The 243,793-nt window shown below is 40.5% G+C and overlaps 1 protein-coding gene and 1 pseudogene across 4 annotated transcripts; one reads left to right on the plus strand and one right to left on the minus strand.

Moving 5' to 3' along the window:
• Positions 1–71,917: 71,917 nt before the first annotated feature.
• LOC148216690 (uncharacterized) lies at positions 71,918–75,370 on the minus strand (annotated as a pseudogene).
• A 26,338-nt stretch (positions 75,371–101,708) lies between these two features.
• Positions 101,709–243,404, plus strand: SEMA3F (semaphorin 3F). 4 transcript variants are annotated; one of them, XM_088133997.1, is made up of 19 exons: positions 101,709–102,436; positions 111,220–111,379; positions 196,135–196,295; positions 198,104–198,166; positions 201,367–201,486; positions 205,156–205,245; positions 209,267–209,360; positions 214,106–214,225; positions 221,036–221,175; positions 221,680–221,794; positions 224,047–224,116; positions 224,902–225,046; positions 227,102–227,324; positions 230,486–230,574; positions 231,876–231,917; positions 232,288–232,445; positions 236,767–236,834; positions 238,479–238,612; positions 239,513–243,404. In XM_088133997.1, exons 2-19 carry the CDS (start codon positions 111,268–111,270, stop codon positions 239,945–239,947), a joined length of 2,379 nt encoding a protein of 792 aa, XP_087990123.1. In that variant the 5' UTR covers positions 101,709–102,436; positions 111,220–111,267; the 3' UTR covers positions 239,948–243,404. The 4 variants fall into 4 exon arrangements, with proteins under 4 accessions (XP_087990123.1, XP_087990122.1, XP_087990121.1 ...); XM_088133996.1 differs by having other exon boundaries at positions 101,709–102,242; XM_088133995.1 differs by lacking the exon at positions 101,709–102,436 and adding an exon at positions 102,672–102,940.
• The last annotated feature ends 389 nt before the right edge of the window (positions 243,405–243,793 follow it).

Genomic DNA, 243,793 nt, shown 5'->3' on the forward strand with positions numbered 1-243,793 from the left:
GCCACCCATTTCTTGGTCTGTTTTGGAGATATGGGGTATTTCGGGGCAAAGATATAAGTCTTGTCACAGAATTGGAAGGAGCCCTTTAGACTTATTCAGTACAGGAGTCCAAATCAGAGCACCCCTGACAGATGACAGTCCAGCTTTGCTTGGAAGGGAAACCAATCACCGCTTCGACAGGTAATTGATTCCGTAGCCAGACCATTATTTCTATATTAAGATGTTGTAAAATGCAAAACGAGATGGAGAAAAATCTGGCAACAGTTATGAAGCTGCTACAGATGCATATAGAACTGAAACATATATTGACAAAATAATATGGTCCAGATACTCTAGCAGCTTCAGAGGCCCCTGGAATTCTAGGATCCTTAAGAGATGCCATATTTAAAGCAAAAGCAAACATTCAGTTTTATGTGGAATTTAAAAGTAGGATGGTTAGTATTAGCAATATATAGAAAATGTGGAATAAGGAATTGACATATCCACTTTTGGAAAATTAATGGCTCCAAGTTTTAAGGAATGAAAATATATTTCTTATGATTTAAGAGTGAAGTTATTGATCAGGAAATATCGCTTCATGTTAACTGGCTTCCTCAAAGAATGTTTTAAAATAGTTGGGTATTTGATTTTTTTGTATGTGTATGTTGCTGTTGCAAGTAATTTAAGGGGTCTTTGACTCACATGATTTGGTCTTGTCCAGCCATAGTTCCATTTTAGTTTCAAGTTACAGCATATATTAACAGTCCTGGGAAAAATAATAGGTAAAGATGTAAATGTGTTTATACTGCTTAAATATGGAATCTGACATTTTTTGAAGTGCTTTGGCATTACTGAGGCTTGGCAAAGAGAATAATTTTATGTAGATGGAAAGAAATTTATTCTCTTGACATTAAGGAGTGGATCACAATCTATATTTACTATCAATTTTTGAAATGTTATATGGTATTCTAAAAATGAGAAGATGGACCAATATGTTTTCAAATTGTCTAGATTTAACAATAAATCTGACAACCCTGACAAGACCAAGTGATTATGGGTTTTAGGGTTCCCCCATATTTGATGATTTGACATCTTTAACTCTGGTTGGAGTGACATTCTCCCAGTCAGAACTGGTATGCAATATGGAGGTACTCCCGGACTCTCAGATCCCACTCAAAGAGCAGGTGGCACCACAAATATATCTTGTGTGCCAGTTGTGCCCTTTCCTAGGTTGGGGCACACTGCTCATAGTCACTCATGCCTTAGTCACCTTCCAATTGGACTACTGCAATGTATTCTACATGGAGCTGCCCGTGAAGAGCTACAGCAGGTCCAGAATGCAGTGGCATGAGCACTAGCGGGTACACCTCGGTATGCCTGTGTAACACCACTGCTACATGAGCTTCACTGGCTTCCAGTAGGCTTCTGGGTGCAATTCAAGGTGCTGGTTGTCACCTTTAAAGCCCTACATGGCATGGGGCCAAGTTACTTGTGGAACTGTCTATCTTGATGGTTGTTACCTGTCCTACTAGATCTGGCAAGGCAGGCATTCTCCAGGTCCCCTTGGTGAAGGAGTGTCCCTTGGTGGGTCCTTGGAAATGTGCCTTCTCTGTCATGGAGCCTGCCTTATGGAACAGCTTCCCTCCAGAGGAAGGCCCCACCACTGCTGGCCTTCAGGAAAGCAGTGAACATCTGGCTTTTCCCCCAGGCACTGGGGCCAGGACGTTGACAGAGCTTGAATGGGGTCATTGGTGGGTGGATGTAAGTTTTTATCAGGGCCTCAACATAGTTTATCATTTTAAATGTTTGTTTTATTGTATTGCGTTTTTATTTTTTTATTTATTTTGTTTTATTTTGTTAGCCAAATAAATGGATTGAATTTATCTTCTATGAATATTATAGGGACTTATTTTTTCTCTTTCTCCTAGTTTCTCCCCCCCCCCCCACCATTAAGTTTACTTTCATCAAAGTAATATATGTAGGTTTTTATAAATTATATAAGCACGGATGTATTATTTGTGTTTGTTATAGTAGTAAACATTTAAACTATTTAAAAACTCCTCATGAAGTAAATATTGTTTTCCATGATGCACTCTTATAAGAGTTATGTGGGTCAGTATAAATAGGTGTCATAGAGTGACTATGACTCAGGCTATTCTTCATTAGCCAGAGCTGAAAAGGCCAGCGAATGTGGGAGTTGGAAGACCAAACTTGCCTGTTGGTTTATGAGTGATGACAGATAACACGGCTCATAGGGTAGGCTCTCCTGACATCCAGTAAAAGAGCGTTAACATGGCATGCCGCGTCTCCAAGTTTAACACAACTCACCGGCGTTTTCATTAACAGCCTGATGAGATTTTCCGTAGCCCTAAATATGAACAGCTGACACAAACTCCTGAATGTTGTTGGAAGCTGGATTTTGGCAACCAATCAAACATCATCCTTCACATGCCTCAGGATTAGCTGAGGGAAAGGACCCCGTCTTGTAAAGCTGTCACTTAGAAGGTTACCATTGATTGAGGGGCACAGAGTCTTGAACCCTTGACCTTGTCTAAGCCCATCCATTACAGTTTCCCAGCACCCTTTTGACAGGGAAAGGGGGATGCACACAGGCCAATCTGGACTGCAGAAACACACGTACATGTGGTGACAAGTCAGGCGATTCGCGCTCTATTCTTGGCTCTGAAGCTCACTGTGTGACCTTGGCACTTTTTTGCAAATCATTTTGAATGAGTCATATCTAACCTGCAGGCATTTGTAAAATGGATTTAATAAAAACTGGGGGAGGGAAAGTTATTGCTGCTAGAATAGCTGAGGGAACGAGAAATTATTAGACAGGTGAAAGTTTTGCAAACTAAAAAAAAGACTCCCCCAGACAAAAGTAAAATCCCCAGCGTGGCTTGGTTCACACATTACACTAAGCCATTGATGTGGGTTGCTTGGCCTGAGCAGGGTATATGAACCTAGCCAACTCTGTTTTTTTAATTAATTAATTAATTAATTAATTAATTAATTAATTAATTTAAAGCCTTTTTATACTGCTTCCCATTAAACGAGTTCAAGTAATTTACAATAAAATTTAAACAATTAAACTGGTAGATTAAAACAATTGATAAAAGCATGTAAAGCATTGCATAAAATACACAAAATAAATGAAGACGTTTTAAAAAACGATACAGTAACAGAAGGTAAAAAATGGCAATGAAGAAGTGTGAAATATTATCATTAGATTTTTATTCCCCCTATACACACACATACACAAACGTACTGGTCAACTCAAGGCAGTGAACATACCTCATACTCCTGCCTCCTATTTCCCCACAATAACCACCCTGTGAAGTGGGCTGGGCCGAGAGAGAGAGGGACTGGCCCAAAGTCACCCGGCTGGCTTTCGTGCCTAAGGGAGGCGTAGTGCTCCTGGTTTCTAGGCCAGCACCCTCACCACTACACCAAACGGGATCTCTCAAATATCATGGCTGCATTAAGACATTACTGAAAGGGCTGAGAGAATCTTAAAAAAATGAACTGAGTGCCAGGCACGCTTTGCTGGGTAAGCATAAGCATCTGATGATGCCAGATTGACCTAATAGGCATTGCAACACCACAAAGCTGGCAATGTCCTTTCATACCTACATAGTGGCTTAGTACATCAGGGGATGGGGTTTGCATTGTAGCACCGCAACCCACATTTCATTCCTTGCCCCCCCCGCCCCCCTTCTTCAGAGGTCCATGTGAAGGGTATTCTAAACTTAGGGGGCTACTACCAAAGAGACCTGCTTTCAGGTAGGTAGTCACCACACTGGGGGGACCACCTGGAGCAGACCAATGATAATAGGATATAGATAGGGAAGAGATCTTTCTTCAGATACTGTACTATCAAGCTGTGGCTAAAAGTCATAGTTAGCAGGATATGTGATTCTAACTGTAATAAAGCATAGTGAATTTTATCAGTGTATCATCTGTTAGTGAATCTTGGTAGTTTTTCACTACTCTTCACAGGCTAGTATCTTCAAATGTGTCAAACTGAAGCTCCCAGAATTCCAGTTGGAAATGCAAGGAATTATACTCCAACATTTCTGGACAGCATTACTGTAAGTACCGAGCCAGGTCCGTTTGTAAAACATAGATTATGGCTTAACATGTGGGAAACTAGCCACTACCGTTAAAATTTCATCTTCTATCTGCACTGCTTCTGCTCTGTGATTATGCTGGCTTGACTCTAAGCCAGTTTAAGAAAATCCTGTTTAGACTGAGATACTTTGGCAATAGTTTGCAAGATATTCAGTCCAGATTGCAGACTGAAGGACTGAATATCTTGCAAGTCCACGTCCTCCCACTGAACAACTCTCCTACTGCTGTATCCTCCCGTTAGACATTTCCCCTACTGCTGGGCCCTCCCACCTTTTCATTCCAGGAAAACAATGGCCATTTGTCTTTCTTCTTGTGGGCAGGTCTTCCTGGAAATACATACCTCTCTCTCTCTCTCTCTCTCCCCCTCCCACACATGCACACAGAGTCACTCGCATAGTTACATAAAAATATAAATATTTAACATTAAGTTAAATGCACATATGCAAAGTTAAAGCATTTTGTTTGATTGATGCAGTACAATCTCCTGGAAAACAAAAATTCCTTTATTGCCACCCTGCTGTGCTCTGATACCTTCTCAGCTTCCCATAAGAGCAGTGTTGAAAGTGTTCAGTAACTATGACTTTTGCTTAACATTTTAAACCAACTAACTTTGATATGCCAGGCAAAGGTCATGGCCACTCTGCCATCTCAGCACTTCTGCAAGAGGGAAGCTCTAAAAGATAGGGCAACTATTGGCTCAGTTCAGTAGCTGTTTTTTCCTCTGTGAAGTAGAAGAAAGAATTGGAGAGTAGGAGTTATCCTATAAGGAAGTGTCCCAGCCCAAATGAATAGGAGCACTCAAGATGTGCTTTAAAACCACAACAGGAAAATGCACTTGGAGGACAGTTTTATGATGAATAGAGGGTGAACATAGGGCGATGTTGTCTCTTTCTGGTCTCAAACAAAGTTGCTGGCTGGCAACAGGGCAGTTCAGAGAAGTTTTTAGGCTTTGTAAATGGAACATTCCAATCAGCATTTCTAGCAGGTTTAGGAGGGAGTTAATACTAGTACTAATTAGTACTAGGGCAAACAAGCAAAAGTACAGCTAGTCCTTGTTTAGTAACCACAACTGGGACCAGCAACTCAGTAGTTAAGTGAAGCGGTCACTAAGTGAAACCACAACTATGCTTACATTCTTACTTCAGCTTTCCTTTGCTTTACAGACCTGTGAAGGTCATAAATGTGAGGATTGGTCACAAAGTTACTTTTTCATCACTGTCATAACTGCGAACGGTTGCTGTACAAGGCGGCCACTATAGGAATAATGATAGGTATGAAGCCATGGGGTAAATATGTACTGGGGGGGGGAGGGTATACACACCTATCCACAAACCCGCAGAAAAGAATTTTACACAGTATATCTCAAATGATAATGTGAGAACAAGATCCTTGATCTGAAAGAAGATTTTCAAAACTCTGCAAGAGAAGATTTCATATCCCCCATGTGTAGAAGCAGGGCAGGCCTCTGGTGGAACAAGAGAGTAACATTCATCACCAGCTTCTAGGAACTGGGGCCTTCAATTGAGTTTTATTAGCTGTTTCTTAGTGGCAGCAAAAGCAGCTAGGAGCCAAATCTAGCTCTCTTTTCTACCAAGGGAACTGGGAAGCAAAAAAACTTTATTACAGTTTGAGTCCCAGACTGTGTATATAAAAAAGGGTTCTGAACATACATGCATATAAAACTGACAATGATTATTAGGGAGGTGAAAACCTGGAACTGCACGTGTTCTCTCTGAGTCCCCGGACTGGGGTAATCAATCAGAGCTTGGCCCAGGCTCTTCCACCTGTTTCCTTTCTCCAGGCTTGCAGTGCAAGAAAACTGTCTTTAGCAGAGGGGCTCTCCTGAAGTCAGAGCAGATCCAGGGGACAACTGCATGCGTGGGGGTGGAGAGAGAGAAACAACAGAATTAGGCACAGCGTTTGTTAGCCTGTTTTTCTTGCCTACATCAACACAGGTTCTGCACCCACCGCCATCCTGTAACCTGTTTTGCAGCTGCTCTACTGGAGACTAAATTTATAGCCAGCAGAAAATTACAGGACTTTGGGGGCTTGCTTTCCTCCCAGCCTGAATGGAAAGATGAAATCTTAACATTCTCTAGGAAAGGAACATCCATTTAGCACTGACTCAGTGCTTTCTCCTCTGACGTTTCAGGTCACTTGTGAGAGAGAGCTCTGTACATGCTCAGTGGTGGGAGAGGGGCTAAAGATCTGGCTGACCTGGGCCCTCGACCCTGGGTTCATACAGCCAAATAGGAATTGGTCATCATGTCAAGTCTCTTTCTTGGGACTTGTAACTGGCCTTTGTTGCTCTACCTATTTGTTCCTAGAATGGAATAATAACTATTAAAAGGTTTTTAACTCATTTTATTCTTCAGACTTGGCAGTAAGTAACCTAGTGCTGATTCCATTCAGCTCCACAGCCTGTGTTCTCAAAAAAGAAGCAGCAGCTCAGAGAGAGTCTCTCTCTGGCAATGTGGCCTGGATCCTGGTGGACACAGACATCTCAGAAGAATTGAACATTTGAGACAAAAATTCACAATAATGCTTAGAGTGCAGATAGATTCAACCTCACCCCCAAATAACGACATCGATTGCATTATAAAATGCCCTTTGAGTTGAAGTCAGATGGTCAAATATGCAACAGCTTGACTGACATTTTCCATACAAATCCAGTGAACATGGTCATGAGAAGACACATCATCTCCAAAGGGATTCTTTGGGAAAGTTCTTTCACACAAGAACACCAAAAGCTCTGTTGTCAAGCAGCAATCCCCCTGACAAAATAGATGGGACCAAACTGAGTTTGACAGTGGAAAACCTTCTGAATGAAAATTGTTTTTTGCTTTCCCTTTCTAGGACAATAATTTTACTTCTTTGAAGGGCAGTTGTTTCTGGCTGTGACTGGAGGATGGTGGAGCCTGGAGTCTCTGTCTGGGTTAGTGACACATACTACCTGTCTGCCAGTGTACCCCAGGCTCAAAAGCATTCTGGCCATTATGGTCCATAAAATGATTATAAGTGACTTATCTGACAGTTGTTGAGATGGCTATCATTCTCTGCTCTGGAATGAGAGAAGAAATTATCATGGGGCTTCTGTTAAGTCTTACAACAGCCTTTCCCATCCTGATGCCCTTAAGATATATTGGACTATGACTTTCATCATCTCCAGCCAGCGCTCCAATGCTTTCCCAGTTAGTTTTCTTCCCTCCAAACACATAGGTATAACACTCCAGATAACTTTTTGCAAGGGGCAAAATTATCTTTGGAAGATGGAATTCTTGAAGAGGAGATGGCAGGTTGAGAGTAGCTTAAATGTCTACTCCGGAGCAGCTTCTGTTGTTCAAACACCTCCTTCCAATAGTGTTTTGCAGTGAAGAAGCCAGCTCTAAGATTTTCTCACATGTAATATTATGTACAGTCACTGAAATGTTAACTGTTCCTTAGTTCTAATGCTCTTTAGATAATGTTCCCTCTTCTAAGGTATAAAATATCTGGGCACTGCAGCTTGCCATGGTTAGAGCAAGCACTTTTTGTGAATCTTGACCCAATAATCCACTGAGCTGTTCTCTCAAGACCTATTTCAGTCTTACAGTTTTAGCCACAATACATTCCTTTACTAGAGGGTCCTCTAGCATACTTCTCTCGTTTGACAGGAATTAGAATAAATCTCTTTTTGTTCTATCTCACACAGAAGATAAGCCATAAATATAAAGGAGCATTCTGCCTTGTATAACTCTTAACGTCACCCTATATGATTAGTCCCCATTTCCATTCTGTCTAATCTTGTCCTGTCTGCCCATCCATCCATCCATCCATCCACCCATATTACAACCTATCTGGGCATGATATCATCCAACATGTTTTAGTAGTGGTATTTTTACAGTAGACAGACAGACAGACAGGCAGACAGAAGCTTTGGATATGTATTTATTTATTCTGTTCTTCAACCAAAATTCTGAAAATACAATGATAAATATAAGAACAGAACAAAACAAAAAGATAAAACACAATTAAAAAAGGTCAGCAAGATCTTGCAGGTAACATAGAAAAAGAGCTAACATTAATACTATGGTACATATAATAAATGTACATACCTCACATCCAAGTGAAGAGAAATCTCAGAAGTAACAATGTTTATCTAGAGATTAATTTCTATAGAAGCAGTTTATTGGAGACTGGTGGCATATTTGTGGTGTATAAGATTTATTTACGCAGATATTAAGGCAGAGGTAAAGAATTCATAACATTTGCACTCCCAACATTCCTGTTCCTCATTCCACTTCAAGAGAACTGCCAGTATTCTGCAGAAGGCAAAGTCGGTTTGTCCCTTATTCCTCAGTTCCAATCCAGATTGATTTAAAATGAACAAACTTCCTCTCTTCTGGCCTAGTATCAAAACAAGATAGGGGTCTCCCTTGACATGTACCAGGCTCCATGCCAAAGTTTGGTTTTGTTTTATATTCTTTTACTTAAAAAACAAATAAAGGAGGAGCTGGCATGTTATTCATTGGCAGCCTCAAATATCACCTTGATTTCTAAGACTATCTGAGTCTCACACAGAATTCAGAGGCATTCTTAGAAAACAAAACCAGAGAGTGGTATAAAAAAGATAAAAGTAAGAGCCAGCGTGGTGTAGTGGTGAAGGCCCCAGGCTAGAAACTGGGAGATGGGGAGTTCTAGTCTCGCCTTAGGCACAAAGCCAGCTGGCTGACAGTGGGCCGGTCACTCTCTCTCACCCCTAGGAAGCAGGTAATGGTAAACCACTTCCAAAATCTTGCCAAGAAAACTGCAGGGACTAGTCCAGGAAATTGCCAGGAATCAACACTGACCCGAAGGCACCAAACACAAAGCAAAACAAAGCAAAGCAGGTTGAAGAGGGAGCATGGTGGTAGTGGGGAATATATAAGTGGCAAGAAGCAAGAACACCAATATGCCTTCTGATATGTGGGCATTTTGAGGTTGGCAGCTACCACCAAGGCAGTCATTTTCTGAGAGGCTGAAGATTTAATTTAAAATTCCAAATACGCTCACTGGCCCAAAATAGTTAAGGACCTTTGATATAAGACATAGACTACTGTGGTGGTTCTTGAGATATATCTGGATAAGACTGGGCTAATATGGCTGCCAACCCTTTCTCATGTCTTAAGGGTCAGTGTCTCAGGGTAGCTATACTTAGACCTATGAGAACAGTAGTTGGATGAGGACCAGAGACAACTGATTCAAATCCAAACAGCCATTTCATGGCTTTGAGCAGATCACTGCCTCTTAGCCCAGCCTACCCTGTGGGATTATTTGGAAGGGGGGATTTGAAAGCAGGAGCATTGTGTACATTGCCTTGAGCTCCTGAAATCTAACAGATAAATAACAGATCTGTATTGCTATCTCATATTACAGGACAAGACAAGGCAAGGCAAGATATTTTATTACAGTCATAGCCCAGCTCGAAAGCAGAATGAAAACTAAGTACAAATTGTAAATTTCGAAAGAATCCTTGGATGGTAATTCAGACTAATCTCTCAAATTATAACACTAGGCACACAGTGTTATTATTCACACTTTATATGAATAATAGCACATTATATCATTGGAAGTAATAGTCTCCTATTTTTCCATGTCCTAATAAACCAAATACTAAACAATTCCTTTTCAGTTTTGTCTTTTAGGATTTTCTTTTTAAATGTATGTCATAAAGCAACCCTGAATTCTCTCAGTTGGGAAATTCAGCACTTGTTCCCATCCATGTTCCTGGATCTCCACCCCCACCCACCCCTTCTGAAATGCTGGTATGTTGTGTCCATCAACACAGGCCCAAGTGCTTTTTTTCTCTATCCTTCAAACAATTTTTATCTTGATTCCTAAATTGTACTTCTAATCCTTCCATAATAAATCATTTGCCAACAACTCATGTTCACTTAGGCAGGCAATGCTAGTCCACATGGGAAAAAAATTCTGGGCATTCCTGTAAGCTAGCTTCAAGAGATGTCTGGGAAGAAGGGTGGGTGGCAATGTTATCAACCAAAAAGGATGCCTCCCTTCGCATTCCCCCTCCATAAAATTTTCAGTAATCCCGGTATAATCCTACAACCCTTGGAGGACGTGGAAATATCCCTGCCCCCAAATCTCTAGGATCCCTAGCTCTTTTTCCATATGGCCCAGCCTTGTTTTTATCATTAGTGGAACCCTTCCATTTACCCACACATTATTAGTAAGAGCAAATAGCAAGGAGGTACAAGGAGGTGGTGTATTATTTCAAGGATCTGTGGTTTAGCATGGGAAAGAGGAATATCACAATATCCAGAAAAAGATTTTCCATTTGAACATTGACTAGCGGTATTATTACTTTAAAAACGTTGTTTTTTTCATACAAAATTTGTAATACATTATAATTTAAGAATGCAGTCTTATAATGGGATTAAGACACATTAAACTCCAAGTAATTTAGCTCTGAAGAGAGAGATATGGAGGATTGTATTGCCCAATATGTAAAAGTGGAAATCCCCTTAAAGGTCATCTGGTATAATCCTCTGCTGATGTCATTGTGAATTTCCTGCAACACCCCTCTAGAACGGATGAGTTGGACAGGATCTCAGAAACTACTGAGTCTAAATGAAAAGCCTATAGAAATAGCGCTATGTGACACAATCCTAAAATAGAAGCCCTTATTTCAAATACTTAATGGATAGAGAAGTTTAATTTTTTAAAACATAATCATTCTAAATATAAGTTTGCAGATGAGTTCAGAGACAAGTGAGATGCAACCAATTTTCTCAAACAATTTGCTCCTCCAATTGCTCAGGCTTTTTATACATTCATTCTAGCATCCAATTCTTTTTTATTTCACCTGGCAGATCCTCAAGGGACACTTTGCTCCTTTTCCTTAAAGCAAAACCTCCATCTACAGAGATAGAGTACAAAACCCTCTGCACCTACAGTACTTGCCTGAAATTTGGGAGGCTTCCTTTGCTTAGAAAAGGCTATTATGCTCACATATTTCATTCATCCCCACTGGCAAAATATAAAAAGCTAAATGTTCATTATCCCACGTAAGCCTATATGGAGATATGTTAAGCTTCAGATTTTCCAAGTTAGCTGTAGCTTCAAATCCCAGCCAAAACAAGGCAGGCTTGAGTGGTCTGAGTTGAATTCCCTCTCCCCCCTTTTTTCAAAGTGCTGAAATCAGACCCCTCCATCCGTAAACAGTTTGTGTTTGGTCCTATTTCATCCTTTCCTGGGTACTCTCAACCCCTCCTCTTAATCAGTGGGGCTGACTGGATTTCTACACAGCATCCTGCATTTATGTCATTCTTACAGTGCTGATTAATATCCTGTAGCCACTTTGTCATTTTTTGAAAAATAACATTGTTCACAGTTGGATCAGTGAAGTACTCATCTTAAATACAGATGTCCAGAAGCAACAAGTATCTTTTTCAGCTCCAAAGTGGGTTGTGAGTAGAGGACAAGCACTGCATATCCTGCCACAAATCTGTGTAAAGGATTCCATCTATCTTGTGTGTGCCCAGTGGTACAGAGCATCTCATTGCATAGCAATTATTGTAGGTGAGAATCTTGTCATATAAGTATTCAGAAACATTCCCTTACATCTTCTTATCTCAGCAGTATTTCTCTCTCAGCCCCTTTTGCTAACAGATCCTTTCTGAACTTCAAAACCAGTTGAAGGGCACCTACAGTGTCCCTTTTGTTCTTAGCTTTGAAGATCCCTTTCCTTCACTCTTTTTTGCAGCATCATTTACATTACAAAACACACAAAAAGGAGGATTTTTCCCCTCTTTCTTTTTCTTTTTTCCCTGTGTCAGCTAAAAAATACCTAATTGGGGGCAACAGGGTAGGGAGCAGACTAGGTGCAAAGATATGAAGAAATTGGTTGCATTAAAGCAATTACTATGTATACACAGTTGAAGTTTGAAAAGGGGATAAAATTGGTCTCCGGGCCAGGAATGAAAATAGTCTTTAAAAACTCAAGAGTTCAGTAAAGAAAACTACAGAGGCAGATACCAGGAAATCAGGTGGCATAAACAGAGGTTGCAGGTTCTGAAGGCAATGTGTATATGGCTGGAGTGCATCAGCTGTTATCTGTGCAGCAGAGGTGATCCTGTAGTTTATCATACAACTGCAGGGAGAACTGGCCTTCTTTGGAAGGAGAGGTGTCAATACATGAAACTGAGATTTGCTCTTTTCCTAAAACTCATTGATGCATTCCACCTCCAAGATTGTCTTTAAAAAGTGTGTGTTCTATGGAAACATAAGAGAGGACATGTAAAGATACATCTCTGTTTGGAGAAATCCAAGTGCATAAAAGAAGATCAAGTAATGTATTTGTGATTATGGCTTGATTTCACATAGGGGAGCAACTGGTTTTCCTAGTTTAGGATCTACAATGCCCTATGGATGACTAGTATGTTCACTGTCAGCAAATGTACATCTTTGCTCTAGCACAAAAAAAGGCAATAGAGGGAGACTAGCTGTGCTGTAGGCTTTTTGTTACATAATGAATATATAAATGCATTATTTTTAATGTAAAGCTTCATTTATTATGAGATGCTTGAAAACGTGGTTATCTGAAAGTGCTGCCATCTTTTGATAGTCTCTAAAAAAGTTATCAGTCTGAAGAAAAATAATTTATGTTAAAATAAAGTTGGAATCCCAGCAGGTTTTCTCTTTTCATAGCCAGATGTGGGCTGCAAAAATCTAGATGACCAGTAGATGGCCTTTCTCTATTTCTTTACTGCCATCTACCTGTCATCTGAGGTTTTGCAGCTCAGATCTGGCAGCCCTAGTAGAGCTTTCTCTAATGTCAAGCACATTGAAGTACATGACTTTGATGCGGGGGAAAGTTCCTTTCACTCTGTTAAAGGAAAGAATTACAGTCCTCGACAGGTGTTTGTCTGCAGCTGTGAACAGAAATAAACAACAGGGGAATATGCTGTGCAGGTCTCCATGAATGAGGCTGTTTTAGAGACCTCTACACATTTAGTTCAGAGTTCTGGAAGTGAGCTTTAAACATGCTCAGCCACATGTGTTCTTGTGTTTAGCCACACCTCTAACACTGAAGCCAGTCCTGAGTCTGAAAGCTGCTTTGTCCCAGAGATTTTCCAAGCAGAATCTCTTCAGCTCCAACAGAATGTATTCTCATCCCACCTTCTAACTCCAGTAGGGCCCTAAGGGATGACTTCCCCCACTCTTGGGGTATTCAGTAAGTAGAAGATTATCACACATACACATAGTTAACTTTTTACAGATTTTACTTGTGTCATTAGAAACAGTATATGGATACATGAACAATATACACATTGGTAAAATATGGTCTTTAAAAATGGAAAAGTGGAAAATCTATTTTTTAATTTTTTTATTGCTTTTAAAATAATAACAGAAAAAGAGAAAAGCAAAAGCAAAAGGGAAAAAAACACAAAGATACCTACATTGTCAAAGAAAAAAAATGCATTACAAGTGCTTAAAACATGGTGAAAAAAATACAACAGAAAAAAGAAATAAAGAAATAAGGTATATCGTTATAACAGTAAACAGTTACAATTCTATATATACTTATCTAATGCAAATATTATGGAAGTATGTAAATCTATCTATTGCACATTTCCTGAAAATTAAAATTTATTCCAGCTGATATTTAAAGTCTGCTAGAGGAATCCCTAGCAACTCACAAGAGGAGTAGAGGAACCCCAAAAATCAGAAGTAGTTTTTTTAAAAAAAAATCCTGATCCTAATAAGTACTTTTAAAAATTATTCAAAAAAGCAAAAATAATAAAACTCTCTATGCCATACGTGAATGACTGAGAGCCAAGTAGTTTAACTGCTTTGTACTAAAACACACACACAGAAATATAAGGTGCATTTCATTTTAATTTGCTGTTAGAAAACAAGCGATAGTTGTCTTCTCCGCAGAAATTATGCCTTCTTTACTAAAAATTAGGGATGTTTGAATGACTTCATGACATGCAGTAGATCCACATGTATTTTTTTCTTTGGTGCAGAGATAACAGAATGGGGAGGGGTGAGCTACATCTGTTGAACCTTTGTTGTCCAATTATTAAAAAGCACCAAACTACTATCAATGGTGTGGATGAGGAGGCAACAACTCAACCAGCAGCTGAACTCTTTCTGTTTCCCTAGCCTAATCTCATGTGTGATGGCAATGCTGAATTTTGGTGACTTCACAGACAAGGGTTTTCCTACTAAATACATTTCCATCCATGACAGTTTGGAAAGTGACAAGCAAAGATGAACATTGGATTGCAGAGAAACAGTTGATTTATTTACATTCATTTCTAAACAGAAATGGATGTGGAAATATCTACCCTGGGGCTACTCAGGGAATAATGAAATAAAGCACTTCTGGATCAACATGAGAAATTAAAGTGCCATGCATCATCTGGAAAGGACAGTGTTCACCTGAGAGCTGTGACTATGGAAGCTGACAAACATGTCATAGATCACAAATGTTGGATATGAGAAACTTTAAGGAGGAAAGGCTGGGATTTCTAATCTGTTTTTAGAATAAGCTTCAGGTGATTCCAAAGTTCACAAGTGAAACTTGAATAAAATACTGCAACTTGAAGTGTTTCTGTTAAGCATTCCAGCTAATCATCCCCTTTCTCAACATCTCAATTCTGTTCCTCTCTCTCCCCAGTTTTCCCCCAATTATCTGTCTATATTCTGTGTCCCTTGAGTATCCTTAATCTCCATTGAGTTGTTTAGCCAGGGAACCTGTTTAAGGTTTTTTTCCCCCACTTCTAAAAAGTTTCTGAACTATCACAGAACTTCAGGACTTCTATTTTACGAATGGAGCTGCTTTGCTGACAAGGATTAGTGCTCTGAGAATCAGGTCACTATTTATCCAGGATAATAGCATCTTGCAACTAAATCTTACAATGTGTCTCTGGTCTGCCTATTTTTACCCACAGATGTTGCTTAGGGGACTGGCAAACAAAAGCTAATATCAAAAACAAGAGTCAATTTGTTGGTCTATCTATATGTGCACTTATAAAGAAGAAGTAACTTTTTACTACTGAAAAATACAAATACTCAGCACTAAAGTTGATGGGGGAGTAAAAGGCTTCTGAATGAAATTCAGTGTATGCTTGGTCTGGTATGGAAGGAGGCATAACTAGGCAATTTGAATAAATTGTTTTCTGCTGCCACATGAAATGTTTACTATGAATTGCACTGCAAGGCTATTGTAAGCTATTTTTCCAGCTCAGCCTTCCTACTGCTTTTAGAGCGATTAACAATGAAATACACTACCAGATTATGTTGTATACTTCTCTATCAATTAAATCTGCAGTACAGGGATAAAAGCAATGGTTAGTATCACAGAATTGCACTGATCTAACTTGCAGTGCAGTTTAAATATTGGTAGGTAACACAACAGTTTCTGATTAGCACGCTGAGGGTTTGATTGGCAATCATTTTTGTTTCAACTCTATTGCAAGTCCGACATAAACCACTCTCTCCCAACCTCATCTCCTTCTAGTATGGTTTTGTAATTTAGCAGGATGTTTTTTAGAAGTTTCACACTAAGCAAGAATTAAATATGAAAGAATAGGGAACTTTCTCTTCACTGCTACCTCTCTAGGAAAGGGATGTGCTGTGAATAAATTGATGCACAGTCACAGCTGTATTAAAATGTTGTGTGTGTACACTCCCAACCTTGAAGAAAGTTTGAAAGAGTTTTTCAGAGCAAACCACAACATTATCAGTCCAGATGATGAGATATTTCTCTTTTGACCTTTTTTATCTCGTTCTTCACCTCAGGTGCTTCATTCCACTCCTCCTCCCACCTGGTTGTCTCTTTCCTCCTCTGTCTCTCCACCTGAATTCTTGTATAATCAAATCCTTACTACTGACACAACTCCCATAGCAAAGCACTAACAAAATTTAAGCTTTTAAATTATCCCTGCTCTTTTTATTCTGTCTTGTCTTCTTACGTTTTTCTCTCCCTTTATCTTGGGCCTCAACATTCTTTAGAAATGAAGAACCAACACTGCATGTTTGCAAGAGAGAATGGATGAAGTATAGCACAGTTACTGAGTTTGTGGACATCCACCTGAATGTGGACATTGACTGAAAACTACCCTGAGGGCATGAGATCATCCACCCAACTATTTTAAAAACAGTCAGTAAAAAACACAGTCTCTGAGACCAGTCACACTGATTAGAGCTGGCTCTCTGTAGTCAAAACAAGTGTGACTTAAAGAGACAGACCAGCAGTGTTTTCTCACTCCTTCTCCCTGGGCTAATCTAATAAGGGATGAGCTCTGTGGAAAAGCACTGAAGTCCAGTGCAGTAATGTGACCCAGATACAGTGTGTTTCTAGTCCTACTTAAGGAGAGCAGTCAGCAGGGAAAGAGTGGAGGACACACGCTCCTCTGGAAAGAGCATTTAAAAGAAGGAATCAAACTAAATCATTCGTCAAGCTTAACCTATTTAATGAGCTGCTTTAGGAAGTAAAACCTTGATTAAAACATCTAGTAGAAGAAGCCAAGGATCCCAGCAAGAAACTCAGCTAAAAGTGGGGCATGTTTGACAAAAGCAGTCACCCTAACTTCCTTGTCTCTTCCTTGTTTTTCTCCTCCAGCTCTGCAATCTCACTGGGGGAAAAGGGCAGGGAGCTGGTTAGAAATGAATGAGTCAAGTGACTCTTTGACACCACGGAGAGCTCCTGTTACTCTTGCTGTCCCACTCCAATTCTTCCACAGTGTGGACAGGCTAGGGTTACCAGCCACTAATGGATTTGTGAATGTATTGACAATTGTCCCTTTGCCATAAGCCTTCTTCTCTTACTGCTGTTGCTGGCTAAGGCTGACAATTGACACTTGTCCCTTTGCTAGGAGCACTCTCAGTGCCTTTGCTGACCAGGGTAACCCAACTCTGTTAGGAATGTAATTTAGACTCAGTTCAGCAGGAAAAGCTGAGAAAAAAACCACCAAAGGAATACGGGAAGGCGGTGGTGAACTGGGGAAAACCAGAGGCGCAGCAGAAATGCTCACTTTACCTCTCAGTCTAAATTAACCTGGGGCTGCCAAGCCTTAAAATATAAAACCGTGGTAAAAGGTGCATTGTGCAGGGTGGAGAATAGGAAAATAATGTGCACATTGCCAAAAAAAAAAAAAAAAAAAAGGATAGTGGTTTGCATAATATTTACATATTTATTTATTTAAAAGATTTTGTTTAGCTGCCCATCTTAAATCAAAATCTGGGGGGCTTACAACCAAGAATAAAACAATATATACAAAATAAAAGCAAGAAATAATAAAACCCCAAACCAGAAAAACCTGTCACCACAGCCACACTCCCCACTGCAACCCACACATTCTCCTCCCACTCCCTCCCAATCTCAGCACAAAAGAGAAACAATTCTTTACATATTCATTTATTTAAAAAATACAGTCCAATCACGTGTGAAGCTATGTATTATATAAAGGAATGTCAACTAATTACAAAAATGAAATACGAGTAAAACAAACTCAGTTTCTTTGGTAACTCAAACAGGGAGAATAGCTGCTGGGTGTTGGTCAATGCTGGTGTGTCACCCAAAACATTGTGGCGTGTCACCTTTGACACACATGTCATAGGTTTGCCATCACTGTCCTAGGTTATGGCTTAAATGCTGCTTGGTCAACCAATAGTATGATGGTGTCTTATGGTTTCAAGAGGTCACATTCATCTCTATTCAACATGACTGCAATCTTCTGATATGTTAAAGGGGCTTTCTACAATATCTGCTTCTTGTTAATTACTGCTGCTTTCTATAAGGCTGGTAGAACATTGCAGAAGCTTGATTAATGCACTTTTAATAACATTAAAAGTTAGGTCTTAATTTTTTTCAAACATTAAAAGACATATGCCTACTAAAATATGCAAAATTATTCCTAACACCAACCACCACAAAAATTAAATTCCTTTGATTTCTCCTGACCGATCCATTATTGCTCTACATTGTAGAATCTGTATGTGTGATGGTCTGTATGTTATATAGTTGCTGATACTTTATTTGTGCTCTTACAAATGTACATCTGAAAATATGTGCAATAGGGATAAATTAATTATAGGAAGTATATCATGATTCTAGAGATCAGTATATGTCAGTATCTGTAAAACATTGTATATACAAATATTACTTTTAACAGTTATACCCATGCTATGGGAAATAGTACTTGACAATAAATAAGAGAAAAATTGTGTGAATGTATAAACTTTGGTAATTATTGAAAGTCAGATAGGTTATGGGTTGGCTTTGAGATTTAAAAATAACTGTCAGAACCACTTTCTAATAATTTCTGCTTTAAACTTTTGCAAACCAGCTATACTTTAGTAAATCCACATAAGTGTTTAATGATTGAAATGAAGGTAAAATGTAGTTATTTATCATTGGACTTGGTTGGTTTTGAATTTTTACCAGTGACTGCATGATTATTTTTCCAGAAAACTTCCAGTAGTTTTCTAAAATTTGAGGAATTAGTGAATTTTTAAAAATATTTATGACTTCTGTAAACAATATAGAATTATCAGTTCTCCAGAGGTCATATAATAAAGAAGTTTACAAAACCGATAAAATAAACAGCTGTCAAACTGAGAGCAGAAGATATCTTTTCTGTTCTTGTGGGTACAATGTGGGAAGATCTAACAAAAACTCCCACTGAAACTAAAATGTATTTAATTTAAAAAGACTTACATGGGCACCCATATTGTAATTACAGATCTGGGCAGCTCACAAAACAGTAAAAACAGCAAACACTGCCAAATAATCAGAATAAAAACTCAATAAAAGCTGAATAAAAATTCAGTGAACTTCCTTTCCTCTTGTAGCTCAAGTACATGTAATCAAAACCTGCTCCAGAAGGCTGGAGCAGGAGGGAGAAAAAGTATTTTTCAAGTGGCGTTTTGCTCATATGACATTGGATTTCACTCCGTGACATGCTATTACGTGGCAGCATTCTTATAGGAGCCTTCTTGGAACATTCTTAGCCCTCTGTAATTGCATTTAATAATTAAAAAAAAGCTTAACAAGTGTTCTGCTTACACTGATACAGCTGGACTGAGTCTGATGGGAATTCTTGTTCAAAACACCCTGGAAGTATTTTGTGTTGGGGTAAGACTTGGTTTATTCTGATGAATGCTTGCAGTGCAATCAAATAACCGAGGAGCTACATTGTCCTCTACATGAAGAACAACAATCCTTTATGCTAAGATAGTTCTTGTTTTCCTTGATGCCAAGTTTTCTCAGGCTGAGGCTGTAACATTAAGGTGACTGATTATGCCTGCGAGAGTTTCTCCAGATTCATCACTAGGGGATTCAAAGGTACCTGGACTATGTTCTATGCACATCTATCAGTCAGTTAAAAACCCCCTGACTCGAAGTATTTCACTGACAAAGATAGGCAGATGTGGGAAACAGAATGTTCTAAGCCAGTGTTGTCCAAACTTGGCCACTTTAAGATGAGTGGACTTCAACTCCCAGAATTCCCCAGCCAGCCATGCTGGCTGGGGAATTCTGGGAGTTGAAGTCCACTCATCTTAAAGTGGCCAAGTTTGGACAACACTGTTCTAAGCCAACACAAGGGAGTCCGAGGCATTTTTTTCTTTAAGGAGCCATCACAGCCTTCCCACAGGGACACTCCTAAACTGGTGTTGGCAGAATGGGTCAGAAATATTTGAAAGTTGGGTGCGCAGTCTTCTAGTAGTGAAAGATCCTTAATGAAATCTATAAGCCATACTCACTGACAACACTATTTGAACTAAAGCATAGCTGCCACACTGTAGTCTTTCAGATTGAGGAAATGAAGATTTCTGCCTGGCTCTTTTGAGTGTTACTGTTTATCCTCCCTGGTAGGTTTTCTGAAAACAGAAGTTAATTATGACTGTTATATAGCATGTTCTGAAATAAAATGATGGGCACTTGAGAAAGATTTTTTGTGATAAAAAGTTTGTGCAGGCTTTGTTTCTATCTAACTCATTTTCCATTTAAAACTGGTTCCTATTACAGTATGTTTGAGATGGATACACAAATATAGATTTAAACTTTGAGAATATGAAATCAATAGATTTGGTCACTGAGAACTGTGTAGGCTATGATTTGCCATAAGTCAAGGGACAATCCCATGCCTGTCACTGTCTTTTCATTAAGGCCATATGATTACGTGTTGAGGTATTATCATAAATTTAAAATAAAGGGAATTATATTTCAAGTTGCCTATAAGCAGGAATGAGCAACCTCCTCTGGACTGTATGAGTCAGCAGATGGATTCTGGAGGTTGTAACTGTGTTTGCACACTTATACCCAGATGCACCCACACTCTGTAGAGGGATTGGAAGGGGGGGAAAGCTTCAATCACTGAGAAGGATGAAGATGATTTATCCTTTCAAAGACCTGGCTCAATATTTATTTTCCCATAGCTAACGGCAGTGGGAAATCAGAGAACTTGACCTAAGTCACTAAGAGAGAGGGAGAACCAGTGATTTTGGAGAAAGTTGCTGGGGAAGAAGGAGGAGAAGCCTTATTGCCCCTCTTTTCAGTTTGGTACAGATTGCTTTTTGCCTGCTGCTAAGTGGCTTTTCTTTTCCTCTCGCTGCCTTCTCTGTAGACCACAAGCTTTCCACAACCACTCAGAGCTGGAACCCAGTGATGTATTCCCTCCTGTTAGTTGATCAGGAGGATCAACAGGCAATGAGAAAAAGAAGAGAAAGGCAGAATTCCAGTGGTTCTGAGGACCAGATGTGCACTAAGGGCAGGGATTATGAGTCATATTCCCCTGGGCCTTAGAGAGCAGTACTGAGATTGGGAGGGAGAGATTATGACTTGATGTACCGAGAATACAGAGTTACGTTTACTTATGTCAGCTGAGAATCTAATTCAGTGTGTCTATGATCAACCTGCTTTTTAAAAAGCTGGCTTTACTTGACCACTTCTATTGTGTAAGCAATCTGGAACCTGTTTCCAATCCAGGGTGGGGATATGCAGTCCCTCCAAAGTGCTTCTTGGTATGCAGCTATTTATCCCTGAAGAAGATGCTATTTAATGCTTACTGGTGTCTTTGGGGAGAGATAGAACCAAATTTTTGTCAAGAGGCTATTGTTGGGCTCCAGTCTGGATTGAGAGCATGTATTTTCACTCTAAAAATAACCAGTGAGACATCCTTTAAAATGTGATACATAGCCTGGCTTTCAAGCTGGATCCTAGACTCACTACTTGCAAAAGAGGCCCACCAACACTTAATTGTAAGGAACCAAGTATAGGATTGGGCTATACACTTTTCACACTTCCAGATGATCTCTGGCATGGGTGGGATGGAGGTTGTCCATCCATCCTTGCCCTACTTGACCTCTTGGCGGCTTTCAATACCATTGATCATGGTATCCTTCTGGATCAGCTCAGGGGATTAGGGGTGGGCAGCATGGTGTTGTGCTGATTCACCTCTTTCCTCCAGGGCTGATTCCAGTTGGTGATGACTGGGGAGCAGAGATCCCACCCTCAGCCCCTGCTATGTGTGGTGCCACAGGGTTCGGTACTCTCTCCCCTCCTATTTAATATCTACAAAAGGCCGTTAGGTGAGCTCATCCATCGGCACGGGGTGAGGTATCATCAGTATGTGTGATGGAATGCTTTGATGAAGGCCGCGCTCGGGGAGATAAGCATTGCCTTAGCCCCCAGCAGGAGCGTGGGAAGGTTAAGAAGATGAGACTGGCACCACCCTAAGGAATTTGCGGGGCTTTGCTTGCTGGCTTGAGAAGTTTAGATTCAGTCTGGCAGGATTCTGTCTTGTGGTTGGAAGCTAATAAAAGCTATCGAACTAGACCTGTACTGTCTCGTGGAGTTCTTTGGGTTGAACCTGACAGTATGCTTATGATACCCAAGTATACACCTCTGCCCCTGGTGAAGTAAGTGATGCCGTGGACACCTTATCCCGGTGCCTGGAGAGTGTGAGGGTCTGCATGGGGAGCAACAGGCTTCAACTGAACCCTGGCAAGACTGAGTGGCTTTGGGTTCGGGGTTCTGCCGGTTCTGGGACTATACCATCTTTGGTGCTGGATGGGAGCACTGCTCTGGACAAACCCACTGTGCAATTTGGGAGTCTTCCTAGACTCGCGACTCCTGCTCAAAGAGTAGGTGGCAGTCATGGCTAGGAGGGCCTTTGCACAACTCTGTGTTGTGCTCCAATTGCACCCTTTCCTGGATTGGGAGGCTCTACTCACAGCCACTCATGCCCTAGTCACCTCCTGATTGGACTACTGTAATGCACTCTACATGGGGCTACCCTTGAAGAATATCTGGAAGCTTCAACTGGTGCCAAATGCAGCAATGTGGGTAATTATGTGTGCTCCTAGAAGAGCACACATTCCACCTCTGCTTTGCGAGTTGCATTGGCTGCCAATTTGCTTCTGGGTCCAATTCAAGGTGCTGGTTTTGACCTTTAAAGCCCTTCATGGCATGGGGCCAGGTTATCTGAGGGACCACCTCTCCCTGATCACATCAACCCATCCCATTAGATCCAGCAAGGAAGGTATGCTATGTGTTCCAATGGCCAGGGACTTGCATTTGGGGGTCCCAGGAGGCGGGCCTTCTCTGCCGTGGCTCCCTCCTTGTGGAATATTCTCCCCCCTGAAGTTAGGCTTGCTCCTTCCCTGCTGTTGTTTAGGAAGTCCCTCAAGACCTGGTTGTGTCATCAGGCCTGGGGGTCTTTGGGAACCGGAGACATTCTTAGATGGCTCCACTATGATTGATATTCTGCTCTCTCCATGGGGTTTGTATATTTTAAAATCTTTTTTAAAATTTGTGATCAAGTTTTTATTCTGATAACTTTTAATCTTTTTGTAATGCTTGTTTTTGTTTACTTGTTATTTTATTTTAATTGTTGTACGCTGCTCGGAGTTGCTTGTGAGATGGGCAGCTATATAAATGTGATGTATAAATAAATAAATAAATAAATAAATACATGTTCTGTTCATACTGAGTAGCAATAATTTTCTGAAATCATGATTGTGTTCTTCACAATATGTTTCCTTGGGCTTATGATATATAAATGAAAAATGTCCCTTGCTTAATTCCAGAGATTGAAAGTGCGGGACATGTGGCTGATTTTGGCACTGAACCATTGAAAACAGAGGCAAAAGGAAGTTATTTCATAAGGTTATGGAAACTGGATTTCCCAGTAAGCCCAGGAAACCCCAACTAAAGTAATATGAACCTGAAACGAACCAAGATGTGTATATGAATTTAGACAATAATTCATAATATTTCTGGGGTTCTAGGGTAGTAACAATATTTTTACAGAAAATTTCAAAGAGGTAACATATACTAAAAAGAGCCTATATGCATTTCCAGCTAAAAAGTGGGATTACCTATCCAGAAGAAAGCATCTTCTGCATCTTCTGCTAAATCCTTGATGTGTATCCAGCTTCACTTGAACTATGAAACTACCTTTCACTTTATTTGTTCTATAATAACAGACAGATAATCAATGTGCTGTTAGTCAGACTAGGTTTTATTGATTCCCTTTCTATTGCTCTGTTGGCTTACTATAGCTAGAACTGATTCTACTGATAATTCTAGAACTGTACAAAGATTGAATGTATTTGTGTTCTCTTTGTATGCTCATATAAATAGCTTTAATACAGGGAATTCATCTATTACATTCATGCTTTCATGGTGACTTCCCTTTCACTATATCTACACCAACCTATGTGTTCTGCTGAATTTTACAAAACATAATTATAAATTGTTTATATTTAGTTATAATATGAATATAAACAAAAACACCACACAGGATACAGACAGTGTAAAAATAAAGTAATTTCCCCCTTCCAAGAGAGGAGGTGGAAATCATGTAAAACCTCATACATGGGAACATGACATAATGCAATATCTGTATTACTCTCTCTCTGAGAAGTTAAGGGAAGATAGATTGTATATGCCATTCTAATCACAACCATCAGTAAACATCATAGGTGCCTTTAAACTAACTGATCTAATCACCAAATCTGTACTGGAGTAAAACTGCTTTGGCTTATTTATGAAATTCCAGTAGGGTCATGGCCATTTGGATCTCTGGATTTCAAAAAGTGAGGGCCACAACTGAGAAGGCCTGTTGCCTAGTTCACACTTCAAATATCTTTCTTGATGGCTGGACCAGACAGGAAAGTTCAGTTCTAGGGAAATGTGGCCTGATATGTCTCAGTTACATGCCACAAAGGGTTTTAAAGGTAACATCCAACACTTTGGATTGGGCCTAGAAGTCTATTGGCAATCAGTGTAGTGACTTCAAAATAGATGCTATTTTGCCATATCAGCATTGCCCTGTAAGGAGTTTAGCCCCAGGAGTAGGTACCAACTGTAGCCTCTAGGTCATTTCCAAAGGATTCCCACATGGAATCTGTTACAGTAGTCCCACTGGGTGGTGATAAGAAGATGAGGTACCATTGCCAGGACATATTGGTACAACTATGATTACAATTTTGGTTGGTGCACCAACCAAAGCTGGCTGGAGGCTTCCTGGCCATGACCTCCGCCTGCTGTTTAAACAGGAGTCAAGACTTCAGGAGGAATCTGAAGTCATGAACCAACTTTTTTAGCTGAAAGTTGGCGGCCAGAAATGGTTGACACTTCAGCGGTTCGAGCCCAGCCTTCGTGTAGCAGAGTGAGCTCCTGCTTCCTCCCCCAGCTCCTGCCAACCCAGCAGCTCCAAAACATACATGAGTAGATAAATGGGTACTCTCACACTGGTGGGAGGAAAAATGCTGGCGGCGCCTTGCAAAGGAGACAGGAGCAGTTGCCGGTAACGTGGAAGCCGCGCATGCCCGAAAAAGGCGCGAAGCAACGGAAACCCCGCCTCCTGCGCTCGCCAGATGGGCTCTGCTCTAGGAAGGAGACACTGGCAAACCACTTCCGAAACACCTTGCCTTGAAAACTGCAAAGGACTCGTCCAAAAGCAGTCAGTGCAGAGTCGGTCACGACTGAGTGCAGATTAAAAAAAAAAAAAAAAGCCCTGCCAAGAACAAATACCAGAACAAATGCTACTAGATAGTCCAGTAGGATTTGATTTGAGCTTGTTTTGCCCCTTCCAGATCCTCATAGGCCCCAGCACAAATTTAGGGTATTTCTGGTTCAGTACAGGGTAGCGGTATATAATTGGATATCTCGAAGTGTTGAATGATCTCCCCCAGCAGTTTCATGTGGATGTGAAATATCATGGGGGAAAGTACTGAGGCACCCCACAATGAAATTCCCAATGGCCTGAGAGCTGATCCCCCATGATCACTGACTGAAACTGCTCACTGAGGTAGGAAGAGCATCAGCATAATGATAGGACGCCCTGAATCCCTGCAGGTGGTCCAGAAGGATGCCATGGTTGATGGTATCAAATGCCTCCAGGAGATTTAATAGAATCAAGAGGGGCAAACTCCCCTCCATCTAGGCTCCAAAAAAAGAAATCAGCCAAAGCAAACGATGCCATTTCAGTCCCATAACAATGCAGGATTCTCTGTGGCTGGGAGCTGCATTTTTTAAATGTAACTTTATTAAAATTTTAATGAGAAAGATAAAAACTAACAAGAACTAATATTTAGAATGAAGAGAGAAATAAAAAGAGGGAACTAAGAGAGGAACAGAACGGAAAGTCCAGAAAATAAAAAGAGAAAGGAAGAAAAATATAAAGAAATGACTTCCGATTTTCTTTTGCAACAGTTATTAAATGAAAATTAACCTCTTAATCTATGGTTACATCATTGCTTACATTTTTTCTATAATCTTTTTTTTTCTAATCATCAAATCCATACACCATAATTTCATTTTTTTCTGTTTCATGCAAAAAGTCAGGCTGCATGTTCTTAACATAGTTTAAATCTCAGGAAATTCCCTATTGTAAGACTCCAGAAAAATCTATGGTTTTTTTCTGTACCTTTGTATGTGAAAAATAGCCTTAGAACAGAGAGTTCTTCAAAGTATGACTGTTTTTGTTGCAAAGATATAGGCAGTTACCAACCATTGGGAAAGTCACAGTCAAATCCAGATTCCCAAATTAAGTCATCAGTGAACTCATATATTTTTTCTTATAACTAGACACAAGACATTTTTAAAATTAACTTTTTAGCAGTTACTTTCTAGCAAGTTGGGAATGTGCCATAGATACACTTCTTTCTCTCAATTATAAGGATAATATACATAAATTAAGTGTATCTATGTTTCCTATGGAGAAGAAAGGATGATTTGTTTTGACTAACTTCATGATGATTAGATTCCTGAATGTTTTAAATATAGCGAAACCTTTCAGAGGTGTGGAAGCCATGTTAATCTCTTGCAACACAACCAGTAAAGTATTTCCGTTCATTGAATACAAGGGATTTTTTCCCCCAAAGATTTTGATTTGAGATAGATCTTCAACTATCTAAACTTAAGCTAATGTTTGCAATGGAGCTCTTAGCATACATTTCATGCCAATAATTAAATCTTGAAAGGGTCTTGATTCTTAATGTGGCTAAATGCCTAATGCAATACATGTATTGTGCCATAAACAGATCTTTCTTTTTACCTTCTAAACCAGCCAGAGTACATAACAGTGCAAAGACAGTGCAGCAAGAAAATGTAATCAGTGTGTTCTTCAAAAACTGTTCAAATCACTCCTTGGTTTCAATTAACTAACTAGTAGACTAGCAGGACATTGTTTTCAGTCAAGGAAACATTTTAGCAAATATTTTGTAATCCTCTGAGATCCTCTAGCACAAGCCAAACGTTGTGCAGGTGGAAGAATCCTCTGATCTTCAGATTCACCCTTGCTCTGTTTTTAGACAGTAAAATGATCCTTGTTCAGAACTTGGCAGGTCCAAAGACACCAGGTTTGGATCAACTTGCATGCAGCAAGAAGTGACAGAATGAGAACCTTCAGGGGCCAGACCCAAACCACACATAGCTTGTAAACAGATTATAATCTGACCAGGTTAATCATTTTCAGCCCTTCAGGATTTGAGGTTATAACTACTTTAGGATGGGGGAAGCTCCATCATGTCTGTCAGCTTGCCTCTGATGGGACTGAGAGAGCGGTAATCCTAGGTCTGGTTTTTGTTATCACTACTACTGCATAGTTACTATAGCAACGCACTAGGGTGCACAGCAGATTTTCACTTCATTATGGTATGTTTCTGTGAGGATCAGAGGCACAATTCCAAATTGAAAGTAGGACTATGGGGTCTGTTTCCTGCCCCCTACTTTCCATTCTCTGTCAGTTTCCATACGTACAGACATCACATTGCTACCTTAAGATCGCACAAGTCACTATTTTTGCTTAGAAATTCAGAGAACAGAAGTATGTTTATTCCTTAAGATAATAACATTCATAACCTCGATGACTGTGATCTCAAGCCAGCAATTAGTGTTGGAAGTATGCAGTTCAGGTCCACAGAGGAGACCCTGAGAGATTCCTGCAGTCTATTAAGGCCACAAACACTTCATATTAAGAATCCTGGGTGTTAACACCCATAGCAATGCACTGAGGTGATTTTTTTTTTGGAAAAAAATTTAAAATATACAGTATTAATAATTTCAGGTAGAACCCTACGCACATTTCCTTGGTAGGAAATCCTATTGAATTCTACTGGACACAAATTTGCATCAGATCAGGTTCTGTAAGCTTAAGTATTATTAAAAAGGAGTCATCTCATTTAACTTGATGAAACTTACTTTTCAGAAAACTAAGGGCATGTTTCTGCTGCACAAGAGCCCCTAAATTTGGAATTATTTTTGCTACATTCATTTGGATCAAACCAGAGAGAAAATAACTCTCACTGTTGTCATAAGTGGCAGATTTGAAAGCATGCTAAAAATGTGGAAAAAATAGCATTTTGAAAGGAAATAATTGTCACAGAATCTGTTACCATGCACCAAGAAATGGAACCAGCTTCTTAACATGGAACAAAATGAAAAAGGAACTTCCCATTGCTCTGAACATCAGTATCCTCTTTATTAAGAAACATTTCATGGAAGCAGGCTTAAATGAAAATAAAATTAAGTATTAATAAGAGACATTCTACAAATGTGTAATAAGCCGTATTAGTGTTAATTTTATCATTGTTCTGTTAAATATTTTCTAAACCATAGAGTAGAAATGTTATTTCTTGTCTGAATATTTATTTCCTACTTCCTTCCCTTCAAAGAAATGAAAGAAGGATTAGCAACCAAAATATAGATTTATCTTATGTAGTTTAGAATGGATGATGTTTTTATCTATCCCTAAAACTGTTATTGGCAACTCTCCCATAAACCTCTTTTCTTCCCCATATTGCTTCTTCTTGGTCCTTCTCAAACTTTTTGCATGGCCCAGCTGAGATTTGGCAAGCATTGGAAGGAAGCAGCTGAGGTCTGTGTGCACGTGTGGCATGAGGAAGAGCTCTTTAGAGGTGGTAGAAAAGAACAACCAGCACTAAATCCCAACATTGCCCCAGGATTCTAGGAGCAGAGCATTTGCCCCTTACTCATGCAGTCATTTGAACAGGACTTGGTTTATACCTCAGGAGGGGTGGGACATGCTTTGCAAAAAAGGTGAAAGTCTTCAAGTGAAATTTGATAAACATAAATTCCTGAAATTGTAGAGATTCTGTATCATCCTTGTCTGAGAGAACTGCACATCTGTCAACAGGATAGGTAGTGAAAAATTACTATTACCTTTTGGCAAAATATAAATATTTTCCAGGCCCATTTTTCTCTTTTAAACTGAAAGGGATCCAAATTGTAAATGTTGTCACTCTGCCTGCTGTTTGTCTCACCAATATCAGCTACTTCAATTAGCTTATCAAGGGGGCTGCTATCTTGCTGGTTAATATTATGCCTAGGTCTCTTATCATTTCTTCAAAGAAAAGTTACAAAGAGTCCTCTGAAACAGGAGCCAAGCTACTGTGAATCTCACGAGTTTGCCTTTTAAGGTCAACTTCTTATTGATCTACAAATTGTTTCACCTAATAGCTGGGTACTAATGTGGAAGAAAATGTTATATTCAGCCCTTTCCTGAAGATAGCGGGTTCCTATGAAATTATATTAGACTGAAATCTTCATTGTTGAATGCTTAAATGTTTTTTACACCAAAAAGTTGGATAGGAGAATCAATGGATAATTACCTCTGATTTGGATCCTGCATCTGTAATTGCTGTTGGTGGCTTCATTGAGTCAGAAGGAATAGTAGCACTAATCTGTAATGGTGTCGGTCTGGTAGTCCCCAATGTCTTGGTGATTTCAAACTGGGAAAGGCCAAGGTAACAATAAAGAGGTTCAAGAATCAGCCACTTCTGTGAATTCATCCTCATGACTTTTGGCCTTGGATTCCATCTGTGTCCTCAAGATGAGGGCTAAATCATGGCATAGAGATTGACCTGATTTATTGGATTAAAGCCTAGAACAGCAGATATGGTGAATGAAAGAAAGAGTGAATGAAAGAAAGGGTAGGAAAAGCACTGAAATAGTCTTGCTGCCCTATCTTCCATCTGTACCGTGCAACTGGATTTTTAAAGAGGCAGGTCAAAGGAGCTGTTGCAGACTAAATCAACTATATACTTTAAAGTGCTGGCTAGGACCAGATCTGGTTAGCTTTCAGCATGGGGCTGCATTAAGTATCCTACGTACAAGATGGTGCATCATCATCTGGAAGTTAATTTTACCGCTGAAAACAATGAACTCTATGGGGCAATTATACAATGTGTTAATGGAAATATCTCTAAGGTATTTTCTGCAGAAGTTTTTCAGCACAGGGAAATGATGGTGCATATAATTCTGAAATAAATTGTTAACAAACATGGTTCTTTTTTCTTGTCATTCCTTCTGTGGGGTTTATTACTTTCCATGCAAAAAAGGAAACTAGAATTCCTAAGCTGAAATGATGTCTTATTAGTGTTTCCTCTTGGATGAAGTTCTATTATCTTAGGTTGAGATGATCAATTTTTGCCTGATTGTCCTTCCCATCCTTTATTGTGACTTCCCCCATTTGTCTCTAGGGCTCCCTGATCATCCCAGTTTCCTCTGGTCACAGCCTCAGGGTCTTGAATGATGATCAGCTGACTTTGTGCCCACTTATTTATCTTACCATGAGGGTCGCTAATTTTCATTTGATGAATATTCATAGGTTCTGGGATTCCTGATAGAAGATATTGTAGCTGTAGTGGTGCATGGCTTGTTTGTTTCACACTTAGATTATTACAATAGTCTCCTGGGCCTATTCCCTTCCCCCCCCCCCCCCCTCCATATCCTGATCCTACTTTGTAATAGTGCCATTCAGGCTTTCTACACAATTGTTATGTCTTGTTATAATGCTTCATTGGCTCCCTATTTGAGCCATAGCCCAGTTTAAACTATTAGAGCTTGCCTTTACAGCTCTTTAAACATATACACCAGGATATGCCTGCTATTCTTTTTCTGTATAATCTAGTTCACACCTACATTCCTTCTTTCTATTCTTTACTCCAGGATTTTGGTCTCCAAGTTCTGAGTTTTTAAGGAACTGGCATCACAACTCTAGAATCAACTTTCCTTTCTGTCAGTGTCTCTGAAAGTTTGTTGGCCTATAAAAAAAGTACTTATATACTTATATAAGTACTTATATACTTCTTTTAAATGAGCAGGTTAGTGTAGGGCCTGGCTATCCTTCTTCAATCTCACTGATCCTAGCTGGTTTCTGGAAACCCTGTAGCCTAGGTCACCTGTTCCCAACTTCTCTTTAATGTGGTAGGGACCCATATATGATCCACATGTATGACATTTAGTTTCAGCTTGGTTTGCTGGGGTATTCACTTTGGAACAATATTTCTTAACAAATCTCTATATTTGAAGCATTTGGAGGCTTGGGTACATTGGCACCCTGTGGGGCAGTGCTACATGGCAGGCTGGATGGTGCTTGTCTTCTGGTGTAGCTAGCATTGGATGTGTTGCAGCTGATATTGGACACGGAGCAGCCCCTTGGTTAAATCTCACTGGCTAGGTTTCCTTCCACCTCAAAAATATCTTGGGGAAACCATATTGGTACATTTCCACTGCCCTCTGGGGTCTAGAATCCACCAGCTTCTGGGCTCTCTCTCCTGCTACCTCTATGGTCTTGGGTCATTAAGACAACCTGATCATAGAGATGGTCAGGTAGTTGAGCATTAATTGTTCAAGCTTTATCAATGATTTTCTTAACCATATGGGTTCCAGTATGTTTGCACCAGGTGCTATATATCTTTTTTACTTCTGGGAAAAGGCCTGGTATGAATAAGGTGTCTTCTGCCATGAAATCCTGAAGTTCCTCCTGGCATTTTTTGTTGTCAATTCTAGCCAAGATTTCACCATGGTCTTAAATAGTGTGGAGTTCTCCAAATTGCCCCTATGTACTGATCTCCCCCATCTTTTAGTGTTGGCAAATCTATTCAGAGTTGTCCAGAAGGATTGTCCAGAGTTGTCTTCTCACTTCTTAATAGCATGCAGGAGAACTCTGCCCTAAAATATTAACCTACTTATCCCATTGAACCCATACGTTAGAAATAAAAATGGTGTGTTCAAATTTTGTTCTATTTCTGCTAAAAGAAATATAGAAAAAAGAGATTTTTTTTTTTTAATTGCCCACCTACTTTCTTCAATCAGGCAAAAAATAGCAATGTCTTTTTTTATTTAAAAAATGTGGGGAAAAAAAGGGAAAATAATTCTGGGCTGTCCCTAGTATCCAGTTATCTCCCTTCTCTCTCCATGCTGAGGCCTGCAAGGTAAAAGGCTAGAGATCCCAAACCTCCTCTTCTAAAAGCCCTTTTGGTCTTCACACCCTTGTCCTGCCTTCTGCTCTGAGGTAGTAGTTTGGTAGTTTTTGCTGCCATTACCCATCTTGCAGAGGATGCCCTGCTTAGAATTTACCCCCTAACTATGTGTGTGAAGGCGATAGGGTTCTCATATCCTAAACTGCCTTTCTGACAATTAAATAGTCAAAATATATTTTGATAGCGCTATCTCCTGACCAGATAGTGAAGTAGTGTGGTGATTAGAGATTCAGCCCTTCCTTCTCTGGAGAAAATAAGTCAATCTCATAGGAGATAAACAAAATCAAGCTTTATTAAAGAGAAAAGAAAAAATAAAAATGTAAACAAACCAGACCTTTTTTAACTTTATGCACTCAAATAAATATAACTGATATGGAAGAAGATAATTATAGAGCTACCCACAATTAGGTAATACCCTTGTAATTTAGTTAAAAAAGAAAAATCCAAAGTAAAATACCATATTTTTGCACAGACCACAAGATGGTGCTGACAGTAAGATCTGTATAACAATAGAATAACCTGTGAATTGTATGTTAAGAAGAGGCTGAACAGCCTCTTCTTTAGAATGTTTCATTGGTTTTTGTCACACTGAAGACATGGACTACATGATCCTTGTGGCCCTTTCCAACTCCCCAATACTGTGGTTTTACTGAGCTTTATTATCAGGCTTGTCAGAATTTTACAAGGCTCTCTATGCAAATCAAGAGTTTTAGGTTTCCCCCATTACTTCAGAAACTATTCTAGAAACTCGCTTAGCTCTCTCAGTTAATTGTATCTTTATCTCTCTTTCACTTCATTAATCCCATCTTTAATTCCAGTACTGAGATGCTTCATTCTGTTTTTGTTTCTCCTCTGTAAATACTTAATGAATATCCTGATGTTGGTTGAGTAGGGCCAAAGTGATTGAGTATACACAAAAAATAGAACCAAATATTAAAGACCTTCCTGTATAATTCAAGGCAGTTCTTCTCTTAATCTCTCATGGTACTTCTTGAATCAAGTCATGTCACTTTATTATATGGTCAGCTTTATCACCGCTTGCTATTCTCTTACATATCAATAAACTGGGTTCTTATTTAATCTAGAATCCAAATCCAGAGGGTTCCCAAGTTTTTATACTTTAAGCATGGCTATTTGGTACCAATAGTTTTGTGTTCTTTTTACTGCTGACTTAATAATGCTACTTTTCCATTCAGTGTATATTCCATTTTTGTATATTCTTGAGAAAATATCCTACCTGACACTGGGATGCTCTTTGACAGATAGAAGAATGAAGAATTCTTAAGAGGTTATATTCTGGTCTGAACAGAGATCTTATCTATCTGTTGTTGCAGAACCATCTGATTTTTGCATTAGTTTTTATTTTATTTTCTGGTTTGTATTTTTTAAATATTTATTTTGTATTTAAAATATACTTAAAACATTTTGATCAGGTGGTATGTTACTTTGTTGAAGTCATCATTATTGCATAATCTGTGTTTCTCTCATTCTTTCTCATTACCATACTTCATAACATTCGGTAGTCTTTACTGTAGATGCTGGTTCTTTTCCCAAATAATCTGAATTCCCATCAGCAATTTTCAGTATCTATTGAATTCATGTTATATATCCCATATGCCCATCTTTCAGTAGGATTGGCAAATGTTACCTAAGTTAATGATCTATCGCTGAACCATCATCATCATCCCATCATCATCCTGAACCATCATCATCATCCCATCCTCATCCTCATCATCATCTGGGGATGCATATCTAGTTTCACAGTGCTCTTTAAGTGAGAGCCCCCTCCTCCTACAATTCAGCCACAATCTTTTGGGTTGGGAATTTAAAATCTGGAATTATTGCCTTCCTCCTCAAGGTGCAAGCTACAGAGTTGGCATGGAAGAACTTATCTATGACTGAGTTATCTTCTATCTCTTTGAGAGGATATAAGAAGAAAAAAAGCATCTTCACTGCCAGAATTGAAAGAAAGGATCTGAGTCATTAAGGGCTCATTAGACCTCTTTGCGCTCATTGTACTGTTCGCCCTCCATCAAGATGAGGCTAATGCACCAGGAGAAGCAAGCAAAGAAAGGCGACGAAGTGATGAGCATCTTCCAGGCAGCAGCACCAGCATCTGCTGGTTGCAGTGGATCCCTGGAAAAGGAATATAGGTCAAGAGAGACGCCATAACTCTGTAAAGGTCCTTTGCAAAGAAGGAACTGGACATTAGAAGGGAGTGGAAAGCAAAAAGGAATAAAGATATCCCATGTCTTAACAGCAGGGGGTGAGAAAGTATCTTATACAGGAGATGATGATAAAAAAGAATCTCTTGAGAACCAAAATAAGAACATTATCGCATGGGGTGCAAGAGGTGGACAGCGTGAGCCTTTAACTGCAAGCCACCATACATCCCTGTGTCCTGATATTTTAGCCAGTTTGCTTTTTGCCTATGCTCAAGTGACTCAAGCCATAGGAGGAATGTTCTTTAGTAGGAAGCTTCTTTGACCCGGATCAATGAGTGATGCCTCATCACCTATGCCATAGATCATGAGATGCTGTTGTATCACTTATAGACACAGACACACTTGCGGTGAATGTGTGTGTGTGGGGGGGGAGTGTCTTGCAAATGCTAATTTAGAGAAGGCAGAGAAGTGTTAATGAGCAAGCGTTAAATGAATACTCTGATCCTTCACTCCCATGGAATTCAAGGAAATCACTCTCACTTTGGAACAAATGACCTATGATGCTCAGCAACTGCATGTGGGTTGTTCCTGACTTGTCTTATTTTTATGAAATAACAAAGGATGCAATCTATAGCATGGAATCTGCATATAGGAAGTGTTTTCCTTCCAGGTTTTTCTTGTCTTTTCCTTGCTAATAATTTCCCCCAGTAATAGCTTCTCCTTCATAAAGAGGAAATACATGAATGCACTGGGGGGGGGGCATGGGGGCAGGTTGTACCTGAAAAACAAAAGTTAGCTTCACTAGATGAGAGTGATTTTTTAATGGAGAATAATGACAAGAAATCTCTTCTTCTAAGTGGATTTTCCATTTTGGATTTAAAATACATTCAGCTGCATTTTGAAGAAGAAATATACCAATTAAGGGCAAGCTACTAGTAGCTAGCTTCGTGCAGTTTGTTCCTTAACAGGCGGGCAAAAACATCTTGCTGGCCTTTCTAGATGACGGCAAACTTTTTTTAAAATGCTATATAAGTCATGTTTGCCTGATGTGGTGGTAAGGCCTCTACAAAATGCCAAATTTTAATAATAATTTGTACTTTTATATAATATTTACAGTTGTTCAAAATGATTCCTATATATCAGTGTTTTTCAACTTTGGCCACTTTATGCTGTGTGGACTTCAACTCCCAGAATTCCCCAGCCAGCATGCTGGCTGGGGAATTCTGGGAGTTCAAGTCCGCACATCTTAAAGTGGCCAAGGTTGAGAAACACTGCTGTATATTGAAGAAAGGCTAGCTCAGTAATCCAATTTTGAATACAAGAATTCCCAACTTCAGTCCTGCTCCTGGTTGAAATCCTGGTTAGCCACTTAGTGCCACTCAGTGAAGAATAAATCTGCGCTTTTAAAGGGGCTTTTCTTTCCTCATCGAGGCAACACGTGGCAGTAGGAGAGGTCAAGAGTGGTGCTGGCGGCATTGATAGAGGGCTGGAACTGCCTGCCAATCATTGGCTGCTGTAAAAAGACCTCAGAAGGGACGTGCATAGTCACTGTGAATTGATAGTCACAAATGATACCAGGCATTAAAAATTATTCACAGTGCTCACAGAATCACTTTCTATGATTAATAAAGTAGTTGGTGAGAAAAGAAAATTTTCCCATTAACAAGTATTGGAATTTCACTGCTGGGAAATGTAATGCAATAAACCATGTTAATTGGGAAAAAAGATGTCTGATATTCCAGTTCTTCCCACCAGGAGAGATTGAAACTGATCTAGGGAGGATTAAGGTTATCAGGTTCAGTGATAAGACTGGCTTTTCTAGAGAGCCGCAACTCGTCAAGAAGAGAAGAACTGTACTTTCCCCAGGAGACTAATGGTCAGGCAAGACTTCCATCCTTCCTCCTTTCTAAACAACTGCAACTGAAGTACAGTAACAGTCAATTTTTGAAGACAGGAAATTGGATTTCAAAACAAAGAAAAAAAGGGCAGATGAGGCAGCAACTAGAACCTGCAGACGCACTGCTATTGGTAGTAAAACAAACAAACAGCCACATGGACTTTCTAATCTATTTCTTCCACATTTGTGAGGCGTGTGCCTTGTACTCCTGTTATAAATACAGGTGATGTTATCTATGTATACCAGGTGATGTTTGCCATGGGCCATAGAGCAGGAATTGCACTTTAGAAACTTGCAACCACTGCAATTTGCAACCAGCCTTACACGTGAAAGAGACTCCAGTATAGTTTCTGCACTGAAGTGGGAAGAGAATTGTGAATAGGAGCAAATTTGCATTAGACTGGGCAAGTCCCTCAGTTTCTGTAGCTGTCCTCTTCCTGACTGAGGGTTCTTGCCTGCTGTGATTATCAGTCAAAATCCCAGATGTCAATCTTCTATTAATCCATCTGCTTAGGAGTCCTTTCCCCCTTTACTGCTTTCATCAGGGCATTGCTTTTTCTTCACATGTATCATGTTTAAAGGGATAAAGCTCAGGAAAGATAGCACAGTTATTCTTTCACAAAATGTGAGCTATTTGCATCTCTCACCCTCACTGCAAGCCTCTGAAAATGTGAATGTCTCTTAGGTATCCTTGCAAACTCAAAGTCAAATAACACTACCTTGGCAGAACCATCTTCTCTCCAGCTTGCTTTGCAGCTTCCTCTGTCTAATCTCTAGCTTTTAGGTTGGAAGACTGATTGTGAGTATTGGAGGAGGCTGAATGTAGAACCTTGAAAAAGTGTTTTACACACACATTTACTCATTATGCTATTTCCTCTTGGAGTAAGCATTATGCAAAGCCCAGAAAAAGAATAAGAAACAGTAAGCCAAAGAAAAAGACATGAAATAAGAAAAGGAAACAGCTAAATTCAGTTTACACCAACATTCCTTAGTCAGACTTCATTTTTTTTTTTTTTTTTTGAGAAAGCCTAAAGGAAGACCTGCCGATTGCTGGATGGAAGCTGACAGTTTAGAAGAAGGAGCAAGAAGACATAGAGTTGCCAGAAAAGAGTGCCACTAGAAAAAGAGATTTTTAAAATACAAACCTTCTCTCTCTCCCCCCCCCCCCAAATGCTTCAACAGCTGCACTGCCTAGGAGTGTGTTATAGCTGCAATTTGAAGTGCTGGCATCACCTTTAAAGCCCTATATGGTTCAGGATCTGAGTATCTATAGGACCACTTGCTCCCAGGATCAGCTTCTGCCTGTATATAAAGAATGAGAACAGATGGCTTCTTCTGGATCTCAAGCTTCAGGGAGTGTCATTGGCAGGGAACTCAGAGTTAGTCCTACTCCATCACTGCCCTCCTTCTCAGGAATAACATTCCTCCAACAACAGACAGGCTTTGACTTGCCTGTTTTTTTTGCAAAACTGTAAAGTCCTTTTTGTTTTTTGAGGATCTGTGGAGTCTGAGGGATGGTATCTGACTTGTTCCCTCCTGGGAGTGAATGTTCATATATATGCGCTAGTCCTCGGTGTGGGAAATGTTGTTATGAAGGTTCTTGTATATTGATTTATTCTTACTACTGGTATAAGTGTGTAACCTGCTCCGAGTCAGTTATGATTGGAGTTGCATATAAGAGCCTACCAGATAAATAAATAATGCATATACAGAAATGCAAATGTGTATTGTAATTTACAAGCTTTATTTACTTTAGTTTTCACAGCTTGCTTGCCTCAATCAAAACACTCTGTGTGCATTACAACAGAGTAAAAATATGAAAACAGTAATAATCACCCAATACCCACCCAACCAAATGAATGCCAGCAACTTTCAATTAGAGTTGAAGGCTCAATGGGTCGAAGCTGCTTCAGTAATGTTCTAAATGACATGAGGAATGAAGCTTTATGAACCTCTGGGGGGTAGAGAGTTTCAAAATGTGGAGGCTGCCATGGGGAAGGCCTGTGAACTCATCCTTGTCTCCTAACTTTAGATAGAGGGCTTCCCTGTAACATTCTCACCAAACAGGCAGATTTGGATCTGAAAAGGTAGTGCCTGTAGTGGAAAAGATTATGATCAGGTAACAGTTTCTTTGTTCCAGGACTGTCATCTGCAACTCTTCAAATCAAGGTGAGATTGGTCCATCTTAGACGGAGGCAAGACGTTGAAGTCTCAAAGCCGTTAAAGCACTTTTTCTGCTTTAAATTGCATGCAGTGCTGTGCTATGTAAGTTTGAAAAGTATTCTGAAGACTTTGAGCTTATATGTCAGGATAAGTCCTAACTCTATTGCTTAGTAAAGGTCATAAGTCTTAAGGGAAAGAATATGTCTGGTCTGAGAGCAAATTTATATAATCAATAAGTCTGTGGTTGTTTACTTAGATCTGGGATCAGACATCTGTCAATTTTTAAATATGCTTTCTCTCCAAATGCAAATATGTGGATAATGTGGAAACATATGGACAATATATTTCTTTTCCAGTAAAAGCAGATTGTCATAACTGAAGACTTTTCCATCCCATCCCAATACATTTAACAATTTGTTTGGATATTATTTATTAATAAAACTTGTCATTTCTGAATAAGAAAAGGCATTATAAGACATCAGCATTGTTGAACAAAGTAAACACAAATAAGGAATCCAAAGATCTCAAAGCTGGACAGATAACAGTGTAGCTATTTGTTTATATTTTTTGCAAATTTAGGAAAAATCAATGTATATTTTGGGTAGCTCTTGTTTATGTCAAAACAAAAAGCACAGACAATCCAGAGAAAGAGTCATCCAATTTGATGTTCATGTTCTTGTTGGAAAGAAAGCAACATCCCATAAACCAATAGGCACTGGCAGAGAGGCACCCCATTAGGATGACTCTTTAAACCTTGAGATACCAAGACTAACTAGAACACTCAATTCTGCCAGAGGGATTGCAAAGAGAAGTATAGATGTCAGCAGGAGGACTTACCAGAGGAAGACCCTACCTCAAAATATGATTTCACCACAAACATACTCTTCCAATGTAGTCTGGGTGCTTTCAAATAGTAATAGCTGCAGCGTGTCTCCTCTTCCACTGGAACAGAGGGATTTAGGAGTGGATATCATGTACAGGCTCAGTGGACCTCCCATCAGAAGTAAAAATAGTCATATCTTGTTTGGATTATTTGGATGATTGTGTTGTACATGGATCTGACTCTGAAGAAATTTCACCTAGTGAGAAATATGGCTATGAGAATTCTAATTAGGCAAAGCATTATGAGCACAGTATGCAGATCTTTGTTCACCTGCACTGACTTAAGTTTGTTCTCAGATCTAATTCAAACTGCTGGTTTAATCCTGCAAAGCACTGCAAGACCTGGAAGCTCAATATCATGTGACTTCTGGCAATCCATGGAAACCTTGATCTAGGCTCAGAGGTTGGCTGGAAGACAGATGACATTTTTTAGTGATAGCTCCTCAGAATTGAAATATTGTTCTTTAGGGAAGCTTGCCAAACATCTACAGTAGATTGCTATCTTTTTAGTTTCAGGCATTTCAAGTAGTTTAACTTTTAAAACATATTTAAGGTGTGTATTTTAATTGCTGCAAGTGCGTCTTTGGCTGTTGCACTTGATTGTTTTAGTTTTTGTATATATATAAATACATATATTCTATTTGTTTTTTTATTGTGGTACATTTTGTTTCAGCATTACTATAGTTTACAATCTTGCCTTTAATACATTGCTTTAAATTGCAATGTGTAATGCTTAGCGCAATCCATAGTGTGTGTGTGTAGTTGGCAGAGCTAGAATCATTACAAATAATGAGGGCTGGAGCAAACTCTCAGTTTAATTGCAGGTCCCTGTGCTGTTTTCATCCAAATGAAGAGATTGCACTGCACATTTAACTACCAGATTTTTTCACTTCACACACTTTCCAGCTATGAAGATAAGTGACTGACCTTGGGATAATTGAAGGGTCCAGCACTACTGACTGAAGGCATCTCCTAGCAAAGAATAAAGTAGACATGACACCTCACCCCTTTTCATGACCTTAGCCAATATTCCTACGCTGATTTTTTAAAAAAGCAACTGAGGTCTTCTGGCTCATTAGCAAAGGCGGGGAGAGAAAAACAGAGTAACAGCTGCAGAAGCTCTGTTTGGTATTGTTCCTCTGAGGTTATTACAATCCTGGCTGGTCAGTCTGACCCTGATTTCCAAAAGGTGTCCAGTTTACCCTTTTTCAGTGGTCATGACTGGCTCCAGCATAAGCATCCTGAACAGAGCTGCTGCAAGTAGGGTGACTGATCAAACATGGGTTGTTTTTCTTTCTTTTTTAAAAAGTTTTTTAAAATTATTTTTAATGGGAAAATAAAAAAGCCTACAGCACCGACAAAAAAGATTGATTATACAGTGAAGAAAGAAAACTTAAATATATTATAGTGATTCAAATAAAAGTGACCAAAAAACAAATTCTAACAGAAAAATGCCTATATAATAACTACAGATAACAGTATAAAATTAATTCAGTTCTTAAGCTGATCATTAAATCTAGACCATATAGAACATATTGAATCATCTTCTCATGTTTAAAACAAGGAAGCTTTTCAAAATAAGATAATAATCTTGGATCCATTCCTTAAAATCAGGAGAGTAAATTAATTTCCAGTTAGGTAACATTATCCTTTTTGCCCTGCCCCAGGCTCAACTGAGCCAAAGTTCTTCATGAGATGATGAATTCCATATTTTGGGAAAACAGTTCAACATCAATTAGGATCCTTAAATATAATATTTGTCCATCTCTTTTTAAACATTCTTTGAGAGGACTAATGGACATAAAATAATTTTTGTGATAAATAATTTCATTTTTAAATCATAAGTATATTTCACATTTCTTATCACTTGGACCCATTGATTCTCCAAAATTGGATATTCCAGTTCTGAACATGGATTTTCTTCTCCCTTGACAAGTTTCTGTGTTGCTTGAAAATGTAAAGTAGATTTACTCACATTCTCAGCAACTACATACTGTATGTATATTTTACCTAAATGTGATTCTTAGCATCTACCTTGTACATCTACATGAATACTAAATCCACAGAGCTTACATAACTCTCATATGTCTGAAAATAGTTTTTTCTATATTGCATACGTCAATATTTGAATCAGAGGTATGGCACTAGGAAAAATTAAGCTCTCCCCAGTTATCCCCTCCATCCTATTTCCATGGCTTAAATTGCATCACCAAAGACAAGAAGACAAATAAACCCTGTAGAATATCAGTATTTGTGTTCTCCCTTACTCTGTGACTAATTGACAGGACACTAGAGAGGGACACCACATCACTTCTTCCATGGTCCGTTCTTCCAACTAGTTGTTCCCAGGAGTAGTTCTCTGGGGCAAGGATGAGAACATTCAGATTCGATGGGGAGCTGTCCAGCATGATCCAGAAAGATTGCTGCAGCAATGGCAAAGTTCCAGCTGAAGAGCTGTAGAAGTGATCTTGCTATCATCCCACTCTTTCTTATCATTAGGCCCTAATCCAGAGTCTGCCTCCTCCCTGTAACCAGAATTTAGGTGTATTTGAGGTTCTGCCAAATTAATATCTTACTGTAAAACCTCAATTTAATGTACCTTAGTTTAACACTCTTTGGATGCAATAGGGTTCTCCCCCCCCCCCCATTTGGACTTCATCCTCATTTAAAAGAATAAGGATTTATCCATTAAATCCAGAGTTTCTTGCAAATGATGCAATTTCCATTGATTACCTAATCATGCAAATGATGTAAATTGATGCAGATTATGTACATTAAGATTGAACGCCCCCTCCTCTTTCTGAATGATCTGCTATGGTTGAGGTTTTACTGTCAATTCTGGCCCTCTGCCTGGACCCACAATCACCTTTATTGCAGGGAAGTCATCCAAATGGATCTGGAGCACAGAGTTGGGATCAAGCATTCCTCCAGTATTACTGTATGTCCTCTTTCAATGAGGCATCTTTGAATGGTGGGCTGTTGGTATCCCTTGAACCTCCATTCAGAGTCAGTTGAATGGCTTGATGTAAAATGTCAGTGCTTTTTCCTATAAATAATTCACAAATTCTACAGTTACTATACATATATTACCCTGAGATCCTAGGCTAGTTTACTCTTCCCCACCTGATGCCTGCCAGATGTGTTGAATCAGGAAGCACCAAATATTGGCCAGAGTAGCATGGAACAATGAGAGTTGTACTGCAAGATTTCTGAAGGGCACCGGACTTTGAAAGAGAGAGTTAGTATAAGACATTCAAGGTAATGCCCAGGTTTATGAGGCTGTAGCCTCATGGATTTCTTTTTCTAAAATGCCACAGAAATGCAATTGGACATAGACCTTTATTTGTAAGTATTGTTGGGATATACATATATATCAACGGGAGAATTATATTTCAGAAACAGGAAGGGGTAGGGGGAATGGCTTAACTATTCCTTTCTACAGGAATGTTGCTCCACAAGATGGAAATGAGGACTTTTCTGCATCTGCCCAGAGATTTCCAGTTTGGTTCTTACATATCAGAAAAAATAAAAATGGGTATACATAGCTATGCCTGATCAAATAACTGGTTTCTGGGACAGTGGAGTAGTGGAAAGTACTACTTGGGGTTTTTCAATGGGTAAATACTCATAAATTTGGGGTCAAATGATTTGTCCTGCATAACTTTCATACAAAAATGGAATGCAAAAATAAAAGCTTTGGGCAATATTATTCTTTCCTAATGTACAACTAGAGGATTTTACCCATGGGAAAGAGCCAAATTTATCCATTTCCGAATTAGCATCAGATTTGTCTCTCCTCCATTTCCTGAAATAAAGAAAGGAGGGAGTTATTTGAAACTGCAACCATAGCATGTGATTATAAGATTTACAGAACATATCACAAGAAGACTTGACAATTTAATTAGCTCTGATATGACAAATTCTCTCTGGATTTCTCTCTTGCACTCTCTTTTGTAGAATTTCTGATAGAAATTTAATGCATGGTTTTCCAGAAAGAGTTGACCCTCTAAGAAAAAAGAATAAAGGATAATAGGATAGTTTTAGATCTCTCAATTTCTGTCTGTTTGACCCATAAGAAAGTCCTGACAGAGCTCTGGATCTTTTCTTTGAACTGATCAGAGAAGTTGAAGCTTCATGTGAAGCCAGCCTTTTTCCCTCTAATGGCCTAAATATTGCTTAAGAGGTGACTGCTGAGGTCTGGTGTGTCTGCATGTATTAATTGAAGAAAAATATGGCAAAGCATGGCATGGTTTGCACATGTTATGATTTCTAGGGCTGTTGGCTTCCACACTGCAATGACAAATGCTTTTCAAATAAGTGTTTATTATTGTAGGGTCAGAAACCATTTGTGTTCAGCTTTCTAATAATGTTTAGGCCAAAAAAACTACAAGCAGAAATACATCATTAATCATAAACAAGTTCTTCACAGACAAGGTCAACTTTCTGAGGCATATTTATTATTTTATCTATTTATTGCAAAGATGTAGAAGTCACTCCATACGATAAACCTCTCCAAGGCAGCGAACAGCAATGCTTAAAGATCATGAAACATAGTGAAGCAATGCTAAGAAGCCAACAAATGACATTCTAGAAGTTGGAACTAGAACGCCATATATAGAAAAGCTAAGTCTTCTTCAAGCTGACCTTGACTCTTGGTAACTTAATGGACATGTCAGTGCAATTTTCTTGGCAGCAGCACAGACATGGCTTGTCCTCATCTTCTTCTGGGATGTTTTTCAACTTCTCAGCCTAGCCCTCAGCCCTATATTTCCTGGAGGAATCTTATCCAAGTATTAACCACGCCTGTCCCTGCTTAGTTTCAGAGTCCAGACAAAGCCAATCATGCATAGCAACCTGCCAAGCCCCCACCCATGATGTCTACAACAGCCTCTAACAGTACTGCTAGTCCACCATTAAGGTAGCAATCTCCGCCCTATCTCTTGTCCTTAACTCATCTTCTCTATCATGCTGTAGGAGGTCGTGAGATCCTGTGTCTTATGAATATAACTGTCATGCCGAATTCTACCCAAAGCAAAGGTGCCTGTACTGATTTTAAGAAAAATTCCAAAGCATATAATAAGTCAAGACCTTTATTAGCCAATTCAAGGCAACAAAACAGCATGTACTGTACCTTTCAAGTGCTTAACTGGGCAAAATGGTAAACAAACTCCCAAAGGAGAAAAGTAGCTGATGTTAAGCCACAAGGGCTGCATTTAGTAGATATGAAGATAGAATGTCTTAAGGCACATGCCAATACGTTGACACTATTTCTGGATGGTTTCCACACTTTTATGATCTTAAGGTATTGTCTCTATTTAGCAAATGAACTGTTTTATTTCTAGCTCAGCTATGCTCCAACAGGAAACACACTGAATCCAGTTTTCCATATCTGAGTTTTGTGAACCTTGGAGACAGGCTGTTTTTTATATTGGTAGGCAAAACTGTCTCATGCCATCTCCCAGGTCCTGGGTTCTCTCCCTTCCTCACAGAGATAGTAACTTGCCAGCATTTCACGTCTGCTTCAAACTGAGCAAAGGGATAATAGCACTGCAGCCCACCTACTCTCCAGCTGCAAATGTGCAGATGTTTTTAAAAGCATCGAATGCCCACAAAGAAGTCCTTGGGTGGGGCAGGGTACTGGTTGCACACTGTTTTTTGCACCCTCCTATTTGTCAGCTGTCAAGTGCGTTGTTGCCTCTTGTAGTGCTTCCTGTGTGTGATCATCAGTAAAGATACCAGCAAATGACTTGAAAATTATTGTGAGGGTATGAGGAATGAAAATAGTTATGATGCAGAAGGGCTTTAGCTGGCTTGAGGGCTGATTTGCTTTGGGGCTTCCCCTAAGACTTTCACAAAGTCTTCAAATAAGGAATAGTGGATCAGCTAAAACATAATGGTTTGTCCTCTGTTTTTGAACATGTACAGTCCTACTGTCCAAGTGGGTACTTGGAACCCACTAGGTGAAGCACACAGGAGTCTGTGCCACATGAAAAGATTCAGAATTCTGTTGCTAGAAAATCTAAATTAAATGGAAATTTTACCATTCCAATTCTGGGGAAAGTTCAGTTTCCAAATTACTGAACATAGGATTTCTGAACTTTTTGTCTGGTACAGAATCCTATGTGTGTTTCCCTAATGGTGGAGCTGGGTGGATTTTATAACACATCATCTGTACATTTATTGATTACAGTATGGTAATACAAACTGTCATGCACATTCTGTCATAGGGAAGGTTTTACATTGGGAGCAACTGGGAAAATATATTGCATAATGTCATTTTAAAGGCAGAAGTAAGCAGTATAGGAAATTACGCCCCTTGTACCACCCAGAAAAGAATCAGCCACACAGTCAGATCTCATAGCTGAATATGACTTTACCAATTCCTTTAACCCTAATTATGATTCTTGAGTTGTATTATTACAGACTGATGGTTGCATAAGTCTGAACTGAGTGGACATGAAAGTCTTTGCTAATTTAGGGTAAGGACCTAGGAAACATTACTGTCCTTCTAAATTGGCTGCTTTTGTGAACTCTCCTTGTAGTTACATGGAATTGGGTTCTCAAGTTATTATTCCCAGCATGACAATCTTTTTCTTTAAAAAAGACACAAGCTGAAAGTTGGAGTCCATGTACCTACCACTAGGCAGAAGGCGAGTAGAAGAAGACTTGTCAGCCTCCCATACAACCCCTCTTTCATGTCACATTTAGCACAGTCCAATTATCATTTAGACAGCGAGTAAATACAATTTACAATATGTGCATGAGAGAAGACGCAGCATCTGTACGAGGGGAAAGATGGGAAGTCTGTAGGATCCAGCTGAGGGAAATGGATGTCATAGCTTGATGCTACTCTGATGGATGAAACATTTTATTAAGTTATGATGATCTGGGTATTTGTCATCCATCATTTCCACTCTCATGGCTTGTACAGCAATTATAGATTCAGACCAAGAATCCATTTCGTACATTCTTCTTTAATTCAGTCTTAATATGTTTGCTCAGGGCTATTGGTTACTATCTAGGACCTTCACTTCCATCTGCAATATTAAGGTGAGGGGACAAGTTTGATTGGGTGGAGGTTATGTTTTAGCATCTTTATGCGATGATGTATGTATTGATTTGTATAAAGATTTATATCCCTCCCTCCTGCCTTCATAAATGCATATGCATTATTTAGAGTGTCTTAGAATCACAGAATTGTAGTGTTGGAATAGGCCATTTAGGCTACTGAGTTCAATCCCCTGGTCCATACAAGAATACAAATTAAGGATCCCTGACAGAAGGATCTGCTTCAACATATCCATTGAAAGGATTTACAATAGTTAAAATCACACCAAACAAAAATATCTGTATAATAAATATTGCCCTGTACAGTAAAATAAAAGCAATGTTCAGATGAAACATTAACTACCTGGCTAGGCAAAAGCTGTCAGAATAAAAGTCTTCATAACTGATAGAAAACCACTGGAGAAGTTTCTGTCTGCGTTGTAAATGAGAAGGCACTCGATAATACTACTGCAGGCTTTAGGAAGGCCTTATTGTTTGTTCCAATCAGCTGGGTTTCAGAAAGATGGGCTTTTCCACTTGTTTTTATTGCTGAGGCAGTCTTTCAGGTATCCTGAATCAAAATACGAAACATAGGACAAAAAGCCTAGATTCCATCACTGGAAAGCTTGTATTAAAAGTCCTAGCTTAGAATTTTAATGATGTGTGTGTGTGTGTGTGTGTGTGTGTGTGTGTGTGTGTGTAAAGAGTTCTGTTTTGAAATGTTGGGGAACTTCCACCCCACTTTTCCTCTCACACATCATCATTCTTTCTTCCCTTCTACTTCTTGCTCTGGAATGAGACAGATTTTCCTATCTCTGATATATTTATCATGTAAGAGTGAGAATGAAAGAGACCTTATCAGGCAAATAATTCTGCTATGGGCTGTTGCCAGGTTCCCCAACTCCCAAAGGCATAATTATTCTTCAAATTCTCTCCTGATACCAAACTCTGTATCCACCTTAATCCTGGCTATGAAACTGGTTCATCATCTACCGATATCAGGAGGTGGCTGGACAGCTAACAGGCCTGACAGGTCCTTCTGGCTGCTTTGTTTGGGCTGCTGTTTGATGTCAACCCATCAGCCGCCCCTGCCAGGAAGGGAAGAAAGGTCTACAGGATATTGCTGGGAAGCAAACACTGAGAATCTTTCCTGTCAGAAATGATGGATTTGATCTGAGCAAGAACTGAAGCAAAGGGAGGAGTATAACAGGAATAGGTGCAAGCAGGGAGGTTCTCATCCTGCCTTAATAAGAACAGGAAAACTCCCTGTTGCTATCTTCATGATATAACCTGAGGAAGCCTTGGGGAAATGAAGATGTTTGGCAGGGACAGCCCAGAAACAAAGGAGCTAAATTAAAAAGTGAAATCTGAAGAAGGCTAGCAGCGATCTGTAATAATGGAAAAAGTTATCATGCTACTCTCTGTGCAGACTTCGTGAAAGCTGGCAAGCAGACCATAAAGGCAACAGTCTCTGCCTGTCTTAATCCAATATTTTTATCTGGCACGGTCTGTGAGATATATCATTCTCTGGGTATGACTTCAGATTACTGTGACGGCTCCACCAATACCATTCCAATACGGCTGCAGCAAACAAAAGGCAAGGGGGGTTGTTAAGGCCTTGCCCAGGATAGGCAGTCTAGTGCCCTTCTTATTTCTTTTTCAATCATCATTCGCCTATCTCTGGGAGAATGTCATTGTACCCTAAAGTACTCTCATATGTTCTTCAGTTGGGTTAAAAAATGTTGTGAGAGAATTGCAAATATAAACCACAGTGGGGAGTGGACACAGTGAAATATGCAGGATGAAACATTCAGGCTTTTGAATAAGGAGGGGCCCGTGAATACTGTTTCCACTGGTATCTAACATTTCACTCAAGGGGCCTACCTGCCCTGGGGATAATAATGAGAAACCTCTAATCAGTTTCTGACCAATTCTATTCTCTATAGGCCTCCTTTTAAGTTCCCACTATGCTCCTTATCTTACCATCTGTGAGATATGTCCTAATTCTTTTCCTATGAATAATTGCAAGGTTTATATCTGCCTTCAGATTATATATTAACTCAGCCAGACTTTTCAAGTGCTCTCTGTTGCTGAATGCCATCCAAAGCATTTAAAGATGCAAGTTGAGCGGTTGTGAATCCATTTGTGTCTGGATATAAGGGGTTGCAGGGGACATTCTCTGCCTCTTTCCACCATGAGGTGAGATGGTAGGCTTTGATGCAAATCATTAAAGTCTTCAGGGCACAGCGATTAAGGTTAGTGTCCTCTAATAACCCTCTGCATGCTAGTAAAGTTATCCACCACCTGATGCTGCATCACAATCTATGTTACATCTTTCCTGTCACTCTTTTTGATCATGGGTAGAGTGCTTGGGAGAAGCTCAGAGGGACAGCCAGAGTGGTACAGTGGCCAAAGTGTTGAGCTCAGGCCTGGGAGACCTAGATTCAAGTCCGCCATCAGCTATACAAGCTAACTGTGACTTTGGGCATCTCATTCTATCTCAGCTCAGCTTGTTGTGGGGAAAACCTGGAGGAGGAAGTGTTATGTATGCTGCCTTGAGCTGTTGAGGAAAAATACGATAGAAATCTGACAAATACACAGAGAATTATGTTATAATTGTGAACGTGCTAACATGAATACCAGTATATTTTACATTTTACCATCACAGCTCAGCTATTTGGCTAAGACCAAGTGTAATGCATCCTACCTGTACACCTTGAAAAAGACTTGCCGCTGAATGCTTCCTTTGAACGTCTGACAGGCAGTCCTGGTGAAACGATACCCATCAGGTCACAACGAATCAGAAGTGACTAAACAACAAACTATAAAATATAGTAATAGGAACACGACAGTGTACAGTATGTAAAATTATGCATGCCTGGAGAGGAGACAGTGACAATACAGAATTAGAACTCAGAGTCATCTATTGGATAAGATGCAGGGAAAATCAGGACAAGCTGAGCAAACATAGTTAAAACAATTTAGATAACTGTAAATGGATTCTTGTAACCAAATTGCAAATTGCACATGCAGCTGTTAATACAGTTGGTGAGATGGACTAGTGGGACAGATAGATTTTTGGCCTGACCCTAGTGCTATGCATAGCCGTTTGCTTTTCATTAATTTAAAACTTGGAGAGATGTATTAAATGAGACAAACAAAACTGGATTCTTTTCAGAATCTGTGGGAAGGGAAAGGGTGCAGGGGTTTGATAGGTAGAAAGTTACATTACCTTTCCTTTTTTTAATGTTCATATACACTTGTTCTTAATTGCGCAAGGACGGCAGCTTTTTCATCCTTCTACCAAAATATTCATGTAACTACATAAAAAATTGGAGAAAAGAGGTCACCAGCTTTTCCTTTTTTTAAAAAAAATATTTGTATAGCCGCCATCTTATAACCAAACTCTGGGCAGCTTACAACCCAAAAATAAAACAATGTATTCAAAAAATAAAAACAGAATACAATAAAACCAAAGCCATAAAAAAAAAACAGTACCACAACCACACTTCTCTGATGCAACCCGCAACATTCTTCTCCTACTCTGACCTCACCCTGTCCCAACACCTGGGGGAAGAACCGGCTCTTAAGTGCTTTCCAGAAGTTAAAAGAGTGGAGGCCTGCCAAATCTCAAGGTTAGGGTCTTCCACAGGGCAGGGGCTGCAGTGGAAAAGGCACACTTCTGAGGACCCACAAGATGGCAGTGTTTAAAGGAAGGGAGCTGGAGTGTGCCCACCCTATCCACTCTGGTGGGATGGGCAGACACCCTTGGGGAGAAGTGATTCTGCAAATTACCTGGCTTCATGCCATGTAGGGCTTTAAAGGTGATAACCAGCACCTTGAATTGCACCCAGGATGAAACTGGAAGTCAGTGCAAGTTTGTACAATAGGGGTGTCATATGGGTGAATTTAGGGGCACCCAACACTGCACGCAGCACTGCATTCTAGGCCAGTTGTAACTTGTGGGTGGTCTTCAAGTTTCTGTTAATGTAGCTTTACAATAAAGTAGAATTAGCTCATCTGGTCGTGTTTCCTGTCTGGTCTGCCTCGTAAGGCCAACATCAATCTTGCAAGTTTAAAAGTATATCTCTCCTCTTGTTTCCTTTACTGCCCCAGAAACTAGGGAGGGTCTCTTCTGAGCCTCTTGCCCCACCCACATTCTTGCTGCAGGCTCAGCTGTTCTTTATATGACTGTTCCCTTGGTTGTGTCTCTTTGCCCAGTCTCCCAAGGTTATTCCCAGAGACCATTACACCGTGGTTGCCTGCTTCCAATGACTCAATGGCTCTCTCCAACTTCCTAATCCATCTTCTAAGGTTGGTCACATAATAAAGTAAAAGAATTAAGAGGAGAAAAAAGAGGTAAAATACATCTACATCCCCTTCACTCCCAACCCATACAAATTGTCTAGATAATTCTTCTACGTGCTTCTTTAAGAAGTAAAGAATCCTATAGGCTTAGGGGAAACCATCCATCCATCTATAGCATGTAAGGTAATCGGGTGTGAAGGAGATGTAGCAGGCTGGGGCCAGATATCACCACCACCACCATCATCATCATCATCATCATCATCATCATCATCATCATCATCATCATCATCATCTCATTAAATGTATATGCCACCCAACTTCTAGCAACTCTGGGTGGTTTACAAATTATTTAAAACATTAAAAACAACAAAAAACAAAAATGGCAAAATGGTAAAGATGGCAAAAATGACAAAATTGGATGGGAACAAAGAAAAACAACTCACACAATCTAAACGGGGCTTCAGTTACCCTCACCAAGGCCTGGGTGAAGAGCCAGATCTTCAGGTCCCTTCAAAACACCAGCAGGATGGGGGCTGTTTGGATCTTGGGGGGGAACCTCTTTCCAGAGGGCAAGTGCTGCTACAGAGAAGGTGAGCTTCTGGGGTCCTGATAGATGGCACTGCTTAATTGAAGGAACCCAGAGTGTGCCAACCCTGCCAGATTAGATTAGCAGGGCAGATACTATGGGAGACAAGTGCCCTCTCAAATAACCAGGTCTATGCCATGTAAGGCTTTATAGGTAATGACCAGCACCTTGAATCATACTCAGAAGGAAACTGGCAACCAGCACAGCTCATGAAATAAAGTGTTACTTGGGCATACCAAGACATGCCCATCATTGCCTGTCCTGCTGCATTCTGGACCAGTTGAAGCTTCCAGTTCATTTTCAGTGCCAGACCTATGTAGAGCACATTGAAGTAGTCAATCTGTGAGGTGATCAGTGCATGAGTGACTATCTGAAGCCCCCCCGATCTAGAGAAAGGTGCAGCTGGCACACCAGATGAAGCTGTGCAAAGGACTTCCTGGCCACAGCTGCCACCTGCTCATTGAGCTGGATAAGAGTTCAGAAAGACTCCCAAATTGTGCACCACCCTTGAATGGGGAAGTGTTACCCCATCCAAGGTCAGAGACGGAATATCCCCAGATTTGGGCAGCCTAAACACCCACAGCCATTCAGTCTTGGTAGGATTACATTGGAGATGGTTCCTCCCCATCCAAACACACATAGCTTCCAGGCACTGGAACAGAACAGCCTTACTTGGTCAGCCTGGGGTTGAAAGATATAATTGAGTACCATCAGCATACTGAAGATACCAAACCCCATAATGGTGGATGACCTTCCTTAGCAGTTTCATGTTGATGCTGAAAAGGGGAGAGAGAGCAGAATCATGCATCACCCCACAAAGGAGGGGCCTGGGAAACGATCTCTCCTCCACAATCAACACTGACTGGAATTGGTCAGAGGAAAGAAGAAAACCATCATTAAATGGTGCTCCAATCTCCAACCCATGGAGCCAATGTAGAAGGATACTGTGGTCAGTGGTATCAAAAGCCACTGAAAGATGAAGGAGCACAAGGATGGATATACCATGTCTATTTTGGCTCTACCACAGATCATCTACAAGCATGACCAAAGCTGTTTTAGTACTATATCCTGGCCTAAAAACTGACTGAAACAGGTGTAGATAATCCATTTCCCCCAGGGTTCTCATCAACTGCAGGCCAATCACCTTCTCAATTTGCTTGTACAGTGGTGCCTCAGGTCACGAACGCTTCTGTTCACGAACTTTTTGGTTCACGAACAGCTCCGGTCGCAAAATTTTGTCTCCATTCGCTAACACCGGATCGGATTACGAACAGGATCCGCGGCCATTTTCCCTCCCGTGACACGTGGTCGTGGCTTCCTGTAGGAAGGGAGACTCTCCCTCCAAGCAATATCCGCCTCCCCACCCGCCTTCCTGTCCTCCACACCAGAAGTTGCGTCGAGCAAGGTTAGCTTTCTCTCTCTTGTGCTGTACTTTGTGTCATATTTTTGCAGTTAAAAAAACAACAACAACATATGGTTCAGAACGGATTAACCGTAATTACATTGAACCTTATGGGGAAATTTGATTCGGGACGCGATCAAAAATCGGTTGGCGACCAAATTTGAAGGGGTCAGAACGGATTAACTGTATTTACATTGAACCTTATGGGAAAATTTGATTCGGTTCACGACCAATTCGGTTCGTGACCAGAGTCGTGGAACGAATTAAGTTCGTGAACTGAGGTACCACTGTAGTTGAAATATATTTCCATACTGAAGGCTATTCCTATTTTGTGCTCTACATTTTTATAAATGAGTGGTTTCTGGGCTTATAGTTCCCCATTCCTTTGAAAATGGAAGTGGAGTTTGAGCTAGCATTGAACATGAAATGTAGAATTACCATATTTTTCCGACAATAAGATGCCCCCATGTACAAGACGCCCCCCACTTTTCCAACCCAAAATTAAGAAATCAATATTTTAAACATAATGCAGAACACATTTTTATTTAGTAATTAGTTAACATTGACCTGATACACTCGGTGGGAGGAGGTCCAAACCGTCTCTCTGCAGCTCTATTTCCAGGCTCTTTTGCATAACTGATTACATTCAAGCACGAATGAAACTGCCGATAGCTTGTCTCCGCAAACAGCCTTTCTCTAATTGGTTTGTTCAGCATCAGCTGACGTCAGTTACATCAGGCTTGTGATTGGAGGAAGCCTGTTTGGGAGACAAGCTATTTCACTCGTTATTGGAGGCTAGCAATAGGAGGAAGCCTCTCTGCAGAGACAAAGTATGGGCCGTTTTGCAACCGCGCGATTCTCGGCTGACTTCCTTGAATAAGACGCCCTTCAATTTTTAGGGTAAGGATTTTAGAAAAAAGTATTGTCTTATAGTCGGAAAAATACAGTACGTTCTGAATAAGACTACCAACTACTGCTACTGTCTCAGTAGAGAAATACCTTAATGGAACAAGAGTATAGTGCATGCAAAAAGTTTATTGCCAGTTCAGGAAGAGAAAGGAAATACTCTGTAGAACAACTATATGATCAGTGTTTTTCAGCTTCTCCCACTGTGAGGTCCTCCAGACATGCTGGAGTTCGACTGCTATAATTCCCAGTCTCCGTGATCAAAAGCTATATTAACTGGAAATGAGGAAAGTCAAAATCCACAATGTTTGGAGGATATAAGATTAGGCCAGGTTAGTGAAGTTATTATTAAGCTAGTTGAACCAATAATCTCATCCAGTAAAAGGCAGGTACCAGTGGTCTCCTTAAGATTCATAGGAGCTAACATTCAGAAGGAAAGCTTGAATAGGCTGGTTCAGCCAACAGGCTTTCTTTACCTCCTCAGTTGTTTCTTAATGGATGAGATAGAAACAAAATACACTGAAATGATCTGATCTCAAAGCTGGGGATTCTTTGGAGAATCCATTGGAGTTTTTCTTTTTTATTTTCCAATAAATGGGAAAGAAATTCTGACTTTCTAATACTGACTGCAAGAGACCAAGCCATCACCTCCCAGCCTGCCTGAGTAAAGTACCTTTCCATGCCAGAGAAAACTTCAATGTCAGGAAGAACCAGATGTTTACAATTAACAGTCTCAGGTTCCTTCTGCCCTCCTGGCATAGCACTTCCCAAGCCCAGGGAGGAACACATGCATCAGAAATGCAGATTCTAAGCTGGATTGGTCCAATGTCAAGTTACTGTCAACACTCTTGGAATGAAGGATGCCAGAGGAGTCTAGAATGGCACCAGTCTTTCCCTTGGAATAAGGGACTCTAGTCAGATGAGCAATAGTTAGGAGAAATTGGTTTGATATTAGCATCACACATGAAGTGTGTGGGATCAAAAGAAAAGCAGCTTGGAATGAGTGACCACTGTTGATTGCATGCGGATGAGCCCTTGAAACCAAGGGCTGCTTTTGCCATTTTGAAGGGCCATGGCAAAGAAGTGGGTATATTCAGGACAAAACCTAAATTGGATTTAATTTAAATAATACTATTTAAACACAGGTAATACAGTTGAGCCCCATATATTTAATACTTTTATTTTTCAGTTATATGAACATTACTTTTCCTTGGCAACTGTTGAAGGGGTGCTGAGGATCCAAACAACTCAAAGAATTTGTAGATCCATATACATCTTGGGGACCTCAAATTGTGACTCCAGGTTCTGCCATAAAGCCTATACCTAAGAGGGGTCTCTACATATATTTCCATCAGATGTGGAACCTGATGAAGCAAGCTTCTTCAGATCAGCACATAGACGTTTGAATGTATTTTTTGGTCTATGACCATAGTTTTTAATGAATTAAAATGGAAAATAGTTTCCTATTCCAGCAGTAGGAAAATATTGCATCAGCATGAACTTACTCTCCCTAAAATTGGACTAATGCACCAGATCTTTTGTATGTAGCACTTTTTGCAGAAATATTTCTGGTGGACTTTGGAGTAGAAAGATAAAATGTGAAGAGGTATTGAGGAAATAGTCACTGAGTACATAACAGAAGGAATATTATAGTGCTTGGTGAGCAAACTTGGGGGACATGGACTGCATTTGGTGTTGTACAAGTTAACAAAAGCCAAACACTGAAAATGTACCAAAAGTTCCCAGTTTGTTTGTCTGTTTTTTCTCTTCCTATTTGTTCTCATATACACACATAAAAAAAAAATCTTCACTTGGGCAAGTTGCACTGAGTCTAGAAAAAGATCAGTTTGAAAGACTCTAACAGAGCTGACTTGCCTGAGTTTGCACAACAATTGACACCAGGGTTCTACAACCTCAGCAACTTTAAGATGGGTAGACTTCAACTTCCAGAATTCCCCAGCCAGCATGGGGCATGGCTGGCTGGGGAATTCTGGGGTTGAAGTCCACCCATCTTAAAGTTGCTGAGGTTGAGGAACCCTGATTTACACAGTAGTTAGCTATAGTTTACCTGATTTAATACTGCTGTGTTAGTATTGCAAGTTCAAAGGGAAACATAACACATATGAGGGGGAAAAGAACCTCAAGCAATTTGGCAGCAAATGAGAAGGGAGTTTGAAGGGGGCTGACAATTATGGAATTGTGTTCAGATTTCTGTCCTCTAGAATATCAGAAATGCTTGCACAAAGTCCTTAAAAATTTGCACAGCAAAAATTGAATCCACATTGTTCAAGAATTCAGACAACTGGTGTCATATGAAATGTGCTTTGTGTTAGCTAATAAGCCACCCATAAATCTGTGGCAGGAAAAGGCAAACTGCATAGATGATTCCAAGACAACTTTCTGTGACCAACACCCAGGGTGAATTTCACCATGAAACTCTGGATGACCATTGCAGGCCTACCATCTTGTCAAGGCAGTCCTAGAGATAATAAACCAAGGTTGACACATGATCAAGATAATTCATAACTAAGCTCCAGCATGTAAGAATCTGTACCATTCATTCTGTATTAACATAACAAACCACTTCTTTCTTTTGTTTTTGTAAAGGCGAAATCCATAAGTTATGTGATTAAGAGCTCTGCTAGATGACGTACTTCTACAATACAAATATGGAAAAATAATAGTAAGTTCACTAACTATATATTAGTTCTTAATAATAACACATCCAGTATGACATTCCATTGGCACAGCATCTGATCTGACTGAAATCAGCTTTGTTTAATTAAGAGAGGCAAGAGAGAAGACTGCCATGGTAAGCAACTCCCACCTCCTCTTAATTCCCAGCCTAGCAGGAGACTGGCACTCCTAACTTGTATGCTTTCTGGACCCCATCATCTCCCCTGTCAAAGGAAAGATGAAATGCTTGGGCGTCAGGGCTGCAGAAAGAAACATAATTCTTAACCGTCTTAGGGGTCTCTCAATGTTAGCTAGGGACTGGTATTCTGAGAATTATTAGCATTATTCAAAAAGAGCTAATAGTAACCAGAAATAACAGGGTTTAAACACATGAGATGGAACCCAATAAAATGATTGGCAGAAACTCAGAGGAATACTCTTACTGTACTTCATATGCCATTTCCATGACCACCCTGACTTTTCCATGCTATTGACATTAGTGGGAACAATTGCAACTAAGTTTATATGGCTTTCAGCAAAATTTAGAATGTAGCTACTGTTTTTTCTTTGGATTTGGGACACTGACCCTAACACAGATGCTCTTTCTCTGTGAGCAGTCAAATGACATGAGAACCTGAAAAGTTCTACCAGGAATAGCAAAAGTGAATCAAAGATGGGATCTTCTTCTCCAAGATATTTGAGATTTCAAAATTTGATATCCTCAGTTAAAACTGGGAAAGAATGTTTCACAGTGTATTCTAAATGAAAACAAAACAAAACAAATCATGAGAAAGCTGATGATGATAGAGAAGAAAAAGAACTATTTCTATTCAATTGTTTCACCTGTTTAGCCAGGAAACAGCATATTTCTTTGCTGCCATTGAACAGTGTGATATTAATAGATCTGTTATGGCTAAGATTAGTTTGTCATGCACCTCTCTGACTCTCAGCAATACAACAAATGACCATATGACATTCAGGTTTTAGGAGAAGGGTTTAAATACTTCTCTTCCTACATCTTTGGACTAAAAATGGACTGTTTCCAACAATTGACTCTTGATATTTGATTAAATAATCCCAGAATTTATTTCTAATATTTTTGTATCATATGACAACTTATCAATAATGTGTATAGGTTGCAATAACTAGAGCTCCATCCAGACATTTAAACAGCTCAGGCTGAGATATTTTATTTACTCTAATTGAGCTCATATACCAGAAGTGACCTATTGAGACTCCTGCAGACAAATCAGAAGTTTTTTAATGAGTAAAATAATGTACTGTGTGGGAGAGAGGGAGTAGGAAGGAGATAGTGATCATGGAAATTCCTTACTTTGCAGTGGGGTAAGTGGGGAATGGTGAAAAGCCTGGGCAGGGGATCCCTGAAAATAGAGCTGCAACTGAGGAACAACAGTACAGGTAGTCTTCGACTTACAACCACAACTGGGACCAGAACTTCTGTCACTAAGTGATGCAGTCATTAAGTGAGTCATGCCTCATTTTATGACCTTTTTTTGCTGCAGTTGTTAAGTGAATCTGGCTTCCCCCATTGATTTTGCTTGCTGGAAGCCCCTGGGAACCTCGTAAATGGTGATCATGTGACCCTGGGACACTGCAACTATCATAAATACATGCCGATTGCCAAGTGCCCAAATTTTGATCACATGACCACGGGGACACTGTGACAGTCATAAGTATGAGGACCAGTCGTAAGTCACTTTTTTCAGTGTTATTGTAACTTTGAACGGTTGTTAAATGAATGGTTGTAAGTCAAGGACTATCTGTAATCAAGATGATGGAAGCTTCAGTTATTGTAGGGTTACTGGGCCTCTGGATACTGAGAATTCGTTCAGGATCTGCCCACTTTACAAGAATATCATTTCTTTTGAAGGTGGCAGTGTGGATATCTTGCCTTTTCAGGAGAGACCAACATTGTACATCTTCTAGCTGGAGGAAAGGAGCATAAATCATTATAAGGGGAGGTGGCAAGGTTTTTTTTTCTTATTTTTTACTGTAAGAAACTTGTTTTATAATCTAAAAAGGTAAGTTATTGTATATATGAAAAAAAGCCTCCTGGGGACATATCTCTTATTCCTTTGGTGTCTGCTTTTGTAACTATTCTTTTATTTATTAGATTGATATCAAGAGCTCACTATAGCATACATAGCAGTCTCTCCTTCAGTTTTTCCTAAAACAGCCCTGGTAGTTTGGGTTGAGAGAAACTGATCCAAAGTCATCTAGTGAGCTTCCATGGCTGATGGTGAACTTGGACATGGGTCTCTCTGGTCCTAGACCAATACCTTAACTTCAACTCCTTAACCATGATAGTGCATTTGATTTTCAAAGTATATTGCAGCTCAGCCTATTGAGTGCTATTGCCAAGCAGGAAAAGTAAGAAAGAAAGAAAAATAAAAAGTTCTTACCCGTGGCATCCATACCCACCTGGGGGGAGGGGAGGGGAAGAGCACAAGGGAGATCAAAGTGATGCAACCCCCCCACTTCCTATGAGCATTGAATGCATGCCCCAAAGGGGTGGAGTTTGTGGTGAGGCACAGCAATACTGGTTTCATCATTCTGACAAAAACAGCGAGAGGCTGCAGATGCTGCTGGTTCTCCCCATTTCCGAATAATTGTACTACTTCCTATCTGAAGTTCAGACGTTCCACTGCTGAATATTTAGGCACTTCTCCCAAATTTTGAGAAAATACTTCTGGCCCTGCAAACCATCTTCCTCAAAAACTGAAAATAGTGTCTGTTAAGAGTGCATTATTTTGCCCGTTTATGAAGTCACATAGATTTGGAAGTCACAAACTCTCCAATCTTGATAGTCTTGACATTCTGTTGGTTGTAAAATGACACAACGAATTACCAGAATTCTTTAGACTAGAGCAAATAAATAAACAATAGAGAATATTGAGGGGAGAAGGTCCACAGCCACAGGCAAAGAAAAGTGAGTTAGTGGATATAGCTGGACAATAAAGCTGGAAAGTTTCAGAGAACAGCAAGACACTGAAGGCAATTCCTGCAAAGCAGTGGGAGATCCAAGTACTGTGATAATCTGAACACGAAGTTCTGGCAATAAAGTTCATCATTGGAAGCAGCTAAGACCAGTCTGATAGGGGTCCTGGGGGATTGTAGCAACACAACCTCAATGTGGAAGGGGCCTGAAATTTGCCCTGGAAACTCACCCAGTTCATTTTGAACTCAGGACCATGTCAGAATCGAAGGATGGAAGGAAGGAAGGAAGGAAGGAAGGAAGGAAGGAAGGAAGGAAGGAAGGAAGGAAGGAAGGAAGGAAGGAAGGAAGGAAGGAATGAGAGAGAAAGAAAGAAAGAAAGAAAGAAAGAAAGAAAGAAAGAAAGAAAGAAAGAAAGAAAGAAAGAAAGAAAGAAAGAAAGAAAGAAAGATTAACCATCCTGAGCCTCTTTCCAGGAAAACTAATCTAAAAAGCATCCACAAGGAATGAAATGCCTAGTCTTGAGCACCAGAGCAGGCCCCGAATTATGGGCTCTTGCCCCTTAGATACAAATAGCTAGTTATGTTTTATAGCACCCCTGTCTTGACTTAAATGTTCCAAGGTAAGAGAATGTCATTCTTCATAAGAAGAATATGCTTGTATTCTAGCATATTTGCAAGTCTGTGGCCAACCTGAATGACATTTTCCATCTTGTCTATTTAACTTGCATTAGTTTGTGCCTATCACACACAGAAATGAAGACAAACAGGCTTGGTAGGATTTTTTTCTTTTTAAGGAAAAATGGGAAACAAGTTCACACATAGAAGAAAGTCAACAAATGGAGTATGTTACAAGATCATGGCTTCCAAAAAGTGTGTAGTAGTGCCACCCCCCTCCCCCGGCCCAGAAATCCAGGCTTCCTCTTCAGAACTCACCATGAGCACATGTTGGGTTGCTACAGTGTTGGGAAGGTGAGCAGTTGGAAGTTAACAAAAGGCAAAAGTTCACCAGGCTTAGAAAAACAGGCTGGGGAAAGTCTGGGTAAGTAATAAATTCGTATTTGGGAGTGTAATTTCTAGCTCAGTCTTGCTGGTTGGGAATTATGGAAACCAAACTTCAAGATGTCTGGAGGGCCATACTTTGGAAAGGGTCCCTAAGATAGCTGCAAGAGTTGGGAATGGCTCTGTCACAATCCCAAGCAGCACTTTTTATGGTCTCACCTCAGCTAATGCTTTCTGCACCAAGTTGGGACAAGTTGCCCTGGCTTCCTGGACACCTCCTGCTAGGGATGCTTGCAAAAGGAGGAGAAAATGTTTATTTTATAAACAAAAGCAAAGCAGTCACTTTACTCTTCTTGCAAGGGTAATGCTTTCCAGACATCTGCCTCAGGGGAAGCAGGCAGAAGCCTGTCTTAGAATTTTTGTTGTTGCTATGTTATTGGGCCACTTCCCAGGGTTGTTTGGTAATCACAGTTGCATCCGATACAAGAGTTGTCTCACATCCATATTTTCATAGAACAGCTTGCTTTCCAGGAGTAAAAGAACAGTGGCAAAGAAGGAAGCATTTTTACCTTTCTTCTTTCTTCATAGGGTTTCTATCATGCTTCAGAAAACCAAATCAAACACCCTAGATATATATATATATAAAAAAAATAGCTGGGAAGAGATATGCTATGCTATGATTTGTTTTAACCATGATTTGTTGACTAGCCCACCTTGGCCAAGAACAAATATAATGAATCATGATTTGTTTTTGTTGAAAAAGCCACAATGGCTTAATTCACATGACATGTAGATTCTAAAGCCCATACAAACCCTATTGTCTATTCAGTTACAGGGCTCCCAGCTTCGGTCGCCCTTTAGAATTGGCCTATGTCATCTCTTGGATATGTCTTCCCTTCTGGTTTACCATATTAGCATTCTTCAAAACTTCAAAGGGTGCTTTGCTTTGACGAAAGTTCATGCAAAGCATTTACTTCACCCTTTTTTGCAAACCTTATCAGTTGTTTCATTGTATTTCATCATCCCTGATATTTAATTCTGCGTTTAAACATTTTGTGACCTAAGGCTGCAAGCAATAGATCATTCTGAAGTAGGTTTCTAAGATTCTCATGGTTCGTGCTATTGCATTTTCTAAGCTGACCAAGACTTGCTAGAAATCATATTCCAGGCTATCAGATCATTTTAATTGCCTTTTTCTTCTTATATTATGTGGAGTATAACTTTCTTGTAAGGAATGTTCAACAAATCTGAGGAGACTGAGATTGCCCCAATTAGATCTATTCTAGGTCATTACTCTTAACCCAGTCTTCTAAATCAAAATCTACCATATATTTTAGCTGTACTCCTGCCATTAAAAATTATCTACTGTGATCTCATCCCATGGTTCAAAATGGTAAAATAAGCATTTTGGGAGGTTTCTATGTAACCTGAGAAGATTGTACACAAACAGAATTTAAAGTACCTCTATTTCATGAGGATTTAGGGTTGAATGCTGAGAATTATGCCATTATAATTCTTCACACTAACCAGAATCTGTCATTCTTCTCTTAGATGGGAATTTTCTTCTTAACTATTTCCTTCAGAATTTTAGCCCCTTATTTATTCTTGGAGTTGGTGAATGGATTAGGTTATAGAGAAATGTGAATTGTAAGTTGTGTAGTTAGCCTATATGAATGGTACTTCTTTGTCTTCTTTCTTTGTCAAAATCCTTGACAACTGGGAAAGCAGAAGTGGTCAAAATAGCTATCCCTCTATTATTTCTGGCATCTGATGGTAAGAACAGACCCATTTCAATTTTTTGACATGTTCTGCTCATTGCCTATAGGACCTCTTGAACTGACCTCTAGATCTGCTATTTGAACTTAGTAAAGGCCAGTTATAAATTGGGAAGATATCCTCATCATTCAAAGATATGGTACATATCAGGTACATCTGCCCTTAGCACTTGTAGACTTATACAGTGTTGATTTTTATTTTTACTTTTATAATTATTCTTAATTGCATTATTATTCTTAATTGCATTATTATCTCTTGTTGAGAAGCAGCTTATACAACTATAACAAACTATGCCAGCATCTTTTTGCTATTCATTATACTGATTAATTTGGTATCAAATGTCAGTTAATAATCTGAGCTACACCAAAGTCACTAGTTATTAGTGTGAGTCTCAAATTGCCCTTAATATCAGAGTCCCACTGAGATAAGAATGAACACAGCTAGAAACTACCTCTTTATTCTATTGCGGGGGGGGGGGGGGAAGTCATATAAGATATTTGACCATTCAGAAGCTCTCATAGTCTTCCCACTGTCTTGCTGCACTGCCCACTCAGAAAAAGAAAGGTGGATTTCCTTTTATTCTCTTCAAGTCCATATTGGACTGTTAAAGAAGGAGGCAGTGCAGCATCAGGATAACAGAGGATAAATTGGGAGATGAAGGCTCATTTGAGTAGTTCAAAGGCTTATTGGGTTTTGGAGAAATATTCTTGGTAAATCAAGTAAAAGGAGAGAAAAGAATGGCAAAATCAGGAATGAATTTCTGGTAAAAGTTGGTAAAACCAAAAAACCATTATATATCCTTGGTAATTATTTCGGGGGTGGGGACAAGGACAAAGTGGCTTTTACCTTGGCCAGGTCCATCTCTTCTATCTGTATTCCTTCTGAGATTCTATCTGTATTCCTTCTGAGAAGTGTCCATCTCTTCTATCTGTATTCCTTCTCAGATATTCCTTCTGAGCCCATGTAATCCAAGGAGTTAAGTCAAAGGGATATTTCTCTAACTTGACATTATGGCTGTAGTCACAGAGGTGCTGAAGGACAGCACAAAGATGATCACAATTCTGCATAGGGACTTCAAAATAAATAAGCAAGTAAGCCAGATAAATTATCAAGAATTGTCCAGAAAATGTGGTACCTAACTCTGAAATGTATCTATACAATCAGCCAAACCAAAGGGCATCACCATATATTCAAACTTCCCATAGTAGCAAGAAATGCTATTAAGTACTCATACCCCACATTTGTGCAAACCAAACTGAGGTACAACTTAGTGAATGATTACTTCTGCAAACATGGATAGAATGAAGTTATCTCTAATAGCTATGGAATTAAGGAGACTAGACTCATGAACAATGCAGCATCTTAAAAAAGAAAAATAGTGAGTGCACTGGCATGGGGAGGAAAAAGAGCAAGTAAAATCCCTCTGTAGATTTTCGTAAATGAAGTCTTTCAGACTGGCTAACTCAGCTTCTTACATGGGACAAAAGTGAAAAGTGGGTGAGTGCTGAACAAAAAAATTGATGATGTACTTGAAAATATGATAAGGTAACAGGATTTTAGAAAAGTTGGAAGTCTCCTTTTTAAAATGGCAACAAACATGGGCCATGCCACTTTTTGAATATGGGCTTGGCATCTTGGAGAGTTAAAGGTGATGTCATCAAGATCCTAAGGAATATGAAGATTGTGAGTCTATAGTCAATCCATTCCTATATTACTGAAATTAGCAAGGTGGTATTGCTGAATGAAGTTCAGATTATTGTCAGTGGTGGGTAGTAATAGTTCAGTGACCTCAGCTCTGGAGCATAAAAGTCAACCAACTGTGATCTGCACAATGAGAGGAGGTTGGACAGGCTGGGTAGGTAAGCTGTTGTGTGCTATGGCTATATCAGGAAAGTTGTCAGTGGCAACAATAGTCTACTGAGGCCTGAAATCAGTTATCAATGCCAGAGAGTATTATCAGCATAACCAGAATGAGGAAATATTATTAACTCCATGTGTCTGGGTCCCATGTACTTTAGCTTCTGGCAGCCCCAATTTAGATCTCTTGGTGACTAGAACTAAGCTGTCAATTCCCCTGGACAGAATTGATTTGGATAAAGTTCCTCAAAGATTTGAGATTATCTAGCTAGAACTAATTCTTTATTGTACACTTTATTATGCACTTAAGAACAATAGCCATTGCAAACAGTTGACAGTCACTGAGCAGCTAGGACTGGTTCCTGAAATGTAATCTCTTCCTTGTTCAAATCTAGTGCTCTTTTTCTCCTCTCTCTGTTTTATGGATCCTTGGTTAGTAGCAGTTTCATGTTTACCTTCTCCATGTTCCTGCTGTAGCTACTAAGTAAACCCTGACACTGCCATTTCCCAGTAATTCTTCAGATCTGAGCCCATGGGGCACTTATTTATGTAATGGCTACCTTTTCCAAAATACACTCACAGTGAGCATTCCATTCTGGAAAAAATGCCTTGGTAAGGGTCTTTCCTATGTCAGTTTTCTTGCCCTTTCAGATTCAAAGCATGTAATAATCAGTTAACAATCTAATGCTATATCAGAAAATCTTGTGGGAAATGTTGCTAGTACTCTTTACATTTCAGTCAAGTCCAACATTATTTGGATTGGAGCTGTAAGCTTGATATTTAGAAACAGAATCATAGAGTACTTTAACTAGCCTCCCTCAATGAAGAATTCATTAGAATATCTCTGACAGATAATCTTCCAGTCTCTGTTGGGAGATCTCTAGTGCATAAGTTCATGTGGCAGCCTGTACCACTGGCAGACAGCTTGTACCGACAGAACATGCCTCCTGATGTCTCGTCTGAGCTCATTCCTTGTAGTTTTAATCTACTGGCTCTGCTCCCACTCCCTGGGACAATAGAGAATAAGTCCAATCCCGCTTCTGCGTACATCTAAATATCTTTAGATATTTGAAGGTAGATATACTGACATATGGGCACCATGCTGACATTTTTATCTTCCCAGTGGGATCTCAACTGACCTCCATTTTAGCTACAAGCATGACACTAATAATACTTGGTACAATGCCAAGCTGTACAATGAGGCTTACACATACAGCAGCTCCTCCCTTGCCTGTTGAAGAGGAGAATGAAGATCCTGAACTTGAGTTTCAGATGGGACTGAAAAGAAATACTCAAAATACTTTTCTTACCAACAGAAATGGATGGATAGATATGTGCATGGCTGGATAATAGAATACTATACCTTCCTCAATCTCTTGCCTTTCAGGCTACAGCTTCCACAATTTATGGCCTTCATGGCCAACTCCAAAAGATCTTGAAGGCACCAGATTTGGGAAGGCTACCTTAGGAAGTGAAGTCCTGGATCAAAATGTCATTTCCTTGCTGTCTGTCATCAGATTTTCATTGCAATAAAAGACAAGGATCAAAGGTTAGTTGTTATCACTCTCCATGCATCTATGCTTGCCTGGCATGTGCACACAAATATACTCTGATTGATTGTCTTAAAAAGTCCTACAATCAAACTCAGGGGTAAAATATATTACATGGAATTCTGTGTAACGTTCTCTTCACGTTTATGCTTTCTTTCTTTTTTTATTAAAAAGCAACCACTTGAATGTAGGGCCAGTTAAATGGATGAGAAGAATGAAAGGGGAGAAAATGCTTAACCTTTTGAGTAATATCTATTTGTTTCTCAAATTCAACCCGCCCACAGCTTATCTCTTTGTAGCAAAAAAGTGGAGAAAAAGCAAATGAGTGTGATTTTTACACTCCTTGGAAAGATTAAACATCCCTATCCTCAGCCCAAGGTCAGGTCCTGGCTGCTGCTAAATATTGTGGTTGTGGCAACTTTATTTAACAAAAGAAACACTAAAGGGGAAAAGTTACACGAAGCTCCTGATAACAGCAGCCCTGAGATGATCTGGCTCCTGCTTTCCATTCTCCGATTACCTCCAGAATAGTCTGTTATAATGCACTCAAACATGGGGCTTTTTGGAAGATGTTTCAGATATTTCAATGAATTCTGATTGCAATTGTAAATTACTAAACAGAATTGAGTGTCCAACTCACATGATACTATATGAGATATCAATGTCCAAAACAAATTCAAAGTATTACTTTTGAACTTCAAAGGTGTTTGTGAACTTCAAGGATCATAATGTTTGAAGGCTCACCTGCCTCTGGACCTTCAGTGAGTCCTACCTCAACTGAGCAAATACTAGAGAAAGACACAACTCAGCAGGTGTGTCCCAGATGGACTGCCAGGGAAAGAGAGAGTGTTATGCAGACTGATTGGCTCATAGGTATTTATTTAGTATTTTCATCTGAATTTAATATAAATTAAAATTATATAAATGCAAGGTATATATGGATGAGATCTAGTTCAAGTTAAATGGTAGAACCAATCCTCTTGGGTTAAAACATATGAATCAATTTAGAAAATTTCTCTAATTTGAGTCAGGCAGCCAAATTAATTCTGAATTGGACCACATTAGTCTCAGTCTAATTTTGACCATTAAAATACATGTGCACGTGCATGGATAACATCTAGATTGTTCTGAATGTTACATGTTTGTTTCATTTTCTGCAATTGAAAATGATTCAGCCATTCAGTTTGTTGAATTGATTCATCACTTGAATTTGTCCAAACCAATATTTTTGAATATTTACACACCTAATACCTATAATAAAATAAAAATAAAAGGAAGGGAGGGAGGGAGGGAGGGAGGGAAGGATCCAACCTCTAAATATTACTTTCATCCATCAAAAATATTATACATGTGGATTTCTGCATAAGGCTGCACTATATCAACGGTACTCAATTTATACTTTCGAGTTGCATGCTGTAATCATCATTCCCCAGCATCTCAGTAGAGCCAAAAATCTTTGGGAAGATAAGGTTAAAAGCTCCTTTTCCCAGTGATTGCAGAATAACTGGAAGGAGATTTCCTATATACTAATGTGTGTGTGTGAGGGGAGATTTTCTTGTGCATTTGTATAAATGCAGCCCCAATCCACCATCTAGAATTGCATGTGGTTTCTTTAATATTTCAGCTGCCTCAGTCCAATGGTCTATGGGATACATCTTCAGATAAACAGATAATATACTTTATTAACAAAATAGCAATTGATCACTTTACAAATATGTATCTTATTACCATACTAAGGTCTTGTCCCATTAGAACATCCTGGGTTTACATGGGAGTGAAGAACTGAGCCTATTAATTGACAGCTGTTCCAGAGGAAATTCTGAAAACATGCAGTATGTTTGTGGTGTTTCCAGTGTTGCTATAGAGCAGGGCAGTTTCCCATTGACAGAAATCTCCACTTATCTCACCTCTCAGCTCCTGCTAAATCCCCCACCTTTTTGGCAGATAGCAAGGTACTACAGCACCTATTTCATTCTATTTAGTACCCATAGGTCATCTTTCTTAAACCTTTCTACACAACTGACTTGTGAGTTCTTCCTAATGGGAAGAACTTCATGGAAATGCTCAAGTTACGTACCCTCCTAGGACACTGGGACTTGATTCTCTGTTGTTTCTATGTACATAAGAAATCTAACATGTAAACTGTTGCTCTTGTTATTTTGAACTGGGATGGCCCTTTCTCTATGTTAAGCCTACCCTGCCACAGGCAGCCAAATATACACTGTTGGACAAGACTAAATATGTAGAATATACAGGCCTCCTTCCAGTTATTTTCTTAGCCAAAGTCCTCTCCAGTAGTCTCCCTCCTCTGAATCCCAGCAGGGTTATTTGTGGCAGCGAACAGCAGCAGCCTAGGTCTGAAAAGCCCAGGAAGCTAGGTCTAGCCACCATATTAATGAAAGTAATGTGTTAGGGGCACTGGGGAAATAAATAGTTATACTAAACAAACAAACACAAATGTGGGAGGCCCCTCCAAAGCTTGATAGGCATCAGTAGTCTTTGGCCCTGGGAGGGTACTGAGGCCCTGTCAAGTGCTGGCACTGGGCCTGAAGGTATGGTTCCTATGTTCAGTGGTTGGCTACTTCTGTGCCTTACAATGGCTTTTGATAGGAATGCTCATGAGATTGTCAGTGGTGGAACAAAGTCAGCCTTCTGTTTCTGCCCCAAATGTATTCCTAGGCAAGTTCTTGAAGAAGAGTGGCTGTCTGAGGTTGGAGTCCAGCATTAAAAAGAAGGCAGGATGCTATGCAATCAATCCTTTCAAGTCACACTGGGGCAAATTCTGATGTGTTAACCTCATGTTCCTTATTACTGTTCCCTCCTAAGCCTGTTGTTTTTTGGAAATTCACACATATTTAAACACACACACATGCGCGCACACACACGCACACACACAGAAGGAGAGAGGGAGAGGGGAAACCAGCAGCCATCATGAAATGAGAGATGGCGTCATTTCCTCTCCAGCTGTCATAATAATAATAATGACACTGCAATAGATGAAGGGAAATCAGGAGGGAAACTGCGTGGAGCATTGTCTGTGCCACCCCTTTGAATCGCTGGAGTGGAGCAAGATCAAGATCCTAGAAGCTGTCATGAAGCTAAAGCAGTTAATGATTTTTTTTTATCTCTTGAGACCAAAGCCTGGAGCCAGATCTGAATGTTATTTGATTGCAGTGTAACCTTGGGAAGAACAGGCAGTAATCACTTCTTTCCCAAAGATGATCTTTCTCTGCAATTTGGGTGGAATTCTGGAAGCGTTCAATCAGTGCTTATCCTCAGCTCTTTAGAAGAAGTTCCATGCTGGATTATGGCCACGTGGATAGAATGTTTCCTATTCCACCCCGGGATATTCTCCTTCAACCAACTTTGATCTCTTTGTGGCTGATTCAAATAACTGCAGTACCATAAAGTGGGGAGAAAATTGCAAACAGCAGTTATGAACAGGGAATATTCTGACTAATATCATTGCACGATGTTGCTTTTACCACGCATGCAACAGCACAATGCCATCTGCACCTTGGAAACTCAGAAAACTGACTCTCAGGAGAAAGTAAATAATCTTTTTCTGGTTATTCCTATTCACTGACTAGGCAAAGCAGCCAGACTGGAGGGAAACCAGCATCAAGAGAGAAATCTTGGAAACTCACTACTAGCTTGTGACAGAGCTTCCTGACTTAGTTCAAAACTCCTTCATTATCATTCACCTGAGGTAGATTTTCTCTTATTCTGTACATGTTTCATCATCATCATCATCATCATCATCATCATCATCTGTATAAAAGCTCTACAGAAAGGATAATGTAATATAATTCCATTGTGGATAATGTAGAGAAGAGAATAACAGAATCATAGAGTTGTAAGAGGCCATCTGCAGTATTGTAAGAATTCAGAATAAACCAACCCTGTGGCTATCTGACTTTTGCTTGCATAACTCAACAAATGGAAATCTACTATTTCCCTGGGTAGTTGTTCTTACTGTTACTTCTGCGAGACAGGGCTTTTCAAACTTTGAATGATAAATGAATAGGAGTAATATTCAATGAATAAAACATAACGTTTTTATTGGGGTTAAAGTTGGGCAAGACATAAATATACCATTTACTTTTAATAATTACTTCCCATGACTAAAGATTCCTAGTTTGTTCTAGTTCCCGAATCATCCTGATTACTCTACTTGGAGCCTGTCTTTTTTTTTCCACTTTGTTTGAAAATATTTCTTAAAATATGGTACCCAGAACTTAACACAATAGGAAATGGGTCTGACTATTACTTCCTGTGAACTATGCTTCTGTTGTTGGACCCTACATTTGAATTTTTTTTTTCCTAGCCACATTACATGCTCACTCATATCCACTTGGGAATCAACTACAAATTTCAAGATGGTTTTTACAAGTCCTATTATGAAGCCAGGTTTCCACCATCCTATGCATTTGATTCATATTTCCTAAGTAAAGAACTTTGCATTACCTTTATTATCAGCCCATTTCTCTAATTCATCTATATTGTTTTGACTTGTTTCTAGCTCCTTTCTATTATTATTGCATCCACTTCTGTGTCATTGCAAATGTGATTAACATTCCCTTATGTGATGAATGCTTCATCAACTTTTTTAGTAAGAATGTTGATGAGTATATGGCCCAAGATTGAAACGTATGGCAATATCTCACTCCAGTTTAATGAAGAATCATTGATAAGCATATATTTTTGAGCCAGTGGTGTATCAATGTAATTGTCATGCTATCCATCACACTCTTCAGTGCTCTGCTAATCAGAATATTGCGTGGGACTTTTTCAGATGCTTTGCTATATAACATTTCCATGATCTGCTGATGACGTTACCTGATCAGAAAATAAGATAATGTTAGTCTGGCAGATCTTCTTGAAAAATCAATGCTGACTTCTGGTAATCACCACATTGTTTCCAAAGTGCTTACAGATTGTTTTATGATACATTCTACAATCTGCCCAGGTATTAAAGTCAGACTGACTGGTTTATACTTCCTCAAATTTCCATTTCCCTGTTTTTGAAGATACGGAATTTGCTCTCTAGCATTTTACAAATTCTCTAGAATTTCTCAAAAATAATACACAGGGAATAGGCCAGGCCATTGGCTAGTGTCAGGTTCTCCAGTTGCAGAATTCACTGGCTGCTGCCTTCCCAAGGAATTGCACGACATGGCAAAGGACTAAGCTTTTAACGCAAGCAGATTGGTCGTCTTTTAAGCAACTGATCAACTCCCTCTGTATAAACAAACTCAAACAGACCTTATTTCCTGTGTTTTTCTTGGGCCAATCCAAATCTAGGGTTCTCTTTCTTACCCACCTCTGGAGGCTACAGCCTCTCTGCATTCTTTCCCTCAGCAGTACATAAAGCACTGCTCTTGACTTAAGAATCTGCCCTGTCCAAATGCCCTGACAGATAGTTCCAACTGCACCCTTATCTACTGTAGTCCTGGAGATTTAAATTCATTCGAAATAAAAAAGGTATTCTCTGATCTATCATTTTCAACTTCGCTCATGCCTTTTCATGATTTCCTAACCCTTTCTTTGTTTTCTTTGTCTGATATCTTCATGGAGCTGCTGATATACAGATTTGCTTCTCTTCTTTTTATTTTGAACTTAATCTACAGAATTAATTTTTTGCTCTGCTAAATTGAGTTCATTTTGAGTGTTAGCCTTCCTAACACAATCTCCACAGTTCTTCCGGACTACCAGCTTGTCCTCTCCCTTGTTATTTGTCCCTCTTTTCACCTCCATTTTTTGTTTGTTTGGAAAATTTAGCTAAACATTTTTGTGTAGCCTTCTTGGCTCATCCTGATTTGCTCCATTATTTTCTTCGTTGGAATTGTCTGCAATTCTGCTTTCATTATTTTCTTTTTTTTTAGGAAGGGCCACCCACTTGAGTACTTTTTCTCATTAGCTTCTTCTGTCATAAAATCCAACTCTATTCAAATCCACATCTTGAAGTTCAAATGTATTTGACTACCCTCATCTTTAACATTTCCTAAAATCCACCACTCTAGAGACACACACTCACCTTAAGTCAATAATTCTACTACATCAACTTCTTTAGCTAAGTCGGCCTTATTAGTATTATCAACAAGAATTATCTTTTTGTGTCTTCTTCCACCCTCTGAAGGAGAAAATTGTCAGGAAAGTAACTGATGAACATCCTTGAAAAGTTTTGCCTCCATACAGATGTTGAGGTAATTAAAGTCTCCACCAAAACTAGCTTAACCTACATTGAAAGATCTACAACTTACTTCTGAAAACATTATCCGCTTACTGTATCTTTGGCAGGGCAGGTGATAATGGATATCAGCAATGGTACTGCTTTTATTCATTACTATTACCTAAACTATACAATTTACCAGAAAGGTGAAATAATGATCACCTCTGAACACCTACCTACCAAGTGTGATTTTTATTTTTTGTAACTGAACATCACACAGACTGTGAAATTAAGCTGCAGTTGTCAAGATCAGACTGAGTCTTCCTAGTAGTTGTGAGTTTTGCCTCTTCTCCCAATGGAAGTCAAGCTATTGGAAATGGGGCTTTCTCCAATTGTATCTTTCCCTTAATTTAGACTGAGAAGCAGCGACTGGTCTTAAGTAGAGAAGAAGCTCAACAGGGAGTTGAAGCCATGTCTCTCCAGTCCAAGTCTACCTTCTCCTTTGCACCAGATGTCATAAATATCCCAGAATTTAGAAGTTCTGCTGCATGGAGGTCTTTGACAGGAAAATAAATGTTTCCTAGAAAGAGTTTGAAAAATATGAGAAAGTCTCCCACTCTATTTTCTTAAAATACATTTTTATTAAACATTGTAAGAGAAAATAAGTGAGCAAAAAAAGAGAAAAATAAGGATAAAAAAGTGACATACTGTATGCAGTACATTGATAGGGGATTTACAACTATCCTAAAAGTTAACATTTTTCAGTATTTCATTAATTAAGACTGGATATATTGCATTGTTTTTAAAAACTACATATTGCTGTAAAGCTTTAAGGAGAAGAGAAGTACTAACAGTAGTCAGGACAGTGTCGATCATAAAATAAGATAATAAATTATAATAAATTCTGTCCATACTACTAAAAGTCTATTCGGATTCAAAAGATCCTATAAATATGAAATATAAGTTTATGTAAAGAGAAACCCAAATTTTGGATGTGGTATAAATCCACATATAAAACTGTAATCTAGAAATGGTTTCCAAATTGAATTAAATTCTGTATCAGATTCACTTTTAAGAGATGTAGTTAATTTGGACATCAGAGCATGTTCCTATAACTCATCCATTCTTTCACAGAGAGGTTCAAATATCTTTTTCAATAAGAAGTCTGCAGAATTCTCACAGCAGTTAACATGTACAAAGCTAATTCAGTATACTTTATGGGAATGTATGGTTTAATAAAATTTAATAAGAATATTGTACGTTAGAAAAGAAATTATGGTGTAAAGCATTTTCCAGTTGGTTGAGCTTTACAACATTACCACCAAATATGAAAAAATGACCCAACCTGATGGTTACATTTCCAACAATTTTAGAAATGAACGGTCCATTTTAGCCATCAAACTGGAGTAATAGATCAATGATAAAACTAGTTTTTTCTTAAGTATATTAAGTGTGAATTTAACATTCTTCCACTGAAATTCCCACTGTCATGTATCTATTAATACATCTAAATTTTGTAACCATTAATCATACAACCTTTAACTTGTTAAGTTTCTGAAACATATTTCACTGACAATTTGTAATTAAGAACCAGCAAATGCTCTGAGTGTTGCTTTATAAGATTTTCAAATTCAATTGAAACTGTAAGGCAGTGTTGTTCAAACTTGGCTGGGGAATTCTGGGAGTTGAAGTCCACCCATCTTAAACGCGCCAGGTTTGAACAACACTGCTGTAAGCATTCTCCCTTGTTTTTGCAGAGCTTTTGTTACTATTCTACTTATCCGAAGGCACTGAAACTGGTCAGGTGGTTCAGTCTCAAGAAAAAATCTGAAAAGGTTTTATCTTTGCCTTATTAATAATCACATCTTGCAGTTTATATGAATTATTTCTCTCCACTGAACACACGTCTGTACTTTCTTCTGTATGAAAGTAAACATTTCATAACAAAACAAGGAGGAATAAATCTAGACTATTTTTTTCTGTACTTATCCAAAACTTTCAATGCACTGCCTATTATTTTATGATCTCTTATAAACTGTTTGTTTCTATTTGTATCAATCCAGAAATATTTATGCAGACCTTCTGAGAATCTCTCACTCTTAATGCCTTTTCCATTTTCTAGTGCTAAAGATTACACGGGCATATGGATCAAGTAGACACAAAATTAAGGCAAGAAGTCTGGAATCAGATAAAGAGCAGTCTATCTCCATGTATAATAAAATCTTGCACCAGGAAACCCCTGCAGAATGCTTTTTTCTTCTTCACAATGGAGGGAAACAAGTTTGTCATCAGTTTCATATTAACCTATATTCATAGTTGTCAAGCATTGCATGTCATCACATGTCGACCTGCTCCCTGAGTGAAGCCCATACTACGTACCCACCTGTTGGAAGCAGAGATCATCCCTGCATGGCCTAGTCTACAAAATCAGCACAGGCTTGTCACATACTTCTCCCACAACTGCTTCTCCCAGAAGAACAATTTCCACATGAAGCTCATATGATTCAGGCTCCCATATCATATTTAATCCCTAAATAAAATTTCATTATCATTTTTTTCTCTACTTCCATTTTTCTCTAGTAAAATAATCCATTTGCAAGACCTTTCAAAGCCATTCAAAATCTAGGCCTTTTTCCTTTCAGGAGGATGATCCTTTGCTTGAGTGAGATCCAATGAGTTCATGATTTCCCTGATTCCCCAGCCTTTTTGGTATTTTGTATTATTATTATTATTATTGTATACACAACAACGTAAGATCACAGCTGCTAGTTCTTTAGCTGGCCTTGGCCTTCATTTGCATCAAGTTCTTCTCAAGATCCTAGGAAGTTGTCATGTATCAGGGTAGTATAGTGCAGATCTAAGCACTGTGGCATTGTGTAACTGGCAGATGGAAATTTTGTCAATGTGCAGATTTTCTAAGGGCCGTCCAAGATTTTTTGGTATGGCACTTAGTGTGCCAATAACCACCGGGGCCACCACTGCTGGATTATGCCATAATCTTTCAACTTCGATTTTCAGATCTTGATACTTTATGATCTTCTCCAATTCTTTGTCTTCTACTATCTCCTGGTATTGCCACAAGAATTATCCACACTTTCTTCTTTTCACCCACAGTTAAATGTGGTGTGCTACGCACCAAGACTTTATCAGTTTGTATTCGGAAATCCCACAGTATTTTAACCAGCTCATTTTCAACTACTTTTTCAAATATATGTTCCCACCAACTTTTCATTACTGGCAGATGATAGTTTTTACAGATGTTCCAGTGAATCATTTTGGTGACTGTGGTTTATAGTCAGTTTGTGCAATCTTCTTGCACGAGCTGAGTATATGATCTACTGTTCCTTCTGCTTCTTTGCACAATCTCCACTTTGAATCATTTGATGATTTTTCAGTTCTGGCCTTGAGTGCATTAGTTCAAATAGCTTGCTCTTGAGCAGCCAAAATCCAGCCTTCAGATTCTTTTTTTAATGTTCCAGTTATAAGCCATTGCCAGGTTTTATCTTTATCCACTTTATCTCAATCTTTTGTAGAAATTGACCATGTAATGCTTTTCCTTGCCAGCATTCTGTTTGTGTTTTTGATACATTATTTCAATATTCACATTTTGTTTCCTGTACATTCAGTAAGTTCCAATTTTTAATTTGCATCAGTGCTTGTTTTTGATTGTCTTTCACATAATCAGCCAATGCATGCTTTTCTTCTTTGACAGTTTGACTTGAAGTTAACCTCTGCCTCCATTTCTGCATGGCAGGTGTAATCTATCAATATCACTACGGGGATGTAATGCATGGTGAATTGTCATGAGTTTTCTTGCTTTTCGGTCCAAACTGTCCAGTTCAGCTTGTGTCCAGTTAATAAGTCCAGCAGTGTATCATATAACAGATACAGCCCAGGTATTGATGGCTTTGATGATGTTTCCACCATTCAATTTTCTCTAACAATTTTCTCACTCTTTGGATGTATTCTTTACTAATCACATTTTTAACTTGCTTGATGTTATCCAACTGTAAAATGCCCAGATACTTGTAGGCTTCATTCTGATGGCTCCTGATGGTTTGGCCATACGGCATTTCAATTCCATTACTATTCATTGCTACTGTAGCACACTTCTCTAGGCCAAATTCCATTCTTATATTTCTGCTAAAAATTCTTACAGTATTTGTCAATGACTGGATTTTGATTTCTAATTTTCCATAAAGCTTCAGATCATCTGTATAAAGCAAATGGGAGATTTTATTAGCATTTTTTGCTGTTTGGTAGCCAAGATTTTTTTTTTTTTTTCAAAATCACTGAAAGTGGGATCATAGCAATTACGTATAATAAGGGTGATAATGAGTCACCCTGGAAGATGGCTCTCCTAATGTTGACAAGCCCATATTTTTCATTTCTAACCACCAGTTCTATCTTCCACTGCTTCATTATTTTTTTGATTCTAATGTTTTTGCTGACACCAGTTGTTCCCAACATTTGATGATCCAACTATGTGGTAATGAATCAAACACATTTTTATAATCAATCCAGACCATATGTAAATTGGTTTTTCAGCTTTTGCAATTCTCCAAAACCATTTTATCAGTCAGAAGTTGATCTTTTGTACCTCTGCTTTTCCCTTTATTTCCTTTCTGTTCTACTGGAAGGATGTTATTTTCTTCCAAATAATCTTGGATGTTGTCCACCATTATGCTGGTGAGTAATTTAAACATTGTAGGCAAGCATGTTATTGGCCTATCATTTCCTGGTATTGTCCCTTTTGCTGAGTCTTTTTAAACCTGATAAGTTTTCCCAGTTATTAACCAGTTGCTGATGTCTCCTTTAGGCAATACTTCATTAAGCTGTTTAGCTATACCTGGAAGTAAGCTAGTCAGATATTTGAGCCGAAAGCCATGCAATTGATCATTTCCAGGAGATGTCCAGTTTTTAATCATTTTCACTCAATTTTTAACCATTTCTGCTGTTATTATCTTATTTATTTTATTTTATTTATTAAATTTGTATGCCGCCCATCTCCCTCAGTGAGTTAAACAGTTAAAACCAATACAAACATAATACGAGAGATAGAGAGAGAGAGAGAGAGAGAGAGCAGCCAAGAAAATTATAACCTCAGGTATCAATATAGTCAGGAAACAGGGCCTTTAACACACTTTTCAAAGTTTCTTCAATTTTTCTAGTGCTGAGCCAACATTTTTTTAATAGGCTTGTCTTGATCCTTACATTCTTTGATTTTTGCTCTTTCGTGTTCTTTAAATTACTCGCATCTGCTCTTAATTCTTTATCTTGGCCTCTAGTCTGATCTTCTACTTTGGGATTGAATATGATTTTGCTTTTGGTTTTTTAATTTTGATACCCAGTTCTTCTGTAACCACCACTACTGTACTGAAGGCAAGCAGATTGGTCTGCTCAATAGATGTTATTTTAATCATTGCAAGCGCCTTATTCACATCCTTCATTATAGGTGCCAGGTCTTTTTTGGGGCACTACTTCAGTACTGGCAGTCTTCGTCTTTCTACAGGTAACTGTGCCTATGCCATATTTTTCTTTTAATTGTTCTTGTCGGAGAGTCAGTTCATAGGTTGTTTCAGTGCTGACCTGTACTGGTTCTGTTGTTATTATTTCCTCTAAGTTATCATTTTGTAGTTCATATCAGCTATTTCCTCTATGTTTCCAATTGTTCTTATCTGAGTTTCTTCTACTATTCTACTATTGTTTTTGGGTCTTCCATTTTCACAATTTTTCTGAATTTCTTCCAGTTCTTCATCCCTGAATCTTTTATTTCTGATAATAAATCTCCTTTGACCTGCTAATTGTTGTTCAGTGATATTTGAGTTTGGATAAATTCCTTTCCACAGTTCAAACATCCACTTTAATTAGCTTTGTTGGTTCCGATTTATAATAGTAGGCCATAATGGTGTGGTTTTCAAACACAGTATACTTTTGTCTTTTTTGTGGTGGTTGTTCTTCCAGTAATCCTACAGGGCTAAGCCCTGGCTGCCCAGCCATAGATTCTGAGTCCTGTTGCCCACTTGTTGACAGACCTCCAGGAACTAGAACACCTAGCATGGTCTTTGTTGACCCGGGCAACAACCAATCTGATATAGAATTCATTTTCTGTTTTCTCACTGTAGTTAATGGGTTGGTGGATGCACTTAGTCTGGCTCTTCTGCTGAGACCTGTCTGGCTTGGGTGGCCCTTCTGGTAGAATACACTACCATCAGCATAGCTCTCAATCTCATCAGTTCATCACAAACCCCTCCCTCACAAGAAGGGGGTATCCATGGAGGGGATTATTATTTATTGTTGATCGCACAGTCAGCCAGATGTTTAGACTGGATTTGGCATTTTTATCTACCTATTGAGTCCTTCCCAAGGACCTGGGATAGGGCTTGCTAGGTGGATAAAAATGCCAAATTATTATTATTAACAAAATTATTAAATAAATTATCATCATCATCATCATCATCATCATCATCATCATCAAAACAAACAGGACAGGACAGGGGCTCCACAAGCACCCTAACCCCAGGTCTGGGAACAGAGCCAGGATTTAAGGGCCTTCTGGAACCCTAGGAGAGTGGGCACCATGTATATCTCTTGGGGAGATGCTGTTCCAGAGGGCAGGGGCTGCGACAGAGAAGGCACACTTCCTCAGTCCCACAAGATGACAATGTTTAATTGAGGGGACCTGAAGAGCACCCACTCTGGCTGAATGTATCAGCACAAACAATTGGAGACAGGCCATGACAGGCTCTATAGGGGATGACCAGCACTTTGAGTTGCACCCAGGAGCCAACTGGCAACCAAAGCAGCTCATGGAGCAGTGATAACACATGGGCATAACAAGACATGCCTGTTACTGCTTGTGCCACTGCATTTTGGACCAGCTGTAGTTGCTTGATGGTCTTCAAGGGCATTGTAATAGTCCAGTCACAAGGTGATTAGGGCATGAGTGACCATCTGAAGGGCCTCCTGGTCAAGGAAAGAAAAGGGTGAAGCTGGTACACAGGATGAACTTGTGCAAATGGTCTCCTGGCCACAGCTGCCACCTGCTCCTCAAACAGTAGTTGTGAGTCCTCTGCTTCATTTCTATCCTCCATGGATAGAAATTATTTACCATGCTAGGCAGAAAAAAAAATGCTCTCATGATCACTTAGTGTGTTTTGGGAACCAGGAGAGGAAGAAGCAAGACACCTGAATGGACTGGAGAAAGGGCCAAATCCCTCCACCCGCCTCCAAAAGGAAGACATTGTTCCTAGTATGGATATGCATCAGCTTCCCTAAGCAGCACTCTATGGTGAATTGAATAATTCAGTATTGAAATATAACTTCCAAATTATCAGCCACACTGGATAGGAATTCTGAGAGTTGTAGACTAACACATCTTGAGGACCCTAAGACTGGGAAATGCTGGCATATATGTACCTGAAGATTTTTGTTCCTGCATCTCTAAATCAGTGGAGCAGGTATTTTTTTAGCAAGGTCCGAAGTAATTTCAAACAAGGAAAGGGAAGTTGAAAAGGCATGGATACGGTATAAGGCAACTCAGTTAAAATGTGAAAGATACAAATCTCCATTCCTATTGACTCTTGGAAGTTTAGACAAGCCATCTTCTATTGTTTGGGATGTTGCCACACTCTGCCTTAACATTTTTTCTGTATCATAAAATGAAGAACTTTTCTAAAATCCAATGAAATGCAAGCTGAATTTTGTGGATGCAATTTTTTTATGTTATAGTTGAGTGGGACAGTTTAGGGATTCTATGTTTACTCAATGGCAATTCAGAGCATAGGGACCATATATTGCCTGTCTTAAAGAAAAGAGGCAGAAAACCTGTAGAACTGGTGGGCAAAAGCTTTTGTAGTCTGTAGATGTGGTCTGCAACTTTTTATGTGGAGCATCCCATATATTGGATGAAGCACAACATACACCTTTCTTTAGTTATTTATTATCGCTTATTAGTTAGTTGGGGACAAACTGCGTTGAACGGAAAGTGGAGCAACTGCATGTGCTGAACTGAGTGTACTATAAGCAACCAATCAAATGGATTTAGAATACCGTCTGCAAGACTACATAAAATTCCACTCTCTCAGATCTGAGAGATTAGCCATCTATCCACTCATGCCACATTTCTTACAGATGGCTATAAAAAAGCTTCTAAACACTTCCTATTCTCTTCACTGTTTGCAACACATATAACAAAATTACCAGTAGGTCTTGGGGACACCATCTTTTAAAGACTCTGAAATGTCTCAAATGGAATGTTGATTTGAATCCTTTTCCCCAAAAACTGTATTCTACTTGCCTACCTACCAACCTACTTATTTCTCCATTTTTTTGGTCTGTTGGAGGAAGTAGGCTTGTAAATGAGCGAAAATTCCAAAATACAGAAAACACTCCTCACATTATATTTTAGCTGGTTATTTTAATTACCTGTAATGAGAATTATCAGACCACCTGATTGTTCCAAAAAATGAATCATACTTTCAATTATGGCCCCTTCTACCTGTGGGACCCAGAGCAACTGTCCCCATCATCTCTCCTAAAAAAGGCTCTGCAGCAGGTAGCTGATCAAATATATCTTGATCCTCTTTGATAGTTTGTGATGCTTGCATATTTGAACTCTGAACTTAGAATTGCCACTTGGACAACTCTTAAAAACTATTCACAGACTTAAATAACATGTTCCTATGAGTTGAAAAGAGTTGTCCTACTATTCCAATATTATTTCTAAGATAAATGAAAATGTATGCATGTGGGCGGACCAGGCTCCATCCTTTGCACATTTATATACAAACAACCATATGGACATTGTGCTCTCTCTATGTGACCGAGAGACCTGGAAAAACCCCAGAAAAGAAGTATTTGATTAAATAAACTTCATGCATTTGATGAAGTGAACTAAAATCCACAAAAGTGAACTTATGTGAATTATAGTTCACTTCATCAAATGCATAAAGTGTTACCTGGACCTGTAAATACACATACACAATCATGTGCCTCTGTCAAGGCCAGCTCTGTCATTAGGCAGAAAGAGATGGCCACCTCAGGTGGCTGATCAGAGGTATCGTGGGAGGGTAATTCTAAGAGGTTGCCTCTACTCTCCTACAGTCATTCTTTCTCTGGGACTCAGAGCTGCGGGTGGGATTGAAAACCTTGGATAAATCTGTAAGATACTTTACTATAGATACAAACAACCAAGTTATGATGGACAACAGCTTCTAAAAAGCTAAAGATCACGAACATTGATCATACATCAATGTTCAGCCTTGCGCCTCTTCCTCCCACCCTTTTCTAATGGACTGCTTGCAATCTATTTCTTAGGTGGCTCTCACAATGGCCAGTGGACTGTGCCCAGCCTCTGTTTACCAAACAGTCCAGTCCATTCCCAGCCTATTCATGTCCATTGAGAGCCATTTTATATTGTGGCACAGTACCAATGCAATTAATCAATTTATTAATTAATCTCCAGCCTTGCCAGCTCCAATCCTCAGTAGCAAATTGATCCTTAACACCATATTGCTTTTTTTTTTTTTTTACTGCCAGGTATTAGAAATGGATGGGTTTTCTACCTTATGTGCCAAATAACAAAGGTACTTTAAGTTCTAGGCTATTGACTTGGTTGATGGGAGGTCTCATTCACTGCTCCAGTGTGGGTCAGAAGGAAATGGAATACAGAAAGCACCAGTAGTGGCAGATTAATAAATGTTAATTGATTTATTTGTATGAAATAAACTGGTAATAATGTGCTGGATGCTATTAATGCAATGATGACTGTTAGTAATATGATGAATAATAAATGCAATGTAATTATGTAGTGATTACATTCCATTATTGTCACTGGTTTCTACTTTCTTCTTTTCATTTCCCTCTGACCTCACTAGTTCTTCCCAATCACTACCCCCATATGCTATATCCCTAAAATTCAGAAAAGTATTTGTGTATTTTCTGGACTATATGCCACACAAATAGAAGTCAAAACTAATTTTGCTAGCTTTTAAGCAGCAAAACTCATTTTTGTCCTTGCAGCAGCATACTAGCAGGGTGGCCATGGTATGCAGACACTGAACTTAACTCATGTAAGTGCCTTCCCACAACACACACACACACACACACAATGGATATTTTAACTGAACAGGGCTCTCTTGCTGTTTCCTTACCAGACCGCCGCAAAGAGATGATTTACAATAATGCAAGGGTATAAAAGCTAATTATTCTTCCTTACTATTTTTAGAATACTCATAGACATAGTGCTCAGGACCTGGTCCCCAAAATGAACTTGTGAAACAATATGTGGCACCTAGTTAGACTCCTCATAAACCTAATCTCATAAGCACCTTAAGGGTCCTGCTGACATCAGTTCATAAACACCATAATGCCTTAAAAACACCGCAGAGTTGGCCTGCAAGTGTAATCTCTTGGGCAGGTTCACACTGCAGACCTTAATGATTTGCAGCAGGCTATGAGCGCAAAGCATTTCAAGAACCTGAGCACTGGTAGAGTCAGCTCAGTCTTTTAAATGATTTTGGAACCCAGAGCTACCCTACATATCAAAATTTCTCATATTAGATAGGTCCAGTTCATAATGGGAACATGTATGGCGTCCTTTTATGTGATTGACTTTATGGGACTATGGGATAATATCTTATTTCAGTAGAAGTGAAACAGAAGAAAAACTCCTTGCTCTTTCATCACATTACGTATGGAGCATATGCTGGTGATGAATGACGACAGACATCACTTTCAAACTATGAAATGGGTGGTTCCAAACAGGCTGTATTTTCATGCCTCCAATCACACCCTTCAGCGTGAGTCTTGTAATAGAGATGAAGTATCCATTTATTCAGTTCAAGCTTGGATATGCCACATTACTTTGATGTTGAAGATTAATGAGCAACGCTTTTAAAAAAAGAGTTGGTGCATCTTTAAAACAGAATTATATAAATCAGTAAAGTCAAATCAATATCAGTTCAGTTCAGAACAATTAATGGTTATTATCTATGATCATTGTCTATAAATGGAACCAAATAATAGTCAGATGCAAGATGAATATGAGCCAGTAATATTAAGATAATTTGAGGATGCATTAATAGAAGGATAATGGCCAGATCCCAATAAGTAATTATTCCATTTTATTCTGTGCTACTCAGTTCATAGCTGAAGTATTTAGTCCAGACCTGGACACTGCATGTTAACAATCATGTTAACATACTAGATAGTATCCAGAGGAGGATAATCAGGATGGTGAAGGATCTGGAGATATTTAAGCAAAGGCTGGCTGATGGGCTAGTTATCTTTGGGAAAACTGTAACTGCAGATTCCTTCAGATTGAACTAGAGGACTTCCATAACTGCATCAACTCTAAAATTATATTATTCTGAGATCCTAAAATGTCCATGTTTATTGGCAACATGCCTGAAGTGTTCCATATTTAGAGGTGAGATATCTGTGATTATTCTAGGCTGGAAATAAACATGTTTTAAGTAGCTTTTGATGCAGTGATGGCATATAAGTTACAGTGCTGGTCTCAGGTTTAGGTGGCTGCAAGAAATAATTAGTTCAGTCTTTTCCAGTGTAGTACTTTCTAAATTTGCTGTAACTATAACTGTTAGAATTCAAGCCAACATTTGTCAGGTAAAAGAAGTCAGGCTTACATAAACTTACTATTAACAATAGCAGTCCCACAGTCCAAATCTCTGGATCAAACATATGGAAATAAAGACACTTGGGAAAAGTTCTTTTTCTTCTTCATGCTCTGATTGTGAGTTTCCAGGACATGCTACCTGGAAACAATATGCAGGATCTATCTTAGTAAGGTGACTTTGGTAAAGCACCTGATAGATATAACTGGACGTTCTCTTTCCATGTTATTTGTCTTTTCATTTTTTCAATAAAAAAAATATTTAAGAGGATCAACAGTTAGTTTGTCCACTTGACCTTGTCTTTGTTGTACTTGGAGCTCTCAAGAGAGACTCATTTTGCCAAAGTTCAACATTCCTTTGATTAGAGTCATTTTCGCAAATGAAGGAGGGAAACTTAGCTGAAAAAAGATATGCCCTCTAGATATTAAGAAAAAATGGCTATTATTTTCAAAGTAATATTTGCCCTGAACTCCATTTGTAATTCATGTGGGCTTTTAACATATATCATAGAATCATAGAGTTGGAAGTGACCATTTAGGCCATGAAGTCCAACCTTTGCTCATTTCACGAACCCAACTTAAAGTATCCATGACTAATGGCTGTCTGACTTCTCCTTGAAAACATCCAGTGAAAGTGAAGCCACCACCTGAGTTCCACTGTCAAACTGTTCTTATTGTTAGGAAATATGTGATGGCCTGTTGGTTCTGCTCTTTGACAAAGGCACCTACAGCAACGCGGGGTTCAAAAAAGTGTTTCTATCAAAGCATCAAAGCAAAGGATAACCTTCATGGACAGGTTCCCTTTCCCTCCCAGTCTAAGACCACTCAAATCAGTAACTAATCAAAATTTGCCATTAACTAATCACATTTTGCTATAAATAAAAAGGGACTGCAAGTTAGAGTTGTTTCCTAAGAAAAGACCTTCAGAATACTTCAACAGTGAGTATTCTCAAAGTTACACTGGTAAGGCAAATAAATAAATATTTCTCTCTCTAACAATCAGTTCCCTTTAAAAAAGCAAAATTGCTCTTGGATGAAAAAGTAAGCTTTTGGAAATAACTATTGAAAGCTAGTTCCTCCCTGGAGCAAAGGATTAATGCATAAGCTGGCAAATATTATTCGATAGTCCTAAGCAGTAAGTTGGTTGCTACTGAATCATGGCCCCAATGCTCTATTCTTTGCCAAAATAGTTCTATTGCTAATTTGACCCCCAAAAATATAGTTTCAGGAAATATTAAATAATTTTCACTTAGTATTCTAAATTCAAAGTATCTCAGATGCTAAATACATTCAGACTAAATACTGTATTGTAATGGGGGTGGGGGTAGCTTTCAGCTACTGAAAAAGAAGCAAGGTTATTCTTTTTATGTTATCTGTTCTTACATTTCCATCTTACATCTATGTGTCCCTAAATTTAGAAGTAAATCCTATTTTGTTTGGGGAATGTCCTTCTTCTAGTAAGTATGTTTAGGTTTGCAGTTCTATTTCTGCTTTCAGTCTTCTTTTTGATAAACCCAGCCTCACTTCCCCGCCTCCCCAAAGCAAATGATTAGCTAATACACTGAACGAATGCTTCCTGATTCCTGGCTAGCAAATTGCAAATCTAACCTATTCTGTTTTTAAAAGCATTGCAAAATATACATTACTTGGGAAATTGGCTAGGGGCTGTTAGAGTAGTTGCTTGTTTCTGAAGTGGAGAACGTCGTTTTGTTTTAAGAGAGAGGGAGCAATTCTTCTACAGGAAACTAAGAAAAATGGCAGAAAAGACATTACCAAGATATGCCCATGTCTTGTTTCCTGATCATGCAAATTCTTGGCCATCTTTTACTTTTAAAGAGACAGGACTCAAGAATTCCTAGTTCTTTTGCACTGCCCGTGTAGCACTGCATGCCATGTGGAGCATGTTTGATTGTACGCATTACTATTCTTTCCCTCTCATTCATCCAAGTAGGCACCTTTCAATCCTCTAGATATGAGAAAGGTACACTGAAATGCCTGACTGGCTTCCTTTATCTCACTTCTTACTTTATATTCTCCTCTCATCCTACCTTCTGCCAAGGTCCTAATCTCTCATTCTATGGAAGCTCTTTTATGCCGCGGAAGCTTTTTCTTGTCCTTCTCTGGGATACGCATGCACACGCGCGCAAGCCTACACACAAACACATACAGAAACAGCAATCAGTTCTAGAGACACGGCAAACATACTAATGAACCGATAAAAGGATATAGCAGAGATTTGGGCAGATCCTCAGGTGCAAACCTGTGCTGGAACTTGCCATACTGAAGAAGCTGGGTTTACTGGACTGTATCATCCCAGCTCCCCGTTTTAAAACCCATCTCGACTGCAACAGGCAGCTGTGAAGAAAACAATACCAATAATGATGGGGAGCCAATAGATGGCACTCTTTCATGTGAATAAGCATCCTAGTACCCCTTTGCCATGTACCAAAATGGTACAGTATTGCTCTCTCTTTCATTACTTTGCTAATACTTCATGGTCATGAAAAACTTTGTTTCATAGGTATTTCTCTAAACTTCTTAGCAGCTTCTCTAAACAAAGAGTGCTGTACAGGAAATGTACGTGATGCTCAACAGAAATAAACCACACTGATTACTTAATTCAACATATAGAGCATCCCATATTGTCAGGTGACTGCTGTGCTTGCAATCCTAATTATAATTACTATGGAAGTAAGTGTCCCCCCATCAAGTCCTGCTATTCTGCCTCACTGTGGTGGGGTGGTGATCCTGGGAGGATAATCGAAAACTGCCAGGGGTGTATACCAAGAGTTTATACTCCCAGGACAATCACACATAGCATGAAGGTCACCCAGCTGCTCAGTTAAAGCAAGCAGGCACCTATATTGGGCAACACCAATGTAGGGAGATGCTGGAGGCAGATGATCACTTTAGTGATAATGGCAAAAGCATCATTTCATACCATGCAAGAGAAGGCAATGATAAATCACTCTTGTATTTTATGAAGAAAACCACGTGGACAGGCAAGATAAAGTGATCAGTGATATAGAGCTGGATGGTGGCACTCAACATGCCACCAAAGAAGAGCTGAGGATCTTTCCAAGTACTAATGGTATTTATGACATGGCTAGATTAAAACCTGTCAAGACATTCTGAATTTCACTGATAGGGAACCAGAGAACTGTGGAATGAAAGCAAAGATGTTGTTAAGGATGAATGTGAAAAGACACTGCCAAAGACCAAGAAATAGAAGAAACCAAACCAGTGCAAAGAAAGATTAAAAAATGAGAAAGGAATTTAACAAAAAATTTCAGAGAGCTGTTTGAAGAGACAACGAGCAGTATGGCAATAACATCTGCAAAGATGGAAACACACCAGCCACACCAAAGGAAAGATTTCCAAAAGATCTCTGAACTCAGAAGGAGGTTGCAACCTCAAATTGGTATGCTAAAGGATACCAATGATCAGATAATAACTGATTCAAAAATTATTAAACGGAGAAAGGGGAAGGATGTACAGTACGGATGTCAATATTGAAGATACCTTAGAAGATAGTCCCTGTTTACAAGAACCTCTAATTCTAGAAGATAACCAGCACTCATTCCCAAGTTGGAAGGCTACAGGAATTGATGGAATATGTGCAGATATATGGCAAACAGCAGAAAAAGGATCAGTAAAGGTTCTAACCCCAAACTATTCCAGAAAATCTGGAGAATGACATAGTGGCCAACAGATGGGAAGAGGACAGTCTACATACCAATCCCAAAGAAAGAAGATGTAATAGAATGTGCAAACTATTGTACAATATCTTTAATTTCATGTGCTATGAAAATAATGCTTAGGCTCATTCAATTCAGATTAGAGCCTTACATGGGAAGTGAGGTGCCAGATGTTCCAGCTGATTTTAGGAAAGGCAAAGAACAAGATAAATAATTCCTGATGCAGACTGGATAAAGGCAGAAGAATGCCAAAAAGAATCAATCTGTGTTTCATTGATTATATAAAGGACTTCAGTTGTGTTGACCATTTCAAGTTGTGGAATGCCCTTAGGAAAATAGATATAGATAGATAGAATAGAATCTATCCAGAACATCTCACTGCCTTTGTGTGAAACCTATACATAACACAGGAAAAAATTCTGCCTTTTAGGATCAACTATCAACAGAAAAGGAATCAGCAGTCAAGAAGTATGCCACAATCAAGCACTTGGTAAGGTAGGCAATGAAGGCCTTGGAAAAGATATTCACACGGCCTGACATGTCTGTAGGCAGTGGTTTTCCCTGTGACATTCCATGGAAGTGAAAGTTGCACTTTGAAGAAACAAGATAGAAAGAGTATTGACACTTTCGAACTTTGGTGTTGGAGAAGATTCTTGACAATGACCTGGGTAGCCAAGAAAACAAACAAACAGATCGCTGAAGAAATCCATCCAGAGTTCTTATTCAAGGCACAGATGACCAGATTCAATCTATCATATTTATGACACATTATCTGAAGATCCTATTCCCCTGAAAAGTTGATAATGCTGCAAAAAGTGGAACGAAAAAGAAGAGGATGAGCAGCATCAAGGTGGACTCGATTATATCAGTGATGGGTGCACTGTTGGGAGACCTGAAGGTCAGGTTGGGAAGAGATTATTCTGGAGAAGATCTATCTATGTGGTCTCTAAGAATCAGTACCAACCTGATGGCACTTAATCAATCAACCATATGGAAATAACTGTCGATGAATGTAATGCAGATTTTTCATGACCCTTCCACAACTTGTGCCGTATTTATTTTGTCCTGTTCTGGTTCAGCAGTACAATCTGATGTTGGCAGAGGGATTTTCTTGTAGGAGGGTTGGGTAACACACATTTGTTCAGGAACTTAGGATTTGGGGAATTAGTCTGTGAAAAATCAAGTCACGTGTTGAGGTATATTAGCTTGTGGAAGATTTAGATAAGTTTTGGGAGATCTTAGCCTACTATATGAAAGATGAGATCTCTGGGGATATAACTTTAAATGAGTGGATGATTCACACTTTCCTGATTATGTAATCATAAGTGATCCAGCTGGTTGTCAAGAAAAAAAAAAAGACAAATGAGTTTAGAATAGATGTGTTTGATTAGGGTGAGTGAGTTGAGTGTTTGTTTATACATTTTTTGAAATGTTGCCTTTGTTGACAAAGTTTGACTTTGCATTGTAAGCACAGGGTGTGACCCAGCTGGCAAGAGGAACATATTTTTGTGACTGAGATTTTGGATATTGAAATACAGAGATGGCTATCATGTTTGAATCCAGGTAAATATTGGCCAAAGCATCAGACAGCCCCTTTCAGATCAAGAAAGAGCAGAATTCATGCAGTGAGTGCAGAGGGTTCATGGGTTTCAGGCTGGAAGAAAACTGGTTGAATGCTTCAGGGGTCATTATACTAGCCAGTAGCTTACAGGCTGAAGGAACAAGTAACAATCAGATTAATGCAACTTCAAAGCACACTACAGCAGATAAAATAATACTTTGAAATAGTTATTAGAAAAACAAGATATGTATCAATAATATAAACCATGAGCCATTAATAATCCAAAACCATACTTTGCGTTCACAGATTATTCAAATGAATGTTGACAATTTGAGAGAGGAGCAATTACTTTAATATATGGTGAAAAAGCAGGAAGTCTTCAAAAACAGAGAGAAGTGTCTCTGGTGGTGAAAAAACTGAGAAGTGGCAAAATGACAACCTGATGAAAAGAAAATAGAACAGAACTAGCAGACTGCTGATCGTTCTGTGTGCACTAAGAGAGCTATAGGAGAAAGCTGCAGGCCCAGAGCCTCCCCCGGGGCAGCAGCAACCATGCAATCAAAGCCCTGCCCCTTGTTTACGGGCAACATACAGTAACCCCTTCGCTTTTTTGGCCTCCCCTTCTGTGCAAGTCCAAGTATTCCTGACTGTTACGGTGCAATAGGGCAGTCTCCCTCCGCTTCATATAAGGAGGCTGGGTTGTGCTCCAATGACTTTTAGTAGGATCTTATACTCTACCTTTTACAGGAAGAGACAAAAAAGTATGGTCCTAATCAAATATATATTCTATTGCTGTTGTTACTGAAAAATAATAGCTACATTAATGTTAATAAGAGGAAGCCTCTGGAAGACTGGCAGGATTTCTCTATTTGGATTGACTAGGGAAATGAAACACAAAGACTAAATGTACACCACCCAGCGTCACTTTGTGTGAGATGGGTGGCCATATACATTTGATAAACAAACAAACAAACAAATAAAAGGAAATTGAGTCTATTGTTGAAAAGTCTTGCCTGCAAAGACAGCTTTGTTGGTGCAGGCTCAGTGCTTACCACCCAAGTCTGGGTGCAGCAGCTAAGGTTGTAGGATTGGTGCAACTTGTTTTACTATGAGTTTGGAACATAGTGGGAAAACTTACTAATGGTTTGCTGAATGTACAAAAAAGAGCCAGTTTTGTGTAGTGGTTAAGGCATCAGGCTAGAAGCCAGGAGATGGTGAGTTCTAGCCCCGCCTTAGGCACGAAGCCAGCTGGGTGACCTTGGGCCAGTCGCTGTCTTTCACCCCTGGGAAGGAGACAATGGCAAGCCACTTCTGAAAAGCCTTGCTAAGAAAACTGCAGGGACTTGTCCAGGCAGTTGCCAGGAGTCAAAATCTGACTCGAAGGCGCGCGCGCACACACACACACACACACACACATGCAGAAGTAACTTTGAGGTGTCAAAACCTGGGATTTTTTCTTTTCAGTACCATGAGCTCAGGATCAATCTGTATCTCCAAACTTATGAAATCAGTAAAATGACAAAATATGAACAAGAAGCGGATGTGATAGCATTTTCAGAATATTTTTGAAGGATGGCATACCTAGTATAAAATAGGAATTTCTGAAGAAGAATGTTCCAGAAATAGCTGTTTTGTAGATAAGGCCACTTCTAGAACATTTGGAAGGTTCCTTCCAGAATCAGGATGGCCTGTGCTAAGGTCAGAACACTTATGAAACTTTTAGAACGACCCATTTCCAAGACAATTGGAACAATCTCTTTTTGAGTTGGAAAACTCTGGGACTGAACACTTTTCACACACAGAGTATAGAAGTTTTAGATTGGTTCCAGTCTGTGGACATAAAAAAAAATGCAATGGTAGTTGCCTTACAGGGAAGGGATATTGGTCTCATTCATCCTAGTGTAAAATCTTCCCCTCTCCCCCTTTGCAATTCTAACCTTTTTCCTTGTCCCTCAAATTCCCAATAATTACTTCGGTCTTAACAGTCCAAATGCAAGAAAAGAAGAGAGAGCATATCAATTCAGTGTTTATTGGCCCAGGAAGGCACTGAACTGGGGATATAGAGAGTCCTATTTGTTAGGTTTTGAAGAATGTTAAATAATGTGGGATTGGATTTTAGGGTCTTGGGTAAACAGCCTACAGATGTTTGGGTAAAGGTTCTGCTGAATATCGTTTCCCACAAATGTCATATGGGAACAGTAATTCTACAGCAGCAATACTTTCCCTCCTTGTTCCCCAGAGGAAAAACAAAGTTAGGAATGTTACTGAAATGTTACTTAAATGAGAATGTGTATGTGTGATTTTTATGAATGTGACAACTATAGTTTAAAACATAATCAAGGCTGCGATTGAGTGTGATTGTGAGTCAGAGGGTATTTTGTATGGAACATAATAATTGCTGTTTTTGTTATGACATTAGAAGGTTGGCTTTGCAGAGTTCTATTCTTTCAGGAAAGGAGGTTAGTGAAAAGAAAAAGAGAGAGAAGAAGGAAAACAAGGACTTAATGAGCATACACAGAGAGTAATGGTCTGATAATGCTATTGACATCATTTCAAACATGTCCCGAAAATATATGAGATTTGCGACCTAGCATATTGTTATACGTTATATGCATAATTTTAAATATTTTATGTGCCTTGAGACTGTCAGATACCGCTTAGTTTTTTTTTTCTCTCTCTTGAAAGAGATAAATATAAAAAAGTACCTTTTTCATGCTTGATTGCATCTGGTTAGAAATAGCTTATTTTGCTTCTCCTAACACTGTTTTCCTTCACAAAATGTAGTACAGTCTCTGGAAAGCAAATATGACTAAGTAATTAGGGTTGGTTGTTTGCCCGCACCTTGCTTTCATCATATGTGCTTTCTTCTTCCTCTAGATACAGCCTACAGAATTATTTAGTTTACATCTATTAAAATAATCCTGATCCAAACTAATCCTTAATAGAATTAATGACTATATTATGGAATCTTTATGTCCTGAAAGCATAAGAGAATCAATAACTATTTTCTTCCTTAGTATTAATGATTGTATTTTACTTATTATAGAGAACAATAGTCCTAGTAGTCTAAGTTTTATTTTGTATCATAGTTTTGAAATTTTGAAATTCTTTCCTACTGTAATATTCCCTCCCTCCCTCCCTCCCTCCCTTCCTTTTTATAGGTAAACTCAAAGATAGATAGATAGATAGATAGATAGATAGATAGATAGATAGATAGATAGATAGATAGATAGATTCTTTATTATGAAAACACTGTCCTGTATGTTTGCTGAGGTTATGCCTCCTCCTAAAAAAAGGATGACTTGAACAAATAGTTTGTTCATCTCCATCATACAAGTGAAAGATACCGTGTGTCTTTTCATTTTCAGGTTCTTCAACCTTTTTTGAATGAAAAAGTCTGAAAAAACTTGCCTTCCCTATATTTTTATCCAACCATAAAAGCTCAATAGTATTAATTATTATAGAAATTCACCATATTGGTGCATTATAGTCTCAATATTACTTATATTTTATGGACATTTATCAATGGACTGGTTCTAGAAAATTTTTCCAAACCATGACTATACTTGGAAAAGAAAATCAATAATTTGTAGCTGCTAGCACTGGAACAATTGATTTGGACTAATCAATTTATGGAACTGAATAATCATATTGATTTGGATTGCTACATTTAATTGATTTGAATTGTTACATTTAATTGCTTTGAATTGACAACGTGATGGCTTACATGGATTCACAGTTCTTTTTTCCCTGAATTGAATCAACAGTTTGAATCTAATTAATCTGATACAGTAATTCAAACTGATGTTCCAAATCAAATAGTTTTGCTATTTTAAATTGAAAACATTTTAAATGTAAACAATTTGTTATTTCAAATTAAATCAACAATTCAAATTGAATCATGATTGGCCTGCACACTTCTAGTAATGTCATTGACATTTCATCTATTTCTGAGTTGCATATTTTTACTAATCACAAATTATACACCGAAGAACCTAGTTACTGCCCATGTCGAAAAGAGTAGCCACAGTATGTGTTCTGTTTTCTATATTATTGGCCTGGCTTGCCAATGCTACCAAAAAACAAGGACTTTTCCTTTAAACAAGATTTAATATATATTAATTAAAAGGTTCTATTTTTCTGTCTCATACATATTACAGCGATAAGTATAAAACATACAACTCTACTAAATGTAGAGAGCAATTATTTTTCTTTCTTTGCAAGGAATGAACATCTTAAATCAGCACAAATGCACAACAGCATATAATTTATGCTGGTCACTTTGATAATGAGAAGATGTCTGTAAAGACTAACTCACACCATTAATGATTACAAATGTTAAATTCTACAATATAAAAATGAAGCCATCAAAACTCTTGTCACTGTGTGGACATTCAATGCAGAGCATATTAATGAGGTTCATATAACAGTTCAGCAACAAGCTGGAGGAGCCTTTAGATATAGTAGTTCAACATCATCTTGATACTCTCCCAGTGCTGCGGCTGATCCCAGAGAGGCCAGTTTGAAGGCCACACACTGTCAGGTGTCTCCTGGTAGACTGAGTAGAAAGCAAAACAACAGGTACAGAAGAATTCAAGAATTTCTGGTAAGTAGACTTATTGTTAATTTGTAATGGCTCCTTAGCTTTATTAAAATTCCAATGGCTACTGTGAGTACTATTTATAGTGAAATCTGTGTTCAAGTCTTATCCCTTTACAAGGGACTGGACAGCACCTTCTTTCAGGCAAGACGCTGGTTTCCAGCTGTCTCATGTTTTGATAACAGACAGATCAGATATCAAGTTTTTTCCTCTGACCTTGTAAGAACTAACTCTCCCACCGTCCAACTGGTTGTATTGACAAACACTGTGTACAAAGGATGGAGAATTTATCAGTGTGAGCTTTGGACCACATTTATTGGGAATTCCTCATTCATGACTAATAATTGCAATCCTCACAACAAATGGCATTCAACAGATTACCTGCATCTGTTGATGTAGGCTAGACATCTGTTGAGCCATCAGCATAGTGCACATTCAGCTCCTAAACCTCCCACTGTTTGTGGTTTGTTGCGCCAGTTTCTACATTCTGTGATTCCTACAAGAAAAACACAAGAAGCACGTTGCCCAACTGTTGTCCATTGAAATGCTTAAGCTTATTTACACTAAGATGGTGAAGCTGCTAGGGGTGACTAAGAGAAATATATGCTAAACAAACCTTATAACTCCTGAAGCCCTTTTTAAAAACCAGAGACTTCTTCAGAAAAGCTAAGACTTCCCTCTGCTTTGAACATAGAGAGAGAGAGGCTTCTGCGGGGTAGGGGTGGGGAATCTGGAATAAATGACAGAAGCGGTTTTGCCCCATTATGCTGCAAGGGGTGCCCTTTCTGTACATGGACCATGAAAGTCGTACCCATGTATGAAAGGGGCAAAACTGGATCTGTGGATGCCTCTAGAAGTTAATGTCTCTGCTTAGGTTTATGGCATGTAACTGCAACCCTGTGTACCTTTGGAAGTAAATTGTCTATTGAACTCAATGTGTGAAGAGGTATAAGGATGGCACATATAAAGGATTGCTTTATTTGTTCAATATGTACTGTACATAGTCTTCCAAAGTTAATTTTAAAATGTTAGATTTAATTAGTCAATAGATTTAAGAGACTTATATGGCTGCCAATCCTATATAGAACCCTGGGCAGCTGGCATGGATTATGAAAAATGGTCCCTGGATTTTACAGTGAAAGAAACCGTTTTAAATTGAACACAGTGTTTTAGAAGAGACACAGTGGATTGTGGTCCACAGTAAAAATGCATTTTAGAGACTGCTATCCTGACTGCGCTTTGTCCTTGACTGCAAAGTTATTTTGGATACCAGAATAGCCATGTTAGTCAGTTGTAGCCAAAACAACAATGAAAATTGTGGTGCTGTGAAGGCTAAAACAATTATTGTGGTTTAAGATTTTTTCTTTTTGGCATCACCCACTTCATCAGTTGTATGAGTTGGTGACTCAGTATATATATTCTGAGAACAGAGAAAATATGATGACAAATTTGATTGGAATATATATTTTTACAAAATTTGGCTAAATGGCAAAGCAAGGGAGAACTGTAGATGCAGTGCACAAATGAAGGCAAAATCCAACCAAATTCAGATTTCAGGTAGTTACTGAGTTAGGTAAATTATTCATTTATTTGATAAAGTACAGCCTGTCTAGAAAAGGTATCCTACATGAAACATCATGCCACAGACTCTTGGTTCTTTTGGACTATTTAGGATGAAAGGTAATTAACATGGAGCATGCTCCTTGAAAAAAGTTGCCTATTTTTGACATTAAGGTAATCAAGGGATTCATACCATATATCTGACACATTTATAACTCAAACCCTGAAAGATTGTTAAAGCAGCAAACAAATAAAAGCAACAAGTAAAAGCATCAGTCACCAGTGTTAAAATATCAAAATATTAGAACATTATGAAGTAAGATTTATAGTTGGTTGCACAGTCAGCCAGATGTTTAGATTGGATTTCGCATTTGTATCCACCTATCGAGTCCTTCCCAAGGACCTGGGATAGGCAGATGTTGTTGTTTGATGATGTTAAAGGTATTGTCGCGGGATATAAGCTTTCCCAAGTAAAGCTGCCTTTTTGCATCATCATCATCATCATCATCATCATCATCATCATCAATATCATCATCATCATCATCATCACTGTGTGCCATCGTCATTTTTGACTCCTAGTGACCACACAGATAGATTTTCCCCATGATGATCTATTCCTAACCTGGTCTTCCAATGGTCCACTCATCACCACTGTAACTGAGCCCATCCAGCTTACGACTGGTTGTCCTCTTCTTCTCTTTCCTTCCACCTTTCTCAACATTAGAGCCTTTTTGAGAGAGCCGGATCTTCTTATAATGTGTCTGAAGTGGGATAATTTGAGCCTGGTTATTTGTGCCTCAAGTGAGGACTCTGAGTTGATTTGTTCGATGAGCCATCAGTTTCTTTTCTTGGCTGTCCACAGTATTCTCAGGAGTCTTCTCCAGCACCAAAGTTCAAAAGCATCAATATTCTTCCTGTCCTGCTTCTTCAAAGTCCATATGAAATAAAAGCAGACCTAAAAAGAACTCCTCACATACATATAAAACCACAACCAGTAAAACAAATATCACATAAAAAATGCAACAGGCAGATGAATAGGTTTTTATCTCGTCCTGGAAAGTGCCAGTTTGGGAAGGGCTGTAGTTAAATGGCAGTGTCCAGACATTGCCTGCCAAAGGTCACAAGTTCAATCCATGGGAAAAATTCCATCAGCAGAGAGCATTGAGCTAGATGGCCCAATCATTGCTCTTCCTTTTCAATAAAAGCATTTTCTGAGGATAACAGTCAGTGTTTCCAGCGATAGATAGATAGATAGATAGATAGATAGATAGATAGATAGATAGATAGATAGATAGATAGATAGATAAATACAACTTTTAACCTTGTTCAGACTGGCTGGCTGGCTGGCTGGCTGGCTGGCTGGCTGGCTGGCTACATAGATAGATAGATAGATAGATAGATAGATAGATAGATAGATAGATAGATAGATAGATAGATAGATAGATAGATAGATAGACAGACAGACAGACAGACAGACAGACAGACAGACAGACAGACAGACAGACAGATATTGCATCTTGTTGCATTACTATGTACTGTATATTGCAACAAAAGTTAGAGGTATGTTTTGCATCTCTAAAGATATGCATCTTTGCTAGAAAAAAAGATATGTTCTAAAGTTATGTACTCGTATTCTAAAACTAACAAAATCTGTGATGGTGTAGTGGTTAAAGACTTAACCCTGGATTAGCAGACCCAAATTCAAGTCCCCACTTGACCAAGGAGCTCATAGGGTGGCCTTGGGCCAGTTACTGTCAGGCCTAGCCCAAGGAACTCCTGGAGACCATGTAGGTTTAATCAGCAAGGTTTATTAGTTAGCGCTTATTCACAGGATCTTTTCAGACTGACCAGTAGTTCCCAGGCACAACTCTCTACTTTCTTCTGGAATGTTTAGGGATGCGCCAGCTTTCTCCGCTTATCTCCAGAGCATTGCTCTGGAGACGAGAGCACCGTTTCCACCCCCCTTCCTCCATTCCAGTCCATCACAGTTACTCTCTATTAGTTCAATCCCTCTACAGGATTGTTGTAGAGTTAATATTATGGGAGATCCTTGTGTAAACTACTGTTTGTTCTCAGAAAAATATAAATTCAATGAACTTTAATCATAAATAATAATAAGCATAAGGTGTATTGGAAAGGCTATTCCACTCCCAAAAGAAGGAATGGGATTTCATTTTTGCATCTGAGGACTAAAAATATTACAAAGCCTTTGAAGGAAGGTCAAATTCACTGCATTTCAAAAGACTCTTCTGCTAAAATCTTGAAATATGCGGATGATACAACTGTCATTGGTCTAATTCAAAATGGAAATGAGTCAGCATATAGATGGGAGGTTCAACAACTGGTCTTGGGGTGTGGTTGTAATAACTTGGAATTGAATACACTTAAAACCGTGGAGATGATTGTGGACTTTAGGAAGAATCCTTCTAATACTCCTCCCCTTACCATATTCAGCAGCCTAGTATCAGTGGTAGAGTCCTTCAAGTTCTTGGGTTCTATACTTTCCCAAGACCTGAAATGGACATTTAACATTACAGCCATTATTAAAAAGGCACAGCAAAGGATGTTTTTCCTCCGGCAACTTAGGAAGTTTAAATTATCCCAGGAGCTCTTGGTACAGTTTTACAGGGGAATCATTGAGTCTGTTATCTGCTCCTCTATAACTGTCTGGTTTGATTCTGCAACCAAACAGAACAGACTCAGACTCCAACGGATAGTTAAGTCTGCAGAAAGGATAATTGCAACCAACCTGCCTTCTATAGAAGAACGATATACTGTTAGGGTCAAAAGGAGGGCAGAGAGGATATCTGCAGACTCTTCCCATCCTGGATATAATCTGTTCCAACTTCTTCCTTCAGGACGGCGCTATAGAGTTCCATATGTTAAAACATCTAGACATCGGAATAGTTTTTTCCCTTGTGCCATTGCTCTGTTAAATACTATATGATTTGATATGTATTGGACAGTGGCTTCTTCTTTTGGAAAAATTATTTTAAGTCAGTGTTATTGTTACTGTTTATTAATTTTCTGTTGTTATCCAAACGCACCGTTGATCTTGCTGTTAGTCACCGAAGACAAATTCCTTGTATATATTTTATACTTGGTCATTAAAGTATTTTGTATTTGTTTGTATTGTATTTGGAGGGGCAGGAGAAGTCTAGTTCCCTTAAAATAAGTCTGGGAAATGGTGTTCCTTAGCTGCAGGGCTAGGATCAAAATGCTTTGACTAATTAATCAGATTAATAATAAAAAAAATTTTAAATCTAGCAAGTAACATGCAACATTTTAAAAACTACATTTCCCCTTTTCTCTGACAAAAGAGAGAATCCCTCTTCTAAGAAGATACTTGAGGTAACACATTTGTGCATTATCCTCAAGAAAAACAGTATGTTCTCTGAAATCAACCTAACAGACTAATTAGTGAAGATTTCCTTAATCATATTGGTCTTTGACATGAGCGCCTAAAGTCTGACAGTCCATATCTCTTCTCTGCCTCCTCTTCTTTCATGAACAAACGGCATGCATTTTCACTACATAGTTATGCTACAACCCCTCTGCTGAAACCTCTCATTTTTCCAGTATTTTCTATTTTCACCTTTTGCAACTCAGTATTGAATGTTTTTAACAGAAATATGAACAACCTGCTACATGAACATATAAAAGCATGCAAGAATGGAAAAACATTAATTGAATTGTGGGGCCAGATCAAAGGATATTATAAATCAGGCAACATTTCCATAACGTGCATACTTCTCTGGGAATACGCTCCTTCAAATTTCTTCCAATTCAGCACATCTAAAGGACTACACAGGTGAGCTCCATCTAGGAAAAATCACAGTGAACTCATTAGGGTTTATATTTTAAATATACTTACATGGATCTGCAGCACATATCACTTTTAATCAATAGTGCATTTTTAATTGTGGACAGAGGTAAGTAAAAATTTGTTTATTTATTTTTTGCCTACTGTGATCTTGGTGTGATCCTGCAGTGGGAATTAAAAAAAAAAATATTCACAATGGTGTGTTCTTTTATTTCTAAAATTTAGCAAATGAATTGTATGGTATTCTGTTCAACAAATTCTAGGTTAGCTCACAGCTTACACTGCAGAAAAGCATCACAATGGAGGTTCTAGGAATATATAAATAAATATGATTCCACAGAATCCATCAACAGATTGAGTGATAAACAATATAACTATACCTTCTTGTACCATTCAATAGTTCCAAAATAAATAAATGATAACATGATTTTATTGTGTTATTACCCTTTACTATGGGTAGTTGCAGAAGGACAGAAATCTACACTATAAGTAGTGCTAGTAACCATGTTCATTTGTGGCTATTTACAGTTAGGAAGGGAGAACTGACTTCTTTAAATTCACTGCTTTTTAGCATCTACTGTATTAGATCTAGCAGTAACATAGACACTGCAAGCATTGTGATTGACCCGTGAATTTGCATGTCTACTTTTAAACCCTGTTACACTGATCCATTGGGTAGTGAATTGGCTGCTGACAGACTTCAAGAGCACTTATTGTAACAGTTGAACCAGGTGTTGGAAAGGACACTGGTTGAATAGATGTGTACTCTAAAGATCAGATGCAGAATTTATCTTCCGTGAGATGTGATGGTGATCTTAAACCTCACTAATACGGGTTACATCCAAAAGTTCTTTGAAAAGACACTTCAACGGTGTTGTGACATTAGAAAGGCCCCCACACCCAGAGCGGCTGCTGAAACTTTCTGCAGTTTTTACTTAACTGTATACACTAGAAGATGATACCTTGTGCCAAAGAGCCTCCTATGAATTATTCATCAATGTGAAAGACATAGGGGGAGAAAAGGGAGGGAGGAGAAGGAGGGGAGACAGTGAGTAGAGAGAAAAATTATGCATCCTTCCTAGTTAGCCTTAGGCCAGAACCTGTCATGTGGATTTTTTTTTTCAATGCAGAACTTTTGGCTGGTCAATCATTCTCTGTCCATGGAGTGACGGGGAAGGGCTATGTGTATGTATATTCTATAGCTGTACCCAGACTTATTCTAATATGGATGTTGTAGGCAATATCCTGCCTGCTACCTCCATAGAATTAATCTCTTACTGCCTGGGAAATTAGCTGGCACTTCTAAATACAATTTATTTTGCCATAAGAACTCAGGATCAGAATATGCTCAGGGTGTATACACTTCACGCAGGAAAAAAGAATTGTTTGCAGAAGCTCTTGCATGCACACAACATTAAATGGAGATCTATGTTTGTAAAAATTATACAATAGATCTCCTCAGCACATCTTACCTCTCTCTCTTATGTGTAGAGGAGAAAGGAGCTCCTCCAGGTAAAACCAGGGATTCTTAAAGTATATGCAATACATTCATTAATATGCCCTCTCTATTTTGACTCTCCACCCCAAAGTAATAAACCTGAACTGATTTAGCTTGCATCTGGCCAGTGTTTATAATGTCAGGGCTGGCTTTATAATTGGACAGACTGTGACAGTTATCTCAGGTGACAACATGAGAATATGAGAACAGACCTGTTGAATCAACCCGAGGCCCATCTAGCAAGCATTCTGCCTCACACGGTGGTCCGCCAGATGCATCAAGGAAGCCCCCAAATGGGAGATCAAGCCCTCCTCTCCCACTTTTGCTCCTACCCTCCTGGTATATGGAGGAAGAGTGCTCCCAGGCCTGAAGGCGGTCCCCAATCTTCAAGGCAACTAGCCTTGTCCTCTAGGAATTTGTCTAGTCCTCTGTTGAAGCCATCCAAACTGACGGTTAACACCACATCTTGTGACACATATTCCAGAGGCTGATAATATGCTATAAGAAAAAATATTTCCTGATATCAGTTTTAAATCTTCAGTTTCATTGGATGGCCTCTAGTTCTGCATTAAGGGAGATGGAGAGGAACTTCTCCCTGTTCATTCTTTCTTTACCATACATAATGTTATAAATTTCTTGATTGCCTTTTTCTGCACCCATTCTAGCACTACCTCTAGAGAAGTGGTGACCAGAACTATATATAATGTAGATGTAGCCATATCATAGTTTTGAATGCAGGCATAATAATATCCACTGATTTATTGTCTACCCATTTGGAAGATGATGCTGGGAGATGCTATAGGACCAGACCCCTGGCTATTTCTCCTCGAACTCACCTCTTCCCCTTCATTCCCCTGTGCTCTTCAGATAACTTTCTCCCTCAGGTGCAGCATCTCTTCTACTGCTGGCGTTCAGATTTGATTGCCTTTTCTGCCTGGAATAGGGAGCTGCCATCTTTCCTATTGGCTCAGGTGACAAAATGACCTGGCCCCCTTCACACAGAAGTTTAGTCTGGAACCCTGGCTTGCAAATGGACCCTTCTTCCAAAACGTGAGGAAAATAGAGCACCCCAACCCAGCATTTCCACAGCTCTCGGTTTGCATCTCAGGGTCAGGATAGTTCCTCCCAGGCAGGCACCAAGGTAGGTCTCTTCTCTACCCCTCTCCACCAAAGAGTTAAATGGGCTTGCCAGAGTGGATTAAGTGAGTGAGGCACCCGGTTTGGGTGGGGTGGCTAGATAACAGTCTCTCCTGTTGTCAGTCAGGCCCCAGTTTTCTTTGTTGCAGAGTGTATTTCTTGAAGGATCTGCCTGGGTGGATTTTTGCAATATTGAAAAGCAAGGCCCCATCTTTCTCTCTCTCTCCCGCCCCCCCATCCCTGTCATTCATTCCCTCTCACTCGGATATCCTTTCCTTCTCCTCTTCGCTTTCTGCCTCTTTCTCCTTCCGTTCCCTTCCCTTCCTTCAACGCCCTCTCCAGCCTCCTCTTTCTCGCCCCATCACCCGGCTTCCCTCCCCCCCCCACGGGGCGCGAGGCACTCCCTTGCACTTCACAGAATAACTCAGTCAGAGAGACAAAGGACCCGCGTTATTTATTTATTTATCCCCTACCCCACCCACCCCCCAACCGCCGCGCGCTGCCTCTGGATTTTTAGAAAAGTCAGGATCCCCCTTCCTGAAGCGCGCAGCTGGGAGGCGAGGGCGAGAGGTGTATATGCCCGAGAACGGGCGATCCCATTATCAGCCTGGGTTCGGACCCGGATCCTGTTGCCTGCAGCTGGGCCGTGGATGGAAGACGTCGCGCAGGACTGCTGGAACTGAACCTCAGCCGGCAGCAGGGGATGGGCGGGAGGGAGGCAGAGCCGTTCTCTCTCGCGGGGGAGAGTTGCCAACCCACCTAGCCGACACCCAGAGCGCGCCGGAATCCCGCGGCTCCCCGCGCCCGCCTCGCCAAGTCAAACCCAGCTGCAGGGAGGGGCGGTACAGGTGGAAAAAGAGGGGGCGCGGCGGGAAGGGGAATGGCAGTGGGTCCGTGCCCCGCTTCAATGGCCGAGGAGGAGGGAACGGGGCGGGGCTATGCAAATCGCAGGCAGTAGAAGCCAATTGACTGAATAGGCTTTGGGTGCTTAATGTGAGAGAGGGGGATTTGTAAGCATATGTGTGTAGAGGAGGAGGGTGGCGGTTTATTTCCCCCTTGCCTTTTTTGCCAAGTGGGCAGCAGTGTCCACAATCATTATTTTTATTCTTCCCTCCCTTCCCCCTCCTTTCCGCCCCCCCCCCCCCCGCGCGCTTGTGCGCTCCTGGCGATCGGCCTCAGCGAGAACTTCGAAGGGGCAGCCGCGCGTTCAGGCTCGCAGAAGCGGCGACCGGAGCCGCGCGAAAAAGTCAAGAGTGCCGCTCGGGCGCCTAGGAGTCCCACCCGATTGTGCCGCCTTTCTTAACTTGCTCCGCCGCGAGCCGAGCGCGTCTATGGATCGGGGGAGGAGAGATCGGCTCAACTCCTGAATTCCAAGTCCCGAATTCCGGAAGGCGCGGCACTTCGATCGGGGCCACCGGAGCGCCCGCCTTCCTTCGGGCGAGGGAAGCGGGAAGGACGGCGGTGGTGGGACGTCGCTCCCCGGACAGCTGGTAAGAAATGCCCGCTTGGCGCCGATAAGGGGCTGGGCTCTTCTCTCCCCTCTCCCTCCTTGGCTGGCGGAGCTGGGAGCGAGCGCTTCTCGGGTCCTGCGGCGAGAGGCGAAGGGACTCGTCTTGGATCGTCTGCGGCGGCGGCGGCGGCGGCGGCGGCGGCGGCGTTCGCTCCGCTTGCAGCCGGCGTAAAGGTACGTCTGTCCGTGGAGAGGATTAAGCTAGTAAGCAGGTTTTTATTTTTCCGCTAATCGCCGCCCCCCGTCTTCCGCGTTCACCTTTCGCGCTGCACCTCCAAATGAGCGAGCCCGGCTCTGTCAGGAGAACAGCTGGGCGGCTCTCCGCCTCAGCCGAGGGACGGGACGGGAGGGGGCGCGTGCCGAAAGGGCGGGGAAGAGGCGGTCAGGGGACGTCGCTCCAGGTTCCACTTTCGGAACTCCTTCCAACCTGGGCACGGAGAGCGAAGGGGGCGATTGTCAGCGGAGAGCGGGAGACCGGTGGGGAGGAGGAAAGAACTATTTAAAATTGCAAACTTTCTGCGGCCTCGTCTCATCCGGGAAGCAGCTAGTTTGGCCCTTGTTTCACCACCGTTGGACACGGAAAGTTGAGCAGAAATCCGAGAAAGTGGGGTGTAGCGGAGGAAGGGAGCCGAGGCAGAAATCTGGACTGCTTTCACTCGAAACTGGCTTTTTACCAAGGTGGGATTGGATTCCTTTTTCTCTATGATTATCTCGGACGAAAGTCAGCCCTTTGATATCCCTGCCCCAGGGAAGGGGGGGCTCATCTAGCAAGGTGTCTCTCTCAGTCGCTGAGAACGCGGGTTACTCTGTGTGCTTGTGTGGGTGGGTACATACGATTGTTTGGATGGAACTCGGGAGGGACCGCTTTAAAGTCCAGGAGTTGTGAGAAAAGCAGCAGACCAGGCGAAGGGGCTGAACGGAGGAAGAAGCCAAACGACTTGAGAAAAGTGTCACCTTCTCAGACCAAAAAGTGTCGGGATTCGGCGCTGGGCTGTATTGAAAGCATGCCTGGCGTGTGTGCATGTGTGTTTCCGTGACTTCCGTGTAACCAAGCCGGGGTTAGGTCTCCCCTTTTCTGAGACAGAAAGGGCGCCGATAAATGCCGCCATTTGATAGATGTGCTTTAGAAAGGTGGCGGCGTCGCGCCGCATCCTGGAGCCCCTTTCCTCGCCGGTGCGCGCATCGCTAGTGGTCCTGTCCAGGATCGGAATCCCGTGCCAGTCTGAGATGCGGGGCGCTTACTCTGGACCTGCGGATCGAGGGAGGAGGACGAGAGAATTGGATGGCAGTTCTGTGTACCTGAGCGGGATGCCACTGAGCATAGATAGGCCTGGGATGGTGGCGCGATAAGGCTGATGTTCCGGGTATGGCGAAAACTGAACTCTGAGACTTCGGGAGAAACAAGCTGGGGAGCTTCAGGCGGCCCAAATGCTCCTTTTCTCTCTCCCTCTGGGGCATCCCCCGGGCGCTGCGAGGGAGGGAAGGGGCTCTCTAAGTTGGCTGGTGCGCTGCGAGGGTTACAGACCCGTTTCAGTTCGCCTGAGAACGTGCCGTGGCGGCTTCGCTGTTGCCGACGCCTCGGGGAACTTGAGGGAGGCGTATGTTTCTCTTGGCCCGAGAGAAGACGCAGCCTTCTTGCTCGTGATGCCGGCGGTGTTGAGCGAGCCAAAGCCTCGCTCGCCCCGTCACCCACCGAAATGCGGGCTGGCGTTGCGGCTCTCGCTCCACTTCGCCCTTCCCCGCCCGGGGGCTCGGGAGAAAGGCCCGGCCAGTTGCTGAGCATTCGGGCTAGGCAGGCCCTGCCGCTCCCGCGGCTAGGCGAGTTGGTTTTCCTCGCGCCGCCGGCTGTCACCCGACCGAGGGGAAAGCAACTGGTTTCCCCGGGGGGGGGGGGGGCGAGGGAATTTGTACTGCAGATGAACCTGACGGAAAACGACCCGCCAGAAACGCGGTGGCTACAAGCCTCGTGAGTTCTCCTCAATGCATTTATGAACGAAACCATTACATTTGCGTGCATTAGCTATGAGAGAGAACAATCACAAGAAAGAGAGAAAGAAAGAAAGAAAGAAAGAAAGAAAGAAAGAAAGAAAGAAAGAAAGAAAGAAAGAAAGAAAGAAAGAAAGAAAGAAAGAAAGAAAGAAAGAAAGAAAGAAAGCAGCTGGACTTTCTTGGCAATTAAATGAAGTGCAGGTAGGGCCTGGCTGATACCATTTTAAAAGATTTCCAAATCCACAGTCCAACAACTCAGTCCTGAACAAGCTTTCAGATCTTTTCAGATCTCTTTGTCAAGCAAACCACCACCACCAGTATTAATGTTTCTTCTTCCTGTTCTTGATTTTAATCGGAAAGCAAAGCCATTGTCCTTCTTTTATATTTACTTTGGTTTAAAAGAATGTACAAAACACACTGTTGTAATTAAGTGGGATACTTGTTGATTCAAGGTTAAAAGCCTTCGTTAATTCAACAGATAATATTGCAGCCCTTTAGAACACGAATTAATATCTCCAGCCACCGTGGCAGGTGGCTGTTTCCCTGCTCAGTCCCTGCCCTGAGCACCCTCATTTCTCTCCCTGCAGCATGGATGCCAGGCAGTTTTTATGAATGAGATTTAAATGAGGAAAGGGATGCCTCTCCTGGATCTCCATGTATGGCAGGACATGGCTTTGAATAAAAAGGGGCTTTCTGTCGTGCACAGTCAACATTCTGGGGGCTTTCACATGAGACACTTCAATTCTGGTCTGTTATCATGCAAATGCAAAGCTTGGTTAAGTTCGACTATTCTGTCAAGTTCCTCTGGTGCAATATTCACATCTGGTACAAACAGGGGAAGAGAAATCTGAGTAGATTTTTTTTTTCACATTACATGTGAACTTAAATTAAAAAAAAATAGTACTTGTCTTCTTAATGTGCAGTTAGTTTGAGGAATTCACTGTGGTCAACCTACTATATCTGTGGAAGTCATTGTGATCCACTCTGAGGGTCATTAGAATAATTGGAATCCCAAGGAAAACTGGAAAAGCCAAATAAACAACTGTCTGCAGCTACTGACAAAGATGGTTGTGGAACACACTTTCCTTCTCAGTGTGCTTCTGCACATACTGTAACTTTTAGAAATTGATCACTATAGGACAGAGAATTCAGTAAAGGTATGTTTTGTATTTGCTGCCAGATGCAAATTGTCAGAGGACAGATAATGCGCATAGTTATGAAAAGTGGGACATATGGGGGGGGGGGGGTTGGATTCCCAAATAATTCTGCCATTCCTCTCTCTTCACTGCCCCATGATTTTCAATTAATTTTCAGTAGTCACCCAGCCAACACTGAGCGTTCAGTCTTCATTGGGCTGATTTTTTCTCCACTTGGTTTTTCTGCAAACCCCTGGATTTCCCTCCTGCTGCTGATACCACCTTTTATGAAGGGATGGTGCCATTTTGGTTACATAAGGATCCATATTCAGGACATGAGCGTCCACACTGCCTTCTAATTTTGCGTATTTATTCAACTAACTGAATACTGCTTTTTGTTATGGAAACTTTTAAAGTGGTTTAGGAAACAATAGAATCATTCTAAAACAAAACAAGGTAATATTCTCAGAGTGAGAGGGGCAGAGAGACAGAGAGACAGAATAATACAACAAAAACACAGAATAAAACCACAAAATCACAGGTAGCTGCCTGAGGTTGGCAAGAGAGTCCTTTCTTGTTCTGTGGATAACCACTGTCCCTATTTCAACAAGCCCCCAAAACCAGGCTCTTTCAGGTCTTGGGCGAAGTGGGTAGCAGACCCCTTTGAGGAGGATTGGATTCTCAAATGATTTTTTTTTTCCTGGAATTTCCTTTTTGTATTGATTGTATTGTATTGTTTTAAACTATTCATACACCACCCAGAAAAGAGAGTCTGTTGGGAGTAGTGGTTAAAGCACCAGGCTAGAAACCGGGAGACGGTGAGTTCTAGTCCTGCCTTGGGCATGAAGCCATCTGGGTGACCTTGGGCCAGTCTGTCTCTCTCAGCCCCAGGAAGCAGGCAAGGGCAAACCACTTCCAAAAAACCTTGCTAAGAAAACTGCAGGGACTTGTCCAGGCAGTCGCCAGGAGTCAACACTGACTCAAAGGCATATGCACATGCGCACACACAGACACACACACACACACTGCCCAGGATCACAATGGAGTTTATTAAATTATAAGTTTAATAAGTAAATAAATGCCTCTTCCTTTGACATTGGCAATGGGCCAGCATATTCTGCTGTACCCAAGAGCAAAAGTTTACCTTCGGAGGAGCAAGGCGAGTCCCATAGGACCCCCAGTTTTGCCCATTAATATGTTGCTGCTTCCACTCCACCAAGAAGGACTGCCTGAGGTGATTGTCCCATTACATCCAATGGTAGGTTGGCTCCATGAAAACACTGGAAATAAAAAGGAGATCTGCCCCCAAAGAAATGATTGTATGAAATCCCCACCAATAATTGGTCAAATGGAATGAATGCTCTGGGCATTTTCTGCCTCTCTACTCACTTCTAGGAGGCACAAGGGAGCACAGGAATTTAGCTAGTAGCAACACTTCTGAAGAACAGACCCGAGATTCCATGTGGCCTTAGTATAGCAATGTTATGAGACCTATGGCTAGATGAGAAGCTGTAATGATTTTACTGGTATCATTGCCCATTTGTGGCATACAGATATTGTTAATAGAGTTGTTAATAATTTCCTCTTTTTTCTATCATTCTCCAAAAATATTGCCTGTTCTGTAAGCTTGTTTCTCTGAAGGCCTGGTTGCAAACTGACTGTGATCAGAAACCCCTCTGTTAATTAACAGCGGCATCAGGAGCCATCAGGAGAATTCCCCAATTTTTCTTAGTTTCCAAAATGTTCTCAACTCAGCTATGGTTCAGTTGATCTCCTTATTATTTATGTGAGATGAAGAGTGGTTTAGCTCTAATATATGCAAAAGGATCCTTGGTCTCTAAGCAAGGCACGTGGCTTCACACCTAATGCATAATGACATATTAGTCTGTTCAGTCTCCTTCCATCAGCAAAGTGCATGAAACTTTAGAGCCAGGGAATACTGCTGAAAACAAGGCTTCTCTTGATTTATATATGTATTTCTTTTGCATTTATCCCACAACTTTCTGCTACTCCCATTGCTCGTCTCCTCCTTTTTCCTTCATTCTTATCCTTCACCCCACCCTACTCTTTCCCTTTGTTTGCCATCCCACTTGCTCTCACTGGCACACTCATCACAATCCAAACGCAGTACCATTAGTTGCCAGAACTGTTTTCCAAGGCTGGCAGGGTTTTGATTTAACTGCAGTTGATTGTAGCATTTATTTCACAAGCTAATTTGGATTTTAGACATTCAGGTTCCAAAAAGTCCTGAAGTGTGTGCTGAGTGAGGAATCTGCAAAAGGGAAGTGTGAATGTGTGCCGAAAGAAAGGGAAATAATACAAATATTTACCTAGAGCAAAGGAAATTGCTATGATATATTGCCCCTGGGAAACTCTAACTCCTCCAATTGTGGTGTATTGCCCACAGCTGAAGAAAGCTGTATCCTCCTATGGGCCCATCCATTATTCTAAACGTCCTTACAGCCAGCTTGGATTTGTTTGACTGATTCCAAGGATTTTCCTGTGAAATCCCTGAAGTTTGTTTCTGTCATTAACTCCTACTTCTGTGCACCTCACCGGTTAACCAGAGGGAGCAGTGCTGAGAACGTTTAAGCCCCTGTTTCCCTTTGTTCTGATCTCTATCCCAAACAGAATAGGGGTTGGGGCTTGGCATGTTTTTACTTAGTGTGGTGTGTGCGTATGTGTGCGTTTCACTGCAAATTGTTCTGGGTCAGCCTGAAAATCTCTTTTTAGAAACTAACTGTAGTGCTAATAATGTGCATGTTATACATTAGTTTTGAGGTTTTTCAGATACCCTAGTTGGAGAAGAGCTCTAAATACTTAAACAGATTTTGCCTATTCACATGTATACACACTGTTTGAATCCTTCTAACATGGTTTATAACTGTATCCAGATGCACTTTTAGTACAATAGAAATAAAAAAAGGGCGGGGGAGTTTAAGTATGTAGTGTTGTTACCATATTTCTGAGTTTCAAGCCCTTGTAATCCATGGAAAAACATTCTTAGAATATGGGTGGCAGCAAATGGCCTGTTTTCTTTGCTGGAACAAGAAGAAAAGAAGGAAAAGTCAGAGGTCTCCGAAGGCAAGGCAGGCTCAGCTGGATAGAACAATGTTTTCTGCCTTTTGCCTACTGTTAGCAGAAGGAAAGTTCAGCTGTGCAGCAAAAAAAAGATGGCAGGGTCAGTAGACAGGTCCTTCTTGGGACCATATTTTAAGAACACCTTCAGGTGATGCCCTCTGATTGTATTACATGGCAGGAGAGCCTGGATTGCATGTAATCATAACATGCTGAAGAGTGTCGCATACCTGCTTTTGTGTTTTAGTTGCCAGCTCCTTTGGGCAAAAAGTTCAGCTCGTCAGAACAAACCTCCAAACATCTTCCAAGCACACTAAAAATCAGTTAGACTCAATGAGAATTTTATCATATACCTCCAAGGAAGGTGAATTGCACCTCCTGCCTTTCTGCTTCATAGAAAAAACAGCTTTTCCAGAATATTCAATGCAAGGTTCCCATCTTACACTAGTATTTTGTCCACCATTCTTGTATAACAACTGGGAAGTCATTTTTCTGTAGTACTTTGATATAATTCCGGATGCTGAAATTGTAGGCGGGAATAAATTGCAGTCACATTTCTGCTTTTGTAAGCCTCCACCAACTGCAATTGCAGAAAGCAGACAACGATGCTGTAATTAGTTGTCCAGTTGTTGAATGGATACTTAGCCTGTAATCTAAAAAGGCAGATCCCTCTGGGAAAGAGAGGACCAGGAAGCCAGTTCAGGTCCAGAGAGACTGGGTAAAGGGCAAAAGTATTTTTTATATTAGGAAATGGTTTGTATGTTTGTCATCATAACTGAAGTTGGGAAAGCTATATGTAACTTACACCCTGGGATAAACAAAGGTAATACTGTAAATTACAGACAGAGAGAGTCCCATCTGAATTCTGGCTAGTAACTTTCACTGGGCCCCTGGCACTCTCGCCAGGCAAGGCTGTCAGATCCCCTCTAACTCAGCTGGTCTAGTACATACAAACTCCCTCTTTGCCTCCTACTTTTAAAGAAAACGCATTTGGTCTTTTTTGTCTTTCAAATAATTAAGTCCAGATTTCTCCTGACTGGTAGAAAATGGAGACGGTTCTGTGCCAGTATTCCTTCCCCTGGTTCACTGCCTTTCTGTGCTCAGCAGGAGAGTGAAGGAGGTAGCGCAGAGCAGCAGTTGCCGCCCCGCTCTGCCTCTGCCTCTGCCTCTGAGGGGAAGGGCTCCTCCCGTGAGAGCCCCTAGTGGGTGGGCTGCTCGTTCTGACTCTTGCCGCCGTAAGATAGGACTATAAGGACTCTTTTCATTCCTGCAAGGAGACAACTTGATTACTGCCCCTCAATCAAAACCTGTTTACTTTACCAAATGAGAGCAGCATGTGAGCTTGTTAATTGCAGTTGGGCTCCTATGGCCTGGCTGGGATTCATTCCTCCAGTGAAATGGAGCCATTCTAATGCTCTAGCAGGACAGACACAGTGACCCCAGTTGCATTCGTCCGGTGAAAAGTCCCCCACACAGGGTCGGTCCACCTTTGTGGTGCAGAAGCAACTTGCTTTAAAATGACTGGCAACACACGTGATTCATTCTCGGGGTTCCCTTTGTATCCAGACATGAAGCATTCTTGTAGCAAAAGCATCTTGAGGTATGCACGCCAACCTGCTCAGCTCTTGGAACTCTTTTCATCTAGGGGAGAAGACAAATGTATCTACATTGCAAAGGGTGTTGTTTCCATCTTTTCATCTTTTGAGGTCTAGAAATATTTACTGTATGGAAAGCTAAAAGTAATTTAGTCTAGAGGCCTAAGTAAATACCTTAACACGAAAAGATTTAGCATAAAACCCAGAGGACAGCAAAGGATTATGCTTCATCTAGAAAATGGTCCAAAATGTGTGTGTGTGTGTGTGTGTGTGTGCATGTTTGTGTATGTCTGTATGCATGTGTGTATACATGCACTAGAGTACATTCAATACTAGGCAAAGTCTAATGCCAAAGAAAACCCATATCACTATAGAATGGGGTTGACATTCAAGCTCCTTTGTATTTATCTTGCTTGTACAACATTTTTTCCTGATGTGCACAGATTATGCTGATCTGGTTCATACAACACATGAAGAAGTCATTGCTTACTGTCTTGTGTGATCCCACCATTGTGATTTCTTCATTACAATAAGAATCGGAAAACCATAGTTAATGCAATATGTGAATCAGGTGGCCTAGATGATGGTTTGGGGGTTTACTAAAAAAGAGTTGATATGCCCTTAGATTTGGAACGTGACAGAGATTTTTTTAAAAAAAATTACTTTAAACACTCCATGAGCCTTGGAATCATATTCACCATAAGGAAGAAAACAATCTGGTTCTTTGTTTGTTCATTTCTTTCCCAGAGCCTATCAAAAGATATAAACAACCTCTACAGTTCCAGGTGATCATCATGGCACTAAGTTAGAAATGCAGACTATTAGGGAGGGGGGAATATCAGACACCATTTGCACTGAGATGTCCCTGTGCTCTGAGGAGCACCATACATGCTAATCCTGTTGATGGACCGTCCCACACAGCAACAGCTTCTTTGTTACAGCATCCTCTTTTCTGTTCCAAAAGTTGATGCTCTTACCCTTAATCTGTTTATAAGAGTAACAGAAATTAACTCCCAGGGGTTGTGTAGCTGGAGGATAGGCTTCTGAATGGTTAAGCTGATGCGTTAGTAGGACGTTTTATTTCTTCAGTTTCTCTCTTAAATTTGGGGTAGTAACGCTTATGCCTTTTCTTTTCTCTCCCCCCCCCCCCATCTGCTAGAGTGGCTAAGACATCTGCTTGGATTTTGGATCCCCAGCTCTCCGCACCATGCCCTTGGTGGGCTTTTTGCTCTGGGCCATCCTTCTCATTGTGGGCTGGTGGCCCTCCCACTCCAAGGATTACCTCTTTGCTACTCCAAGGGTGCAGCTCGCTTTCAAAGGTAAGGACACCGTTTCGGAATCAAAGCAGCATTATCAGTGTGACGGTAAACTTCCTTGGGTTTTTACTTTCCGGCAATCAGTGGTTTATTAAAAGTTCCCTGTCCAGAACGTAGTTTGGAGAGAGTGCAAGATCCAGACTTGGAAGCCCAATTTCAATGGCAAGTTTATCCAAATGGCTACTCTGTTCCCCAGGAAGCTGCTTGAAGCAGCTCATTTTCTTAGGCCTCTAGCCATGATTATAAACAATGCTTTTCTAGAACAGGTTCTGAGAAGCCCCTGGGCTAGCAGCCTGCATCAATCAAGCACATGGCACATTGCACTTCAGTGCCTCTCTCCATCTGGAGAGAACTAGCCTTGCAGCTTGTGGCTTTTCCATAGATCTTTGAAAGAGTCAAGCACCATGGCTGGCAGTGCAGGCAGCAGATTGACAGCTCTGTGAACCCAAGCTGCTGAATATGCTGAAGAGTTGGCAGCCACTCGTCTGCTGAACTCCTGAGGAAGGGACTGTGCTACGCTGAATGGACCCTCTGCCTGTTGCTGAGAAGGAGACAGGTGTTGGGACGCGCTGTCTGTAAACGTTCAGGGTTAGCTGGTATGAAGCAATGATTGCCTGTGAAGGATGCTGAGCGGAGCTGACAAATTGAGATCCAAGGCTAGGAAGCTGACATGGTAGCCTCAGCATGTGACTACCCACTAGGAACAGATGGAAGTACCTTATGTGTCATTTCCTCTTAACTTCTCTTCCTCTTCCAGACCGCAGGGAGGCAGACTAATGTGCTTATTAGGGCTGGTGTATATTTAGGCTGCCCCTTCTGGGTTCACCAGAAAGGAAGCATGAAGCACCCTGCTTTCAATACACAGGATTCCTATTTTTAAAAAATCTTGCTGTATAAAAATATATTATGTTGAACATGAGAGCAACAGGCATGCTGTTCAATTCCTTGGGGGATACCTTTAGGGGAATGGACTCTGATGTTTATGGGTCATAACTGCAGGCAATCAATAGGTTAACCATCAACTCTGACCCTGAAACTACAAGGGTGTAGGAAGTTGATTTTGAACAAAGCCTAGTGTGCTTACCTGTGAACACTCTGAATTCTTGAAAGCACAGTAGAAATGTTGATTGTTTCTACTGCTCTTCCTTCTCTGAGCAAACAACTTTTCAGAATCGTTAGTGATAATTTATGGACAGGGAGGACTTGTTCTGTCTATATACCTCTTTAAATCAACTAGATAGAAAAGAGCAAATATTGTATTTTTTTTCTACATCAAAAGAGGGAATTTGGCTGGTGTACCTTATCAGATGGAGGTGAGTGAACTATGAAAAGTTCCCACACCTCATCTTCTACTGTATCTGCTCATCCTGATTTTGGATCTAATTGTTTAAATAGCAAATATTGACATGGTATGAATTAACTGACATGCTAATGGGTTGAAAGATGAAATTGAGGGGCCTAGGATATAAAAATACTGTTGGGTTGATCCATTGCAACATGGAGACCCATGCAGATACTATGAGATTCTCTTTCTGACTTCTCTGGATTTCTGTAATTTGTTTTTAAAGAAATTAAACTACTCTGTATAATTTAGGAAAAGAGTAACCCAAATTTGCCCTACTTAAATCAAGGGTTGCTTTGGCAGTATTTGAATTTATCCAGATTTAATTCTCTCGTATGGGTCTGGTGTCAAGCCCATATAGCTTGTGTGAACACAGGCTATTTCCATGCTTGGAAATATGGCTTGAGAAACTTACGTCCTTTGTTACTTGCTTGAGGTTTCAAAACACACAGAAGGTGCTAAGAGCATCAATGCTCCGCAAATTGAGTTACCTGCAACGTTGGCCTATCCTAACCTATCATTTCCTACATTTTGCTGCCTGAGGCAAAGGACGAGATTCTCCCCTACCCCCCCCCCATTTCTTTTTCAGATGCTGATTATATTTTAGTAGTCCTAATGAGCTAGCAGCCTTCACCATGTATAAGAGAAGGCTAGGCTAAGAATTGCAGTCAAGGCTGGAGGCTCACAGAGCTGGGTCTTCCAAGAAAGAGAAAGGGTAGCACAAGAGGAACAACTGAGAGGACTACTCCTCTAGTATCTTCTGCCTGAAGTCATTGCTTATGCCCAGTACAGATAGGACAGCCCTTGTCTTTAGTATTATTATTATTATTATAACTCTGCTTTGCCTAAAGCTGTGCTCTCTGTGTGTTCATCTCTTTTACAAGGAAGGATTTAGTTCTGGAGAGCAATCTGACCTTTTCTTTGCAGCATGAAGGAAAGAACAAGGGAAGATGGAAACATGATCCATTCTGCCTTTAAGTGTCTGTGTGTGTGTGTGTGTTTGCGCGCTTAATTGAAATCCTCCTTTCTGCCTGTTTAAAGATTTCTGTGTCTTGTGGAAGGGAGAAGTTCAAACCAAGGACTTTGAAAAATAGCGTCTTTGAGTTCTTTATAAGAGGGTTTGGTTTCCTCTTGTTAATCTACAGTTTTAAAAAGTGGGAAAGCACTACCTTTGCCAGGGAACTGAGTTTTTCACTGGATCACCTGGCCCAGAGTTTTACAGCCTTGATCAAAACAGCAAGAATAACTCATAAGGCTTGGCAATAGAGGTGAAGGCAGTGGGGAAAGGATGGCCAAGAGACCTAAAGGGGTGGAAGAACTTGAGTAAGCAGAGGTTGAGTAAGAGACAGGGAGAGATGTGAAGTTTCAGGAAAGGAGAGAAGAGGCAGGACTGGCTGTTAAAAGCATACAGTTTAGATAAGCCAGGACTCTAGAGAACAATCTAAAAACAACTCAAGGGCATTAAGCCAAGGATTAGGAGAACAACATGAATGAAACAAGAGCTCAGTAGAGGAAGGAGGTGTTTCTCTGTGGGATTACTGAGGAACGTCTAGGAGGAAAAGTGGCCTCTTCTACAAGAGACGGTGAAAGCAGCCTTGTTGGGAATTGGGGAGACTTGGAATTGCATTCTTCCTGGGAAAGATCGGGTCTAATCTTGGATGTACCTATCTGAGACCATTAATTCTGCCTTTATTTCCATATCTCTTTGTGTGTAACTGGGACAGAGGGGCAATAATGATGCAGATAGAACTGTGGAAAGAGGACCAATGGGGGGAATGGGCGATATTCATGACTGGTAATATGCTTGCTCTATATTCTTCTTTACTGACTGTTCTTCCAATGGTTCCTGCATTTGCTCAAGATGCTACTCTCAGTTGCATCAGGTTGCTGTGCTGCTGTAACCATACACCATATGTTCAGCAACACAGGCCTTAATGCAACTACCATTCCTGAGCTGGCCTGCATGCCCAGGGACAGAGGGATTACAGCGGAAAGATAAACATGCTCAAGCGAGGTATGGAGCAGAAATGCTTGGACATGCTCACTGCCGGACCCACTGGAGGCTTTTTTTTAAACCAACTCTAATTCCTCAAAGCCGGGGCTAATTTACACCACTGCCTTGTAGTATGACAGATGGTTTTTAATAAGCCCGTTCTAAATTTGGGTTGCCATAGGCAGGCTAAAGTGGCCTTGTGGCCCATCTAAGTGTGGATTAGCCATTAGCACTAAATTAAAACTGAACTCAAAGCCTGGATAAGGGGGTAATCCCTAAATGAGTAGGCACAGATTTCCACTTTTAAACAATATTTCCCCCCAATAATAAGCTTCTACTTTTGCTGCCTTTCCCCCCCTACCTGTTGATGTTGGTATCAACAGTGGTTGCTGTGATTGTATTTATTTCAAACAATAGACCAAGAAAAACCAATCTACTAATAAGGCTTTATTGATTCATGGGGTGGTCACATACTTCTTAATTCTTTGTCCTGAAGGCATTACCCTTCATTAGTACAAACTCAACATGGGATTCATGGTCATTTTGCAAGACAGTTCCATAGGTGACTATGCAATGACAGGTAAACGATGAAACGTGTGCCATGACATTGCAACACTGCACTGCAATGCTGAAGGCCCCCTGGACAGTCCTGTCTGGTTCTGTTTCTGATCAATTTCCAAAGGTATCTTGAATACCTTTCTGTTGTCTACATTTTAAAAACAATTCCAAGTTTAAGAAATGCATAATCTGTTGGTACTGCTTACTGCTTTGAAATGAGTTGTTACTTTAAAGGAATTTTTTAAAGCATTTAATTGGTTTGAATTAGGCCCTGATAAGGTCTATATTTGATCTGGGTATTTGGGGATAAGAAGACTTCAGTATCAGGGAAAAAATAATTCAATTCTAATTTTAATGCAACTAGCCTAATTAAAATCTTACATATACTTCCCAGTTTTCCGGTAGCTAGAATGAGCAGTAAACTTATTTTGGAGGTCAGAAATGGATGGCACCCTCTATTACTCCCCTACTCATTTTCAGAAAGATCTTGGGATGAATTTTTCTGCCCTATTTTCAAAATACACTTTTTCCTGTAATGTCACCTCAAATACTCCTCTCGGTCTGGGCTAGAGTGATTTGGTTTAATGCAGACTAATCTCAGCAGTTAATAAGCTACTTTGCAGAGGAAGGACCATCCCTTCACCTCTGCCAATGCTTATCATGCACTCTAATAGTTTCTATACTTCCATTTTCCAGCACTGCTGAAATAGCAGAGTGGTTAAAGACCTTTGTTTAACCAAGCTCTCTTTTTTCCTGAGTCAATAATTTGTGCATCTGTATATATCTTTCTTTTATCAATGTGGCAAGTGAAAAGAATTGGAGGAAGGGAGGAGGTCAGTGAGAAAGTGGGAAATGTGAGGAGGAAGAGTTAATCATTATGGGTGGTTAACATGGTCCAGGCCACCAGCACTGCCAGTAATATTGCAGTCAGGCCTTAGAGAAAAGTAAATGCACAGAAAACTTCTTCCTTGCCCCAATTTTTTTTCTTGGCAGATTAACATTAGCAAAAAAGACATAATTCAGCACTTCAGCAGGAAGGGGAAAAGTTATAACAAGTGAGCTGGAGTGGGTTGCCAGCAGTGTTGTGATAAGCATTGTTATGAATGTGGAGCCATCTAGTAAATTCATTGTTTGGCATAAGAGTGGTGGAGATGGCAATAGAGTGAGACTTATGGCTGCCTTTTTAGCAAGTAAAGCCTTTTTCAAGTTGAGTTCAGCTCCTAGTAACTTTACGGACACATCCATGTCATTTTCACAGCAGCAGTGTGGAAGTAGTTTGCCACGGCTGGGCACCTTTTTCAATTCTCAGTTTAGCCTACAGATGAGCTTTTTAGTGTAGGGACAGGCACCCTACACATAACACCAGGCACAGACACCGGTTATGGGCCTTATATATTTCTTAATCTAGGAGCTCAATTGTTTGGAGAGCATGTATCTCACAAAGGCATTTCACTTGACAGTGAGATTGTATGTTCAGATGCTCAACTTTGGGGAGACTGAAAACCATGCTTGGTCTTTCATGTGCAGGGTGGGTGGGGCCAAGGTAAAACAAAATTGGATCTACAGTAAATTAAGCTAAATAAAGTTGGTAGGATTACACATCCCCATATATTTAATAAATTTTCTGTCCCATTAACGTTACCATTGGATTGCAGCTTTTGAGGGAGGGGGGTGTCTCAGGAGCCATAATCAAGATTTTGGAGGATGAACATGTGCCACAAGTTGTGTGCCCTTGCTGAATATAGACTATTTAATTCTAGCCCTAGGTGGTGTTTTCCTAACCTACTCCTGTTACTTAATATGCTATCCTTAACCACTTAGTCCTTGGAATTTAGAAAGCAGCACCAATTACTAAAGACTATTGTGTAGAGTTAAAGGCTATTGTGTAGAGAGCAATGAGTTGAGATTAATCATCTCTGGAGATATTAGGAAGGTAGCAATGATAGGTTTTTATTACCTTGAGTTTAAAGTGCTTCAAACGATCAGGACTAATTCCCTCACCTTCAGTAAATAGTGTCGATCTTAACTGCACTAGTCTATCTCACTTTCCACATAAAGAATTAACAAATACAATTGATAGCTTCAGTCTTAAAAGCAGGAAGGTGCTACAGCTGTCATGTCCTTCTGAAGTGCTACCCAGAGGCATCTGGTTGGCCAACATGGGGACAGAATGATGGGCCAGATAGACCTTTTATTTGATTCCAGCATGACTCTTCTAAAGCTGTTAGTTCTTCAGACCATTTGCATGACTGCTGGAAACTGAGCACTGGATTCAGAAGATGAGCCAGGGCTCCACTGAGGTAACTTACATTTCCTAACCATGGTTAATGGCAAGGCTGGAGGAGAATGCACTGATAGGACAATGCTGCAAGCAGAGAAGATTGCCTGAGTGACCAATTTGGAAGCATTGCTGTCTGTCTTCATAAGAAGTAAAACAGTTTGCCTGTTCACTTCCTGCTGCAGCCAGTTCAAAGCCCGTTGTTCTGCTTATACCAGTGTTTGTGCTAACACTCAGTGGGAACACCCAGACCACTGCTGCTGAATCATAATTAGAACCCCGAGATTAGCCTGTCAGTATCGTTCTGCAGAGAAATGGTAGCATACACAATTATACTGCATACAGTTTTCTGTGGTTCGAGTTCATTCTAGCTCAAAAACTCAAAGGCAACAAGAACCACCATCTTGTGTATGCTGTCAGATTTATCAAGTTAAAAATATATGTGTTGGCAATATGGGTAATGATTTTCAAAGTTTTTGTTAAGTCTGAAAGTTGCTGGGGAAATGCCATTAGAAGAGAGCAGAATATTTCCTCTCCCATGAACAACAAAACTCTGATTTTCCATACTCTGCCTGGACTCTGACATGCACTCTGAAATCCACATGAATGAGTTTTTCTAGACATCCTTCATATCTGGGCCTTTCTTTTGTATTATCTAGCACTGATAGAAAAATTCTAAAACTGAATAGCAAAGTGAACTCATGATCAGTAGCATCTCATCCAAATCTCCCTGCTCCATATTTCAGCCCCAGCCCACATGCAAAGAATGGGGACATGTCCCCAGAAGGGAAATAAACAGCAATGGAAAATTTGGTAAGATCCTGCCTGGGTCCCCTATTTGCAGTTAAATTTTGTTTTCCAAGGAAGGATGAGGTGGGGGGAAAGTTCTATTTATATCATGTGGATATGTACATTTTGTTTCAGGATTCTTCTCAGGAAAAACAGGTTGGCTATTCTTAGCCAAGCTCTCAATAACCTTCTTCCCACATCCCTTCTTGTTGCATGAATATCCTCCTGCTTTACTTATTTAGATGGTTGGAGTTAGTTGACAGGCAACTCTTAATATTTTACCAACCTGCCAGCTCTGCTGTGCTGGATGGTAAGAACATAAGGTGGGTGGGTGTGGCTGGACTGAATTCTACTCTATTTCTGTTCTTTGGCTGAATGAAATAAACAGAACAAAAATGAGAGGCATAGCTGTAGTCCATAACCTAGTTGGCAAGCAAGCTGCTTCCTTTGTATATAAATTAGTGATTCAGGCTGGACTAGGAAACCATGAATGTAAGTTTACAACTTCTCCAGTCACTCCAAATGCTGTCGCAGCATTTTGAGTGGCCTTGGGAATCCTTTCCTGTTCCCTATCAATCCAATACATAACAGCTGCAGCTCTCAACTCATTCTTTTGCAAGGGGTCAGTTTAGATTTCTGGTAAAAGTGCTCTGCCCCTTTCCTGGCAGCCTTCTTTGTGGGGAGGAAGAAAAAGAGAGAGAAATGGTACCAGCAAGAGAAGAAAAGGGAAGAATGGGCATCTCCTCCAAATTTTGCTGATGGCTTTCCCCACCATTTGCTTCTACCCCACTACCATTGACATGTAATCAGTCAGGAATGTGGCCCTCAATAGAACAAAAGGTCCAGTATATAATGAAGATATGCCCAGAAAGGCACTTTCAGGATGTTCTTGATTAATATGTTCTTGCAGCCAAAGAGTCTCTGTTCTCTACAATCTGGAGGAAGGTGGAGTTTCCTTCCCATCTCAACAGAGAAGAGTGTGTTTACAAGACCATGACTGGTGCCTTATTATAACAGATACTAATAACTCTGTTAGTACTATTTCATGGTTGTTGTTATAATGTCTGTCATTTTTATGGCTGGGCCTATTAGGTCTTATGGGTAAGATTAACCAAGCAATATTACTGACAACCAAACAAGATTTCAAGAAGAGAACCTGGATCTCTGAGATTAAATCATAGTGATTTGCAAGAATTCAGCTATGAATTAACACAAGCAAATTTTGCCAAAGTTAATTGACAATTAAAATTGGTAATACTTAAGAGAGTGACTTTATGCCAACATCAGCATGAAATAGTCTCACTGAACTCCTAGGAGCAGGATATGAAAAATGATAAAAATAGCTGTAAAGAAGAGTCTGCATACCAGTTACACTGAAAGATGAAAATTTCCCCAGCATCCTTGGCTAACGTACTCTACTGACATACTAGCTTGAATCATACATGGAGAGCACCAATCACCATGCATTGATGGCACAAATGCTTCAGTGACTTCTCTCTCAACTAATATGAGTGTATTACATATTGTGCAAGCGTACTGTCAAGAAGCATCTCCAGAACCTCTCTTCTCAGAAGTGGTCCAATGTGTAGGAGAGCAGCAGTTGATGCCAGCAGGCACCTGTACAAAGACTGAAACCACCATTAAGTAAAATGAGGCAGCCGCATCAGACAAAAGGTTTGGAGGTACCATGTCGGTTATCACTGTATTTTTACCTCTGTGGATGGAGGGAGGGGGAGAAATTTTCTCCCAAAACAACTTTGGTAGCATGTGAATTGACTTGGGTGCAGAGGGTGAAATCGTGGGGAAGCAAATAATGAAAACAGCAGTGTGCTATTACAGTGCATGCTCTACCATCAGATCTTCTGCTTGGATGAATGAAAGGTGTCATTTACTGCTCTGTTTCAGACTGCAAAATGTCTCGAACTGATCTGTTTGCTCTCTTCAGTTCCTATCAGACAGAAATATAAGTGCTTTCTCTGGCAATTCCAGTGCAACCAGCAAGGGCATGAGGAGAGGGAGAGGCAGCAGTTAGGGAAAACTCAAGTTTAAACAAGAAAGGAAGCACTGCTGATCACAATAGCCAACATTTTCCCTATTATAATGAGCAGAAGCCGGTTCATAATGGCCGGCATTCCCTCATTTTTCTCAGGACAAGGATGTGTTCAGGGGAGATCCTTGCCTCTGCCTAGCTTCCTGGTCATGTGTGAAGAAACCCCTGGGAATCGTGCTGTATTCCACCCTACTCCACCCTCTCCATAGATTATCATTTGGTGACTGCATTTGGCGATTCTCCAGCTGGGATAGAAAAATGTAGTTTTGAAATAGCCACCCATTGTCGGGAGCTGCTTTGGAATTCTGCCTTAGAGGACTGTTTGTTCTGCTTCAAGTGCCCTGGGTCTGATCCTAAAAGGAAAATCAGCTGGGTATGTTTGAACAGCAGTGACAATAACTGGAGTGCAGCACAAGATAGGTGGCTCTGCTTCCCCTGGTGCCTGGTATGAACTTAAGGCTGGGGGTGTGCAGAGCCGGTGAAAGCCCCTTGCAGAAAACAACCTGTGGTGGTGGTGCGGGGGGGAGAGTTTGTGTGCTCCACCCCATCCAGTTGCTTTCTGTAGGGGAATGGGGGGGGGGGCAGTGACAGAAGAGAAACAGGAGTCCAGTTTTGGGACATAATCTCTCCCTACCTGGTGGACTAAGGTCAAATCATTAGACTTGCCTTTGCAGCCCCACCTCACCCGCCCCTCCCACCCCCTGCCAGCAGCAGTGGAGTTGGGCCTCCTATGAAACAAGGCCAAAGACTGGAGTTCAGAATTCTAAGAATAATATGATTTATCCCCCACAGCTGTCTGCGTAAAATAAAACGATAAAGTCTCCTTCAAGTTGTGTTTGACTCCTGGCAACTTCCTGGATACATCCATCTAGTTTTCTTGGCAACAATATGGAAGCAGCTAATCTGTGTTTCTTCTGCAATTTTCTGTTAGTCTAGCCTGCAGTGCTGCAGAGCCTGGATGGTCTCCCATCCAAGTACTAATCAGGCCTGAACCTCCTTTGTTTTTTTACAAATGCTGGTTCATAAATCCTGACATGTTTGTGCCTTGTCCTAAAGACACGTGGACAGAGATATATGGCACACAGTAATATATTAAATTGGCATTTCCTTGTTAAATTTTAGATATGTTAGCACTGGTTATCCAATGAGTCACAATGAGACCCATCATTGTGGCTGTGGGGATGGAATGGGGACTCTGTGTTGAAGGCATCCAGTTCAGGGCTGCTACCTCAATCATTTCCTGTCCTCTCTATTCTAATACTCTGTTGGCCTACAGGGGTACTGGGGACTTCTTAATTCAAGTCCACTAAACCATATTCTTTCTGCAATCTGCTACTTTACTTGTTTTTTCTGTTGAAAATGGTGTGTATGTTCTCTTTTTTACTCTGAAGTGTTTCCATTACGTCCTACTGTTGGATGCTTTAAATCTTTTTGAATTCTAAGCACAAAGAATTTTGGGTCCCACACTTATATCTGCCTGCCAGTAGAAACCACTCATGTTAAGTATCATAGCATGAATCATGTTACGTATGTTGTGGAAACTAGGGTGGAAACAACCATATCAATGTAATTTCATTGCTATTATTTTATTGCAATGAAGAATACCAAGTAACTATTAAAAGAAAGCAGCGTGCCTTTCCCCAATATTATTGGCAGATTGCTCATGGAGAGATCTGGAGAGTTTCTCAATGAGCAACATCCATGCATACCATGCCTGTGGCAATTAGACCTGAATATGAACTGTCCATCTATAAATTGTTGATAGAGTTCAGCCAAGGGGTCCCAGTGTACAGCTGAGATGGTCTGCACAGATTTTTATTCTTTTTAATTTTCAAAATGTCAACCCCTCGTCATTTGGATTTACAAATGCGTATTAATCTAAGAGTATTTACTGTGCTTAACCCTATTTAGAAGTTGTGTTTTTTTATGGTGGCAGCACCTAGCTGATCTTGAAAAAGTAAAGTAGGGTTGGATCTGGTTAGGATCTGGATGGTAGACCATCAAGAACTTCCAGATTTGTAAGCTATACTGAGAAGTCTAAAAAATATACCGAAGTGGCAAGTCATCTTTGCTCTGTGGTCCAGAAAACAGCATGGATATGTCCATAGAATCGTCAGCAATTCAACCTGATTTGAAGGAGACTTTACTTTTTATGATTTTTTGCTAAGGGGGAATCTGAGTTAAATATTCCAAGGGGAGAAGAAGCATGAGGAAGGGCTATAAAACAGTGGAGGATCACATAGAAAAATTAAAATTAAAACCATAATCAATCCATCAAAAATAAGATATATAATATTAGAACCACCGTGCCTGGAGGTTATCAGTATGCCTACAGTAGTAGGTCAGATTGGGCAATGGCTTGATTTTTTTTTTTAAAACAGCTGTCTAAATTGGAATGGTGAGGACCTTCAGGCTATATTATCTTTGGGCCCAAGGTATTTATGAGAAAATTTGCAACCAGGTTTTCCTCAGCTCTGGCTAGCCAAACTCAAGGTTTCTTTAGTTGGGTGGAAATTCATGTAATGATTACCGCTCTCAATTCTTGTTGCAACATCAGAAGCCTGAACGTAGCCACTGGTAAGATGAATCTGGAAAAATCAATAATAAAGCCACAGTAATAGTTTAAAGTGCTGAATGGATCGATAATAACTGCTGTGGGAATGAGCTGTTAACATTAAATGGGAATTTGTTTTCTTCACTGTGCAAATTATTCCCTGTCCCAACACCCACCCATGCGTCAGCTGAAGTGAAATTGTATCAAAACTGTGACCACAGCAGAATCCCTCCACAGAAGGAGAAAACAAGGAGCCCCAGGGACTTGGAAGAGAAGATGGCACCTTTCACCTCCAGGTCAACAGGGCAGGAGAGTCATTACCAGCAAGAGATTTGAGGCCTGAGCAGAACAAGTTGGTGGTCTTAAATTAACCTGGCTCCTATTGTGTCACAATGTCTTCTTCTCTTTGGAATGTTCCAGAAAAAAAATCTGTGAAGTGAACTGATGGGTTATGCTTTTCAACAGACAGGATGGAAAATTACTGTTGTGTTGAAACTGGGTCTGGGACTTTGACTAGAACTGTTCTGTGGATCTTAAATTTTGATATGCTGGGATGGATGAACTGGATTTAGTTTCCATTTATTTTCATCTTTAGGATTTATAGAAAGAAACAATAGGTTTGTTTAAATACATGCATACTTCTGTATTTTATATTTGTGCGTGCAAGTGTTTTGTATGCTTAAATGGAAAAAGTATTATGCTATAGTTGCTTAACCAGATTCATTGAACTTCCCAACTAAATGCTAAAAGTTGCAATGCTGATTTAGAATATGATATGGCTCCAGAGGAAGAAGATCCCCCAATATGGAAAAGTATTTGAGAGTCTTCCCTGTGTATTCTTGCACAAAGAATTTTCATCAGCAGTGAAATCAAAAGGGACTTTGCTAAAGATCATTATGAAGCATAAAGGTAAATATTATTTTAAAGTCATAGATCCAAAATATTCTAAAAACAACTGCTAAGAAATAAAAATTTATACAGGCCAAGAAAATCAGGATTACTTAAGGTCACCTTATATATATCCATGTCCTTACAAATATGTGGCCCATCTTCTATACTGGGTGAATTATAAATTATACTTTTCTTTTCAATGGACAAAATTATTCACTTGAGAGATTTGGGTTCAAATACAAAACATCTATAGATTTATAACTGATAGTTTTTTTCCTTTTACCCATTAGTACTTCTTATGACTCATCCTGGCATACAGCAGGCTATAATATTTCATAAGTAAATATAAGTAAATCTATCCTGAATTTCCTTCCTTCCTTCCTTCCTTCCTTCCTTCCTTCCTTCCTTCCTTCCTTCCTTCCTTCCTTCCTTCCTTCCTTCCTTCCTTCCTTCCAAGACAGGTAAGAGCATATCTTTGCACTACAATTGAGCATCAGCAGGGAAAGAAAGATGGGAAAAGGCCCGTGGGAGAGCTAGCAGTGAATGTATGCTATAAGGCAGCGCTTCTCAAAGTTTTTCCTTTGAGAAAGCGCTACCCAAAACCGCTTATCAGAAAGTCCTTTTTACTTAAGTCAATTTAAATATCCCCATTGTGATGGGTAATAGGTTCGTGTGTCGTTACCCAAATAAAAACCACTTTTACCCAATTTTGGGTAATTTACCCAGGTTTGGGAAGCACTGCAATAAGTCACGGCTTAAAAAAAAATTTTCTGGCACAGAAATAAGGATTGCCTGGTAACTATTATAAGCAAGCCAGTTATCATCCAGCCAAATCCACCAGAAAATTGGGCAGACATTTACTGTTAAGTTAAAATACATAAAACCTATTTGTTCTATATTGGAGGACCTCAACACATCAGATATCCCCTTAAAAATGAAAATTTTAGGTCTTTGGCATTTTAATAAATAGCTAAATGAAAAGGCAAGAGCTTATCATTTTGGTATACAAGTACCTCCAGAAGGTCTCAGATCTCTTCTTGGGTGGGTACATTTATCCTTTACTTGACCTTTTTCTCATTAACCACACTGGCACGGTGTGTTTTGCTTCTCAAAGCCATTATTTTTCACTCTACAAGCTCTCTGCCAAAGTGAGCAGGTGCCAATCACTCTATCCTGAGGTTTCTAGAATAGTCACTAAGAATGGAAAAAGCTCATAATCTCATTACTTGCTAACCCTGAAATTATCCAGTCTCCAAAATCTTCACTTAACCCAAGCTATACTAAGCCAAGTCAGCCCTTTTTATCTACTAAGCTTGTTATCCTATTTATTGAATTCTTGAGATAGACTGGGAGGGATAAATTCTGGAAAGTCACATGTACAAGCCTACCCCAACAGAAATAATGTCATCTTATGTGAAAAGTTTATGATTGAAAGTGAGGCCTTGTATTTATGATTACTGTAGCCTGGCTGCTGCTTCAGCACAAAATAAAAGCTTCTTGAAGAGCTGCAAGCATTGATTTGGATTCCTAAGTTGCTCTAGACAGCCATCTTCCATCTGGTCCATCTACTAGGTCTGCATAGAATTCTAGGACATCAGGCTGGTGGAGCCTCTGCTAACCATTCTCACATTCTCCTTTTGCCCTCCTCTTGTTAAATTTTCAGAAATAATTATCAGTGTCCTCCTAAGGGATGCAGCCCTAAATGAATGTTCTGCTTGACATTACATTTTTACTGTCTTTTGAAACATCACTTTGCTAGTCTTTCCATTTTGTTGCTAATTATTCTCTGTACTTTCCCTGGATAAAATTCATAAGACCAAGCAGACTTTCTGTGTATGTCTTTATTCTTCATGGGAAATAGTTGGCTTTAAGGCATTTGGGGGTGGGGCAGGGATTAAAAATTTTATCTTTCAAAAGTCAGGGCATGCTACATTTTTGAAGTTCCTTCTTTTCCATTAGAAATATTATGTCATTCTGCATAACGCTGTGTCCATTTGTAGAACAACACACATTGTGCGCTTATAAAATAGATGAAGGAACTGTTTCTGGCATGCAGCCTTGACAAAGTTGCTAGCTGTTCTTAAATGCATGTGTGTGTGTGTATCTCCCATGCATGGTGACAACTACAAATTATACTTACAAAAATAACTTGATTTTCCCTCCCTGAAACTTGGCTTTATGATAAACAGAATACTTTTAAAATAAAAACAAGTTATTCTATCACAAAACAATGTATTTACTGTAAATAGAAATACTATAAATTGTAAATACTACAGTGTATTACTTTTGGTACACGTATGTTGCTATATCAAAATAAACAGATGTTTTTGAAAGTAAGAAAACAAACTGATCATAGACCTAGGCATACATTCATTGACTCATAGGCTTAAGATCTATTGTAGCCTTCTGTGTTACCACTTGAAAATTTGAAATGCCTCCTTGTTTATTTGTTTGTTTCCAAACGGCAAATAGGGAAGAAGTTGAGGCTAGATAGCACAACCTTTTCCTCTAGAAACCATTACTTGAAACTACAGCTCCAGCTTGAGATCAGCTTTCTGCAACCTGTTGCCCTCCAGCTGTATGAGGACTTTTATTCTCAGAATCCCCAGGCAGCTGGCTGATAATTCTGGGTCAGAGTCTCAGTACATCTGAAGAATGCCAAGTATGTTATGAGACAGTCCTAACATCTGGAAGGTGCTAAGAATTCTGAGAGCTGCAGTCCCAAGACATCTGGTTGGGGAAGTCATAGAAAATTTTGAAATAGTTTTGTGATCTATTCTAATCATATTTTTTTCTCTGGTCTATTTTTAATTTAGTTCAGTAGTAGTATTTTTATTTGATACATGCTTATATTAAGTGCAGTACGGACCATTTCCCCCCACAAGAAGAAGGCTGGATTCAGAGAAATTATTGGCCCAAAATTACCAGTGAGTTTCCATGGCTTAGCAGGGCTAGAACTTGGTCTTCCCTGTTCCTAGTCCAACACCTTAACCACTACTCCACACCGACTCTTAAAATTATTCTAATCACAAAATTGTCTGATGGATTAATTTCATAATTACTTGTTATTTATTCTCTTATTTTACATTTTGTTCTTTGCCTGAGGTCTGAGAACAGAGTAACAAATAGATAAAATTATTAATGTTTTTAAATTTATAGCCATATCTACTTTGTGGCATTGCTTCATACTCCAACAGTACTCTTAATCCTCCACATTTGCAGTATATGCTAAACTGCTGATCCTGGTAACTTCATGCAGAGAAATGTTAACCAACCAGTTTTGTACTATGTGTCCATCCCTGCTCTTTCAGCTACTGAATGCAGAAATTCCTGCTCTGCCCTTCTGAATTAGTATCTATTCATGAGGAACAGCTGGTGTATATCTTGCACCAGTTCTTCCAGTCTGTAAAGGCATCTTTCGAAAGTTGACAGCTAAGAATTTTGGAAAATATTTATTTGAACACTTTCTTTGTTTAAACTTAAGAGCCGAAAGCCACAACATGCATCTGACGATGCCAAAAAGGAACAGACTTTTGTTAATCTGCACCATAGATTGTTCTCCATGACAAGCTGACAGGGGTTACTGCATACACATCATTCTCTGCATGATTCCCTATCTTCCCCAAAAGTATGGATATGGTGGGGTATAGCATTATCCCATGGGTGGAAAACAGAACCTCCGTTCCTTTATTCAGGGTGCAACCTGGGACACAGATTAAAAAGGTACCCTCCTTAAGGATATTTGTAATTCCATGTAGGGCAAAAATAAGCCCCAGATTGAATATGTGAACTTGTCCTGTGTCTAGAGTCTAGTAGAACTATGTTCACATAAATGGTAGAATCTAGACCTGTGTGGAATGAGGTCTGATCTAATTCATATAATTGATTCAGTTCGTTAGAAAACGGAATCAAACTGTTGAGTTTAGTTGATATGGGAAAAAATGGGTTGGCACATGCATGAAGGCTCATCTCTATAAATTTGGAGATATTCAATGTGATGCTCTACTTAGTTAGATTATTTGGTTTGGGTATTCTATAGATTCCCTTCGAATCCTAGATCTCCAAATACATACATTCCAGTAGTATCCTTATAAGTCTGCAGAAGTGAAGGCTACTGAACAATACTGAGAAAAAAGTACTACAGTACTTCAGCCTACCAGTGCCCTCTCCTTTGGACTCATCAAGATAACAAACAAACAAACATTTTGCTTCACTTCAAAGACCAATCATCCTTCTATTTTGATTCCACTGTGCCCCCCCCCCACACACATTATAAGCTCTTTTTATTGGAATGAGACTGGAACAATTAGGGCACAACACTCAGTACAGAGTACTATCCAAGGCAGCATATGATTCAGTGATTTGGCTGTCATAACTTCTTTAACAGATCCAACTATTGTGCCAGATTCAGATGGGACATTCCAAAATGTAGAACTGTGACCATATATGGCTTCATTTAAATAGGTCATCTGGTCCTGTATCCATCTCCATTTACTGTCCTTTCTTTCCCCATTACTTGTCTAGCTTGATTCATCCAGTAGACTACCAGGGGATCTCGCCTTGCAAAAGCACAATTAACGCAATCAATGCTGTGGAAGGAAAGGTATGGATTAGGGTAAAAAAAAATAAAAAAAAGGCTCTGACCCTTTCTTACAAGCCATGTATGGCCAGGTTATATATGTGTGTAGATATGTGTGTTTGTAATGGTATATGTGTGTGTGTCAGAGAAAGAGAGACTGTGTGTATTCCACTAGATGCAGGACAAGTGATGGAATCAACAAAAAGCTAGTGGTAGCTAGACAGCCAGGCCGGTGGGACATATAGAAGCCCTTTTCTCATGCTTTGATTTTGTGCTCTCCATATACAGGGAGAGTGGATAAATTGTACCCCCCGAACCAGCGGGTGGCACTCTGGAGGAGAGGCACTCCAGATGCTCAACTCCCAAATTCCTCCCAGCACAGAGTGTTCAGTGACATGGCTTCCAGGGCCAGAAGATGTAACTCTGTTCTTCTTTTCCACATGTTAATTGAATGCCTGGATAAGCAGGAGAAGAGGACTGACATTGGACTTGAACTGGGAAAATGGGGTTAAAATCCCTAATCACTCACAACTTCCCGGGGTGGGTTACTGAGTAAATTATTGAACCTAACCTATTTCACAGAATCATGCCTAATACCATGCAAGGTATCCTGAGATTCTGGGAGGAGAGGCGCAGCCCAAATGTAGCAAACCACAGCACTAATAACCTTCTGGCTTTCTAGTAGAGGACTCTTTAAAACAGCATTTGAATTAGGTCTTTTCTTTCTGATTGTCTCTCTGTTGCCCATTTAGGGATACTCTGGGGACACTCAGCTAGCCTGGCTTTGTGTCAGATTTGGAGGAAATTGCCTTGAAGATAGGAACAAGCAAAAAAACAAAACCCATCCCAGATCAGAAGCAGCCCTCATGGGACTAAAGTGGATGACATGTTTATCTGGAAGCCAGTTCCTTTTGCTTTTAAGGGTCGAGAGGAAATTTGGGAGGGGAAAGAAGCTGGTGGAAAATACTGGGAATGTCTGAGTGATTTATTGAAGGCAATTAGCCATGGAGAGTTTGTTTTCTCTAGGCAAAATAATAGTGTATGCCCAGCAAGGATTTCTGTCCTGAAGGCACCAAAAGACTCCGTATGGAAAACGGAAGGCCTTGACATACAGATTAGGATGTGGAGACCAAACTTCTTTCAAATATTGATATTCCTCCAGCTTACTTTGCATTTTACAATATTGCTTTGACCCTTTCCCCAAACACTTAGGGAGCAGATTGCCAGAACATTCCCTCTGGAGTTAGCCACGGAAGGAGGAAAAGCTGTTTGTGTGAATCCATTTCATCCTATGTTATCATAAAAGATTTTGGTTTCATTTATCTCTTATGTTTTAACAGTTTCTCTGCCTGTTCATAAACCATTCTTCGGTGCTATAAGCAAAGCACAGAACATTGGCCAGCATACGGGACTTCACGTTTGAAATTAAGCTAATATCCTTGGGTTATTGTTAATAGTTTTGCTAGCACTTTGGTATGTTATATTCTGTAATTTAGCACTTCTTTTACGGCATAATTAATATACTCCCCCATTTTACAGTTGAGGAATTTAAGATTTTCGCTGGGCCCAAGAAGTTGAACCTTAAATCTTTCAGACTCATCTTGACTTCCAGCTGCTGAACTCTTACTCTCAGAAATATTGAACTGGATGTGTCTGCTGAGCCCTTTCCCACACAAAAAAGTTCCAGGATAGCCCTTCGGTGGAATCATTAGCTAATGATTAAATTCATCTCATGAGCCTGTGTTGCACTTGGTTTTTAGTACATTTAAAACCTGCCTGTATTGGCTGGGCGGGAACCTCCAGAAAGCCAACAGAACTGTTGGTGGAGCAGGCTAGATAGTTGGAACTGCCAAGCCAGGATCCAGTGCAGATAAGAATCTGCTGAACGTTAAAAAAAGAAAAACAAAAAACTCCCACGTGAAGCCTGCCTTCTGGTGATAACATGGACATGCCTACCTAGTTTTCTTGGTAGCAACATAGAAGTGGTTTGCTTTGCCTTCCTCTAGAATGTTTTGTTTTTCAACTTCTCAGTCTAGCAGATAAGCCTAGAACTTCCTTCTGGTCTTTCATCTTAGTCCTAGCTGGGCTCAGTTCTGACCCTGCCTAGCATTTGGGGGGCATCAGTGAAGGTCAACTAGGTGCTGCCTGTGAGATCTTAAAACCCATACTTCTGCCTAAAGATGATGCTTTCTGGTCATTCATGTATTGTGCTACTCGTGTGTGGAACGTGTGGCTAGGCCATTGCTTACTGAAGGTATATAGGTTTTGATTTGGTTGGCCCGTTTTGTCTCAGCTTCTGATTGTGTATTTGCATTACATATTTCTTCCCTTGGGGATGTGGGATCAGCTCTTTTCTTTCATTTCTGAGGAGACATACTAAAATGATAGACAGTTGTTTATCCCTATGCAGGCGACAGCCAGAGTGTGCAGTAAAAAAATTGACGGAGGATATGTCTGCACAAGACTGTAAAGTAGCCCGGATTAGCATCCCCCTCTTCCTCCCCACCCAAAAGAAATCATCAGAAGAAATTAGCAAGGTGTCCATGGTGAATAAGTAAATATGCGCATAATCAGCTCATATTTTTAAAGGAAAAAAGGCTCTGTAATGAGGGAGATGGAGTATGACAATGACCAGCATAAAATAAATTTATTCAAATAATAATGGAGGAACAGTGTGGGGAGATTAAGTGGCTGATTAATGAAGTACAAATCATGGCATAAAGATACTGAAAAGCACCATACTAAGCTCAGCACTTTGGACAATAAAGGATAGGTTATAATATTAAGAAGCATAAATCATGTAAAAAGAAAAGCAGCATTGGCATTATATAGTAGCAACTATTTCTTTTTCACTCATTCTCAAAATGAGTGAATTCATCTTTTTTTTTTTTTTTACAATCAGAATCAGAAACAGAACCACCCCAACAGCAAAACAGTCCCAAACAACTGGAGTTTGCAAGTCATGATTTCTGCTTGCAGCAACTGCCACAATTAATCTATTTTAATCTATTAATCAATTAATCTTTTTTCTATGTAAGCCATCAAGACTCATTTTTTATTGTGGCAGTGTATGTGTGTGTGTGTGTCAATCTTTGGCAAGGGAGAGTGAAACCCCCTTGCTTTATTTCATCCAGTCTGTCCTTGCTGTCTTTTACCAATTTTACTGTAAATAATAGTAATTTCTTTGTTTGATTGTTGTGAGCTGCCCAAAGTCATTGGGAGTCAGGCAGCATACAAGTTTAATATATTATTGTTGGTCACACAGTCAGCCAGATGTTTAGACTGGATTTGGCATTTTTATCCACCTATCACATCCTTCCCAAGGACCTGGGATAGGCAGATGTTGTTTGATGGTGTTAAAGGTATTGTTGCAGGATGTAAGCTGTTCCAGGTAAAACTGCCTTTTGCAATTGACTGATGGTGATTTTATCAATGCCAGTGGTGATCAAGTGGTGCTCCAGATGTTTTGGGGCTGCACCCAAGGTGCCTATTACAATCAGTACTATCTTTGCTTTCTTTTGCCACAATCGTTCTACTTCTATTTGCAACTCTTTGTATTTTGTGATTTTCTCCAGTTCTTTCTCTTCTATTTTGCTGTCTCCAGGTACTACAATGCCCACTATCCAGACTTTTTTGTTTTTCTTATCAATGACTGTTAAGTCTGGGGTGTTGTGTGGCAGGTGCTTGTCTGTTTGAATTCTAAAGTCCCAGAGCACTTTAGCGTCTTCATTTTCTCTCACTTTATCTGTTTTGTGGTCCCACCAGTTCTTGCTTGCAGGCAAATGGTATTTCTTGCAGATATTCCAATGCACTATTGTTGCTACTTTGTCATGCTGTTGTTTATGGCAGCTGACTAGATGGTCCACTGTTTCTTCACCTTCTTTGCACAGGCAGCATTTGCTGTCTGTTGCTGTCTTCTCAGTTCTGGGTTTATATGCATTTATTCTTAAGGCTTGGGCTTGTGCAGCCAGAATTAGCCCCTCTGTCTCTTTCTTCAACTTTCCTGCTCTTAGCCATTGCCAGGCCTTGTTGTTATCTGCTTTGCCAGCTAATTTTTTTGTGTACGGGCCATGTAATACTTTCCCTTGACATGTCTCTTTTCTATTCTTCATTTGGTCCTTCTTGTAGGCCAGTTTGGTCTCTTCAGTATTCAGTTAAGCCTTCATGGTGTATTAGCTTCAGTGCATCTTCTTCACTGTCCTTCAGATATTTTTCCAATGCCCTTTTTTCTTCTTCAACTGTCTGGTGTACTTGCAACATTCCATGCTCACCTATGCTCCGTGGTAAGTAGAGTCTGTCAATGTTGCTGTGTGGATGAAAGGCATGATTCATTGTCATTATTTTTCTGGTCTTCCTATCCAGGGCTTCTAGTTCTGCTTGAGTCCAGTCCACTATTCCAGTTGTGTATCTAATGACTGGAATTGTCCAGGTGTTAATTGCCTTGATGGTATTTCCTCCACTGAGTTTGGACTTTAAGATCTTCTTCACTCTCATGATGTATTCACTACTAACCTTCTTCTTGACTTCAATGAGCTTGATGTTGTCAGCTCAAAGGATGCCCAGGTATTTGTAGTGATCTTCTTCATCCAGACTCTTGATGTTATTTCCATTGGGCATCTTGATTCCTTCAGTTTTCACTGTTTTTTCCCCATTGATGGTAAGGGTGGCACATTTGTCCAATCCAAACTCTATTGCAATATCTTTGCTGTATATTCGGACAGCGCTGAGCAGCGATTCTATTTCAGATGCTGTTTTTCTATATAGCTTCAGATTGTCCATGTAAAGGAGGTGGGATAGCCTGGCAGATGTTTTTGATGTTTGATAGCTATGGCTTGTCTGGTTCAGTATTGTTGACAGAGGAATCAATGCAGTGACAAACAGTAGTAGTGATAATGAGTCTCCTTGAAAGATTCCTCTTTTGATATTAACTTCTCCCAGTTTATCACCATTGATCAGTAACTCTGCTTTCCATTGCACCATTGATCTTTGCACAAAGCTGCTGATGTTTCTACTGATTCTTGTTTTTTCTAGGCACTTGATTATCCAATCATGTGGCAGGTAGTCGAATGCCTTCTTGTAATCAATCCAAGCTACATTCAGGTTGATCTTCCTTCTCTTGCAGTTTTTCAAAACCATCTTGTCAGTTAGGAGCTGATCTTTTGTGGCTCTGCTATTTGGGCGGTTTCCTTTCTGCTCAGATGGAAAGAGCTTATTTTCAACTAGATGCTGTTGGACTGCATCAGCTACCACACCAGTTAGCAATTTAAAAGTTGTTGGTAAGCAGGTAATTGGCCTGTAGTTGCCTGGTGCTGCCCTTTTTGTTGGATCTTTTATTATCAGGTAGGTTTTGCCAGATGTTAACCAATCTTCAATTTCACCTCCTTGCAGTATGTTGTTAAACTGCTTGGCAACAAGTCAGTGCAGTTTCAACCAAAAATCATGCAGTTCGTCTTCATCTAGTGCTGACCAATTCTTGATCCTCCTTATCCTTTTCTCTACCATTTCAGCTTCTTTTTTTTCCTTCTTCACTTCCTTTATCTAAGCTGCATTCTTGTTGTATTTCTTTGGGTTTTCCCATAGCTGTGCCCAGAACTGCACTGTTTCTTCTTTGTCAGGTGTTGACTGGTTCATTTTGTTTGTTTGTTTGTTTATCATATTTGTATAGCTGCCCATCTCACAAGAAAATGACTCTGGGCAGCGTATAACACTCAATTAAAAAGAAAACCAATAAATAGATATAAAACAGTCATTATTACCACTATAAAAACAAAAAATGCAGTCTTTCCATTGATGGATTGGTAGAAATGTTTCTGATTCAATTGAAATTGGAGATTCTGCCTATAGTGTGCAATTCAAGCTTCGTATCCGCTGATCTTCTTGGCTATGGCTATTATTTGCTGTTTTATTATTTCCAGTGCTTCCTTGATCTTCCTTGTTTCTAGGTGATATTTCTTAATCTGGTAATCTTTGATCTTTTAGTTTTCCAGCTTCTTTTCTTTCATCTGTTCTAGCTTGCTTGCATCTGATCTTAGCATGCTGATCTTATTTTCCAACCTGATCTTCCATTTTGGTGGTGCACTGTTTGGCTTTTTCTCTTGTTTGTTGATTTTGCACCCAAGGTATTCAGTTATAACTGCAGCCGTGCTATACATTAGTTGGTTTGTTCCTTGCAGTGAGCTGGTGCTTATATTTGATATTACAGTATCGCCATCTTTTAATACTTGTGCTAGCTGTTTCTTTATAACAAGCTTCAAAGCAGACAATCTTATTCTGTTGTTTTTGTGCTATTCTAGAAGCTCAGTTATTCTTTGTTTCAATTCCTCTTGTTTTTTAGTTAGAGAGCTTTGTTTTTTCTGAGGAGAAGGCAGAGGAGAGGGTGCCTGGTTTGGGAATGAAAATGATTCAATAACTATGCTGGCTTCCTCTACTGCCAACTCCCCCTGGTTTGCATCTACATTCTGAACAACTTCTGGCAAGGCTTCAGTTTGTTTGCTCTAGGCTGACCTTTGCTGTTCTTCCAATTTTACTTCTGTGAATATTTTATTTCGTATTATAAATTGATGTTGATCTGCTAGCCTCTGTTCTATTATTTCTGATTCTGGATGTTGTTCTTTGGAGAACTGGTGCATTTTTCTCAAATATCCTCTTCTAGTTGGACTTGATTTGTAATCGCAGATCATTATTTCTTTTTTTTTAGTCTTCATATATTTGTGATAGGTAAATGACTTTTCTTCCAGTAGTCCTGCAGCTGCTGGCCCTGTTTGCTCAGCCAACAGTCCTGAGTCCTGTAGCCCATGTCACCAGATGTCCAGAAACTAGAACACCTAGTGTGGTCTTTGTTAACCTAAGTGGTGACTGGTCCAGTATAGGTTTCTTTTATTATGGTTGGTTACGCAGTCAGCCAGAGGTTTAGACTGGATTTGGCATTTTTGTCCACCTATCACATCCTTCCCAAGGACCTGGGATAGGCAGATGTTGTTGTTTGATGGTGTTAAAGGTACCATCACAGGCTGTAAGCTGTACCAAGTAAATCTGGAAATCACCATCTGTTGTTGTTATTATTAGTCTGCAGTGAAGCCTAAGTAGGGAAGCTAGTGCCCTGTTGGCAATTTTTCACATTTATTTTTACTCTTTTAACAATTGCACAAGGACAAATGTGATGCTTGTTGATAGCTTGATGACACTGTACTTCATGATAGTGAGGACCATTCAGAAGTCTTCTAGGATACCTCATTCAGGAGGAGAAACTGATGACTAGGATGGACGTGCTAATGCACTGGATCTCTTAAAGCAGTGTTTCTCAAGCTCAGTAACTTTAAGATGCATGGAATTTCAGCTCCCAGAATTCCCCAACCTGTATGTTGGGGGATTCTGAGAGTTGAAATCCACACATCTGAAACTTGCTGAGATTGAGAAACACTGTAGCTTTATAAATGACAGTGAAATTATGAATCTGAATTAGGGCTGATCTTGAGATACTGCTGGACTCTCCACCTCTGGTCTGAAAAAGGTTTGCCTTTCTAGAATGGCTTCTTACATAGGGATGTCTCCTCTGTTGTTAGTATTCCTGAAGATGGGTTTGATCCTGAATACTTTTTTTTTTAAGCCTAAACTCAGTGAAAAACCCTCCCTACTTTTCTTCAAGCATGAGAGGCTTTGGCTCCTGCTGTGATTCCAAATCAACCTCACTGACTTGATTGTTTCTGAATTTCCTGGAGGATGTTAGGTTATCATATACCAAAATGCTCCTCTGTTTGAGAAGTGCCATGCATTGAAAAACACTTGAGAGTAAAGAATCATTTCATCCCCAAGTTTTTTTCCCCATTTCCTACCACCTGTGAATTAGTTAAATAGGAAAGAGCTTGGCTCAGAGCTAGTAGGACTCTCATTACTTGTAATTAGCTTAATTACATCATAAATAGCCCATCAAGGGTAGGAAGCAGAGCTCAAACAAATCAGCAATTCTGCTTTCTATAACACAACCCACATGGCACTTTGATCAAACCAATAACAACAAATGAGGTAAACGGGGAAGGGGAAAATCCCTCAGCATGGGCCTTTCTCTCTAAAGTCCTATCTGTGGTTTATGCTGAGGATGCCAGAGACTGAAGGTGCTGCTCTGGGGTCTGCGGGAAATAAAATGTAATGTTCCATAATGAGTTACAGCAGCTTCTGCTCTTTGTGATCATTTTAACTGGGTGGGATCTGTTACCCAAGTGTGAAAAGCAAGGTAGTGTTTCCAAGCAGCAACAACAGAAACAGCATTATTAATAAGTGCAGGAAGGAGTTGATCTATAGATTTTCAGGTGTGTGCCAGCCTGATCTTCTCTGGAGTAAGGATGCACTTTAAAGTAAAGACAGAGCATTTTGGCTACTTACATTTTCTTTTCATCTTATTTAGAGCGCTATTGCAAAGTCAGTGCCCTCCAGATGTGTTGGATTACAGTTCTTAGAATTCTGGGTAATACATCTGGAATACCCTTGTTTGGGGGAGGATGCTTTAGACATTGTCCTTGATGAACAAGTGATATGAAACCTGGCTTGTTTCTTTCTTGGCATGGCTTTATTTTTCCACATTTGCCATTTTTTAGGAACCTGTTCACACTGGGGCAACAGACGTGCTCATTACATTTATGCTGCCCTTCCATATGAGAAACGATAGTGGGTTTAGGGGCATGCAGGCTACTTAGATGGTGACTCTTCCAATGAGAGTCAGGGGCTAGGATTTAGGCTGGGAGAGGCAGCTAGAAGGGTCTTTCTCCACAGTCGCTGTTGGCTGCAGGTTCTGAGAGATACAAGGATTGTAGGAACAGAATAACTGACTGGTTCTAGTCCTAGGATTCAGGTCCTCTGTGCAGAAGCCTTGAGAGAACCAGAACTAATAGGATAAAATTGGCAAGAAAAGCATAGGCAGGAGGATCAAGGATATTTTCTTTATTTTCAGGTCTGCTTTTCTCAATTGTGTAATTTCATTTTTGTTCACGTGTTCTGCACAATGTCTTTGTCATTTGCTAATTGAAGATAGCTATCTCTTATGTGTAGATCTCTGCCTCCTATGACTTGGTTTAACTGCCTTATTTCTCAAGTCCTCACTTTGTTGCTTAAATGTTACTTCAGTGTTGGATTATGTATTCCAGAATTGCCTTGGCCTGGTAACTTGAGCCTTTTGTCTTAAATCCCAGTGCTGGGAAGGGAGAATTTCCTGTTGTACCCCACCCAGATTAGGAAGGAAGGAAGGAATCTTCCCACTCTGGAGCAAATGGTTGCAGCTTACCCCCACTTCCCCGCCCAGGTAGAATTATTTCACCTGGGGGAACAGCTATAGTCAGACTTTCCAGAGAATGCAGGTAAAGAGGATGATAGGATAGAGAGCTCAGAAAAGGACCTTTCAGGTTTGTGTTATGGGTTTGGGATAGATAAAGGCCATGCAGTTTAAAAAAAACTAGCAATTACAACCTATTGTGCATCCACAGCAGGCCTTTCAGTTTGGATGTTTCCTCCCATGTGTTTTCATATGCTCATCAGTATTTCCCACAGATTTAAAGGCAGCAAGCTCTGCAACCATGAACTATGAACTGACCTTTTGACAGCAAATGGCTATTATCTGTCTCTGGACAACCTTTATTTATGGAAGCCTCAAGGAAATACTTTGGTTCTGGTTTGATCTACCACCACCTCCTCTGCACACTACCATAAATGTTTCTGCCACCCTGAATCATCTATAGTACTTAACAGTGCTATAACAATGACAAGTGATTTAGAAATATTTATTAGGCTGAAAAGGAAAAGGCAGTTTCTCTGCCAAATCGAAACTGATTCCATCTGCTACAATGCCTTGTTCTAGGTGCTGTTTCTTTTTTCATCTCCCATGAGGACTAGAAACTGAAATCTTTAAAAAAAAGAAAGAAAGAAAAGGACAATCACTAGATGGCCACAGATAATTCGTTTTCTCTGACTCTTTATGGCCATCTAGTGCTCACCCAAATCTGGTAGCCCCACTCTTCTCCCTTCCCTTCATGCCATCCTTGTCAAGAAAAGCAGAAGCAAACAGAATTCTCTCTTCCCCCCACCTCCCAATGTAAAATGGATTATCACCAGAGTGCACTTGAGCCTTGCATAGGTATTGATGAATATAAATGTACGGAAGGAGGGATTTGCAGTCACAGCCACGGGTTCTGTCAACTAAGTTTCACAAAGAAAGATCTTGTTCGTGGAAGCATTTACCTGCATATTATGCAAATGGGTGTAGCCTTCCTGACATGTAAAGTGACCATTTTTCAAGGGTATGGAACATGCGTAGGAAATCTACAAATGTAGGTCATGTGATGACTTTGAATAGATGGGGGTTAGGGGAAGATTCTGGGCAAAGTCCCAGTTTCCCCATCTTGCATAGACTCATTTCTATACACAATGCATAACTGCATACGCTGAGTTGTGGGCATGTGTGTTTCGCATGGTAGATCCTTAAGATTTTTCCGCACATTAAATAATATGCATATGCTATCATATTTAGCATCTGAAAACACTTTAAACACAGTTGCTATTGTTTTTGAAATGGAGACATAGAAATAATTCTAACATCTGGCAAAAGGCCAGATGTTCATGATCTTCAGACCTTACCTTCAATGGCAGAAACAGAACTTTAGCCATATCCCTTGTATATGTTTAAGGAACCAACTATACACATTACATTGTGTGTAGCTAATCCCTTAGTGGATGCTTTTTGTATTCTTTGTACTGCATTGTTCCAAACTGCACTCTATTTCCAGAGCTGTGAGGGAGTTGGGTGGACTATGCATGTAATAAACAGACCAACCAACCAACCAATAAATAAAATGCCTTCAGAAATGCTTCCGAAGCAGATTACTTGGAGCAAAAAAACAAAGGCAGGACAAAATTTACTCCTTCACTCCAAGCTCCACCATCTTGAAGTTGCTTTTTATGTAAATACATACATAAATATATGTCTGCCTAGCTCATTTGGAGCTCCCTTGTATATACTGTTCTGTAAATGTCTCTTTTTCTATCATGTTTATGTGTTTACTTTATTCTATGCCATCCACAATTTCCAAATTGGAGCAGGTTACAAAAACTGTAAGAGGGGTAAAATTAAATAGATGTCAAGTCAGCTTTTAAGCAAATATGGGTGACTCCATTACTCTTTGCACCATTGCAAACACAAATGAAATTTTAGCATAGAATCCACTTCAGAAGGGCAAGCAGACCAAAACAAGTACCCCTGCAATATTCTATACTGACCCTTCAGTGAACTATTTTTTATGACCTTGCCACCTTTTTCCTGCTTGGTTATGGTCAGCTCAGAACCCATTAGATCAGTGTTTCTCAACCTTGGCAACTTGAGGATGTGTGGACTTCAATTTCCAGAATTCCCCAGCCAGCATGGCTGGCTGGGGAATTCTGGGAGTTGAAGTCCACCTATCTTAAAGTTGCCAAGGTTGAGAAGCACTACATTAGAGTATGTGTGAAGTGAGCATTTTTTTTAATGCTTGCTGAAATTGAAGCACATTTGTCATTTATTTGTCCTTTTACCCAATTGAAATAGATCCTTCTGGAGCCTTAACAATTGCTTTTGTTTTTCCTCCCTTTCAAATGTTCGTTATCATATACAAACTTGGCCACTTACTGCTTATCCTTGAGGAAAGACTTACTTCTGGAGAATCTAAACTGACTGTCCTTTGGCAAGGCTTGTTCCTCTATGTGCTTAGTTGTTTTTTCTTTGGTTGCTGTTTGTACCTATTTGTCCAGATTAGACATTATGCTGACTGGCTTATAATTGGATCTCCTCGAGATCCATTGTTAAAAGTTGGCATTACACTGGCTATCTCCCAGTCCGCCAACATGAGGGCCAATTTTAGACAAGGTACATATTTTTGCTAGAAGATCAGCAAGTCTGCATCTGAGTTCTTTAAGAGCTTTTGGGTGGATGTCATCAAGACCTGGAGACTTCTGAATATGCAGTCTCTCAAAATATCCTAGTATCTCTTCCCTTATTACCCCAGTTTGCTTTAGCTGTCCTGAAAACCTCCGTACAAACTCAGCTACTTCCTGCATCTCTTGTATAAAGAAACATGCAAGAAAGTCATGTTGTTTCTCTGCCATCTCCATTTCCACCCTGAGTATCCTTTTCCCAACTTTCTTGTCTAATAGTCCAACTGTTCCCCTGTCCTATTGCTTTCCTTAATTTTTTTTGCCATGTGCCCCTTAAACCCTCTTCCTCCTTTTGGTATTCCTTATTATCACTTTATACATTCTCCCACAGTTTGTGTGTACTTTTTTGTTCTTCTTGTTAGGACAGCTTTTCCATTTCCTGAAGGAAGCTTTTTTAACCTTTACAGCTTCCTGAATGTTACTAGAGAGCCATGCTGGCCTCTTCTTGGAGTTGGTTGAATGTTTATTACATGGTGGAATATATTCCAGTTGAACCTCAACTACTGTAGTTTTAAATAAACTTAGAGACAGTATGGAAAGATTGGGCCTCCTTGACTTTTCTTTTCACTCTCTTTTTCACCAGTTCCCTCATTTTTGAGAAGTTCATCCTTTTGCAGTCAAATGTGACTGTACTGGATCCTTGTGAGTTCCCATTTCCGTGAATGCTAGATCCAATGGTTTGGTTAGTTTATGATTGTGTGAACCATAAATGGGTAAGGTTAATTTGATAACCAAGTTAAGTAAGTTATGCAATATATATAAAATAAAAGGGTTTAACTCTTTGACCCATGCTGTGGTCCCTAACTAGACTTCCTTTTTACATGCTGGAAAAAAGTTTATTCACATAAATTGATCACTTTCTAGAAATGTAAACCAAAGACATGGGGTCAGGACGGTTTGAACTCAGGTCACTGTGGGAGGTAAAGAATTAAAGCTATCTTACATCCATGTTAGGATCTCAATCTGGTTCAGATCTTCTGCATTTCCTTTTGCCAATGAAATATGGTTAAGAATAAAGATGTAATTCGACCCTTACAGACGGTTAGATTAAGAATTAGGGGGTCGCATCTGTAATTTTGTTTGGTTTTGGTTTTCTAACATCCCTAAATGGCCATTAAAAGTTTTTAAGTGTCACTAGTGCCTCTGCAGACACTCACTGGATTGTATCTATTTGACCTTCTGATCATAGGTCAACCTCTGTATTTTCTTTCATAGTCCAAGGAACAGTTCCCACCAAACAACAGATGAGGCAGCAGTTCTGTGTCTGGACTGATTCACTCCAGACTTTAGAGGAGGAATGTCATATAATCCAATACTCCTCCATATCATCAATAGTCCTCCTCCTCCTCTGCACAGAAATTTTATTTATTTATTGAAAAGATTTGTATGGCCATCCATATTATATAAAATAACTCTGGATGGCTAACAGCAATTAAATAAGTAACAAAAGACAAACAATTACATGACCAGGCTGAGTTGCCCTCTCTTTGGCATGCTAATTTCCTGCATTTACTTTCTCCTCTCCTATTTCTGAGAACTAGATCTAATCCTATGTATATCCAGTGAGAATATGGGAGTGCAGGGGCGGGCAAGGGTAGCTACCTGGGAAAAGCAAATTGCTCTGAAGGCTGTTCCTGAGTAAATCAAGGAGATGCCATGCCACATTGCTAACTTCACATGTATCTTTTCCCAGAAGCAGTATTCACGTTGGCAGGAAAAAAATTAGTTGGCTGCCATTACCAGCCAGAGCTCAGGTTGTGGGATGGTTGGACACTTCCATCCTAGCATGGAGACCAATAAAAGGAGTTCATCCCAGTTCCAAAATCTGTTAAAAACTCACCTCCTTGTTCTGGCACTGTCAGATGGAGTTTCCTCCTTTACTTTGCCCTCCACGCCTCTTTCATTATGTTATCCACAAGGCTGGTTATATAAATCTGTTGGTGGCTTAGTTTGATTTGTGTACCCCAACCTTCTCCAGCCTGGTTGTGTCTTCTAGGTGTGGTATATTATAACATTAACCATGACAGGTGGGGCTAATAACAATTTAATGTGACATATCTGTAAGGACTAGGATGGACAGTGCTGATGTGTGGTGTTCTTGAGCCTAGTTAATAATAAAAATAATTATATAATGATTCCAGTGGGTTTCAACCACCTGAATTCTGCTTTGGATTGTGACTATATTGTGAAACACTTTACTTTGCAAAAGTGTTTAATATTTTACAAGTAAGTCTTTCAGACATTTTTAAAAATATTTTCTTTCTATCATTTCATAAAGATCACTTAGGATTATTGAATGAGTGTGTCTGTGTCAGTGTCCATGTGCGTGTATTTACTGTATGACTACTATAAAAAATATCCATAAATATAAAGAAAAAAATATAATAATTGTCCATTTATAAAGCAACTAGTCTCATTATTCAGGCATGACATTCGTATATCCTCAGATCCCTATAGTCAGGATGAAACGGTTTGACTGACCTTTCAAACAGGCAAATTACTCCAGAAGTTACCCTGCATTGTCCTCCATTGGGGAAGGCAGTGGAGAGCTGTTTGTGGTGTTTCTACCTTGCTCCTTCGTCCTCAGACTGAACAAACTGCTTGATGCAGGGGGAAGCACTTGTCTCTGGAAAGAAGGATAAGGGTATAAATAGCTGATCCCACCCTCGAGCCCACAGTCTTGATATCACCCCGTCCCAGTTCCTTATCTCTGGTCTGTGGAACCACGTTCTTAGAGGGCAGTCTGAGCCAGTTTTTGTCTTATGTACCCTGATGACTCACTTTTTTTTTTTATTGCAGTCTAGCTGATGACTGTAATTGTCTCCACGCTCCTCAGAAACCATACATGTGCTTAACTTTCTCAAAAGAAAGCATTCAAAAGATTTACTGACCTCAGAAAAAAAAACTTTTCTAACATGACCAAAACAATCTATACATCTTTTAATTACTTCTCTAGTAGTTTTACTGAAAGCATATCCTTAGCATCAATACATGTAAGTAGCAATTATAATGATTTATTAAAAGCATATTTTCTGGAATACTTCAGTAGAGTCTTGCCAGATCTGTAATTTCTAGGCTTATAATGAAATGTTCTATAAACAAACAGAATGACCCAAGCAAACACTAGGGCTTGTCATTACAAGATGGTTGGATTACTTGCTTAACAACTTACTGCATCTGCAAGACAGACTTTCAAAGGTCATGTTTTCTGATACAAAAGGAGACAGGCAGAATACATGTGTGTGAACCTGATTCAGTAGAACTGATGACTTTAAAATCATATAACGGGGATTGTGAATTGCACAGTGGTTTAGTGATTAATTGTTTGGAAGGTGGGCCACACAACCCTATAAAAACAGCTGTGTATTTCACCATAAGGTTAGGCAACACAGAAAACCTTAATCCTCTTGGAGTCCCTGCAGCAGAAGTTGAGATAAAATGCCAACATGTTAGATACAGGTAGTCCCTGGGTTAAAAATGCCATTTAAGGATGACCCATAGTTAAGAACAGAGCCTATTGTAGCAAAATTCGAGTTAAATACACAATGGTTTAATTACACAGTATTACTTATATAGCATTATACAATAATACTGTTCCGGCTTACATACAAATTCGACTTAAGGACAGACCTTGGGAATGGAACTCATTCTTAAACTGGGGACTATGTGTATCTGTAATCCTATACCTGCATGTATTAAACCTACCCCATTTTCTGTGCAAGAATCTCAGAAAGAGTGATGTTCATGCTGTGTCAGGGCACCAGAGCTACTCAGCACAGACCCATCCCTGCATTCACTTTAACTAATAGATGAAGAGAGCTTTTGTCATTCTTCCATCCAAGAAGGCGATGAAACCTTCTCACTTACACAGCCTTCCTTTGGGACCTTCAAACTCCTAGGACTGCCACAAGGAGGATAGACAGACACTCCTTATGGTTGTTTCTTTTTCCCCTTGTGACAATCAGCATCTCTTTGGCCTTCATTCCATACCATGCCTTGGCAGCATTCATCTGTCATGCTATCCCTCGTGCCTCCTCCTCCCTCTGCATGCCTTTCCTTAGTATTCTCCTGCCCCCAGTAGGTCTTCCTGTCTTTAGGGGACTCCTAATCAAGCTCAACTGGGGGAGGCGATGGACTCAACTGATTACAATAACAGAGTTACGGCTTCAGTCCATTCATTCCCTTACGTGGTCAACTTGTTATCTCAAAGGAAAGAGACACATTTCCCATCTACTATAGTTGTAAAAGCCCAGTGTTACATGCAGAGCACCTAGAAATCTTTCTACGCAATGGGCCTTATTTTGCCTTGCAAATAACAAATTATAGCCATTGTGCAGACAGTCAGATTGGACCCATACAGCTGAGAGGCTAATAGGAGCTATTTCGGAAAAGAAAGTTTTGTCTTTCCTGTTCCATTACAATAAAGCAGTTCTAACATAGAGATGGTGTTGAGATGGGCACAACGAAATTGGGTGGATGCCTTTGCCTTTAAGTATGAATAATAGAAATACGTGGTGGAGGTTTCCTTGACCCCATAATGCCTACCCACCTGTTTCTGCCACCAGACCTCCCCCCCACCTTATATCACAACAAAGGAGCTGTTTGTGATATTCTGTGATTTGCTTTGTTGTTTGGATTGCCCTCTTACAATGATTTTGTAGCTATTTTTGTACTTGTTTGTGTTTGTTCTTTGTATTTTGTTGTTTTTATATTGTTGGGGGCTGTCCAGAGTCAGTTGGAATCGGGCAGCATTAAAAGTGAATAAACGAATGAATAAATAAATATTTTAAGATTGTTAAGTGAAATCAAGTTTTTTAAAAAGCTGCATCATATTTCCCCGATTCTGGCATGTAAAGGGATGTAGATTATCTTTTATGAATAAATTAGATAAGCATGGACCAGTAAGTAATGAAACTATCCATGTTAGCTTGGTTTTTATTCATTCAAATATTGTAGGTAAGTTTTTTGGATTATCACACCTTTCTATGCCCTTGAATACTAATAATTCTTATCAGCTCCTATCAGATCCAAAAGCAAGCAACTGTTTGAAGAGGCAGCCTTATATTCTAAAATCTCGTAGAAAAGGCAGAATGAATATGGAAAAGGTTTATGTTGGAAAACCTAAAGCAGTGTTTCTCAGCCTTGGCAGCTTGAAGATGTGTGGGTTTCAACACCCAGAAATTCCCCAGCCAAAGAGAACAAAGGAAGGAATGGTACTTGAAATCAAAATTTAAACTTGGAAATTCTATAAACCAGTGTTTATCAACCTTGGCAGCCTGAAGATGTGTGGACTTCAACTTCCAGAATTCCCCAGCCAGCCATGCCCCATGCTGGCTGAGGAATTCTGGGGGTTGAAGTCCTCACATCTTCAAGTTGCCAAGGTTGAGAAACATCGATTTATAGAAATAGGTTGGCCTTCTTTGGAATGTTCTTGAGAGATGAAGCCAAGGAAGGCAAAGACTTAAGAGATGGAATGATTTTTGAAGGCAGAGTGCAGTTAAAGTGGGGTCCAGGGAAAAGATGGCATGAGATGATGGAAAGAAGTAAAGGAAGGAGGGACAGATTGTAACTCATGGGAAGTGGAAAGGCTAAGAAAGAGTATATCTGAGAGACGATAGGTTGTTAAAACAGCTGTGGGATGGGGGAAAAAAGAACAGCTTTCTCTAAGAGCAAGCACTTCTACTGGAGAGATACCCACACTTCTTCCCAGCATCAATTCACAGTCTGATCTTGGATATATATAGCTGCCCAATCTCCAGAGATAGACTAAAACAGTTTTCCCTGATGCCCCCAGATGTGCTGGACACTAAGTCCCATCCTCTCCAGCTAGCATGGATTCTCTCTGTCTACCTAATTCTCTCTGTCCCTTCTCCACTACCCCCTCAATGGCTTTTGTGTCTCTCCCCTGGTTTCTAATCTCCTCAGGCAGCTCCTCTGCTCTTCCCAAAGGCGGGCTTATCTTGTGTTTTGGTGCCTTGGGTCAACTTACCTCGGTCTAGCACTTCCCTTTCACGGCTTTGGCTTCTCAGCATGGAACGTCACTGGGAGGCCTCTCTAACCCAGTTCCCCTCCCTAGGAACAAGTTGCCATTAAGCGTGAGTACCTTCGAGGTGGTGGAATACAGTACGGAATCACTCTGACGGCATTTCAATTAAATTAAATTCAGTCACCCAGATTAGAAAGGAAGAGACAAGAAAAGAAAAGCCGAGCCCCATCCCACACAGACGCATAAGCCAGCACAGCTCCTGCTGACAGGAACACTGGGAAGCGGTTATTGAATATAAACACGCTGTGTAATTTACATGTTAATTATGTTGAATGTGCTACAAGGCCATAATTAGAAACTAATTGGGTGAGAGCACATGTAATTGGTTTTGCTGGCGAAGCGGACATCCTCCTGATGCACCTGGGAAGGCTTTCTCGTCCAAAGGGGGATTAAGTTTTGTGGATTGTAATGTCAGCCACTGGTGCCCAAGTTCCTTTAAAAACAAAAGAACATACAATGGCTATATAGAGGTATCGTATTATATATGTATACATTAAATGCACATACTTACAATCTTTATGTAGAACTCTGTCTTCCAGATGGATCTCCCAGTGGGAATGAAACCTATCTACTTCTTATCTAAATCCAGAAGCGTAATTTTTGTTAGCTAAAAGCCAAGCCAAAATAGTTCAGAATTGTTTAGTGTTTAGGAATTCAGAAGAGAGAGAGAGAGATCTCCCCCTTCATGACAACTGTCAATTCAGAGTGGCTGGATTGAAAAAAGGGGCTACTGATTATTTGCATATTTTAACTTATCCAGGGATATGCTATTTTTCATTTCTCCATTGCTTAGCAGCAAGGCTGAGCTAAAAATACATTTAGCACTGGGAACTAATTGATATTCACTTAAATGCCATCCGTGTGGGAGGTATAGTGCAGGACAGAGAAAGGGCATGGGGATTTGCAATCTGTCTCAAATGGACAAAACAAAGACTGGGGGACTGTCAAAGTAATTGCTAAAACAGCATAGAAGACAATTTTGTGCCTGCCTAAAATATTTGATCATTCTAAGCCATAGGATAACGAGAGCCAGGAGGATTCCCCCTGGGCCTTCTGCAGCATTCAGGGCACATCCACAATGAATAGTAGCAGGAGCGCTGGCACCCTCTAAAACATTGTCATTCCAAATAACACTTATGCACTAGACCAGGACTCATGACATCCAGCTGGCCATACAAGCAGGGGAGCTTCTTCCAGCAAAATGAACTTTGACGTGTAATTTGCAGGAGAACGAGATGGCTTAACCTGTTGGGAGCTCTTCTGATGACATGCTAAAGAAGAGGGCTCTGTAGAAACATACATATATGTAGAAAAGATTTACAGAATCTGGTTGCCCAGATCATTTAGTTCGACCTGAACTTGTTTAAAGGAATCAAAAATTCTGTTCCAGGATTCATTGATTAAAGTTATAGTCCCTATATGCTATTCTATCTGCTGTGAATAATATGGGAAAGGAAGTAGGAGAAATAGATTACTAATAGGATGTGAATGGTATTGGCAGAGGAATTGAAGAATTAAATAACTGATAGATGAGTTGGATCAAGGAACAGATGATCAACGTTGTTGGGAGATGGAGGTCTGTGTTCGTACGACACACATAACCAAGACAGTTAAAGAATTATTGGCTCCATTTGTATGACATGATAAACTTGCTTAGTATTCATCTTGGTTAGGTTTGTGGTGTAGTATGTTGTGCAGTCCAGTGTTTGGTTAATTTATCATTGCCTTAAAGTGGCTACTCCTTCAGTCCACTCCAAAGAACGGTTTGACCAAGGGCAGTCAATTTTGCTGCCTAAGAACCATTTGAACTTAATGCTCCTTAATGGGCTGATACGATTAGGAATTCAGGTGGCCATCAAGGAAATGCAGATGCTAGCTGAAAACAGCCATAGAATAGCAAGGCTGGAGGATAAAAGGTTTGCAACTGAAAGTCACCCTAAAAGTGAACCACCTGTGATTTCTCCTCTGCTGTTTCATAACTTGATAAGGGGAGTCACCAAAAGTAAGTAAAAGGCTGTAAAGTTTTAGAACTGACACAATGGGTTTCTGCTTTATGAAATCTATAATCAGCCTGCAGAATGTAATGCCAGTGGTTAAATTATTTTAGTCTTGGACTGCAGACTTGGTTTAATTGTAAAACCGGATTCTAAGTAAAAAAACAAAACACAAATTGCCAATGGAGCTGAATTGATACATTTGATTCAGCAAGATAAAATTTATTCTTACAGTTGCAAGCCAAGAAGATTGTGGAAAACTGTATTGACCTTCCAAATCCAATATTCTCTAGATGTGTTGGGATTATAACTGCCAGAATTCTCTGTGTTAGCCATGCTACCTGGGAATGCTGGGAGCTGTAGTCCTCTTGAGGGTGTGGAAAGTGGGCAAAAGGATTTCAAACTTGAGTTGTGGGATGGGACATTTTAGCAATCTACCTAGACAGCTTTCAAGGATTGCTCTTGATTGTGCCACCCAATCTGTTTCTTAAGGAAAACGTCTGTGTTGAATTATAATACCACAAAATTGAAAGGCAACATTTAGGGCGCTGGGTGCAACCCCCTGCTTAGTGCAGGAATCCCAATTAAAGCACCCTGACACTCTTTGCTGTGTTCTTAGTTTTTTTTTTTTTTGCTAATCTCAGCTCATTTAGTAACCTTTTGATGCCATCTCTACAGTTTTGGGTGACATGTGAATATTCTTCTTTGGGGATCTGTATATGTATCCTTTTAAAATTTCATTAAGATTTTTATGTTGGCTTCTTCTGGTGCTTTCCATTTTCTTTTTCACTGGAGTTGTTTGTAATTATGCTTTTAATATTGTCTTCTTTAGGAATTCCTATTTATCATGATTCGTTCTCCCATTCCTCTTCTGCCAAGGAATATTATCATTGCTCTATTAAAATCCACCTTTTTTTTTTTTTTGAAGTCCAAGATATGCAGATGTCTCCCTGCTTTAGTTTCCCTTAAACTAAGAGAAGAACACCACCATTACATGTTCATTTCCTCCAATGTTCCTGCTACTTACACTTCCTCAACTAAATCTTCCCCATTGGCTAGTTCCAAATAGCTGATCCTTCATCTTCTGAAAGAGAAAGTTGTCAGCACGACATATCAGGAATTTACTGAAAGGACCATGTTTGGCAGAATTTGTCTCCCAACAGATGTAAGAGTGCTTACAATAAAGGCCCCCTACCAGTATACTTCAAGCTTCTTTGAACGATCTGTAATTTGCTTTTGGAAAGCATCATCCATATCTACTCTTTCACTGGGCGGGTGATAGTAGACACAAAGAACAGTATTGTTTTCATTTGCTTCTCTATTATTTTAACCCAGATGCTATCTATGGTATCAGTAAATTCATTCATTTGGATTTTTGAGCAGGTGATACTCTTTACAGTATCACCAAGTTCATTCACTTGGATCTAATACTTTCCTACTGCTTCTGGGGTTTTAACAAATTGTATCCTTTAAATTCTATAGTCATGAGAGTCATCCCACCATATCTCCATTACATTTATTAAAAGTATTTGCATTCCTATACAATCAGTTCAGTTCCCTTACTCTATCATTAGTGTACAGATAATGAAGCTCATTCCATTTATGAGCAAATAGTGTTTCTTTCTGATTTTTCACTGAGTAGTTTAATAAGCCTTATTATAGAAGCTTACCTTTTTTAAAGTTGTAATACTTTTTCTGAGGTCTTTATTTCAGGCTTTCTCTCTCTATCTTTTATAACTTCAGGATTCAGTTTAAAGCCATCCTGATCAAGCTTGCTATGCTTTGGCTTAACATATTTTTACCAGTCCTTGTGAGATGTGGTGCATTTTATGCCAATAACCCATCTTGTAGATAACTCAGACTTTAATCCCAGAAACCAAATCTTTCCCATAGACACTATTTGTGTACTCAGCCATTCATCTGTGGTATTCACCTTTCCCTTTCTGGTCCTCTTCCAGACTGCAAGGATGGATGAAAGCACCACCTGAACTACCAGAGTCTTGAGTTTGCTTCCTAGATCCTCAAAGTCAAAAGTGATATGACTGTAGCTGTCCTCACATGGATTAGTAGGAAGGAGTAATTTTCCGCTTGACAATTGTCAGCTGAATTTAGTAGTCTTGTAAGTTGTTTTCACAGCTACTACAATTCTTCTGTTTGTCTTATTGCAGAACACACCACCGATTTGGGATCCACTATCTTGTCTCCTGTTTTGCACTACCACATTTTCTTCTCCTGAAATCTCAAGGTCTCCTTCCTCTGCAAGGGCTCAAAAGCTTTTTCTTTATGATAGCGGCACAATATATCTTCCCCATCTCTTGCTTAATCTAGTCCACTGGGGCTGCTTCTGTGGTTACCTTCCTCCACCAGTTCCTGTTGTAGAACTTCCTTTCTTTGATCTGATTTCACCTGCTGGATATATAGGCCAGGTGGTTCTCAGTCCAGGTAATTCTTCTCAGGCAGGAACACAAACATTCTGTGACTACAGATTTTTGTCCATTCATCTTCACTTTGGTTACTTAAGGTATCAGCAAAAGGCTTTTATTTCTTCTTGTTCCCTTTCAGGTTCTCAGATTAGCCAACTACACACTGTTGACTTAGAACATTTGTTAAGGATTCTCCTTTAAATTCCCCTGCTGAACTCCACTGGCAAACTCTTGTTTCTTCTCCCTACTCACTCATGCAACAGAAAATAAGGTATTATTTAGTATCATAGACAGAAATGCCTCCATCAAATAAAAGCAAGTGGCTATTTCAACCAAAAGTTCCAGGAGATGCAATTACTTTCAATCATACTGAGTAGTGCAAAGGTCATGTCAACATTAGTACGCACTGGAAAACATGTGTGTTTGTTTCAGGAAAAAGCAGTTTTGTATTTGCAAGACCCTTCCAAGCCAATATTCTGCTTTTGGCCCAGGACGCAGTTCTGAATGTTCATTGGTTGGACAGAGCCTGGGAGTTCCGGCATTATTTTCTATCCACAGCCAATTAAAAGAGGATTAGGCTGTCGGCCAGCCATGGCAATGAGGTTTTGTTGGCCTCCTCCAATATAGGGCTGCTGACTGTATAGCAAGATAAGATACTTTGCTAAAAAATCAGTTTCCTTAATGAGTTGTTCTCTTATGAATAACTTGTTTCATTTGGAAACATGGGTGCTGTGGAGATACCAAAACTCAAGATTTCTCACAAAGAAGGACTCCCAGGGGGAATAGAGAGGCATTTCTCAAACCCTTGGAGTGAAATGGCAAGAGAGCACTGGGCAGAGTTTCTCAAGAGGGCAAACAGTGCCTCTGCTGAGCAGCGAGCACATGTTGTCCAGCAGATTCTGCATTCAGAAAGTCTGAGGAAAGAACATTCACGACTGGAAACGGGCTGGCACAGAGTGAGTAGTACTGTGGGGTGCTGAATTAATAGTCATCACTCAAATTCTTAGCTACGTTTAGAGGATTGATAGGCCAATTCGTGAAAAAGGATTCCGTTCCACTTCTGAAATCGGGAATTCAACTCTGTTTTTAAAAAGACTTGGGGGTTTTTTCCCAATCATCAAAAAGGAATAATTTTTTATCTGTCTTGGAAATTCAACTGGTCTGCAGTGAACTCTGTTAAATCCACCTCTCTTTGGTAAACCTGTTTGGATCATCTATATTTTTATTTTCCGTAGGAAATAGAGAATATTATTCACTATAACAATAAGAGGTGGAAAATGCTTGATAACAAATCAGTGTTTAGTACCCAAAGTGGCTAACCTGACGTGCGAAGACAGATATTAAGATTCCACAAATAAAGGCAAGACAAAATGGGAAACTCCCAGGCTTCAGGTTGTTTAAGTGCCTGGATATCTATACCATTCAGGAAAGTTGTGAAGACTATCAGGAACAGGGGCTACATTTTTAAGAAAGTCCCAAATAGGAAGATTCTCTTCATTTTTGTTCACCATGGATGAATGGGGTATGACAACAAGACTAGCGCATGGCACATTAGCCTAGACTAGAACTCATGGCACATTGGCCACTTGAGCCTCCCCAAGGCTTTTTGGATAATTGGCACTGGCTTTTCAGCCACTGCTCATTTCTGGCGATGCACACAATTGCTGCAGCCAAGCTTTGGTGGCACACTATTTTTTTTCTACATCCTTGGAGCTCCTTTCTTCTTCCCACTCTCCTGTCCATCTCTCCTGCATTCCCCTACACAAGAGAACATGGCAGAGGGAGGGGGGAGGGAGGGGGCAGCCACAGCTGCTGTTTCTGCCTCTGAGCATGGGTGCCAGAGCATTCTGGGTTCCACACAGAGCAATCTATGGTGTGCCAGGCTTCAGTGATGAACAGTTGTAGCTACTGGTAGTGATTTCCAAGTACATTAAACATAGTAGTTTAAAAAATGGATTATGTTGGAACTGGTAAATTAGGGAATAATCAGTTAGGAGAACTGAATCTAGAGGTACACTGGACTTAGATTAATAGCAAACTCTGTTGGCTTAATGCCACTTTGAATGCATATTGAGTAGGGACATAAAAGAAATTATGCACAGATTTTTATGGGAATTGATCTGCAGGATCAGTCAAAGTTGACTACATCCATCAAACAACAGCACTGGCCTTCCTCAGGTCGAAAACTCACACCCAAATATATTTTTAGTGCAGCATATGAGAAATAATAGTTTTGGTTTTTGGTTTTTTAAAAAAAGCCACACACCAACCACTATATGTATTCTCTTCCCATCTACCACCCATGGTTCTCTCTTCTTGTCAGCCTTGTAAGCTAGTCCAGACAAGAAGCACACCCAGGAGTACTAGCTCTAACCTTATTGTAAAGGTACATTAATAGAATCTTGCAAGTCTGAAAGTACATCTTTCCCCCCTTGCCTTTACAGTCCAAGAAACTAGGGACGGTCCCTTCTGAGATGTTTGGACACCCCCATTCCTTCTGCAGACTCAGCTGCCTCTTATCTGACCATTGTCTAGTCTGTGGCTCTTCTTCCTGTCTCCCAAGGTCATTCCCGCATACCATTACACTTCCCTATCGGGTCACTGCAGGCTCTCTCTTTCCCATTCATCTGCCCAATCTAGACCAGTCTAGCACAGTGTGCTCTCTCCCCTCATATCCCCCACTTCATGTGCTCTTTTCCCTTGCTCCGGTGCTCCTGCTTGCAGAGGCTCCATGTGAGTGCACCATGCAAACCTGCCAGAGAGGAAGTATCAGCACAGTTAGGGTTACCTGAGATTCAAGTCTCAAGGTTACCTTCTATCACCCTCCAAAAGAAAACCCCAAACCCCACACACTTTAGAAATTAAGCAAGTGGAGATGAGATAAAACAATCCAATGAGGACAAAGCATATTTATTGATCCTGAAATGGTGGTTGGCTGTTTTGATGGCACTGATAGGGAACAGGAGCATTTCATCCTGTTAGAGGCATGGCTGACATCCAGAGGAGTGTTTCATCTCACAATATCTTGTTGCAGCTGCCACTTCTCTTTAGCTTCGACCCGGAAGAACCTGTTAACTAGAAGCATGTGATCTGCCCAGAGGAGGGGGCTGAAAACTCCCCAAGTGCTCTTGCCTCACAGGGTCTTTTTAAATGCATCAGGAATGAGCAAGATATCTGTATGGCTTTCCCAGGCCATAATGTGACTTCCAATAGTCCTCCTCTCTTCCTCCCCTCTCCCCCATCACATAGAAAGTTAGGGATTAGGCAGAGACTGCCGCTGGTAAGTTGCTTGTCACCGTCAGCATTTTATGGGGACTTAGGTTGGGGAGGAGGTCAAGGGTCATTATGTAGGCTCTACTGCCTGTCCATCACCTTTACAAAACTCAGATTAGACCCCCCTCTCCTCCTCCTGGCTGTCACTGTGAATCAGGGCTGCAGTCAGTGGGAGTGATAACTGTCTATCAGAGCTCTCTGGCCCTCTGTTCCCCCTTCCCCAGCCTTGTGGGCTCCTTAACTGGATGGGTGTGTTCACCCACTTCTGATCACTCAGGCATGACGCCTTTTCAGGTTGGCTTTGTCTGTGGCTTGACGTTTGACTTTCAAAACAGGCAGGGGCATTAAAAGGCTTTCAGTGAACAGCAGGGGCTGCAGCTCCATGGAGGCCTCTCGATGGTGCCTTCCATTCACCCTCCAGGAACAGGTTAACCCTATTATTAGAGACAAAAAGCCCCTTCAGAGTACAGCTGTGGGGAGAGTGACGGTGAAGTTTAAAGACCAAGGAACAGGTGCAAGAGCTTTAAGGAATTTCTAAATACCCACAAAGACATTTTCAGCTGAGCCCAAGTATTGGCAAGGCTAGGACACCCCAACATGGTGGGGATTCAAAAGCCAAAACAGAATTTGATAAGGAGATACAACCTCCCAGAGCACTGCAGCCCCTTGCACATTATGAAGCTATTTCATTCGGGTTGTGTTGAAGATAAAAGCTGGAGAAAAACTCAAACTTGTGAAAATGCTAGAATTCTAAGAGTGTGCATCCAAGTGAGATATTCAGGAGTTAGTACACTCTGCTATATGGTATCTGATCTGCACATCTGGGTGTTGTAGCCTGCTCTGGTCCTTTCCTCATCCCTACGGTTGATTTCCTGAAGGTGATACATGGGCTTCACAGAATGTATCATTGACTTCCAAATACTTTCAGAAATGCAAGTGTATTCCAGAGGAAAAATCATTTATATTTCTCTGATACTGGTTAAGTATTTTAGGGCTCAGACAGGAACACAGGAGGTGACAGTGGAATTTCACATGAAATAGAGAAAGCAAAAAGTTCCTCTACTTTTTGTAAGAGCCACTTTGGTCTAGTGGTTAAGACACCAGACTAGAAAGCAGGAGTCTGTGAATTCTAGTCCTGCCGTAGGCATGAAAGCCGGCTGGGTGACTCTGGGCCAGTCATTCTCTCTCAGCCCAACTCACCTCACAGGGTTGTTGTTGTGGGGAAATAGGAGGAGGAAAGAGTATTAGGTATGTTTTCCACCTTGAGTTATTTATAAAAATAATAAAGGTGGGATAAAAAAAATCTAAATGCTGCAGATACTTGTCATATTCTAACATCTGTTGACTGCTTGTTTTAAAACGTTGATGAGATGTGCCTGTTCTCCATTATGGTATCTCTCTGTTTGTCACATATCTCTGCATCTGTGCAGAAACCCAAACTCCCTGTGCTAGAAGATAGCTTAGATTCTCAGAGGGCATAGCTCTCATAGAAGAGGCTATAGATACATAATTGGTATCTTATTGGTCTTAATACACCTAAATGACCATGTTAACTTTGGAGAGAATTCTAGGAGGAAGCAGCTTGGTCATGGAGGTGATGGCAGACAGCTAAAGGTACTACAATAGCTGGAATGGATTTAGCCCATTTTAGTGGCTGTGGAACATGGCCTATTTATCTTAATCCAGAGAAAGACCCTAAAGTGGATTAGATCCTAATAGACTGCTGAAGGCTTGTCTATTCCTGAGTGGGATGAAATCCATGAAGGGATTGAGAGTGAGACCCAGAGAAAGACTCACTGGGGAGGAAAAGCACTGTAGGAGGGACCTAAGAGACCAATACAGATGGCATGGTGACTACACCAGAAGACACAGAGGAAAGATCAAGAGTAGACCTGTCAGAGGGTCATCAGCTGGATCCAGGCCAGCTGCTAATTCATCAAAATGAGAGAAACAGAACATTTGCCACTACGTTCTGTAAGCTCTTTTTGAAATCTAAACACAAGCAGTTATAGCACTGAGCACTACTGAGTGTGCACGTGTATTAGATACACATGTATGTTAACTTTATATTGTAAGTAAGATAGGCTTACTTCTGAGGCTCAGAGTTTGAAAGCAGAAGAATAATTCTTGCTTTGTACATTTGCTGTCCTCCAGGAAGAAGAATCATTTATCAAAGCATCCAAAACAGTTAGTGGTTTAGTGAGGCTTGAAGTCAGGAAAGTGAATCTTCTTGGCGTTCTGATAAAGTTTGGCTGAATTTGCTTCTTGCTGTCTTTAAGTGAATAAAAAAAGAGAAAAAACAAAACTGGGAAACTATTTGGCCCTGCCTCTTTCAATCAAATCCCTTAAACCCATGTATGCATATACCCCTTTACAACTATTTTTTATAATTTAGGTTTGTAAACAGCTCAGGGAAGTTTGTTGTGACTGGTACAGTATTTACGTGTCTTAAATAAATAAACAATATGTTTTCCTTACATAAATGTTAAACAGGTAATTAATTTACCCTAAATTAATGGAGGAGTTGTTAATCAGATGCAGAAATGATCTGGAATGCATCATATTGCCTGTCCTTGACCTAAACCAGTGTTTCTGAACCTTAGCAACTTTAAGTTGCGTGGACTTCAACTCCCAGAATTCCCCAGCCAGCATTCTTCAGCCTTTCATTTCACTTTAGAAAGAAAGGAATTTATACTCCTCTTCCTTTTAGAAATTTGACTATTCTCACAGCCTTTTTGGTGTGTGAAGGCCACAGAGAAATCCTACACATTTTCATTCCCTCCATTCATATTATATAATTATATTATATATAATTAAAAGTTTTAAAAACAAAGGCAAGAAATAATATAAACTAATATAGAGTAAGAAAAAAAAAGAAAAAGAAATAAAAGAGAGCTAAAAGTGCAAGAAAGAAAGAAAAAGGATATCAAGAAGTGGCTTCCAATCTTCTTTACAGCAGTTACAAGTGCAATGATAAATTTACCTCTTTCTCTAAAGTTACATCATGACTCTCTTCTTTCTATAAACTATCCTGTCTAATCATCAAAGCCATAAATCATAAGTACATTTTTTTCTGTTTTATGTAAAAAGTCCATAAGGGGTTTCCAGTCAGCAATATATGTAAATATTGTCTTTTTTCTGATCAGACAAGTCCATTTGGCCATCTCAGCAAATTCTATCATCTTCACCAACCACTCCTCCATTGTAGGTATTGCCAAAACTTTCCATCTTTGTGCATGCGATAATCTTGCTGCGGTAATCATATACAAAAACAAAGTTCCATGACTTTTTTCCACCTATTTGTCCATCAGTCCCAAGAGGAAGACTTCTGGTTTCAATTGTATATTAATCTTTAAAATCCTCTGCATCAATGTCTGTATTTGAATCCAAAATTTTCTAGCTTTTTTACACATCCACCAAGCATGATAAAGTGACCCTTCATGTTTTCATTCATATAATTTTTAAAGAAAGTTTCAGCAGTAATGCTAGCTAGATTTTGGAAAGTTCTTGACTCAGGTGGTTTCAAAGAGTTTGTACACTGTCTTCTCAGGGCTGTTGTCTCTTCACTTTCCCCCTTCTCTCTGGGCCTAACATGCAGAAACATTCAGTGGAAGATTCAAAGAAAGTGGAAAATACTGCTCTGTCTCCTCAATTTTATCACTGCATATCATTGCTTTCATATCCAGAACAGGAGTGTGTGTGTCTGTGTGTGTGTGAGAGAGAGAAGGCATTGACAAGAAGAAAGTGCTGGGGTATGATCATCTGGGGGTGCTCAAAATGCCTCTTGATGACAGTCCTATTTTGCAAGCCTTGGTTTTTCATCCAAATGTCAACATAGCCAGCCAGTCAACCCAGCAGCTGACACCTCTGCGTGCTTCTCTTTTGCTGAAACTTTCCAGCCCAAGATGAATCCCATTAATTTTTAGTTCTGCACCAGATTCTGCCTGGAGCATTATTTGTTGCATCTGTAATTGGTAAGAGCTTTTCCTTCAAAATGTCTGGTAGAAGATGAATCTCATCTGTGCCAGATGATACACACAACCAGCTTGGCATATTCTAGGAGCCCACAATTCTACACTGAACATGCTTCATCCCTAAAATTTGGAACCATCAGACTCTTCTTCAAGAAAGTGCTGACACTGGCCTTTAAGGCCTGAACATCAGCCATACCAACTTGCCCATTCTTTGAGATCAACTGGTATTGTATTCTTCCTTTTTAAAGCAGATAAGGTGGTGGTAAAAGCAGTGGTGCCTTGACCCCAAAATGTAGAATTCTATTTCAACTGACACCCATCAGGGACCATCAATACAGTTTTTCATGGAGGCCCTAAAGATATGTATCAGCCTTCAGACTGAACTGAGTTAAGATTTTGTGGAGCTCTGTTATATATGTATGAATACTTATTACTGGCCTTAATTCTTAACTTGATTTTATTATTGTTGTGTTTCATTTACTTTTTAGGTGGCCTTAACAACCATTTACACCTATCTTTAAAACCTATCTTGAGAAGGTTTATTCTGAAAGGCAAAGGATAAGTAATTGATTGTGATAATTGTGGTACCTCCCAGTAACAGATTCAATGGTATTTTTGTCTGTTTGTTCCTCTGATAAGAGAAGTCAGGGAACCAAGAGAGCGATTAGTATCAATGTGCTGTAGGTAGGTCTGTCTTTTAGGGATGTTGCTACAACTTTTATTTGCAATAGAACCCTGTATCCAACCATTTTCCTTTTCTTGGATTAATCAAACGTAATATATAAAACAAAATGAAAAATGACTCTCAGAATCTATACAAAACAACAAAAACCAGGTCTTCAATCTTTGTCCCCTATGTCATGGATGTTTATTTCAGCTTGGATGTGGTGGAACATAACTCCCAAAATTTCTAGCCATAAACATTAGAAGCTTGGGATATAAATGTTTATATAAATATAAAAACCAGGTTCTGGATGGGGAAGACTCTTATACTGGAGCCTTAAATAATCAGATACACAAGTCTAATGTATTTGCAGCGTCCTTAATATTTTGTGTTCTGAAAATTCAAATTCTAGGCTCAAAATAAATAAGGTTTTACTTATTATATTATTTTGGTTCTCTTGAATCAAGCTCAATTCCTGGTATTTACATGAATACTTAATTTTCTTGACAACAATTCAGAAGTGCTTTGGCATTGCCTTTGTCCAGCATGTTTTTTCAACTCCCTGATCTAACCTCTGTGTCAGCCTTACCATGTAGACCAGACAGAAAATATGACCAGATAAGCTAATTCTACTTTATTGTAAAGCTACATTAACAGAATCTTGCAAGTCTGGAAGTACAATTCTCCCACCATCTCCTTTACAGCCTGAGAAACTAGGAAGGGTCCCTTCTAAGCTTCTTGCCCTGCCCACTATTCAGCTGTAGGCTATGCTCTCTCTTATCTGGCCATTCCCTAGGCAGCATCTCTTTGTCCTGTCTCCAAAAGTCTTTCCCACATACCATTACACTCTGGCCCTAGGAATTTGTGATGGCATCCCATTCAAATCCCAACCAGTTCCAAACCCACTTACCTTTTTGAAGAACACCCAAGGTCAGCTAAGTACTTTCACCCAAGTTTCAAAACAAATAACACAAATCTGTAGAATTTTCTCAGTGTACATACATCATTTTTTACCTAATATTTAGGATTTTGACAAGTTGTTTAAGAAGACTTAATACAGAATCAAAGGGAATATTATGGTAAATAACTGGGAGGGAGCTGAAGATTTATAAAAAAGTAACAAGATTATGACAACAACCTAAATAGTTAGTTGTGCTGTGGATCTCTTTATTGCAATAATTGTTTGGAGAGCTTGTAAGACTATTTCAAACATTTACTACCTTTGTCTACATGATGTTTTTCCTGTAATGTTGTAGTGCTGAAATGTAATATCAGCAGTAGTTTTCAGTGTTTTAGGTGATGGTATCTTAACAATATGCTGAAAATTTCCAGATGTGGTTAGTTGTAATCCCAGTCTCTCATTCCTCCCTCCCCGCCCTTTTTCACCCTTGATGTTCTATGTTTGTGTGTTATATATTTTACCCTGTCTTTGATGTGTAATTTAATGATGTTGTAACTTTTTCCATTGGTTCCATTCTGTAGCTGTTTAAGTAGCCCTCTAAATGTCTATAAAACAAACAAATGTTTTTAACCATGGTTTTTGTTTTACTTTGGCTTGCTAATGAATATCTGTAGGGCAGAAATGTGCATAAGTTTCCTCTGGATGGTCTCCTGTTTGTGTTTGCACACAACATTCAGTTATCCTTCACACTGCTTGATAAGGGTGTGTTGTGCAATGCCTACTATCAGTGCATACTATCAGTGTTTGGGAGTCAGAGTGTGGGAAAGTGTGTTTTCCTCTGCTACTGCTTCAAAGAAGTGTCACGAGACAAGAGTTTGATTTAGAATGTATTCTTGAAAATATTTAGTGTTAGGTTTTCAATGCAATGTTATATCTGATATTGTAGATTGTATCTTGAAGGTAACTTCCTGAATTTCCAGATGAAAAGTTCTTAGGAAAGGAAGATAGGTTCTTTCTGTAAAATATTTGCTCAGCCACTGAGCCATGATCCTTCCCTAAAGATTCACATGCGATCCAGGAGAAGCTTAAACTCACCCCTTTGGCATAACGCTGATGCCTACTGCTGTTGTGTAAGTTTCATACCTTGTCTACTTGCTCCACTGGGAGTAGTTCCAGACAGACAGCTTCTAACACTACCCATTAAAAGAAATTGTGCAGCTGCTAAAGCTCTCCCCCCCCCCTTTTTTTTTCCTGAAAGAATACAGCAGAGCTGCTGGGAAAAGGCACTTGCAAATGGAACACTCTGAGATCTGGACCTCAAGATTTGTGAATGAGACAGGGCAGTTGAACAGCAGAAGCATCTTCTACCAATATCATGGATAGCAGCTCCTGATTTTATTTATTTATACACATACACACACACACACACACACACACTGTATATATACTGTGTGTATGTATGTGTGTGTATATGTGTGTGTGTGTGTGTTTGTATATTCATTCATTCATTCATTCATTCATTCATTCATTCATTCATTCATTCCCTGGGTTCTGGCTGCTTTCAAATCATGCAGAACATTTCTTATGAGGAGTAAATGTGTTATCTGTAGGACAAAACCAAGAAAGATTTCTTTGCGACCTGAAAGGCTTACATATTTATTGTGGTGTCAGCTTTTGCAAGATAAAACTCAGAAATGCAAAACCATGCTTACTCACATGGTACAAAATGATCCCAGGGCAACTCTATAAAATAATTAGACATCAGCTTAACTGATCTGAAGATTGATATCTATTGCCTCATTTCCTTAAAAAAAGATATAGAAAACTCTTCTCATTGTTTATAAAATTTCCAAGTATAACTTTTGATTTCAAGTACTATTCATTCCTTTGTTCTCTTTGGAGAGATGACTTGAATAAGAATCAGAGAAACTCTCCAGATTTTAACCTCCTGAACTGTGAAATGTGTTGTCTTTTGCTGAGCTGGGGTTTAAACTCTTTCCAAGTTTGCTGTGATGGAGGAATTAATGTCTGTTGCATCTCCAGCCTGAGCTCATTTTCCTTTCACAAATTTGGATTTGGTTCCTGTCAGGATCCTGATTTGTAGCTCTATATGTACTAGGATGGTCGCAGCATGCGTTGGGCTCTAGTAACTTGAGTTCCCACATTCTCCTCCCCTAACCCCCACCCCCACCCCCATCCCCATCCCCATCCCCATGACCCTCTAAATCAGTGTTTCTCAACCTTAGGAACTCTAAGATGTGTGGACTTCAACTCCCAGAATTCCCCAGCTAGCATGGCTGGCAGGGGAATTCTGGGAGTTGAAGTCCACACATCTTAGAGTAGTCAAGGTTGAGAAACACTGCTCTAAATTAACCTGTGCTTGGTACTGTAATTTGCAAATGTCGGCTGTGGGATTGGCTAGGGGTTGCCCAGCTCTTACCATGAAGATTCTGCCTCACTGTCAGCTTCTCATCCTAAACCATACTCAGCAAGGTGCAACCAGCAATCAGTTTGCAATTCTATAATTGGGATAAGTTCATGTTGCCTATGTTAGGCTACAATCTGCGCTTACAGTATTTTACACACGTTCAGTAAATGTAGGGCCAGCACCGGCATCTGTTCTTAAGCACACACATTTACATGTTCCAAGCAGGCTGAGAAACCAGAAAGATTTCTTTATTTACCTAGTTACTTACTATATTTATAGACTTCCTCTCAGTTATTCTGGTTCTGAAAACAGTTTACAATTAAGATTAATTAAATGCATTCAAACCTAAACATGAATCTAGAAACCATAGGGCTAAAATTTTTCACCAAATATCAGCAACAGTAGGACAATCAGAGCATCAGAATTCAGGACAGGGGTGGGGTAGGGAATGACCACAGTTGCTTAATCTTAACTGTGAAATGCCACAGTTTTTGTTCCACATCTGAAAAAGAGAGAACCCGGAGGTAGGGAACTCCAAAGTCAGAATCTCTATGGGAGTAGCACAGATGGGAGAAAAATTATTTAATATGTCACAGTTGTAAGAGAGGAACCTCCTATTGCAAAGAATTGGCAGGCACAGAAGGAAATCATGCCCATGTTTTCCACATAAATAGTAGATTCTGCGCTTAACCTCCTTGCAGCCTAACAGATAACTTTTGTGTCATTTTTGTACAAGAGTTGGTCCTACATTCATTGAATATGGATAAAATATGTTAAGTACGGATTGCAGCATGAGCTAATTTTGAACAGAAGCCAAGCAAACATTATCTGTCATTTATAGAAACGTGGGGTTATTCTGCTGTATGATTCAAAATCAGGAGGATCCTCATCACATGAGTTGAGCAATTCCTGAGACTGAACATGTGTTTACTGCAAAAGTGTCGTTTCCCTAAAGTGGCTGAATGATTTTACTATTTCCATCCACCATCTACTTATCTGTACAAATGAACAGTTGTACAGAATATCTAGATGGAGTAGTAAGCTGTGTACATGTACAATTTCACTATGTTTCAAGCTTTGCCCATCTCTGATGTAAGGGAAGGCAGAAGTGCTCCACGTTTTGCTGTACCGGTAGTCCTTGACTTATGACCACGACTGGGACCAGAACTTCCATCGCAAAGAGATATAGTCGTTCAGTGAGTCATGCCTGATTTTATGACCTTTTTTGCTGTGATCGTTAAGCAAATCATGTGGTTGTTAAGTGAATCTGGCTTCCCTCACTGACTTTGCTTGTTGTAAGCCCCCTGGGAAGATCGCAAGTGGCGATCATGTGACCCTGGGACGCTGCGACCATTGTAAATACATGCCAGTTGCCAAGCCCCGAAATTTTGATCACATGACTGTGGGGACATTGCAAAGGTCATAAGTGTGAGGACAGGTTGTAAGTCACTTTTTTCAGCACTGTTGTAACTTTGAATGGTTGTAAGCTGAGGATTACTATAATGTTTATCCAAAATCTCAAAACTTGATTCCAGGTAAAACAGAAATACGACTGTTAGGACTGTGTGAAAATTCAGTCCAGACATTCAGTGTTTATTTAACTCTCCAAGAGAAACAGATTTTCCAAATCAGAACATTGATCCAGATCAAATCATCAAAGAGGATCAGTTGCCTTTCAATTGCTCCAAAGATTCAGTGGCCTTTTGCACTTGTACAAAAAACATTTCCCCCCAAATTAAATTAACTTGCCAAGTCTGATCACAACATAAGATGGTCTGATTCAGAAATCCAAATCAGTTTAAAGAATTAACTGTTTGAATCATATCTGACTCAGTTCACACACCCTTAATCTCTGCTAACCTCCAAATTAGTAAAAATAATTTTCCACCTGAATTTCTTTGCAGATTCAACTCTGATGTACACAGGAATAAAATATAGCATAGGCCTGCTTAGGGGAGAGTTGAATTGCTCAGTAACCATGTCATAAAGGACTCCACTGGATCTTGCAAACTTCTGTTGGCGCCTTTAAACAAAAGAAGTACCATGGATCCTCTATCCAGGATCCAGAACAGAAACTGGTTTACCATTACCATTTTCTATTTTTTTCCCATTATTCCCAAACACTTGAATAATGCAGCAAACTTTTTAAACTACTGAGTTGAGATTAATGCTGAGAAGTATTAGGGTGCAAATCCTTTATTTTACTTAGGGAGGGGGATCTATAGAAGATATTTGGTTACCTAGTCCTCTATCTTTGGTCAGCTATTTTAGTCTCACACACTTCTCCCTTTTCCATCACCTTGTATACTCCCTTCTCATCAGTTTTCTCCCTTCCCTCTTCTCCACCCTTCCTATGGTCTTGCTTTTCCTTGTCTCCTCATCTTCCACCCATCACTTGTCCTTGTCTCTCTTGCTTCCCTTCTTCTCCTCATTCTTCTTCTATTGCCTTTCCTTGCCATCTCTCTTGCCTCTCTTTGTGTCCCCCCAATTGCCTGCTCCCCATTCATCTTTTATTCTCATCCACTCCTCTCACCACTTTCTTTCATTTCTGCTGTCTGCTTGATCTCCTTCTATTTTTATTTCTCTTATTTCTATGATCTCCATCTAACTTAATTTCTTCTCTCTGCTTCCTGGGGAAAACTCCTCCCTTCATAAAACATCCCCTTTCCCTAATGTTGAATCCTACTATATTATTATTTCAACTTTCTAATAGGAGGCTGTACCAGCAAAGCAATAGAAGCTTTCCAACCTGTAAAGTCCATTGTGGAAAATAGAAATGTCTCCTGTTACCAAGTCTGATCCATTGTCTGTTTCACCCAGCATTTTCTCCTCTGAGCAAAAGTCATTCTCGGAATCTTTAGCAAGAAATCTTTTCCATATTGGAAAAGGATTGTACCAGCTACATGCAAAGCTATGTGTTCTACGCTGTTGCTGATGGTCTAGAGATATCCTTCTGCCCTGTCATCACTTAGTAAGGTCTGTGTCTGGCATTTTCTGCAGTAGTCTTGCTGCATTAGTCTTGCTGCCATCCTTCTCTGCCTGGCAGTTAAGAAAATCTGGATCAAGCTGTACTGATATACTATGGCTTGCATGGATCCAATTGGCTGCCTCAAAATGTCCAATGTTTTGAAGAAAAAGAAATCCCCTTCCTTCTACTAAGGTAGGCAGAAGAAAATATATAGGAGATATTATATTTTCCACAACTCCCCCAACCACCCCCCAAAACACCCAAGTCAGAGTCTGGGCTGGGGTCTTTCACCAGTCATACTCTTTGGATTGAAGTTCACCATACAACGCAGAGACCGTCAGAGAGGGCAGGACCTGGCATTCTGTATGTTAGCCCTGAGCAGCTCTGCAAGTCTGATGGACGGTGAGATGCAATAAGCAGCTTAATGGATTAGCCATATAGAGCAGGAACAGGCTTTTGCTTAGTCTGAAATACAGATAATCCAAATAAAAATGCAATAATGAACATAGAAAACAGTATTTAGAAGGGGAAAGCAAAGAATAGCAGATTCTAGGTGGGAGCATTTTCTAAGGTACAAGTCCTCAGGTCCTATTGTTCTCTGTGTATCCCAGTTGAATTGCCAGATGCTTCTTTGCACAAGCGGGGTCGTACACCTTGAATGTTGTGACATTTTAGATAAATGTTTGGATTTTTGCCCATTGTTATGTTGATTTGTTATATTATTTATTCTCTATTAAAAATGACAAGCTGGATATTAAAGGAGTAGCATGGAGCTGCCAGGCCCTGTCTCTCTGCTTTCTTTTCTCTGCCAAAAGGGTTGGCTCACTTTCAGCTCTGCAGGTAGGAGAGAGAGTGGGTGGGAAATCGGTGGAGTAAGTGCAAAACTATTACAGAGAAGACATTATCCCTTTTCCAGCAATGATCTCCATCTAGCAGGTTGAGAATTCAAGTGGATGGTTGTAAAAATAGACTCCAGTGTGACTGGAAAGAGGCTGAAAAAGGAGAAGGAAAAGTAATGGATGATGGAAGCACATGCATGAAGAAGGAGAGATGAGCGGATGGGGGAACAGCTAGGAACCTGCGCTTCTTCTGAGTTTAATGATAATCCTATTAGAGCCACGAGGTGCAATAAAAGATTGGCCTTGGCATCTGATGGGGAGGGGTGCAGGTTCTGCCAGCCTCCTGTGCAGACACCAGATGGACTCAAGGGGAAAAAGGGGTGATAGGACAGCCTGAAAGGAGGAAGTGATCTCTCTCTCTCTCTTAGTTAATCTTCCCTTGCGATTGGATTTGCCAGGTGGAGACCCCTCTGGTCCTCTGCTGGAGACGGACCTGGATGAAAAGTCCAAAACAAGGCTGATTTGATGTTCCATCTTGCCTTTCTATAGCTTGGCTGCCAATCAGAGATCACATATTTCATTAGTTGATTTTTGGGAAAAAAAGAAATAACCTTTTAATATTAATATTAAATATTTTATAAATAAAAATATTATTATTACTATTATTATTACAAACCATCTGGGCACTGGACCTTTCTGTCCTGTATTTCTCCGCTCCCTTGTAAGGCCTTTACCTCCTTGCTGCAAAACAAATGGACTTGCTCTCTGGGAGACTGGTGGAGATGTTTTTAGTAGCCCTCCTGACTTGATAAGGATTGTGCACATTGCTCTTTCTCTAGAAAATGACCATCAAGGGATTAGAGGTCAGCAGGGGCTATATGAGGCTGAGAGGAAAATGATGCCATTCCTGCTCTCCTAGTATAGTTTCCTTTACTCAGTGTCAACTTGCTTGGGCCTTAGGCAACCATCAGACATTATAGGAGGATAGTGGATTTTGAACAAGATGTAGATTTGTCTCAGAGAGTTCCAACTGATCACTGGTCACCCGCTCCCTGCAAGAACATCTACCCTGTCCATGTTGGTCTTCCCAATTTGGGACCCTCCAGATCCATTGGACTCCAACTCTTCTCATCTCTACTCATCATCCTCTTAACTGGATGAAGGATGTTGCAGTCCAACATATTTGTTGGGAAGGCCATTCTGCATCTTTGAAAAGATCTCTTTTCAAAGATGATTATATTATGTATTTTATGGCAAGTATTATAGATATATCAGCTGAAAATATAATTTGTGAAGCTTCAGTTGTATTTTTTCAAGCTTGTGAACAAGTGATCTTATGATCCTTGATCCAAAATTTTATTGGCTCTTCTTGGCCTGGGTGATAGATGCATTTCCTTAAGACATGAATTGGTAAATTGGCCAGTAAATTTACATCTGGCAACTTCTGGAAGCAGCCATTCTAGATTTGAAGAAATAGATCACAGTATGTGAACCAACAAAGAACAGTATGATTCTTTGGTACAGAGGTGAACATGAATGCTTATGCTTAATTCTATTGATTGATTTATTATACATGAACATAGATTTATATGTTGCTTCTTGTCCCCGGAACATTCTTAGATTAACAGCACTAAAAAAACAAAAACAAAACCTGAATAAATAACCCAACAGTAACAGGTATTACTGCCATTTCTAAAAGTCTGTGGCTGATAGAAAGGTCTTACATAAATGAGTTTCCCAAAACAAGCAACTAGCACTGAAAAGGCTCTTCCAGCTTACCAGGACAAGAGGACCCAAAGACAATTACAATGTCTTATCAGATACATGTAGAAAGAAAGTGGTCTTTAAGGTACCCTCTGGCCCCCTGCTCTACAGGTCTACAAAACATTTAGTTGTGTTCAGAAGCATATGCAACTGCTTCGAAGTTGCCCAGGTATGTTCCAAATCTAGACCCTATCAGCAGTCCAAGTGTAATATTTTGCACTTGCTTATGTTTCTGAATGAGTTTCAAAGGCAGAGACATGTACAGCATCTTACAGTAAAATGAATGGGACACAACAGATCATGGATACCTGGGATCAGATAAATTAATGCTGTATTCTCATACTTTTTAGAGAAGACTCATTCATCAGACTAAGCTATGAATTTTATTAACAGAAAAAACAAAAGGGAATTGTGCTTTCTTTCATCTTCAATGTATGATTTGAAAAAAAAAATGGATACTACTTTCCTCTAGTGATGTTCTTATCATCCTTCTGTCCCTCTCACTTTGAGAGAGACAACTACTTTTTGAGGGGTGGAAGACAGAGAACACAATCTCTCTCTCCACATATGAAAAGGCAAGAGATTTATCTATCCTGAAAAAGAAAGATCAGGCATTCCTTTTTAGAGCCGTGTGGGTGTGTGGGTGTGTTTGTGTGTGCACATGCTCCTTTGAGTTAGTGGCGACTGCCTGGACAAGTCCTGCAGTTTTCTAGGCAAGATTTTGGAAGTGATTTGCCCTCGCTCTGCTTCCTAGGGCTGAGAGAGAATGACTGATCCACGGTCACCCCACTGGCCTTGTGCCTCAGGTGGGACTAGAACTCACTGTCTCCCAGTTTCTAGCCTCATGCCTTAACCACTGTACCAAGCTGGATCAATATACACATGAACTAGGAGTACAGAAATTCCCAGGAATGAGGCATATGTTGTGCTTTTTCCAAGACAAATGATTTTTTATGGTAGCTACTTATTTTTTTTTTGAAGCATAATAAGGAAGGGAGATGAATGTGCTTGTCAGAACGTATGCTGTAACTTCTTTATTATGCTTTCAAGGCTATCCAGTGACAGTAAGGGAGAATCATAGTCCCAGGTTTTGGAAGCTGTACAATGTTTTCTTTTCCAGAGAGGCTTGAATCTGTCTTATTACCAATTTATATATCACCCTTATAGTATTGCCAGATTGATTAAGAATGAACTCTTTAGATCATTCATTCTAGATGATGTAACTGTAGCAGGGAATGAAAGAATTGTGGAGGCAATGAAGTTTGTGAGGTCAGGTATATGAAGAACCTCAGTTCTGAGCAGAATAGAAAGTAAGGCTGATTGTCTGGTAGAAGTACAGCACAGAATGCTTGGACTGGTGGGATTTCAGAAGAGAACCTCTCTCGTTTACTTAGTCAGTAAATTAACACCACCAGTTCATGGTGAATACGCCCCAACGGTAGCATGTATGCGTTTCAGGCTCTGGGCATCATCTAGAACCGCTTGGAAGAAATTAAGTGGGACCAGCAACTTCCTCACCCCAGTCCCTAGCCCAATAGTGTTGCTTCAGAAAAAGAAGAAATAAAATCTGCACGGCTGTTTTAGGGAGCCATTTCCATCCATTGTATAGGTGAGGAGGATTCCGCTTTGGCAGCCTTTTGGGCCTGCTTCTGAGCAAGTCTGCTGGACATCCAAACATGCTTTCTATCTCACGTCAAGAAGCTGTCCTGAGGCCCACTTCATCAAATAATTATCCAGTGAGTTCTCAAATAATATCAACAAATCTGCCCCAAACAAGCAATTCATCATCCTTATTGGAAACAGATCGGAGAGGCATAAACAATCTCAGCCTGGCCTCTGGATCTCCCTCACTCTGTTTGTGTGTGCATGCGTGTGTAAGCTGTGCTCCCATCAGTTAGGTTTCCTTGGCCAGCTGCATTGAATAAAACAAATGCAGATTCATTAATTACCAAGCTATCCATCAGTAAGGCCTCTGGAGAGCACATCACCCTCCAGATCTGGGCTGTCTTGCCCCAGGTCAGGAAAAACCTTTTTCTCATTTAGGGCAACATGAACTTTGGGGAAAGGAAATACATCACTCAATCAAGAGGAGATTCAGGGGCTGGGGAAAGCACCGGGGAGTGATGTTCGGGGGCAGTGGTGGCTGCTGATTTAATATCCTGAGAAGCAAGGCTAGTCGTGGCATGGCTGGGAGAGGAGGAAGTAGCCTACATGCCTTTGACTTTGTCATGCATCAGGGCTGCCCACTAAGCCTTGTTGTTTCCCACCTATTTTTCAGATAACTGTGAATCATTGCATCCAGTAAAATAAAAATGCATTTCCCTCCACTTGAGACACTCCCTCTATCCTGGAAATGGTGCCATTATCCGTTTGCTACAGTCACCTCACTCCTTTGTTCTTCCATTTTTCCCCTTGCTAAGAATAGTTGAAGGGAGTATGAGTCACCCAGGAAGATGATGGAAGCACTACTGTGTTCTTGCTTCCTGGATTTACTCTTCCATTTCCTTGGTTGTACTGAGATGGGATGCTTCCAAGATGCATGATATCAGCTATGAGTTTACAGGGGCCAGGAATTTTCTCCCATTCCAGTATCTAGCATACTACAAGTGAGATGAAGTAACTCATAATACATTCCCAAACATATTCCAATTTTTCCCCAAGTAGATTCTGCCTTGACCTGCTCTCTCCCCATTTGCTCTAAATATACAACATGCTTAAGATATTTTTCATTTTTACTACTCTTAGATGTTCTCAAATGAGAGGACCCCCAGATGTGTTGGCTATGTTATCTGGGAGTTGTAATCCTACACATCTGGAGAAAGGCTCCTTTAGATTAGCATTTCATGTTTTCCTGGCAACAGCGTAACACACAGTCATAAAATCACTATATACCGGAATTGCTTTCAGTAACAAACACTTCTCGCTATTAACCTTTTGCTTAAAGGCATTTTAGCACATCGCAACTTTCTGTTAGCAAGCTCTGTTCATGTCAAGTCTGTATTCAAGTGTCTCAACCAAACAAGTGATGGGCAACTCTTCTTAAGCAAATTTGCGTAGTAGGTGGGCAATTATACTTGAAAACAACAACAACACAGATTTTTATTTCACGAGAAGTCTTTGTGTTTCATTCTTGCACTGTATGGCAGCCGTAGGGCAAAGCGTCTCTGCCAGCATGGAGGCATTAGCAGTAGCATCACAACAAGAAGCTCTTCTCGCATCAATTCACTTCTTTTAATTTCTTTTCAGTTCATTCTCAAAGCAAGCCAGAGAGTAAGAAATACATAGCTGTATTTTATCACGTTTTCCACCCCCAACCTCATAGGAATTGCAATAACTTCGTATTTCTATATTGTGAGCTCTTAGGGCACTTCTGGCTTTTTCAGGCTTGCAAATATTTCCAGTTCAGTTGCAATGGTTCAAAGGTTGTGCTATTTTTCTACACTTCCATTCATTTTTTTAAAGCAATTCTACAATCCATTGCAAAATAAGCAGTTTAAGACTGGCATCCTTAATTTCAGGTTGCCTTATAAGGGAAGTGAGAAATTAGTAACAACTTCTGAACATGTGCCAAGAATAAGCCCATAATTCAATGAATGCAGACCATATCAGGTACAAAATCAGCTCCTAAGAATCATCTTATTCTGCACTCTGAATCTAGATATTTAGAATTTCAGAATAAGAAAGCTCTCCTTGGAAATCATTTAGTCAACACCTATGGAGATCTAGATTCTGAATCTGCTATTTAGAGGATAGGAAGGATAAAGGAAGCATTCAGTTCATTGGGAAAACAAGGTTACCCATAACTGACATTGGAAATTATGGAATTAGCAGCCTATGTTTGTTACAGTTGAGTTCAACCTTCTGCAGTTCATCTTCTACCTGAGCAAGGGTGCACAGAAAGACTTCCCACTTGTCACAGAAGTGACATCCAGGTCCAGCCAATGTACTGATGCCAACTGGGTCTCTTTCAGAGCCCTTCAGAAAACCAATTTTTGAGCTCTGCATTCGTGCCTGCTACAGATATAGGTAGGTCAGGCAGGGGAGAATAGTAGCATTTAATGTAAGTTAGGGACTTCTAGTAATCTTGGGTAACATTTCAGTTGTCACTTCCCTGTCTCTCATCTACCATAACATGTGGCTGACCTCATGTACATTACAGAATATATTTATGATACCACCCCCCACTAGTTTTTGCTACAAGAAGTACATGGTTTGGATGTGGTTATGTGTTTGTTATCCTCAGTGCAAACAGTGATAAAGTACTAAACCATAAGCAAATGGTAGGGGATTACGTGTACATCTGTCCCTATTCAGGAATCTCATTAGGACCCCCCACCTTCCAGTTTCTAGGAAAGGTCTTGTACTATCCTTAAAGGGATAAAGGAAGTCATACTATTTGGCTGATACATTTGTTATTATATTCCATGCTATACTGGGAATCTACTTCTGTGAAGGAAACTGCAGGAAATGAAGTGCCTGATAGAGTTGAGAGTTGCCATTCACGAATAAAGGCCTTTTGTTCAGGGAAAAAGCATAAAAGGAACTAGATCTTGTTCTCACTATGCTGTTGGCCATATCTGTGTGTATGTCTTTGCAGCAGCCTTGATGATCAATCGCAATCTTGCCCCAGAGGTTTTGCTTCTGTTACACTGGACTAGACGATTCTAAACTCTGAAAAACAGTCTCAACTCATTCTTCAACTTTTGGACCGATCCACTGAAGTGAATGGAGCATAAGTCAGTATTGACTTCCTTTTGTAGATTTGAATGTCTCTAAGCACAACTGTGTTGGGATTTGGTGCGTTATATTTCACATGAAAGTTGTCTCCCAACCAATCAAGAACCATAGGCTGAAGAAAGCTGCTACAGTGTGAGGAAGATTTTCATTGATTCAGTTGTGGTATCCAGATTTTATAACCATTAAGTCCATTTGTGAGGTGTAACGAGGTATAACGCACAAAGGTGTAACCACAAAGTCAATTTGTCGGGTATAACATAGTTCAGATAGGGATTATGGGAGCAGTTATGCCAAGGGCTATGAGCATCAGCAATTATTCCACACAGGATGTTTGGTAGTCTCCATTCCAGGTCTCATTCCAGGTGGCTGGAAGCTGAGCCCTGATGTTGCCTTGCCAGGACTTTCTAAATAACTGCTCCACAAAGCCAGGTATTGACCGGTGAGTAGGCTGTGTGCAGATCAATTCTGATCTGATTTGAATCATTGATTTGATTCAGATTAGCCAGTTAATCCAGTTCTAAGTACAAATTGGTTCCAACAATCTATTCAATATGAAGTGTCAAGGTGAGTCTGTTCTATTTTCCAAATCAATTTATGTGTGCAAAATCTATTTGGAGCTGTCCAATTTGATTATTCAGTTTGATTTTCTGATTTGAATCAGAAAGTCAATTTGATTCAGAGATTTGATTGTACTGAGTTCAAACTGAATCTCCAAAGTAGAAGTTCATGCAGACTATGGTTGCTTCAGAGAAAGCTAAGTATGAATTAGAGGCCATATGTCAGTTAATGTCGGTATTTAGATATATCTCCTCCCTCTTTCTACATGCCAGTTGAACGAAGAGAGAACTGATAATAACTTATAAAGAGATGGACATCTTTATTCAGGCAGTCTTCTGCTCCCTTTTTCCTGGAAAGACATACGTCTCATTATCTAACCAGCAGTCACATAATACCCTGGCTTGGGCCTGCCTGCCTTTCAGACACACACAGAGCTTGCTAGGCTGTGACGCTAAACTTAATGAGAACCTGCCATGTCCTTTACTTGGTCTGCTTGCAAGGCACGGGGGGCTTCCTTCTCTGCCGGGTGCTTTACTTGCTTGATGGGGTTTCTAATGCGAAGGGACAGCTGCCAGCACGAGAGCTCCAGCTGGCCCACAGCACACAGGGAGCTGACTGGCACACTGCTCGCTGGAGAACAGAATAATCTGTATCTTGGTGCTACTGCTAATTCACTTTAATTATTTCTTGTCTAGGTATGAGTGACTGAGCCACCAAGCAGCTCCCTCCTCCTTTTTACACAAATTCTGTCAGAGCTGCTCTTTTTATATAACTTTATACATACGGTACCAAATCTTTCCAGTATTCTGTTCAAGGATCATCTGGATACAGCCCCAAAGGGATCAAATAGTGCAGCTGCCCCAACCTGGCATCCCATTTGGTCATACTGACTGGGTGTGAGGGGAGTTGTAGTCCAATCCATTTAGAAGCACCACGGCTGCGTTAAAATGTGAATTATTATTGTTTAGGAAAGGCTTGTATAATGCTAGCAATGTTGTTGTATCAGCAATAGCTTTACTGTAGAAACATTCCTATGTTATAATTAACATTAGACCTAACAGGTTTCAAAAAATGCACAATAAGTCTTCTTCCTCTCAGACTTGTAATTTTGTAATCCACAATTTAAAAGTTTGTGCTATGCAATATATTTTTATATTACTCTATGGTGTGTTCCTTCGATTCAGTAACCTCCTTGAGATGGAATTCTGATCTGTATTCTGTTGTGGTCAGATCTGCGGATCTCAGAAAGTTAATTCAGTTTAGATCCGATAATACAGATCCAGCAAGATTTTGGTATGATGGTGGGAGCTTTTCTGCTTTGACCTGAATAGGAGAGTTGCCTCTTTAAGAACAAGTATAATGTTTCTTTGATAGTTAAGTTAATAGAGGTTTTACTCTCTGGTGATAAACGTATTCATTAAGAATGTTGTGTATCATGTGTACAACGTTCCCTGAATTGTAGATGCCTGATTTCTGAGAAATACAGGCCACAGATTTCATGATGAGAACTGCATATGTAGAGCTTCTCCCAACCTGAGCTAATAGGTTCAATAAATCACTATAAGGTATTTTGTTACTTTAGCATTTAATGTGTAAGCCTTTGGAGTTCATGATCTGGGGGATACCACTAATAAATAAATAACCTAGTATGAAGGTTGAAATATATGTTTAATGAGGCAGAATAATTCAGAATAATAAGAGTTAAGAACATGCTTTTTAAAAAGATGGATTGTACTTTGTCTTCCTCCTAAAATATTTTGTGCTTTTTTCTTGCTTTTTTAAAATTTGCCATAGGTTACCACTGGCAACAAAAAACTAAGCCTGAGCTAAATTTTGAAATGGTTTAGTAAATTCTGGGTGTGTTGATACAATATGGTTTTTGAATTAATCTCCTTTCTTGATTCACACAACTTGGAAAGCCACCAAAAAGTAAAACAAAACAAAAAACTAAACTAAGGCTATCAAGATTAGTATGTGGTTTGAATGCAACTGCTAGATCTTTAGCAGATCCATTTAAGCATGTTGTGTGAACATAGGTTCTGCATTTCTATCATCTGAATTCAAGTATAGTTTTTGGAGCACTGTGGTAGATTAAAAACCAATGTGTTTTCATCATTATATGTTCTGCTGAAGCTGTACATAAGGAACCATGCCTGTTTTTTTAAAAAATGCAGTGAGCTGCTGCCAATGAATGGATTGACAAGTCACATGGCAATGCTGTCAGTCACCCTCCCTGATCACTGTAATTTGGGAGTGCAGTCAGAGAATTTCCATTATTCATTTTCCAGATTCAGGGAAGGGAGGAGAAATGTATGCTTACTTCCAGAGGCTGGTCATCTGTTTGCATCAATATGAGCTTGGAGAGTAAAAGAGGAGAGATGGACCTAGTTCTAGTTCTGTAAAGCAATTAGTTTCTTGTTAATGCTTTTAAACACTTCCATGAGTGATCAAAATGTATTCAGATGAATAAGGACAAGAACAGATACAACCAAGGTGCATAGAACTGCCAAGAATCTAGAGAGCCAAACAAAAGAATTAGGAGCAAAAGGCTGGAGACCCCAGATTACAGTATTAGTGACTGAGACCTTTCTACATATTAGGATAATGGTATCTGGGGTTGGCGCCATGCCCGGGCTGAGTTGCTTTTCCAGAGGAAATGCTGAGATGATAGTATTAAGTGTTTCCTCTGGAGTTGTGGCAGGCAGTTTCCCATGGATGGGAACTTTTGCCTTATCCCATCTCCTGATTCTGGGGATATCCTCCCTCCCTCCAGGAGTCAAGGCACCATTGATCCTGGCTGCTGCTTCCCCATGAATCGTTTCCTCCCCCCCCCTGCCCCCATGCATTGACCAGTTTTTTTCCTTTTATCCTCACAGCATAAACGGATGCAGCGGTGTGAGTTGCTGGCTTACTGTCAGTTTTTGCACCTTTCCATTGACCAGCTAGAGGGAACACTGGTTGATTCATGGAGAGCCCAATGAAGATGGGGAGGTGTAAAATGGTTTCAGAGGATTTGGGGTGTTTAGCCAGTAGCTGTGTAGGATTGTCCTGAAATGAATTGTTCTCCTCTGCTACAACTTCCCAGGGTTTCTTCGAAATCAGTGATATAATCCCCACTCTATCCCCAACTTCTATGCCTATAACTCTGCCAGGTTCATACAAAGAGATTAGGGAAAGATTTCAGAAAAATGTGTTATGAACTCAAAGACAAGATCTATATCATCTATCATCTATCATCACCTACCTACCTACCTACTTACCTACCTACCTACCTACCTACTTACATCTGTCTGTCTGTCTATCTATCATCTATCTCTATGCATCATGCATCTCCCTGAGTATATTTTTTAACCTTTTAGCCTTGAAGCCAAAAGGTGGATCAGAGGGACAAACTCCTTGACAAAAGAGAAATTTTGCAGTCTGCTGCTCACTGTCAGTTAGCCAGCTTCAGTCTTCTAAGCATTAATCTTTAGGGATAGAAGTGCTCTACGGCCTTTCACCATTCACTCTCACACTTCATTTGAAGAAAAAAGGGGGGGGGGGAACGCCCATGCTACTGAAATTCAGCTATTTTGCCACATTTCTTCAATGCAATTTGGGATGCTAGGGAAAGCCAATGGATGGCTGAAAGCCACATGAGATCCATGGGCCACAGGTTGCCCATCTCTGTGCTAAATCCTAAAGTCAGGTTGACATAACAGTTGCTGTGTTTACATAACATCAGATGCCTCCAAAATAAGCTTGGTTCCCACAATACATTGACCACAACCAGCCAATCCCACTGCACCCTAGTAATATGTAATATGAATCCAGCAAAGAGCCTTTAGCTGTCCAACAGTAGAAGGAAGGAAGGAAGGAAGGAAGGAAGGAAGGAAGGAAGGAAGGAAGGAAGGAAGGAAGGAAGGAAGGAAGGAAGGAAGGAAGGAAGGAAGGAAGGAAGGAAGGAAGGAAGGGAGGGAGGGAGGGAGGGAGGGAGGGAGGGAGGGAGGGAGAAAGGACGGATGGACGGATGGACTGCCTTGGCTCATAATTCATATCTTTTCTGTTTGGAGAAGAATTAGCTTTGGTAAAGATAACAGAATATAGACCTAGCAGGAAAAGCCCATCAAGCTTTTAAGTCGGACTGAGAATGGGAGGGTTATTTAACCATTTCTTCACAGGATGCAGAAATATGACTTCTATTTGGAAAGTTAGTACTGAGTTCCAGGAACAACCATATTTCAACAATAAAGCACGTGTTTTGCATGCAGAACATTTGAAGTTCCATCCCCATCTTTCTAAGTGAAGCTGAAAGAACTCCTGCCTGAAAACCTAGAGAGCTGCTGCCAGACAGTGTAAACATTACTGAACCAGAAGAATGAATGATCTGACTCTGTGAAATGCAGGTTCCTGGATTCCCTATACAGGGAACAGCTCCATGCCCTGGTTCCTCCCTTTTTTTCCCTACATGGCATCCACACCTGGGAGAGCAGAGTTCATGCCATGGTGTACTGGTATCCTGGTGCGCTCCCATTGCTGGGGATTGTGGTGCTAAATGTAAGCTATCTACAGAGTCAATAGCTAATCCAGGTTATTCATTGACACAAATGAACTGAGGCAGGCCCAGGGACTGGGGGGCAGGGAGAAGCATGTAAGGAACGCAGGGGCCCCTGCTTTCCTCTGAGGTAGCCCCAGCTGGGGAGGATGCAGAAAAGGCAGAACCCAAACAAGGCTTAATACTTCTCTGGCCTCATTCACCCTTTCCTGGTCCACCCCCCGCCTGCTATATGGGGGGCCTTCCAAATGCTGACCTGCTTCAGTGCACTGACAGGCAAATTATGGAAGAAACAGATGTTGGAGCTGCTGCCAGATCTTTCATCCAGATGTTTGTTTGTGTTGAACGCAGACACAAATACAGACTCACCCCTGCACTGACATTTGGCCACACTGAGAGTTGCATATGTATTTTCTGTCACATGGTTTCTCAAGAATTGGATGAATTAATATATTCTAAAAAAGGACTATCACATGTAATTCTTACCTAGATTTCATGATTCATACAGCCTGTAAATGCACACATATATGCATGTATAGCTCCAAACTTATCCATTCTGCCATTAAAATCTTTCCAGATGATTACAACTGTATTTTTCTTAGATAATTCCATTTCTGTTCACTGTGACAGAAAACAAAGATCTGGGCTCCAGTACTGAAAGTAATAAAGAGTTTTAAAAAAAAGTCAAGCTCAACTCCTGGCAACTTCATAGATACATCCATATTGGCAGCATTATGGAAATGTTTTGCCACTGGTGTTTTCCAAGAGTAGGGGATAAGGGAGACACTTATCATTCGCTACTTAAAATAAAATATAAATAATAGTACATTTATGAAATAACAAGGTAAGGGTGGGGGGAGATTGATAATGAGTTAGTTTAAGTTAGCCTTCCCCAACTGGGTGGCTTCCAGATGTGCTGGACCAACTCCCAGAATTACTGGGATTTATTGGAGTTGAAATCCAACGTATCTGGTGGGCACTAGGTTGGGGGAGATTGTATTAAGTTCCTCAATCACAGTCTAGATATGTGTTTCTGCATTGCAGTAGTACAATATAGGAGCACAAAGCCCTCAAAAAAGGATGAAAACAAAAATATAAGCAGATTCACAAAGTGATGTGGGAAAGACGAGAGGAACTAATGTCACAACATACTTGGTAAGCAATATTTTCCTATAATAACACATTCTAACCTGCATTTATAACGGCAGTCAGATCTGTTCCAGACATTTTTGCTGACTGGTGCAAGGGACAAATCCTTCCCTTTGTTTCACAAAGAAAAGCCAGCAAGCTGGCAGTCAGCTGTTCCTTCAACAGAGTCAGTATGGTTCACTGTACCAAAGGACAGCACACCAGCCAGACAGCAGAGGGCTCTACCCAAAGTCTTGCATCCATTTGTACAGTACTTTGCCGGCTGCCTCTTCAAACCAGGACTGGTGCGGTCTTGTGAGCAGAGCCACAAGATGCTCCTCACAGTTCTGCCTGAAATGGATCGTGGAGGAAGCTCCTTGGTTGAAACAGACAGACAGAACAAGCCACGAGTAGGAGAAGGGGACATCACTGGAGGGGACCCTTCATGATGATGAATGGTAGGGCTGAAACGTAGCTTGAGTGCTTTGGAAAAGATTTTCTGAAAGAGAAATATTTCCTAAGAGAGAGCGCTTCAGCCCCCTGCAGCAAAGCAGAACTGATTGTGCTAAACAGTTGCCTAGAAAGATCTTTTGTGAAGGTTAGCAGTGAGCACCAATCACAAAATGGGAAAAATACCTCAGTCCAATTCCAACTGAGGGGCTGTCTGATTCAACTGTATTTTTTGTGCCTCAAACTGATTAGTAATTAACAGAAAAGAATGAAGTTTGCAGGATGAAGACCCTTCTGAGGGATGAAGGCTCAAAGCCAGTTGGCCTCACACTCTGTTTATGGGCATCCCAGAGACATCTGTTTGGCTACTATGCACTTAGATAGTGTCTATCCCTGTGCATAATGGTATGTGGGAATGACCTTGGGAGGTGGGGGAAGAGCCACAGCCAGAGAATGGTCAGATAAGAGGCAGGTGAGCCTGCGGAAGGGATGGGGGTGTGCAAACATCTCAGAAGGGACCCTCCCTAGTTTCTTGGGCTGTAAAGGCGAGGGGGGAGAAATGTACTTTCAGACTTGCAAGTTTAATGTAACCTTACAATAAAGTAGAATTAGTTCATCTGGACTTGCTTCCTGTTTGGACTATCTCACAGGGCTGACACTGTGTGGCTCCTTTTTTAGTTCTTACTCTTCCAAGAGTTGCAATGTGGGACAAACCACATTGAAATAAATGGAGCTTACCTGGCTAGAGCAGATGAAGGTCCAGTATTTCACCATAGGGCTCCAGGGGGTGCCCAAAGCTTCAGCAGGATGATTCTGTTTGAAGATGATCGTCCTGAAGAAGCAGATCTGTGAAATGATGCTTCAGTTTTACTTACTTGAACAGAGTGGCTGCAATACTTGCTTTACTCACTTCTTGGGCCCTTCATATTCATCTGCATATGCACAGAAACCACTTGTCTTACAGTGAAGCAGCCATTCAAGATAGATTGGCGTTTCCCAAGGCAGAGCCCGGCTCCACTGATGTCCCACTTCAAGTGCTGAGGACTAATGAAAAAGTCAATACTCAGAGTGAAGCACTGAGGCAGACCTATTCGGTTTAGGGACATTCCTGCAGCGGCCCAGTCATTCTTCTGGGTGGCTTGGAAATTCTTATGGAACTTCTATACAGGAAACAGTTTTGTTTTTAATCACATTTGTGCTAATTCTCTTGGGGAGTAATCTTCTAGAATTGCGTTGAAATGGTATTTTTTAGAACAATAAGAACCTCCTCATTCTTTATGTTGCTAGGCGATCATAAGCAGGCAAGCTGTACCCCATTTTAATGGGAAAGTGCTTTATGACAGGCAGAAGATTCCCTTGCAGGGTGGCTGTCCACAAGCAGAAAGAGGTGAATGTTGCAAAGAGAGAGGGGAGCAAAGCATTCATTCTCTCTAGACCCAGGCGACACATGATATGAATGTCATTCATTTTTTTTACCAATGTATAATCTAAAGCCCCTAAGCAGCCTGCAGTTAATACTGGAAACCAGGATGTGTGAGAAAATAACCCCATTGTACTAACCATTCTGTTGCTCCTGATTTTTCACCCACAAGCACTTCCAGGATTTTGCTTTAGCTGACGGAGAAAAAGGTATGTAGGTTAATTAAATACTGGGCCAAGGGTGGGGAGTTACTTGAGCTTGGTGACATATGTAGTTTGAGCATCTGAATTCTTGTCTGGGAAAGTTTTCAAAGATGAAAAACAGATCCTTATGCAACTTGGTGCGTTCTTGGGCCCTGCAAAAATATTGTTTTCATTCTTTTCAAGGAACACAGAGAGCACCATGTCAAATTTTACAGGACAGCTTTGAATCACTTGCCTTTCCACAATGTGGAGTAGAAACATTGTCTTGCTCCAGATGCCTTTTGTTCTCTCCCCCCCCCCCGCGCTCTCTCTTTTTTTTTTTAAATAGTGATTCCTGTCATTCTTTTGCAAGGTGAGATGCAGCTGGAAGGAGTCTCCTGACGCTGGAAGTTAGCCAGGCGAGGCCCGGCACTGAAAGCAGTTGCCACTGCTCAGAAGCCCCCTTTCTTTCCATATCTTGTGTCACTTCCTGCAACTTCCTTCTTCTGGAAAAGCTAGAGGGAAAGAATTCTGAACAGCAAAAATGTCTCTCCCCAGGCGTATTAGTTTCCCCTCCCTCCCCTTTCTCATTGAAGTACTTGGATGACCTTGAAAGGCTTATTATTTCAGCAATAACTGGGCATAGCCGAGATCGCAGCGACTCAGAAGAGAAATGAAAACAGGCACATTCCGCAGGGCTGTTTTTTCTTCTTCTTCAAAGAATGGAAATGGATTCAGGCTTTCAAGGCAGAGTAGGCCCCAGCGCAGTCAGAGGTTTCAGAGGCAATGGCTGCTTGACTGGTGCTGGTAGGTGGTCAGATCAACCGATATATTGCCAGCAACAGCAGTACCAGCACCCCCCGCCTCATGAGCGGGCAAGAAAAGGTTGCTGCTGAAGTCCTGCCATGCCAGTTGCTCTAAGAAGAAGGTCTTAAGTAGCTTTGGACATTCCCAACATAAAAAGTGAATCTATAATTTAGAAAAAAAAAATGACATAACCAATGTCTTCACGCAACTATTATTTACCACTCTTGCATTCTGATCTGTTTTCTGATTCACATATTTATAAGTTTTAATCCGTACCTTAAAATTCTATGTATAAGAAAAGATTAATACAATTAAACCAGGATAACGATGACAAAAGAGCAGGTAAAACCCTTCAAGCAGGCTAAGATTTGCATCTGTTACGATGCCTGATAATAAATTTGTGTGTTTATTGTAATGCAATGTTGGCGCCAGGTGAACTCTCCTCACTTGTAGGATATTCTGCCAGTTGATCACACTGCTGCGAATAACGTGCTGTAATGGAAAGAGGTTTGTAAGATCACACATAACTTTATCATATTTTGTTTAACCCCGCTTTGTTGAATAAACCACAGTGACTGGGGTCACATGTTGTGCTATGCCATGAACCACGTTACAAATCATAACAGTCATTGACATTCAACATGACCTTATTTCAGAAGGCCTTCAGTACTGTAGACTGGCTATTAGCATAGAGCTGGCTAATTATTACATTACTTTGGAATTGCCTAAATATTGCCAACCTTTCTTCTGGACCCTCTTTAATGTATTGCCATCTGCCTTGCTGGAGGGCTGATTTAATGAGATTCCTCTTGAGGTACAAACGTGTCTATGAAGGTCAGGTATGTTCAAGACTGCTAGCTTCATCTTACTTTATGTAATCCTTTTGGATCTGGCAGCAATCCTGAAGTCTCAGTGATGCCTACAGTATTTGTTTAAGGTGATCTAGTAAGCTTCATAGTCCAAGTCCAACCCTCTACCTCCTATTCCACAGTAACTATCCTAGCTTGTACATCTATTCTGTGACATGTTCTAATCATGTCCAATCATATATTCCAACAAAAAAACCAAAAGACAGATATCATTTACCAGTTAGACTAACAGGTAAAAGAAAGGTTGATAGGGCTGGGTGGGTAAGAACATGAATGGGTGAGAGTGTAACTAGCAAAGGAAGGCCTGCTATATTTCTGGTTACACTGAGGATGATAATGAAACTCTGGCTTGTACCCAAGGCATCTGTAGCACTTCTGGCTGCCATCTGTGTGCCTCATTTAGTGCCTGAATATTCATGACCCTCATTAAACTCTTTCAAGCACTTCTCCAGCATTGGAACTAAAAATAGCTTGAGGAAGAGGGAAAATTCCCTCCCCTTATGTACTATAAAATAGAATCTGGAACCTGGTTAACATGTAGGGCTGTCTCATATCAGCTTTGTCTCCTGGAAAATACATTTCAAAAATATGACCTGTAAAGAATTGACACTGCTACTACATGTGTGGTGATGGTATAGTCCTTCCTTGGCTTCATGTGCTTTCTGTTGATTTTCTCCTGGGTGGGTTCTTGGAAGAGCTATAGCAAGACTATCTGAGTGACTACATGCTATTGCTTGTCACAAAGTAATTGAAATGAGGAGCTCTTCAAGGACCGAAAAATCTGCTAATGTGTGAAATGCGCGAGCAGGGCTTCAGACATAAAATGAATTTTTATTACTAGTCTTAGTTAGCACCCTCCCAAACTTGCATTTTCATACTGGTTATTGGAATTTGAAAGTTTGATTTTTAAAAACCCACTAAATCTTAAAATTCATTGATGAAAAACTACAAATTAATATTATGCAGCAAGAGGTTCTCGTATAACTAGATTTTCACCCAAATCCCATTGCTCAAACTTATCCTACAATTGATCATGTTGTGGATGAGTTCAAATTAGCAAAACATACTATTGGGGAGAGGGATATTGTTATTCATTTCTCCCCCCTAATTTGAGTACGGGGAGAACCAAAATGACTGGATGTTAGGGAAATATATGGAGGCTAGAGCTGGCAGGCAGGGGAGCGGATTGATGGAATTAGCTGACTGCCTGTTAGGCAGGGGAGCAACTAATGCCACCAGTGTACAGGATTCCTAAGGAATGACATCTGCAGGTTTCCTTCTTCCAAGAAGACAAGCGCACTCACAGAAACCCTGGGCGCAGGTTCACAGAGCTCTTGACAGATGGGGAAAATGTTTCCTTTTGGATGGCTTCTTTGCACACCCTTTCTACCGTATACATATCTGAGGTCAGTGAATCTTATGGGCCAAGTGAGCCAACCTTACCACAAGAGATTTGGAGGTGTAGGGAATCATTGCCACTTGTGCTGAGAACCATTAACAGTCAGAAGATGTAATGGCATGTAAAATGCACAACTGGAGGCCCTAGGACACTCCCTACATGCACTCCTCCCAAAGTATTGGGTGAGCCCCTCTAAATGTTGTCCACAACTTACATTTTTGAATGTGGCAAAACATCACTGGGTCATTAGTCACCTAAAGTAAGCTTTGATGAAACTGATTTTTCAACCGCTTTATGTTGTCCTGGTAACCACATCTGCTAGTCTGTTTCTTTTTCAAATTAAAGTTAAGGTATACACCATTCTCTGTCTTCTGTCAGTGCAAAAGAGGACCAGACAATATCTTAGGAGCAACCGAGTGCAGAGGGTGTGTCCCTATGGTGTGCATATCCAAAGATCAACGCATGACCCAACAACAGGATCTACATCTAGTTGACCCCTTATTGGATGAGCTCAGATTTTTCAGAATTTGGGATGTAACACCATCATTCCTCCAAGTGCATAAGTAAAACTATGTGTGGCATGCTTCCTCCCTGCCAACGTTTTGTGTATTTTAACAAAAAGTGGAGATGTTTCTCAGTTGCCGTTAGGATTGGGGAGGCTTCCTGCTTCTTCCCAATACTGTTTGCCTTTTCTCCCTGCCAGACATGTGGTTAAATTATGGGAGGCACATGCTGCCATCTCACTGTGCCAGAGAGACATTTGAGCCTTGCGGGAATTCTGTATGGAGCAAGAGTTTTTTCAGATCTGTTCTTCTAAAGAGCTCCCAGCAGGAACTTTGCACTTGGAGTTTTTTTTAAATGGCCAGGTGCCAAAGAGAACAACCACCAAGGGCCGAAGTGTGGAGGACAGGTAGTGCGGAAGAGAAAGAGGTCTGAGTAGCTTGGGCACATTCCAGGGAGAAACATTGTTTTCCAAACCCCAGCAGTGTAATGTAAAATAATTTTCAGTCTTGCTGTGCTTAAAGGAAGCAAGCCCAAGCTCTGTTTGGGACTGATCTGAGATATGTGGAATTAATGTCCTTATATACTTGACTGAAGGTGATCGGTGGCGCTTTGCTGCCCCCTTGGCTGGAATGAGTGAGTTTCCATTTCTTCTCGGCTAAGGAGCAGCACTCTAACTTTTCCAGCACTTCTGTGTCCCATGCCTATGAGACTCTCGTTAAGTAGGCTTCTAGCTGAAGACTTTTGAGGGGCAAGTGGGGGTATTTGTCCCAGGCCACATTTTGAGAGAGTCTCCCACTGTTCAGGATTGGAAAAGATCTGATAGATTAACCTTTTCATTCAAGGCAGTAAAATGAATAAGTTGAAGTATAATTACAGGAGTTCCTTCAAGATTTAGGGCTACCTCACACATTATCATTGACTTGCCGTTCACTTAAGTCAGTGTTTCTCAACCTTAGCAACTCTAAGATGAGTGGACTTCAACTCCCAGAATTCCCCATGGCTGGCTGGGGAATTCTGGGAGTTGAAGTCCACTCATCTTAAAGTTGCTAAGGTTGAGAAACACTGACTTAAGTGGACAAAAAGGTTGAAGACAAAAATTACATTGCCACAGGAAGCACTGGAAATAAAGAGATGAAAGGGGCTCTGGGGAACACCCAGTTTATGGGCTTCTCAAAATCTTTAAAAATTCTTACTTTAGCCCTCAGGAAACTCTTCAATGCGTATCATGAATCCAGAGTGCTTAGTGTGTTCACAGCCTATAAATAAAAACAAAGTCTCAGCTAAAGCCTCAGGTCCTTCCTTCCGTAGCAACAAAGATAACTATCACTGTGATGTTTGAAAAGTGAGTAAAATGTTGGACCCACCTAAAACCCAAAGAGGGGCTTGGAAATTGTGCTGCTGTTATATTTGAGTATTGTCCAGCTGTTGTCCAAATGCTATTCATAAAATGCAAGCAGGGAAAGATGAGACTGGGAACCTCTCAGGTGCAGAAATAGTTGGATTATTTCTAAGATATTTTCTGACAAACCTGACTTTGTTTTACTGCTTTAGAGGCTCTAAATTTCCAGTGATATCATGGCTGTAGAATACAGAGGAAAGGGAGGGAGGCACTCTGGATCACTAAGCATGGACGTGTGTCTCCAGCTAGTGGCTGATTACAGTAGTTTGGCTGTGGGATAGTTAATTCTTGTTTAGTAGTTCTGCTAGTTAATGCCTAACAGAAGAGGGACAGCTTTGGTAGAGAGCAATGATTAGGGTTGATGGAGCAATTGGCCCCTGTCACAGTGTTTCTCTCGCTTTCAAAGAAAGTTTGGCAATTCAGTCAAGCAGCAGAAACAACATCATACAACGCAGGGGGCGAGGATGGCGAATCTAACCCCAAGAGGAGCAAACTAGTTAAGCTAACAAAAGCCGAACTTTATCCATTGAATGAACCTGTTCACAGTATTCAGGGCCATTTTGGAAACAATGCTGAAAGCCACTGGCCTAATCCGGTTTTTTGTTTGTCCTCTCCATAGCTAGTCTTTGGTCCATGACCAAATCTTAGTCCCCTCTCATGGCAACTAAGCTTCTTTTCCCTGCCTCTTCGGAGGGTTTCTGGCACAGGCTTTTTCCAAAAGCAAACCCGAGAGTGCTTCCTGATTTCTCTTTTGCCACTGTTGCTTTGTGGAGCATAAATAAGAGACAAAGGCAACTTTAGCCCTGTGTTTCTAAACACCCACCACTTGCCCTGGTTCCCCTCCCAGGCCTTTTTTGAAGACAAGAGTCTGTGAATTGTTGTCCTTTGTGTATTGGGGAGGGAAGGGCTCAGCCGTTGCATCTTATTCTCTTGCTGTCAGTGGATGAAATATTTATTTTATTTAGCTCCCTTGATTGTGCTATTCTGTCCCATCCCAGCAATATGTGTTGGGTGGCGGAGATGCATCTTCTGAACTGTAAAAAGACTGCCTGAACATACCTTAGCTAATGTGCTGTGCCACATGATCCAAGCTGAGCAGAATTAACCCTTCTTCCTGGCTTACTCTGTTTTAACAGATCAGCCCATATAATTGCACCTAGATGACATAGGACAAGCCATCGTGTGGTGTCCAGTAATATCGCTAGAGAAATTCTTTCTGCCCAGTTAAAACTGCCACTGGTGAGGATGACTCCTTGGTGTGCAAGTGAGGTTTTCCAGAGAGGAAGTGAAAAAAAGGCAACAGGGGGAAGAACTGCATCCCCAATCCCTGCCTTCATAACTGATAACTTCTTTTCAGTGACCCCAAATCATGCATATAAATGCTATAAATACTGTAAAATAGAGGTAATTCTTATAAATACACAGGCAGATACACCACTAAGCTATGTCCAGATATGAACTGCTACTGTTAGCTATACTTCAGGTTATAATGCATGCAGGAATAATGCCACAACTTATTTGATAATATTAAATGCTAGCTATTTTTTTCTTATATGGTACCAATTTGTGGATAAGAAAAATGTCATTCAGTACCTGCCTGACTGCATGAAGAGCCAGTTTGGTCTAGTGGTTAAGGCTCCAGGCTAGAAACCAGGAAACTGAGTTCTGGTCCCAGGCATGAAAGCCGGCTGGGTGACTTTGGGCCAGTCACTCTCTCTCAGCCATACTCACCTCACAGGGTTGTTGTTGTGGGGAAAATAGGAGGAGGAAGGAGTATTAGGTATGTTCGCCCCCTTGAGTTAATGCACACACACACGTATATGTATATGTATAAAAGGCAGGATAAAAATGTAGTAGTAGTAGTAGTAGTAGTAGTTGTTTAGTTGTTAAGTCATGTCCGACTCTTCGTGACCCCATGAACCATATTGCGCCAGGCCTTCCTGTCCTTCACTGCCTCCCTGAGTTTGCTCAGTTTCATGCTCATTGCTTCAGTGATGCTATCTAACCATCTCATCCTCTGCCGTCCTCTTCTCCTTTTGCCTTCAATCTTTCCCAGCATCAGGGTCTTCTCCAAAGAGATCTCTCTTCGCATTAGGTGACCAAAATATCTGAGCTTGAGCTTCATTATCGATCCTTCCAATGAGCAATCAGGGTTGATTTCCTTTAAGACTGACTGGTTTGACCTCCTAGCAGTCCAGGGGACTCTCAAGAGTCTTCTCCAGCACCACAGTTCAAAGGCATCAATTCTTTGGCACTCAGCCTTCTTTATGGTCCAGCTCTCACAGCCATACATTACTACCGGAAAAACCATAGCTTTGACTATGCGGATCTTTGTTGGCAAGGTGACATCTCTGCTTTTTAATATGCTATCTAGGCTTGCCATAGCTTTCCTCCCAAGGAGCAAGCGTCTTTTAATTTCATGGCTGCAGTCTCCGTCTGGAGTGATCTTGGAGCCCAAATAAATGAAGTCTGTTACTGCTTCCATTTCTACCCCTTCTATTTGCCAGGAATTGATGGGGCCATATGCCATGATCTTAGTTTTTTTAATGTTGAGTTTCAAGCCAGCTTTCGCACTCTCCTCTTTCACCCTCATCAAGAGGCTCTTTAGTTCTTCACTTTCTGCCATTAGGGTGGTATCGTCTGCATATCTGAGGTTGTTGATGATTCTCCCTGCAATCTTAATTCCGGCTTGTGATTCTTCCAGCCTGGCATTTCTCATGATGTACTCTGCATATAGGTTAAATAAGCAGGGTGACAGTATACAGCCTTGTCGTACACCTTTCCCTATTTTGAACCAATCGGTTGTTCCATGACCAGTTCTAACTGTTGCTTCTTGGCCCGCATACAGATTTCTCAGGAGACAGATAAGGTGGTCTGGTACTCCCATCTCTTTAAGAATTTGCCAGAGTTTGTTGTGATCCACACAATCGAAGGCTTTTGCATAGTCAATGAAGCAGAAGTAGATATTTTTCTGGAACTCTCGTGCTTTCTCCATGATCCAGCGAATGTTGGCGATTTGATCTCTAGTTCCTCTGCCTCTTCGAAACCCAGCTTGTACATCCGGTAGTTCTCGGTTCATGTATTGCTGAAGCCTAGCTTGTAGGATTTTGAGCATAACCTTGCTAGCATGTGAAATGAGTGCAATTGTGCGATAGTTTGAGCATTCTTTGGCATTGCCCTTCTTTGGAATTGGAACATAAACTGACCTTTTCCAATCCCGTGGCCACTGTTGCGTTTTCCAAACTTGCTGGCATATTGAGTGCAGCACTTTAACACCATCGTCTTTTAGTATTTTAAATAACTCAGCTGGAATACTGTCATCTCCACTAGCTTTGTTGTTAGTAATGCTTCCTAAGGCCCACTTGACTTCACTCTCTAGGATGTCTGGCTCAAGGTCAGTGATCACACCAGCGTGGACATCAGGAAAATTAAGATCTTTCTTATATAGTTCTTCTGTGTATTCTTGCCACCTCTTCTTAATCTCTTCTGCTTCTGTTAGGTCCCTGCCTTTTTTGTCCTTTATCATGCCCATCTTTGCACTAAACGTTCCTTTCATATCTCCAATTTTGTTGTAGAGATCTCTAGTCTTCCCCATTCTATTGTTTTCCTCGATTTCTTTGCATTGTTCATTTAAGAAGGCCTTCTTATCTCTCCTTGCTATTTTCTGGAAATCTGCATTCAGTTGCTTATATCTTTCCCTTTCACCCTTGCTTTTTGCATTCCTTCTTTCCACAGCTATTTGTAAAGCCTCATCAGACAGCCATTTTGCTTTCTTGCATTTCTTTTTCTTTGGGATGGTTTTAGTTGCTGCCTCCTGTACAATATTACGGACCTCCGTCCATAGTTCTTCAGGCACTCTGTCTACCAAATCTAATCCTCTAAATCTATTCATCACCTTCACTGTGTACTCACAAGGAATATGATCTAAGTCATACCTGAGTGGTCTAGTGGTTTTCCCTACATTCTTCAATCTAAGCCTAAATTTTGCAGTAAGAAGCTCATGATCTGAGCCACAGTCAGCTCCTGGTCTTGTTTTTGCTGTCTGTATAGAACTTCTCCATATTTGGCTGCAAAGTATATAATCAATCTGGTTTCGGTATTGACCATCTGGTGATGTCCATGTGTAGAGTCGTCTCTTGTGTTGTTGGAAAAGAGTGTTTGCTATGACTAGCTTGTTCTCTTGACAGAATTCTATTAGCCTTTGCCCTGCTTCATTTTGTACTCCAAGGCCAAACTTGCCTGTTATTCCGATTACTCCTTGACTTCCTACTTTAGCATTCCAATCCCCTATGATGAAAAGGACATCTTTTTTTGGTGCTAGTTCTAGAAGGTGTTGTAGGTCTTCATAGAAGCGGTCAACTTCAGCTTCTTCAGCATCAGTGGTTGGGGCATAGACTTGGATGACTGTGACATTGAATGGTTTGCCTTGGATACGCACTGAGATCATTCTGTCGTTTTTGAGGTTGTAACCCATTACTGCCTTTCCCACTCTCTTATTGACTATGAGTGCAACTCCATTTCTTCTAAGGGTTTCTTGGCCACAGTAGTAGATATAATGGTCACCCGAATTAAATTCACCCATTCCCGTCCATTTCAGTTCGCTGATTCCCAAGATGTCGATGTTCAATCTTGTCATCTCATGTTTGACCACATCCAGCTTGCCTTGGTTCATAGATCTTACATTCCAGGTACCTATACAATATTGTTCTTTACAGCATCGGACCTTCTTTTCGCTTCCAGATACATCCACAGCTGAATGTCCTTTCGGCTTTGGCCCAGCTGCTTCACTCTTTCTGGAGCTACTTGGAATTGCCCTCCGCTCTTCCCCAGTAGCATATTGGACATCTTCCGACCTGAGGGGCTCATCTTCCGGCGTCATATCTTTTAGCCTTTTAACATTGTCCATGGGGTTTTCTTGGCAAGGATACTGGAGTGGGTTGCCATTTCCTTCTCCAGTGGACCACATTTTGTCAGAACTCTCTGTCATTACCTGTCCGTCTTGGGTGGCCCTGCATGGTATAGCTCATGGCTTCACTGAGTTATGCAAGCCTCTTCGCCACGACAAGGCAGTGATCCATGAAGGAGAGTAGTAGTAGTAGTAATAATAATAATAATAATTTTGCTTTAGTGCTAATAAAATAAATAAAATCTGACTGTTACCCTCTTTCATCTTATCACTTTTAGAAACACCTTCTGAAGGTCAAAGTCAACTGCCTTTTGGAGATGTGTTTTTGACAAAAAGCAACAAAGCATCTTATAGCCTTTTAATGATTAAGCCATTGGTTATATTCTGTGTTTTCCTCAGCAGGATCTACACCAGAGGCCTTTGGTCTGTGAGGCATTCTGGTGGTAATATTGGTATATAATAAAATGGCTACTGAGCAGACCCACCAGTGTGAACATAGCACAGTGTCTACTTTGTTAAAATGGGAGTGTGAGACACACACACCAGTATACAGTGTTCTAAAGCCAAGGAAACAGGAAGTGTGCTAAAGGGCATATGTATTTTGCAGTCTGTTGCACTCCAGTCATGCCCTTTCTCTCTCTCTTTTTGCACCTATTAATTCTATCCCTCCCTCGTGTCAATGAAACAGTGCAGTTAAAGAATTAACATTTCATCTGTTCACATCTGCATAACACTGTTACTGCACAGTGGGAAATAGCTAAAGAAAAAAAACGAGCATAATTTCGAACCTGCAAACTTCTTTCCTTTAGATCAGTTAGAGAAACTTCTAAGAATTAACTGTTTGCTGGCACTTATTGTGCTGGGTGAAGGATCTGTTTGTTCACTTATTTGTTTAGTCCTCTTGTTTCCTTCTCCTCTGAGTTGTGTCCAGTTGTTTTATGGCAATCAAATGAGACAGGGTGGTGCCCTCACCCACCCTGACAGAGAGGGTGGCAAGGAGGGCCCGGCTGCTTCTCCATGCAGCCAGACCCTGACACCATTCCCCCCAGCACCAGATATAATACTGCCATACTTTCCCTGGTAGTGCATGGTTCTCACATTTACTCCAAACAGCTGTCATCAAAGCAACTTAGGGAGAAATTGAACGTTGGAGGAAAAGTGTCAAAAGACTTTGCACTGGATGTTTTAGGAGTAAGGGGGGGCATCATAGTGATAGCATAAAACATTTGTGTGGACTTATCTATAATCTCGAGGTGCCTCCCCCGTATGACCACACATACCCGTTTAAGGTCAGCAGCAGAACCGTCTTATCTTCCATCATGAGAACCATTTGTATGGGCGAGGGGCAGCATGTTCTGAGTAATAACATTAGTGGTTGGATCTCCCAGGTATTTTTTGGGTCTTCCTGGAGACTGCTGAAAAATGAACTTTAGGAAGCAATTTTACAACCTACATGCATGATGCTGTTTGTTTGAAATGGTTTATATTGAGTTGCTATATTTTAATACGAATGTGCTATACATGCAAATAAAAAATAAACATATTGATTGATTTACTCTTCTGTTGCTGGCTCAATTCATATCTTAGCTGGCTACTTGGCATCATCTTCAGATTTCTTGACTTCACACTTTTTGCTTTGTCTGATGAACAAAATAGCAAACTGTTCTCTTCCTTCCTTCAGCCAGCAGCGGTTTGAAAATTCTTCAAGTTTTTTTCTGAATGTCAAGGCCTTCACACACATAGATATACCAACTCTGGAAAATCTCTTTTCTTAATGAATCTCATGGTTTGAAGCTTTCCTGACTGAAATAAAGCACAGATTTCAGGTTGCAGAAACTGCTTTTTTTTTTTCTTTACTAGAAGCTCCAAAGCTATCAGCTGGTGCTAGATGCTAAAGCAAGGCTCACTTTCCATAAATATTTTATGGAATTGTTTGGTGAGGAGCAACTACTTTAGTTCTGGAATTTGTCTGAGTTCCAGAACTAAATTACTCTCACAATTCTCCAACATTAAAACCCACTGTTGGATATCCTCTGCTGAAGCAGCATAATTGGGGGGGGGGGGGGGAAGCAGAGAATCTTTTCTTTTTTTTTTTGCTGCTATTATTAAGCAGTATGAGCAAGGAATGGTTGCTATTTACCACAAATCACTCCGAGATCTTATAATAGATCCAATTCCTCCTCCTCCTCCTCCTCCTCCTCCTCCTCTTTTTTTAAAAAAAGGTTTACTCTGGATATTACTTTTGTCCAGAAAGAAGTGCGGGCTGAGCATACTAGAGAAATGCAGGTCTAGATTAGTTGTAACTTTGGAGAACTCAAAGCTCTGGGATGTTGTGAGCAGGACTGTAGCACTTTCTCAAAAATGTGTATTTGGAATGTAATTATCAAGTATCCCCATACTTTTAGCAATAAGTTCTGTAAATGTGACATAATAAATTGCACTGAAAGTATAAATAGATCTCTGACAGCAAGTAGCAACATGGGGAAAGATGGAATGGACGTTCTCAGTCATCTGCATGTAAGACAACTGATTGCTTTATTAATCTTTTTAGGTGTGTTAATTCATCATACAAAGCATGGTCACGCTCTTATTATGCCTGGATTCTGAATAAATTTGATTTGTTGTAATGTTAATCTGATTTACAAAATCAAGAACTGATCAAGAAGAAATGGCCTAATTGTCCTGTGAAACATGACTTTGTCAAAAGCAAAAATATTTTTTTCTGGGGATGCTGGAAAGATGCAGCCAATCTGTTTCATAACCAGGTGATGCACCTGATTGTTGGCCAGATGAATGAAGCTATGGTTTTCCTCAGCGCTGGTACAATTCCTCCTTCCTCCTCTGGTCTCTTAAGGCCTTCCTGACCAGCCTAATTTTTTCCTGCTTCCTCCTTCCGATTTGTGTCATTGGCTGGTCTGCTGGATGCTCTTTTGGGGTTTTGGCGATTGGGGGAATCATGGCTTCATTGGCAGTAATTACCCCGCTGTGTGGATATCACAGAAAGGTAGGGCAGCTTCAGTGTAAGCCAGTGTTTCTCCACCTTGGCGACTCCAAGATGTGTGGACTTCAGTTTCCAGAATTCCCCAGCCAGCATGAGCACTTTGGGAGAATCTAGATTTCCATAAACAACTGCTGTTTAATTAGATCACATAATAATTGTTATTTAGCAGATGAGCTAAATAACCGGGGAGGGGCTGTGCATTTAGACTGCAACTCCCAGAATACTCCACTAGCAGGTGGAAGAATTGCCAGCTAACCCATCTGGAGCTCTATTATTGGGGTAAGGCTGGGTTTAGCAGTTTCTAGACCCTCTTGATGAAAATAGCAAGAGAGACTTGTTTATCTACATAATTGTAAAACTGTTAACTAAACTAGCTTTTAAAGTAAGGAATCCTTTTTTAGCAACTTCAAATTTTCTGGGCTAGCAACCAAAAAAGGCAATAATACTTGAGGAAATGAACTCTTCAGTAATCCTTAAATCAGAAGTGAGAACAGAGTTCTGAGTAAGTGTTGGCTCCAATTCTCCTCCTCCTTAAGGGAAGGCTTCTCCCAGTTAAGAATGGTGTCTCTGCCTAGGACGTTCCACTGACAAGAGCTCACTGCTGGAAACCTGCTTAGTCTCATGCCCCCTTCCACACTGAACAGCACACTTGCACAAACAAAGGACCCGTGTGGGCTCAATGCCCAGCGATGTAATTAATTCACTGGCAGCTTTGGCAAACAGCTTCCTCAAAGCGTAAATTAATTATTTGTTGTTTTTTAAAGGTAATTATATTGACATACTGTACAAAGGTGTTGCGAATGTTCAGTAGCAATTATCAACCACTTTGCAGCAGCTAAAGCTGCCCTCTTTGCTCTTGGTAAGTTGGAAGGCCAATTTCTGTAGGGATTTATTTTCAGGAAAGGTCTCATTTGGGTGAAATGAATGTGATGACTCCTTGCTGTGCTGATTTGCTTATCATTCTATCCCTCCTGGTTAGAATTCAATGTCATTATATTGTAAAAGGAATTGTTGTTAATGATCAGTCTGCTTTCATTTGAAGATGTCAAGAAGAATAACATGTGAATGGAATCAAGGTGTGAAATCAATATCAGGCATCAGGTCTCATTCCTGGGGCTGATTCCTAGACTCTGTAGATGTAGGATATATCTACAGTAACACCTAAAGTACATTGACAGATACGTAAATGTGATGTGATAATGCATATGACACTATTCTGTTCCCAAGCTGAATTAGATAGGGAGGCTTAGAGAGAAGGAAAACAATTGATTCATACACAGCACATTTAGGGGCAGAATGTAGCCTCCCCACACCTTGCCTAACCTCCTTTTCTATAGAAAATCTGTCCAATGTGGACATTCCTGCTGTATAGGTTGAGGTTCATTGAGGTTCGTTTCATTGAGGTTCACTGAGGTCCATTTTTACATGTAGATATCTAAAGAGAATGGGAGGATGATCATTGGTCCAAATAGGCCAGAGACAAGGGGGCGGACCAGAGTCCCAGAATAAGAATGAGATGGGCCACAGCAAATAAATGTACTGTATAGTTAAAATCACTAAGAAGTCAAAGTCTAAAGAAGCAATAAAGGATTAGGAAGGTCAGGCAAATAAAAGGCAAATTCCAAAATAGCAAACAGAAAAAGGAGTGGGGCTTAGACAGAGTCTCAGAATATGTCACTTAGACTAGGGGTGAGGAATTTGGGGTTCCCAGATGCTAAAATACAACTACCAGCATCACTCATTATTGACCCCACTCTTGGAGTAAACAAAAAGCCCAAGCTTTGTAAAATTGGGGAGATCAAGATCAAGCTCTTATAGTCAGAGCTAAACCACAAATCATTTTGCATTCCAGAAAATTTATTTCTAGAAAATTAGTAGACCACCCCTACCTCTGGGATGGCTGGATCAACATGGTCCAGAAGGAAAACTGAATGGGTTCTTGAAAGGGAGATTTTTGCACACAATTAGCTGGCAAAGCTTGGGCAATCTCAGTATGCCTGACTTGCTATGAGGCCAGAAGTAGAAAAGCCCTTTTCATATAAACTAACCTGCTAGGAAGTGAAATCCCACTTTCCAAATGCTCAGCTTGTCTGAAATTGATCTTTATTGATAAGAACACAATGAATATCCAATATGAATCCATGTTGTTTCATGGTATGTAAGACTGAATAGAAGTCTGCTCTCATACTGGTATTTTTAACAGTTGTATATTATTCTTCAATTTGCAGAGTGTTTTATAGAAATGCTTCTTTAAATTTTTTCATATGTATCTTAGATGTTCTTGTGCCTCACAGATTGACATTCTAGTAGAAAATAATCCAGAGTTAGATGCAGTGGAAATTCTTGATTTTCAATAAACCTGGCTGAATCTGGGCTGATGGGGTCTCATGAGCTAAGCTATGCTGCAAGACGAGTGTTTCTTTGAACAATTTGTTACTGTGAATGCACACATGTATGTTGCTACATTTAATAGTTAAATGTCTTTCTGAGTGTGGGGAGCATGTTGATTTCTCTTAAATCAAGCATGTTAATTTCAGAGGTTTGTCTATGATATCAGGATAGGAGGAGACAACTAATATAGGTCTTTTCTTGTGTTTGTTCCTGTAGAGCTCAAGGCCACTGGAACTGCACGCTTCTTCAATTTCCTTCTCAACTCAACAGACTATCGAATCTTGCTGAAGGATGAAGATCATGACCGAATGTATGTGGGGAGCAAAGACTACATCCTCTCGCTAGACCTTCATGATATCAATCGGGAGCCCTTGATTGTAAGAGCATTTTTTATTTCTTATCAGGAGCAGGCGGGGAAATTCTGTTTGATGGGGAACAAAATGCCTCTGGGATTATCTATGCTGAATTTGCAGTAGACAGATATTGAAGCAAATGAGTCTCTGTTGAAAAGTAAGGTGGAAACAGGATTGCTTTTTTAAAATTGCACTCGATCTTTCCACAGTTGATATATCAATTTTTTCCTAGAGTTTAATGCATAGAGCTTAATTAGCAATGAACAAAATATTAAACAAACATTAATATTTGTCCAGATCACCCTTTGATTTTTTAGGAAGGGGGTTGTTTTGCTTTTTTGGTATTTTGTTTCTTCAATAGGTCAACTGTTTTCTTTCTCCCTACATCACTCAACATAAGATTAGTCTACCAAATATAAAACAAAAATAATAAACAAACTCTGACAGGCACCTCTTATGCCACATCACCATTTACTGCTTATTTATGTTTTTGCCTGTTTTCTCACTTAAGCTAGGAGTCCTTCAGGACCAGGGGTACTTTGGGAATTTGGAGAGCATGGTGGGTGCACCTTCAAAATGATTACTATGAGAGATTTAGCTGTTCACAAAGTGATTCCTCTTTAGCATCTCAAAAGGCCTAAATGATGCAAGAAGCTAGTGCTTCGCTTTGCAGCTTGCCAGCTTCCTGCTTATTTTAATTTAAAAAAAACTTTTTTTTAAATGTTTAAACAGGGAGGCAAGTGGGTGTCAAGATAGATATCCAGAGGCTCATTCATATCCAGAAGCATCATGTAGTCTTTCCTGATTCAAGCAAGTAGATTCCCTCTTTTCTAATCCTGCTATGCACATCTACATGTTAATATTCATTCTTTTAAACGTTCAGCTACCAATTATGCTATTTCTCCTTTTACTTATGATTGCTAATGCTACAAAATCATAATTAATGCAGCAGAGCTAAGAGGAAAGCTCAACATGTAATCTGTAGGCTGTTTGGTCAGAAAAGACTCCATTGGAGGACCATTTTCCATTTTGAACTCAGGAGAGAGATGCAGATGGAGAGAAATAGTGTATATACCCATTCAAGAATTCATAACTATATGTATCTGTGCCTTCAAGTCAGCACTGACTCTTGGAGGCTGCCTAGAGAAGTCCCTGCAGTTTTCTTGGCAAGATTTTGGAAGTGGTTTGCCATTGCCTCCTTCCTAGGGCTGAGAGAGAGGGACTGGCCCAAGGTCACCCAGCTGGCTTTGTGCCAAAGGCAAGGCTAGAACTCACCGTTTCCCACTGGTTTCTAGCCTGATGCCTTAACCACTACACCAAACTGGCTCTTCATACAAAACAATGAAGCCTTAACAGAGTGTGAGAAACATTGCTTATGTCTGTGCATTTTAAAACTGGGTTACATGAGCATTCCTGCAAAATATTTTAAATATTTCAATGTTCTTCACTTCTAAACTATTGTTATTTGTGAAACAATGTGAAACTAAATTGTTTTAAAGTCTGTATGTATGTATGCACTTGTTCTTGTTATTACTACAAGAACTTGATCCATTGCTATGATTCTTGAACAACCGCATTGCAATGTGGTCGATTACTTTTTCCCAAGATGTTATTCTGGAATATCCATCCCCCCAAAAGTGCTGCCTTTAAGAAACACATCTGGAACAAACAGTAAGGTGATACAACTGCTGGTCTCCAAAATGATCATATTGCCCCAAGTGATTTCTAATGAAAAACTGCCAACTCAATATATTGTCTGGTTTGGGACTGGGATTGAGAAGAGACTATGGGAAATTAGAGTGGTAACTATGGGATGTTGTTTTGCTTGGCAGATCCACTGGCCTGCATCGCAGCAAAGGATAGATGAATGTGTCCTGTCAGGGAAGAACAATAATGTAAGTACTTCTGATGTTATCCTCAAGCTCATACAAGAGTTCAGGATGGAGATGTCCTATTATCAGGCAGGAGAGGTTGCTGGAGGTTCATCCTTACCTATCTTTAAAATAGAAAGTCACCATATGCTCAAGAGGGGTATTGCTCACACCTCCGCAAGGATTTCAGGCAGACAACAAGAAGACCAAATGCTGACTGTGCTTTGTCACCTTTCCCTGCCTCATCCTACCTCCTGTTTACTCTCACCCTTTCAGTCATATAGTCCAGATACTTTAGGCGATAGCTAATAATAGAATCCTGTTGATTGCTGTGTTTGCTAAAAAATGGCTTTTCTGGACCATTTTAGGTAATTTCTGCACTAGCCATGCAAGGCTTTTTTGATCATTTGGGCCCCAATATTTGTATCTGTGTAGGCATATTATGAACCATAAATCACACCGCAACTTTGAATGAATGTTCTCTACTGATTGGTGGAGAAGATGAAAGAGTAAGGTAGATTGCCCTGAACTGTTTGCCCAAAACTGTTTGGGGTTCTCACCCCTTGGCATAAAATAATGTCATGAACTCAAGAATTGACAGCAGTTGTACATCTGCATTTCCCAATATCTTTTACAAGAAGACAAAATCAGGGCTAATGCTGCTGGTTTAGGCATTTGATTTGAAGACAGCAACTGGTAACAGATTAGTGCAGGATGGAAAGTCAACCCATAGCTTATGGACTTCATGCAGTTCTTGGACACCTGGGGTTGTAGAGAGAGCTGCTGGGAACTTTGCCCATTTTGCTCAGATACTAGCTGATCAGAAGATTGTCTGAAGGCAGGAAAGAAATCTCTGGTTTTCAGCTGATAACAACAGCGACCTACAGTAGGATGACTAGTGAGGGAGGGGGAGGCTGTCCTCTCCCAGCAACCTTGCCCAACTGAAGGTTATGTTGCTGTGTACTATGTGCCAGGGCATGTGACTAAGTGTAGGTCATGAGCCCCGACCTGGCAATTTCTGTGGCCCTTGTGGCTGAAAATATTTCTACTCCTGTGCATGGAACATAATAAGATGAAGATGCCTTATCAGCAGTAGACTGTAGGAACTGGGAAAATGTGTTCAGCCAGAGCTAAGTTCATTGGTAGTAATGCATATTGATTTTCTTAGTAGGAGGAAGTAAGGTCAGAGGTTACCAAGCTGTTTCCTGCAAGGCCTAGCTAGCCTTTTGGCCAACTGTCCTTGAACTCTGTCTTGTGGAGATTTCTCAGCTGCTACTGTTTGAGGCTTAATTTCAGAGGAGCCAAACTCCCGGAGCAAAGGAAACTGCATTTGCTTGCATATTTCCCTTCCTCCTGAACTTTATTACCCTTGGCTCTAGCTGAGATCCTCCAGACTGAGGCATGAGGCAAAGAGGAAACCTGAGCTGTGAAGAGGAAATGGGACTCTGTGCTCAGATGCACTGCTTTATGCTCCATTCCTGGTCCTAGATCCAATTAATTAATAAGTTTAGGCCTTAACAACAGGCTGGGAATTCTCTGCTCATTCTCTGCTCTTCTCTGTTATCACTTACCAGATAACTATTCAGTATAAGTTTCACTAGCCAAGGGGTTTCCAAGCCCTTCATATTGTTTAATACAGCGTTTTTCCACCTTGGCCATTTTAGGATGTGTGGACTTCAATGCCTAGAAACCCCCAACATGTGGGCTGGGGAATTCTGGGAGCTGAAAGTCCATACAGCTTAAAGTTACTGAGCTTGAGAAACACTGCTCTAAGGGATCCAGTGCATTAGCACAGCCATCCTAGTCATCTGTTTCTCCTTCTAGGTATCCTAGAAGGTTTCTGAATGGTCCTCACTATCTTGAAATACAGTGCCATCAAGCTATCAACAAACATCACATTTGTCCTTGTGCAATTGCTAAAAGAGGAAAAATAAGGAAGAAGGTGAAAATTTACCAACAGGGCACTTTCTTCCCCTGCTTAGGCTTCACTGCAGAATAATAATATTAATAATAATAATAATATACAAGTTTAATATATTGGTGGTGGTGGTAGTGGTGGTCACACAGTCAGCCAGTTGTTTAGACTGGATTTGGCATTTTTATCCGCCTATCCCAGGCCCTTGGGAAGAACTTGATAAGTGGATAAAAATGCCAAATCCGATCTAAACATCTGGCTGACTATGTGACCAACAACAATAATACATTAAACTCGTATGCTGCCCGACTCCCAATGACTCTGGCAGCTCACAACAATCAAACAAAGACATTCCATTAAAACTGATAAAAGAGAAAAGATGGCAAGAATGACAGACCAGATGCAATGAAACAAGGGGGGGGGGGGCTCACGCTCCCTCGCCAAGGATTTATTTATTTATTTATTTATTTATTTAACATATGTACGCATTATTTTATTTAATTATGACATTATTATTTATCTATATAATTGTGTGCTGACTGGGGAATTCCGGGAGTTGCAGCCCACACAACTTAAAGTTACCAAGGTTGAAAAACACTGGCTTAGCGAGTGGGGAGCCAGAGCCAGCTTTACTGGGGTTCTTTTCCTTCTTCCCTGAACCAATAAGACCAGAAACTCCTTGTTTAGAAGGTTTTTCCTTTCATGCATTTGTATTCAGATCATTTTCCTTATGTCTGAAAATAAGCGGGACCAGGAGTCTGGCATTTGCCCTCCTGACACCAAGATATTTCTCTGGAATTGTACAACTATTATTTTTTTCAGACTTTAGAAAAATTGGCCAAGGACAAGAAGGAAAGCTTTGACTTGCACCATTTATAGTCTGTTTCAACTACAGATATGCTGTAGCATAAGACATGACCAAGGAATGTTGGCTCTGGGAGGGAAATTAATTCAAACTTCTTCAAAAAAAGACAGCGTGCAGAAAAATTGCCTTGCAGGCACATCCAAAATTTCCTTGGAAGACATGCTTCAAAATGTATGTTTGCTCATACTCAAAGAGCATCAGGCCTTAACTGCTCAGTCTTAAGTTTGCTGCAGTGACCACTCAATGCACATACAGTACCTGTCCATAGGGCTTGCTTGCTTGTTGTGCAAGGAGTTTTCTTTAATAGTAAAGCAGTTTCCTGCAGAAGGCCTTTCATTCTTTCATTGGGTCATGGTGAAGAGAGGATGGAATTACTCCCCTCCCCTCCTTGAAGTGGATACAATTCTGTAGGAGGCTTAAGTTAATGTTCCATTTGTCTTCTAGGGTGAGTGTGGGAACTTCATCCGCCTTATCCAGCCCTGGAATCGAACACATTTGTATGTCTGTGGCACTGGCGCATATAATCCTGTCTGCACCTTTGTCAACCGGGGCCGCAAAGCACAGGTGAGGTGATGTCAGAGCATATGGCTAGAACTGCAGCCAGGTTGGTAGTAGGGAAGCATCTGGACTTGGCCTCAGCCTATGCTAGAAGAGCAGACCCCAGATTACACTCCTATAGACCTTGGTGGGGGAGGTTATATTCAACAAACCATCAGAGTCTGGCTTTGAGCACTGAGACTGAGCCTTCCTCTGTACCCCATGTCTAACCCCAAAGGCTTAAGGTATTATGCAGTAATTTGTCCTCTTGGAACAGCAATAATCTCTAGGACTTGACAGTAGTCTAAAGTCACTCACTCAGCCCCATGGATAGGTGAAGATGTAACCCTGAATCTCCTCAGTTGTAGTCTCTCTCTGTACTCACTTTGCTGTTGCAAAGTGAGAAAAAGGAGCAAATATGTAGGATATGTGATAGGGATAAAGTAATTATGAGCTGAGATCATTCTTATTCTTGATGCAATTTAGACTGTCCTCTTTAAAATGGAGGTATTGAACCATTCTCCCCATCTACTGAGTGTTCACTTCTTAGAAAATAAGTTCAAAGCTTAGTATGGCTTCCATACTACATATAGTTGGGGATCAATTATCCAATATAAAAAGTCCATGCTGAGAATCTTATGAAGTGGAGCCCATTAATAAATCCAGCGACATTAACTCAGGAACTGCTATTTAGAGTAGCGTTTCAGTACTCATGACTGCCGATATACCACAAAATATCAGACCTAGTGTGATATGTTTGGTATTTATTTACCATTTCTTTTCATGAAAGGTTGCTGCACAGATAGTTGGAGTGCTGCATTTGTTATGTTGCTTTTCTTTAGGTTTGTGGAGCAAATTTCTGTTTTCAGGAAAGGGTTTGGAAATCATTTTTGCTGCCCATTACCAGGACCTAGATACGATTGAACTGGAGATGGGGACAGTGTAACAATGTAATGCAGACCTCTTCTCACCCATATATCATGAAACTGTCTTTTGCTGTCTATATTTATATTAGGCATTTATTTCATATTTTGGTCCTACAGATCTTACCAGCAGCATTTGCTCTCACCATTGCTGGGAGCAATGACTCCAGTTATTATAGTGCTTTGTCCCAGCTACCAGGCGTCCTCCTATACACCTACAGATCTTTGAAAACAGTAGAACTTGAGAGAGCATGCCCACAGAGAAGCAAAATTCTTAGTCAAATAATGAATCTTACATAAAAACAAAGAAAAATCTCTGTCCTAGAAAACGGTTTGGCTCAGGAAATCAGCGCTCATAGTGTTGCTTATTCTGCTTTAAGTTTGTTTTTGGTTGGCTCTGGCAAATCCCTCAAAATCTGGAAAACACTTTCATTTTTAATTTAGCCTTATTTCCCCCCTTATGGTAAAAGAGTGCAGGTAGGATGAGCCCCCTATTTTTATGGGTCTCAAAAATGTATCCATGCTTAAGCTGTGCACATTATCATCATTACAGGAAGTCTTCCTGAAAATGACTCAGATACCTACTTAAGAAAATGTTTACAAATTCAGGACTGAGAATTACCTTTTTACGTTAGCTCAAAGACAAGAGTCTTAAGCAGACATCAAGCCCATCCAAACAGATGGATATACCGGCATTCTCCAGCCAATGCTAACACTTCTTTAAGCAAGTGGAACAGTCAGGATTTCTATGCTAGGTTTGGCTGCATAGTTCAAATCCCAGAGCCTTGCTGTAACAAATGCACAATCATGAATGTTTCCATTTGTATGTACTAGGAAATGTACATACCATTTGTATGCATTAGGATATTCTTTCTCTATGCTTAAAGGATGTAAGAGATTTCTGGCATTATGATGGTCCACACACCTCTGTCTTCTGTCCACTGGCAACTGAGGTGAGCTGGAGGACTAGTCTCTTTTCTGTAATGGTCACAACTCTGAAACATGGGTGAATAAGGGAGAACTGTATGTAAAGCTTTATGGATGTATAGCTATTTTAAAAATTTGATGAGCTATGATGGAAAATACACCTGTTTTACAAAAGCTTTTCCAATTCAGTGTGTCCATCATGTCCAACCGTGAGGATGATTGTAATGTAAAATCCCTGGAAGGTAGAAATTGAGGAAGGCTGTGTTTCACAGATTCTGATATGGAGATGAATTTTAAGTATTGAAAAGGATAATATGAAACTCATCCAAAAAGAACCCCAAAAGTTGAAGAAAGAATTGTAGCAGAATTAAAAAATGGGCTGTAAGCATCTGATGATTAATCAGGCAAATTATGCATCAGAATAAATCTTGATTTTAAGCATGTTGATTTTATTTCATATCTGTGGTTTCTAAAATGGACATCAAAGAAATAGAATAAAAGAATGTTGTAAGAGAGGAGAAAAATTGTAAGAAAATTAAATCTACATCATATTATTAGATATTGCCTGATGCAATGCATATTTATTTAGCAATAAACTGACATTGCACTGAATAGAGTTTAAATCCCAGACATGCCCAGAATTATGTCTTATGTTACAGTAATTGATCCAGCACCTTGGGAAATGCCATTGAAGTTGTCTAAAATTATGTCTTTAAAGGATTATTTGCATTCTGCACATCATTTGTCACTTTTACAGTCTGGAAGCGTGCCATGTTTTACTGCACTATTAATAGAACATTATCCAAGTTTTATTTCCCAGCAACCAGAGGTTTTGCTGTTGTTAACATGTTTTCAATTAACAGATAAGCAACACCATCTTTGACGTTAAGGGGACTGCATACTATGATAACTTCCATCCGGTGTGGCCTGGGACACCCCTACCAATATATGTAATATAAGCCTTATCTTCCATTTAGCACACCTGTAATAGTTTGTAGGTTTTTTTCATTGTATTTTGCTTCTACTTGCTGGTGTTAGATATCACTGCTCCTTAAAAATGATACAAAGGGAAACTGCTCATATAGCGGTGGAAAACATTTTCACCATAGACTATCTTCTCATAATCTTTTTCCTTAAAGGTTTGCCTAGTTTAACTTTAATACAGACCTCACTTGACCATTTTCTACCACAGGTTTCTGATATTATATTGCTGCTACGTCTTTCGGTTGCGACTAAATGATGAAAAAATAGAAGTACTGTTTTAAAAAATGTTAATGCTTCAGTCTTTTCTTCCCAGAAACCAAACAAAAAGCATAGTAACTATTGAAAAGAACATCTTTGCTTCATACTTGTTCTACTCTTAACCACAGTTTATGCTTCTATGGTAAAAACCAAGTCAATGGCCCACCAAATCCTGCTGACCTGCAGCTCTTACTCATTGACCATACTGACTAGGAGTTGTAGTTTAGCAACATCTGGAGCCCCAGGTACCCATTAAAATATTAAATATTTGCTAGCTATGTGGCCAACCTTTCTAGTTCTGCAACCTCAACAATATAGTTAAGATGCCTCAGACCTTCTCAGTGTAGAAGCCACCCGGGTATGACATTCTCCAGATGGAGTCAGCCCAGTAGCCCTGTGGAGTGACTGAATAGCTGCTATCCTACTCAGACCATAGAGAGGATATAACTCTGAAGAAGAACTTGGTCTCAGTGGTGATCAGTATGTGTACTTGACAGAGATAGTGAAGCGTCTGCATGCTGCCTTCTCTGGCCAGACCCTGCCATTCCTGCTTCTCTGGCAGATGCTGCTGCCAGCGCTAACTCTCTGCTCCTCCTCTCCTCAGGCTTTTGAGCTGAACCAGTCCATCCAGCAGGGAGGACGGGGAAGTAGAGCAGTTGACTCCTCCCTCCGCCCGTCTCCAGTGGAACGCAAGGTGGGAATTGCGCTCTGCCCTGTCCTTCCCCAAGGACAACATGGCTCCTTCCCTAGCATGCCCGAGCCTGGGCTCTCTAACCTTCATTTTCAACTGGCATGCACCTAACAAGCAACTAACAGGGGGAGGGCCAAGCGTTGCCAAGACACGCAGGTGCCCATCAAGCAATGAGCGCGCTTCCTGTACAGCCTCTCCTTGCGTCTCCTCTCTCAGACTAACTCCTCCTTCCCCAGGCTCACATAAGACCTGCGTCAAGAAATAAGTCTCTCAGGATTTTTGATATTCGCATGCATACAAGTGTATCCAACCACTTGAAATGCAGACACATGGGATTGTTATTTCAAGCAAATGTTGAACTGAAGAGAGGCTGCCTTATAAGTTGCGAGTAGTTTGGAAGGATCAAGGTCATGCTGAAGGTGGGAGGCTGGGGGTGTGGATTGGATACATTTCTGCATGCTGTATAAATACATGTTAATAGTATGAACAGAGAAAGATCCAAAAGTATGGATGCTATTTGCCGTAGCGTGTTTTTCTTTGGGGAATAAGCCAGTTGGACATGTACACAATTACAGATTCTAAATTAATTTTTTTTAGGGGAGGGGAGGGGAGGGGAGGGAGGGAGGGAAACTGTGTAAGACCATTTAATCTGGGGTTTAAAATTACTTGCCAGTACTACTGGCCATGAGATCCCATTCCTAATATGTTTCCTCCTGGATTCCAATGTGATGAAAATCCTTTGCCCTTCTTATATTTGGCAATAGATTTCTACATTGAGTTCAAGATGATGCACCTAAAAAGTTCACAATGAATATGCAGTGCTACACAATGAGCTTGCTGAGGCTGAACAGATTCTTTTGGCCATAATATCAAACAGTTCCATGACTAAATCATTCTACAATAAAATCTAATCTTTCAAACGTTTGCCTGAACATGTTAATTTCAAGTGTTGATGTTATTTTGTAACATTTTAGTTCACAAAGTGAACTAAACTGAATTTAAAGAATGCATTTTAAACAAAGATTGACTAATTTCTTTGGTGCTGAAGGCAATAGATGTAATTCTTTAAAGCAAACAGATTTGTGTGTTTCTTGTACTCATATTCCACCTTCCAGCAAGTTGGGGTGACTCCTATTATTAAAATGTAACAAAATACATGGAAAATTGATGGTGAGTGTGTTTAGATAGATGGAGGAAGTGTTTACTACACATACACAGATGCACACATATACGTGTGTGTGTGTGTGTGTGTGTGTCACATATTTTGGGGAAATAAAAGTATTTAAAGCTGAGAAAAATTAAAAGGACTTTCAAAGGAGTCCCCCTGAAAAGATTTGTTCTGCCACTGCTCACTAGAGGACAGATAGAGAAGGGAGGCCCTTAGAAGAACTCAATACCGTATGTATGGCCAGGTGATTTTTCAGCCGTCCTTGCCCCAAGGGAAAAAAGGTCCCTGCACTTCCGGTCAAAGCCCTGCCATTATTCGAAAGTTCTGTCTACCTGAATTTCTGAGAATATTCTGATGTACCTGGGCTGTATCCAGGCTAACATTATGTGGCATTTGGGGCCCAAATGAGACTGGGCTCTCCACTTCCTTATCGGCATAATCACATCTATCATTTCACTTTGTTCATTCATCCCAGCGAATGTCTCTTGGGTTGCTCACGCTAACTCAGCTCATTCTGCTGAAAATCGCTGACTTTAGCCATTCTTCAGGGAAAGATGGGGCACGGTTCATTTTGCCTAGATAAACCCCTCTTTAAGATGGCATTTACACTAAAGCCTAGTGGTATGGATGTTGTCAAAAGGAAGGACCAATAATAGTTAATATTTTAACCATGTATCTTACATTCTGCCTCATGCTCCTTCTATCTTAGGGCACAAAGCTATTAAACATTTATGATTTCCAATTTTTGGTTTGAAAATAAAGACCCTAAGAAGTTCCTGCTTTAATTTTTGTGAGAATTATCTATTAATAAATAGCCACAATTCTTGAACAGTATCTCTACAATGCTTGGTTATCTGCTTATATTTGAGCTTTTGGCTAGAAAATGCAGGAAAACATGTTGTAAACCATGAAAAACATGTTGCAAACTACATTTTTCATGGTTAATAAAGGTCTAATTGTGCTTCTTAACTGACTTTGCATTATTTTTGTTTTAAAATGCCTTTGTTAATATTTCTGAGAAAATTTATTTTAACATTTTCAATATGTATTTCCCCCAAGAGATTAATAATATAAAATAGTGATGTCCCTGTCTTATTTATTTCAAGATGGGTCAAACAATCTCCCTCTGAAATAAGTGAGAATTAAAAGAGTTATATTAAGTGTTATGCCAAATGTTTCTATCAAGCTATCAAAACACAAAATGCATCTGAACTTTTTCAGAGCCTTTGTTTTTGTTTCTGGATGGTTCCTAACGCAATAAAGCAGCGATTTCCTAACTATTTATTAATAAGAGCTACTCCTGGGCTGCTGCTTTTCCCAAAAGTGAATTCTACCATCCTGGTTGGGCAGGACATCTTCATGGCTCTTTGTGCACCTACTGACTTTTCCAGCAACCCCTTAAAAAGGGCAGAAGTGAATCTCGACATACCATTTCAGAGTTAGGAAGTAATTAATTTCATTTATTCTGCAACTTTCAGCCTAACATCTAATGTCTGGATTTTATCAACCCGATTCAAGGTTTGTCTGCTCTCGAGTATCTTCAGAGGAAAGTGTGATAGATTTGCTATTAAGTGTTCTTTCATACCAAGGAAAGGATGTAGCTTGTTACAAGACAGCTAATGGTTATCCGAAGGTCCCTGAAGTGTTTAGCTGAGAGATATGATTTGTGCCATATTCACATTTATCTCAGTTTAATATATCCTGATTACATTTCAGCACCAATTCAAATACTGTCAAAAACAGTGTGTCACTGCATTACTTAAACATTTCTATATGTGGATTGGTGTCACTTAAGAATAATTTGGGGTAGCTAAACATTTTCCTCAGATGTCTGCACAGTGCAGTTATTTCTCTCCACTGAATGCTCATAATCAATGAAAATTTCTCCAGGCCTGCCAATGATCTGAAAGTATGATACAGCAGGTTGATATGATTGAAAAAATGGGCTTTCTTGGAGAGGTTCCTGCTCTTTGCCTTCAACACAATGTGTGATGATTCCATGAGACGGTGAGCTCTAGAAGTATGATTTGCATGCAACGTCTTGTAATATAACAGCATGCAGGAAAAGGTGGTGGAAGATAGCAGTTTAATATTAACTATTCCTTTTTTCTATCAAAAAACAGATTTACTGTATTTGGGCCCAGAAATGTGGTTTTGGCAACTCAGATGTAAAACAGATACTTGGGGCTTGAATGATATTTCCAAAATAAAGTGGTTGGGAGGGCTGTGCTGTGGCTCTTGTGAGACACACCTGAAATATGGTTCAGAACCATTGCACCTGAACAGCACAGCACTTGCTAGAATGACCTGAGAGCATCCAAGAAAATGCTCCCAGTTGGCCATTTAAACCATGCATTAAGAACAATGCCTGTTCTAACTTCTCTTGCTGCCATTGCACCTTCTAGTCCAATGCTGATGGGATGTTCAAAACATGGAGTCTGCTTTAAAATGGATCTCATTGATGGGGCAAAAGCTGTCTTTTATGGGGTGAATCATTTGTTTAAGCGTGCAGCAGGATTTGGTGCTTTTCTCCATTCTCAAACAAAAATAGAATTTAAAAGGGACACCACGGCATGGGGTTGGTGTGGAAGTGTCTGCTCTGTATGATGAGCTGATCTGCTCTTCACTCAGAATCAGCCACCATGCATGGTTCAAGGCCACTTTGAGGGAGCAGACATATTATGACCAGAATTGTCTAAATTCGAGTGTTTGGGTGAAAATTCTACCCCAGAAACGATATGTTTGTATTCTATCATTCATATATATAGTGCCTTATATCTGATGTGGTTGGAGACATCCAGAATAAAGGTATGTGATAACGTAGATGGTATATCCCTCTCTTGCCTTGTATTCCAGGATTATATATTCTACTTAGAGCCAGAGAAGTTGGAGTCAGGCAAAGGGAAATGCTCATATGACCCGAAGGTGGACACAGTATCAGCATTAATAAGTGAGTTTCTTGGCTGTATAATGTCAGTCTTTCTAGTGAGTAGTATATTAGACAACAACAACAACAAAAACCCTAAAAGAATTCTGTGGTCCCTCCTTGCATTTGAAGGAGCCAGAAAACTCTAGAATCCTTCTAAAGGCACCCAAGAAATTTGGTAGTGAGATTCTTTAGCCCAATGAGTTCCTGAGAATTCTTACAAGGAAATGCAGCGAAAGTTATTCAGATTATGTTTATTCATTTTCACTTATTAAATAAGGGATTGCTTCTCCCACTGATGTATGACATTGAATTATCAACTATTACTCTGCCATAATTAATTCGTTAATGAAGTGAACTTGATGTACCATTGATTATTGAAGTCTCTCAGCACTTTACAATAAAAACATTTACAATCAAAGCACTAGAAACAGTTAAAATAGCAATAAAAACCAATGAAAAGAATGAATAATTAAAATCAACAATTAAGAGTTAAAAGTTAATTTTAAAAGGTGAGTATGAACAAACTTTATAAAAGCTAATAAAGACCTTAGATCCCTCAGCACTGCACAAAGTGTATTCCAAGGAACAGGGCTGGCAACAGAGAGGGTTTTACACTGAATCACCACATGAGGTGAATCTTCCCAGAGAATTCAGCAAGCATGGAAGTAAATACAGAAGGAGACGTTCTGTCAAAATATCCTGGACCTAAGCAATATAGAGCTTTAAAGATAGTGATCAGCACTTTGTATTTTGCCCAGAAATAATAACAACAACAACAACAACAACAATAATGTTGTTGGTTCAATAATAAAATAACACTGGGAGGAGGAGGAAGGAGACGGCCCCCTCACAACCCAAAGCGACTCAACGGCCTGTGAGCTCGCAGAAGCAATGCATATAGAAGTGAACTGCTTCTTTGCTGAGCTTATTAGCACAACACCAATATGCAAGTCAGGTCTTCCTCCACCAGTGTTCCAGCCATTTACCTTGCTGCTGAAGCTCCTGCAATCATCCACGTATCACGGGGCCATTCTTGAAGCAGGTTGGCAGAGTTAGAGTGCTACGGAGCATTTGCGCTGAGGGCCCTAGCAAACTCCCTATTGCAGCCACTAATATGGTCATAAACAGATGGCGTTCTGTTCATGGCAATGAAGAAAACTAATCTCCACCTATGGAATTCCTCCCTGATCAGAACCAAATACCAAATCAAGTCTCTGGTGAGCACCATGTGCAGACCTTGGGACAAGATGGGATAGACATATAGTTGTCATGGCTATGAACTCCTGAGATACTCCAGATAAACCAGCCTGATAGTGGATATTGAAATCCACCAACATCGTAAGTCTAGGGGTCTGCAACACCAATTCCAAGACCAGCTCTCTCAGCCCAGCCAGGAACTCCTTTAGACTGCAAGGTGGAAAGTCTACAACAGAATCCCAACTCTATCCCCAGCCCCAAAACTGAGACACTTACATTAAACATGCACTGGTTCTCTCACTAGGTGAAGGAGATACTGTTCTTATGCATTACATCCATGCCATCTCTTTGATGATCTTTGTTTGATTTTGAGCCAACTTGGTATTACAGAGGAATAAGACCACAACCTTTGAGGGCTTCAAATAACTGTCCAAGGCTTGAGAGCTGAGAAGGCCACCTGAAGGAGAAATACAGTAACTCTATAATTCTATTTTCCCCTCCACTGTAATGGTCTGCTGGCCACTCAGTGCCAAATCTTCTATTCCCTACCACTACTGTGATTGCTACGCTAGGTTCTGTAAATGGAAATGTAAATTTAAATATAAACCCTGCCTTCCCACATTACAAGACATGCTTTAACAGTCAATTAATACTTTCAAAGGATATCTGTGTGTGTATGTGCGCAAATAAATGTAAATCCATGCATACAAAGGAACCTCAAGTCCAGCATCAAAGTTAGGAAAACCACTGGGAACCATTAGTATTAGGCATCCACCAGACAAAGTAGAATTACTACTACTACTACTACTACTACTACTACTATTCCCAACACCCAGTGACTCTGGGCAGTTTACAAATTGTTTAAAACATTAAAAACAACAAAAAAACAAAAATGAAGATTAAAGATGGCAAGAATAACAGAGCCGGAATAACAACCCACACATTCTAAAGGGGCTTCACTCACCTTCACCAATCCCTAGGTGAAGAGCCAGGTCTTCAGGGCCATTGGAATCTCAGGGGGTACCTCATTCCAGAGGGCAGGTGCGGCTGCAGAGAAGGTGTGCTTCCAGGGACCCAATATATGGCTTTGTTTATTCGAACCTGGAGCATGCCAACCCTGCAGATCGGATCAACCAGGCAGATACTATGGGATATCCTCTGTAGTTATTCCTTCCCAGCATTTCACCTCTCAACAGTAGGCCAGGTAGGGCTTCACTCCCCATCCCAATTTCCTGGCTGCCATCCAAGGGCAGTCCCAATCACTCCATATGCACACATCTTCATGCTACCAGGTGCTTGCATTTACTCCAGGAATGGCAATCTCTTGGTGTTGCTCCCTTTTGGGGTCTCTAGTCAGGCTGTAGCCCTAACCAGCCAGCTTTAAACACAGTTCTTCCTGAGAGTCTGCTAATAGCTGGATAGTAAGTGCTCCCATCTTGTTCTGCGCTAGTAAGCAATAAGAGCTTTACTTCAGGACCAAGCAGACTGCAGCCCCAGCGGTGGAGGAACAGGCAGTAGGTGTAGAGTCCCAGAAAAAAACATTTCTCACCTGCTCCTCTGAAGTTTTCTGCTGCAGCTCCTGCCTTGTGCGGTGGTATCTGCTAGGAAAAGCTGGGCATTGTTTTATACGGAATCAAGAAGAAAGAAAGAAAAGAAAAAGGGTGGAGTAGGAAAAAAAATCCCATCAGGATGTTGAATCCTCTTTAATTCCATTGATCGTATAGTTGCCATAATTTCCTCCTGCATTTTTAATCCCCTTGCCTTCATTTTTTGATAATCAACATGTTTGTGTACGTTTGGCCATATGAAAGAGAAGGGAATGAACAGGTTTTATTCTGTTATTTTGCTACGGGCAGACATATTCCGTTGCCACATGCAGACTTTTCGGCTTTGTGCACCTGCAGATTGATTCCAGCCATGGACGTTCTCTGAACTTTGGCTGATGTGGTGTCTCCCTTCCCCATAGGGCCCTCCCATCTCTTATGTGGGAACCCCAGCTCCACAGATCTTCTCCTTAGGAGGAGGGCTGGAATTACATAAGCTCACAGCAGGGAGATCATTAGGAGTGGTATCATTGTCCTGCTAACCCCAGACTAACTAGTGGCACAACAGCTGCACTGTACTCCCCCCACAGTCAGCTCCAGCACTGGCCGGAGTTCCTTCTTCCCACAAATCTCCCAGCCCCTTGATGTGGCCTGCCAGCCTCTGATTTTGTCCAGGCATCAGTATCCATTTACAGGACAAGCCCCGAAGTTTAAAATTAATCTGGCAGCAGCTGTGACCCCAGTTTGGGAAAAGCAAGAATTGTGCCCCTATGCCAGTAGATCATGGCCTGATGAACAGCTCGGTGAATACCGTGTGGTTCACTATTAAGTTCTCTCTTAGCAGCCGCAGAAAAGCCCCATGTTCCATGCGCATGTGCTTTACTTGCATGTTTGCTTAACAAAACTGCTTAATCAAAAGACGCTTGCTGTTTGCTCCAACAGGCTATTTTAAGTCTTTAAGCGGAGGCGAGGGGTTAGTAGAACCAGACCCCTCCACACCCCCTTGCCTTCTCCCTGCCTTTATTTTCCAAGCTGCTCTCTATGATTATTTGGCAGAAGTTCAGAGCTTGGGCTGAGCCTTATTGTGAAATACTTAAAGGACGTCTAGGTTTCGATTAAGCTGACCTTCAAAATATAGGAATTCAGTGTGGTTATCTTTGCAAGCAGCTTTGGGCAGGGCATTGGAGTTAGGGAAAGATAAGGAAATCTCCGTGCTTACCTCTTGCTCTTTCCCACGTCTTTCTGCCCAATATTGCTTCCTTCTGAGGTACATGCTCCCTTGTACTATTATCTGCAAGTATTTGAAAGTTAGGTTGCTTAGCGAAGCACTAACCTAAGCAGCGGGTCTTGTGACTAACACCTTGAGGCAAAAGGATGAATGGGGGAACATGTTGATAAGATCTCCCCTCCCCACACTTCAGCATTGTTCCTATCTGGGGAAAATTAGACTTTGGTTCAGTTTCTTCTTCTCTTGACAATATATTAAACACCAAAGTTATCACTAATAGAGTCTAAGGGGTTCCTTTTTCTGTTTTCTTGCCAAGAAGATGGGCGGGAGAATAATCCCCCTAAACATGCTTCCCTTCCCAATATTCAATTTGTGTCAGGGTTGTCACCCACAATTCTTGGCACAGAAGAAAAAGGCAGGGAGGGCGCTCCTCTCCAGTATTCTTCTGCTCTGTTCCTAGAATGTTAGGAAGAATCCAGACAATGTTCTCTTCTGTTTGTAGGCATCCCGGGTTTCTTTGTTATCTTTCTTTTAGCAAATCAGTGGAGTGAGTAAATGGGAATCCTGGTTGTGTAGAGTACCCTTGCTTTGTTCCTAGCTTAGGAAAGAGGGTCATTTATTATCATATGCTTTATAACTTTTCCAGCCCTAACGCCCTCCAGAAGTGTTGGACAACTTTTTCCAGGGTTCTCTGCCAGCATAGCTATAATGACAAGAAATTCTAGAAGGCATTGCTCAGAGCGGAACAATTGTCTTCTCTTCCCCCCCCCCCCCTGATTTATGCCTCTTGCCCACAGATGAAGAACTCTATGCTGGTGTCTACATTGACTTCATGGGCACAGATGCAGCCATCTTCCGCACTATGGGCAAGCAGACTGCCATGAGGACTGACCAGTACAACTCCCGTTGGCTCAACGGTAAGTGAGGGGCATTGTGAGGGAGGACAGAAAAGGAGACCATGTTCACCAACCGAGTCCCATGTACATGCCCCAGAGTGGGAAACAGAACTGGTGCTAAAATGGATTTCTTGAGAATTTGTTTCTTCATCCTGTTTGAAAGCAGCAGAAACACTGTGCAGAATTGAGGGGTTCCTGCGCTCACTTTCTTTTGATTGCACTCTGTTCTTATAAGAAAGAAATGCCAGTTAGTAGATTGATATACTAATCAGATACTGTTATGCTTGTGGGACTACCCAGCAACCTCCTTTATTTTTAAATCCCCTCTGTTAATGCACAATGTGTTACGTGACTCTTCAGACCTGATTTCTTGAAAGAATATGGTATCATACCAAGTCATATCAACTTTCTCTGACTGGTTTCTTTTATCTATCCATATATAGCCTGCCCCTAAGGCTCAGTTATGAATCTTCATCAAGCTCTTTGGATCCAGACTCCCTTCTTGGTGCTCTGTGGATCTCTTTTATTATGTTTCCATTCCCATGACACTCTTCATATCCTTCTGCTATACCCCTCTTTCATGTGACAGACACATTTCTCCTTCGGTCTTCATAATATATTGATTCCTGCTTTCTGTTCAATTCCTTTGCTCATACTTTCTGTCTATGCCCAAGAAAACTGGATAGAGTTCCTTTGTTTTTTCATGCTTGTAGCATCAACAGATCTGAAATGCCTCATGGGTGGTTTGACAAGCACAGTGTTGTGGCGATATATACATACATACATACACTCATACATACATATATAATTTAAAGGTTGCCCAACTCCAAACAACTCTGAGTGGCTTACATTGTAAAGGTAAGAGCAATAAAATATTTTTTACAATAACAAATCATAGATATCCAGAAGAGAAAAACCAAAGATAACAACAAAAAGCAACCTATAGAGGCTCCCAAGGCCTGGGAGAACAGCAAGGCCTTAAAAGACTTTTGGAACATCATTAGGGTGGGAGTCATATGGATCTCTGGGGGGATACTATTGCAGAGGACAGGCACCACGAAAGAGAAGGCATGCTTCCTAGGTCCAAATTGTTGAACAAATAGAGGAAACTTTAAAGATGTCCACTCTTCCCAATCTTACCAGATGGGCAGAAACAATGGAAAAAAGGCGATTCCTCAAATATCCAGGCTCTATAGATGATAACCGGTACCAGGAAGCCCAGAGGCAACCATCACCGCTTGTGGAGCAGCAGAGTCACGTGGGCATACCCACCACTGCCCAGACCACTGCACTCTGGATCAGTTGTAGCCTCTGGGTGATCTCCAAGGGCAGCCCCATGTAAAGCACATTGCAGTATTCTGCAAATGTTCCTTTGTTTAGGCTTAGCAAATCAGATTGCTGAAGGCGTCATTACTGTACCAAGTGACAACTGGCCTTTATATAATTTTGTTTAGCCAGCTGGACAAGAGTACAACTATTTTCAGGTGGTTGGCCCTTTGTTTGCTTCCATGACCGTGTCATGGCTCCCCTTTTGTTAATTCAGAAGCAGGCTGTTCCTGGCATTATTTCCCCCTACAAAGCTGATGGTAAAGGGCAGGTTTGTATTCTTGTCATTTTTGATAACTGATCCAGAGCATTTAATCTCCTGCCACATCTTCTCCAGCATGCATCATGGAATGGGATCCAATGAGAAAAGATCTGAGCCTCCTGTTGGTTGCAACTCCAGCTGTTAAGGAACAGCAAAAACAGCTGAGTAAACTGAGGTTGAGTATCATGTTTAGAGGAATGTCATTTTAGTAACCTGAAGAGAGCTATCAGTGTAAGCAAATGCTGGATTACATGGGCCACCATATGCCTTGGCAATTCTTAATACTGATGCTCTAAAGAAAATAACCAAACAGCTCCAAATTGCAAGCCTTCTAGAAATTCTTACGAGTTTCTGAAACTGGACAGGTGTGCTTGCAGCGACATAAATCTTACGGCAGAGTTTCTCATACAAAGGAATGTTTGCTACAAATTGTGATGGTTATTGGAAATGGACATTTAAATAATCGGGCTTTGGATCTCCAGGATATTTCATGTCTCCAATAGCAAACAGTAATCAGTGGGCTTGGTATGCTCACTGCAATGCTCTCCTTTTGGCTGTATTCAGTAGAAGATAGGAAGATCCCCTTCCCAGAGTATCTCTGCCCCTGCAATGCCAGGCAAGCGGAAACCACCAAGCACGTCTTTCTCTCCTGCCCGTCATACAGAGACACCCACCTCACTAGGTTGTCAGGCCATACAAACCCATTTTACATCTTCCCACTACTTTCTGATTCCCACATAGCACATAACGTGGTCAGGTTCTGCCCAGCAACATGCCAAACCTGCTTGGTATTGACTGCTGGCTAGAACCAGTCATGCTCAATACATGCCTGACTATTATATTGCTATCTCTCATGGGTTGTTATTCAGTGATACAAATTCTATTGCAACAGCTTTTTTTTCTTTTAGTGTTTTTTTCGATAGCACAGAATATTATCTTATTATATTTTATTCATCACTTGAATTTTAGTTAACCTAATAGCTTTTTTCAGTTTTATAGCAATTTTGTAGCTTTTCCCTTACCATCTTTTAACTCTGTAGTCTTCACAAGTCCTAGACTGTTCTTACGTTACAGTTGTCAATTTTACAGTTTTTACTTTATGCTGGTAGAAATATTGTACTATGGACTTGTAAACTGTAGCAGTTTAGCAAGGATGCAAGAAATGCTTTAAAACATTATTATTATTATTTTTTTGTCTGCGCTCAGTCATTGCTGACCCTGCAGTGACTGCTTGGACGAGTCCTTGCAGTTTTCAAGGCAATTGTTTTTCGGAAGTGGTTTGCCAGAGCCTCCTTCCTAGGGCAGAGCCCAGCTGGCGGGCACAGGAGGCGGGGTTTCCATTGCTTCATGCCCTTTTCGGGTGCGCACGGTTTTTCGCGCTTACCGGCAACTGCTCCCAACTCCTTTTTGCAAGGCGCCGCCAGCATTTTTCCTCCCACCAGAGTGAGAGTCCGCATTTATCTACTCACGAGTTTTCGACCCGTTGGGTTGACAGGAACTGGGGAGGAAACAGGAGCTCACCCTGTTATCCACGTCCAGGAACAATTTTAGATGTAGAATGAAACAAAGATGTTGGTATATGCCACCTTCAAATATGGCTACCGAGTTTTTTATGAAGTCATCTATCACTGTTTGGCATGGGTTAAAATAATTTAAGCAAATATTTCCAGCTCTAAAAGTCATGAACTGATCTGAACACATCATAAACTAAAGTTAAAGTATGTTTAATGCTACCAAACATCCTGTGGAAATCTAATTTTGACAGGAAGATGGGAAAATTGCTGTAAAGACTAGAACACAGAAATTATAGCAAAAATATGGTTTTGGAGTGTTATATTAATTTAATTAATTAAGATCACATTACACTTCCTGACAATTGGCCAAATACAATTTTGACTTAGACGATCTGTGGACATAATCTACAAATAATCGAATAGTGTCTATACTGTGATGGAAGTAAAGTGTATTGCCAGGCAAGACATATGTATATATTTTGCTATATGAAGCAAGGTAGCATGTCAGTGGCTACACTGAAATCATGACTGAATGAAACCTCACAAAGTCTTCATGAAGGTGCAAAAGCAGTGTTTAGTGATGGCAGTGATAGAAATGACCTTTGCAGTATGGCAGGAAGCCTGGTGAAAAGAAGTTCAACAATATAGAAGACTTCAGAGCTTGGCACAGTGATAGCCCAACTTTGGTTATCATCAACTGATAGGAGAACAGGTGTCCATAAAAGCACCTACAGAGTTGATGAAACTTACTCATAGCAATATGCCTCCGACCTCCCTGAAAACACAGGCTATGTCCAAATCGATGCATAATGTTCCAAGTTATAATTGTTTTCCTGAATGTAGCCCAACCATGCCATGAAGTAATATATGTTCTGAAAAGAAGCTTCATTTCTTCTTTTCTTAGTCATCCTATGCACAGCTGAGCTACTGAGGACACCTTCCTTTACATGCTAATGCATAGGATATGTGTATAGGAGCTGAATGGAAAACAAGCTGATGCAAGGAAAGAAAGCCCTGAACGTGGTTTCTGTGCAGAAGAACTAACAAATTTGGGAGGGCTTTGTTTCTTAAATTTTGAGAAACTCTGCCTCAGCACTTTTAACTAGCATTTACCCACCCATTCCTATTCACTCTTTTCAAGCTCTGCTTTGTAAGGAAGGAATCCTATATTTCCTCGATTTACATTACAAATGAGGTGACGTAAGGAATAGAATTCAGGAGTGCCCCCCAGTAGACTACAGCACAGTTAGTCATACCGTTTGCTACATTTTCTGCTGAGCTGTGGTGAATGGCTGCTGAACTCGCCGAGCACTGTGTCAACATTTTTTTTTCTGTTGGCTGAGATAAGGCTTGCCTTGGGGACAACTAACATCCCATCCCAGGAAGGTGCTTCAGTGCAGAAAACAGCAAGGGATGTGGAATTCTTTCCAACAGCAGTCTAGTTTAAAAAAAAAAGTGGGGGTGGGGTGTGAAGCATTACTTAAAGGAATTTTCAAAAGCTTTTTTTAAGTGAAAAAATTCAAACCAGAATTAATTTACAGAGGTAAATCTTCAAGGCAAATTGCATGCTATAGGCACTAAGAAAGGGATTAAAAATAATGCTATCAACATGGCAATGTTCTTATACTCAGCTATGGCACATGCACATCTGGAATATTGTGTACAATTCTGGTGGCCACATTTGAGAAAGATTACAACAAAGCTGAAAAAACGCAGAAGAGGGCAATCAAAATGGTCAGAGGCTTCAAACACCTGTCCTTTAAGAAAAAGCTAGGTCTTTACACAGCATGTAATTAAGCTATGGCGGTGGTCACTAATTTCAATGACTTCCAAAAGGGATTGGATGAATTCAAGGAGTACAGGTCTACTGCGCCATTGGTCTTCAAGACTCTAGGATCAAGAGAGCCACAGCAGGGGATTGGCACGTCTCCATCTCCTGCTTGTGAACACCCAAGAGGCCACTGTGAAAAAACAAAATGCTGGAAAAAGATGGACCTTGACCTGATTCAGCATTCGTATAGCCTTATTTATTGTGATGTGCTAAAACTATAGGATTTGTGTAGCCCAGTAAGCCGTCTGCATGGCTAATGTTCATGAGCTGAGGTAGGTCGGACCAGCTGAAGACATAAGGACATACCAGATGCCTGGCAGTTACATGAACTGGCCCATACTGGTCCCTGAAAGTGGGCTAAAAGCTGTATTTATTTAATTTAGTTGCTTGAATGTGTAGTTGGTTTTTATTTTAAAAACTGTTGTTATACTATGCATTTTAACCTTTCCATAAGTCACTTTGGAACCTGTGTTTTATTCATTTTATTACTGGTATTTGTATGCCACTGGGGGAAAAAAGCAATGAACTGTATGCCTTCTTAAAGACTCACTTAGTTGTTATTGGCATAAGCTTTATTGCACTCGAACCAATTTTGTTAAATGCAGTAGTCCTAAATTCTGCAGTGAAAAAACAACTACAACACATCTAAACTGCTCTTCTTTTACTCAACTGAAATTCCAATATCCTTTTAGGATCCAGAAAATTTGGCTAATTACATCACAGTTCCTGAAAAGCAAAATTAATTTGTGAGAATGGAAACATAAACCAGTGGTGGTGAATCTTGCTGCAATTGCATTATTAAAATTGCTTCTATTATTTGACCAGTTGAGGGTAGAATTCTAAAGTTCCAACTTTTGGGGAGGCTAAGATTCAGATCCAGAGCCAGTTTGGTGCAGTGGTTAAGGCATCAGGCTAGAAACCAGGAGATGGTGAGTTCTAGTCCCACCTTGGGCACAAAGCCAGCTGGGTGACCTTGGGCCAGTCATCCTCTCTCAGCCCTAGGAAGAAGCAGGCAAGGGCAAACCACTTCTGAAAAACCTTGCCAAGAAAACTGTAGGAACTAGCCCAGACAATTGCCAGGAATAAAAAACTGACTTGAAGGCACCAAAGAAAAAAAAGTCAGATCAGGTTTCTGGTATGTGAACACAGATGTTTCAAGCTAATTTCCCCACGCGAGCTATTCAGAAGAGACACTGCAGGTCTTCTTCTTCAAACAAGAGTTCTCCAAACAAAATGTGTGCTCCTAAGAGTGGGACCTAGCCTTTGGCATGCCGCAACTTACTTTCAGTCTAGATCACTTTTCAATTGAGAATTTAATTTCAGATAAAAGAATCATGTCCCAGACAAGGCTACAGAAGATGTGAGGCAAATAACTGCAATTAACAGAACAAGTAATATGTTCCATTGTAATATGCTAGGGAAATTTGCCAGTTGATAGAGTCTCGAGCCAGTTAACTTGGCAGTGCTTTGTATTCTGAAACAATAAGCTAAGTTCAAGCCTTAACTACAGCAGATTGGGAGCATGAAAAGAAAATGGAGGGATGCTCCTTTTTCAGTGGGGTGAAGCCTGACATCAAAATGCTGGGGAGGAATCGTACAGACTTCGTTGTACTGGCATTCTCTAGATTCCTGATGTGCAAGTTTTCTAGGCTGAAGACCACATTTGGCCTTTGAGTTCCAGAAGGGGTGTGAGGCAAAATGTAGGCTCTGGTCATGTATTTCATCATTTCCCCCTTCAAATTAGCTTTTGAAAACAATGTCTAGAAATGTCTGGAGGCCACACCAAAGCTTTCAAGGGCTCAGTTTGGGCACGCAGTTCTAAATTTCTGGAGACCAGAAAGAATATTCTCCCAATTCTTTTCTCCTAGTAATGCTCTTGATTTCACTCCCCTCTGCAGATCCAGCATTTGTCCATGCCAAGCTCATCCCAGACAGTGCTGAGAAAAATGATGACAAGCTATACTTTTTCTTCCGAGAAAAGTCCACCGATTCGCCACAGAGCCCGGTTGTCTACTCCCGCATTGGACGCATTTGCTTGGTGGGTGCAGAAGAACAGGACTGGGTGTAGTTGAGAGTTTCCCATAAAAAAACTACATCACCCTAAACATTTCTGTATTCCCCCATCCACCCTTTCTGAAAGGTAAAAAACTCCTCTGCTGCCATTGTTCTGCAGCTAGAATATCTGTTCTTTCCCATACAGTCATTTCTCTTGCTCTGTTCCCAAGGCTTTCCCCGTGAGAACATTTTTTTTAAAAGAGTCTAATATTCCAGTTTCAGTGCAAGCCTAAAAATAAACCCTATTGATTCCAGTATGATTAAGCTGCAGATGAAAACTATAGCCTCTGTGGGTTTTTTTTTTTTTTTTAATACATGACATTTATATCCTAGACGGAACATATAGTACCTCTATATTGTTCATTATAACAACAACCTGGTGAAGTGAGTTGTGCTGAGAGTGAGAGTGACAGGCCCACCCTTAACCACTGATCTTCCATGATTGAGATAGAATTTCAACCTAAATCACGGCTCTTCTTTGGTTTAGAATGATGACGGAGGCCATTGCTGCTTAGTAAATAAATGGAGCACATTCCTCAAGGCACGACTCATCTGCTCTGTGCCAGGGCCCGATGGAATTGAAACACACTTCGATGAACTCCGTATGTATATTCAGGGCAGGGATTGCATGGAGGAGGGGGGCAGAAATGGAGAGAGATGAGGGAGTATGTAAGAGGGTAATTGAAGCCCTAAGCAATTTAGGAGATGGCCTAGGCTGTGAAGCTCAGACAAATTTCCCACTGGCAGTTGATAGATCGGATCTGCTCCACAGACTGTGCTGATATCTCTGGAAAAAATGTTTGTCTAGTTTTCACTTAAAATGAAAAACCTTTCCCCCCCCCCCCAATTCTAAACAAAAATGAGATGTTTTTCTCGGTCAGAGGGCAGAGCTGAGATTTCTTGCTGGGTCTGCTTAAGGTGGAAAAGGGGGAAAACTCTATACTGAAGTTTATCTTCAGGATATCTGATAGCAGTTCAGCTCTGTCATCCATGTGGCTCATGGCTGGTGGAACTACTTCAGCCTACTCCGAGGTGCCAAGGTGGGGATGTCTGCCTTCCATGCAAAGCATTCCACAAGTTAATTGAGTAGAAAAGTATGATATAATTTGGATAATGAAAAAAATAGTGTGGCTTGAAGAGACAGCAAGAACACCCATTCGGATAAATGAAACCATGGATATGTGCCTAAAACCAAGAAAACTAAAATAGCACTTGGAAAGATTCAGTAAACGTTAAAAGGCGATTTGGAAACTTTGATGGAAGGGTTAAGGCAGGAGGTCAGAGCAGGGGAGATAAGAAACAGTAACAGCAGTGTCTTTTGACAGGATCTTTTAAAATGTGGGATTTGTCAGCCATGAATGAAATGCTCTGCCAAAAAAAAAAAAAATCACTTTTCTCAAAGCAAATTTGTGTGCTACTGTCCTCATGTCCTACCTGCAGGCTTTCCAGAATTTGCAGTTCAGATGGCTGTTGTAGGAAAACAGGACATTTGACTTAAAATAGGCCTTTTCTTAAAGGAATTCCTTTGATATAAGCAGCACTGCAGCAAAACCTGATTCTAAACAGGCTGGTCAGATTCGTTTGGGAAGCCCCGTGACAATTTGTTTCATCATGTTACATTGACCAGCTTTCAGCACTTGCAAAAAAGGAAGAATAAGAGTGAAAAAGAAAGCTTTGAGTTGCCAGATGTAAAGATCAGGGCTGGCTTTGAGGTAATGGAACCTCTTTCAGGCAGGGAGCCTGCTTAACCTCCTGATAGCTGTTGTATTTGGGGGCAAGGAGAAGATGAGGGGCTCCAGGGCCAGCGTGATTAAAGTTGGGGATCCCATTTGCTAGAGAGGCTGCAGCAAGCTCTTAGCCAGCTGCTTGTCAGCTTCCTCTCAACACCAGCTAAACAGATGGCTGTTGGTCATTCTGGGAGAAGTCCCACTGTAGCTTTTAGCACCTTCAGAGGGCTTTGATGGCTTCTCTGCTGCCAAGGCACAAGTTAGCATTGTGCCTTTCCTATGCTTGCTTCGCCTCACTTCCTCAGAATTATTACCAGATGGTTCACAGTCTATCTTCGTTCCCTGGGTTCTTCTGGAATCTCTTGGCAGGGCTCCTGCCTGCTTACCAGAAGGATCTCTTCGATCAGCATCTGAGGCTGAGTTAGAAATAACATCTGTGGTACTTCCCTCTGCAGGGACATTTTTGATTCCCAGTTGGGACTGAAATGAAAGGTTAAATAAAAACTGAAAACTGAGCATGTCTGAAAATCGGCTGAAACATGAAAAAAAAAAAAAAAGAGTGGTTTTAGGCAACCCAGGTCTAATCAATGATCATTACTTGTATTTTAAACACTTTTTCTAATCCAGCATGATAAAAGGGATTTATTAGATGTTATTGCAGATTTTAGTTGGTGTGTAGATTATAATAGATTAATGGAATTTGGCTTAACCTCTTTCACCGTCCAGTAGACTCAGGTCTCCTCTGATCCGTTGCAGCTCTGCATCTGCATTAATCCCCCCAGGGCACTGGGCTGAGTTGAGCTGGGGTAGCTAGCTTTGGCAAAGACAGTGAGTTTCCCGACTATTTGCACCACTTTGTTACGGCAGAATTATATGCTAGAAGAGACAGGGAGTGCCAAAGCCCCAAATCCGTTTCTCTTTAGGTCACTATGGATTTGATCTGATTATTTTATTCCTACTAGTCCCCCTGCCAAAGGTAGGTAGCTCCACAAAGGAGGGCAGGATATCTGCCAAGAAAGCTGCTCCCAGTATAACTGGGTTAACTTCAGATCCCTTTGATTGTCTACCGCTGCATCATTAGGACAGTCAGTTGTGCTGTGTGACTGATTCTCTCCTTTCTCTTCAAGAGGATGTCTTCATCCAGCAGACCCAGGATGTGAAGAACCCCATCATTTATGCTGTGTTTGCAGCCTCGGGGTGAGTGCTTCCTCTGGTACTCATAATAATCTATCCTCTAGTCTTTTTGAGCAAAATCCGCAGGCTTAACTTGAAGTCAAAATAATGGTAAAAGCAGATGCCACTGACACCATTCTGTGCATATTGGCCGCCTGCTCCCTGCTGAGCCAAGGAGGGTTTGGAACTAAGGTTGTCGCAGAATTTTTGGGCAGAGCTGGAACAAAGCCCAGAAGTTCTTGCTTGCCAAGCGTAGGGTTTTCCCACAAACCGCACCCTAGCAGCTGTAGTTGATGACTTGGTCATCTAGGGAGGAAGGCAGGTGGTGACTCCTTCCCCTCCCCAAGACACATTTTCACCCAGAAGGATCAAGGAAGCATCAGGCCCTTTCTTAGTTCAGGCAGCAGCAGCAGCAGCAGCAGCAGCAGCAGCCCGTGCCATTTTCCTCAATGCTTGTAACAGTAATGACTAATCCTGGAATGTTATGTCATTGGGAACATGGCTGGATAACTCAAAAGCAGCTGTTTGGGGCTGGCCCAAAAAACCAACATTGCTTTCTCTCTCTCTCTACCCCAAACCCTTGCTAATCCAGGTTTCTTGGGGCTCTGGGTCATTGCACATGCTATCAGAGGTTTAAGGGAATTCCAAGAGCTTGCCAACAACCAAGGATGAGTGAAGAGGAATGTTCCCCCATTGCAGCCGTGAAGGGCAGAAAAGAAAAATGCAAATGACAGCTAGCATTTTTACATGAAAGAGATTATTAATGTCTGAGATGAATGTGGAGCTGTTGTTTGTCTTTCTTTGCACAGGTCTGTGTTTAAGGGTTCCGCCGTGTGTGTCTACTCCATGGCTGACATCCGCATGGTCTTCAATGGACCGTTTGCCCACAAGGAAGGTCCCAACTATCAGTGGATGCCTTACACTGGCAAAATGCCTTATCCCCGTCCAGGCACCGTAAGCAGGGGTTAGATCGCCAGTGGGTTCCTCCTCTCTCAGACTGCCTTGGGATGTTGATCCCTCTTCCAGATGAAATCTATGTTCTCCCAAGAATAAAGGTTTTATATGTGACCATTTGCCCTTTGGATGTGTACATAAACAAATATTTATGGATCAATGAGATGTATGGAAGTGTGCAAGAGTGCGTGCACATACACACAGTTAAGGATTCATTTCTGTGTATCGCTTCCATTAATAGAATTCATTTGTGAGGTCAAGATCCAAAATGAAATTCATTGATAGGGGAAAGAGTTTTTTAGATGACATGTTCTTTGGCACCTCTAGCTAAAGGATTTTAAGTACTAGGGCTAATAAAGAAGATCTCTAAGTAAAACCTCAGAGAAATACTCCATAGTTGTGAAAACTAGAAAGACCTGGGTGCTCCAGTAGTCTAACTAAGCTCTTCTCCTTTCTGCATTTTTCACAGTTACAGAGAAAGATATTACTGATGACATTCCCTGTTGGAAAATGTCTTAAGCTGTTCTTCCTGTTGATCCAACTTCTGCTTTGATAGCCCAGTTGCTTTTCTCCTTCTTCCCCGGTTCCCCTTCTGCCTGCATGCTGGGATTCTCTGACACTTATTGTATTTCCTTCCCAGTGCTTCCCCAGCCTCTTCAGTATCATGTCCTTTGGTAGAGCACAGCTCACTTCTTTCCAGTTCTGTTCAGCGCTCAACATTTGGCCACCACGTGTGAGGCTGATTAGCATTTCCTCTCTAGATTGGTGGTCTCTAGACTCACTTACTGGCATCCCTTCTTTGTTGGCAAAATATTCCAAAATAAGGAGAATTCATTGTTTCATTTCGCTGGCTCAGAGAGTGCGGTTTTCCAGTCTCTTTTACTTGTACAACCCACAGGGCCAAAAAGAGCCGGTCTTTGCTATATATGGGGAGGCTTCCAGAAAACTCAGAGAACAGGCTGGGTTTGGCTCTCGCAGCTGAGCAGCTGTTTCAGGTGGGATTAGGAGTTTTTTTTATGAGCATTACTAAAACACTCCATAATCTAAGAATTACATTGCTGTTGGCAAACGAGAGACGCACAAAGATACTTCAGCCTAAGAGGCTCAGCCTGGTAAAGAAACGAAAAGCAAACTGAGGGAGATGCTGAAAGGGTTGGATCTCTTTAAGACCAGGTCTGGAGGAGAAGGCCCGCTGGCTCCACTTGGCAACAGGTTCTCTGCCCTGTAAACTCTTTAAATCTTTCCTTCTCCCAGAATGAAAACAGTATTTTTATTTTCATTTAGTTAGTTAAGCTTACATCCTGCTTTTCTATTCAGTTGAATACCCAAGAAAACTAATAACAAAGATATAAAAATACTGAACAAAAAACCCGCAAAGCATTCTAACATGAACATACAGGCAGTCCCAGTTTAAGAACGAGTTCCATTCCCAAGGTCTGTCCTTAAGTTGAATTTGTATGTAAGCTGGGACAGTATTATTGTATATTACTGTATAAATAGTATTTTGTATTTAACTCAAATCATTTTGTATTTAACTCGAATTTTGCTACAGTAGGCTCCGTTCTTAACTATGGGTTGTCCTTAAACCAGTCATTCTTAACCCAAGGACTATAGTCCTACACAGTCCTATCCCACATTACTTTGGTAGCTGGTTCTTGTGCCTTCAGGTGAGGAACAAAAGAGAGAATCCTTTTATGGAAAGCAGCCAAGGTCCATTACATCCATTTGTTGGATTTGTATCCTGCTTTTCTTCCAGGAGCTCAGAGTGGCACACTTACCACTCCCTCCTCCAGTTCTTCCCAGGCTAAGAGAACGTGAGATTCCATGGCTGATGGTGGATATGTACTTAGCCACTATACTATACTAGCTTATGGAGGAGATTATACCGGGAGTGGGGACAAATAGAAAGCACTTGGAAGATTGGCTTCTGTAAGATGCTGCAACATCTCCCATCTGTAAGAAAGGGAGATGTTCCTTAAAAAATCATTTATATATTGACTGAACCACAGTCAATTATATTTTTGACTTTATTCTATTTTTGCCTTGGTTTTTCAGTGCCCAGGGGGGACATTTACACCCTCAATGAAATCAACCAAGGACTATCCTGATGAGGTGATCAACTTCATGCGCACTCATCCAATGATGTACAATGGTGTCTATCCCATACACCGCCAACCTCTTGTGGTGAGAACCAACGTCAAGTACAAGTTCACAACTATAGCTGTGGACCAGGTGGATGCAGCTGATGGACGCTATGAGGTGCTTTTCCTGGGCACAGGTACCCACTGATGTGCATTGAAGAGAATACACAGCACTTCCACCCACCAATCCTCAGCCTGGAAGATGAGCATTTGGGATTTATGCATAATCAGTTGGGATAGGCAGTCTAGGGGTATTCATCTAAACTTTTCTATAGCTTCTCTTCCCCAAGTTCTAGTAAGTTTCGGAAGTAATGTATCTGGCAATACAATCAGTTGGAAGGGAGTAACAGAGTTATCAAATCCCAGCTCCAACTTTTCCACTTGTACTATAATACTTTTCTGGGAACACAGGAGAGCATTTGGAATGTCTGCTTATTCAGGGTCTTGTTTGGAAAAATCAAAGGAATTCAGGCTAGAATCTACTGCTTCATAAGTCACACTTCAGAGTCCCTTTCTATATAGAACTGATTCCTCATTTCTTATGGTTTCCTGTGACACCTGCAAGGCTGCCCCAGATGTAAGAACTAGAATTCAGGTAATGTTCCCTCAGTTTGAGTGAATAAGAGTTTGACTCTAACAGAGTAAAAATATATGTGCTTCCTGGCACTATCAAACAAGGATCCCAGTGGATTCAGTCAAGAGATGGCCTTCTAGAAGCTCCAGCATAGAATTTATCTGAGCCAGCAAAGTTCCCACCAGATGTGTTGGACTTCAGTGCCCATAACCCTGACCCTGGATGGAAGGCTGAAATCTATCATACTTATTTGGAAGACACTCTATTTGGGAAGGCTGATGTAATATTATCTGCTTATGAAAACCAGGCAGTGTTGACTGACCATTTTCCTAGATTTCATTGGAGGCACTATTAACTCAAAGCATAAAATTTAGCACATGTCCAAGTCCCCTCCACTGAAGTGAATGGAACAGTATTGCTGATTACTTTGAGCATAAAAAACACACAGATCTAATGACATGATTTATCAAAATGCAGAATTAATGCAGAGGGGAGGCAAGGCTAGCAGATGGCTCCTTGTGCTGGCTTGAATCTGCTGTAGGTGAGTTACTTGCCTCCCACAAGTCAAAGGAGCCCAGCCAAATCTATACCCAGCCAACATGCCAAGCAGGCGGCCAGGAATGCTAGTAACCAAGGATGTTCCTCATTAGCTGGCAAATACTGTGTGTCTGCACAGCTGTTCTCTGGGCTGCCCAATTCACTGCACAACATCCAGCAGCTGTACACAGTCTGGCCACCACCTGTCAGAGCCTGCAGGGAGTTTCTGCTTTCTTTCTGGCCACAGGTGCAATGAATCTGAAAATCTTGGTTATTTCCTGTTGTGAAAAGAACCCAAAAAAGTTCTGGGATCGAGGAACTATCTGATGGAATTCATGGCTGTGGGTGGCATTCAGTACAGAAGGCATGTAGAAGAGGACTGGTTTGGTTGCTCAGACAGCAGGTGCTTGCCTTTAATACCATCTTCAGCCATCTGAATTCATAACAAAGCTGCAAGTTCAGCATTCAGAAGCCAGTCCTGTGAGTTTGTTATGGAAATGGCAGAAAGGAATAGCTGCCAGCCCCACCTCTATGTTTCAGAGCGTATCTAATATTTCCTCAGAAGCATTTACATCTGGTTTTTAAAATGAGTTACAAAAAAGTAATCACAACAAATATTTTTTAAAAAACACTTTTTTTTTTACAATTTAAATTTGAATATATCCAGTTGCAAGTCTTTGGATATAGTTATAAATGTTTTCACTCACTTTGAAATCTATACCCCCACATGCTACAAAATTCAAAATGGTGTTTGTGTTTTATAAGGTGAGGCCCAGTTCAGCCTTGAAGAAAGCACTCAGATCCCATATTTCAGCACAAACTAGATAGGAACTAGCAAAAGTCTTCTAGAAGAGCATTCAGAATTCAATATTCTTCTTCATTTTGTTTTTAAACCTTTCCCTCCAATTTGTCACTGCAAGGACAGCCAATTTATTTGTTTTCTTGCATTTATTTCTTGCAAGTAAAGCAAAGCCAGTAGGTAGTCTTCAACTTATGAATGTTTGTTTAGCAAACGTTTGAAGTTACGACAACACTGAAACAAGTGACCTATGACCAGTCCTTGTACTTATGACCATTGCAGCATCCCCATAGTCACATGATCAAAGTTTGGGTGCTTGGCAACCGGCATGCATTTACGACGGTTGCAGTGTCCTGGGCTCATGTGATCACCATTTGCAACCTTCCCAGCAGTCTTTTGACAAGCAAAATCAATGGGGAACCACGTGATTCATTTAACAACCATAGTGATTCACTTCACAACCACCACAAAAAATGTAAAATCAGGTGCAGTCACGTGATGCCTCGCTTAACAACCACACTGCTTATGCCAAATTTTCCGGTTCCTATTGTGGTTGTAAGTTGAGGTCTACCTGCATTTCCTTTTACGAGTGGAAACTCAAGGAAGTCCTAATGCCAGCAGTCTTCTTAGGGATAGATGAAGATCAGCCTCCCTTTCAGTTAACTGAAGAGGAAGCAGGGAACCCTCATCCTGCAAAGGTCATGATCACACATCCACTCTCAGCCCATGCTGCTAGCTGTGATTGTTATATTAGGGAGTCAAGCTGGTATAAAGAATGAAAAGGTTCTACAGAGTAATGAAATGAGGGTTCACTTTAAATACATTTTTAGTAACACTGTATTTTTAATGCATATTGACCTTGTGCTGTTTGACTAGCTATCTCATGAAATCAGTAGCCCTCATTGAAAAAAACACATTCCTTACACTCTTTTTTTTTTTTTTAAATAAGACACATCCATGTAGTTCCCTGAGATTCGTATAAACTGAAAAAGTATAAGCACAGAATGTTTCCTTGATGTTGAGTTCTTCAGTTTTTCTCTTGGGTTTAATTTATTTCTGATTGTTGTATTACATGCTTGTTAGGTTTCTTTCCTTCATCTCAGGATTGTGAACTATTCTGTAGTTCTGTAGACTCTTGCCAAGAGCAAGACTTTCTCTGTGGTGGCCAAATTATGACAAAACCTGTCAGTTCAACCAGTTCTTGTATGGAAAACTCTTCGAGCTGAATGAAACTTGACCAGCAGTCTCTTATGACAGCAAGCTAACCAGCCTTTCACAGATACTCTCCAAGTATGCAGATACTAGTCTTTAAACAACTATTAATGCTAGTTAAAACCGGAAACTACACAAAAGAGATCTAAATAAAATTTGTTTCGGTTATGTTCCAGATCGTGGCACTGTCCAGAAAGTTATAGTTTTGCCCAAAGATGATTTGGAAACAGAAGAACTGATGCTAGAAGAGGTGGAGGTGTTCAAGGTACAAGTGATACTTACTTCGCCCTAAGAATTCAATTACACCTGCTCTTCCATTAAGCACATGTGCTTGCGAGCAGGAATAATGTAGTGGCAGAATGTAAGCTATGAAGTTCATTGTTCACACTTCAGTTCATTGTTCACTTACTAAATGGCTCTGTCATTTGCTATATGGAGTCTGGATGGTGATCTCTGATTGGACCAGTATGATGGTTGGGCATCCATCCTGGCCCTCCTTGTCAAAATTATTGCAATGTGCTCTACGTGGGGCTTCCCTTGAGGACAACTTGGAAGCTGCAGTTGGTCCAGAATGCAGTGACTTAATAGTTATGGGTGCACCGTAACGGCATTACTCTGCAAACTGCAGTGGCTTCCAGTAGGCTTCTGGGTGAAATTGAAGCTGCTAGTTGTTACCTATAAAGCCCTTCATGGCCCAGGGTCAGGTTAGTTGTGTAGAAGAGAGAAGGTCCTGAGAAGGAGGTGGGAGAAGGGAAATGTTTGCTCAGTCCTGGGAAAGTAGAAAGTGTGAGATTCAGAACAGCCTTATCTTTTTTTTTTTAGATTTTTATCCTGCTTTTATTATTTTTTATAAATACCTCAGGGTGGAAAACATACCTAATACTCCTTCCTCTGCCTATTTTCCCCACAACAACCCTGTGAAGTGAGTTGGGCTGAGAGAGAGTGACTGGCCCAAAGTCACCCAGCCGGCTTTCATGCCTAAGACAGGACTAGAACTCACAGGCTCTTGCTTTCTAGCCTGCTGTCTTAACCACTAGACCAGACTAGAATCTTGACCATGTTGTCCTTAAAAAGGGGTAGTGAGGGTTTGGGACAGGCTTTCAAGTTGCTATTATTCTATCTTACTACAATAAAAAGCATTCCTAGAGTCCCTGCTGAGTGTGTTCCTTGACCTGGCCTACCACAAAGGGCTGACATTCTCCAATTATTTCTGCCCGTTGCACACGTTCCCAGAGGGCAATCATGTTCCAGATCTCTTCTTTTAAATAATGCCATCTGATGGGATCTCGGAGGTGTGCCTTCTTTGTCACTGCACCTACCCTGTAGAACAGTGATAAAAGTGGGGTAATATGTCATGTGTTGTTGTTCATCTGAGGTTGTATTTACCTACTTTTGAGAACTGCTAAGGACCAGATGGTTTTTATTATGTCCTGATACGTAAAACCATAGAACTCAAAGAGGGTGTACTTTCTTTTTCACACGACTGTAATACATTAATCAGTCTACTCTCCCTAAATTACTTCAGGGACCAGCCATGCACGGATTAACTGTTTGGTTTCTCTACAGGTTCCAGCCCCAATCAAGACTATGACCATCTCTTCCAAAAGGGTGAGTGTTGTCTTCCTGAAACAATTTCTAAATCAGCTTCAGAGATGGTTCATTGGAAGAAAGGTGTGCTTTTTCCCCTAATTAGTGGTCTTCTTGGCAATAGGTCAAGATACTTGGAGGTGTCCCCTCCCTCAATTCTAGCACCTTTCCATTTCCTTTGAGTGCCTGTACTGCCTTGGGTTTACTCCAAAAGTTCTTGACTATATTGGGGTGCAACTCTGGGTAAGCTGGGCAAAGCAGTGTTTCTCTCCACCTTTTCTCAAGGAAATCTATATCACCACCATCCCCAGTGAATAAATTCGCTAGTGAATTGTGGGAGCAGAAGAATCTGTAGCTCTGTCAATATCTGAATGTTACTATGCCCCAACAGCAACAGCTCTATGTATCCTCAGCCATCGGGCTAACACACCTGGCCCTTCACCGCTGTGATGTGTATGGAGAAGCTTGTGCTGACTGCTGCCTGGCTAGGGATCCCTACTGTGCCTGGGATGGCAAATCCTGTTCCCGCTATTCTGCTTCCTCCAAGAGGTACTGTGAGACTAGAAACCCTGCTATTGCTAAATGCAGCTCTGGGTTGGAAATCCTCAGCAAAGGGGCTTCAAAAATAACTGGGGAGACAAGAACAGCGTAGAAAAGGGATTATTTCTAAAAGATTTGGGAGTAAATTGGGTTTACAGGTGAATCCTGATGACAGTTTGGAAAATTAGTAATGTTGTCATAATATGAGATTCAGAGATGATCCCAGATAGAATTATAGCCTATGAGATAGCCTATGAACCATACATATATTCATACCATTCCCTTTCAGGTTAAACAAAGTTATGCAACATTCAGAAAAAAAATAAAAAGTGGTAAGCAAAAGAAATGAGAGTCAGGAGAGAAAGGGTGGGGGGAGAAGGAAATCTCACTAAATCTAGTTTACACAAACACTCCATTATATTTCTCCATACCTTTCTTTCTACTGCAGCCATCCACCACTTTATGCATTGCCTTTTGCTCTGTAAGCTTTTCACCTCTTTCTGAGGATTCTCATCGACTTTATCCAACCCCAGCTTTCTCAATCCTCCCCTTCCTCTCAGCTCCTTCACTCTTCCTTCCTATATTTGTTAAGTGAATTGATCCTCATGCAGTCTCTTTATAAGCAATGTACTTCTTTCATTCTGGTCACTGACTTGATTATTTAATCCCCATTTGCTCATCCCCCATCCATTCTTATTCCTATCTCTTCTTGTTTTACAGCACACGCTTCTTAAGTAATCCTATTTCTCTGACATACCCAACTCTCACTTCCATATAGCAAAATTCTAGATGTATTATGTATTTTATATATATTTATAGTTTTAATGTTTTTTGTAAGTCGCCCAGAGTCCCCTGTTGTGGGGGAGAAATCCAACCAACCAACCAACCAACAAACAAACAAATAAATAAAATGGGCAGCAGCATGTTCTTATAATACATGGCTCTTTTCACTTCTTTCAGCATACATTCATTCTTTGCAAGGCAGCGCATACTACCCCTTACCTTTCTATCAGTATCTGCATTTTCCCATCTTTAATAAATGTTCTATCGAAGTATGGAAATTCATCAACTTCCTCTCATTTTTTTGCCCTTTGCATATAACTTGCAATTGATTCCATTTTCCCTATCAAACAAAATAACTTGGACTTCAGTTTTTAGGGCCATACTCTAAACTGCATCATGCAGTCTATCTATTCCTGCAAATCATTTAGGTTGTCAGCCAAGTACAGGCAAAATCATTTCTCTGACCAATGTCACTGCAACCATTCTGAATGTATTTGCCCTTTAATATATTAAACAACCAAGGGGACTTCACACATATTTTTCTCTTATTCCCTGTTCAGTGTTGAACGATTTACCAAGTATTCCATTTACTCTCATGCATGCCTCACTTTCATCATATACTGCTCTTATTCCATTCAGCATCCAACCTTCAACTCCATGTTTTTGTGAAGCATTCCATAATTCAACCCTGTTATCATATACATCTTTTTTTAAAAAAAAAAAAAAAAGGAAAAAACTTTCTTTTTCACATGTATACATTTCTCAGTGAACAGTTGATCTGCTTAGACACTGCACTTCTCAAATTATGCTCAATGTCCCTCTTCATGTCCTTCCAATCTTAGGCTTTATGGGGGCAGCGGAAAGGGGCAAATGACAAAACCTGCATCATGATTTACATCCTTGCATCCACTACAAGGCTGGGGTTTGTGCTGTGACATCACAATACACATTGTGTTTTTGTTTTTGTTTTTGTCATTGTGGAAGCTATACTTCCAATCACAACTATGCCAGATACTTCCCAGGCATACTTAAAGAAACTAAGTCCCTGTAGACTTTACACTCACTTTATTTCCCTTCCTTTGTCTAGGGGGATAGCAAAAACATTCTCCCAACTGTCAGGTGCAGGTACAAACAGCAGATATTGTTCCATAAGTTGGACAGCCACTTTGTAAGCAAACAAAATCCATATCTCTCCTTTTAAACCACCAACACTGCAGCCTCACCACTTTTCAAAACTCTTACAGCATTTATGCCTTCATTTGTTTTAAACGTACCATTAACTTCTCTTAGACATACCACTGTAATTCCTATACAGATCTCTAAAATACACCTTCCAGTGTTCCCTCACTTCAATTTGATCCCAAATAATTTCAGGGCTTCTTCATTCAGCTCTCCTGCTCCACTGAAGAGAGCTTCTTGTTTAGCCCTCTTCATCCACTTCAACTGTGTATTTCCATCAAAATCAATTCTGCATTTTCTCTATCTCTTTTAATTGTTTCTTGCTCTCGTTGACTACAACTTTGCAGCTTTTTCTCTCCATACATAGTAAGTATACAATACCTCTCTCTCATCATTGTTTGCAGCAATTATTCTCTTATTTGCATTTATTTTAACAACCTTTTTTATTTTCTCATTCCATAAAGCATCTTTTTATATATTTCCCATTAACAGAACTTCACATCAATGGCACTTTGTAACTTAATTCTTATTTATTTATTTGTATGTATGTATGTATGTATGTATGTATCAAATTTGTATGGCCACCCATCTCACAAGAAGTGACTCTGGGTGGCATATAGCAAAAAAGTATAAAAAATAATAAACGTGTCAAACACAGTCATATTTAAAAAGTTTAAACATGCACACACACACACACTCACACTCACACACACGATTCAGTCAGCAACAGAGCCACCTCAAGATCTCACCAGTCCCCTGAGATTCCCAGACCTGATGACAAAGCAGGTCTTGAGGACTTCCAGAAAATAAGGAGGGATGGAGCTGACCCTCACTTCAGGGGGGAGAATGTTTTTGAGGACGACATTTATTCTTTTTGGAAAAACTTCTGGATCCTCTTTCCTTACATCCACTTTCCATTCATTCAGTTGGGAGCTCATCTACATTATAGTAGTTTTTCATGTCCTTTTCCTAAGAACTACTGTTGACACTACTAAAGAATGGTCTGTTTCATGTGCAGAACATCTCACCACTCTCACCATCCCTTCATTAATTCTCTCAGTCTTTCATCATAAACAGTCAAATCAATCATACTTTTAGATTTATATTGATTCCTTTATTATGTGTATATACAGTAAAAATAGATTTATGCTTAAACTACGTATCTGAAACTAGCAGGTCTTTTTCTAAGCAGATATTCATCATCATCACAATTTGCAATCATTCTTGGATCTCTGAAGGCTCAGTCATGTTTTTGTGCTCTCTTGTCTCATTTCCACCCATCCATTTGTGTCATTTAACAGTATAAAATCCATTCAGAATGTTTGCCCTAAACTCTGATTTTTTTCATTATCTCCATTCACTGGAGCATAACATACAACTGTCACTAACCTGTGCATTCCTACTTTCTTTTGCACCTACAATAATCTAGATGACGCCAGTTCATATTTTCTGATATACATTTTAGTCGTTTCAATCATGATTAAACATACTGCACTTTCCTGCATGAATTCAACTCCACTCCACAAGATCAGACCACCTTCACTCAGATCTGTTACATCTTTCCCCTGTTTTTTTGGGTTTCACAGAGACACGGCATACCTTCCTTTCCTTAATTTTCATTCATGAATTCAAACACTTTACCATTTATTCCTCTTACACTCCTAACTACATTCTTGTATGCCATGGTTGTCACTAGATGGCTCATAGATAGGTAACTAAACTGCCCAATATGACTTTGGTCAATTGAGGTTTTCCCATGCTGCTTTTTAGTAGCACAGGGAGAGAGGAGACTAGGTTGTCAGCCTGCTCCCACCAGTGTCACATGTGAATTCCATGCTAGCTGTGAAGACACAGTACCAGCCAGTTCTGGGGCCCACTGGCCAACACACCACAAGCACAATCTGCATCCCAAGCATACTTGTGCTGTTCTACCCAAGCTAGAATCGGTGAACTAGTAATGTCCTTGCAAGCCAGCATACTGTTGCCTTCATCCCACCAATGAGGAGATACATACAGTGTACTGACAGACACTCAGGTCACTCATTGCCTGTGGATCCTGCAGAAGCAACTCACTCTAATTGCCTAGAGCCACTTCAGTATAAAAGGTTATGTTGAAATCATCTAGGGATATGCAACTGTGTTGCATACAGAACATAAATGTTGCAGGGCAGGGACTGGGATCTTGGAAGAGATGAGAGATTTCCATTATTGGCTAAGAATTACTGAAGGGCTCCCTGCATGGGTTCTGGCCAGAGAATAGAACAACGAAGTGGATTACAAGGGCGATCTATCATGTTGCTGTTTCTACTGTTGGTGGGAGGGTCCGAGATTTCGGTTGCTTATCTGGTTGCTTCTTCCCTCACTGCAGACGTAGCAGACGTCAAGATGTCCGGCACGGCAACCCCATCCGTCAGTGCAGGGGTTACAATTCCAATGGTGGGTGCCATATTCTTAGTCTCTAGGAAATAGAGGGCAGCATTCCCCGTACTGGAAGCCCTGGGGAACAGTCGCTCTGCTTCTTCTGCCCCGGTGCCTGTAAAGTGGATCATAGCTGCCTTTCACGTACTATTTTGATCCATACAGTAGATAGATCAATGGCTAGCTTACCAGAAGAGATCAGTGGAGGGTGGACTGTCTTGAGGTATGGCTATAACTATGTATCTGCCTTCCTCATTTCTGTACAATAAGCCACGTGAAAGGTTTATTCCCGATCACCTGTTTTTGTTTTGGAGGATAAAAGTAACAACAACCTAGTTTCTAGACATCACAGTTGTGCAGATTCATTTGTGGGACAAGACGAAGAAGGCAGCCTTCAAAGGATTCCCTGATCAGTGTTTTTATTACCTGCCTCATTCTTGTGTCCATTTGTCTGATTGTTGTTTACCTGCAACCACATTAAGATCTGCCAGTTAATATCTATATAAAGCTAAATGACTTTGTAAAGTATTAAGTTACAACAAATGTTTTCCAAATAGGTACACATTTATATGTGTGCTTAATTTATTTTGAACACATACTAAGAGTTTCCTTCATGTGTAATTTGGACTGTCTTGGCCCAGAAGATAGGCAGACAGGGATAAAGCAGGCAGAGACTTTTTCATGTTGGATGGATGAATGGATGTGATCAGAAAAAGGAACATGACTGAAGAATAAGAATGTATTCAGACCAACATTTTTGTACTTTCTTGTTTCACTATAGCTGGCTTTGTAACGAATGCAACTGGTAAATTAGCTATATTTGTCTTCTAAATATCTGCAGTATTTTATTTGGCATCTCTGAGGATAAATTTCATTAACCTCAACAGGATAGGCTCATAGAGGACAGCGCTGTATATTGGCTAATTTTAGAGAAGCCAAGTTCTAGAAGAAAAGATGCAATTGTATGTATAAAAAAAACAAATTAGTATTCAATAGAAGAGAATATATGTAGCCTAGGGTTGAACTGTGGAGTCCTTGTTGTTTGAGCTTGGTTGTTTGCCTGCAGATGTTTCATTACCCAGCCAGGTAACATCATCAGCACTCGCACTGTTGATATTACCTTTTTGGGTAATGAAACATCTGCAGGCAAACAACCAAGCTCAGAGAGCATCAAGGACTCCACAAAGTGGTATATCAAGTAGAGGACAACAGCCATAATGAAGGACAGTTGCTGTCCAGCTGCAGGAAAGTTTTGTGCCTTTCATGAGGTACCAGCTTTTCAGCAGGAGAAGGATTCAGGGTCGCAAATCGTGTTCAATAAATGGCATGGGTTCTGGTGTCCTGTGCACATGTACAAATGCAGACATATATATATACATACATACATATATATATATATATATATATATATATATATATATATACACAGAACCATGGTGTGATTTTCTAAAGCAGATCACACAAAGCCCAGGCAGTGGTCATATTCCCTGAAAGATCTGAGCTGAGTGGGAAGTTAGGCTCATCTGAAAAGGGCGTCTGTTAACAAACTTGGTCACTTCTTTTGGGTAGATAGCCTTTGATTAGCTTAAATTACACTACAGAGATGCCATGTCTCCCTTTATAAATCATCATCTGGTTATCTCTCCTTTCTCCCACTTCCAGCCAGCAAGAACTCAGTAGAAGCTGTTCAATACGGGGTGGAAGGAAGCACAGCCTTTCTCGAGTGCCAACCTCGCTCCCCGCAAGCTACCATCAAATGGCTCCTCCAGAGAGACAACAGTGACCGAAGGAAAGAGGTGGGCAGGCAGGCAAGGGAGGAAGGGTGGCCTTTGGGAAAGTAGGCAGGAAAAGCGGGTGGAGAAGTCTGCATCCCAGTTAGGGGCTGAGAGGGGAGGGAGGATTAGCCCTCCTCTCACTTTTATGTTAAGAGATGGGGCTCTTTCATTCTCCCCCTTGAGCCTGCGTTCAACCAGTTGAACACAGTGCCACTATAGTATTTTTCACCCACATCCTGGATACTAAAAAGAGCTGTGCTAAAGGCACACACAATTCTCACACTAGCTAACTGGCAGCCATCCAGGAAGCTCCTATATTTCAGAAGCGAAGAGCAGAGCTGCCTTTGAGCTTTTCCAGCCAAGACAGCCTCTCCCAACCTGGTACTTTCCATATGAGTTGGGCTGCAGCTTCCTTCATCTCAGACTGCACAGCCATTGGGCATGGCTGGTTGGAAATGAGGGAGTTGTAGTCAACATGGAGAGTGGCAGGTTGGGGAATGCTGGACTATGCTCAGAAAATCTCAACCCATTTGAGCTAAAGCTGGATAGAGAGTCCCATGATACACTCTGGGCTTTCTATCTCCCCTCCCAACACACCTGATGGGTAACAGTTTTCTCAAGCCCTTCCTATACTCTCATTTGCTCCTGAGCAAAAGAATGGGAAACTGGGCCCTTGACCATGATTGGCTATTGGCTTATTAGGACTGTGGTAAAAAATTTTTAAAATCCTACAACTGATGCAAGAGGAAACAGTAATGCGCACTGTGAAGCAAGACGGCTACAAGCCAGAAAGCACTCCAGGAAGACAACCATGGTCGACAGTCTGTGGCTAGTCTCTTCCCAAACCTGTGTTCTAATATCTCCAAGCCTGGCCGATCCACCTCTGCTAACCATGTTTCTCTGGTGCTTCTCTTTCCATAGCTCCGCACTGAAGGACGGGTGCTGAGGACAGAGCAAGGGTTGTTGCTGCGGTCCCTGCAGCTCTCAGATGGGGGCCTGTATTCCTGCACAGCCACAGAGAACAACTTCAAGCACACCGTGGCCAAAGTGCAGCTGCATGTACTGAGCAGTGAAACTGTCCATGCTGTGCTCTTCCAGTCAGAAGCCCCCGTCCCCTCTGCAGCAGCCATGAGAGCCGGCCTGCCTGGCACGTTCAGCTCTCAGTATCATGACCTTGTCCAGCTGCTCACGCAGCCCGAGATGGGACTCATCAATCAGTATTGCCAGGGATACTGGCGGCATGTGGCCTCCAATCACAAGGAGACTTTGGCTGGTCTCAAAGCCAAGGAGCTGCATGACCAGAAGAAGCCACGAAACCGTCGGAATCACCAACCAGAGATGGATCAGCACACATGAAAGTGACAGCTGAAAGGGACTATGTGATGACAGTTCTATATTTTCCCCATTTTCTCATATATATATATATATATATATATATATATATATATATATATATGAAATCTCACACCACCACACTCTGTTCCCTATCAAGACAGTATTTATTTGTAGGTTGTACATAATCCATGGGTCTCGCCTGGGTGTGAGACGGCAAAGAGCTTGGAGGCGCCCCCATGGCAACTGGCTGTTCCTTCCCACTTTTATCTGTGGTACTGTAAAAGAACTGACATCTTGGAGGGGAGGGAACAAAAGCAACTCTTCCCTCTGCCTCTCAACTCAAGAGTGCAGAGCTGACCCCAACCAGGGAAGGAGAGTTGCAAGGATGTCCAACGGCAAAGTTACTGTTTCCTTAGCTCCCTTTCTCCATTATAGTCTTAGCACAGTGGGGCACAATGCTCTCTGGATCCAGAGTGGTGGGGCAGAGGCCTTTAAGGCTGGCCCATCCTCAGCAAATTTGAGATGTTGCTGTTGCTATCACTGAAATCATTCCTTTTCCATTTTTTTAAGGCAGCTGTCAGGCACCAAGCATTCCCCCCGTTCTACTCCCCTTGCCAGTACACACCCAGAGGTGTATATAAGCCCCTGCCACACCTACAAAGCACTTTCTTGCCCTTCTAGACATCTCTCTGCCTCAAAGCACATATTGATGGGAGACTCTCCAGGGAAACTTGCTATGGAGACTGCAGCTCTTAGGGGGCCTATGCTATTTGAGGAAGAAGGAAGTGCTCCATCAAGGATATCTATGCATGGCCCCGCGCAGTGCTCTTCCTGCTACTGAAAACAAGCCAATTCCACTAGGAGTTCAAAAATGACTTTCTGATTTGACAGTGCTTCAGCTGGTGTGCCTTCCCAGGATGAATGGGATTTGGCCTCTGAGGGCAGAGGCAGCTGATTTGGTTGAGTAGTTGACCATTGATGGACGCAAGGGCCACATCCAAATGAGTTATGCCAGGGAGATGTAATGTACATATGAACCAAAGCGACTCTCCTGTAGTGCATGCATCAGGCATTTCCAAGACCAAAGACAGCGTGGCAGTGGAAGTAGCAGAGAGGATAAAGCATCGGTGCATGGCCATCCGGATATCTGGCTTCTGCTCTGCTTACCCATGGAGGAATTGGTGCCTTGGTTTCCCAACTTAGTCATATACAGTAATGTATTCGTATCAGTTTTCCCATAGGGAGTCCAAAGCCTCAGTATGATACCACCATCCCATCCAGTAAAGCAATATAAACCAAGGAGAAGTGGAACAGGTGTTCTAGTAGTCACAGAAGAATTCTATAGCATCACTGTTACTGAGCTGGCCGCATGGCCAATGTAAGAAAAAGGCAGGCTGGTGGAAGCATGAAAGGAAAAAGGAGATTCAGGGAGATCTGTTTGTCTTTCTCTTAATTATAATATGAGTTTATGAAAAACAGGCTAAGGATTAATAAGCAACCATTGCATGGAATCATTGCCTGCCCACTACCTTACTGTTCTCTCTTGTCTTCAGCAATGAAGCCAACTTTTCTTGATTCTCAATCTTCTTTTAAATTATAGTAATTAAGGAAAGAGTGCCAGGGAACGTGAGCGGATTGCCTGTTTCTCACCATCAAATAAACATGTTCAAAGAGGGAGGAGGGTTCCTGGGTGAAAAGGTGAATGTGCCAAGTTTAGGTTACATTTTAATAACTCTCTTGAATGTCTTCCCACTTTCCTCATTTTCCCCCTTGCTATAGTGTTTATTGAATGTCTGGATGTACTTGTCCCCTTGGAAAACAATTTGGTTCTCTCGGCTCTTGGACTCCTAGCTTCATTGGTGCAGGCGTGATTTTTATCTTCTATAACTCCATGGGGGAATGAAAGTAAAAGTAATCTACATGGCATCTACCTGCTGAGTTACAGCGTTCTGCATATCCTGAATTTCCAGTTGCAATGGTCTGTGCACTGATGCAAGGCAAACAAATGCTTTCTTATGGCTATGGATCTCATTAATATGGGGCTATTTACACAAAGCCGTGGGGACTACCATTACTGAGCATAGCCCATATAGAAAAATACCTTGCACAGAGCTATCACATTACCCTAAATGTGTAGCTGAAGTAAATTAGGATGATGGAAACTATGTTGTTTCTGCTTCTGTCTGCACAGCAGAGCTGAAGACTGCAGAAATCTGCAGTATATGTGATCTTTTTTTCCTCTGAGGCTGTATGCCACCTGCTGTTAACAAAAAGAGCTCATCTTTCATGTTTGGAAACACAGGACCTTCTTCATTCACCCTCCCTCTTAAAAGCAGGCCCCCTTCCTCTGCCAGTCTGAGTGATGTGAGTATACTTTCTCTTGTAAATAGCTGTAAATCAAAAATGTAACAAAAACCTGAGATATGGGGCATCTGAGCAGTAGCTCCTCATGATGAAGTCAGGCGCAAAGCCACATTGCGCTTGTAATGTGAGATTCCTGTGGATAGAGCAAGCTAATAAACACTGGCTTTGTTTTTGGAGACTCAAGACTCCTTCATCTTCAGTCCCACTCTTCGGCTGAGTTCTCTTTTGTCTCACTGGCCCAGATTTGGATTGCCAACTTTTCTACGGACTGCTCCCTCCAGAACAGCTTTTTAAATGAGATGGATATATGCTTGTTCCTGAAAGTTTATGACTCTTCTACTGCTAAAGAATATATAACAGTGTTGGTTTTCACCCATCTACCTCCACACTTGCCCACTCACGTGCTTTAATCTTTCTACCCCTTGCTATTGAATTTGCAAGTTCGCCAGCTGATTTTTTGTGACTCAAAGCCCAAACACATTACACTTTCTAATCAAGTACCATTAAGGGGTTGAACTGGCTATACCAACCTCCCCTTACAGTTGTATCAGATTACAACTATCATACCCTACACTGTCTGGAGACAAGGGAAGTTTACTTCTCTTCTGCAAGCAAGAAGTCCCCATCTAGACAGCATATCAGGAGGCTAGCGTAGCTTTCGCTGCAATATCATCCAAGGAGGCACTTTGTGTTAGTGTAGGGAAGCACTTAAAGATATGAGCCCACAGTTGCAGTTTGAAGTGGTTATACCTGAGCCAGAAAAGGCTGCATAGATCGGGGTTCTGTAGCACAATGGCTTTCTCTAATATATTTTTAAAGCAACCCAAATTGGGGGCCATTGTCCATCATGAAAAAGTGAATGTTGTCATTGAATTACATACCATAGTTTGCAAGTTTTGTTTTGTTTTGTTTTTTGGTCTGTCTACCTGCATTTCTTGGCTTCCCTGGATGACCTGGGGTTTTATGAGAGAGTGAAAACCTATCTGTTTTGATACGTGTAATTTTACAAACCTGTATCCTGCTCCTCTTTACTAGCCCAATTTCTAAACTCAAAAGCACCAAAGATCACACCATTCCCAACAGTAGCATTGCTTTCACCACCTGATCATGTGGGCCTTTTGTCCTTTTTCAGCTTGATAATGTCCTTTTTTTTTCCATTTCTTTTTTGAGAAGTAGCAAACAGAACTGTGCACACTATGCCAAGCACGATCACACCTCAAGTAACACGTCCAAGCAGTTCCACCCCATCTATAAATATGGCCACAAAAGTCATGACTGGCAATTTCTGTGCTCACTTACAAGGTTTATACCATTCCTTATTTTAAAATCCCCAGGTTGAAGTCTTCAACAGAACCTGAAATAACATAATTAAGCCCATCAAATTGTGGATTTCAAATTTTGATTTGAAAACCATGAACTGGTTCAGGTTTCATTAACCTGAGAGGGATACTAAGAAGCTAAAGTTGCCATTGTGTAGTAAACCTCGCAGTCCAGAGACTCAAT

This window comes from Python bivittatus, unplaced genomic scaffold (assembly GCF_059951505.1).
Source record: "Python bivittatus isolate LINGU-HERP-01145 unplaced genomic scaffold, Pbiv_v1 ctg000080_np1212, whole genome shotgun sequence".
Classification (NCBI taxonomy): Eukaryota; Metazoa; Chordata; class Lepidosauria; order Squamata; family Pythonidae; genus Python; species Python bivittatus.

Excerpts from the sequence above, each read along its gene's own strand:
- SEMA3F (XM_088133997.1), top strand. The coding sequence starts at position 111,268 with ATGCCCTTGGTGGGCTTTTTGCTCTGGGCCATCCTTCTCATTGTGGGC. Across the intron at positions 111,380-196,134 it reads GGTGCAGCTCGCTTTCAAAG|AGCTCAAGGCCACTGGAACT; the intron begins GTAAGGACACCG and ends TTGTTCCTGTAG. Across the intron at positions 231,918-232,287 it reads TGACCATCTCTTCCAAAAGG|CAACAGCTCTATGTATCCTC; the intron begins GTGAGTGTTGTC and ends ATGCCCCAACAG.